This window comes from Crotalus tigris, unplaced genomic scaffold (assembly GCF_016545835.1).
Source record: "Crotalus tigris isolate CLP2741 ecotype Arizona unplaced genomic scaffold, ASM1654583v1 scf7180000017873.753527, whole genome shotgun sequence".
NCBI classification, from domain to species: domain Eukaryota; kingdom Metazoa; phylum Chordata; class Lepidosauria; order Squamata; family Viperidae; genus Crotalus; species Crotalus tigris.
Window position 1 is genome coordinate 57,530 of NW_024096692.1, and position 288,358 is coordinate 345,887.

General features: G+C 38.8%; 5 protein-coding genes and 3 long non-coding RNA genes across 20 annotated transcripts in view; 2 read left to right on the forward strand and 6 right to left on the reverse strand.

Moving 5' to 3' along the window:
• Positions 1-18,425: 18,425 nt before the first annotated feature.
• LOC120308153 lies at positions 18,426-34,376 on the reverse strand. The gene is made up of 3 exons (XR_005556763.1): positions 34,197-34,376; positions 20,520-20,634; positions 18,426-19,502 (listed from the first exon to the last, which is right to left on the reverse strand). It is a non-coding gene; the product is annotated as an uncharacterized LOC120308153 (long non-coding RNA).
• A 7,187-nt stretch (positions 34,377-41,563) lies between these two features.
• On the reverse strand, positions 41,564-46,797 carry LOC120308152. The gene is made up of 4 exons (XR_005556762.1): positions 46,683-46,797; positions 45,546-45,624; positions 42,667-42,762; positions 41,564-41,744 (listed from the first exon to the last, which is right to left on the reverse strand). It is a non-coding gene; the product is annotated as an uncharacterized LOC120308152 (long non-coding RNA).
• An 8,032-nt stretch (positions 46,798-54,829) lies between these two features.
• Positions 54,830-58,002, reverse strand: ARL4A (ADP ribosylation factor like GTPase 4A). The gene has a single exon (XM_039343793.1). It carries the CDS (start codon positions 57,686-57,688, stop codon positions 57,086-57,088), a length of 603 nt encoding a protein of 200 aa, XP_039199727.1. The 5' UTR covers positions 57,689-58,002; the 3' UTR covers positions 54,830-57,085.
• A 10,815-nt stretch (positions 58,003-68,817) lies between these two features.
• On the reverse strand, positions 68,818-125,398 carry SCIN (scinderin). Its single transcript, XM_039343794.1, has 16 exons — positions 124,799-125,398; positions 120,615-120,769; positions 118,728-118,889; positions 115,010-115,159; positions 106,140-106,232; positions 103,617-103,749; positions 102,500-102,588; positions 86,536-86,751; positions 84,919-85,040; positions 82,670-82,760; positions 79,470-79,640; positions 78,362-78,539; positions 78,115-78,236; positions 76,193-76,270; positions 74,507-74,567; positions 68,818-70,377 (listed from the first exon to the last, which is right to left on the reverse strand). Exons 1-16 carry the CDS (start codon positions 124,998-125,000, stop codon positions 70,241-70,243), a joined length of 2,160 nt encoding a protein of 719 aa, XP_039199728.1. The 5' UTR covers positions 125,001-125,398; the 3' UTR covers positions 68,818-70,240.
• LOC120308158 lies at positions 83,853-114,993 on the forward strand. Of its 7 annotated transcripts, none has more exons than XR_005556768.1 (5): positions 83,864-83,913; positions 93,630-93,714; positions 106,983-107,025; positions 113,373-113,520; positions 114,095-114,993. XR_005556768.1 is itself a non-coding variant. In XM_039343797.1 (2 exons), the coding sequence occupies exon 2, from the start codon at positions 89,644-89,646 to the stop codon at positions 90,274-90,276; it is 633 nt and encodes a 210-aa protein (XP_039199731.1). In that variant the 5' UTR covers positions 83,868-83,913; positions 89,281-89,643; the 3' UTR covers positions 90,277-90,830. The 7 variants fall into 7 exon arrangements, 1 of the variants encoding a protein (XP_039199731.1); XR_005556767.1 differs by lacking the exon at positions 114,095-114,993 and adding an exon at positions 104,161-104,441 and having other exon boundaries at positions 83,873-83,913; positions 113,373-113,763; XR_005556764.1 differs by lacking the exon at positions 114,095-114,993 and having other exon boundaries at positions 113,373-113,763.
• Positions 120,787-200,098, forward strand: LOC120308160. Its single transcript, XR_005556770.1, has 5 exons — positions 120,787-123,698; positions 183,807-183,867; positions 185,424-185,570; positions 189,990-190,149; positions 199,313-200,098. It is a non-coding gene; the product is annotated as an uncharacterized LOC120308160 (long non-coding RNA).
• Positions 144,694-193,448, reverse strand: LOC120308156 (uncharacterized LOC102725191 homolog). Of its 2 annotated transcripts, XM_039343795.1 has the most exons (9): positions 193,088-193,448; positions 189,749-189,828; positions 188,367-188,412; positions 186,468-186,507; positions 185,211-185,663; positions 181,850-181,934; positions 151,781-151,926; positions 147,970-148,050; positions 144,694-146,959 (listed from the first exon to the last, which is right to left on the reverse strand). In XM_039343795.1, the coding sequence occupies exons 5-9, from the start codon at positions 185,640-185,642 to the stop codon at positions 146,684-146,686; spliced, it is 1,020 nt and encodes a 339-aa protein (XP_039199729.1). In that variant the 5' UTR covers positions 185,643-185,663; positions 186,468-186,507; positions 188,367-188,412; positions 189,749-189,828; positions 193,088-193,448; the 3' UTR covers positions 144,694-146,683. The 2 variants fall into 2 exon arrangements, with proteins under 2 accessions (XP_039199729.1, XP_039199730.1); XM_039343796.1 differs by lacking the exons at positions 189,749-189,828; positions 193,088-193,448 and having other exon boundaries at positions 188,367-188,507.
• Positions 200,099-286,925: 86,827 nt separating the features above from the next.
• The window catches only part of TMEM106B (transmembrane protein 106B), a 12,319-nt gene continuing 10,886 nt past the window's right edge, over positions 286,926-288,358 (reverse strand). For all 6 annotated transcript variants that reach the window (XM_039343813.1, XM_039343814.1, XM_039343815.1 and 3 more), the window contains exon 9: positions 286,926-287,970. In XM_039343813.1, coding sequence (XP_039199747.1) covers positions 287,832-287,970 — 139 coding nt within the window. In that variant the 3' untranslated portion in view covers positions 286,926-287,831. The remainder of the gene's footprint in view (positions 287,971-288,358) is intronic.

Sequence of the window (288,358 nt, forward strand, 5' to 3'; positions counted from 1 at the left end):
GTGCAGAAAACCAAATGACATATTTTGATTTCTCCATATTAAGAAAAGTCTAGAAATCTAAACCTCAAGCTCAGCTAGCCTGTATAGTTCTTTTCTCTCTTGTTTAATGAATAAGGAGAGGGTGGGGATCTTCACATAGCTTCAAAGCTTTTCTCACAGTGAAAGTCTCAGACTTCCAATTTCCATCCCTTTGTGCCACCCAGTCAAGGTCAGGTCTTGCAGTCTCCTGATCATAACATGGCCATGAAGCCATAATGCCAAGTTCTGATAAAAACATTGAGGCAGTTGCATTTTGTCTGGCACTCCTGCACAGAACCAAGCATTGGGTACTGTGGAAACTGGCCATGTTAGGGGTATCCCTGCTGCCATTGTTAAGGGGATCCTGTAGCTTGTAAGAGATTTGGGTATTATCTTACTTGCTATGTATGCTTTTGATGTTAAGCTTTTAAATATGTTTGTGTGAGATAATAATAAAACATAAAATCCCTTTATTTACTGGAATGTTTATTGTCTCTGGATCCAAAAGAACCAATTGACTGGGTACCTGATCATTACCCTCCTGACACTTAGCAAAACAAATGCATACAAGTATAAAAGAAAACTATATATGAAAAGGTTTAATATAGAGGAATAAACTTGTAGACTTTGTTTGAATTTGAGGCAGGGATTATGAAATGCAATCCTGAAGCAATTTGACCTGTAAAAAGAACCATTTCAAAGTACTTAAACAACCGATAATATTTCAATCATTCTTCCTTAATGTAGAAATCTCTCAAATGCTGAAATCCAGAATGATCAGCTAGTGAGCAAGATGTTCTGAAAGTTCCAGATTTAACTTATTTAGGAAAGACAGAATGAAAATGTCTAGGTGCACTTCAGCAAATTTATTATGGCAGAAATATTTATGAGCTAAGTCCTAAGCCAAGGTCCCAATTTTTTCTGAGCCAGTGGTTATATTTGAAATATTGAGAATATGTAATAAGTGTATCATTGTAAAATGGATTTCATAGAATGTGGCAAGCCATAAAAAAACCTTTGTGATATAGCCTCCCATTTCTCTAATACATCAGTATGCTGCCTGTCACTCAGTTCCTTCCATTTCAGAAAGGTAAAGAATTAGACTGCAGCCATTCTTACTCTCCATAGTCTGTGCAATATCCAGAGACTGTCTTGGAAATTAAGTATGTGCTTTTCTTCTGCTATGTACCTTTTGGAGTATGACGGTTGCCAATGAAACTATCACCAGAGATATTGATATCAGTAATCACCAATTGGGAACCCTGACTTTCAATTCACTATTACCCTGAAGTAGGTTTCTACATATCTATCATGTACTAAACAGTACTCCCCTATAAATTTTCTTAATATTGGAGATCTTCCCATGGCAAAAACTATCATTAGCTTTGAGGGAAGTTAGCCCCCCCCCCCCGAAGGAAAAAATAAAAAGGAAAATATATTTTTCACCAAAAGGATTTTTTGGAAAGCAGAAACCAAACCTGGCCCCAAATTTCTTTGTTCCAAGCAAGAGCTAACCTCATAGAAATGCAGATATAAGACCATTAGGAAGGTTGGAGCTAGGGAACTCAAGACAAAGAAACTCTTAAGAGTCATTAGCCCAGCCCCAGGGAAGCAGGAGATGACTTTTGGGATATAATAGGACTAACCCATTACCATCAAGTATACCATAGAGGCACACCTAAAACTCAGGTCAGAATACGTGACACAGGAAATAGCCTCAAAGTTCATGCCACAGGAACAGGAAATTATTCCAAACAAAAGGCTAGAGGGAGTATAAAAACCCCAAGCCCATGTGCTCAGCCCTTCTCTCCTCTGCTCTTTCCTGAAGAATCATCTTTCTGCAATAAACTGTAACCTTCTTCCAAAGCAGTCGCCATGTTTGCTTATTTATTCCCGGCTTGGATGAACCAGGATGAAGACTTTACTTCTAACAGCTTCTTTAAAGTCCTTGGCTAAAGGCAGAAGCCATACATGAGAATTTCCATTTGTCCTTTTCCCTTCCACAAGGCATTTATACTTAGAATTATTTAGCTGAGAGACTAAGGAGACCCACATTTTAGCAGGTCAAATGCAGCCTGGCAGGTGTAAAGATATGGATTCAGATGCAAATAAGGAAAGGCTGAGTGCAAAGCAAAAGAGGCAGGAACTGAATTGCTGTTGACACTACAGAGCCCTCCACCACCACCACCCCCAATGTCTGCCTCTCAATGAAAATAAAGGCAACAAGAACAGTGATGCAGCCTTGCACATTATTCATCTCCATCACCTGTCTCCGTGTCACAAAGCAAATCACAATCAGTGACTGCTCAGGTACTCCTACTGGAGGCAATATCAAGGAATACAGCCATATATTTAGACCCATTTTGCATTTGTTAGAATAAATGGCAGGCTGGTTATTATTTTAATAGGGTTGTAAGCATATAAATTCTATTGCAATGTCATGCTAGATGTTCCTATTGGCCTATTGGCCTTTAAAACAATCGTATATTCTTCCTTGTGACAATCCTGGTAGCTTGAATAACAAATTCAGATCAACAGGAACATAGTGATTAAAGTACCATTGAAAAGATCCTGAGTTAAATCCCTATTCAAAATTAAAGTTGATTTAGTCAATCAGCCATTAACTGACTTAATATATCTTGGGACGTTGCAACAGTCCCGGGCAGCTGCAAGTTGCCCGGGACCAGACTGGTTGGCGCCAGCGCTCGCAAGGCGCTTAGCACGCCTAAATGTTGCCTTTGGCCCGGGGAAAAAGGTCCTTAAGAGAGGCTGAGAAGTCCGTGCTGCCTTGAGTTGTAACGGGGCTGCTGAAGAGAAATAAAGAAGGTTACTGAACATCAAGAATGTCTCGCGTCGTCATTGCCATTAGCTGAGGACTCAACACTGGCGACGAAGGTGGGATGGCCTTGCAATTACACAAACAATTGTAAGCTTACCCTGGAGTCCAGCACAGCGAGGAAACGGCGTTAAATTCAGCAACTGCCTGCCAATACAGCTTCATTGGAGGTAAGCTGGCTGATAGACCCTTCCTACTTTACTAAAATGGCAAAGATTGGAAAACTTTCAGAGTTTGATATTACACATCCCGAAAGATGGGAATCTTACGTGGCCCAAGCAGAAAATTATTTCAGAGTTAATCAAGTAAGAGAAGAGGGCTTAAAGGCCGCCACCCTACTCTGCGTTTGTGGTCAAGATGCATTTGAAATTGCTGAAAACTTAGTAGCCCCTGCACCTCTTGAATCTGTTACCTACACAGATCTTAAGAAATTACTGAAAGAGCATTTTCAACCCAAGTTGTCTGTTATTGCTTGGAGACATAATTTTGAATAGCGGGATCAACGGGCTGGTGAATCAGCTAAAGAGTACATTGCTGCATTAAGAAGGGCAGCTAAGCATTGCGAATTTAAAGACTTAGAGGAAAGACTGAGAGACAGATTTGTATATGGACTGAGAAACAGAGATGTACAACAAAGGCTTTTTGCCAAAGAGGACATATCATTCCAAGATGCCTTGAGAGAGGTTACTGCAGAAGAGGCAGCAAGTGGGGCAATCAAGAATATGAGGCCCATCAAAAGCTTTCCAGAAGCTGTTTCCATGCATCACGAGGGAGTTCAAGGAAGCTCAGAAGAGGAGCCTGATGAAGAAATAGATCATCTTTACCCAACCAAAGAAGGAAAGCAGAGGGAAGGCAAAGAAAAGTCTTCACCTGTACCCAAGTGCTTCGGGTGTGGAGGTCACCACAAGAGGACCGACTGCAAGTTCCGTTCTGCAATCTGTAGAGCATGTGGGAAGCAAGGCCACATAGCAGCTGTGTGTCTGGGGCGACAGAAGGTACAACCCCGAAAAGAATTGCGCCTGAAAGGTACCAGGGTCCCCAGCCAAAACAGGGTGCGTTTCTGTGCTTCACGAAGAAGCATTTTTTAAGACAGGCACACACAGACCACTTAAAAAGAAGCTGTCGCTTAGGGTGAAATTGCAAGGAGTTCCATTGGTCATGGAACTAGACACTGGGTCTGCACTTTCAATCATCTCCATTCACACATTCAGAAAGATTTGTTCTGGCAGTGGTTTCCAGGCCAAGCTTCGGCCTTCTAACATAGTATTAACAGACTTTCAAAACTCCAAAGTGTGTGTTAAGGGGGAGGCCACCCTTAACGTGCAGTATAAGGATTTTGAAGGTCCATTAGATGTATTGGTAGTGGGGGGTGATCGTACGAGTCTCATAGGACTCGATTGGTTTGAGGCCCTGGGAATACAAGTTACAGGGCTCAACAGCTTGCAAACGTTAGACTTACAGGAAGTCTGCAAGGAATTTGCAGATGTATTCAGCCCTCAGTTGGGCACATACAAGTGTCCCCCAGTGTCTTTGAAATTAGACCCCACTGTCACTCCTATCAGAGTAAAGGCAAGAAGGGTACCATTTGCCTTAAAAGGGAAAATTGATGCTGAATTGGACAAATTGATTCAGCAAGGAGTCTTAGAACCTGTTGACTCCAGTCCATGGGAAACTCCCATAGTAACGCCTCTTAAGGCTAATGGGGATATTCGCATTTGTGCAGATTACAAATGCACGCTCAATAAGGCATTACAACAACATGCCTATCCTGTGCCTATTGTCAGCCACATTCTGGCTTCCCTCAAAGGGGGGCGTATTTTTGCAAAGCTTGATTTAGCTCAGGCTTACCAACAGTTGCCTGTGGACAAAGCTGCTGCTGTGGCACAAACCATTGTAACTCATAGGGGGGCATTCAAGGTCAAGAGACTGCAATTTGGAGTAAATGTAGCTCCTGGAATTTTCCAAAGAGTAATGGAAAATACCTATTATGATGATGTCTTAATTGCTGGAGAGTCTATCCAAAATCTGGCTGAAAGATTGAGGGCTGTCCTGCTGAGGTTTCGGAAAACAGGACTCAAACTCAAAAAGGACAAATGTAAAATTGGGGTGTCTTCTACAGATTTTCTGGGGTTCAGAATTGATGCCAATGGGATTCATCCTGCTGAGTCCAAATTAAAAGCTATCACACAAGCTCCCAGACCTAAGTCCAAAGCTGAACTGCAAGCTTTTCTGGGACTTTTGAATTTCTACAATTCATTTATTCCTAACAAGGCTGATGTAGCCGAACCACTTCATAGACTTCTTGACAAACAAGCTGCGTGGGAATGGTCACAAGCACATGAAGCAAGCTTCAATAAGGTTAAAGCCTTGCTAACATCTAACAATGTGCTTGCACATTTTAATGAAACACTCCCTGTGTGCATTGCTTGTGATGCTTCGCCTTATGGCGTAAGAGCTGTACTCAGCCATCTCACACCTGATGGAACTCAGGTTCCTGTTGCATATTACTCCAGAACTTTATCCTCTGCTGAGAGGAATTATGCCCAGATAGACAGGGAGGCCTTAGCTGTTGTTGCTGGAATCAAAAAATTCCATGATTTTTTATATGGCAGACATTTCACGGTCTACACTGACCATAAGCCTTTGTTGGGATTGTTTACAACTAACAAACAGACCCTTCACATTATCTCTCCCAGGATACTCAGATGGTCAATCTTCCTGTCAGTTTATGATTTTTCTTTAATTCACAAACCGGGCAAAGAAATGGGCCATACTGATGGCCTCAGTAGATTACCCTTACAGGTAGTTGAGGCTGACCCTGCCCCGGCAATCAATATTCTTTCAATTCAAGCACTGCCTGAGTCACCCCTTAATGCCAGGAATGTGGCTGCTGAATCAGCCACGGATCTTACACTCTCTCGAGTCTTATCCTGGGTTTTGTCTGGATAACCAGAGAGTTGTCCAGGTACTGAGTTTCAGAGTTTCTGGTTAAAAAGGAACGAGTTTTCCACCTTCCAGGGCTGTCTGCTGTGGGGTAGCAGAGTTGTCATTCCTATCTCAATGAGGTCTAGAGTCTTAGGGTCCCTTCACAAGGGTCATCCTGGCATTGTTCGAATGAAGGCGCTTGCGCACAGCCACTTGTGGTGGCCTGGATTAGATAAGGAAATTGAGGCTAAGGTGCATGCTTGTCACCTTTGTCAACGCTCACGCCCAGAAATGCCTCAGGCTCCCGTACATAGGTGGGAGGAAACACCGTCCCCATGGTCTAGGGTGCACATTGACTATGCTGGGCCCTTTCAGGGTCAATTCTTCTTGGTCCTGGTTGATAGCTATTCAAAATGGCTTGAGGTTGTACCTGTCTCGTCCACCACCACTGCAAAGACTATCCAAGTACTGCGGGGAATTTTTGCAGCCCATGGGCTTCCGGATGTTTTGGTGTCTGACAATGGCCCGCAATTCACTTCTTCCGAATTCCAAGCTTTCTTACAGGCCAACATGATTCATCATGCCACTTCTGCTCCTTTCCACCCTTCCACCAACGGGATGGCTGAACGGATGGTCCGCATCACCAAGAATGCTTTAAAGAGACTTACCTATGGGGACTGGCATCACAGGTTGGCTGACTTCCTCCTTTCCTACCGCACTACACCTTCCACTTCTACCGGGAGGAGCCCAGTTGAACTTTGTTGGGGGCGCAAACTGATTACTAAACTTGACCGGTTGCATCCGGACAGACTGCCGCCTAGGGGTACACAGCCCAGGGCACCGCGGCAATTGCAAATGGGTGCCCCTGTATGGACCCGTAACTACGGGCCAGGCCATTTATGGGTTCCTGCCACTGTTTGCAAGATTACAGGCCCTTTGTCTTATGAGGTCTCCTTGGAAGACGGCCGCATCCTGCGAAGGCATATTGACCAGCTGCGTACAAGGCTGGACTCACCTGTAGAGACTCCTGGTTCTTTTCCGGGGGGAGGGGGACCCTTACGGGCAAAGGGAAGGGTGTTGGCAGCATTCAGACTCTCACAGTGAGGCCACAGACGGCCTGTCGCATGATTCCGTGAGTGTTCCAAACAGGAATTCAAGGGAACCAGTTAGCGCACAAGCTACAGCGCAGACTCCAGCCAGGGAGTCACCCTGGGGGCATAATCATTACACACGTACACCTTTCAGCACTCCAGTCAGGGAGAATAACCGGGAGCATCCTAATAACTCAAACATTGCAAGAGATCTGGCACACAATCAATACAATTGGCCCAACACAGCCACAGTCCCCAGAGAAGGACACTGCCACAGGGAAGTGGGAGAAGAGCCAATTTTAGACAGTGGACCCTCTGGTTCAACGGAGGGGGGAACTGAGTTTTGGGACTATACTGAAATAACAGACAGTCCTGCTATAGAACTGGGGAGTGGAGGAAGCCAGCCTCCCATTAGGTCCAATGTTGGCTTAAGAGGCCATTCAGAGCTACCCAACAATGGCAGCTTAATAGAAGGGTCAGATCGCCTGCAACTAAGCAGGTCAACCAGGTTAGAGAGAGCAAAGTCCTGGCCTGACGAGCCCGGTGGGCAAGCAAGCAGGCCAGGCATCAGGGCACAGTCCACGAGGGCCACCAGGGTCTGAGAAGGGGGGTGAACCTATAACCTCCACAGGACAAGGTGAGCTTGTAAATAATCCAGGCCTACATAGATCACAGAGAGATAAGAGGTCTCCCAAATATCCTGAAGATTTTATAACCTTACTGGCCAGGCAGAAGACTTAAGTGTATTCTGTGGAAGCCGGAAATGGGAACACTGGAGTTAATCCCCAGCACTATAGCGTGGTACCATTTAACAAGAGTGTACACCACGCTCGTGTTGAGGTCGCGTTAAAATTGTCATGTAGTGTTAGCCGGGGGGGGGAAGAGGTGTTATGTCCTGAGTCTGCAAAAGGGCAGGCTCGGGACGTTGCAACAGTCCTGGGCAGCTGCAAGTTGCCCGGGACCAGACTGGTTGGCGCCAGCGCTCACACGCATGCACAAGGCACTTCGCACGCCTAAATGTTGCCTTTTGGCCCGGGGAAAAAGGTCCTTAAGAGAGGCTGAGAAGTCCGTGCTGCCTTGAGTTGTAACGGGGCTGCTGAAGAGAAATAAAGAAGGTTACTGAACATCAAGAATGTCTCGCGTCGTCATTGCCATTAGCCGAGGACTCAACACTTTCAATAGTAGGAACTGAAATTCAGCATATTTTGGGAACTGAAATTCAGCATATTTTGGGGGTGACATGGGGAGAGGAATGGCATTGGAGAATGATAGTTTTCAATCTGACAATTCATATCAAGAACAACCTTTACAATTCAATAATAAAAAATTGAAACAGGAATAAACTATTGTCCGACTGCTCACAATGGATAAACTATCCTTTGCTGCTTAAGAATTGATTTAATAATTAGAGCGTTTCTTCGTGAAACTTTGAAAAGATCAGAACTTCTCTTTCTCTAAAAGTTTGTTTTATTAAATTGCTGCTTATCAGAAACTAATGGGTGCCCCTGAGAATTATGGCTCTAAGAATCAGCCCTAGCAGACAAGTAATTTGGGAATGCATTTTTTCCCCAGAAGAGAATCATCTAGGAACAAGAAAATGAGATAACTACAAGGTAATAATTTTGAAAACAGTCAAGGATTATCCCCGGTAGAAATCATCACCAACCAGATATATGATAGCGTGGTCAGATGTACAGTATACAGTGCAGCAAGCCAGCATGATTTTCAAGTGAGAGTAAACAATGACATATAAAGAATATTCATGAGTCAATTTTCAGAGGAAACTAACTTGAATATCCAATCTGTTGACAGATGTCCTCATGCAGGCAGAAAGCCAGCTCAGGTTATGATTGTAAGAATTTACAGGTTAGATATAAATTGACTATAAGAAATTGAATATATTAGTATTGTGAAGAGAAAAGCAATTCTAAAGCAAGCAAGTGCAGAAAATAACAGAACTATGCTGGCCAGGAATGAAAAAACTGTAGATATCAGAGTGAGAACAATTAACCAGTGGAACAGCTTGCCTTCAGAAAAACCTCACTGGAGGTTTTTAAGAAGAGACTGGACAGTCACTTGTCTGACATAGTATAGAATTTCCTGCTTGAGCAGTAAGTTGGACTAGAAGACTTCCAAGGTCCCTTCGAACTCCATTATTCTGCCTTATGACTTGAACTGGGTCCTATCCCTATATTCAAGCTATTTTGCTTCTTACAGAAGGGGAGGACAATGTATGAAAGAAAACAATATATGGGTTTCTGCCTGTTCTGAAATTATTTTAATTTCCTTTCGCATCATAAATTTTCTACTATATGTATACATGGAACCATAGTCAAAAAAGTATTGGAATCAAATTTTCTGGCTTCTCCCTTCCTGGATTAATCCTTCCAATTCCAGACATTGCAATAGAAATTCAAAAGCTCAAAGGAACATCAAGCCTACCAACTTTATTGTTAGGGCAAAACATTATTTTTACTATAAATAAAATAATAAAAAATCATATTTAACTAAGAAATTGAAGGCATATTATGTACAAGTTGCTATGGAACCTGCAGATGGAAAAAGGCTTTGGAAAGAGTGCAAATGAAACAAGATAGAATGTTCTGTATATTCCTAGTCCAAATCTGGAGACTATCAGGAGAGGTTATAAGTACTTCTTCCAAGAATCTGATGGAAATGCTGAGTATAATCTAAAGATTAGGAGAAAGGAGAGAAATTGTGAAACAAAAATGGTATGATGTTTAAGGCAAAACAATAAATAATTTGAATTATTAAATTATTTTTGTATTGTTTTTCCACCCTTTTACACCAAAGGTTAATAATAATACATTAATTTAGTTAAGAACTAAATGGCTGTAATGGTGACTGCTTTTTCCTCCTGCAAAAGTATCAGGCTTGAACATCCTGGTTTTCTCCAAATAAATAGCCAACATGGGTGCCCAGGTATCACAACACAAATCAGGAAAAAGGCTTCAGAAAGGACTATTTCCCAGAAAGCATTTTCAGGGCTATGTAAGAAGCTTTTCTTCCAGAGATAAAATATAATATGATGTACTTTACATTCTAAGTCACCTGAACAAGCTTTTGCATCTTGTTGCTACACTTGCAACAGCACAGCATTCTCCTTGGGTCCTGAGGACAGTGAACTAATAGGAAGTTCAGGGACCAAACTGTAAAATTCTCACAACTTTGCCCTTCACTATTCTTATCTTCTGCCAGCAATACTGGGGTGTACTGTCTGTCTTATTCTGCAAAGTAAAAACATCTGGACTTCAATATGGAGATTTTAGATACTGGACTAGAAATTTTGCATGTTAATTTTATAATTTATCACTGGGCTCTAACCTTTATATATAATGAGGGAAAGCTCAATATATGAATCATTCTTAACTTTGTTCTAATGTTATTATGCTTATATTTTTAATTCTAGTCAAGTTGCTTACTAATTCTCTTTAAAGTCTTGGAATTTCTGTAATTGGATAATCATAGGGCTATATATATTCATCATGGGTGGAATTTAATAGGAATTGTAAATATAGCCATAGTTATGCAAGCTTCACATCTAGTGTGGGCAAGTGTTAGAATTCCAGAGATTAACATATGTCAATAAACTCATGTAGCTCTGAATTCATTGCAAGATCTTTAAGCAGTTATTCATCCCTAGCTTCAGTTTCTTTTCCATAAATTGTAATTATAATTCTCATCTATTCCTTTATGTACTGTTTGTCCAAAACAGCAAAAAAAAAAGAAAAGAAAAAGATTTATAGGTACACTATTTACTTCAGATCCTACTAAGTATGGCAGATGAATAATCTACGAAGTATAAGCTTTGTGCATTTCCTCAATCTCTACTATTGTGATCCCTGAGCATCTAGAAAATCTCTGGCATGACCAAATGAGCAAAGCAGTTAAACTATTGAAATTTGTTTAATGTATTATAATCCTTTTCTCTAGCCACTTCTATAAATATAGCCAGATTTATTCATCAGGGGCTATAAAGGCAAAATAGGGGATTCTTAAGTATCTAGAAAGCTTTAGGCTTTCATTTCATTCAGTCCAATTCTCATCCCAACTCGTATTAAATCATTCCAGAAGATCAATATTTTTACTTTGTTCAATCCAGTGACATTTGGAATCCCATATACACATGTTTTCTGAGGTTTTCGCGGGTGTTTGTATGTAGGTCTTTGGTTGTTCGGGTTTTCTCCCGTGTAAAATTGGAAGTGTCTTGGCGACATTTCGACGAAGTCCCATTCGTCATCTTCAGGCTGGTGTCTTCAGCTTCGTGCTTCAAGGAGCAATGTGTGGTCTTAGCTGTTTCTTCCTTTTAACTGCCAGTGGGGGTATGAACTGATTGGGTGGGAGCTTGGCTGTGTTCTGATTGGGTGGAGGTGTGTTCTGATTGGTTAGGGGCTTGGCTGTGCTCTGATTGGCTGGGGGGTTGGCTGTGCTCTGATTGGCTGGGGGGTTGGCTATGCTCTGATTGGCTGGGGGAGTGTTCTGTTTGGTTGTGCTCAGGTTAGTCTGAGTTGCAGAGGGGTTTAAGATTTTGGGCTGCCTTGCTATTTTTTGGCTTCGCGTTCGTGGTTGTGCCTCCTCTTCATGGAGGGTGTCAGTTTGCTTCATGTATGGATTGGAGGGGTTTAAAGTGGCTAATCAGAAGCCAGACCACAGCTGCATCATTAGCCACTTTGCTGCTCAAAGCACGAAGCTGAAAACACCAGCCTGAAGATGACGAATGGGACTTCGTCGAAACGTCGCCAAGACACTTCCAATTTTACGCGGGAGAAAACCCGAACAACCAAAGACCTATATATATATATATATATATATATATATATATATATATATATATATATATATATAATGTAGTGCAAAATAGTTGGCTATCCTAATGTATAACTTTCCCCAAGCTCATGTATATGGGGAAACCTAAAATGTTGGTTTTCTACACAATCAGAAGATGAGAAACTTACATTGGAATATAAAAGATCAGACGAGCTGTCTTAAGAAGCTAGGCCCAAGGTGCACTCTTATTTCTAATTCTATGGTTACGGTACTTTATACAAATAACATGTGTAGTAGACTCAACTGTATCTGATTCTTTGAAAGACTATTGAGAGACAGATTTAATAGTCAGCATATAGGAAATGAGATTTTGACAATAGGCGGCTTCCAGTTTAGTAGTTTTAAAAAAAAAATCAATGAATTTCTTCTTAAATTCTGGGGGAAAAATCAATCAAGAAAAGAATAGACAAATGCAAATGAATGAAAAGGAGAAAGAAAAATAAGTATTAATATAATATGTAGTTTATTACATATAGTTCTTGGATCTGAAAATGTTTACAGTTGAAATTGCAGTATATATTTTTTAGAACTGAAGGAAATATTAAAATTACAGAAGCTTCATTAGTCATGGTTGTTGCATCAAAAAATAATATTTTGTAACAATCTACACCACAAGCCAAAACATGCCTTCTCAGATGCAAATCTTCCTGGCTGAATCCCAGGCATGGGCAAAAGTTTTCAGTCACCCTCACTAAAGCAGAGAGAGGGAGTAAGCACAATGAATCCCCTGTTGCCACCTCTCCACTCTCCCCGACAAGCGCCACAGATCTTTAAATAAAAAAAAAAAAAAATCATAGATCCTCACTTCTGGATCTACTGAAACCAACACAAAGGCATGCAGTATTAATGACTGTGGAACAATTTCATAATTTGTTAATTTCCATGTGAGTGTGTAAATAGTTTACTACAAGAGTGAGTAAATAGTTCTCTATGATATTACTAGTAGTTAAAATTGGTAATTTATTGAAATAATATTTTCTATAAGCAAGATTTAAATTGAAATAGATGAACTAAAAAGGATTCCCAAGAAATACCCTGAGGTAGATTCCCTGAAGTTTTGGACTTTCACTATTTTATCATTGAATAAATAGTTTTGTTTACTTTTTCAAGGAGTGAATTTTTGAGGATAGATTCATTAAAGCTGCTATAAAATTGAGATCTTTTAAAATATGCATTTGATAATAAAACTTAAAATATAGCCCCCAAAGATCTAATGAAAGATAGGTAAATAATCTTTTAAGATGACAAATTTACACTGTCCTTGAACTGAATGCCTGGCTAATCAACCTTCCAGAAGACCTTGCTTCCTGAGGGAGAGAGCTGCATTGTTTAGAAGCAGCTCTTTATCTGGTCTTCAGCTATCTTGCTCCACAATGACTGGGGTCTTTCAGGCAAAGGTTATACATTGTTCAAAACCAACTTTGTCTTATACAACTTTTGAACTATTTTGGTTGTTTAGAACAGTTAGGATCCAACAGATACAGAAGATTAACTAGAAAATCCCTCAGCCTCACAGCAGCACAGCCCTTGTTTTTCACTCTGTTGACAGAATGAGCCAATCTTTTTCCTGTATACACAGCAGGCTCCTAGCCAGGCTGGCCACATGCTTTAGCCCCCTTTATCTTAGATAAAAATATTGGGGGGAAAGAAGCAAGATTGCCTTTCCTCAGACTTCTCTGTTGCAAGTGTCTCTTGAGCAATTAGGTTTAGCAAGAACTCCCTTTTATGGAGCAAGGATCACCTTGATATCAGAAGCAAAACAAAAACACTTTCCCAACATCATAGGTCCCTATGACAGTGGACTGGATATTTTCATGTAATTTTAAAGATGTTCCAACAGATTGCTCAAACCCACCAGTTTTAGGATTTAACTGTAAAGCAAATCCACTACACTGGTTTTTTGCTATACTGATAAAATAAGAATATTTTTCAGGTAAAAATTAGGACATAAATATAATGCATAAAAATAATTATTATATTGTAAACTGACAACCTTAATATTTTTCCAATGAAATTATTTTATTATGATGACTGATTGAGGAAAAGCTTTTGAAAGCTTTCCATGCTGGGGGAGGAAGGTAAAAGAAATGGATTTTGGATTAGACTTTTTATTTTCATTAATAATGTCAATAGTTGAAATTCATTTTGTATATGCTGTCTGAATTCATCTCTATGTGCACAAAAGTACATTTTTCTTGCAACTGATATCAGCATAAACAAGACTTGAGTCAGACTAGTCATTTAAAACCTTTACCCTATGGATTTTGTATGACCTTAAAACTGCTCTGGTTGATGCTGCTTCTTGTCCAGATTCTTGCTGAGTCACAGCTCAGTTTAGTTTCAAGGCAGAGATATATTTCAAATCCTGTCATACTGTTAGTAGTCAGAGATGTACTATGAATGATTAGATAGTGCAGACTAAAATTGTAGACAGATGTATCTCTCTCCAAAGAGACCCAATTTCTTCAGTTCAGATAAGTTGTTCTAGTTCTGATCCTTTGATGCTGGAAACTGCATACTAGAGTCTTTTATCTGTCTTTTGGCAAATAAACTGCTCCAATCAATCTGTGGTTAATAAACAAAGATCACTAGTGATAGTTCTCAGGCAATGTTTTGTTGGAAATGGCTCAAGGTCCAATTGTGCGTTATGACTCACTGTGCAGGTTTGCCATGTACTGAAATATAGTGTTCCTTGTTCTTGTTTGCACATCAGCAAAAAAAAAATGCTATAAAAATAGCAATCTAAACTGGAGGAGGTAAACCTTGCACTATTGGCATGATCCGTCATTCCCTCCACCCACCTACTTCCTAAATAGAAAAGTTCCATTAGATCTGAATGAAAGTAAATAAATCTCCATTGTATCCAATATCTGCTATAATGAGGTCTATTAAACTGATGTTTTGCTATCAGTTGGAATTATTTCTCTCAAAAGCAGCGAGAACTTCAACAATAATGACATTTACGGAAACCCTATACTTAGTTCTAAATGGAAATGTCAAGATGGAGTATATCTCAGTACCACAATTGGAATTAATTGCATATTTATGTTCTTACTATTCTGATTTAATCTTCTTTCCTCCACTGATGGGAATATATATTTTTATGATACATTCATTCCAGAGGGCTTTGAAATTATATGTTCAGTATTGCACTGGGTGCTTTATGAGCAATCTGTGGAGTGTTTATCTAGATGAACTTAATGAAGTGGTCTGCCCTATGTCCAAAGCAGATAGTTTGTGATCAGGCTCTCAGATTCATTCCCATACCCATAGTGCTATTAATTTCAACAGCAAACCATCACTGAGCAGGACATTCAATAAAAAGATGTACAATGAGACTCTGAAGGCTTCTAAGTACTCTCCCATAATTATCAGGCTTAAATTCTGATCCAGCTCTACTTACTATGACTGTCACTCATCATAAGTAAATAAGTTGCAAACTAGCACCCTCTAGCACTAAAATTGTCAGACCTTATGCCTATTTTGTGGGGAAAATTGCTATTGAATTTCACAAGACATTTAGATAGATGTGAGTATAGTTACACAAAATTCCAAATAAAGTGCTGTTAATTATTTTTAAAAATGACTACTTTTTATAATGCAAAAATAGTGAGAAATATAACAGCCTCCGCAGATGTTATACTGGATTAAAACACCATTATTAAATCTGCCTTCCTAGCTAGCCTTTCCTCCATTAAGTGTCCATTAATGACATGAAGCTTTAAGTTACCTATTTGGTTGATGATCAAACTGGAAACATACACAGAACATTGCATTCTACGAAACAGTGGGTCTATTTTTTTTTTAAAGTGTATTTTAGATGGGAACATTTCCAAGACAAATGATTAGGTCATCATCACAGGAGGCCTGTTAGCTGTTGTGCAGGAAACCCAACCTAGCTAAGAAAATAAAAAGTTTCCTTTTCAAAGAAACCATGGAATGATTGTTAAATAATACAATATAACAATAAAAGAATCTTGTCTCAATTCCTGCTTTTTCAGTTGGGAAAAAAGGCAGGCATTCATTTGGCTGGCTTGTCAGTTATGTCCACAAAAGAACAGACTTAAGCTATTTGCTTGAGTTTCACAGGATTGTGTCTTAAACTAAACTGCAGCAGCAAAAGTAGCGAGGACAAGAAAGAACATAACAAGGTTTTTTTCTCAGTGATGCATTAATGTGGAGTTTTCAAATTTTCAATCAGAGGAAAGTAGATCAAGTCATTGTTGCTCCAGAGTGATGAGTTGGAAACTAGTGGCCTTCACAGCTTTAGTGCTCAACCATTTAAAGATAGCAGCTGGTGGATTCCCCTGCTCTGTTCCCTCCTCTCCCATATTGCTTACTTATGGGAGACTGAGAAAGGACAGGGGACAGCTAGCCCCAGTTGCTGTCCTTAATGTACTATGGGATTGGTGTCAAACCTCTTTAACAACAAAAAGATTAATGAATCTCCCTGAAGTGAGAGAAAGAGGATTTATTAGAATAAACTAGCTAGATCATTACAAACACTTGCAGCCCCATTTTTCCCCTCTTGCACTCTCTTAGATGTAAGGGAGAGGATACTTGCCTCTTTTGAGGAAACCTCAATCCTGCACCCACACACTGAATTAATTATTTTTTTACTTGCCCAACTCACCAATAATACTGGTGTGGGCACATATGTAGAAAAATTTTGAAATGGCTGCTGACTTTCTTATCACAGTGAGGATCAATTACCACAGTCAGCATAAGTGCCTGAATGAATACTTTTCAAAAAATCCAAGTGACAAGTTGCCACCCCAGAGGTTCTCTGCATTGCAAAGTCACTCTGCTCTTTCTGAACACAGGTTTACCATTCTTCTAGAAGAGTGTTACTTAATCCACTGCCAAAAAATAGCTGACAAATTGATGAAATGCAGAAAGATGCTGATGAGGTGGGATGGAGCTCCCTAGTACATCAGACAATCTCCCCCTCCCCCATTTCATTCCATATACCTCTAGCCATCAACCACTTTGGGGCAGGTTTGGTTCTCTTCCAGAAGAGTGGTAAACACATATTCAGAAATAGATTCAATCACAGGTCACTGGAATTGCACTAGAGGAACTGCAAAGAACTTTGGGCACCAGAATGACTCTCTGTTGCCCTGTTCCAAAAAGCAAACATCAGAACTATTGTCCATTTTATTTTAATTCCTATCTCCAATTGCTAAGTGCTCAGGGAATAACAGCACTGACCCAACAGTACTGACCCAATAGCACTGTGCCTGGCAGTATCTAGAAGTAGTCGGTGAAGTAAGCTGAATGGCCTTTCTTTCATAAAAATAATAAAAAGAGTAGAAGGTATATCCTAACATCTTGCTCAGTAGAAGCTGCAGAGAATGCACCATGTGCAGGCCAAACCTTCATCACAAAGACCAAACCTTCATCACAAAGCTAGAAAAAATCAGCTCTGTTTCACTTTAAAATCAGCCTTCTGGATTAGTATAATCCAGGAGCCCCTAATCCCATGAATATCCAGCATCCTTTCAAAATAATGATAAATGCATGTACACAAGGATCCAGTAAGACCTGAGAGGTGATTTGGAATTAGCCTGTTAATATTACTTGGATATATTCCTTGGCAGAAACCAGTTGTCTAGTCTCTCCTCCACTCCAAGCCAAAATTATCATAACAGTCAGTACCTATAATCAGAGAAAAAGAGGGATGCTCACAACACCCTCAAATGACCCCCCCCCCCGACTTTATCATCAACAACATCATTAACAAGAAATTATAGATCCTTGTATGGAAAGATAGCAACATGCAAAAAAGAAAAATTGGACCAGCTATCTATCAATTTAAACTGCATCTTCAATGGGTTGGGATTAGATGAGATGAAAGGAATATCATATACTATGTCCTTTAAAAACAGTGAATTGTCTTTGTGCTGCATTTAGTTATATGAATGAGCCCAGTGATCTTGCCTACATAGCTAACCCCTACCTCAGTTGAAGCTCCAAAAGAACTGTTGGAGCCCAAAGGCTTTGCCTTCAAAAGTGAACTTGGTTGGATCTGACTGTTGCTCTCTAGAGGGAAGCACCAAAGGAAGAGAAGAATTATTCTGTAATTCTATATTCTGTAATACAGAATATAGAATAACAGAGATGGAGGGATCTTGGAGATTTTCTAGTCCAACCACTGCCCAAGCAAGAAGCCCTATACTAGGGGTCCTCAATCCCTGGTCCGTGGACCAGTACTGGGCCGTGGCATGCCAGCAATCGGTTTGCACAAACAAGCAAAGCCCCATCTGAAAGATGCAGGCAGCACACAAAATTACCCTCCGGTTCATGGAAAAATCTCTCTCCAAGGAACAGGTCCCTGGTGCCAAAAGGTTGAGGACCTCTGTCATATACCATTCTCACAAATGGTGCCCACTTTCTTGTTAAAAACCTCCAATGATAGAGCACCCACAACTTCTAGAGGCAAATCATTCCACTGGTTAATTATTCCCACTAGCAGGAAATTTCTCTTTAGTTCTAGGTTGGATCTCTCTTTGGTAAGCTTCCATACATTATTTCTTGTCCTGCCTTCAGGTGTTTTGGAGAATAGGTTGACCCCCTGTTCTCTGTAACAGCCCCTCAAATATTGGAAGGCTGTTATCATGTCACCTCTAGTCCTTCTCTTCATTTGACTAGACATACTCAACTCCTGCAACCATTCATATTCATGTATATTTTAGCCTCCAGTCCCCTAATACTCTTTGTTGCTCTTTGCACTCTTTCTAGACTTTCACCAACATATTTTTTTGTATCATCATGGCCAAAACGTAACACAATATTTCAAGTGTGGTCTCACCAAAGCAAAATACAGCAGCACTAACCATGTGCTCTTGATACTATCATTCTATTTTTGAGGCCTAGGACTGCATTGTCTTTTTAAGCAATGCAGCACACTGACAGCTCACACTTCAGTGATTGTCCATTAGGACTCCTAGGTCCCTATTACAGTTACTGCTGTTTAGCCAGATACCTGTACTTTTGGTTTCTCTTGCCTAAGTGTAAAACCTTACTTTCTCACCACTGACTTGCATTTTCTTGGATAAAGCACAGTGTTTAAATCTGTCAAAATCCTTCTGGATCTCAGGCCTATCTTCTAAAGTATTGGCTATTCCACCTAGCTTGGTGTTGTCTGCAAATTTGATGAGTTCTTTTTTTATCCCTTCATCTAAATTGTTTATGAAAATGTTGAAGAGTACTTGGTCTAAGACAGAACCTTGGAATATCCCACTGCATCTTCCCTCCATGTAGATGTAGTTCCATTAAAGTCTACATGTTGAATGTGATTGGTTAGGCAGTTATGAAGCCATTGGTAGTAATGCTGTCTATCCTGCATTTTTGTATCTTACCAAAAAGTAAACTGTAGTCTACTTTGTCAAAGGCCTTACTGAATCCCAAGTATACTATGTCCACAGCATTTTGCTGATACATTAATTTAGTCATTTTATCCAATAATTCAATAACATTTGTCTGGCATGATCTGTTTTTGACAAATCCATGTTGGCTTCTAGTAATATTTTCTAAGTGTTTGCAGATCTATTGCTTGATTAACTTTTGCAGAATCTTCCCAGATATTGATGTCAGGGTGATAGATCTGTAGTTTCCTGGATCCATTTTTCTCCTTTTGGGGGGGGGAGCCACATCAGCTCTTTTCCTCTCTAGTATTTCCTCATGCTTCAAGATCTGTGAAAGATGTGGTTTTGAGAACATGTCTGCCAGCTCCTTAAGAATTCTGGGATGTAAACCATCTAGTCCTGGTGATCGGAACTCATCTAGAGTGGATAATAATAATAATAATAATAATAATAATAATAATAATAATAATAAAGTTGGAAGGAACCTTGGAGATCTTCTAGTCCAACCCCCTGCTCAGGCAGGAAACCCTATAACATTTCAGACAAATGGCTGTCCAATCTCTTCTTAAAGACTTTCAGTATTGGAGCATTCATAGCTTCTGGAAGTAAGTTGTTCCACTAGTTAATTGTTCTAACTGTCAGGAAATTTCTCCTTAGTTCTAAGTTGCTTATCTCTTTGGTTAGTTTCCATCCATTGCTTCTTGTCTTGCCTTCAGGTGCTTTAGAGAATAGCTTGACTCCCTCTTCTTTGTGGCAACCCCTGAGATATTGGAACACTGCTATCATGTCCCCCCCTCGTTCTTCTCTTCATTAAACTAGACATACCCAATTCCAGCAACAGTTTCTTATATGTTTTAGCCTCCAGTCCCCTGATCATCTTTGTTGTTCTTCTCTGTACTCTTTCTAGAGCCTCAATATCTTTTTTATATCGTGGTGACCAAAACTGGATGCAGTATTACAAGTGTGGCCTTACCAAGGCATTGTAAAGTGGAATTAACACTTCACGTGATCTTGATTGTATCCCTCTATTAATAAGCCTAGCACTGTGTTGGCTTTTTTGGCAGCTGCAGCACACTGCTGGCTCATATTTAAGTGATTGTCCATTAGGACTCCGAGTTCCCTCTCACAGTTACTACTATTGAACAAGATACCTCCTAAACTATACCTGTGCATTGGTTTTTCTTGCCTAAATGTAGAACCTTACTTTTTTCATCATTGAATTTCATTTTGTTAGATAGTACCCAATGTTCAAGACTGTCAAGATCCTTCTGTATCTTAAGCCTGTCTTCTGGAGTGTTGGCTATTCCTGCCAGCTTGGTGTTATCTGCAAATTTGATGAATTCCCCGTCTATCCCCTCATCCAAATCATTGATGAAGACATTGAAGAGCACTAGGCCCAGAACAGAGCCCTGGGGCACTCCACTACTCACTTACCTCCATGTAGATTCAGTTCCATTGAGCAGGGCTTTTCAATCTTTTCACCCATTATTACACTTTTAGGATATGGCAATATCCGAGTACCACCAGTCACCTAGCACGGTGCCAAAACCTTGATGACCAAAAAAGAAAAAAGAAAAGAAAAAAGTGATGAAGTAGGGGCGTTGTCTTACCTGAACGCCTTTTCTCAGCATGATGATGGAGAATCCACAGATGGGTTGTCTTAATCTATCTGCTCCAATTAGACTAAGTCTGAAATTTAGTACCGCCCCCTCTGTGCCAACTGAACTCCAGTTTTAGGCTAAGGCGATACCCAGTCTTTAGTCCGACGCATCTGAACAAATGGGGACCAGGCCAACTTACCTAATGGGAGGGAGTGGATTCTCCATCATCATGCTGAGAAAAGGAGTTCAGGTAAGACAATGCCCCTTTCTCCAGCATGATTGGATGGAGAACCCACGGATGGGACATACCAAAGCCCTGTGTCCCTAGGGTGGGGAATTAGATTGGGCCTGATTCCCACCCAATGTTAATGCGTGTTCTAGGACCTTGCGGCCAAATGAAGCCGTAGAAGATGCATATATATCCATCTTGTAGTGACGGACAAAGGAGGAGGGCGATGCCCATGTTGCTGCCCTACAAACTTCCTCTATGGATGCCTGGGTAGACCAGGCTGCTGTAGTGGCTGCGCCCCTGGTGGAATGGGCCGTGATATGGCTGGGAGCTTGTAGTGACTGAGTCTGGTATGCCAGAGAAATACAAGCTCTAATCCACCTGCCTATAGTGGGTGAGGAAACCTTCTGTCCTAACGACGAAGGGTGAAATGACACAAACAGAGCCTCAGTCTTGCGGAAGGATGAGGTTCTCTGTATATAGCAATATAAGGCCCTGCGAACATCCAATCTGTTCCACTGAGCCTCTATGTCATTAGATGGGTTCGGACAGAAATCCGGCAAAACTATGTCCTGTGATCTATGATACAAGGAGTTGACCTTGGGCACGAAAGAGGGATCTAACCTGAGAGTAACCCTGTCCCTATGGAAGATACACAGGTCCTTTCTCACTGACAGGGCAGCCAGCTCAGAGATTCTTCTGGCTGAAGTTACAGCAACCAGAAATGCCACCTTCATTGATAATAGTTTGAGCAAACAAGTGTCAATTGGCTCAAAGGGTGGTGAGACAAGAGCCTGTAAAACCTGATGAAGGTTCCAGGAGGGGTATCTATGTACCGCTGGTGGTCTGGCATTTTTAGCTCCTTTTAGGAAGGAGCGTATTATAGGGTGCTGTGTTAAGGGTTCCTTGCCACAGGAAATAACCGTGGCGAGTGCTGCTACCTGCATACGGATGGTGCTTGTGGAAAGCCCTTTGTCCAAACCATCCATCAGGAACTCCAAGATAACTGGCACTGCAGCCTGTAAGGGTTCAATTTTGTGAGCTAAACACCAATTACAGAAGCTCTTCCACGTGGCATCGTATATTCTATTCGTCGAGGGTCGCCTGGATTGCTGGATCATGGCTATGACCCTTGACGAATATGAGTCTAGGCCTAAGGCCTGCCTCTCAAGTGCCAGACGGAGGGTCCGGATGATGTAACTCCCCCTGAATGAGGGAGATCCGATTGGCTGGAATCCTCCATGGAGGGGATGTGGAGAGCTCCATCAGGTCGGCGAACCAAGATCATCTCGGCCAATGCGGGGCGACCAGGAGGACCTCTGCTTGTTCGCGAAGGATCTTCCTGATCGTGGCAGGTAGAAGGGGCAGGGGAGGAAAGGCATAGAGCAGTTCCCTGGGCCAGGGACTGCGGAGTGCATCTGTTCCTTCCGCTGATGGAGATGGGAACCTGGAAAGGAATCTGGGAAGCTGTGAGTTGGCTGGGGAGGCAAACAGATCTAGGGTTGGGGAACCAAACCTGTCCACGATCTCTCTGAAGATCTTCGGATCCAGCTGCCATTCGGAATGGTCCACGGTGGCTCTGCTCAGTGAGTCCGCCTGCTGGTTGGCCACTCCGGATATGTGCTCCGCCCTGATGGAGGCAAGATTCAGTTCCGCCCAAGACCCCAGCAATCTGGCCTCCTGCATGAGAGGCTTGGACCTTGTTCCCCCCTGTCTGTTGATATGGGCCTTGGCTGTGATGTTGTCGGTTAAGACCAGGACGTGCTGGCCCTGTACTAAGCTGCTGAATCTCTTTAGGGCCATGTGTATGGCTCTTAGTTCCAGCCAGTTTATATTGTTCTTTAGATCTTGCCTGGACCACTGACCTTGGGCCCAGTGTGTGTGGAGGTGTGCCCCCCACCCAAATAGGCTTGTGTCTGTGGTGATGGTGATCCTGTCTGGCTCTTTGAATTCTGCTCCCCGTGACAGTGCCGGAGAGTCCCACCAACGAAGGGAGTTCAACACTGACCGTGGAACTCGGACCTTCTGGTGGGATGTGCTGGTATGAAGTCTCTGAAATGGAAGGAGAAGCCACTGTAATTCTCTGGCATGGAGATGTGCCCATGGCACAATTTGCATGCAGGACACCATCTTCCCTAGTAGTTGTGAAAGGGATGCCAATGTGACTACTCTGTCCCTTCGGATCCGACGTACAAGAGTCTGGATAGAGTTCCATCGGTCCTGAGATAGATAGACCGTGCAATTGCCTGTGTCTATAACTGCGCCCAAATGGAGGAGCCGAGTTGTTGGTACAGTATGACTTTTCTGGAAATTCACAGAAAAACCGTGCTCCTGCAAAACCTTGATGGCTAGGGCGAGGTCTGCTTGGGCACCTTGCCATGATGATGACTGAATTAGAATGTCATCTAGATAGCATTGAACTCTGATGGGAATTTGTCTAAGGTGGGCTGCAATCACTGCCAGTACCTTTGTAAATACTCTCGGTGCAGATGAGAGGCCAAATGGAAGGGCTCTGTACTGGTAGTGGTGTCGGGCATAACTGAATCTGAGGAATTTGCGGTGTCCAGGAAAAATTGGGATGTGCAAATATGCCTCAGTCAGGTCTATGGAGGTAAGAAAGTCACCTTGCCTGACGCCAGCCAGGATTGATTGAAGTGATTGCATCTTAAATTTTTTATATCTCAAGTAGAGGTTTAGATCTTTTAAGTCCAAGATCGCCCTCCAGCCCCCTGAAGTCTTGGAAATGACGAAAAGGTTTGAGTAAAACCCTCGTCCTTCTTGGTCTTGTGGTACTGGTTCAATTGCTTGTATTTGCAATAAATGAGCTATTGCCTCTGACATAAGTTCAGCTCTGGTCCTGTTCATTGAAATATGTCAGAATCTGTCAGGTGGATGGGAACAAAATTCTAGTCTCAGACCTTGGGAGACGGTGTCTAACACCCATGCATCCGTAGTAGTGGCCGCCCAAATGCTGGAATAGAGGGCCAGCCGGCCTCCTATGGGAGGTGAGGCTGCAGGTTCACTTGCCTCGCTTAAAGGAACGGCTCCCTGCGCCTCGAAAGGACCACTTGGTCTGGAACTGTGATCTGCCTCTGTATACTGAACGATCTTGTTGTCGTTCCTGTCTCTGAAAGGAGGGGCGAGGAGCCTGGGCCCAGTCCCAGGATGGCGCTGGCCCAAAGGACTGCCTTCTGTAGTTACTCTGCGACAAGTTCCCCCAGCATCTATCTCCTTTCCTTGATGTATTAACCAAGGTCTTGCATTTATCCTTACCTTCGGTTAGGTATGGCTCTAGCGCCTTACCAAAGAGATGTCCACCTGTGTAAGGTTTAGAGGCCAGACGCCACTTGGCCTTGGTGTCTGCTCGCCAGTTTCTGAGCCAAAGGAGCCTTCGTGCTGAAATGTCTGCCGCGATGGTCCGGGCAGTGTATCTGATCGTGTGTAAGGAGGCATCGGCTAGATACTGGGACGTGGCCACCAACTTACCCAGATTCTGGTGGGCTCTGAGCTGGTCCGGAGGGATCATGTCCTGGAGCTCCCGTAGCCACAGGACCGAAGCCCTGGCAAAGAAGGCCATGGAGGTTGCCGCCCTCATTGCCCAGGCTAATGCCTGGTGGGACCTGCGTAGGGCGGACTCAATCTTCTTGTCCTCTGCCCTTAGTGCCTCATTTATGTCCCCAGGGATGTTGGACTTGGGAAACAATGAGTTCAAGGGCTCATCAATCTCAGGAATCTCCAAAAGGGAGGTCAGGGAAGGAGCAACATTGAACAATGTTCTCTCTACCGCACCAGGGCTTAAGGGGGATCCTAGTTTTTCCCATTGTTTCTGGACTATATTTAGAAAAAGGGGAGGGCAGGGAATATGATTCTGTGAGACAGAGGGCTCAGTGTATATGGCATGGGGACCCTGGGATGTTGGTGGGTTCTCCTGTTCTTGGGCGAGGTTTGCAGTGGTGCAGGCCTTGAGAAGCAGGGAATTGAAGAAGGAATGGTCAAAGAGACCGACAGGAGGGGTGGGTTCGGATGGGGCGATGCCCTCGTCCTCAGACAAAATTAGGCCAGCTTGTTCAGCTCCTGTAGATTCCAAATCCGATGCGGGATCATCCATCCAATCTGGAGATTGTGGATGATGTGTGGCCTGTGGGAGTGGCTGTGGGGTGTTGGAGGCCATAAATTGAGCCACAGCCTGGGCTATCATGGACTGGAGGAGGTTCGGGTTCAGGGCCTGGTTCTCAGGAGGGCGAAGTCCTGCTGCAGTGGGAGTGAATGTGGCCTGGGGCCCTGAGGTGTCCTGACCGGTTATACCCCTCCCTGAAGCCACTGTTAGGTTTGAATCTGACTCAGGAATTCCCCTGGGGGGAGACCAGGCCCCTGGGGCTGAGGCACTGTGCGAAGAAAGGGGCTCAAATATAGACCTTCCCATCGTGCCTGTCAGATCTGGGGAGGCCGCTCTCAGTCTTTGGCACCCTTCCTCCCTCTGTGGCTCCCTGCTTGGCCGGGCTCGCTTGGTGGTGCTCTTACCACTTGCCTCTGATTGGCGACTCCTCTTGGCCGGCTTGCTGCCTTTCTCTGCCATGATGAGTTGCTCTGGTCTCAACCTTGGCAAAACGCCCCCCTCGGCGCTGTACTTCACCAAGGGAGTCTACAGAGATACTTCAGCCCAAGAGGGGGTGGGCGGGGAGTTAATGGGCACCCCGATCACTTGGGATCGATCAGGCCCTCCCCGGTCGAACCTGCTCTCTCGACGATCCTGCCACCGATGATGTAATACTGCCTTCAGAAGAAAGTTCCAGGCAGTCTGGGCCTCAGCCACACACAAAATGGCCGCCAAGGGCTTTTGCCATGCACAAAAGGGCCTCTGAGGGCTTCAGTCACACACAAAACGGCCGCCAATGACTTCAGGCACACTCAAAATGGCCGCCGAGGCTTCAGCCCCACACAAAATGGCCGCTGGAGACTTCAGCCACCCACAAAATGGCTGCCAGTGACTTCAGGCACACTCAAAATGGCCACCGAGGTTTCAGCCCCACACAAAATGGCCGCCAGTGACTTCAGCCACCCACAAAATGGCCACCAGTGACTTCCGCCACTCACAAAATGGCCGCCAAGGGCCTCAACCACATACAAAATGGCCGCCGGGGGCTTCAGCCACACCCAAAATGGCCACCGGGAGGCAATTCAAAATGGCGGCCGCCAATTTCGCGCCCTAAAAAATGGCTGTTGGAAGAAGGCCTTGAGGCCTAGGGACTAAGCTGCAACGAGCCCTCGTTCGGGTGAATCGCCTGGGCTCCTAAAGCAGCTGGTGGCATGTGATTAGGCCGGCTGGAAAAGCTGTCGTCCAAGGCCTGACAGGCCCTCCCGGCTCTGAAAATTGGGCCGCGCCCAAATTCTCACCTGCTGCTCTCTGCTGGGGCCGAGGGATCTGGGAAGGCTCCCTCCAGGCTTGATGAGGCTCTGAAAACAACCTAAATTAAAGGTTTGATCTTGCTGTCCCTAACTGAGGGAAAACAAAGAAGGGAAAAGTTCCCCCCCCCAGAGGGAGAGGATTGTAAGTCTGTCAGCCTGAATAGGCTTCAGACTGGGATAATTGATCTTTCTTCTAGATATAATCGATTCTGAATCAATAATAAAATAATAAATAATAATAATAGCCTGATCTAAGTAATTAAATAGAATTAAACAGTCTTCTGCTCCAGGAGCGAAGACAAAACGCGTCTTGGGGAAAAGAGACTAAGTCTAAAACTGGGGTGCAGTTGGCACAGAGGGGGCGGTACTAAATTTCAGACTTAGTATAATTGGAGCAGATAGATTAAGACAACCCATCCGTGGGTTCTCCATCCAATCATGCTGGAGAAACAGGTAGTCCTTGACTTACAACAGTTCACTTAGTAACTGTTCAAAGTTACAATGGCACTGAAAAAGTGCCCACCCAAGTCACAGCCAAGCAAGACACCTGCCTGTTCTCCCTCCTATCCGAGGTTTTCATTGTTATGAGCATTTCTGTTGAGGATTGGCAGCAGGGGTGGGTGGGGGGTGTTTGGTTTTTATTCCCCCCATCTGCTGGGTGATTGCAGCAGGTTTTGGTCACTTCACATAACTCTGGGACACTGTGACCGTCCTAAATATGAATCATTTGCCAAGCATCTGAATGTAAATCACAAGACCCTGGAGATGCTGCAATATTCCAGCTGATTGGTGCTTCTTCAGGGCTCAGCAGAAGCGCCAAGGTCAGCGCCAAGCTCCAGCTGGAGCCTGGCGCTGATCCTGATGCTTCCATTGAGCCCTGACAGTCCCGAAGAAGCACTGATCCTGGTGCTTCCGCTGAGCCCTGACAGCCCTTGCAGCTCCAGCCATCTCTCTCTCAGGCTTGTGCGGTGCTGCCACCAGTTCAGCTCATTCCCCTCCCCTACTACCACTTTTCTGGGATGGTCGCATACCACCTGCCAGGTGCCAATGTACCACAGGTGAAAAGCCCTGCCATTGAGGACTACATGCTGAGTACAGCCAGTCAGCCAGCTATGAATCCATCTGGTGGTGATGCTGTCTAACCCACATTTTTCTATCTTATCAAGGAGTAGGATAATTGTTGTCTTACCATTTTTTGCCTACACATCCACCAGTATGGTTATTCATTGTCTTGGGATACTTTGTGTAAACCCAGATAATTGAATAAATCATAGATAAATTCAGCACTGAACTACAAAAACTCATCAAGCCTAATTTCAGTCTAATGTTAATTATTACTCAAACTAAATTTGTTTCTTCTATTTCCATTTTTTAGAGGAAAAGCTGCTCAAGGAAGGCTGTTTGTATTCTCAACCGCAAAATGCTATTAGATAAATACATTAATAGTCACTGAGACACAAATGAGCATCACTGTCCTTATTGTAAAAATCTATATAACTTCACATCATATGACAATATAAAATGTTATAATTACTATTAGGCACATGTTGTGGAAAGACATACAACATACTGTATTGGACAAATAATTCAAAGTGTGAAAGAAACAATTATATGATGGATACTTTTGACAAATAGTAAAAAAAATCCTTGCAAATACCATTATGTTCAAAGAAGGAACACAAACACGTTGGTCAAAAGGATACATAACTTTTAATCTTTACACCAAATTTGCATCTCCATTTTCTCAACATTTCTTAATGGGAGTGTAATGAAGAATTTATTCCAGGCAAGATTTTAGCATGTGTGCCCATTCACACCCAATGTTACTGCTTTTCTAAAATGGAGTAACTCCATTAAAAATGAGGTACACAAGCTAGACCAGTGTAAGTCATCTCAATGGATTATTCCTGTAATCACGTAGGGAGTGCATGACAGTTATAGCATAATCCCTAAGGAAAGGATAATGGTTACATTTTTGATCCAGGTCTTGGAGAGTTTTTATTTCAAGTCCCTCTGCAGGCAGAGTGGTTCACAAGAGGACTTTGGAACTATCATTGGTTCTCACAGTTACAAATCTGTTTTAAAGATCTAGTTACAAATCTATTTTAAATATTTATAACTATAGGGAAATTAGAGAACAAAGTGCTATATGCCACCTCACATTCCTGATGGAAATAAAATGTATAAATCAAAAACTAAATAAACAAATAAAAAGTCATAAAATTTTAAAAGAAAATATATTAAAATATTGATTCATAGATTTGGAAGAACTTAAGATGTCATCAAATGCAATCTCCTGCACACTGTAGGATTTGACTCTATCCAGCCTTTGTCTGCAAATCTCCAGCGAAGAGGAAAAAAACCATTCCCTGGAGTAATCTATTCCACTGAGTAATAACTGTTACTCTCAAGAAATTCTTCTTAAAATCAATTATGTATTTACATTCTTGAAATTCAGTGCATTATATTTTGGCTGTAAGAACAACTAGAAAGAAGAGCCTCCAAAACAAAAATGTAATTTGAGAAAATGTCTTAGACTTGACCCTCCCTAGTTCTGATAAGATAAAAGTAGCAAGGGGGGGGGGGGAGAGGACCAAATTCAGGCTTGCAAATTTCTGTAAAAATAGTATTAGCACTCATAACTTTGGTTTCCTTGTTTGGGCTACCTTAAAATGCTGATACTTATCCTTTGGAAAAAGTGAGCCCACAAGTGAGAAGTCCAAAACATCTACAATGTAACTGCTACTTATACATCCAAAATAACTATCATGTACCCTCTAACCATTCTCTTCTGAGAAATAAATATACCTAGGTCTTTTAACCATTCCTTGTGGGATTTGATTTCCATCTCTGAACTTGCCCCAGCATATCCGTGTCTTTCTTAAATTAAAGTGTATGGAATTAAACACAATATTCCAAGCAAAGACTGATCATGGCAGAGTAGGCCATGTACTTCTTGTAATAAGGAACTCTGTGTGGCTTTTTGATCCTACATAAGATGTTATTGACCTTCTTTGCAGTTGCATTACACTATTGATCATTCCAGTTTTATTCTTATATGTGTTATGATCATGCTCATTTTCGTCATTTCTCAGAGATATGTGACACATTTTAAGTGCAGCTTCCAGCATTAAAAAGTCCAAACCATCTCTACAGAAAAGTTTTGAATATATGAAGTTACAAATATAGTTAGAACATTTAGCAGATTAGCTCATTATACTTGTTCCTCTCTCTCTCTCTCTCTCTCTCTCTCTCTCTCTCTCTCTCTCTCTCTCTCTCTCTCTCTCTCTCTCTCTCTCTCTCTCTCCCCCCCCCCTTTCTCTCTAACTGTTGCTTGGTAGTTTCATATTTCTTCTATGGTTATTGCTTACAAGGCAAAATACATGTTTTAGGCCACACGTGTGCAAAAGCTGACGTAAAGAGCCAAAGTACAGTACACACAAGCAGATACAAACTGTTCTATTTATCTTCTACCAGGGTGTGGTTTGCTGAGTTGTAAAAGAGCCACTCAAAGAGAGTTCATTTCCACCAGGAAAACCCTGGCACGTAGCTTGCTATGTCAAATGTGGTGGGGAAGGAAATGTGTCTTAACCATTCCACTCCATCAAGCTGGACAAGTAGGGAATTGACTAAACACTTGAAAATGTCCATTTTAAAAATATGAATAGGAAATAGAGGATTGCCAAGGAGGATTATTTCACACTGTTGATACCCTCTTTGATTAATTTTGGCAATAGTCCATCATTCAGATACAGTGGCAATGGATCTATTTGAAAGAAAATAGGCTGATAGCAGTTAAAATATGGCCAGCTTAGAGTTATGAGGAAACTTTCCCAATTTGCTACTCTGCATACTGTTTTTATTACCAATGCTTTATATCTACTGTTAAAATTTACAAATCCACCTGGAAACTTATGCTGAACAGCAATTCATTCTTACATACAGGTATTTATTACATATAACCCCTAGCCAGTGTCAGAATAAGCATGAAAATATCATTTAAACACCAGTAAGGATGACTTCAACTGCCTCAGCCATGGTTGAGAGTTGTTGAACACAACATGGTGGGAACATAGCAGGAAAAAAGATTGCCATAATATATTTGTGCTGTAGTTGGGTGTAAAAATGGAAAGGTCTTATGACAGATGTATTTATCTCTTTTGTTGCTTCCCAAATGCTTCTGTTGGACACAGAATACTGGGTTAGATTGGCATTTGTTCTGATTTATCAGATTTCTTCTTATACAATGCAATTTTTTCTTCCATAATAGGTTTGAATCACTACTTCTCCACTCCCATTGTCCAGCTTAGATTTTGTTCAGCCTCTCCTCCTTTGATGTAGAAACTGTGCCCTACTTTTAATGCTGATTCAGGCAAATTCAATAATGGAAAAGATATATTACTTCATTGGGTTCCTAAGCAGAGATAGAAAGCTGGCTTCAGAAAATGTACCGTCCTATTTATGTGATTATATTCAAATGCTACCTGTCCCTGGTATCCAACATAGGGTCTCGTAACATCCTGTACAACTCACTAATAATTAAAAATAATTTAACCCAGTTCCTAGTCCCAAGAGAACAATGTTTGCATGAATGCAAGAACTGAAAAAAATTCCAAAATAATAATAAAGAAAGTGAAATTTAAGGAGACACCATATTGCATAAATATGTCCTAAAGAGGGATCAGTTTTCCACATGTGCTAAAATTATTATTATTAATTGAGGGAAATGATCCATTTCATTGGCTATTTTAGAAGGAGGATATACATTATTTTAATCAAACCTATTGATCTATTTACTATTCAAAAAAGAAGTTGGCATAACCTAGAATTCTATTCTTTTCTATTCTATTCTTTGTTCATTTTCTTCTTTTTAATTTTTTTATTGGTTTTAAAAAATTACAGAAAAAAGGAACAGGGTTTGAATATGGCTTAATAAGGTGATTTCAACTGCAAATAAAATTAGGACATGAATTGGATAGAAAAGATGTTGTAATCTAGAACTATTGTTAGTAGATATAATATTAGAAAAATATGATGAAGAACTATATACTTAATGTTGTATGTATGTTATATGGATCAGTAGCAGAAAGAATTGCATTTGTTTAGTGTTTGAAAAGTGAAGAATACCATTTGAAGATGGGATTAAGAAAATGCCAGAATATGTAGAAACTGACAGAGCGATATTGAAGAACAAAGAAAACAAAGACATAGAATAATTCTAAAATGTATTAACTAAAAAATGAACCCAGACAACATGTTGTTTACTAAGTACCTATGATTTGTAAAATTATAATATCAATAAAACTCTATATAAAAAAGGAACAAAACACATACATAATTATGACAGGCAGACATACATTGTCAAAGGAAAAATATCTAATATTTTTAAAGTTGAAAGGAAAAAACAGAAAAAAGAAAAATAATAAAAAATAAACAAAATTCTATAAATATTTAATACACATATTATGTCTGTTTTCTCCTTTCATCTTTCTCTCCTGTATGTTTCACTCAAGACTATCCCTAAATATAGTCTATGGACTGAAAGCAATGAAGAAGCAAAATAAAGGAATAAAGAGCAAATCAATAATTTCCCACCTGTACAACAGTCCTCAAAATGAAATTTGCTATATCCATTGCAATCAATTCATCCCACCTTGACTCTAAATTAGATTAGAAAGTGACATAAAGGCAAAGTAGATTGCATGCAAAGGAAGCTGTTTTACATTACACACCACAAGAAAATGATGTATTTTATTAATTACTCTTATTATTCATTCTAAACACTTTCATCTCATCTTATGCCAATCTGGAATCACAGGAGATGTTGGCTTACAGCAATATTTTCCAAGCTCATGAGTGCTATAATTCAAACTGGCTGAAATTATCTTCCAAAAGTATTCACACGCAAAATGTCCATTATTGTAATGGCATTGGATTGCAGTATTGTTTCAAATTATATACAGAACTGTCTTTAGGTAAATCTAAAGAACCACTCTTTTTTAACTTGATACTAAATTTAATAAGGGAAGGTTGAGGGGAATGCTAGGGGAAGAAATGGTTGTGTATTTATGTGGGGGTTTGATGCTCTCTGAGCTTGGTAGTTTGCTTTGAGATGTTTCATTACTTGACCTTGCTCCTTGCTTAAGTATTAAGCCATAATGTGATTTGGTTGCTTTTGACTTCAAGGATTATGTGTGGGTTTGTTTGTTTTTTAGCAAAACATTGTTTTAAAAAATTATGATTTAGCATTTGATATGTAGTCAATTAAGTGATAGGATTAAATTGGTGAAATAAGTAATACTTTAAAAATTATTTATTTAAAATATTTTTATGTTACCCAGCTTAACTAAAGTGACTTTGAGTGGCTTACAAACAATTTAATAGAACCAAGCAAAAAGAATAAATAAAACCACAATAATGAAATAAACAAAAAAGTAAATAAAACTACAATGCAGAAACCATTCAAGAATACCAAAATGATGGTCCGAACAGAAAAGGTACCATCATGTATTTGGAACTCCCCAGTACATCCTGACCGAATACTTTAAGAGAAGAGCCGATTCCTGACAGCTTTTCTAAAGACCAGAAGGGTCAGTGCCAACCATAGGTCTAGACAAAGGTCAATCCATAAAGTAGAGGTCAATACCTAGAAGTTGCATCTCCTGGGTCCCACAAAGAGGCTTTGTTTCATTGGAATGCACCCTTCCTAAGAGTGTTTGGATCAATCATATAGCCTAGAAAAAAGTAGCAATTTCTTGAGTCTGGTAGGTAAATGACTGGAGAAATAACATAGCATTAATGTGGATAACTGCTTTTAAGAGATTACAACCACCATGGTTTTACAATAAAAAGGATAGTTAAAGGAGTTTTAAAAGTGTGTATTTGATGATTAGTTCCAGTGATTTCACCTGATCAATAACCTGAAGAAATTTGCTTAATATCATAATGGTAGGATATATCCTAAATGTTGTGATCTGTTTGATCACAATACTGAGTCTCACTCAATGATTTCTGTTTTAACAGACAAAAACTTCAGAACCCAAACTTCTCACCTATATTGGAATTGTTTAAGGAAAAAATATTTCTATTTATTTGGTTTTTTTCTGATAAAGAATACAATAGAGATGACCACAATTGTGCCAAAAAAAAAAATAGTTAATCAAAATGCTTTTTTCAGAAAATAATTTGTTTAACAAGGTTATAATCTTCTGAATGCTTACTAGTGGTAAATGCATCTGAATAAAACTAGATCTTCTTATGAGTAAGCACATCTAGGATTGTGAAATTAACAATTAAACATTGCAACTCAAGATTTTATAACAGATAATCTTCCTAATCTGGAGGATCATGTCTAAGTTTTTAAGCAATGAAAGAATAATTTTGCAGGGGGAAAATACCTTGAAAAGATACAATTTGCATGTAAAGATAGCCCATAAAATTAAAATCAAAAGCAAGTTCAGTGGAAAGCAAACAAGATAAAAAGAACTGTGGGGAGGAAACATTGTTTTAAAAGGGTAGACTTTGCTCTCTTCATCTCCTGAACTCAAATAGTTCTTTCAACACAGCAGTAAGTTTTCCAGGCTCTTTTGTTTTACAAAGATAGCTCAAAACAGATGCATTGTCTGCATCATGAGTTTCCCTGGAAGGAAAATCCCTGACCCACTTAAACAATCATGGGGAGGAGAGGAAAAGTGTGAACTCCCATCCCCCATTTAACGTGAACTGAGGCACTTCAAAGATTCACAGAAATCTCTTTCACAGAGCTGGAGCAACAGCTCTGAAAGAATTTCTGTCTCACCTCCTGTGTTTATATAGGGCGGTGGTCTGGGACTCTGGTCTTTCAAAACCAAGCTGAAACCCCCAGAGTTTACCCACCTTTTTGCTTTATAGTATGCAACTCTTCATTGCCCAATCCTTTCTTCTTTGAAGCACTTCTATCCCATTAGAGCAATTTCAACACAGTTTTCTTCCCCACTCTTGGTATGCTGTAAAGCAAGTGATTAGCAGCTACATTTATCACTGTTTCAAGCTGTCATTAGAATGGCCTTTGACTTTCCGAAAGCATGAAAGAGGCAAACTAGTGCTTTGTTTGGATTCAACACAAAACATTGGTTGAGGCTAACTTGGCTCTTAGAAACAATAACCTGACCTGCTTCATATAGGCTAGATTCATGAAACATGTGTCACATTTCCCCCTACTTTCTCAAGTATGGTTTACTGAATAGTATGGTTTACTGAATAAACCACAATTTGTTAGGTTCATATAACACAGGCAAATCTACGCAAACCACTTTATGGCTTAGTATGATTTGAAGTTGGGCATATTGTTTCAAAATTCATTCTAATTATTCTTAAAATCAGCACAGGAATAGTAATAAACCAAAACTGCAAAAACTGAACAAAATGTAAGTGGGGTTTTTTTTTAGTTTTATTTCATCTCCTCCCAAACTTGTAAAAAATAGATGTCATCAGGGCTTTTTTTGTCATAGAACACCCAGAACGGAGGTCCAGCACCTTTTTTGGATGGAACCTTGTAGAGTAGGCAAGTCGGGTTGTATGACGTGTGTGAGTTCCGGCACCTTTTTTTTTTTTTAGTCATCATGATATAAGTATTGCCCTTTCATACTTGCATTGCAGCTTTGCAGGCAAATAGCTATCAGAGCCTGAATAAATAAAGTAACAGTAAACTATATGTAGAAAAATGGCACAACTGACTTGTTGGGTTCAGAAGCTAACTTATAAAGAGGAATTTCTGGAAAGTTATACATGCACAAAAAAAATCCTGAATAAGCCAGTGAGAAACAATTTATATGTCAATGGAATAACTGGGAATCAAATTTGATTTGAATGAAACTTTATTTTTATTTCCTACCTACTTCCTAAGGATGCTGTAGGGCTGTTAGACTTATTTCCATATTAGGCTAAAGAAACATAATTACAGTCCAAAAAATCACCGATTTTAGTTCTTACCTTATTATTGGGATCTGAAGCATCAGAGGTAGGAGCAGCATAATTGTCATTGCTGCAATTCTGGGTAGCAATTCATAGTATTGTTATGAATTTTAATAGAACTATGAAATTAATATAATGCCAAAACATAAGCTCCTGATATAAGTAATATTTCTGGACCTGGCCAATTACCCTCCCTGGGAAGAAATTAGTTTTAGAAAAGAACAATTCAAAATATGATACAGGGATGTTGTAAGAATTATGAGGCAATGTACATAATACATATTGATTTAAATATTAAATATATGCTTATAATTAATATTATTACTATAATAATAAATAGTCAAGCATTTTTCCTCTCTTTTTAAAGCAAGCACATTACTTTTGGGGCTCTCTCTCAGGGGTTGGTTGTTGTGGAGAAAATAGGAAAGTTGTGTTGAATATATTTACCATCTTGAGTTGTTTGTCAAAACAATGAAGGCAGAAACAAACAAACAAACAACAAACCAGAGATATATAAAAATATAAATAAATGGATCCATACAAATAATTGATATATAAGATCATGTACAAGGGCTATAGTATGCCAATTCCATGGATAGTGTTGGTTATTTTAAAAACACTTTTGTTTAATATGTTGGACTTTCAACTACTGCAATACTTGTCAATGGTCTTGCTGGTAGAGAATTATGGGAATTGATATGCACATATAAGGAGGGTGTCCAAGTTCAGGAATGCTATAGTAAAACCTTCAATAGATTACTGAAGAGTGCCTTTATCCAATCTTGTTCACACTTTAAGAATTGATATAGAAATCCTTCACTTTTGTCTTCTTTGGGAACTGATAATTTGATCAAAACAAAAGAAGGATCCTTGGGGTTATTACTTCAGGCTCAGGAAAAATCTTGCCTTTTGAAATTTGCCAGATACCATCACTATTAGCTTTAAAAACATTGCTGAAAATCTATTTTAGTTATTCAAAATTTCTCATGATCAAACCATATGGTTCCACTTGGGCTCCAGTTGATACTGTGGAAACATGAAAAACAAGGTTTTTCCAAATATTATCTATTACAAACCAAAGACAGAAGGCTTGTTTCAGAGTGAAAACTAAAAATGAAAGTAATGTGGATTAATAAACAATCACTAGAATAATGATGTGTCTGCATAATTACTGGAATAATGCTGCGTTAGTAGTATGTGACTAATCTAATGCGCATTGCACTTGGATACAATGTATGTAGAAAACTCTCTCCATTGTATACCGTGAGAAACGAACCTAATGTAATACAATGTGTATCACAATGTGTATTCCTTTGTTCCTGAGAAAAAGAAAGTATAAAACTGAAGTCTGAACCCGCCCTCCGGGTTCAGAATTGCTGGTTGCTACTGCTTCTGAACCTGCGCAATAAATCTCTCTGCTAAAACCCTCTGGAATTCGTAAGAGTCCTTCTGTTTTCCACAAGAAAAGGAGTATTAATAAAAGAGAAGTTTAGGCTACTGTCACACATTTTGTGTCATCAATTTTCCACTTCCCTATTTTTAAAGCAGATTTTTCCAAACTGGTGCTCTTCAAAACTGACCTTGAATTAAAGAAAGTTCCCTCCATAAACTAATAAAAAAGTTTCTAATGAGCATTCAATAATAATCTAGTCTTCTGATAGTGGCCTTAACTGTAGAAAAATATATAATTGTTCATAACAAGCAAATAGTTGCTGGTTTGTGAGCATATTAAATACTCATTAAAAAGTATAAATGTGAAAGTGTTTTTAAATAGCAATAACTTCCTAAATTACTCCTATGGTAGCCAGATTATATATGCTAACTTGGATTAGGTGACTAAGGAAATGATATTGGCAATCTAAATCATATTAATCTGGTACTTTGTTGCTGGTGCTTTTTCTTGAAGCCAATTCTTTGTGGCTTTCTAAAAGAATGTGGGGACCTGAGGATCCAAGAAGGCCAGGGCTTCTATAGAAAAAATATACTACTTAGGTCTTGCTAAATGGCAACATTTCATGGAAGGGATTGGAGTATGTCCATTCTATCTGACTTTGTGGGATAAACAGATAGCCTCAAGGAGAGAGTATCTTGTACTTAAATTTGATTCATTTATTTACAAGGGTATCTTGGTACTTGACTGCTTTGAAATTTGTCAGATTTGGTACCTGACATATTTTGATATGAAAATTTTGTCCTAGTACTCATCATTTGTTTGGTGCTTGACATGCAAACTAGAACTAGTTGGGGTCAGTTGCCTCATGAATTTTGGCCAAAACAAAGGGTCACATATTAATCATGTGATTTGCTTGGTACTCATCATTTTTAGTACTCATTGCGCCCGCTGGAATCAATTAATGACAAGTACCAAGATATCACTGTATTCATTTTAAACCAGCATTCTCCTTGAAAGAATCCAGAATGGAACAAAACGGGGTACTTCAAATGTGGGTTTATAGTTAATTTCTAAAAGTTAAAACAGCAGCTTGGATTCTCAATTAGTTATGTGGTTAGGATGTTAAGATGGATGAAAAGAGCTCTGAAAGTTCATTACTCATTAGAGGAACAGCACTATCAACACATGGACTTGCAATGAGTTATTGAGCCTATATTCTTTCTCACTTGTTCCCAGAGGCCAATCAGGAGACAGAATGTATTTATCTTATAAAGTACAAGGGAATTATTATGATGTAGGCAGAATGTATTCCTTTGCAGAGTTTATTATATGGGGTACTTGAAAACAACAATATCAAAACTAAAACAGGAAGATGAAATTGCCATGTTAAAAGTAAACAATTTTGTTATTTCAGCCTTGTATTAAATCCACTAAAGACCATGAAGTTGAAGCATTTTAGCTGATTGCATAATTTTGATGGCTCAGTGCACAACATTGTGTATTTAGCTCTTTAGAAAAACAACAACACAATGAAGGCATAATAGTGGTCAGATTAATGAGGGACCAAGAGGGAGAGCATGCCCACATTAGTATGAAACAACCTCTAAGTGGTACTTCAATACCAGTGGACACCTGACTTAACCTCCAGTATAAGGAATAGAATAGAATAAAACAACAGAATTAGAAGGGATACTGTAGGTCATCTAGCCCAACCCACCTGCCCATTTCTGACAGATGGCAGTCCAGTCTTTTCTTGAATGCTCCCAGTGATGAATCTCCCACAATATCTGAAGGCAAACTGTTCCATTGGTTGATAAGATGGTAAAGCATAACAAATTTTACATAATTGGCACCATAGATTGATTTAATTGAATATGGGCCCTCACATCTGATTTGATTTGTAGCAACCATATAGACAAATTTTCTCTATAACAATCTGTTTCTAACTTGGCCTCTCCAATCTTTCAACAGTACACTGATAGCCACTAAGTCCATCCATCTTGCTGATGTTCATCTTCTACTTCTATTTCTTTCCATCTTTCCTATCATTAGAGCCTTCTCTAGATTACACATGAATAATATCAGAAAAGAGAAAATACCATTTTGGTATTAATTGGTACAATTAAAGATGACTTAATCCTGTCTCACTCATAAGCTGACAAAAAACAAACAAACCCAACAACAGAAAAAAGATGCTACCAGGGCGTGTTTCTGCCATACTGAGGTACAAGAGGGGAAAGGCTCTTTATTAGAAATTACACAAGAGAAATGACTACATATAACAACGTGGAATCCTTTAAACCATGATTTATAGAATAAGACACACTGGCCTGGTTCACAAACAACATTGCTACAGTAGCTGGTTCTAATACTGTTCCAAGCTAAAACAAACAACACTGTGATGTAGTATGATGCGTGATCTAATTAACACTTCTTTCCAGTTTAAAATCTTTTCTTCCTTCCTCTTTGCATTAGGAAGAAATTTAATATTTTTTTTGGAAGATCCAGTTAATATTAGCTCAAGTGTACATTAATTGACATTGTAAACTTTATTTTATTAACATTCTGGTCAAATAGATTCTTATTGAAATAGCTGCATGAAAAAATCCATTGCAAAGCACTTTGGAAGCTTTGATCTCTTCATTGGTTTAAGCATTGTCATTCCAGTTCTTCACCCAGCTGAGTGTAAAACAGTATTGAACAAAAAGGTCACCTGAGTTTGTGCAAGCTTAGCACTTTATACATTTGCAAACACTATTTTGAGTTCAACTGGTTTAAGAGAAACTAGATAGAAAAATATAATATCTCCTATAGACAACTGTCATTTTTATTCTCCTTCTTTTGGTTGGGTTGTAAGACCCAGGGCAACGTATGGCTACCCTTCCAAATCTTTTTTTCCCCCTCAATTCTAATTTTCATTGTAATCAAAGAAAGCAATGTTCAGTACATGAGTGGAAAGTAAATAATTAAAGCAGCTTCTAATTTTAAATATAAAGCAGATATTTTGTTTTCATTCTGGATTTATTCCTTATTTTGGAAAGGATGGCATCTGATACTCCACTCCAGGGCTGGGTGTGATTCTCAGCCTGAAAGAAGTTGCACAGTCTTTTTTATAGCAGAAATAAAAGAACATGATCCACCTACTGTACACCTGAATCTTGAGTTTGCTACTGTTTGAAGTCCTTGTAATTTAAAGGGTGGGAGAGAATTCCTTTCAGTTTTATGGCTAATTTGACCTAATATTACATCTGCCCATTTTCCTTATTGTAGCCACAATTTGGAACTTTGGCCAGAAACACATTTCCAGACGGTAACTCAAGCAAAGCACTATGCTAGTGCAGATATACTATTAACCACAGCTGACTCTTTGATAGAAATAGAATGTCCTCAGTGACTAGAGATTAAGTATATTCTTTCTTCTCGTCAAGATGTAATGTTGTATTATGTTATACAAATACTAAGACTATGGATCATCTCATAATTCTTCTTACTTGTTATTCAGTTTGTTGGTGCATATAAAATACTACATATTCCTGATCTTTCTTCTTTCTCCATCCCTTCTTCTCAAATCCTCATTTACAAGTTGCAATTTGCCCCTGGTTATATGATATCACATATATCCTTTTATATCAAAATAACTTTTCTCCTTACTAATGAATATAAAATGAATGAAAGCCAAATATAGTAGTTAACATTAATAAATAATATTAACATATGGTCTTTAACCATGCAGCTGACTGCCTGATCAGACATAGGCCTCAATAAATTGTCTTGTATGCAATTTAACTAAACAGGGACCTCCCTTTTTACCAAATGCTGAATCTCCACAACAACTACATCAAAATGTACTGAAGCCCATGCTTTAATTCTCAGTATGAGGCTCTATATTTTGAACATAACAAAGAGGAGTCAAATGTTATCCATTTTACTTACCTGCCATTATACAACTTAATGTACTAAATAAATGACATAAATTTTAATTATTTTTGAGGGTAGAGAATCCCTGCTTTCCTAACCCCAACAAATTGACCACTTTGTTTGTTTGGTTTCTTACCCACAACAGCAATGAGTATACTGTAATTCTGTTGTTATTGTATTGTTTGTCTTACTTAATGCTGTGGAAAAATACTTAATTTAAGTACTCTTATTCCAGCTACATTAAAGATGAACACAATTATTACAGCAAGCAAATCGGATACATTTAATGGAAAGGGTTCTTTACAATATTTTAGATCAGTGGTTCTCAACCTTTTTAATGCCGCGACCCCCACCCGGTCGTAAGGCGAGGACTACCCAATGGGTCGTAAGTCGAGAACTACCCAACTGGTCGTAAGTCAAGGACTTTTCCTGCCTGGGAGCGCCGCACATGCGTGGTGCTGCCCTCTGCACTGGCCAAGGCGTAGCTGGCAAGCGGCAGAGACGGCGCAGGCCGACCACCAGCTGGGCCACCAGCTGGCCCAGCCCAAGGGGGGTAAGGCACCCGCCGGGCCCCATGCATGCCAGCAACCCTCCCTGCGCCCGCCGACCTCCCACCTTCCACCCCTGGCCCTCTTTTACTTACATCTTTAGTAGTTGCTCAGCAGGGAAGGGTGGAAGCTTCCAGACAGCTCGCCTTCGCTGCAGACAACTTGCAGCACCGTTTGCAGAATAGGACTTTTGGTGGGCTCAGCAGGGCAGAGACAGCCTGGACAATTCCTATTGGCTTTTGAAAGCCAATGGAATTAGACTCTATTCAAGAGAGTCTATTCTATTGGCTTTCAAAAGCCAATAGAATAAAAGGGAGCAGCACAGCTAAGGAAAAGGGGGAAAAAATGGCAGATTGCATTGTTTGACGACCCCCGTGAAATGGTTGTTCAACCCCAAATGGGGTCCCGACCCACAGGTTGAGAACCACTGTTTTAGATTATAATAAAATAGTTATCTTTCACCTGTTTTTTTAGCTGCCATAGAACTCTTTGAAGATTGACTTTGCAGACTGCATTAAAACGATTCTCTTTAATCTGTTGCACAATTCTTTGTTGTTCTTGATGAAACAAAATACTTTAGGGTACAAGTATGCAATGGTGCCAACCTGTCTTCTGTGGTAATGCAAAAGAGAAGAAATGGCTTGATAGTGTACTCTCCCGTTTCTCACCTAAGGATACACTCATTGCAGATGAAAGAGGAAAAGAGAAAGTGCAGCCAAATGTCTACAAAATCACTGCTTAATTAATTTGTGTGAATTCATTCTTGTCAGTCCAGAATATTTGGGAGCCAAAAAAGCACACATAAGCAAGCCATACATATAACGTCAGAATGTGGCTTTCTCACTGGGTCAGCTTTAAGACAGGCATAGACATATTTGGTTACAGGCTAAGAGTCAACAACAAAATACTTGCAATTCACAAGTTTGATTACTAACACATCTTACACACTTTTCATTTTTGCTGTGGGGGAAAGAAAATCTTCTTTTCTTTCTTTCCCCCAAATCAAAATCTGACAAGAAAATAGCATATTATTCTGATCAGCAATCTAGACTGATCATATGAAAAGGATTTTGACAGCAGACTAATATCAAACATCTTATGAAATTATTTAGATAATTTAGTCCCAAAGCAAAACGTCTTCAGAAAAGTTTTTTAAAAAATGGCAGCCATCCATCAAGGACAACCTAAGTCCAGAATGTCCTTCCTTCTCCTCCTCCATAATTCTACTGATTAGAATTCCTTTTCTACCTGTCTGTCAAGTAATGATCCAAAACAATACATATAAACCACATATTTTACTTCACTTTACCTAATCATTCCTCAAAGAAAAATGTACTGCATTCAGTAAACTGTGTTACAGTAGAAATAAATTTGTGGGTTACAATTAGGTTAAATTGTTGATTCAATCTGTGTCTTCCCTCAGTAAAGTAAAATCAAGAATTTTGTATCCAACTCATAGTTCCCTCAGCAGGCAGACCATCCATTCTGAAGTATGAATCATTGGAAGACAATCCTGTTTTGCTAAATTACTTACCTTTAAGTGTTTCAACTGTATGCTAAATTGGTATATCTGCTTCCAGCAAGCCTGAATGTTTTGTTTTGTTTTTTTCTGTTGCATGGACAGCCAAGCCTAGGAAAGAATGTAGATATAAATATTCTCCTATTATGGAAAACTGAATCAGCTTGATAATAAATTTCTATAATATTAATGCAATTTAAATATGAAATGATTCATAATGATTATGTAAGATCAAAAACTTTCTCTTTTCTTCTTCCTTGGAGTTTCTCTTGAAACAGAAAATATTCTATATAAATACCACAGTAAGAGCAGATGTCACAAGGCATGGTGTTTTTCTAGTCAAAGCAAGCACATGCAGTGTTCAGTATAAGTCATCCTACTTAACAATGGTGATTGGGACCAGAATTCCCATCTTTACATGATATGGTAGTCATGTGACCATATCGCTTAGCCATGGTAATCTTGGCAGTCCCAACTGTCATCATTAAATGAGCAGAGTGGGTCATCTAGTGAAAATCTCACATGACCATGATTTGCAGCTTCTGCTGACTTCCCATAAGCAAAGTTAGTAGGGAAGCCAATAGCAATTTATAAGTCCAGGGTGGCTTGCAAGCAGGCTGATGGGTGGGTGAATACTATGAAGTGGAGCAGGGGATGCTGCAGAGAATATGTGCAGGCTCTGGAAGACTTGCTGTTGCACCCTATGTGTGGGGTGAGGGGTATGCATTGAGATGTGACTACATGTTACAGGCTATAAGATCTCTGGGAGGTTTGCAATAGAAGCTGTGGAAAAGAAGAGATGCTGAAACAGAGACAGCAAATGTATCATAAATCTACCATCTCTATATTATATTTAAAAAGGCTTTTATTCCTGGGGTTTCACTAATCTTTTTTGGGGAAATAAAAAATAACTGAATTTGCTATTAAGATTAATAATTTTTCTATTCTCTGACATGGGACCAAGATGATCTATTATTTATCATGAAAACCCATGAAACTGGTTGTTCACATATTTGAATCCCAGCACTGTAGGCAATACATTCCAGAAAGAAACTTATAATAAGAGACTGCACAGTTCTAAACTGGATAGCAAAGGAGGAAAAGGTTCAGGGTAATCACACCCTAGAATCTCATGGGGATATCTATTAGGTCTGAAGATTATAGCTTTAGTATGGAGCTCCTATCTGCTAGGTGTAAATAAATAAAGAACTGGACTTGATCAGATTTTACTTTGTCATTTTTTGGCTTAGTTTTGACATCTCCCTCCACCAGGGAGAAAGAAAAGGAGGAAAGGAGACATGACAAAAAAAGATGGTACAGATTTGCATATAACATGTCATTGATAATTTATATGTCTGTATAGAAATTTACAAATATTGGCTCAGCAGCAGTAACTGAAAGGGTGATCTAAGTATCCTAGTGGATAATCACTTAAGTATGAGTCAATAGTGCACTGCAGCTGCCAAAAGGGCCAATGCAGTTCCCTGCATCAATAGAGATAGCCAGGTCACATGAAGTGTTACTACCACTTTATAGTGCACTAGTAAAACCACACTTGGAATATTGCATCCAGTTTGGGTCGCCATGATAGAAAAAAGATGTTGAGATTCTAGAAAGAGTACAGAGAAGAGCAACAAAGATAATTAGAGAACTGGAGAATAAAGTGTATGATGAATGGTTGTGGAGATTGGGTATGTGTAGCTTAATCAAGAGAAGGACTAGGGGTGGCATGATAGCAGTCTTCCAATATTTGAGGGGCTGTCACAGAGACAATGGGGTTGACTTATTCTCCAAAGAATCTGAAGGCAAGACAAGAATAATGGATAGAAGCTTATCTAGAATTAAGAAGAAGTTTCCTGTCAATAAGAATAATTCCAAATCTGTTTTTCTGTTATTCTAAAGGACAGGTCTCACAAGAAGAGACCTGTCCTTCAGGTACTGATTAAAAGTACCTGAAGCACATTATCTTTGTCTGACCTCACCAGAAAGGCACAAATCATGGAAGACAGGCCCCTCAGATAGCCTGGTCCTATGCTATGAAGCATATATATGTGAGAAACAGCATCTTGAATTGTATCCAGATGTTCATCAATACCAGTACTGTCACATGAGCATTCGGAGGCATACCCAACACTACCTGTTCTGCTGCATTCTAGAGCAGCTGTAGCATCTGAGTGATCTTCAACCCCATGTAGAGCACATTGCAATATGCAGTCATGGAGTGACAATGGCATGAGTGACAATATAAAGCACTTCACCATCCAGAAATGGGTGCAACCAGCATATCAGGTAAACCTATGCAATGATCCTTTTCTTACTCTTTGGGACCACAACCTCTAATCATCTAGCAATCTTGATATTGTACCAGTAGATGTGACCAGTAGTAGGATTCCAATATGTGAACAACTGGCTCTCTGTGTGGATTCCAGAATTCCATTCTGGACCTGGGCAACAAAAGATTAGCTACTGGTTCTGCCAAACTGGTATGAACTGGCTGAATCCCACCACTGGATGTGACTTCTCACTACTAAAGAAGGACGCCCACTGTTGGAATGGAATATCCACTGATTATGCCTTCTTGGCATAGTAACAAAAAGCACTGTTTTTAAAGAGAAATTTATGTGAACAGAATGTCAAGGGAGTCATGAAACTAATAGATACTATTGTAGTCCTTTAAATAAGTCCTCTAACTATGCCAATCCTATAACCTATAGGATCCTATAGACTACCATTAAAAAAAACTGTTCATGACAGAATTTACATTTCTTGCTGAACTGTAATGTTGTTTATACAAACTGAACCATTGTGATTTACTCAATAAAACATGGCTTAATCACATTTATTATGTCACAGATAGGGAGGAACAGTAAGAGCAGAATTATGACTTGCCTTACCTCAGGCTGTGATGCAACTCTGTAATGTTCAACTCTGGATTCTTATTGGAGATGAGCTTTGAGCAGTATATGTGTAATACTGAAATAAACATATTTGTTTATTGTTGTTTTTAAACTAAATACATTTTAAATTCAGAATGAGCATCTACTCTGTAAAAATAAGTTTGTAGCAGCTGAATGATAAATAATTTTTATATTTTTACTAGATCACAATTTGCAATTGTGCCAAACTTTTTCAACTATAAAATATTTTGGAAAATAGTAAGAATAAGAATGCTATAATAAGCACCTTGCTGAAGTCTGAATTCATGTTAGGCCATGAACAGTTACTTGCAGTTACTTGGGGTACACCTGTGTTGCCAGGCCATGGACATTGGCCCTAATGTCTAGTCTTAGCTGTAGTACTGAAGTCAGAAAAGTTGATGTTTGCATAGTGGGGTTCCAATGAATGAATATACATGACAGAAAGGTTTTTAGTTCCAAAGAGAAACTTTTGATCCATGTTTTTTAATCCAATGATAAACTGATAATTTCTTCTGTTGCCCTGATACTCTTTGAGAAAATTTTTAATTTGAGTAATAATCTTGATATGCATAATTTCTCTTCAAAGCAAGACAATAGTAGTCCCTGAAATTAGAACAATATTAGAATAGCACTGACTAAATATTACAACTGCAATGATAAAACCTGTTTTTTTTCCTTTAGCCAACTAAGAAATATGTACAAATCAGAATTCCTCAAACTCTTTAGTACATCAACCCCTTCAGATAGTTCATCACTCCTCAAATATTTATTATGTGAAAAAGTAATAAATACTATTTGAATTAACAGTACTATGAGTAACAATAACCACAAGACCACTCTCACTGGTGATTAATCATCCAACCCTGGATAACAATATTTCATCCCTAAATACTTCATTTTCAAGATTAGGAACTCTATAGAAACCCAAAAGATTAACTAACCCCAATCAATCATTTATCAATCGCCTATTGAACCCCAGACATTTATTGACCCTATGGATAGTCCTACTGATCTTTGCAAATTGATATTGGCCACTTTGGGAAACTCTGGGTTAGATTCTATCTGGCTTTCTGTAAATATGCATTTTAAAAAATGGGGGGGGGGTGGCTTCACCTTTTCCAAAAGGACTTTGTTTTCCCTTGAAGATATTTTACTTCTGATCGAAGAAGCTTCTTCAGTGTAGGATCATTTGTACCATCTATACTTTTTGATTACCTTTGTAGATTCTTCTGTAAGAAAAAGATTGCAGACTCTCATTTCCATCTCTTGCTCCAAAGGCTATTAAAATGCTCTGGAACATGTTTTGAAGTGGTTAGGAATGGGTAGTGGCAAATAAGATAAAGATCTCAATTAGATAGAGGTGTTTTGTACAGTGCAATCCCTTTTTACAGATCTTTTGCCAATGTCAGCTTTTATTAGTTTATTAGAACATAAAACGCAAAGGAAAATAAAAATAATAGGAATTAGGGGAGGGAAAAAGGGGGAAAAGAAAGTGTGACTAGAAGGAGGAAAGAAAAAAAAGGTATTGACTTCCGACTCTCATTAGCACAATAAAAAATAATAACATTACAATCTCAGCGTTTTACTTTTATATCATAATGTGTAATATCCATTTCTATAAAAACAAACCTACCTGATGAGCAAAACCAAAATCAAAATTTCATTTTTCTATCGCAAGCACAAAATCCAGAAGCGGTTACTTTTTACAGATTTTAAATAGGATTGAAAATTCTCCAAAGTGTACAATTTAGGAGTTTTTCTGGATAAGCACTGATATGGGAAGCACAATTTCAGGAGCAACCAGAAATCCTTTTCAGCAATTTAGCTATTTAAGCACCTGTGCTGGCTATTAGACAGAATTATGTTTCTATTCCTATCCTTTATTTCTGATATTCTTAGATTTACAACCATTAAACAATGGCCAGTAGTTCTATTAAATCCACTAGAGCTTGTAAATATTTTATTTCCGTCTGTACTCTTTTCCGTACAATTATCCCATAGCTGAAATTTAAAATAGTATTTAACAGATACCATTTTAGCAGACATTGGATGCAATGGACTAAATTTCCATCTGAGATTCCTCCTGCCCTTAAAAAAAAGTTTAGATGAGGCAGTTAAAGTTACATTAATTTTATGTCATTAACAGAGATTTATGTCATTATATAAAGACATTACTACACAAATGACATAATATTACAAATTGCTTTCCTAGGACTAACATTCCTCCTCCAAACTGATCATTAAATCAAAATTTCACTGTACATCCTAATTTTACTGCCAATGATAATGCATTAAATCTTCAAAGGGATAGTCTGATATAAAAATGTCATAATACTGACTTCGTCATAGGAACAGAGGAAAACAAGCAAAGTTTATAACAAAGAACTCTTATTTATTTGGGCCTGTTCAAATGTAGATTTTTACTGAACATAAACATTTTTTATTCTATTGTGGGTTGATATAAGTATGTCCCATACCTTTTGCATTACCGGCTATTCTGATTTTCAGAAGAATGAACAGAAATATCAAGGTACCATTTCCTCAAAGAAGTGAGATACCATATTTAGAAAGATCACAGTGTCAGCTATTTCTCATTTTAATACCCATTTGTCATACAGTTCATAATCAACCTATGGAATTAATCAAAATACAATGTGATCATAACAACATTACTAATTTGGATAATTTTAAAAAGAGATTAGATAAATCAATGAAAGATAGATCTTTTGAAGACTCAACCAATACCAATTGTGGGAAAGAGATAAATCTCAATTGTTTAGAGATCAGATACATTCTTCATTTTCAGAAATTGAACAGCCTAACAAAGCAAGACCTTAACCTGCACTGTAGCAGGTAGGAGGGGAGAACACCAGTGAAAGAGAGATATGAGAAGACACAGGTGCAGATTGATTTAGCACCTGAGATGGGCAAAGTCTCAGGCACTAGAATGCATCACAAATTATGCAGAGTAAAATAACCAAAGTCAAGTTATCTACTTGAAAAAAGCAATTGTAATTAGGGCTAAAAAAAGCCACATCTGTGTCTCTGGCTTTCTGTGATAAATAATGTTCTGCTTCCCTCCTGAAATTCTGTCCTGTGCTGTTTGGGTTACCAGAATAAACTGTGGATTGGAAGATGACAGCTTTTGATGTTCCCTGAACTTGTGATTTGCCTCTTTGGATGCTCAATTTTTTTTAAAAAAGTAAACTGTTATGCTTATGTTGTTCTGTACATCTAAAGCAAAAGTTTAATTTAAGCTTGATTTTGTGTTAATTTTTTAAACATTAAATACAATTACCAGGACCCTGAATTTACAGCAGAAATATTTGCATTTGCCATAATACTACATACTTCTTGTAAACATCTCAGAGGTATAAGGTCATATATACATAGCATTACAAATATACAAAAGCTAACATAATAAATAGAATATATGCATCACACTGGTCCTTAAATTATTTTGCTTGGTTTTGAGTTGATTTGGGTGAATTCAATTAATTATAGCTGATTCAACAAAACTGTTTAGTGCACGGGTGTCAGATTCACTGCATCTCGTGACATGTCACGACATACCATGACTTTTTTTGCATTGTCGGTGCTGGGATGGGCGTGGCCTCCATATGATGCAACCAGCCTGCAGGATGGCAATTTGACACCCCTAGTTTAGTGCAATCTGCAGTCAAGGCAATATGTCCTCATTGTTATTAATTTCAGCGTTTAGTTGTAATCAGGGCCTAGTGCAGCTTTCCTAATTTGACATTTTCTGAGCTTTTGGCCATGCTGTTTGAAAATTGCAGCCCAACACATCAAGAAGACAGTTTTAAGCTTAACTGAGAATATAGCTTATGTGTCATAAAATAGATTACAATATTAGTCAAGTCAGTGCTTTTTTTGTTAAAAAAAAAGGTGGTGGAATTCATACCCATCATACAACCCGCCTTGTGCCGGAACTCCGTTCTGGGCATTCTATGACAAAAAAAGCCCTGAGTCAAGTTGTATACCTTTCTTTAAATGAAAAGAGAGGATACAAATGGTTTTCAACTGAACTGCTATATTTGCTGTACATGACACACTATCCTTGAAGACACCTTGGCTATTTCAGATCTTCCAAAGCATAATAGCCATTATGCTTACTAGACAATCTCAGTACTGCCATATTGCATGGTTGCTGCAGGAAATGAACTGGCTACCAATTTTTCCAAGTGCAATTAATTAATTAATTAATTAATTAATTCATATTTCATATTTATACTGTCCATTTTCTTCAAAAAAAGGGCTCTGGATAGTATATGGTAGTTGATATTTATAAAACCTATAATGGCTTGAAACCTAGTTACCAGACAAATTCTGCTATGCAATAAAGGTAATAAGAGTGCCTGGCTAAAGTTCCTTCCTATACCAGACATGATAGGGAGAAGCTTAGCAGCAGGCAGGCTCCCTTTCCAGCCTACCCCCCCCCCCAAACTGAGGGTAGCAAAAGTGGGATATTCAAAGTGACCTTCCCCAGGTGAGTCCTATTCTTATGACCTTCTAAAACGGGGGTGTCAAACTCACAACTGCAGTGACATCTCATGATGTATCGTAACTTTTTTTCCATTGCCGGCAATGGGGTGTGCGTGGTTTCAACACAACACATCCGACCCACAGGCCGGCAGTTTGACACCCCTGTTCTAAAAACCACTGAAAACAGATTTTCAGAAGGCTTCAGAAGTTGATTATACATGAATATGATAAGCCATAGAATGACTGTTTACTGTACCGTATGCGTTATTATATATCATTTTTTACATTTTGAACAATATCTAAATTCTCTTGGGGTTAAGACAATAAAAAATAAAAATAAATGAATAAACACAAATTAAGTGTTCTTAATTTCATTAGATCTGCTTCAAGGCCTAGATTTTTGTCATAGAGTGATTGACACTTTTTTTCTTGCAGTTTCCAATTTCTCTCTACTATACTGAAGTATGTATTGCCCTTGGTATTATTATATAGAGATGCATGCATCTATTCTATATATATCCAACTAAAAAATTCTACTGACTTAAATCATTTGTGCAAGTGTATGTAACACAATGTTAATGTATTTGATAAAGTGAGCTTGAGTCCAATAAAGCCATTTCCACAATATGAATCCATGTCTTTAAGGGACCATGTTCCTTCATTGTTACTTCAGTGGGTGCTCAATGATCTGAAAAGAAAACAGAGCTTGTCCTACTAGATGTATAACTGTGTCCATAATTTCAAAACAGCCTACAGCAGTTTTTTCTAAATGCATTGGCTTTTGCCTTCATAATCTTAACATCTTGAACTTTTATTTGTTATGCAGCTGTTAAACAAAGCCTCAAAGTCAAAACAGGTAAACTGGCAAATGCTGCCTTGTGGATTTTATTCAGGATGGATATAGCAGCATCAGGTTATCTCATTTGATACCAATTTGCATGAAATAGATAGATAAATAGATAGATAGATAGATAGATAGATAGATAGATAGATAGATAGATAGATAATAACATTTCAAGAATGATATCTTGTCCTTAGACATGCCATTCTAAATTGCGTATAGCATATTTTTTACCACTATTGTGCAGCATTCAGTTGAAAGATACTGTACAGGTAGCAGTCCAGCAGGAAGATCAGCAGCTGTGGCAGGAAGATGTTGTTTCAGAAAGATTGGGAGAGGAAATGATTAATCTGAATGTTGTTGATTCATTTATTAATATTTCTGGAAGGATCTGAGCATATTTGAGAATGCTACACTTATTTATCTAGATAGGCAGGTACTATACTCTAATTCTCATATCCTAAAATACTATCAAAGACAGATTCAAAACCTTTGGATAACTTTCAAGATCAATGGCCTAATACTTTTTTATTTAAAAATAAAAATTTAATTGTACATGTTACAGCAAAATAAAATTCTGTTTGGTTTGTGTACATCTTCATGATGATTCAATTTAAATCAAACATATTTTGCCAGAAGTTCAATAATAAGATGCATGAAACCAGGTATCCGATAAATAATAATTTTATTGCTTTTAAAGCTATTGGGCTTTCTGAGCTGAAGGAGAGAATATGGTGAAAACTCAAAGGGTTAGCCAAATCCCATAGCACTGGCCTCCATTTAAAGCTTCCTTGTGAATCTCGAATGGCATGTAGTTACTTAAATAAGAAGAAAATAAATAAAATCTATATGATTCCTTTGCAGGAATAGCAGTGAATATAATTTGTTTTAGTAATAGGTTTGTTTTAAACAGGTAAATGAGTGTTATTAGTTAAAAACACTCAATGCATAAAATTCAGCATGCCTGTCTTAATTAACATGGAACACATTTACTCCAAAGACTTGCTGAAGAGCATTGAGCATTGAGAATGAGTCTAATTCATCCATCAAGACTAGCTTGCCACAGTGCCAGATACATGAGAAATAGAAGGTGTCTGTAGATTCCCTTCCCTATGATGTCTGTGAGAAGTGGAGTGCAAAAATATGGACAGCCATTACATGGCCAAAAAGTGATGCAGAAATGCTAACTCTTTCTAGCCATCTAGTGATATATAGATTTTTGCAAGCCAGTCTGATAATGTATCACCAATCTTGGTGCCCATAAAATTGTCCATTATCCTTAATCACAGAAAAGGTAGAACGTAGAGAGCAATCTGATGGGTCACAGCATATGTCTGGTAGGCTACATTCAGTTCAATAAAATGCAACTCATAACTAGAAAAGTCAGATGAAACCTTCAGTTTATTTTATCTTATGCTTGACCCACACCAAATTATGAAAGTTAGAGGAAAAGACCATTACATTCTTTTCTTAAGACTAATTAGCAGCTAAGACACTTGAAAATGTATATTTAAAGTCACAGAATGGAAGTTAAAACGTCTTATTCTGCATTCATATTCTAAAAAAGTAATTCCTTTATAGGCAAGAATGATTTACACAAATTACAGGTTGAAGGTATCAATTACAAGTCTCCAATATTTCATATAGTTTAGCCCCTTGAATGAGTTATATAGCATAGAGCAGGCTCTGCTAAGTGACAATAGCACAGAGCAATATTAATCTACACGATTGATAGGATGCAGCCAAAAGTGAACCCACTTTTAACAGAATTTTTAGTATAATGAGAAACAAGCAGAATGGAAACAAAAGGTTAGGATTGCCAACTTTTTGTTACTATATTCCAAGACTTTTAGAAACAGCTCCATCCACAATAGAAAGTAATATATTTTTTTATTTTGTTTTATTGTACTATATGAAGAAAAGCCACATGCCTCTTTTACTCGTACTTATCTAACGTTGCTTAGTCAGATACTTCTGTCCATTCTGAAAGCACTTCAGAATTGAGCAAGTCATAAGGGCTGTTGCCAGTGATAAAAGCATGGAGAGGTATTAGATAAAAAATTCAGGGCCCATCCTTTTTAAAGGAGGGTGGAATGGGATGGGGTGGCCAATCATATTAATACACATTTTTCAGAATCTTGACTTCTCTGTCTTTGCAAGAATGAATTATTACTGAACGAGATATAGTGCTACTATATTATAGTAGTAAATTGGAGGTGTGACTCAAAATAATAAATAATGAAGTAACAGTATTCTTTGATATATTCATCTGAAGTCTATTCAATTTTAAAATGCAAGGACAACTTGTATTTCCAAAATAATACATATATTCCTTTTACATTAGTCAATGACCCCTACTCTAAAATGGGAATACAATGGCCCTATAATACAAGTGTTTTCTGGTTTCGATCCTGTTTACACATACCCCAGAATGAACACAGCCTTGCTACATTCTGCAGTGAGATGTTTTCTCAAAAAAAGTCCTGAAGCTTGGCCAGCAGAGCTTTGAGAACTGGACAATGCTCAACTGTTCCCAGCAAGAGTGGGATATATTTAGAAGTCATCCTTATATCTTAAACGCCTTTCTATTCCCTCTCAAATAACCTGCCATGCAGGATTTTTCTTGATAGTCCTGAATGGGGAAAAACAATCCCCTTTGTAGGCTTGTGAAATAATTTCAGCCAAATAATTTCATTTGGATTTTGAGTGTGTATAATTGCTACTTCCTAATAATTGTTTATAAGAATTTTAAAGAAAAATGTTTTTGTTTGAAATATTTATATACAGCCAAGCATAGCCATTCTTTGGTAGGGGTCTTCAAATCATTTCTTCTAAAGGATCAACAGTTTGATGTATGTCTCGAAAAATCTTCCACCAGTTTCACTTTCTTCCAAAAAAGAAGTTTGCCTTTTAAAAAATGCCTATGGTTCAACAAAACTTAACATGGATATCAATAATTGTCCCACAATAAATAAAGGTATTCAATCTTTCCCCATTTTTATTCATTATTCAAACTATGATATTTGAAACATTTGCAAGAATGATCACATCTCTTCAAAAGAAAAATAGTAAGGAATAGTAGCTAATCACTCCCTTCCATCAACACTTTGTGTAGATTGTAGTCTGGCTGAACTCCTTGACATTACTTTATCAGATTAGAATGAGATAATTATTTAGATGTTTTTTATAGCTTAGAACCAGTTCCCCTTGTCCCCTGCAGCAATTTCTAAAACATTACCAGCTCAAAACATAGCTATAATCTGTGATGTAATTTTGTATTTTATTTCCTAGTGAAGTTGCATCAATTATGCAATTGCAGGCATTTTTAATTTATCCAACTCTAGAATATTCAAAATAGCAGCATACGTATACAAACAGAATGTTGTAAAATACTGTACATGATATGCTGATCTATCAAACACACACCTCCCAAAACTGTGGCTTAGGTAGAGCCACTAAATGAGCTAGGTAAATAATATCTACCCTGTTCAAGGATTAATTCATCAGTCTTATAGAATATTTGTAAGAAAGTGTTTTTCTTTCCTACAAGTTCCCTCAGAGGTTTTGCTTCCAGTCTCAATAAATACCTAGTGAAAGCCCAGTCATTTTATTGAAAGATAATTTTTGCTTTTTAGAGATACATACCTCATCAACAAAGGTGAATAAAGCTTATTCAATATTAGAGGTTGTGGTAGAATAAAACCTTGCACATGAAAAACGCCAATCTCACCTTTTTCCTTGGGGGTAGGAAACAAACATCTTTTCCTTTTATTTTATATGGCTGAGGGAAAGAAAAGTACAAAATAACTTCCCCTTAAATTCAAATCTGTTATTTTTATGTGGACACTTTTACCAGAGCGTTCAAAAACAGCACACATCTGGCTCTATCTTGATTAGTTCCATTGACAATTCAGTCTGCAAACAGAATTTTTTTTATTGCTTTAACAAAGTAACAACCTTTGTATCTCAATGTTTGCAACACAGAAAATACTAGGACTTTTAAATGGTTTTATGACACAAAATACAGGAGTTTCAAGAATAGTAGGATGCTCTCGGAACAGAAATAAAGCAGTGCTGTCCATAAACATTATAATTGCATAAGTAGTATTCCTAGGTATTGCTGGAAATACCTTGTGTGCATGAGAGTCATTTTTTTAAAAAAAATTGTGTTACAAATTTAGAGACACAAGGACTAGCCCTTTACATTTGTATTCAACTGAATGATTGGCCACAGACTTCAAGGGAAGAAAAGAATATATGTATGCTAAGATTTCAGAGAAATGTGCCACACTGTGTAACAGCTAAATTATTCTACAACTTAGTGAGAACATATATACTAAAGCTTGTCAGGCACCAGAATCACAAAACTGAGACAAGAAATTTTATCAACAACTACATTTCATTGTTATAAGCAGACAAAACATAATACAAATTTCCATTAAAATTTTAATGAGATACCAGTGATTTTTAAAACATTGTCACATTTTACAAATGTCACATGAATAGAGTTCAGTTTCATGCAGATAGAGTCTTAATAAAAAGCAAAATCAATATAGTAGAATGTGTTCAACTTTTGTTTCAATGAATTACTTGGAATGGAGTTTATTGAGGTTTAAGTTATCTACATTTCTATAAATATAGACATTAAGTGACTTTTAATGTCACTAGTGCAGATATATATAACCACCATACAAAAGCTCCATTGGAAGCTACTTCAATTCTTTCGAAAAGGATCAGGATTTCTTTTCTTTTTTTAAAAAAAAAAGTTGACACTTTCAGTATTGGAAAACACTAAAGTGCATTTTTGGTTACCTTCTAACCAGTTTCTGGCTATAAAATTTGATTTTGCAGAAGTTTTTATTTCTTAACAGTCAGAACAATAGTTAATCCTCCCTATATCTGATCAATAAAATTATACTAACTTTGTTGGTTGTGCTGAAGGAAGGACAAATCTGTTTCTTTCAAGTTCATTTAGTATTGGAATTATAATTTCTCACAGCACCAGTAGAGTAATACAGGCTTCACTTTAGCCCTTTGACCTGCTACCCATACCAACTGATTTTTTTGAAAAACAAAATGTACCAGTATTACATGCCATCCCAACCCAAACACTGTTTGCATGACTGTAAACAAGAAAAGCTTAAAGCATAATTAGAGCAGACATGTCATCTTTAAACTCTTGTTTTCCACAGTGTCAAAGTTTTCAAGTGTATAAAGATTCAGTACATTCCTAGTACTACAAAAAAAATTTTTTTTACAAAAAGCTGGCAGTACATTTCAACAATATTGGGCACACAGGACATGTAGCTTTGCAGATATTAGTTTGACTTATATTGAATGACAGATCAAATTTTATTGCCATCAATTTAATCTAAAGGTAATATTGCACTATAAGAATCCTGAAACTCCTTATGGTAATAGTTTACATTTGTCTAATTGTTTGGGTTTTTCGTGTGAAACATGTCTTCTTGGAACAAGTAAGTATGGTCCAAATCTCATTAGCACTGCTTTAAAGATGTACAGCTATTTCTAAATAACTCCTACACACCAAGACATGCTACATTATCAGGAAACTCATCCATGCTCTTACATAGTCCATACTTTTTTCTCTATCAAACTGCAAATAACATGACTACCACAACAGTGGTAATTCAAATCATTTGAGTTCCAAGTAGTATTTTAAGAGAAACCAGTTAAAAGCATATACCATTCATCCAATCTTTCACATTCACAGCCTTTTAAATACTGGTTGTCTAGATCCAGTCATGTTAACAGACATTTGTTTTAAAGCTGTATATCTTCATCTAAAAACCCACCGGTATAAGGTGAAAAACTAATGCCTTGAATGCAATATTCTTGCAAAGACACTCTCAGACATGACTATACCATCAAGCAAACCACTCATTGTTTTATTTGGTTATTTAGATATCCAGATTATATTTACCCACCCATCTGTTTCCTGAACTCTTTGTATTGTGTAACCAGAGCTGCTTTTTTTAAAAGTAGTAGTGCCCAAATATATGTAGGGAAATGATAAAATCATCTGCCTGCAAAACTTCTCACCAGGCTGCATGTTTAATCAATCTGTACAAGATCCAAATGAGCAAGTATGGTGCTGCCGACTGTTTTAGTCAAATAGCAAGAAAGAATTCACCCCTACAGTCACAGCAGCTCATCTTTTCTTTTTCTGTTGCCTCAGCATTTTCCTTCGTTTAATTATCATGTCATGCAGTTTCTCCAGTCCTTCTTTAAGACCATCTCCTATTATAGCACAAGTGGGCTGCAGATGCCAGGGAGTGGAAGAGATCAGCTCGCTGGTTGCCAACATCTTTTCCATCTCCGAAAGCGACAGTGAATGTCTCAAGTCCTGCTTGTTGGCCACAATAAGCACAGGCACTCCCTGGTTCTCGGAAATCCGTGTGATTTTGTGAAGTTCCGTTTTTGCTTCTTCCATTCTTTCCACATCCACCGAATCCACCACGAAGATGATGCCGTCCGTGCAGCGGGTGTAGGACTTCCAAAGCGGCCGCAGCTTTTCCTGGCCTCCGACGTCCCAGAAGTGAAAAGTGACGGTCTTGTGGTTTCCCAGCGTCACCTTGATTTTCTCCGTATTGAAACCTTTAGTGGGCACAGTGTTGACGAATTCGTTGAACTGCAACCGATAGAGCACCGTGGTCTTGCCGGCACAGTCCAGCCCCAAGATGACGATGTGGAAGCACTGGAAGGAAGGAAGGCTCGACAGGATCGGCGTCTGCTCCGACAACCCATTCCCCATCGCAGGGGAGGGGCCCGCGGCGAGCAGAGGGCACCAGTCGCCCGCTGCTGCTGCTGCTGCCGCTGCTGCCGCTGCAAGGCTTCTTCGCCTGTCCCAAGCTCTTAGTGACGATCCTTGCCTGGCAAGCAGACGAGCGCAGGGTCAGCAGACCAGACAACGATTACAGGGCAGAAAAAGCAAGCCACAAAAGCACAAATCCCCAGCCACTCCTCAGCTAAAGTCTTGTTACCTCTTCCCCAGAGGCTCCAAGAGGACACCTTCCAACGCTGCAGCAAAAACCGCCTGTGCTTCTGGTCGGGCCGCGCCTCCTACCGTTTCACCAACCCCTCATCCTTCCCACCCCCTTGTTCGCGCTCCACTCATCATTGGATCAAGGCGGCCTTCCTGGGGAAGCAATTGGGCGGCAAAGTAGGAAAACCACTCTGCAGGCTCCGCTCTCCCCTTTCAGTTATTGGTTCCCACAACCACCAATCAATCCGATTGCCCAATCTATTTGAACCTCATTGGTCAAGCTGAAGCGCGTGAAGGCAGGAGGAAGTGGACGTTGCCTCCCCGGGGCTGGCCTGTTTTTTCCCCTCCCTCCCGCCGCTTTTTCTCCTTTCATAGCTCTTGAGAACGGAATGTACTGCAGTGCCTGTCCCTCTTACGCCTTCAACAGAAAGGGAGTTGCCTCCCGTCCTGTTTTCGAAAGGAAGGGAAAAAAATCACAGGATTGCTGAAACGGAGGCTGTCTTTTCGGTCTGGCTTCAGATCCCCCTCCTTTTCTAGCAGGAAACACCCTGACGGGGCCAAAGAACAAATTTACCCCCTGGGTGGTAGCATAGGTTTCTCTGATTTTCGTTTCTGCTATTACTCCTGCCACCTATAGGAACTTTGAGATTCATTTCTGGAAGCCTTACTCTTGATTCTCTTTTCCTTCCTTGTCTTTCATAAACGTGACAAGAGGGAGAAGTGGGTATCTTCAAGCTTCATGAGGTGAAATGAGGGATAAAGGCGCTCTGCCCAACCAGCCTTTCACGCATTTTACAATCCCAGTTGCGCTAGGCGCAGTAAACTAAGAGTTCCTCCGTTGGCCTCCCCGTGCACTCGTTTCCTAGCAACCGTTTTCAAATAATGCCCTCAAACGCTTTTAGAACTACAGATATCTTTCTCTCCCTTCCCACCCCCACCAACTTCTGGCACGTCCTTCCCGAATAGCCCCGCCTCCTCCTCGGAGTTCTGTGTGCTACGCATCACCTTCCTCAGCGCTTCTTGGCCAGGTCACGTGAATGGCAAACCGGGCGGCTTGGCCAGGCCGGGGCTTTTGAATTGATCCTATTGAGACATCCACGGGGCGTTGTGTTATCTGATGACTTCCCGGGGAAAATGTTAATTTTTCCTGTTCCTAAAAGAAACTCGCTGTTTTCGGGAAGTATGACAAAACCCAAACCCATTCGGTGGAGAGATTTAAAAAAATATCATTTTCCCTAACCATGAAAATATATGCCTCCTTAATTCCTATGTAAATATACATGGGGTTCTGATTAGAAAATAGGCAATCTTAATTCAGAATTCTGCTTACATGTATTCCTGTTGATAAATTGCAGACCTATAAGATGTTTTTAAACCAGAGATTCTTCTTTCTGCTATTTAATTATAATTATCTGCCAGCCATTCTAATCTTATTCCAGTTATTAGTACTATAGCCTGGATTCTTTCCTCAGGTCCAGGCTATCAAAGCAAAATAGTAATAATAATAATAATAATAATAATAATAATAATAATAATAATAATAATAATAATAATAATAATTCGAACAGACAAGCACCTGCAACATAACACCCCAGACTTAACAATTGTCGATAAGAAAGACAAAAAAGTCTGGATAGTGGACGTGGCAGTGCCTGGAGATAGCAGAATAGACGAGAAAGAACTGGAGAAGATAACAAAATACAAAGACCTACAAATAGAAATAGAAAGACTGTGGCAAAAGCAAGCAAGGGTAGTACCAATAGTCATAGGCTCCTTGGGTGCAATCCCAAAACAACTGGAGCACCACTTGAACACCATTGGCATTGACAAATTCGCTATTAGTCAATTGCAAAAGGCGGCCTTATTAGGAACTGCTTCCATCCTGCGACGATATCTGTAATACCATCAAACATCCACATCTGCCTATCCCAGGTCCTGGGTAAGGACTCGATAGGTAGACAAAATGCCAAATCCAGTCTGAACATCTGGCTGACTGTGCGATGATCCATAATAATAATATAATTTGTGCAAAGATCGATGGCACAATGGAAGACACAGTTGCAGATCAATGGTGAGAGGCTGGGAGAGGTTAATATCAAGAGAGGAATATTTCAAGGAGATTCATTATCACCATTACTATTTGTTATTGCACTGTTTCCTCTGTCAACAATACTGAATAACTCAGGACATGGCTATCAAACATCAAAAACATCTGCCAGACTATCCCACCTCCTTTATATGGATGATCTGAAGCTGTATGGAAAAACATCATCTGAAATAGAATCGCTGCTCAACACTGTCCGTATATATAGCCAAGATATTGTAATGGAGTTTGGTTTGGACAAATGTGCCACACTTACTATCAAACAAGGAAAAATAGTGAAAACTGAAGGAATCAAGATGCCCCACGAAAATAACATTAAGAGTCTGGATGAGGAAGATTACTACAAATACTTGGGTATCCTTCAAGCTGACAACATCAAGCACACTGAAGTCAAGAAAAAGATTAGAGGTGAATACATCAAGAGAGTGAAGAAGATCTTAAAGTCCAAACTCAATGGAGGAAATACCATAAAGGCAATCAACACCTGGGCAATCCCAGTCATTAGGTACACAGCTGGAATAGTGGACTGGACTCAAGCAGAACTAAAAGCAATGGATAGGCAGACCAGAAAAATAATGACAATGAATCATGCCCTTCATCCACGCAGTGACATTGATAGACTTTATCTACCAAGGCAAATAGGTGGGCGTGGAATGCTACAAGTACATCAGATGGTTGAAGAAGAAAAAATGGCTTTGGAAGAATATCTGAAGAACAATGATGAAGATGCACTGAAATTAGTATATCAGGAAGGCTTACTGACTACTGGAGAGACCAAACTGGCCTACAAGAAAGACCAAATGAAGAACAGAATAGAGGCATGGGAAGACAAAGCACTACATGGCCAATACATTAAAAAAATAGCTGGGAAAGCAGATAATAATAAACCTGGCAATGGCTAAGAGCAGGAAAATTGAAGAAAGAGACCGAGGGACTAATTCTGGCTGCACAAGACCAAGCCTTAAGGACAAATGCATACAAAGTCAAAATTGAGAAGACAGCAACAGACAGTAAGTGCCGCCTATGCAAAGAAGCTGAAGAAACAGTGGACCACCTGGTAAGCTGTTGCAAGAAGATTGCACAGACTGACTACAAGCAGCGGCATGACAAAGTAGCAACAATGGTGCATTGGAAGATCTGCAAAAAATATCATTTGCCTGTAAGCAAAAACTGGTGGGATCATAAAATAGAGAAAGTCATAGAAAATGATAAAATTAAACTGCTCTGGGACTTCAGAATTCAAACAGACAAGCACCTGCAACATAACACCCCAGACTTAACAATTGTCGATAAGAAAGACAAAAAAGTCTGGATAGTGGACGTGGCAGTGCCTGGAGATAGCAGAATAGAAGAGAAAGAACTGGAGAAGATAACAAAATACAAAGACCTACAAATAGAAATAGAAAGACTGTGGCAAAAGCAAGCAAGGGTAGTACCAATAGTCATAGGCTCCTTGGGTGCAATCCCAAAACAACTGGAGCACCACTTGAACACCATTGGCATTGACAAATTCGCTATTAGTCAATTGCAAAAGGCGGCCTTACTAGGAACTGCTTCCATCCTGCGACGATATCTGTAATACCATCAAACATCCACATCTGCCTATCCCAGGTCCTGGGTAAGGACTCAATAGGTAGACAAAATGCCAAATCCAGTCTGAACATCTGGCTGACTGTGCGATGATCGATATAATAATAATAATAATAATAATAATAATAATAATAATAATAATAATAATAATAATAATAATATAAAGTTGGAAGGGACCTTGGAGGTCATCGAGTCCAACCCCCTGCTCAGGCAGGAATCCTACACCATTTTGGACAAATGGCTGTCCAGTCTCTTCTTAAAGACTTCCAGTGTTGGAGCATTCACCGCTTCTGGAGGTAGGTTGTTCCATTGGTTAATTGTTCTAATTGTCAGGAAGTTTCTCCTTAGTTCTAGGTTGCTTCTCTCCTTGATCAGTTTCCATCCATTGCTTCTTGTCCTGCCTTCATGCGCCTTGGAGATTAGCTTGACTCCCATTCATCATGTAGGTGGTGTTCCTCACAGCAAAGCTTCCTGCCTCAGCAATTGTGGCATGGCACTATAAATCTGATATCTAACCCAGGATGTGTGATGACTAAACACCAGGGTCTGGTTTATAAAATCCCAAGACCTTTAAACCAGTTCTGAACAATTGCTAAAAGCTAAACTATTGTTTGTGACATGAAAGCAACATATTTTTCCAAAGTAGGGTATGGAATGAAATCACAAGTCTTTATCTAAGCCAGTTTAGCTTGGAGAAATATGTGATTTTATACTACAATCATTTAAACCAAATACAATTTCATGCCACAAATAGTAGTCTAGCCTGGAAAGATTGATTTAATATCACACATAATCCTAGTGTAGCTAATAGACTATTTTCACTTTATACATGAAAGCTGCTGAAACTTTCAAACACGATTTTATTCTACAAAAGCTGATTTATGTCACATAGACTTAATAGTTTCATGACAAATATTGGTTTAAGTTAAAAGCTAATACATAAAAACTGGCTTAGTTCACAAAGATGTCTATTTCATACCCTAAATATTTTCATTCTCTAAAACTTCATATAGCAAAATCTAGTTTAGCAAGAAGAGACTTGTGACCTGATACTACAAAAAACTGATTTAATTCAGGCATAGATTATTTTATATAATTTAACATTGACTTAACTTGAAAAAGAGTTTTTATGTCATAAACAGTTGTTTAGTTCTGGCAGGTTTATGACCTTTGCAAATACTGTACCAATCTATTTTACAAAACTTTCATTCCTACCACAAACAATGTTTAAATAATTTTGCTGCTTGGAAAAAAAGTGTGCTCAAATTCAAATCTTGGACTGTGCAATTGGCTTATAGTACCTATGTATATTATTGCTTTTTCCTTCATATAACAATCAGGACAACAAGCATTTTTTTAAAGTTGGGATGGGCTGTCCCACATCTATCAATCTAGACATTTTGGAATATTTTTCCTCAAGGATGGAATTCCAAATCTTGCAGTATTTGGAAGATTGTATGATCTTCCAGCAGTGTAATTATAAATCACCCTGACCTTATGAATTACATCCCAGAGTTCTGAAAGAGCTGGCAGATGTTATCTCGGAACCATTGTACCATATCTTTAAAAAATTCTAGAGCACCAGGGAACTACCAAAGGATTGGAAAAGAGCTGGTATGGTTCCCATCTTCAAAAAAGGGGGAAAAAACAGATCCAGGAAACTATAGACTAGGGGTATCAAACTGCCGGCCCACGGGCTTGATGCATCACACAGAAGCGACTTTCACCCCAGCTCCAGGAAGGGGAAAAAACTCACAATATGTTGTGACACGTCACATGACGTGGCGAATTTGACACCCCTGCTACCTTACATCAATACCTGGGAAGCTACTGGGCAAAAAAATATATCTGTGAATATCTAGAAACAAAGTTATAACTAGTAGCCAGCATAGTTTGTTAAAAACAGATCATGCCAAGCCAATCTTATTTCATTCTTTGACAGAGTGACTAAATTAGCAGACCAGCAAAATCCTGTGGATATAGTATACTTAGACTTCAGCAAGCATTCAACAAAGTAGACCACAATCTAATTCTTGGTAAACTAGAAAAATGTTGGATCGACAGCATCGCCAGCAGATGGATTTGTAAATGGCTGACAAACTGTACCCAATGAGTAGTCCTTAATGGTACTACATCTACGTGGAAGGAAGAAAGCAGTAGGGTACCACAAGGTCCCATCTTAGGCCCAGTACTCTTCAATATCTTTGTAAATGACTTAGATAAAGGAATAGAAGGGGAACTCATCAAATTTGCAAATGACACTAAGCTGGCAGGAATGGCCAAACATTCCAGAAGACAAGCTCAGGATCCAAAAAGACATTGACAGACTTGAACAATGGGCCCTATCCAACAACATGAAATTTAACGTGGAGAAAAGCAAGATTTTACCCTAGGGAAAACCAAAGATACAAGTACAGATTAGGTGAAACCTGGCTCAAAAACAGTAACCGAGAAGGACCTTGGAGTTGTGGTGGACGATCACTTAAACATGAGCCAGCAGTGTGTGACAGTAGCCAAAAAGGCTAATACAATCCTTGAACAAGGCATAGAATCAAAATCACATGAAGTATTAGTACTGCTTTATAAATCCTTAATAAGACTACCTGCATCCAGTTTGGTTACCATGTTATAAAATAAATGTTGAGACTTTGGAAAAAAGTGCAAAGAGCAATAACTAAGATGATTAAGGGCCTGTAGACCAGTGGTTCTCAACCTTTTTAATGCAGTGACCCCCAACCGGTCATAAGTTGAGGACTACCCAACCGGTCGTAAGTCAAGGACTTTCCCTGCCCGGGAGCACCACGCATGCGTGGTGCTGCCCCCTGCGCCGGCCGAGGCAAAGCTGGCAAGGGGCAGCGACGGCGCAAGACGACCACCGGCTGGGCTATCAGCTGGCCCAGCCCAAGGGAGGTAGGGAACCCGCCAGGCCCCACGCACGCCAGCAACCCTCTCTGTGCCCGCCGGCCTCCCACCTCCTACCCCTGGCCCTCTTTTACTTACATTTTTAGTAGTTGATCAGCAGGGAGGGGTGGAAACTTCCAGACAGCTCACCTTTGCTGCAGACAACTTGCAGCAACGTTTGCAGAATGGGACTTTTGGTGGGCTCAGCAGGGCAGAGACAGCCTGGACAATTCCTATTGGCTTTTGAAAGCCAATAGAATTAGACTCTATTCAAGAGAGTCTATTCTATTGTCTTTCCAAAGCCAATAGAATAAAAGGGAGTAGCACAGCTAAGGAACGGGGGGGGGGGGAATGGCAGACTGCGTTTGGCGACCCCCATGAAATGGTCGTTCGACCCCAAATGGGGTCGCGACCCACAGGTTGAGAACCGCTGCTGTAGACAAAAACATATGAAAAATATTTGCAGGAATTGGGTATGGCCAGTCTAGAGAAAAGAACGACTAGAGGGGACATAATAGCAGTATTGGGGAGCTGCCACAAAGAAGAGGGGGCCAGCTTATTTTCTGAGGCACAAAAAGGCAAGGCAAGACAAGACAAACAATGGATAGAACTAATAAAGGAGAGAAGAACCTTGAATTAAGAAGTAAGTTCCTAACAGTGAGGACAACTAGTGGAAAAATCTGCCTTCAGAAGTTGTAGGTGCTTCATCACTGGACATTTTTAAGAAGACTGGATAGCCACTTATCTGAAATGGTATGGGGTCTCCTGCTTGAACGAGGGTTGGATTAGAAGACCTCCAAGGTCCCTTCCAACTCTATTCTGATTGATTGATTGAATTAAATGGTTCCCAAACTAGGTACATATTCCATTTCTAATGTCACAAGTGTATTCTGTTGCATAATGTAGTTCCTTTTCATGTTCTGGTTAATCCTTGTATTGAAAAAAATATTCAAATTATATGTCACCTAATGAGAAGACAAGACACATCACGAAGAGTCAGATACATCTTGACTAGTGAACAATAAATGTGATCTGAGAATACTGATTGATATTAAGCAAGTAATATAGCAAATTCCCATTTGTCTGTATCACTTTATAGGCATTTGTTTATAATATGCCCTTATTATACTTTAAACTTTTTAAATTACTAATGAAGAATTTCATTTAGGCTAGAGAAATTTCATGAAATATAATTTCCTTCTGATCTTGCCAGTAAACAAGCGGCTAAACCTTCTTTAACATTTTTCTTCAAAAGGTCTAAACATAGCATGTGTTTCTGTTACCTGATTCAGCTATTATACATTTATTATTATTACAGATATAAAGAAAAATAAAGTGATTCCTTCTCTAAATTTTATCCTTCCTCTGCATTAAGATATTTTTTTTTTAGTTTATGTATTAAACATTTTTGTCTGCCCTGATTTCTGATACAAAAATAAAATGGTGGTTACAGGTAACAATTTAAAAAGCAATCCACTTCCATGTTCTCCCAAAATATCTTTGTGTATAAAATTCAAGCAACGTTGTTTATTTCAAAATGCAAGGTATTTAGAATGTAGGGATTATCATTGTATGCATACATTTCCAGGCCTCCAGCTTCTGGAAAAATGCACAGATGATTCTTACAAGGAAAGACTTTTATATTAAGCAGCCTATGGCTTTAATATTTTAAATCAGCATGCTGAATTGGGATTGGATGCCTTTCAGTAATCAATGGAGTGAACTTGGCACAAACAAGTGCCAAGCAAATGGACTACTGCATTTTGAATGAAATGCAATTCCCAAGTTAATTTTCAAGGAAAGCCCCAAGTCTGTTGACATAGACTAGCTGCAAGGTAATGAACATGAAATCCGTCATCAGCCACACACAGTTCTGACTTTTACCACTTTGCCACCATTTGCTACTCCTCATTTGCCATATGAGAATGGGCACTTGTTTTACCTAGTAGTATGATTTATCCTGCTCTACTGGATGAGGTCTCTAGTTATTTTTTTCCCTCACTTTAGAACCATGAATATGTATTGCATGCAGACGGCTTTAGAATTCTTACCATTGTTTCAGAAAATCTATGTAAGGTTATTATATATGTGCTCCATTATTTTTTAAAAAACACAGATTTCTAGAATTTTGAAAAACTTTTTAGTTATTTAATATCCATTGGAATGGAAAATACTTATTGCAGTTAAATCTATGTCCCCAAATACTGTATAAAGTATATGTCAATTGCCTTTATCAATTTAAGTATAATGTCTTCATTATAAATATATGTGTGTTAAAATTGTTCTTCAAAGTTTGTTATTATATAGACTTCTGACACTGAATTGAACTACTCTGAAAATTATACATTAACCTGCAAATATAATTCTTTAATGGAATATGCCACAATAAAAGAATATTTAATAGTGATTTTTTAAAAAAGTATATTGTTTTCTTTTGATACAGAAATATAAACAAGAGTAAACAGACACACACTATGCAGATAACTATAGAAAGACTGCTATAATTTTAGATACCTCATTAATGTCAGTTTACAACTAAAATAGAAAAAAAGTAGTAACAATAATAATAACAAAAATAACAATAATAATAATAAAGTTGGAAGGAACCTTGGAAGTCATCTAGTCCAACCACCTACTCAGACAGGTAACCCTATACCATTTCGGACAAATGGCTGTCCAGTTTCTTAAAAACTTCCAGTGTTGGAGCATTCACCGCTTCTGGAGGCAGGTTGTTCCACTGGTTAATTGTTCTGTCAGGAAGTTTTTCCTTAGTTCTAGGTTGCTTCTCTCTTTGGTTAGTTTCCACCCATTGCTTCTTGTCCTGCCTTCAGGTGCTTTGGAAAATAGCTTGACTCCCTCTTCTTTGTGGCAGCCCCTGAGATATTGGAACATTGCTATCATATCCCCCCTCGTCCTTCTCTTTATTAAACTAAACATACCCAATTCCAGAAACTGTTCCTTATATGTTTTAGCCTCCAGAGTAATCATCTTTGTTGCTGTTCTCTGTACTCTTTCTAGAGTCTCAATATCTTTTTTACATTGTGGTGACCAAAATTGGATGCAGTATTCCAAGTGTGGCCTTACCAAGGCATTGTAAAGTGGTATTAATATTTCATTAATACTGTTAATGCAGCCCAACACTGTGTTGGCTTTTTTGGCAGCTGCAGCACACTGCTGGCTCATATTTAAATGATTGTCCAGTAGGACTCCAAGATCCCTCTCCCAGTTACTCCCAGCAAGATATCCCCTATACTATACCTGTACATATGGTTTTTCTTGCCTAAATGTAGAACCTTACTTTTTTCACCATTGAATTTCATTTTGTTAGATAGCGCCAAGTGTTCAAGTCTGTCTAGGTCCTCTTGTATCCCAAGCCTGTCTTTTGGAGTATTGGCTGTTCCTGCCAGCTTGGTGTCGTCTGCAAATTTGATGAGTTCCCCATCTATCCCCTCGTCCAAATCATTGATGATGTTGAAGAGCACTGGGCCCAGAACAGAGCCCTGGGACACCCCACTACACACTTCCCTTCATGTAGATGTGGTTCCATTGAGGACCACACACTGAGTACGGCCAGTCAGCCAGCTACGGATCCATCTGGTGGTGATGCTGTCTAACCCGCATTTTTCTATCTTATCAAGTAGTAGATTGTGATCTACTTTGTCAAATGCCTTACTGAAGTCCTAGTAAATTATATCCACAGCATTCCTCTGGTCCACTAATTTTGTCACTTGGTCAAAGAATACAAGATTTGTCTGGCATGATCTGTTTTTGACAAACCTGGGTTAGCTTTTAGTAATGACTTTGTTTGCCTGTAGGTGTTCCCTGATTTGTTTGATTATCTTTTCCAAAATCTTCCCAGGTATTGAGGTCAGGCTGATTGGTCTATACATTGCTATACTTCTGCTGACTATATTATGCAAGGAAATAGGTAATCCAATCTTATTTTTTTATATTTGAATTTGACTGAATTTATATGTGATATATAGATCTTTTATAAGAATTACCTACTCATTTTCCTGGTTGAGTTAGTGTGAAATACAGTGTTAGACTAAAGCGTGAAGCTTAACAGATGGCTTGTGTTTTTGTTAATCTGTTTCTCAGACTTATAATGATAATGGAATGAGTAGAAATTTATACCCTATATTCTGAGATAATTTGGAGAAAACAGATAAAAATAAATGATTATTTCTTCTGAAATAACTATATTGCAGACAAATTCTTTAGAAGATGATCAAGATAATAAACTATCTGAATATATAAGTAAATCAAAAATAATTATATAAAAGACAACAGTTTAGCAGGATAGTTCTGATTAAGAGGCTTTATTAATTGGAAGAATAAAATTCATATTTAAAAGCATTATCTCATGTTTAATTTACCATAAGCTGCCTCTCACCAATGAGAAACTGAATAATTATTTTCACATTTTGATAATATATATTCATCTTTATTCTTCGTGTTATCATCAAACTTAACACTTTTGTAGTTGGTCATGTGAAGAAAGAGAGATTATAGGTCGAAACAGGCTTCCATATATTTTCTTAATCAGAAACTAAACATATAGTAATAGATCTAGAGTCTAGACATACCAATCCAATTAATAATGCATAATAGTTTTGTTTCTCATAAGTGCTACAATTTCTGGAATATAAACCACTTCAGAGCATTTTAAACTAGAAACAAAAAATTAATACTATTCTTATACTCAGTAAATATAGGATTACCAGATCAGTACATTGCAAAAATCTCAATGAACAGCAAATAGCAAATAATGAGTTTTTCTGTATTTCTTTCCTGCCATCTAATGGTCACCACGTTGTAATTTTGTGTTTGTGTGAAGGATGAGAACAGAATCATGGTGGATCAACAGGTTTTTCTAAAATGTTTTGATTGGATGCCAAAGGAACTAATAACATTGTTTTTGGCAACTCTTCATTTTGAATAACATAGTTTTCTTCCTACAGAGCTTTGTAAGATGCATGGATTAGAGGAGTATTTAATAACTTGAAATATTAAAACCAACTGTTTTCACTTCCTTTCCTAAGCATTGACAAACAAGCTCAGGTATTGCCCATTTGCCTCTTTCAAAAATTGGGAGTTTCCCTGGGCTGTACAATTTTCTGGGTCTTTAAATGTCAGGTTTAAAAGAGTTAAGTTGTGATTATTGTCCAAGATTTGGCATAAAAATAGATGAAAAATAGATGTTATATGACTGAAGTATAAGCAAAACTAAAATGACTACGCCAACATTATGAGTCAGAAGAAAAGCTTGGACAACCAGACCAGTCTTTCTTAAATACTTAATTAGAAAGCTATAAATTACCGAGCTAGTGCTCAATCACACTGGGGTTAATAATAGACGAGCACATGGTAAGCCAAGCTATAGGCAGAAAAGAAGGCTATGCTGTGGGGATTCCATAGTCTCTTTTCAGAGTGGAGCTATGGTGTTCAATCAGTGAAATTGACAATGTTAGCCATAAATGTTGCCCAGAGACTTTGGATTTCTTTCTTCCTGAACAATGCATTTACAAAAGAACATTTTCTAATTACGCTGGGAGCATGTATTTATACTTGTAGAATATGACATGTTTTATTTCCTAAATATACACCCAAAATTAAGGCACAGATCTCAATAATAGTTGTTTTTAATCCCCTTTGCAATCACAGACTCAAAACTGATGAAGAATATGCAATTATGATATGTTTTCCATGGTTCAGTTTTGTAACTATTCATTCTTCCACTTGTTGTAATCCCAGCCCAAAAACCAACCTGTGAATATTGGAGGTTCAAAACCTTGTTTTACAATAACAATTGGAGTCCTTTTATCTCTTCCAGAAGGATCAGTCTCAATGTAGTTTTTGGCTGAAATACATGAATATGCAAAGTAATACTGTAATAACATATCACAGCAAAATAGTCTTTATTTTTAGCTAATTTCTAAATCACTTTATTTAATTTATACATCATTCTTCCCCTTAAGAGGCTCCTAGAGCCCAAAAGAAGTATGAGAAATCTAGCATAAAGCTATTCTAACAAAATCATTAATGTTTGAAAATAAGGGTTTTTGTTTTTTTTAAAGTTCATTAGATAAATAATCAGCAAAATTAAAACAGAATGCTGAAGGAGTAATTGTTTTCCCATACACATAGATCTTGAATTGTTTACAATAAAGAGAGCATTCTGGGGATCAGCCAGACATCTGAAGAAAGAGTCCCATAACTGGACACTATTACTGAGATATTCCTACAAACAGAGCCAAATATACCAGTGGAACCAGAAAGAGGATCTCCCAGATTTTAGAGCACAAGCTGGGTGGTGTTGAATGAAATGATTTTTTAAAATATATCTAAGTCAAACTGCTGTAATTACGTATCTTACATTTTAAAAGAATTATCTATGATAAGCCGATCCTTTTTATAATTTAAAATTATCTAATTTTACTATCAATAACTGAACATTCTGACACAGCAGTTCAAAATCTAACATTAATTTTTATATTGTCCATGCAAATAATACATTCAACTAAAACTAAGCAAAATGCACAACAGTTTTACGCAGCCTACTTTTTTTCTTATATTGCATTAACCCCTCTTAACAAAGAATGGGCTGTCTATGACTGGGCTGATGGATAAGTTACTGTACTCCCCCCCCCTCTCTATATATATATTTCTGAGATTTTCGCAGGTGTTTGTATGTAGGTCTTTGGTTATTCGGGTTTTCTCCTGCGTAAAATTGGAAGTGTCTTGGCGACGTTTCAACGAAGTCCCCTTCGTCATCTTCAGGCTGGTGTTTTCAGCTTCGTGCTTCGAGGAGCAATGTGTGGTCTTAGCTGTTTCATCCTTTTAACTGCCAGTGGGGGTATGAACTGATTGGGTGGGAGCTTGGCTGTGTTCTGATTGGGTGGAGGTATGTTCTGATTGGTTAGGGGCTTGGCTGTGCTCTGATTGGCTGGGGGGTTGGCTGTGCTCTGATTGGCTGGGGGGTTGGCTGTGCTCTGATTGGCTGCATCATTAGCCACTTTAAACCCCTCCAATCCATACATGAAGCAAACTGACACCCACCATGAAGATGAGGCACGACCACGAACGCGAAGCCAAAAAATAGCAAGGCAGCCCACCATCTTGGTCCCTAACCAATCAGAACACACCTCCACCCAATCAGAGAGAGAGAGAGAGAGACTTGCTCCTATTGTTCATTTTAACTGTTATACTTTCAGTTGTATACATTAAAGTTCAAAGGGATTGTAAGACAATTGTCATATTAAAAGTGTTCCACAAATCAGAAGACAAATATGCATGGCATACAGTGGACTCTTTTGTCTCTTATCAGCAGGTAAAAAAAGAATAGGAGTGTAATTGTGTAATGTTTGCCAGTTTTATATTGTTAACATTTTGAAATATACATTTTGTATTGCAGTGAATTGATGTAAGAAAGCTAATATGGTATAGTTAGAGATACTAGGCTACAAACCAGGAGACCATGAGCTCTAGTTCTGCCTTAGGCATAAAAGCAGATGGATGATCTTCAGCCAAATACTCTCAATCATGGAAAGAAATCAATGGCAAACCACTTCTAACAATGTTGCCAAGAAAGTACATCCCATTTAATGAATGTTACTAGAGTCAAGACAACTTGAAGGCATACATACACAGACATGCACACAAAGATAAAAAGAAGATCACTGCCTTGCTAATGACAGCTTAGAGAATAGCAGCTTGAAACAAGTAGCGATGAGAGGCTGAAAATATCTTAAAGTGGGGATTAACATCATGCTAAGCTAAAGTGTGATTGGCTTATTTGTGGTAATATGTGATCTCAATCAATATAGTTAATTTATGGGTCAGTGTGTATTCAAATCTAGAACACTGAGTTAACACAGTACAGGTAATCCTCTGTTAATGATGGTAATTGGACCAGAATTTCAATTGCTAAGTGATGCAGTCATAAGTGTGACATCAAGTAATCATGTTGTTTAGCAACAGCAATCTCAAACACCCCCATTGCAGCAAAGTCAATAGGGAAACTGTCAGGAAGTTGCAAGTCCCAGGCAGCTCACAAGCAAGTTGGTAGGCAGATAAGGGACTGCTGCAGTCCAACACAAATGCGGCTGCTGCTGGGGACAGGATGGCATGCAACACACCTTACGTTCTGCTGTCATATGACCTTTGCCGTCATCTTGCTCCTGCTTCTGACGAGACATGCCTAGTCTAGCCTTTCAAAAAGCAGCTGCTGGCTGTATATGGCATATCCAGATCTCACTTTCTCCAAATTATGTGTAGCCTTCTTGTAAGGTTTTGGAAGGATTCAAAGCCTGGTGAAAAGGCCACACACAATTTGAACAAGCTTGGAGGAAAAGGCCTCGCATCATTAGCAGGTGCCTTGCAAAGAGTCAGCCTGGGGGTACCTCATTAGTAGCAAGACAGTGAAAGTGCAGGGCCAGCAAGGGTGAAAAGTGCAGGACACCCCAGAGGGCAGAGAAGGGGGGGGGAGGGACAGAGGGAGAAGAGTTGAAGAACCCCTGCAGTTGTAAGTGCAGCTGGCTGTGCCAAATGCATGAATTTGGATCACATAACCATAGAAGTGCTGCAGTGGCTGCAACAATCATTCATTCAGCACCACTGTAACCTCAGTCACTAAAGGAATAATTGTTAAGTGAGAACTTCCTCTATGGTTCAGTAAATTGTAAACCAGCATGTTGCATAAACATAGTTTAAAGGTCTCAACAATCAAGAGAAATTGATTCTAACAAATGTCAAGATATTCAGAGTAACAGCCAAAGAAAAAAACTTAAAATAATTTATTATAACTACAAAATGTAAGATCAAACAATGAACCATTTAACCAGTGATGTAAAGAGAACTTGCAGTTAAAAGACATCACAAACACAAGCAAAACACAAACAAAGCATCCTTACACAAACCTTATCTTTCAATACCGGTTTTCTTATTATTAAAAAGCAGTTTCTATTAAACTGCTATGTATTATCTATTAATATCTATTAATAATAAATCTATTATTTATCTATTAAACTGCTATTTAAACTGCTATTCTATTTTCCAAAGCGCCTGAAGGCAAGACAAGAAGCAATGGGTGGAAACTAACCAAAGAGAGAAGCAATCTAGAACTAAGGAGAAACTTCCTGACAGTTAGAACAATTAACCAGTGGAACAACCTGCCTCCAGAAACTGTGAATGCTCCAACACTGGAAGTTTTTAAGAAGAAACTGGACAGCCATTTGTCCGAAACGGTATAGGGTTACCTGCCTGAGCAGGGGGTTGGACTTGATGACCTCCAAGATCCCTTCCAACTTTATTATTATTATTATTATTAAACCATATATTTTGAAGGCATCATCATCATCTCAGCCTCTCGCAGAAAAAAACTGATTAACTGTAGATTTTTCACAGTGTAGTAACAGTTGTATGCAGCTGCAGCATATCTACCAAACAGGTGTTTAAAACACTGCTACCATTTGGAAAATACCTGGGATACCATATTTGGAATGCAAATTTAAACAACCTTTAGATGGCAGCAAACAGGAAGAGAAAGCTATAGTGCTTTGCTACCATATCTTTGGAGCACATATTAAATAGGCATTAAAAATAGAATTATTGATTTGCAAAACTGATTAAATTTATCTAATGAACAACTGAAAAAAATATGTAACAGAACTATGGTAAAGGATGATGGTGACTATACAAATGAATGTGTACTCTTCAAAAGAAGCAACTGCTATTTACAAAAATAGTTGGTTTGTCTTACTCATCTTCTACCGTCTTCTGTCTTCTAGGAATAAGTATAGTTGAATTAGCAACATACTTGAAAAAAATTATCTTATTGAAAACGTTTCTTTAGCTTAATAATCTTCTGAATTATTTGCTTTCAATTGTTACATTGACAGGGAATTATAGGTGCACATCTGAAGGGAAACACTGAACTTAAAATATGAGCATCCTGCAAATTAATCAACTATTTGGGTTTTTTTCCTTACCAGATTTAACTGATTCAGCACGTTCGGTTTCGTTAGCATCTTTGCCAATCCAGACAAATACCTTGGCATAACAAGGAAGAGAAAACCCCCCTGATATATTAGCTTTTGAAATGGAGTTTGGAAATCACTCTACAGATTAAAAACAGGAAACTTGTGTCCAGTTTTAAGCATTTTTTCTCATTTACTAAAAGACTACAGGTTGTACTTAACTTACTACCAATTGGGACCGGAATTGTCATTGCTAAATGAGGCAGTCATCAAGTAAGTTATGCTTGATTTTATTACTTTTTTGCCATAGTCATTAAGTGAATCATCATAGTTGTTAAGTAAATCACAGTCATTAAACGGATTCAACTTTCCCATTGACTTTACTTGTCAGAAGTCAGCTGGAAAGTTTTCAAATAGCGATCACATTACTCTGGGATGCTGCAACCATCATAAATATTTGCGAGTTGTAAAGCATCCAAATTTTGTTTATGTGACCATGGGGAAGCTGTGATAGTCATAAAAGTGACAGCCAGTTATATTCATTTTTTTCAGTGATTTCATAATTTTGAATGATCACTAAACAAGTAATCATAAGTTAAGGATTACTATACCTGCAAATGCATTCTCATGTTTTATTTTAGTATCAAATTGTACATTTATCTTCATGCATGAAGCATTGTCTGTTTATTTTGCTATGCAAACATATTATTCCTTCTTACATTTGAAAACCAACTATTTATTTCACAACTCATAATACAGACATATTCATTCAAGTCCTTCTCTTTCCAGGAAATACTTCTCCATTCTAAGAGTTTCCTTATTTACTTGATTAATACCATCTAATACAGGGGTGTCAAACTGCCGGCCCGCAGGCCAAATCGCACCCACCCTATTGCCTGCAATGGGGAAAAAGTTCTGATACATTGCATGACATCACGTGACATCAGGAGTTTGATATATCTGATCTAATAGGTTTCTGCTGGGTAGCTTCCAAAAGGTTAAAAATTATAATAAAAAAATATTAAAACATGAACATACAAACCCACAATATATAAAACCATATAAAAGCAATTAGTATTAAAGCATTAAATATTAAATTATAAACTTTATATAAAACATAAATAATTTTTAAAAAGTTTTCCTACGCCAGCATTTTAAATAAGGATTTGCCATTGGTTAAACATAATGGAATTGAGTAATATCAAATAAATCTCCTGTTCCCAATTTGATTTCAGTACCTAGTGCAAGTTTTCTTAAAAAGAAATCTCTATCTTACATTTCTTCCTCAACCACATTCTCACCACATGACATTTCCTCATATACTTAATAGTTTATTGCAATATTCTCTTAAACTCATCCATTTAAATAGTTCATTTTTATATTAAGTTTGTTGTGGTTAGGAATGAGCTTGGAATCAAATGGGTGAATATTATTTTCACTGTTTTTCTAGATTTTTTTAAAAAAATGAACAAACGCAGCTATCTAAGAATAGAAAGCAAGCACTGTGAAGAATTGTTTCTAGAGCTACCCATTTCCTCCTCTCCTTTTCTATTTGCTGGATACAGAAATTCAAAATTTGATTGCCTATCTTTACCTTAAATGACACAATTCATTCTATCATGCACACATTCTATATTTAGCTCTTGTATACTGTAGCTTCTGTCATACAGAATTCCTTTAGTAAGATAAGTATCTTACCTGATCCCAAGCGTCTAACAACATGACATCATCCTCAGCCAAATCTTCCTGAGTGAATTCTCCAGGGACTTCTTCAATCTATAGGAAATAATATTTTACTAAATCATATATTTATCTTATTAAAAATACCCATGTTAAACTAAAATATCTCCTTATTAATTAGATAAGTTAACATCACATATTATTTTAAGTATGACATAAGGTATATAATAACTAATAAAAAGGAAAAAATAGATAAGACTGCAAAAGCTGAAAAAGTAACATAGCTAGAAGGAGGCTGTGGTCATAGTCAAATGACATTAGCAATTCAGGTCAAGTAAGGGGAGAAAGTTGTCAAAAGCTAAGTATAATACTAATCAAACAATAGTTCATGTATCCTGCAAGAGGATATATGAATTAAAAGCAGTATACCAAAGTGGCTTAGCCAATACCCCACCATCTATAATTTCAGAGATTCATATATGAACAATCCAAACAATGTGATACACCTCTTTTTGGCCAGTCTAAACAGAGGACGATACATTAAATAAAAATATTCCAGTGGCATTATGATTACAGGCTTCAGTGAACATATATATACTCCAGATCTACTTTCATAAAAGATTTTAATACAGAATAAATAGCCCAATAAAATTAATTGGGCACCAGCTTACTGTACTTAAAAGAAAAAACGATTAATTAACAAATGTTCATGACAAAAACTTTTAGTAAAGAACATTATGTTTTTGTAAATGAGAACAGACGTGTGTGGGAATTTGTGTTGCACCTGTTATTTGACTCATGATTATAGTATTCACTTTTGATTAGTTATAATATAAGCCTACCATATGCAGAAACTGTTAAGATGTTCTCCTGCCCCATTTATATCATTAAGAGAATATTCTCATTAGATATTACAATTCTTATCATTCTACTTTAAACAAAGTTCAAAATTAGTAATTTGAAGAGTATAGAACTGAAATCTAGGCTTGAAATTTCATTAGAAAATCAGAAATATTAACCTTTTATTTTGATAGATTGTGTGTGTACAGTAAGCTTAAGTAAAAGATAAAAATGTTTCATTTGTTCTAAATTTTGTTCTGATCATTCTGGCCACATAAAAATATTCTAAAGGACTTGCACACTTTAAAATCATCTGCATTTGACTCAAGTTTTAGATGACAGAATTCTTAAAGAATGCAATTGTTTTACTATATTTCTAAAGTCATTTTATATAACTGTATCAAGAATACTAAAGCTAAACATCTGGCTTATATTTAGAATATTGCATATCTCTTTGATCAAATTTAAATAAATGTACCATATAGTAGCTTAGTGAATGAAGTTTGAATGTCAACAGGAAGAAAACAAAAATTGAAAATTAATGTGTAGCATACCAATATCATTCTATCATGCACAAGGCAGCAACATCTGTGGAAAAGGCCACTTTAGCTGACTGTGTTCAGCAGGTCAGCGGTTCAAATCTCATCGGCTCAAGATTGACTCAGCCTTCCATCCTTCCGGGGTAGGTAAAATGAGGACCCAGATTGTTGGGGGCAATGTAAATATAAATATACATTGCTTACTGATGTACTCCGCTTAGAGAGTGCTTGCACTTAAAGCGATATATAAGTCTCATAAATAAATAAAAGAATCAAAATAGGCAAGATGACAGTACAGCATTGCAATTGAAATCCTGCCTCTCTGAACATGAGATGTAATATTAATGCACATAAAAAAGGAACAGGATTGTTTCCACCATCATTTTGCCTGGGGTACCCTCTCTTCCTTAAGTGCCTAATATCTGAGTCTTTATAAAATATTATTTTATATTTTATGCTCCTGCAAAAATATTTTTATTTATTTCCAACATATACAAATAGATTTGTTAAGCCTAAGAAATAAACAACCATAGTAAGCCAGAAAAATTGTGTGAAACTTACTATAAATCTGCCAGTTTTATTAGAACAACCATATAGACGAGGTGGATGATCTTCTGACTCAGATTGCAAATGGGGTGATGATTGGTATTGTTTTTTTCCACCAAGTACAGTCCAAAATTCCTCTAAAAAGTAACCACACAAAAATTCTTTGGTAAATTACCCTGCAGGAATTAAATCTTAAGAGACTATCTTTCTGGTTGCCATGTCATGTCGAGATTTTTATTATTATTATTATTTGCACACTCACGGGGTTCATGACCTTCTTCAATTCTTGAAGTTTGACATTTTAGGATACCAGCTACATACTTTGCACCTTTTTCTTCTTCCTTGCTAGCTCCTTTACCAATCCAAGTATACCCAGACTTAGTTGGCAATTTCAAAACAAAAACATCATTGGAATTCAATGAAATTGCATCAACATCAACCTGAGATAAAGAAAAGATAGATTCATTTTTTCTGTTTGCCCTCATTTCTGAATTTTATATTATATGCAAAATTCATTTTTTTTCAAGCACCATATGCTTGAACTAAGGAGCTAAGTCTTTGAAATCAAACACTATGTAAGTGAAGCACAAATTATCAGTTATAATCTTAAGAATAATTAATCAGGAAAAAAGTTTACCATTACACACAGAAAAAAATAATCATAAAAATAAGAAAACATAACAGATTCAATGTAACAAGCAAATCAGAAGTATTTCATGAACTTTAAATATATCAATATTCTAACGATGGCATCTTTTGGGGGGAGGAAGTGAGAAGAAGGTATTTGTGTTTAATTAGACTTGTCCTTAGTTTATCAGGGTGTAGTTTGGAGACAAGTTGGTGTTTACAGCACTGTAAATTAAAATATGAGTTGTGGTCTCACAGGCACAAGGAATATAGGGAGATCTTAAGCAAAGAACTGTATTTTCTCAACTGCATTCATCTCAATTGTTTTGTTCTGTTATTTGTTTTGATTACTCAAAGTTTATTTTATTCCATTTTATTTTTGTACTTTTTGTACTCATTTGCTATTTTTAAAGGTCTGTGCATTTTTAAAAAAATATTTTCCCCAATGTTATTTCTTTTATAAAATGATATTTTCTAATACAATTTTATGCATTATTTTTATTGGCTGAAACTTCCCAAAATGTGTATTCAATATACTGTATGGATATTTGCTGACTGAATGCAGATGAGTTTAAACTGCAATTTTACTGAATTTGCTGGAGTAGTTTATATCAACAAAGAAGCATAAATACCAAAAGTACAAGTCTGAGACAGATCTGTATGAAAATGCCTGACCCTCAGTCTGGATGCCAAGTAATTATCTGGTTACAGAAAGAACAGATTTCTGAATGGGAATTTGTTACCTCTACGATCCTGGTGATGGCTCCAAGGTTTCTGCGAATTTGGAACAAGCGGGTCGCAGCAGGGGGTACTTGGCCAGTTGCCTTGGAGGTCCCATCCTTGTAAACAATGAGTGGCCTATCTTTGAACAAACTCAACAAATGTGGAGGTTCCTTGCCTTGGCTCACTCTAATCTGCAGAATATTTTAATACAAAAGAATATTTTAATACAAAAGTGCAGGGACATATGGGCAAAATCTATTGCCCAGTGCTAGCCTCAAAAATAGTTCTTCATTGCATTTTGGCAGGAATCATTTCTTGAATAATTTAAGCTTAAAATAGGATTTAAAAATGTAAGCTTTAAAATAAGATTGTAGCAGCATGTACTACAGTTATAGAACTTTAACCCTGTCCTCTCTCCCACCATAGCAACAGTATGACAGGCTTGCAACAATTTAAATATTCCCTTAAGTAAAATGGAGTGAGTGTATCTGTGTGTGATTCAGGAAGATTTGCATGCAAATTCAGAAGAAAGCAGGGGTGTTTACCACACATACTGTAGGAAAACCCTACATCTATTTCAAGAAACGTCTTTAACATTCCCTCAGCGCTGTCTGTTCTTCAAACACTGCAAAAAATAATCTAAACAAATTGCCTTGCTAAAGACCTAAGACATTTTTTGAACATTAGCAATATATATGAAGAGCAATGTACACTTTTCAATCCATATTATTAAAAATGTGGAAAACTGATTTGGCCAAAAAATTAGCACAATAACAAAGAGCTTTGGAAAACTGATTTCTAGATTATACTAAAATATTTATTTTTTTCCTAAAAGATTACCTTTATCTGGCAGGGGAACTTAATAAAGAATCTCTTCCAACTCTATTACTCTGTTCTGTTATTCTTTCTATGGTCATGTGTATCCATCCCATCAAGCCGAAAGAAAGTCCAGAATGGTTAGGATCTCCTGCCACAGGCAGGGGGTTGAACTTACAGTGTTTCTCAACCTTGACAATTTTAAGGCATGTGGACTTCAACTCCCAGAATTCCACAGCCAGCATTGCTGGCTGTGGAATTCTGGGAGTTGAAGTCCACATGCCTTAAAATTGTCAAGGTTGAGAAACACTGAACTAGAAGATTTCCAAGGTCCCTTCCAACCCTATTATTTTATGTTCTCTGTATATACTTAAAAATACTTGCATTGCTCTTTTTTTCCTTCAGAATTGTCTTTATGGCCAAGAAGTGTACAATCTAGCATTTGACATAGGAGAAACAGAAAGGCAGGCAGGAAGCAGTCTTTCTCAACTACAGGACTCTGTTCCTAGAATGTATGGGTGCTTTCCAAGATATTACTCTTTTTTCAGGCTATTTGTGTACTGTGTTTTTATATATCTACTTGAATTATTTTAAGTAACTTGGTTGGGTTATAATGCAGTTTCAAAAAGACAATTTGAAGCTGGCTAATTGTACCTTAAAGTAAATCAGCTATGAGTGAAGGAAAAAGAATGATAGGTAGAAACAACACAAGAGAAAAAACTACTTCACAGGTCAAGGAAGGAGTGATTCTTTAAAATGTATTGTGGGCATCATATGTTTCATAGGCACTGAAGAGTATCAAGGCTTCTCTCAACAATCTACATTGGGTGGCAGTTTCCTGTGAGTGTTGCAAACTTTCAAGCAACATACACAATACTATACGGTATTATGGCTTACTAGGAATTTGATATATATACTAATTCCTGGTTTCTCACCAGGCTTCCAAAGTGAGAGCTGTCTAAGCACATAGTATATCTCCTCATGGAGCTTGCCTTAGATTTGGTGTGGGAGGGGGACAGCCAAATAACTGAAATACGAATTGGAGAGAGAAGAGTGAGCACAGACGAGGTTTGATGTTTCTCTACATGCTACAAATGAAATTTCATCTTGCACAACACTAATCTCTCTCAAACAACCTTTTAAATGCTGTTTTGACATTTGAAATCTCTACAATTTTAGTCACACTTCTAGTGTGAGATTTGCCTTCTCTTTTGTTGGTCCTCATATGGTTTAGTACAGGGGTCTTCAAACTTGGCCCTTTTATGACTTGTGGACTTCAACTCCCAGAATTCCTTAGCCAAGCACATTGGCTGAGGAATTCTGGGAGTTGAAGTCCACAAGTCATAAAAGGGCCAAGTTTGAAGATCCTTGGTTTAGTATTACTATGGACTCATCCTCCCAACTTGCATTTGCAAGACAAAAACATTCTTGTTCTAGCTGACTGTAGACACATGTATAATTACTTGATAATTATTATTGTTATGTTTTGCTGGTTTCTTAATTGTTATTATCTGGCCTTGTTTTACCTGGTTACTTTGTTGTATGTAATCCAGAGTTTCACCATGGAGACATTTAACAATGTCTTTTGGAGATTCCCAGGAAAACACAGCACAATACTATGTAGAACTTAACATTTGGAGTTTTATATTTGTTGTAAAAATAGGCAGCAGTGCCATCTGGTGACTAATAACTTAATGGCATTCTAGATTACCTAGTAAGGATTTTAAAAGATCTGTTCCTTTTCAAAATATAATTAGGACATAAAATAATAGAGTTGGAAGTTTTCTAGTCCAACCCCTTACTTGAGCAGGAGACTCTATACCATTTCAGATAAGTGGCTGTCCAGTCTTCTTAAAAGCATCCAGCAATGGGACACCACAATTTCCAAAAGTTAATTGTTCTCACTGTTAGAAAATTTCTCCTTGCTTCTAGAGTGCATCTCTCCTTGATTGGTTTCCATCTATTGCTTCCTGTGCCTTCTGATGCTTGGGAAAATAGGTTGACTGCCTCATCTTTCTGGTAGGCCCTCAAATATTGAACACTGCCATCATGTTTCCCTAGTTCTTCTTTTCATAGACCAGACATACCTAATTCCTGCAACCATTCTTCATAGATATTATTCTCCAGACCCCTAACTGTTTCTTTAAGTGTAACAAAGTAAGGGGATACTTTTGTTCTCTGTAAGGAACAAGCAGCATTAAAAATATCTAAAAAAATATCTATGTAGACCAAAAATGAATTAATGATCTTACTGAAACTAATTAGAAAAATATGAACATATTTGGTATGTAATTTAAAAGTAGTTTAAATTACATACCAAATGCTGCTGCTTTACTTGTTATTTTTCTCATGTTTCCCAAGTTTGCACCATTAAGATTTTCATATTTCCCAATAGAGTTCCAACCTGGATAGCGTGTCCATCAAGAGATCGATCAAGTTGGACAGTTAAGAATGCTGAATGAGTAAGCTCATCTTTAGTTGCATGAGCTCCTTGCCTGTGGACAGAAGAAATACAATTAAAGATTGTCTCATTTCAAACCAACCTCCCCCAAGGTTATATATATAGCATAACTCTGTTTTGAGTCAACAAGCATAAAGTAGTGGGGCTAGAATACATTTGGGGAAAAAAATGAAATCAAAGAAATACAAAACATATAAATAATCTTATAGATCATCAACAATTTAAGGATTATTATCAATGTAATATGTCTATAGTAACAAAGGGATTATGTTCCCTGTAGTAATAGAAGTGACACTGGGAAATCCTGAATTGTCATAAAAGTATGCAGCTTGCTATACTATGATAATTTCTTTTTAGATCTCATTGCATTACAAATGTATTACACTTCACAGTTTGAGTGAGGATACCAAAAGTCAAAGGACTGAGGCAGTGTATCGCCCATCTAAAACAATGTTAATCTTTACTGTAAGTGGAGTTATTCTGAGAACAAAACTAACAAGTTTTCTCTCACTGTGGTTTTCAGCTGCTTGCCTCTCTTGCATAAACCAGGTGGAAATTAATCCAATTTAAGAAATATTTTTCCAGATTTCAGGGATAACCAGGTCCTTCTATCTAGGCCAGGGGTAGGCAACCTTGGCTCTTTTATGACTTGTGGCCTTCAATACCTAGAATTCCTGAATAAGCCATGCTGACTCAGGAATTCTGGGAGTTGAAGTCCACAAGTCATAAAAGAGCCACAGTTGCCTACCCCTGATCTAGGCCATGAATAATTCAGCCACAATTGTTACATTTCTAAGGTGACCAACCGTCCTCCTTTAGGGAGGACAGTCCTCCTTTTGTAAGTTCTGTCCTCGCTCGAAAAGTGTCCTCCTACATGTCCTCCTTTTTGATATTTGAAGACTAATCTGCAGGCTTTTTTTTTCTCATAGAACGCTCAGAACGGCATTCCGGCACCTTTTTTTGATGGTTTTTTTCCAACTTTGGCATGAGCTGTGCTACTCCCCCTATTGGCTTTCGAAAGCCAATAGGAATTGCTGCTGAGCGCACCAAAACACCCGGCCAACAAACTTTGCACATGCAAGTTGTCTGCAGTGAAGGTGAATTGTCAGGAACTTTGCATCCCTCCCTGCTACCCAACTACGCCATCTCCTAGTTAGTTCCGAAGATACCTGGAGGAGACTGGAGCGGTAAGTTTCTCTTGATCTTCGGCTTTGCTAGGGTAATAATGGCTGCAGGCACAAGAGGCAGGGGCGGCGGGGCTGCTGTGGGCGGGGATGTGAGGGGCGGCAGTGACGAGCTGCCCCCCATGCTGTGGGAGCCGCGGGACCCTCTCTATACGGGGCTGCGGAGGGTGGGTGGTGGTGCTGGCAGGACGGCTGCAGGAGGGGTGTGTCGACAGCAGGCTGTCCCCCAGAGCCAGCGCGGCTGGTGCTTTGGGAGCCGTGGGGCCCGCTCTACATGGGCAGCAGTGCTGGTGGGGCAACTGTGGACGGGGGCGCGGTGGGCAGTTGACCTTCCATGGGCCAGGCCAGCTTTTATGATATATTTTTCTTCAATTTATTTGTGTCCTCCTTTTCATTGTAAAAAAGTTGATCACCTTAACATTTCACTGTTCTTTTCCCCTTTCATTCATATCAGAAAAGCAAGGGTCAGCTGCTTTCTCTTTTGTGAGCATGATTTTTCAGCACTGGTGGGCATAAAAACAGTTTTGCATTCTTTCAGTCAGAATATGAACTGGAGTAAACTCTTGTCAATTTCACTCAGTTAAAACAAAACCAAAGGAATAGACAGCAGTCCCCCAAAACAAAAAGGTCAATATTTCCTTTTTGGTAGGCATTCAGCAGCCCAATACAAAAATGGCTGTTAAAGGCAGAGTAGAGATACAGCTTCATATCAACCAATTAGAATGAAGACATTTGTTTAAAAAAATGGAATGAGGTATCGGCAACCATTTTTGATGCCGCTCAGAAAACTCAGGTGAAGGTCCTTTTCTGAGAAAGCTGAGAGCTGACAGAGAATGATGTCATCCATTCCAGCCATCCCAAAATAATAGGAGGTCCATCCTTGTCCTAAGATAAGCTGAAGTACAGAACTATGCTTAGTATGACTCTCTATGCCTGCAGAAACCCAAAGTTTTTGGACAGACTATTCAAATCATATTAACACAGTAATAGCACATTAACTAAACATACCATGTGTAGATAATCTTGCCCTTAGGGTAGGTATACAATACGATGTAGCAGTCACCACCATAAAACTGCCCATAGCTACCCGGTTCTATAGGGATTCTGCCATTACTTTCAACTCGCCAAATCTAAGAAAAATAAGGTATCAATGGGAAACTACTGTACACAGCTTTTGTAGATCCTCAAACAGAATTTTTGATACACTATTATTTCCTGAGTGATAATCTGTCTGAAATCTTTCACAGCAGAAATAAGTATATTAAGGTATAAGCTTAAGATTTTTTTTTGTATTTAGATACATTAAGGCACACTTATAATTTGATACTTAGATGTCAAAATAATAACTCATTCACATTTACTTAATTCAGATTTGGTACCTCAGACATCTGTGAGGAAAATAAAAAAAAAATAGTATCCTACATTACAACCCCTTAAATGGTCTTTTATTTGTGGCTTGACCAGTCTATAGGAACACTAATGAGGAAATCATTCATGTTATGTTTTGTTAAGAAATCACACAGTATAATAATTCTTATCTTCCTATGTAATATGTTAGAAGGGGAGAAATTACCAGGTTTTTTTTAAAAAAAAAAAAAACCTGCAAGAGATTCTGCAAATGACAAAATCCTTTTTCCAATTCATTGAATTCGGGTTCTAGATATCTTGGGAATTCAATGGAAATTTTAAGAAGCATAAAATTGAATGAATGCTATTAGAACAAGAGTGCAAGATAATTTGTGTCTCGGATGCATTTCTGAAGGTCGTATCTGGTTCATTGATCGGAAGTGTGATAGGTAAAGAAAATAGATTGAACCTAGTTAATGCAGTGGTTCTCAACCTGTGGGTCGGGACCCCATTTGGGGTCGAATGACCATTTCAAGGGGGTCGCCAAACAAGGCTGTCCGCCATTTTTTCCCCCTTTTCTTTGGCCACGCCCCTGGCACCCGGTGATGTATAAGTGGTTGGGGGTCACCACAACATGGGGAACTGTATTATGGGGTCACGGCATTAGAAAGGTTGAGAATCACTGAGTTAATGCAAGGAATATTCTTTGCTGTAAAAAGAATAGTACAATTAAATTTGTCTTTCTGCATATCTTGCAAATTCTTAATCTTATTAACTTTAATCCTCAGAATATAAGCATGTCTCACTTCCGTTCTTTAATTAATTATAGACATGGGAAGTGATCATCACTGGGAATGATGCATGCAGGGATGGCCAGGGGGGAGATGTTTTTCTCTCTCTTCTTTACCCCTCCCCTGGTGTTTTTCTCTAACAGTTGGGGGGAGGATTTCCCCTTAATACGGTACCAAGAAAGCTTTTCTGAAGTCTGGGTGGGGAGGCAGAAGTGAAAGAACAATCAATTGCCCTTCCCGTGACTCAAGGATCCAAAATAAAGTTTGCCCCACTTGCACTTGTTAAATAGTTAAAGCATTGTGCTAAAATGTGTCCGTGTATCTCGCAGTAAAGTTTTATATTTACGAGCCAAAATACTTCCATTAAAATGTGAATTGTGAGAGTGTCTGGGATAAAAATATTATAAAAATACCATCATAAAGCAAAACAACTGAAACAATAAGTATTACAATTTGACAGCAACATAAGGTCAATATGCATAAATACCTCCACTTTCCCAGAGCCATCATCTATCATGTTGTGCTGGGCTGCCATTTGGGGAGATTCATGTAACTTGCTAGCATCAAATTCAATTGGTTCAATTCTTGCCACTCTCTCCATGACATGCACTTTTCCAAATCCATTGCTTTGATCTTTGTCTTTCCAGTCTTTAAAGAACTGTTTGAAGATGGGTGTCTCACCTCCTTCTGGAAGAATCTGAATCTGTATATCAAATCATAGAATTATATAAAAAAATTGAAATATGTGTAATTACCAGTACTATTATTTTCCTACACTATACGAAAATAATACCAGACAGTACTTGATACAATCTCTAAATATGCCCTAGATCATAGAGAGATTGGATCATATTCCTTTGGGATTTTAGCAGGTTTTAAAATAAACAAACAGAAAACAATAATGCTTACTAAGAATATGGTCCCATAGGACTGTGATATATTGACTAAAAAGTCTGGTTTTAGGGTTGAGAAAAAGGTAAAATATCTGGAGGTCATAATGACAAATACAAACACAAAACTGTTTCAAAATAACTATGTGCCTCTTTGGAATGATATTAAAAAGGATTTATTAAGATGAAATAAACTGCATTTATCACTACTGGGTAGAATTTCTGTCTTACAAAAGATGTTTTTTTTGTTTTGTTTCAGACATTACCAATACTTGCAATTGATACTCCATTTAAACAATGGCAGAGGGATATTTCTAAATTTATATAGTAAGGGGGAAAAACCAAGAATTAAATATAAACTATTGCAAGATGCTAAGTAAAGGGGGGTTTGACTTTACCAGGTTTGAAATTGTATTTTGATGCTTGTTGTTTGGTTTAGCTAAAGGAGTGGATGAACCTCCAGAATAAGGGCTACTTGATTAAGATTTGGATGGCAGTTATTTATGTTATTATAAGGTTAAAGTAAATGTTGATTTTAACAACCACTTTGTTTGACGTGCCATTCTAAGAGTCTGGAATAAATATAAAAATTATTTTCTATGAAAATGCCTCTTTGGGTGTCCCCTCAAGAAGCTTTTTTTAGAAAAAAATGGTGGTGAAGCTGGACTGGTGGACTTACGGTAAAACAATATCATTTAATCTTGGCATTAACAGAGGGATAGAATCAAGATCACATGAAGTATTAATACCACTTTACAATGCCTTGGTAAGGCCACACTTGGAATACTGCATCCAGTTTTGGTCACCACAATGTAAAAAAGATATTGAGACTCTAGAAAGAGTACAGAGAAGAGCAACAAAGATGATTAGGGGACTGGAGGCTAAAACATTTAAGGAACAGTTGCTGGAATTGGGTATGTTTAGTTTAATAAAGAGAAGGACGAGGGGGGACGATAGCAGTGTTCCAATATCTCAGGGGCTGCCACAAAGAAGAGGGAGTCAAGCTGTTCTCCAAAGTGCCTGAAGGCAGGACAAGAAGCAATGGATGGAAACTAATCAAGGAGAGAAGCAACCTAGAACTAAGGAGAAACTTCCTGACGGTTAGAACAATTAACCAGTGGAACAACCTGCCTCCAGAAGCAGTGAATGCTCCAACACTGGAAATTTTTAAGAAGAGACTGGACAGCCATTTGTCCAAAATGGTGTAGGGTTTCCTGCCTGAGCAAGGGTTTGGACTCGATGACCTCCAAGGTCCCTTCCAACTTTATTACTACTATCCTATACTCAAATCTAAGGAAAAGAGCTAGAATCAGAAGGACAGATCTGCCATTAGTTTACATATTTACAATTGAAAGAAAGATTTAAATTAGACAAAAAGAGTTATAGTTTGACTTTGTCAAAAATGAATTGAAAATCCTACTGTGTGGTAGTGATGAACATATTATTACTAAGGTTTATAAAACATTATTGAATTTGAATTTGGAAAGTGAAGATGTAAAACATTGTATGATTCAGTGTGAAAAAAACTTTGAATATAATGTAAAGCTTGAACAATGTAACTGTAGGCAAGCTAGAAGCACATGGCAGTTCTAATGCAAGGGGTGTTCATAGGTTGACAGTAAAGCTTGAACATTGGTAAAATATGTTGGCGAAAGGTTTAAAATTTACATTAAATTATATTTTGAAAGAATTTTTTTATAAAATGATGTATTGTTGATATTTAACACCAGATAAGTTATCAAGAATGTATAAAAGTACTTTAAATGAATGTTGGAAATGCAAATGTAAAGAAGAGACTTTTTATCATTTGTGGTGGACATGTGATAAAGGAAAAAAATATTGGAGTAGGACTCATATTTTAATATAGAACATTCTTAAAATGACTTCCGCTTTCGGATCGAGGCATGTTCAGTCGTACGAAGAGACCTCTCTCTTTGTCGGCTGTTTTCCCTCCACCGGTAGACCCTTATGTGAGTCTTAAATCGCCCTGGAGGGCCGACTACCATCAAGGAGGCTTTTGCTTGGCTGAGGTGGAGCAGCGGCTCCTCCTGCAGTCCGAGCTAACTCCGTAGAGCCGACGGAGAAGAAGATAGGCAAGTAAAATGGCCGATCACTTAGCTGTGACAGCTGAAGTCAGAAAATCAGCATAAAGAACCACCATGGTGAATCCGGGTGAGACCTTTCCTCCCTTTCTCTATCCTGACTATTTGCCTGTAAAAAGTTTTTGATCACTTCCCTGTCTTAAGAGAGCAGTGTCTGTCTACTTGGGAAAGAAAGTTTTAAAACAACTAAAATAGTTAAAAGTTTTATTGACTACTCGATTTTTCTCTTTGAATACCTAGGGGCCCTGAAAAAAATAAAAAAGAAACGCTATATTTTTTACTTTATCTATTATACTGGAGACACCCGCTTTTGCTTTTTCTGTTTCCAGAAAGAGATAAATTTTTACCTATTTGGAAGAGTTTACAGTCCACTGAGGACATCTTGTGGCAAAAAGTGCCATTACAACTGTATTTTCTTTTGCTATTTGAAAATGAATTTGACCTTCAAATGACAACAAAAGGGAAAAGATAAAAGATTTGCAACAGCTGTGGTGAATTTGCTTATTAGAATTTTGGAGGTGGATATTTGTTGACCTTTTTGAAATATAACCTCCACTAAAAGATCAAAGACTATTCTTAATCAAAGACTATTTCACCATTGAAATGGAGGAAGCTTATCTACAGCTCGACTATGAACTTATATTGGAAAAGATTTTGGAAACTACAAACTATATGAAAGCTTATATCAAATCTTGGAGAAAAATCAAAGATGATACTAGAGAACCACAAATTGACTTTCAACCATCGGTTCAAACTATAGCCCAAAGAATAATGGAGGAAGAACACAGTAACCCTAGAGAGGTTCCTACTCAACAAGATATACAATTGAACGAGACAGAGGAACTGCACTTACAATTTAATTATGAACTTACAGTAGAAACTACTAAGCAAATTAATTCTACACAATCTTACTTACGACCTATGGAGAACATTGATGATCAAAGAATAACATTAACTCAGCTATTTGATCTCCCAAAAATAACAGAGCTTGACATTCAGGTACAAGTTATTGAAAATTGTGATAATGTGGACAATCAACTAGCAACTACAATAAGGAATAAAACTGACTATACTATTCAGACGATATTGGAAGAAAGAGAAGAGAATTTTGACTATTTTGATATATTGAGAAATAGCTTTACCCAAATGTTGAGGTTTGATGATGCAGAGGCTTTATTATGGAAACCGGTTTGGCATAGAAAAAAAGCTAGAGTTAGGTTTAAAAATGTGGCTTAAAATTCCACTGAATGGGTTAAAAAGGTTGTTGACACTTGGATTGTTTTAATAACAAATGAAATAGGTGATTTTGTAAAAGGTTATTTTTTGTAACAATATTTGGTATTAGAGATGGTAAGTAGTTGGAGGGGTAAATTTTACTTAATTGATTGATAGAATATATATTTAAAATAGACATAAATGTAGTTTTTTGGACATATCTTTATTTTAACCAAGATAACTATTTGTAATAGAGGGAGAAGACGAGGTAAATTTGTGATAAGAGAAGTAATAGTATTAATAAATGATGCATTAGTTTAAGCAATAGGCTATATCTAAAAAAATGTAAGGATGTTGCTTTTAGGGATAATATATTTATATTTATCTTAGTTAGAATCATCATGATAGGGAAAAGAGAAATGAGAGATGCCCAAAGTGTTAATATGTCTATATAAGTTTAATTGGAATATGGTAATTTTCAAAATAGTAAAGCTTAAAAACAGGACTTGGATTCTTATAATTGAAATGTGATTGATGACCGATTGGATTGATTGAGCTTTTTTTATAAATGTAATAATTTTAATTGGTAAAATAATATGTGGGAAATAGAAAGGGAACTTTTAAGGAATTAATCTGTATGATATATGTATGATTTTGTTCTTGGATAATTGATAGCCCAATCACCACGTTGTTTCTCAAGCACTTTTATGTAAAAATGAAAAAAACCAATAAAATTTCTTCATAAAAAATAGAACATTCTTAAAGTGAATATAAAGATAAAACCAGAAACTTTTCTTTTGGGTTTAATGGAAGAAGACTTGGAAAAAAAATTGGAACTTTGATGTTATATATGTTGATGGCAGCAAGACTACTTTAAGTATAAAAATGGAAGTTTCATCCCCATATTGAATGAATGGCTGCAAAAGCTGATGGAGATGACTAAATTGACTGTTTTGATAAAAGAAAAAAATGTAAGGACTTTTGTTTCTACTTGGAAGCCGCTTCTGGACTTTGTGCTTGAGGTGGAAAAACACAAAACTTTGATTTTGGTTTTTATTGATTAGATAGATTTGTTGATATAGAAATGGCTAGTTTATATTACTATGTGAAATAAAAAGTTGAGGTTTGATGTTACTATCTTATTTTACTGCACTAAAGGGAGTCGGAAGTCAACGCCTTTTTTTCTTTTTCCCTTCTTTTCTGCACTCTTCCCTTCCCTTTCCCTCCCCCTATCTTTCCTATTATTTGTTTTTGTATTTTTTGTATTTTTATATTATAAACAAATAAAAAGGAGTAATAGATAATATTGGATCATATTCCATAATATTCTGGAATAAAAACAAGACTGTAGAATTATTTCAAATCTACTCATCATGTGTCGCAGCCAATATTGGTTGGCTTTCTTCTTAATGATTTGAACGCTATCAAGGGGCTTATGAACTGACCAAAATACAACTGGTACTACTGTAGATTTCTTCCAAATATTTGCAATCTCTAGTTCCAAACACCAGTATTTTGTAATAGTTTCTCATTCCTTCTTTTCAGCCTTAGTCTCTTGGAATAGCTTCACTGATAAACAAATTATAGTTATTTTCAATGACAATGATATCGGTTTAATATCTTTCAGGTAATCAATCTAAAGATAACAAAATATACATTTTTCTCTGTCATTTTTAACTACATTATAGTGAATTCACATCACAAGTAATTCTCATTAATAGTGAAGCCATAGTTTTTAATAAATGCTGAGGTAATATTTTGCAAACTCAATCATGCTTTTTATGATAATCAATCTGTATTATTTCACTATATTCAGTTTTATTTGTTTCATTCTTATCTCAGCATCTATTTTCTAAACTAGTATTTCCTATTTGGGCTTAATGATGTTTATATATAGGATCTGTGCCTGGGCAACAAAAAAAAAAATTATTCCTCTTTTCTTTTTTTTTTTTTTATTGAACATTTTTATAAATTTTTACAAAAAAGACAAAAAAAACAGAAAAACAGAAAAAAATACAACAATTCAAAAACAAAAAATACAAAATACACAAAAAACTAAATATAACATCCCCTTCCACACACACCCCAGAACACCCCCCCTTCCCCCCCCGAGCTTCCCAGAGCAGAATATAGGCTTAATTAAAAAGGAATTAGAAAATATATATGTAAAAAGAAAATGAAAGTTTAAAACTAGGAAATATATATATATATATATAAATTATAAAAAGGCAACATGATATTTTTTAATATCCAATTTAAATTGTATAAATTCTATCCATTTATCCCAAACAGCAAGAAATTTCTCTTGCGTTTGACCCTTTAAAAAAACCGAAATCTTTGCCATTTCCGCCAGATAAGACACTTTGGAAAACCATTCCTGCAGTGTAGGCAAGGATTCCTTCTTCCAATATTGTCCTACTAACAGCCTTGCGGCTGTGATCAAATTTAACATCAATATAGCCTCCTTTGTATCACAATCAATAGTTATACCCAACAAAAATAACTGCGGAGTAAATTTTACCCTCCTTTTAAAAATTCTCTGGATATTCCACCATATCTTAATCCAAAATGCTTTTATCTCTTTACCCTCTTTTCTTTTTTAATGTACCATTCCTAATCCATTACCATATTCTAGTACTGTCCAATTATCCATTAGTATTTTTCAAAAAATGTTTATTGAGTGCTTTAATTTTCAATTTTTCTAATTTTATTTTTAGTTGTTGCTTTTTATAGTCATGTCTAAATACCATTTGTGCAAATAGTTTTTTCTGAACCATTCTCCCCAACCAGTCCATGGAAAAAATATCTTCCATGAAATCAACCTCTGGTGCCAAAAGATTGGGGACAACCACTGTCTAATAGTAATCATTAAATCATTTTTTCCTCTGTAGCTTGCATGCAATTCATCAATCCTAGGTACACTCCAATTTTTTATTTTTTTACAATTTCTGAACCATTTTTCTCTTTAAAAGTTTACTCTTTTCTCTTTAATTCATTTTCAGTAATGTAACTCTATTCTATCCTTTTGTTGTTTTAAATGGGATGATCCCATGGTTGTCCCAAAAACATTGCAACATTGTTTTAAATATTTATATTTATATCAACAATATTTATATCTAAATATATTTATTTATATTTATTTTAATTTTGCTTAGATTTACAAACATTATTTCACTCTGATGGTACTTGGAGTCAATATTCCTATAGAATTTATCTTGATTAGCTCTAAATGTTAAATGTTGTTTGAATTGGCTTTTATGACAATTATATTACTTGGTGTGGTTTTTTTCTGATAATAATTCTGATATAATTCTCTGTATTAGTCCTTGATTATGAACTGTGGTTTTGATTCTGATGTTGCCCTGCTTTTTTAGGTCAATCATTCATTTTATTTTGATTGCCGATGAGCAAAACAGATCTTTAAAAACCAGAATCACCTTTCACTTGCCAAAAATCAAGGTAATTTTTAGAATCAGTTTCAACTGTTTGTTTTTTCCTGTTTTCATAGTTTTAGATTCTGCAAACTGCTCAGATCTTCCTGTACTTTTTTCAGTTTCAATTCTAAGTGAACTTTCCAATCAGGGTTTTTTTTTTTTCATTTATTTTTGTTCCTTACTTTCACATATCATTTGGTAACAATGCAAGCAGCACAATACATTAGCAGCTGATTTGTTTCACAAGTATTAATGCTGAAATGGTTTTCAGGTTTATGTTCTGAAATATCCCAAATAAGAATCTCCTCTTTGTTTGCTTTAAGATAGGTAGTCTCATTCTTGCTATCAATTCTCATAAGTTTTTGATGACTTTTCTAGCCAATTCTTTTTGCCTTTCATTTGGTTTTGGTTGCTGGAGTCTGCAAATTGCTGCATTTTCTTGCTTAAGTAGTTCATTTTCTTGCAAATCTTGACTCTCCTTTTCTATTTCTGGTTGACAGATCAAGAAAGCTTTACCATGCATTTGCAGTTACTCAGATTTTTCCAAACCCTGTACTCCCTCAGTCTATTGTTATTTTCCAACTAGGTGATCATTACTTTTTTCTTTCTGCTTGAAATGTCTGTTGCATTTAAGTAAATGGAATATTTATGCTCACGCAAAACAAATAGTAGGTGGATCTTTCTGAGGCACTCCTCCAGAGCAGGATTTTTCAACCTTTTCACAGATTGTATCACTTTTAGGATATGGAAATATTCGAGTACCACCAGTCGCCTAGCAAAGTGTCAAAAACTTGATGACCAAAAAAAGGGAAAAAAGTGAAAAAATACAGGTAGTTCTCAACTTACAACAGCTTGCTTAGTGACTGTTCAAAGTTACAACAGCACTGAAAAAAGTGACTTATGACCATTTTTCACACTTATGATAGTTGCAGCATCCCCCATGTTGAGTCCGTGGCGGGAAGCAGACACGAGAAGCAGTTGAAGTTCTCAGTTTTCTTTATTCTGCGTTCAGCTTACAAGTAGATGGCTTCAGCAGCTCCCCAAACCTCCCAACTTCTTATATAGACATTTCCCGGGTAAATGCGATACTTTTCCCGCGCCAGCACCCGCGCATGCGCACGGCGCTGGCGACAGCCTGTCTGGTCCCGGGCAGCTTTGCACCTGCCCGGGACTGCCTGCAAACGCCCGAGCCGTTTGCAAGGCTCGGGACATAACACCCCTTTCCCCCGGGCTAAAACTACTACCAACATATAATCATTTATTTTATGCAGTGTTCTGCTTCTCAGTGCTCCTATCGTTACCTGGCTTTTGTTTAGCCAGCAATGTTATGTAATCCTCTAAGTATTTAGGAGACTTCTTTGCTCTCTGTGACCTTCTCAGCTCTGGGTTACTAGCATGAGTTCCCTGACTGGAGGGAGATGTGAGCCTGTTCTCCTTATTTTGCCTTGGTGCCTTCCAAGGACTGTGCCCCGCTGCCTGGCCTGCTTGCTCGCCCACCGGGCTCGTCAGGCCAGGGCTTCTGTCACTTTGTGACCTGGTTGACCTGCCTAGCTGTAGACCCTCGGGCCCCTTGAAGTGATAGCCACTGCTGGGCGTCTCTGTTGAACCTCCTAGGTCCGTCCAAGACCTGTCAGGAGGCTGTCCATTCCCTGAACCCCGTTCTGTGTCCGGGCTTGTGTGGGTTTCTGTACTTTCCCAAAACTCAGTTACTCCCTGATTTGGGCTAGAGGTGTTGTAGTCGGGACTTGGTTCCTCGACCACCTCCCTGTATGTTTGACCCCCTGTAGGATTTGGGGTAAGGTCAGGCCAACCTTGGGGATTGTGTGCCAGCTCTCTTGCGGGGAATGATTTGTTGGGATGCCCCCGGGTATCCTCCGTGACTGGAGTGCTGTGTGATGTGTGTGGAAAGTGAGTATGCCCCCGGGGTGACTCCCTGGCTGGAGTAGGCGTGGATGCCTGGTAATTAGGTAGGCTCATAGAATTCTTGTTCGGAGCTCTCGCGGAACCCTGGGATGGGCCGTTTGTAGCTCCATCAGTGGAGATGGGCAGCAGCTCGTGCCCTTCCCTTTGCTCCAAAGGGTCCCCCTCCCCCCCTGGAAAAGACCCAGGAGTCTCATCTGAAAAGTCCCGCCGAGGGCGGAGTTGGTCGATGTGCCGACGCAGGACACGACCGTTGTCCAGGGCTACCTCGTAGGAGAGAGGACCTGTGACCCTGGAAATAGAAGCGGGGACCCATGTATGACCAGGCCCGTAATTGCGAGCCCAAACCGGGCACCCACAAGTAGTTGTCTAGGTGCCCTAGGATGTGAGGTAGATGAAGGCAGTCTGTCCGGATGCAACCGGTCAAGTTTAGTAGTAAGTTGACGCCCCCAACGAAGTTCAGCTGGGCTTCTCCCTGTAGAAGTGGACAGTGTGGTGCGATAAGAAAGGAGAAAGTCAGCCAACCTGTGATGCCAGTCCCCGTAGGTGAGTCTTTTCAATGCGTCCTTTGTGATGCGCACCATACGTTCAGCCATACCGTTGGTGGACGGGTGGAAGGGTGCAGACGTGGCATGACGAATCATGTTTGCCTGTAAGAAAGCTTGGAATTCGGAGGAAGTGAATTGAGGGCCGTTGTCGGACACAATGACATCTGGCAGCCCGTGTGCAGCAAAAATCCCCCTCAGTACCTGAATAGTCTTTGCAGTGGTGGTGGATGAGACAGGTACAACCTCAAGCCATTTCGAATGGCTGTCAACAAGGACCAAGAAGAACTGGCCCTGAAAGGGTCCAGCGTAGTCAATGTGCACCCTAGACCATGGGGACTGTGTTTCCTCCCATCTATGCACGGGAGCTTGGGGCATCTCTGGGCGAGATCATTGGCACAGGAGGCATGCATGCACCTTAGCCTCAATATCTTTATCTAAACCAGGCCACCACAAGTGGCTGCGCGCAAGAGCCTTCATACGAACAATGCCAGGATGACCCTCGTGGAGGGATTCTAAGACCCTAGTCCTCATTGAGGTGGGAATGACAACTCTGTTTCCCAAAGCAGACAACCCTGAGAAAGGGACAGCTCGTTCCTTTTGGACCAGAAACTCTGAAACTCAGGACTAGGGCAGTGCTCAGGCCAACCAGACAAAACCCAGGAACGGACACGTGAAAGTGTGTGATCTGTACCTGATTCAGCGGCAACATCCCTGGCACTAAGAGGGAGCTCGGGCAAGGCTTGGATTGATAGAATGTTGACAGCTGGCGCAGGGTCAGCTTCTACTACTGGCAGAGGCAATCTACTGAGGCCATCAGCATGGCCCATTTCTTTTCCAGGCTTGTGGAGTAAGGAAAAATCATATGCAGACAAAAAAATAGACCACCTAAGCATTCTAGGGGAAATGATCTGGGGAGTCTGCTTACGTGTGGTAAACAGTCCCAGCAGAGGCTTATGGTCAGTGAAGACCGTGAAGTGCCTGCCATATAGAAAGTCATGGAATTTTTTAATTCCAGCAACAACAGCCAGAGCCTCCCTATCTATCTGAGCGTAGTTGCGCTCAGCAGAAGACAATGTTCTGGAGTAATATGCAACAGGAACCTGAGTTCCATCAGACCTGAGGTGGCTCAGGACAGCTCCAACCCCGTAAGGGGACGCATCACAAGCGATGCACACAGGAAGAGACTCGTTGAAATGTGCAAGTACACTGTTAGAAGTGAGTAAGGCCTTGACCTCATTGAAACTAGCCTCATGTGTTTGTGACCACTGCCACACTGCTTGTTTGTCTAATAGCCTGTGAAGAGGCTCAGCTACACTAGCTTTTTGTGGAAGAAAAGAATTGTAGAAATTCAGGAGGCCCAGGAAGGCCTGAAGTTCGGCCTTGGAATTTGGCCTAGGTGCTTCTAAAATAGCAGTCAGTTTGGATTCAGCAGGGTGAATCCCAGCAGCATCAATTTTGAACCCCAGAAATTCAGTAGAAGGCACCCCAATCATGCATTTGTCTTTTTTGAGCTTGAGGCCTGATTTCCTGAATCTTAACAGAACAGCTCTTAGCCTTTCAGCTAGAATGTGTGTGGAGTCTCCTGCAATTAAGACATCATCAAAGTAGGGGCAAACCCCTGGTATGCCCCGCAGTGTGTTTTCCATTACGCTTTGGAAAATCCCAGGAGCGACATTCACTCCAAACTGCAGCCTTTTTACCTTAAAGGCTCCCCTGTGGGTCACAATAGTCTGAGCTATAGCAGCATCATCATCAACAGGCAGCTGTTGATACGCTTGAGCTAGGTCAAGCTTTGCAAAAACGCGCCCCCCCTTGAGGGAGGCCAGAATATGACTGACCACAGGAACAGGATAGGCATGTTGCTGCAATGCCTTATTCAGAGTGCATTTGTAGTCAGCACAAATGCGAATGTCCCCATTTGCCTTTAGAGGCGTGACAATGGGGGTCTCCCAAGGACTGGAATCAACAGGTTCTAGGATTCCCTGTTGGATCAGTTTGTCTAACTCAGTGTCAATTTTACTTTTTAAAGCAAAAGGGACCCTTCTTGCTTTAATTCTAATGGGAGTGACAGTGGGGTCTAGCTTTAAGGACACAGGGGGTCCTTTGAATGTGCCCAGCTGGGGGCTGAAAACATCTGCAAATTCTTTGCAGACTTCCTGTAGGTCGAGTGTTTGTAAACTGTTGAGTCCTGTGACGTGTATCCCCAGGGCCTCAAACCAATCGAGTCCTATGAGACTCGTTCGTTCACCCCCTACTACTAATAAGTCTAGTGGACCTTCAAAACTCTTGTATTGCACGTTAAGGGTGGCCTCCCCCTTAACACACACTCTTGAATTTTGAAAATCTGTTAACACAATGTCAGAAGGCCTTAACTTGGCCTGAGTTCCACTACCGGAACAAATCTTCCTAAATGTATGCAAGGAGATAATTGAAAAGGCAGACCCTGTGTCTAGTTCCATAGATAATGGAACCCCTTGTAGCTTCACCTTGAGTGACAGCTTTTTCTTAATGGGCTTGTGTGTGCCTGTCCTAAGGATGCTTCTTTGCGAAGCGCAAAACCCTACCCTATTCTGGCTGGGGAATCTGGTACCTTTCAGGCGCAGTTCTTCCTGAGGTTGTACCTTTCGTCGGCCCAGACACACAGCTGCAATGTGTCCTTGTTTGCCGCATGCCCGGCAGGTAGCGGAGCGGAACTTGCAGTCGGTTCTCCTGTGGCGACCTCCACAGCCGATGCACTTGAGCGGAGCTGAAGAGCTTCCCTTCTGTTTTTCTTCCTTCGTGGGGTGGAGACGGTCGACTTCCTCGTCCGGATCCTCCTCGGAGTTTCTTTGGACGTCTTCCTGGTGCACGGATGCAACCTCTGGACTGTTTCTGATCGGCCGCATGTTCTTGACAGCGCCGCCTGCTGCTTCTTCTGCGGTGACTTCCCTTAAGGCATCTTGGTAGGACAATTCTTCTTTAGCGAAAAGTCTCTGTTGTAGATCTCGATGCCTTAACCCGCACACGAATCGGTCCCTCAGTCGTTCTTCGAGGTCTTTGAACTCGCAGTGCTTGGCGGCCTTCCGTAATGCGGCGATGAATTCTTTGGCCGACTCACCGGGCCGTTGATCCCTCTGCTCGAAGGTGTGGCGCCATGCGATGACGGACATCTTGGGGTGGAAGTGCTCCTTCAGTAGCTTCTTCAGATCTGCGTAGCTTACAGACTCTACTGGAACAGGTGCTGCAAGGTTTTCTGCGATGTCGAAGGCGTCTTGGCCGCAAACACAAAGCAGGGTGGCAGCCTTCAAGCTCTCTTCCCTCACTTGGTTTGCCTTGAAGTAGTTCTCCACCCTGGCTACGTATGACTCCCACCGCTCTGGATGTGAGACGTCGAATTCCGAAAGCCTTCCGATTTTTGCCATCTTCAGGAGACGGGTCTATCAGCCAGCCTACCCCCGAATGCGCACTGGATTGGCGGGTAGCTGCCGAGTCGACGCCGTTCCGCCGCTCAGGACTCACTTGGGTAAGCTTACACTTCTTCCTTTCCAGGCGGTGTAAGGCAATCCCACCTTCGTCGCCAGTGTTGAGTCCTTGGCGGGAAGCAGACACGAGAAGCAGTTGAAGTTCTCAGTTTTCTTTATTCTGCGTTCAGCTTACAAGTAGATGGCTTCAGCAGCTCCCAAAACCTCCCAACTTCTTATATAGACATTTCCCGGGTAAATGTGATACTTTTCCCGCGCCAGCACCCGCGCATGTGCACGGCGCTGGCGACAGCCTGTCTGGTCCCGGGCAGCTTTGCACCTGCCCGGGACTGCCTGCAAACGCCCGAGCCATTTGCAAGGCTCGGGACATAACACCCCAGGTCTTGTGATTTACATTCAGATGCTTAGCAACTGACTCATATTTATGACGCTCATATGTCCCAGAGTCAGGAGGTTCCCTTTTGCAACCTTCTGACAAGCAAATTCAATGGGGAAACCAGATTCACTTAAGAACTGTGTTACTAATTTAACAACTGCAGTGATTCACTTAACAAATTTGGCAAGAAAAGTCATAAAATGGGACAAAACTCATTTAACAAATTTCTCACTTAGCAACATAAATTTTGGGCTCAATTGTGGTTGTAGGTTGAGGACTATCTGTATACCCATTTACCACACTTTTAATGGGAAACTTGTGCCTGTTTCTCTGACATTAATCTTTGCACTGTTCTATCCCCTTCTCTCCTTCTGGTTGACTCAAAGAAACCAATAGGTGATTGCAGGGGCTTTGGGGGGATGTACAGCTTCTGCAGTTGAAGTGGGGACATGGGGACATGTCTGAGTGCTAGTTGGCTATCCCCCAAAGATTCCCTAATCTTAAAATGGCTCTTGGGTGGCAACAGTTACCCAGCACAAGGGGCTCAGGAGAAAGAAAATGAGGGATTCAGAGGCAGCTACAAGTAGGGGAGGCAGGGAGGGAGGAGAGGCAAAGAAAGAAAATTAAACCTGAGTGACAGGGAGCATAATAACCCTGTCCCTACTCTGCAGAGGGAAGATCCCCATCATCCCCAGCCCGGCAGATGTCTTTCTGACCCACCATTGCAGACAAAGGGGGCTCCAGTGAGGAGGAGGAGGAAGAGGATTTAAGCAAATCCTCTTTCCCTTCCTTTGAAATAAACAAACAATTCCCCTGGCCAAATTCTCCCATTCCTCCCTTCTGAATTAAAACAAAAGAAAGCCAAGTTTTTTCTTTTGTGGTCTTTACATATTTAAACTGCTAGAAGGAAGTGGGAAGAAAACCACTGCAAGACACTCTTCTGTTTTAACCTTTTTTCCTTGTCATTTTTTGGAGTTTTCATCCTGCTTTCATGAGAGGGCAGCGTTTGGAGAGGGTGAAGCTGCCCCCTTTCCCCCCCAAGCCATCGCTGATCAAGACACCCGCCTGCTCGCCCGCCCACACTCTTCCTCCTGTCCGAGGTTTTCGTTGTCGTGAACATTTCTGTTAAGGATTGGCAGCGGGGGTGCTGTTTGGTTTTATTCCTCCCCCCCGTCTGCTGGGTGGATGCATCAGGTTTTGGTTACTTCTTTCGTGCTGGGAGGTTACCCACGAAACATGTTTGTTTTGGGGAGATCCCCACTCTGGTTGCTAAGCTTGCTTAAACCCTCTTCCTCCTCCTCACCAGAACCCCCCTTTGTCTGCAATAGTGTGACAGGAAGACCCCTGCTGGGCTGGAGATGATGGGGATCTGCCCTCTGTGAAGTAGGGACAGGGTTACTATGGTCCCTGTCAATCAGGCTTGATTTTCTTTCTTTGCCCCACTCACCTCTCCTGCTTGTAGCTTCCTCTGAGCTCCTTATTCTTGAGAGTTAGCATCTGGCATCTCTCTCTCCTGAGCCCCTTGTGCCACCCAAGAGTTGTTTTAAGGTTAGGGAATCTTTGGGGGGATAATCAACTTGCACCCCAACATCCCCCATGCCCCCACTTCAACTGGAGAAGCTGCACCCCACCCCAAAACCCCTGAAATCACCTATCGGCAATCACATGCTGCTCTAAGGAGGAACACTGGAGGCAAATGGGCGGAGGTGGGAGGCTCAAAGAGAAGGAGGCATGACCAAGGGTAGGGGGCAAAAGATTCTAGACCTGCCGCTGATCAGCTGTAGTTGCATGTACTGATCCAGGCAAACCTCACACAGCTCCAGCTGAATCTGCCCCCTAAGACTATGTGTGGCTCCCTGCCACCCCCAAGGCCGCCACCGATCAGCTGGAGCACACGCACTGATCCTGGGCTCTCAGCAGAGTCCCAGTGATACCTCACGCAGCTCTCCCACAGGCCTGTATGGCGCTGTCGCCGCTTTACCTCATCCACTTTTACACTTTTTTTTTGCAATGCTTTTCAATCCATCATATGCATATCATCTGCCAGGTGCCAAAATATCACCATGGTATGCGGATCACCAGTTGAAAAGTCCTGTTCTAGGTGCTTGTAACAAATGTTAATACTAGCTGCTTGAGAAATTTCCTATTTGTTTAGAAATGCCAATACCATATTGTCTGATTTTTCTATTTTACAAGCTTTGCTGCTTTTTAGTTCACATATATCTAATATATTTTGTATAGTTTTTGATCTGATTTTATGGTGCTTTTTATTTTGTTATAAGATTTTATGTTGGTACTTTTAATTTTGACAATCATAATTTTATAAATAAAATTAAAAATTTAAGCCTGCTCATGCAATAGTAAATACTTTTTTCATCTGAATATTTTAATATATAGGTCATATTAATATTGCTCATAGCAATTGGGTTATGGTAGCCTTACAACTGCAGGTAATATAACTTTAGAAATCTTCTTAAACAGCAGGTGTTTCTTAAATAAGCATACCTGTGTGTTGGGAGGATAATTCATTTGCAGAACAAATTCCTCAGCTGATTTCATGGCAGCTCTCCTCTCATCTGGATTAGCATTTTTGCCTTATTAATATAAAGTGATAGTTCATATTACAACAATAAAGTGGTTAGATGAAAGCAACAGTTCAGAAACTCCTTCAGAACTATTACTAATAGATTTCTTGATTTATTGCTGAATCTAAACTCAATGTGATTTGGGGGGGGGAGCATAATTTCAAATGCCATAAAAGATTCCAGCAAAAATAGTAGCAATTGATATTCTTCACTGATTTAGTCAACAAAGCTTTTGATGTGCTAGTTATGATTTATAATCAAAAGTTTAATTTAATCTAGTCAGGTTTACAGTATTCTTTATTGACTACAGGAAAGAAACCTATCATAGTAGATTTTTATAGCAGCTTTTTCATACTTGGCAACCTTAAAATGCATAGATTTTAACTCATAGTATCCCACCACCAGCATGTTTAACAGTATTCCAGCATGATGCATGTTTTACAGTATCAAGACATTCCAGGAAGCAAAGAAAAAAACAACACACACAAGCACATAAGAGATGTCTTTGACATTTTCTTTTACATGTCCTGAACAGTTTTACTTTTATCAAAGAGCCAATTATAGAGAATGGTCTACCAGGAAAACAAAGAAAGACCTTTCATCTCTTCAGATACAAAGACGTCAGACTTTGTATCAATGTATGTCCACATGCTAAAACAAAGGTTTCCTTGGAAGACTTCGATAGTGGAACTCCCAAAAGCTCAATTGCTCAGCAAATTCTTTCTGACAGGTAAAAATCTTAGGAAAGATGTTTGCATTTCTCCCTTTCCTTTTGGTCATTTTTTAAAAAAATATTTTTACTCTGCAGTTACAGTAATAAAGCAGGAGGCCAGAGTTATCTGTTGGATCCTGATATTCAATGGCCTTTCCACCTCATTTTGTTTTAAAAACCATCTGACATACTTTTCTAAGAGTATAAACATACAGAGTCTGGCTAGGACAATAGTCTCATGTCAGATTTTCCCTTCTGAGGTCAATGTCGGCATTTCCAGCTTCTGCTGGCACTTAAAAAAGAAAGCAAATAGACTTCCATTTACCTTTCCATACAAATATCTGTCTAGCAGCACCATAATCCAATATAAAACATTCTTCAGACAAAAGCATTGCTCTTGAGAATGGATTTTCTTCTGCAACAACTGTAATCTTCATAGAGCCACTGGCATCAGACACCTGAATATGCAGGACATTCACATTAAGATCAATACACAGTTCAAGTAATTTCACATGGTTACTACTTCTAAAGTTCATGTATGTATCTAAGTAAGGGATGTACAGGGGATGCCACTGCATTCCACTTTGAACTTTCAAATTTGTGCTCCTGATGCAATGAAAGACAACAAAAAGCTAGAATTTGGTTTCTCTTGTTTATTAGTTTCATTGGCTTTGCTTCAGGGTATTGTAATAACAGATTAAAACAATACAAATTAAATTTTAATTATTTAAATTAAGTAATCTTAAATAATGTTAAAATAACTATTACAGAGGGAGCTCTTCAAACAGGTTGGGAAGAAAAGAGGCTGAAGATTTACTAATAACATTTATCACACTATCTCCTAATAATCCCAATTTCTTTTTCCATAGCAGAAGGGAAGGAAAACAATTGCTGCCTTCATCTCATTTGTTTCAGCAAATTAGCGCTATAAAAAATGAAAATGCAAGAAGCCAAAAATTAAAGCCTTTCCTACATACGCTTTAATTTCCTAGTCATGCTAAATAGGAAGCATTAACATCAGCAGGGACTGCAAAGTGGAAGCTTTTCTGTTACTCTGTAAACGTCCTTTGGCAGAATACAGTCTACTTAGAAGTAAATATATCACACGTTTTGGAAATGGAAACCAACTATACAGGATCATGTATTAAAAGTATGTAAATCCTTTTCCAGTTACTTAAGGTGGTACTTTTGCATTACCAAACACCTTTCAATAAATATGTACCAGCTTTCTTTTATGTAATCTACTCCAGACATAAAAAAGGTGACAAATCAGTGTTTCATTCCAATTCATTTCCCAAAGAAACAGCTATGCTCTCATGCTTTATCTCCTCTTGTTTCCAGAAGAGGGAGTTGAACTATTATACTTTATAATTTGGGTAATTTCTTTTTTCCTTATAATACATTAGAATTCAAAAATCAAAATGACTATTTTATAGCATTAAAATCAAGTTACTGAAGTTCTTTAGAGAGATTGTCATTTTGAAACTGTATGAGCAATTGTTTAAGTCACAGACCAGAAAAACAGGATTAGTAGTTCATAGCTACCAAGCTGCTGTATGTGAAGTAGGCTCCTATTGTTGGTCACTGAGTATAACTATATGATCAAGATGGCTGACACCTTTTTCTTGATCACCTCTTCCTAAGAGAAGAGGAACTATATTAAGCAGTGGACTGTCAATTCCCTCTCTCTCCCACCAGTGCTATTTATAAATTGCTTGTGAATACATTTGTAATTACTTAGGCATATAACTGCAGGCAAATATTAGCAAATGAAATTTTTCCTGGAATGGAGAACTATAAAATGTTACAAGTCCTTTCCTGCTATTCAATTGATAGTGTGGAAGTCTTCAAACTGGGTAGAGAATCAACATGCATAACAGCCCGTTCACTTTTCTCTGCATTTCCAAGGTTTTAGTTGGATGATCTTAAGAGGAGCCAAACTTGCATTTACTTCAATGTAAATACACCCTGCCCATAATTTTATTTTGCTTTATGAGGGCATTAGATTATATGGAAACCAGATGTGCTACCTTTATCATAGTAAGGGGATGCTTTTAGACATAGGTTCAAAGTGTCAGGTTGGGGGCAGCAGGCACATGGAGTGTCTTTTACAAACAGTGTCACAATCCAAATACCAGCATTGGATACTTGAATCCTGGCACTGATGCAAATTAAAGTACAATATCTGTGTGATGATATTACAGGTAATCCTCATTTAATGACCACAACTGAGTCCATTATAAGTCATTGCAGTCATTTGGCAGATCACCATGTAACCTGACTCAATTTAACAACCATTTTTATTACAATCATAAAGCAAGTCAAAAAAATCACAAATTAGGATTATCTGACTATAGGACACAGCAACCAGTCATGTATGCAACCCAAGAACCTGAAACGCAATCACATGATTGTGAAGTGTGTGTCAGTCATTCTTGATCACATAGTTATACTCAGTGACCAACAATATGAGCCTACTTCACATACAGCAGCTTGGTGTGTGCATTATAATTTCAAAAGGTAGTTATAACTATCTTTTGGAGAGTCTGACATAACTCTGAACTGTGATTAAGCAACCAGTTGTTAAGCAAAGATTACCTTGAAATATGTTTCATCAATTTTTGTACTTGTCACACACACATACCTGGTGACTCTGAATATACATCGCATATATTTAATGTGATAAATCTGTCACAGATTTAAATGAGTGAAAGCATTTGAATAACTGATTTAGACTGCCAAGAAGGGTATGAATGTAAGTTTACCAAAGTAGCCATATCAAACAATTAAAAGAACATGTCTCCATTGTTCTATATAAAAAGATGTGCGGAAAGATGAGGATTCTTACCATATAGAGTTTAGCATTTCGCCTATTAGTAATATCAGCAGCCTCATCATCATTGTCATTGCCTTCCTGAAGATTTTGCTTGGGACCCAAAACCTGAACATAAAAAAAAAAAGTTGGGCTGAAAGAAATATAGGATGGCAAAATAATATAAATAAAATGTCTACCTTTTTTACTTATGGATTAACATTCTTGAGCATTTTTGGAGATGTTGTTTGTTTCAGAGTGGCAACAAATAAGCCCATCTAAACTTTACATCAGATGCCCTGATGTCTTTGGAAAGATGGGTGACAAGGAGTTTATTTGAAACAGCCACATGCTAGGAAGGTAGTAGGTATTAATCTTTTTCATATAATTGCAACATATTATATCTGTACAATTAAAATGAGAAAACCTCAAAAGCAAGTTCTTAAAATTGTGTTATATATATGCATCAAGTGTGGGAGACTGCTGGAAAGTCACTGCTTAGTAAATATATCACTGAATTCTCTTCATATTTAGTAAATTCTCTTCATATTTAGTAAAGAAAAACTAACCTCATTTGGCTTAATTTCTAACCAGAATATATTTAAATAAGATAACTGCAATGTAATATTACCCAGGACAGGGTATATATTTATGAAGCAGCGTTTCTGTTGACAATGCAAATATTTGATAAGGGAGAAACAGCGAAGCTGTATAGTATAAAGATAATAAAAAGTACCTTAAATATATTTCAAACAACAAACTATCTCTATATTTTTCTGCCCTAGTATGATATTATACAACAATGCAAATAAAACTGTATTTGCCAGATGTATTTGCCATTACTTTATTCATGATATATGGCCGATTCTTACTTTGCAGAGGAGATTAGGAGCAGACACTACCAGAATACTCTAGTCTCAAGGTAATTGGGAAAATGATCAACTGCCAAATTAAATAAACCCCCATATATCATTTTTGCATCAATTACTATATACTGATAACCATTGTCTTTTTAATTCTACTTTAATGTTCTACTTTAATCTACTGTTGTTATTTCTGAAATTCCTGAATTGTTTGGATTGCTTGAGGGATTATCTTTGCCTTTACGTATCAATTTTTATGTTAAATTCAGTTTCAGAGAACTTGCTCATATGTCCACTATGATGATGAACGTAATTTCCTTAGCTCTAAGATATTTTCAGTTGAATAGGTTATAATCAATGGAATGACATTTTGATTAAATCTGAAAGTCCCTTTTAACATGCATGAAAATGCTTACTGGGCCTAGTCTCAAAGATTTTTTTTTTTTTACCATGATCTGGATTACTTAGAATCTCCATAGACATTTAATGGGTCCAGGCAATGTTGCTTTCAGACTGGTACAACATAACATTTCCTTTGTAGAGCACCAAGGCATGAGCAGGGTGATAGCTGGAGAAGATAGTCCCAGGATGACATTGGTAATGGTGGCAGCATTAAATGGAATGCATCAAAGAGAGTCACTGCTGTTTCTCCTTGGGTGTTCAATGACAGTGGGCAGAAAGTGAGATGTGGCCAAGGAAGAACAAGAGCAGCAACCAATGGCCTGGAGAGGAAGTTCTGATGGCAGAGGTAGTAGTACTGAGTGGAAAGGCAAAAGGAGGAGGGGCTTATTCAGCTACTACTTGCCAGTTTTCTCTGGTAACAGCATTAAGCAAGAAGTAGGAGAAAAAGCAGGCAATGTCAGAGACATCTATCAAATTAAGATTATGATGGCTGTGGAGTATATCTTGACTTTTAAGGCACACTCAGAAAAAAAAAACAGAAATGGACAACTTGGAGTACAATAGTTTCATTCTGATCAAATAAAAATTAGTTCACTAAATCTAAGGTCTATTTTACTATAATTTCAAACTGGCTTCCAAAAAGATTTTCAGGTCTTTTTGCGCTCCTGCAATTGTTCTTGCGGGAAGGAAGTTTGAGATTTCTGAACAGTTTTAAACTATAGTTTAATGCATCTGGGGTTTTATTTTAAAGTTTAAAGAGTTCAAAACAAAGACACTGTATTTTATAACTGCTTAAAGGCTGAGGATTCAAGGATTTTTAAATATTTTTTCCAACTGCCCTTTTTAACAAGTAGCAGCTTCCAAAACATGTCATAATACTTCTTTATGTAAAGTGGATCTGTAATTATTGTCCCAAGTAAACTTGGGCTAAGGCCCCTCTAAGCATGGCATAACCTGTTGTTCTGGCAAGAACCACGAGTTTAGACATTCATGGATCAACTCTTTCAGAAGTAAATAAATGTCATGATCCACTTAAATTATCCAGGACTGAGTTCCTAGGTAGCTCAGATATTTATTAACAAATAGCAATTCTGAGGTAATTTAATCTAAACCATCCGTCCAGCATCTTACAGACCAGTTCCACGTTTTCATAGAATCTCCAACTTGGCCTGGAATGGCAGTTAAGAGTTTTCAACATAGTGAGAACATCTCACCCCAAAGTAATGGATATTTCCCAGCAGTTTCATAGGAATGGTAAATAATATAGAATAGGTGAAACCCTCCTTGAAATAAGTTTTAACTACGTCCTGAATCTAGTCATACTTGCACTGTCTAACTACGCAAAAGATCCAGGAATATGGATTTATTCTAAAGTGGCCTCCTAATCATTTAACATTAAAAAATAATGCAAAATTTCTGTTTGGATTCAACAGAAATTGAAATTGCAGGAATATGGTTAGTTCCTAGAAAAATAAAAGGTTTTCAGCTAGCAAGCATTTTATTTCAACCCCAGGTTTAATTTTCTATATTTGGTGGAACTAACAACTTTTACTATTTCTTCCAGTAAATTGTAACTGTTTAATAACAGCTTTATGTGTAAAGGAAGCCATGACTATATCAATAATTTCAAGGTAGAGTCATGAACATAATTTATAACTGTCCAAGAGCTTCTGAATTTATAAGTAGTTAAGATGCCCAGGACACAATCATACAGACTGGATGAGTAGATTGAGTATACTTTAATTTAAGTGCTGAAAAGTGTAATTTCTTAAGAATGCTGTTTAATCACTTTATTCAAGAATATCTCATCCTGTCTATAGAAAGAAATGTAGACTTTCCCTTGAAATGCTTGATAAATGTCCATTTACTTGAATAATTTTCATATGAGAAATCCTTTAAGAAGTCCTTTAATTTAATATTTAGCTCACTAGGCAATTCTGCTTTTTCATAATATAAACATGCAATTTTATACGTATCAACAAAAATATGTTATAATTGATGTTAGTATCTTTTTTAAGCATTCAGTGCTTTAAATAATTGGGAATTTATACATACATCAGTTAACTTAGCACCTTTTGACAAATATTCAGACTTGCCTACTGGAACACTTTATATAGAGTCCAAGACACATTTAATATAACAATGCCATAGGATAACTCACAGGGTTGCCTAACTTCACACACACACACACACACACACACACACAAGCACAAACAAACACACACACACACAGAGAGAGAGAGAGAGAGAGAGAGAGAGAGAGAGAGAGAGAGAGAGAGAGAGAGAGAGAGATTGTGTGTGTGTGGATGTGTGTGTTTACAAAGGGTTAAATCCAGATATAATACTGGATTAAAATAGGCCTCCTAAATTTCAATGGCTTGCCCTATATATGCATAAGTCATCTATTCTAATACTTTAGACTTAAGGCAGATTACTGCAATACGGCATTTTTTCACAAGGCTGAGAATTCTGGAAATTTAGCCTCCACAAAACATCCAAAAATCAGGTTACTGATATTTTTGGAGGACCTGGAAATTACAAACCTGTCAATCCATATTGTACAAGATATTTTAATGGAATGGGACAATTAACCACAGACATATACTGCACCCACTTTACCGCAGGCTGCCCACTGCAGGCATTTATTCTTGGCTGGACCTTTGCCAATGTTTTTTTTCACCACTGGTCCCCCGCCACTTGCAGGTGACACTTGTCCCCAGCCAATAGCTGCAATGCATCCAGGCACTGGGCTCCACTCTGCAATTTCTGCCACCACTGCCACCGCCAGTTGCATCCTGCCTGGCCCTGTTCTGCATCCCCCTTCTCTGGGACAATCTGGCATTGCTGAGTGCAGAGAGGGGCCAGGCAGGATGCAATGGGTGTCATCCACTGCCTCCTCCTAAAAAGCTGGGAAAGGGATGGCCCTATCCCCAATCAGCCCCTCCAACATGGGCCACCTCAAGCTCCACCAATCTGGTGCAGGCAATATTGATGAGACATTGTGGCTGGCTCCTGGGCCAGCCAGCTTCAAGCTTTGAGACCTTGGCAGAGAGTCCCCCCCATTTGCTCCCCCACCCCATTCTCTCCATCTAAATCTCAGGCAAGGCAACACACAACAGTGCTACAGGTGACTCAGAGGGGTTACACATGCTACCCTTACAAATGCCCCTGGTAACCAGTCACCCATCCCTTTCCCAAGCACTGGCACAGGGGCCTTCAACCCTATCAGTTCAACAAACTGGCTTCTAGTGAAGTGAAGCCAGTGTTTCAAAGCTTGAAGCTGGCTGGCCTGGTAACTGGCCACCCTGCTCCCTCAAGATTGTCTGTGTCGGGTTGGTGGGTCTCAAGACAGTCACCATGGTTGGGAGGTGGTGGTCAGGGCAGGGCCTTCTTCTTCCCAGCTTTTCAAGAGATAGAAGCTACCGCCACCTGTTGCATCTTGCCTCACCCCAGTCTGCACCCACCTCCTCCTTGCAACACCAGAGCCACCCAGGGAAGCTGAGTACAGAGCAAAGGCAGATAGGACACAAGAGGTAGCGGCAATAGAAGCTGTGGAGTGGAGCCCAGCACCCAGATGTGCCTATTGGCTGGGGACAAGTGACCCTCTGTGAATCATCTGGGACAAGGGACCAGTGGCAGGTGACCAGTGGTGGGGAAAAAACATCAGTGGAGGGCCAGCCAATGATAAATACCCGCAATGGGTCAACTGCACTGGGGAGGGCAGCGGTGAAGTGGCCACAGCAATGGGCCTATGGTTAATTGTTGTAGACCCTGTTTGTGAGTACTAAGACAGAGATTTCTGATCAGAATAGCCAATGACTTGTGTTTAAATCCAAGTGGAGATCCTGTTTATACATCTCTACAAAGCATGCTTGATTAAGCCCTGAATCAATTAGTTTAAAGGCAATTGTACACAAATTTGCCAACCAAATATAAGGCTCCTACATGACATTTAAAAGTTATTTGTTTGTGTTTAAATTAAGCCTTTTTAAATTCAAGAAATGAGAGACAATAGTTACTCTATCCTGGTCCTGTTCAAACATTTTTTTAAAGTTTGTTTTTCAGAAAATTGTGAGCAGAATGCCATGACAGATGTGAGAAACAAATAAAAAAAAAAAACACATTTGCTATAGATTACTTCAACTGTCATCATGCTGAAAGCACTCAAGTTAACCAAATAAAAACCAATATTCCCACTGTGCCAGTCACTATGTAAAGTGGGACAGACTGGCCCGTGAATTCTGTATTATTAAAAGAATAATATTCTCAGTTTGTAAGTTATAGTCCTATAGCTTTTGGTCAATTAAGTTTATTGATAAGTTAATTAATTAATTAAAAGCTTCCTTTCAAAGAATTGTTTTGCTGTATCAAAAGTAAAAAGCATGTTTTATTATCTTGGATTTTATGAGAAAAATATATTCTAGTGCAGTGGTTCTCAACCTTTTTAATGCCGCAACCCCAACCGATCGTAAGTCAAGGACTACTCAACTGGTCGTAAGTAGAGGACTACTCAACTGGTGCAGCACCGTTTGCAGAGTGGGACTTTTGGCGGGCTCAGCAGGGCAGAGACAGCCTGGACAATTCCTATTGGCTTTTGAAAGCCAATAGAATTAGACTCTATTCAAGAGAGTCTATTCTATTGGCTTTCAAAAGCCAGTAGAATAAAACAGAGTAGCACAGCTAAGGAAAAGGGGAAAAAAATGGTGGACTGCGTTGTTTGGTGACCCCCGTGAAATGGTCGTTTGACCCCAAATGGGGTCCTGACCCACAGGTTGAGAACCACTGTTCTATTGTATATATTAGTCACTGAAAGAACATTTAAAAACTCTGCCATGTAAAAATCCTGAATAGTAAACATTTAATTATAGGTAAATTCATGGAATAATTGTGACTTATACCCTGAATAATGAAGCCAGAGTTTAAATCAGTTTCAAATTAAAATTTAGAAATTTGGCTACTTGTAAAAGAGAGCTATTTCTATTTGGGACTACAAAAAAAAAAAGCTGGCTAATTAATGATATGATTAATTGTCACTGTAAAGAAGAAAAAAGTAAAAGAATTCTATGTATATGCAAAAAATATTGTAGTTCTGCTTAAATAGAAAAAGAATAAATAAAGTGAGTTTTATATATAAATGAAGCAGAAATTTTATGGATATTTTTGTGTGCAAACATTCCTCAAACAAAAGAATGAGTCATCTCCATTGCCACCTTCAGTCTTCATTTTATAACATAGTAATGTAGATTCTGTACTTTTATTACTGCAAAAATCAAATAATCTGTTATTTCAGATTCAGGTCCATATTATCTAAACTAGGGGCCCCCAACCACTGGGCCATGGCCTACTACCGAGCCATGGGCTATTTGGAACTGGGCAGCAGAAGCAGTGGGCAAGTGCATGTGCGCACACAGGTCCACTTGTACAACCAGTGGGCTAGACTTAGTGCAGCTCCATTTGTGTGAGCGGCATGTGTGCATGTCCGCTGCTTGCCCAAATGTAGCTGTGCGTGCACATGCTTGCACTCCACTCATGCAAATCATCCCACTGGTCCACAAAGCTAGAAAGGTTGGGAACCGCCATCTAAATAATAAATCTGATCCAAGCTGGTACAATAACACACTGCCCACCCACCCACTTACAGCCTTTAATGGCTATTGCACACTTCATGAAGCTATTTCAAATCAACTACTTTGGTAAATGGCCCAATGGTCTTCAGGGTAAAATATCCACTGACAATAAAAAGAAAGGCAGAAAATCTACAGTTGCTAATTATTTGTATTACTGTAACTACTTTCAGCCACTATTTGACTATTCTCAAAAAGCTTGAGTAGCAGCATGGCACATTTGTGATGTTTTGCACACTTCCAAAAAATGAAATTAGAATTATAGTCAAATCAACTTCAAATTCATTACTTAATGGGCAGAAATGAGAATGCAAGATACTTCATCCCATCTGGTGTTTTATATCACTATCCCTTCTCTCTCTCTCCTTCTTTCTCTGCAGTTTTGATATGTGCCTCATAAATATGAACTCAGCCTGCATGGATCATTTATCATCTTATCTGCAAGTGAAACAGGAATGTGCTGTTTAACTTTTATGATTCTGTGAATATATAAGGAAGTTATTTCTGACTCTGAAATAATGCCAGCAGGTAAAGGGGGAAGAAAATGGCAGTTTATTTAGTTAAAAGATAAGTGTTTATTTCCAAGATTTAATGAGATATATCTATCCCATAATTTTCAACATGCAGTTATCTAGGGCAAATTAGAATCCTTAGTGAGAGGAACAAAATAACTTTCTATTTGGTTTCTCTATAGATTCTTTGCTTTGGAGATTATAATCATCACGTGTTGTATTCATTCAAGGACTTTATAAAAATAAATTGAATACATTGCCTTTGACTCAGTTCTGCCATTTTAATATAATAAACTGCTATGAGTTTTATGACAGAGTAAAGGTTTAAAAAAAGTTTGCTGATCATAGGCAATTTTCTATAAGAGTTTTGCCTCTTGATCAGGAATCCTGGAATTTCTTTTTTTTAACAGATTCCACAGCCTAAAAAAGTTTGAAAGCCCCTGCTTTAAGTGATTATATGAATCAAGAGAAACTACAGGAAACAATTATGGAGGGGGGGCATGTATATATATTTTATTTATTTGAGAATTTTTAATATGTATGTATACAAATTATCCTCTAACAAGCAAGTTTTTGTTTTTTCTGTTCAGTTTGTGAATTTACTGACACGGAATTCCCTGTCACCTTCAAAAACTATTTCTCAAGCAACTATTTCTCAAACTTGTCAGTTTGCCCATCCTTGGAAACAAACTTGACAGAAACAGCTCTACTTTATCACTTTGCATGGATCCAAGTTCTGCCCTACTTTTCTGCCACTGTTGGTGTAATACTGAAGCATGTGGGTTCAAGTAACATTTCTGAATGTTTCTTTCCCAGATTGCAAAATGTTCCTTTGGAGTAAGATAGCATTATTATACCAAGATTTCCACAGTTGATTCTCTCAACAGAGTTCTATACTATCATCATATAAAGTTGTCCCTTATACACTGTAACAAATAAACCTTGTCTCTGCTTCCCCCAAGATCATATCTGTATGGTTTCTTATGAAATATAAATGCTCTTCCTAGACAACTCAAGAATTTTAGGCTATTCACGTTACTATATTTCCTTGAAGGAGAATGAGATAAAATCTATTTATGATACAAATACACAAACATTCCCTATGCAAATTTTGAATCAAAACATTTCTTTCCTGATACACCTGATCCTATTTTATACCCAGAGATATTATTTATATCAATTGCTATTCTCTGGAGTATTATAGACTAATTTCATTTCAATCTGTTCATTCATTCACTCATTCAAACTATATCAGGTCACACTCCTTTCTGGTGTTCGTTCCATTTTGTTCAGCCTGCAGCTCACTAGTGGTCCACATAAATCAATACTGACTGCTGAGCAAGAGTTTTAACCAAAGTTCTTTCCTAGCCTTGACAAGATACTAGGATCTATACCCTCTCACATATACAACAAACAAATTCATTTATTAGATCTGGAGCTGTGGCCTGAGGCAGGCTAAATAAACTATCCAACAAATAGGCATTTTTAAAGCAAATGAAGGATACCTTTAGGAGCTCCAGGGGTTCACTTCCTTCATCCACAACAATCAACTGTGCTCTCCCATTCCGTTCATTGTCTCGAATGCCCGCCGCAACCTGAGTAGCTTTCAAGCGCTCATATTTATTGCAGGTAGAACCACACCACTGGTAGATATGCTGCAACAAAACAAACACAGTTAACAGAATTTACCTAAGAAACCATGAATGTGAAATATAAAAAAATAAAGGATGCTTGGGACTTTCCTTCATTTTATTTACATAACAATCAGCAAAGTGTTACGGAGAGACAGCTATCACCCAGTAAGCTCTGTGATCAACAGGGATCTGAACATGGATGCCCAATCCAAGCAAATACCTTAACCTCTATTTTACTGTTGAAATTATTTTCAGAATTCACTGCATTTCACTACAAAATGAAGATAAACATTTCCCTTTTTTTGTCTTAAAATACAGAAGCATAGTTGAAAAAAATGAAAATCTCTTTGCATTTCACGAGAATTTGTACATTCTTCTTTAATATTAATATGGATTGCATTTATGGAAGGTTTTATCTTCTGAAAGATTCTAGGCCAGTCTTTTCAAACTTGGTCCCTTCAGGTAGGCTTTCCATATTTTATGGCCAACTAAGAATTCTGGAATTGCAGTTCCAGAATAGAAATGCTACATTCTAGTAGGTAACCTTAATAATCAGGAGTTTTTATATTTCCACAAGGAAGGTTTTGTTTTCATAAGACGAAGTGAAGTTTTTCTCTATGCATATAAAATCCAGATGCATAAATCATAGGTTCTAGGCAAAATTTATTCTCAAAGGATCATTTCTGCCAATTATTCACATCTAATGAAAAAAAATGAGGTGAGAAACATACAAAAAAACTAGTCTTAGCTATTTCATAACTCAGACGACTTATAACAAGGATTTTAAAAGGCAAACTCAGAACTCCTACTCCTCCATTAAAGGCATAAAAGAAAATGTGGTGTATACTCATTCTGCATGATTCAGTCACTCAGTCACAAAAATTGGAGCTATGGCTGATCCACTGACCCAAAAGTAACTTAGAAAAGTTTCCTCTTTCTTTCAGAAATAGAGCAAAGGGAAAATGTGATAATCTATTAACATTGTAGTATAACTTGAACTTTAATTAGCCTATTTGGATGCTATTTAGTAACGAATAGTACAAACAGTTAAGCAAATAGCATGTTCTCATTTACCAATACTAGGGTACATTTGCTAAGAAAGAGTTACAGAATTACTTGTATTTCTCATATCATGGAATATTTGAATTTCCAGCATTTCTATTGCACATAATACATCCCAAACACAGGAACAAAAATTAAAATTGTGCTACAATATGGATTTATAAATATTAATACAGTGAATAGTATAAAAGAATACGATATAGAAAATTAACTTTAAATTTTTGTTTTAGAAAATATTCAAGATTTGTTCTAGATATATATTGCATGAATAATTGCTTGGCATGTAATTTAATTCAATTAATGTTTAATTTTAATTGAATTGATTGATTTATTGATTCAAATAGTTAATATCATCACCATTTATGTAGCAATTTCTTCCTTTGCTTGATTAAAAATTCTAATTCAACAGCAACTTGTGGCACACACATACAAACACACACACATACACACATTTAAGACTCACTGCACAATATTAAATAGGTTTTTCTAAATAGAACAGCTAGATTTAGAAAGAACTTTCTGCACACAGTAAACACAACATTGCAAACACAAACACGAGTTTTATTTTTCTTTCCATTTTAGCAAAGAACCTTTTTGTAAAAGAAAACAGTACATCATAATGGTAAAGGACTGAGAAGAAAACTATCATTTTTTTTTTCAATTTTCCTATAGTAAAAGTAAAGAGGGTTAAATAAAAAGAAGGTAAGACAAGGTCCTGAAGTGCTTTTTAGAACATGTGAAGTAAAAATCATTGCTACACTTGTATGAGACGTTTAAAGGTTTCCATTAATAGCTTCTGCTTTTCGCCACACAGAACTCTGGAGAAACATCCTGTTCAGAGTGGGATTTTCCACTGTTAACAAAAGTCATTTAGACATTATTTCCATGACAGCCTGGATCAAAAACTTTTCATATAGGGCCCATGTGGTTCCATGGAAGCTGGTATATGTGTTGTTTGCCAGTTAGCATAACAAAAAAAGAGTAAGGAAGGCAGCAAGGATATTCTTGTTTTCTACAGGCAATAGAAAAGGGAAGAAAGCAAGGTCCCAAAGCAAGACTCTTTCCATTATCTGCTTTCCTTGTCCTGGCACTGACCAACAGCACCTAGCAATTGGTCTTGACCCATTTAAATTCCACTGGTTATAGGCTGTTTCTTTTGAATAACAAACTTCTGTGTTCCCCAAATCTCTATGAACGAAAACTATGTTACCATATTCTTGCCACTAGCAGTTAACATTTTGTGTCTATAGACATCATGTTTTACATTTACATGCTTGTCTTTGTCTACCTGCCAGAAGATGACCACAATCTTCTAAATGACATGAATCATAAAACCATAAAGCTGGAATGACTATAGGCATCACCTCATCCAACCCCCTGCAGAAAATAGAATGCATTGACAGATGATCATCTGCCTTCTATTTGAAGAAATCTGGGGAAGAAAAACTTATAACTTTATGTGATTGTTTATCCGAAGACTCCTATCATCTCCCTTCAATCATCTACTATTGATTAAACATATGCATTTCTTTAATCTTTCCTCAAAAGTTTGGTTTCCACACTCCACAGTTTCTTGGCAGTTGTCACTGAAACTTGCTTCAATTTGTCAGAATTAATTTATGAATGTGATGCATAGAACCAAATACTACACTTAAGTGGGCTCTAATAAGGATAAAATAGAGTCAAACAATTACTTTCCATACTTTGGACTCTATGCTCCTATTAATGGATCCTAATATTTAACTTACCTTTTTATCAACTGCTTATCACTTCAGGTTCTTATTTAACTTGTGATCTAAAGCCTACTCATGTCCACAATATAGGCAGGTGTATTTGTAACTCATTCTCGTCCCATTGCTTTTGTACATCTCACTTCTGTAATTTTTGTTTCCTTTTGCAATAAAATTGCAGCAAGGCTATTTTTCATAATTCTGTGTATGACACTTGGCCCACATTCCATGATACTCTCTAGCTATGAATCACACCTCCTGACCACATATAGTGGGAGGAAATTAAATTGAGGATATACCAAATTTGAATCTTGTGAGAATAGAATTTAGTTCTTCAATACTTCTGCTTTCTATTGAGATACGAAACAAAATAAAACATATACACAGAGAGAAATATATACATATATACCCATTTTTAAGCTAAGGTTACGGGTTACAGAAATAAAATATAGATTTTATTTGTCAAATTTAGGATTTCTAAGAAACAGGATTTCCTGCAAATTTTCTTTTTGCAGCCTGTACAGCTACTTAACTATAAATTAATAGTAGTAAATCTCCTCTTATGCCTAATATTGAGCCTTAAATTATATAAATTTCATAAAACCTTTTTCCCACTCTGATGCTTTTAGATGTTTCAGTATAGGGGAATTATTAAAATTATTACCCAGTACATCTGGAAAAGCATTCAAATTAGAGTAAGGTTAGAAAAGACATTCTGGTTTGAACTTATTCATCAGATGATATCTGCAGAACTTTCCCTTGTTTGTTTTGGAAACTTGAGATCTGTGATAACTTACCGTTCCAAGATCTACAATGAAGCAGTCTCCTTTATTAAAACTCTTCCAGCTAAAAGGAACTTCTGTAGCTCTAACCACTCTCCGACCCTTGATATGTAGGAGTCTCTGAGCACTTAGGTCATTTGTAATTACATGCTTAAAACCAGAAGCAATGCCACCTGCCTGGAACAACAAACACATCAAAGAACCCAGGCTTTAGCAGCATGTATTAGACATCATAACAAAACATGTTCGCATTCCTACAAATTTAAATTTGGAGACTATGCATGCACTATATGCTTGGAGCGTAACTATTTGCTTTAGTTCTCCCACTTTCAGATATTAATCAGCAATAACAGCTCCTTCTAAGAACAGTTTCAGACAGTGAGTTCAGCAGAAATGGGAGATAAAAGAGGATCACTTCACAGCCACCGCAGCTTCCTAAAAGGCTGGGAAAAAGAAGGCTCTGTCCCAACCAGCCCCTCAAGCTCCACCAACCTGGTGGAGGCAACCTTGACAACGCAGGATGGCTGGCATTGTGGCCAGCTCCTGGGCCAGTCAGCTTCAAGCTTTAAAACTCTGGCAGAGAGCCCCCCCTATTTGCTCCACTGCCCCATTCACTCCTTCTAAATCTTGAGGGAGGCAACACTCAGCAGAGCTGCAAGTGACCCAGAGGGGTTTGTACAAGCTACCTTTACAAATGCCCCTGGCAACCAGTGAACCCTGCCCCTGGGAAATGCCTTTCTCAAGCATTGGCGCAGGGCCCCTCGGCCCCATCAGTTCTAAAAATTGGGCTCTAGCTTGGTAAGCAAGGCAGGGTTTCAAAGCTTGAAGCTTGAACAGGGCCATATGATGCAAACAGATAGGGAATGTTAGGAGCCATTTTCCACAGTTTTTTCCTAGGTTTTGGGCTTTTAAAATATTATCTTAACATTTTAAAGACATTTGAGGCTTGGCTGATACCACTATTATTTTTTTTCTTTTTTTCTTTTATTTTATTTTTAACCAACAAAACAAAACAAAGCGAAACAAAACATAATACACATACACACACAGTATATACTCCTCCTGCTTTTTTTAACAGCGATTATGTAATGGTAATCTATTATTTACATTTTCCCCCTTATTCTTCTTTAGAATATTTGTCCTTACTGCCCCGTTGTTTCTTATTTACATTTTTCTTCCTTCATATTCTACTTCTTACTAAAAATAATTCATATTATTATTATTATTATACATTATTATACACATATTTTCACTTTTGACCTTTCCATATTTATTCTCCTCTATTATTTCTAGTCTCCAACCAGTCATACCACTTGTTCCATGTTATATAGTACTCTGTGTCTTCCTTTTCTTTTATCTCTTTTGTTAATTTGTCCATCTCAGCACAGTCCAGGATTTTTCTTATCACTTCTTCCTCTGATGGTATATTATTATTCAACTGAAATTATGCAATATAGTTGCTTAGGTTTCTAAGGACTTCAAAAAATTAATTAAGGAACAATACAAACATTTTTCTGACTTTTATTGTTTTTTACTTTTTCTTTTATCTTTTTCCTAATTTTTTCCTTTTTTAATTTTTAATTCTGCAAAAAAATCTCAGTAACAATTATATAAAAAAAATGCTATCATTTTCTTTATTAACAATCATCCTTGATAGTCAGGAAACTATAGTTCATGAAATAACTTCCTGGTACACTGAAGGAGGTACATTAATCTAAGAGTTCATCAACTGACTTCTCTCACTGAGTTCATATTTCTTTAGCTAAAGAGGCTTGGTAATAATTATGCCTATTACTTAAAATGGATAGGAAGGTTACAACCTCTTTTGATTTCAGATTTAATATTACACTGATATTTTAATGTAAACAATTCTTGAAAAAGCCTCTCATTTTTACGCTATACCTTATACTTAATGCCTCCTTTAAAGTATCCAACGAATTGTGTGGACTCATAACCTTGGATTTCTCGGTGCTGCACAGGTTTCCCTCCAAGATAATCATCCAGCTGAACCGTAAAGATGGCTGCTGCAGTGCTTTCATCCTGAGTACATTCTTTACCTACAAGAAAGTGTAGGGTGGTTCTACTTAGAGGAGCAGAGAAGGAACAATTTTGAGTAATTAAATTACACTGCTGGCTATAAGCCAAATAGTCCAGGATGCTGCAGATTCTGAATAATCACCCTGACTAGAAAATAATGATCCATCTTCTGTGAATTTTTCCAAATTTTCTTTAAAAAAAATTAAATCAGTGGCCATCATCACCTCACCTCAAGACAAGGTTATCAAAGCAACTTCTTGTGTACAAAATATTTGCTTGCTTTCTATCCTGAAATAGTAGCTGTAGATCCCGCTCAGGAATTCTAGAAAGTTTTAATCAGAGAAGAACTGTCAAAAAGCCCCATTCTTCAAACAGCAGAAGGCCTATCATATAGAATAGGATATAGTATATTTTATGCTGAGCTACAAGACAGGACTAGACTTGTGGATTTAAGTTGTAAGACAGTATTAGGAAAAATATCCTGGTGATATGACAATAAATTCAGTGACAGGTATGCATTTTTTCCTTATTAAAAATCTAAGCAACAAAAGCATTTGAGAAACCTTATAATAAAGAACAAGTTTAATCAGATACGAACACATTTTATTAGATATATTATTGCTTTTCCTGAAAAAATTATCCCACTAGCCATATTGCTGACTAATTTTGGCTTTCTCCTTAGTTACAGATGTATTTTCAACTCTCTACAGATAATCCTTGATTTACAACTATAATTGAGCCTAGAATTACAGTCATAAATCATTATGATTATAAGTTGAGGCATCATCTATCAGATCCAATTTTTCAGCATTTTTTTGTGATGGTTCTTAAGCAAATCCATTTTATTCAATGGGAGTTTTGGATCAGATATCGGCAAAAAATGTCAAAAATTGTGCTCATGTGATCACAGGATGCTGCAAATGACCATAAAGGTGAGTTGATTGCCAAGCAGCCAAAATATGATCACATAACCATGGGAAGGTGGGCCATTGTAAGGATGAAATCGGGTGATAAGTAACTTTTGGGGGTTCATTGAAACTTTGAAAGTTATTAAGCAACTGGTTGTAAGTCAAAGACTCCTAGCATTTTATATTTTCCTTCATTTATTTTTCAAATAATTAAATCTATGTATTTTTATTATTTTTTTGTTTTGTATAGATACTGTTTAGTTAAGTATTTTCCCCCTTTGGTTCTGAAAATAAAAGAAATTGCATCTGTTGGGGATGCTCATCTAAAAATTGCTTTAGTTCTGCATATCCAAACTAAGCTGAAAGTTTGTCTTCACAGCAAAGACATCACCAATGTCATATTTCAGATTAGGGTCAGGAAATTTCACTTTTTTTAAAACTAAGCTCATTTTTTTAAATGGAAACTACCAAAAAGCACTTAGCCAAACTAAAGTATCAAGAAGTCATCTGCAATGGATTTCTTTTTTATTTATTAATCTACCGGTATCTAAGTCTGGTCTTGTTCCAGTGGCTTTCCTTTTTGACATCATCCAAGCTAAGTGGAAGGTTCCAAGAAAGTGTAATAATCTTTGGCTATCTTTTAATAATTTATAAAATGATAAAATTCAGAAAGATTTGTACTATTCATCATACCAAAATACTGTAATGAGTTCCATTTCTCCTAAATATACAGAAATCAAACAGTCTTCCTTTCTCATTGAACCAAATGGAAAATGGGTTAATTTAATATGTTAACAGGTTGATGAATAAACATTAGAGACTGCCTCACTTTACAAATTAGACGCAGCTCATACCATCATGCTAAACCATAAGGACTGAATCTGAATTGGCAAATTACTGTTTGCAATCAGAAACAGGCTAGTTAGGTTAGTGAGGTTGCCACTCATATGCTCACTTTGGTTAGGTACAACAGTATCAATACATAATTATTTTTATTTTTTTGTTTTGTGAGACTGTTGTACAAACTTATGCAACAAACTAAGAGAAGTGAATAATGGAACAGACATGCTGCTTTAAAACTATAGCTTGATTTCATTTTCAAACTAACAATAATCAATCTACAGTTTGATGTAATGGTAACTGAGTTACATATCCCATTTGATGTCTATTTTATGGGATAATAATTTGTTGATAAATCATTTATCAGTAACAAATTATTGCTCTTGTCTTCCAAACTAGGATTACAAGTCTGAATTTTGCTTTATAGCTATACTATTTGTGTAACTGAAATGTCCAAATTCTGTTTTCTTAGAGACTGTTTTCCTTTGAAAGTAAAGTTGAATTCTATTCACTTCCTGAACTGAACACCAATTTTTGTGAAACTTGCATTCCCATGTGAATACAAGATTGTCCAGCCAAATCTAATTCAAAGCACATCTAGATAATTCACCTTTACCTCAGAAGCATTAGCAAGTTTCATATATTTAAGCATGAATCGTTTTCCATCACATGCAGAAAACACTGATATTGAATGTTGAAAAAAAGTTGCATTAAAAGTTTTAGATAAATCAAGAAACATACTTATGTCATTTAAATAATGGCATCAGTATGCAAATCACATAAAGTGCTGCAAATGATGAAATTTTCTCCAATTGCATAATGAAGCCATCAAGTAAATCAAGTAAATAGTGATGTACTGTGCAATGTATAAATATTCTCTTACCGACTGGTCCACTAAATCTATAGATACCTAATCTTGCTAACTGGTCTCCCTTAAGTAGGAACCTCACAAATTCCAGGTCACAGTATGATTGCAGATGCCATTACAGAGAAGGTCCTACAAGTAACTTATTTGATGACACTCTGAAAATCTTCATTAATGCAACAGGATTGCTCAGAGCAGAACAGATGGACTACCAGATATCCTGCTTCCAAATTGACTATGGACTCAAATGGGAAAAGCAAAACTTGGAACCTGATCGTGAGCTAATTGACTGCAAATGCAGTTGCTTTAGCAGAGATGCAATTTTGCCAAGGCCAGGTACTTTATTCAGAAATATAGTTTCATTATGAGAATATCATACATTTTTAGACATTTCATATATCAATAGAATCACCATTAGTGCACATGTACACTATGCAGAGTACAAATAATTGAATTTCTATCCCTATTTTTTACAATCTAGTCCAAACTTTCTCAACTTGGCATGTTGCAACACAATTCCCAGAACTCACAGCCAATAGTTTTGTTATGAATTATAAAAGCCACAGTTGAAACATATCTGGAGAATTCTAAACTGGGAAAGGTTGCACTAGATTACTTCCACTTTTTATAACATTTTTATAAATTTTTACAAAAAGAACTTTTGTTCTTCAGAATCAACTTTACTATGCCTGCCTATGCCATCAAAACAAACTGTAACAGTCTTTGCTATACATACTGCAAGGAGATGCAGTAACTAAATTGTATCAGCTGAGTGAAGTTGGATAACATTTGGATAGCAAACTTGAAATAGCCATACAACATCTGGGGAGTAACAGGGAAAAATAATTTGTGAGCTGAGTACTTTCTACAGAGACTTATTCATGCATTCCTAAACTGGCTGCTGAGTCCAGTTTAAGCTCTTTGTGCTCTGTTCAGCTAAAAGCTGAAAGATTTCATTTTTCTTCTCTAACTCCACTGGAAACAATAGCTCCTTTTCCAGCAAATATATTCCTCCTAATTGAGACTAACTTCAATCATCAAAGACAGTCAATTAAACCAGGGTGTCCTCAAGTATGTTCCTGATACTGCAAGTTTCCAGATGTCTTGGGACTATAATAACCCCTCCCCAACTAATGGATATTCTTAGTTGTATTGGACACTCTTAAACTCAGCTCCTCTTCCAGTAGATGTTGGACTATCACACTTATCTTCTCCTTTCAGCCCCATATCTCTGCAATGAAAGCTACCCTGCTCATCCCTACTAAGCACAAACTACTGTCAGAGTTGATCGAATATGATGGTAAATGTAGTTTGATCCCTCTGGCAGCTTTAATTTCAGGAAAGCTTATTTAAGTTTGTTTTAGTATGATTTTAACTAAGCTTTGGTTTTTGCCCCATCAATTGCTCCCATCCCAGCGGGTGGCCCAGCACCCTACCTAGCCAATAGTGCAGATTGTAGAAGGTGGCGTTGCTCTTCTTAAAGGTGTGCAGCACCAGGTAGGCGTCGCCCACGTAGAAATCGCCGTACAAAGGTTCGGGCACCGGCACCAGTTCCATCTTCTCTACCCGCCAGATCTGCAGCCCGACCTTCTGGCCTGCCCGGACAAACTCTTTGTGATAAAGCTCTGGCGGTGTCATCTCGCTCTGCTTCTGCTTCAAGCGGTCAAACCAAGCAGACCAGCCAAAGTCTTCACTTAAATCCGTTGCACGTTTCAACTACTGAGCTTTATCTGTGAAGAGCAAAACAGCTCTCTCCGCTTTATAAACTTTAGTCTGCTCGGGCCCTCTAGCGCCCCGGGAAAGGGAGCGGTCCCAATAGGCGGGTCTTGTTTACACTCTCTTACCAGCCCTCCAAGCTCAGAAAACGGACGCCTCGCTAAGCTCGGAAGAGCGAGCACCTGGGTTGGCGAGGGAGGAGAACCGCCTTGCCTTGGCGCTCCACTGGGAACAGGGAAGCGCACTGACCGCGCCTCCGATCGGCTGAAAGGCAACTTGTCTCAAGGAACAGCGAGCTCGTTCAGGAGGAGCCAGCAGGAAACCTCGAGGCGGCCAAAGGGCTGCGAAACTTGCTTTTCCTCCAGCAGTCTTATATCCTCTCCATAAATTCATTCATAGCGCAAAGATCCAGCTAACGCCTTTTTCAAACAAATAGATAAAAATAAAGCAAATAATACTGCCGTTTTTATTTTCACCCCTTTCAGGGAGGCCGTTCGTTGAATGTATGAAGCAATCCTATCAGAATCTCCCTTCATCCTGACATACATACCATTGTGAGAGACCTAAAATTACCTAGTTAAGCCGTGAACGGGATTGTGGGGAGAGGGAGGGGTAACATTGGTGGTATGAATCCAGCCGTTGGAGTTAGCAAACCGCAATTAGTGAGTTAACTGTTATACAGCCAACGCTGATGATTTATTTAAGAATATGGTTTCATAAACGTTATGTGAATACAGCTTCACATATACCATTCTCTCTTTAATAAATTCTTCATTGAACTGGTAGAGCGCAGAGCTCAGGAGACGTATGCCAATTAAAATTGGAACAAAAATATTCATGATTTGATAAGTTGCAATGAAGTAGAATTAGGAGCCCAATACCCACTTTGTGAAGTAGGCAAGCAGTGCAGAAGAAGCAGTGGGAAGAGGGCAGGTCTGGGTGGTAATTCCAACCAGGCTTTGATGCTTTGTACAGATAACATGAGTGTTTCTCAAACTTGGCAAGTTCAAGATGACTGGACTTCAATTTCCAGATTTCTTCACTTTAGCAACCTAGAGTAGAGACTTAAAGTTAAAATGTAAGAGATTTACTAGAAACTCACAATACATCTGGTGTCACCTGCTCTTACTATTGTTATTTCAACACAGTGAAGATTGAGTAACTTGAGAAGTCTTTATGAGACACTGCAGTGTGATGGGGAAATAACCTTAAGTAATTACTGTAAAAAGACTGTCTATCTCTGGATTCATAATACGGATTGTTTGATTTTGGTTTAAAATATGTCAGTGATGGCGAACCTTTTAGAGACCGAGTGCCCAAACTGCAACCCAAAACCCACTTATGCATCATCGGGTGCCGGGTGGGTGTGGCCCATTAGATGGGTGTGGCCCATTGCGTGGTTGTGGCTGTGGTGGTAACAGCAGACTGGGTGGAACTGATAAATATACATCAGTATGATAAATCTTCAGAGACAGTTAAAACCTACAATACAATGGAAACGAGTAAGAAAAATACAGATGGTGAGAGTCAGGAAGACATTAAGGAAGTAAGATAACCATAGAGGTAAAAATAGCTGGGTCTGAGAAAGGAAGAGGAAAGTCATAAAATAGATAAATAGTTTTTTTATAGGAAATGGCTAGCCAGAAAGGAAGGTTGAATGGAGAACAGAAAAAGAGGCACATTGTAAAATGGAGATATAAATATATCTGAGTTTAAAAATAACCATAAGAAAATATTTTTTCTTATTCTTATTGTATATGTGAATATGATTTAGTATGTTATCAGGAAATGTGTATAGGCGGACGGAAAGAGTGTAACCTCATACTACCTCAGCCAATGGGGAAAGAGGAGGGCTGTAGCGGCCGGTGATAGGGATGAATAAAAGAAGGAGATATTTTGGGTTAAAACTTTGGAGAGAACTAAGCTTTGAAAGCTTCTCTCCCCACTTATTGCAATAAACGAAACAAAAGGCTTTCACTGTGTCTTGGCTGGTTATTGGTCAGGCGAGCTTGCCTCTGGTCACGAAGGAAAGTAGCCAGGAGCACATAACAGAACTAAAAAGTTCAATCAATCAATTCCAATTTTGCAAGATTTTTTTTCCGCGAGAAGTTGAAATTGACTGATTGATTGAAACTTTTATTTTTTTTGGCACACGGCAGTGGAGGCCTAAAGGGAAAAGGTTTTATAAAACCCAGCTGACGGCCTAGGACTGGGCGATGGCATGCGTGCCCACAGAGAGGGCTCTGAGTGCCGCCTCTGGCACCTGTGCCATAGGTTCGCCACCACTGTGATATGTAAACTTTGACATTTGGCTGTAATTTAGAAATTAGTATGAAGTATATATACTCCACCAATTGTAACTTATTGAAAACAACAATCACCATGATTAAGCACTTTTGTTTTAATACAATATGCATATCCATACTGTAATCATGAGAAGGAGGGCAAAAATCCAATATGCAGTTATATCCAATTGGAACAACTATGGAAATATTAGGCCATAAAAAGACTTATCCCATATAGAATTATATATAATCCAGTAGATTCTGAAGATTAACATATTGATTTTGGCATACAGTCACATGGGGAAAAGTTCATTTTGACAGAAATAACTATAAAAATGTTTCTCATTTAACGGATGACAGGACTTGTCTTTAAGATGTCATGGGAAATGCTTTATTTTTAAGAATGTATTTGCTGCCTAAATAAATAAATGGAACTTTATTTTTATGTTTCTGAAACAGATACAATAAAAGTCTTTTTCTGGTAAACAAATCTATTTTTGCATATAAGTAATGCTTTTATAAAAACAAATACGGTAACTGCAAGTTTCAGATAGAAACTTAAACTCAGAGCATCTTATTTACCCCAGTAAGCCTTTGTTATCAAAATGCCTTTGTTTGTCCAAAATGTACTGAAAATATGACATCTAATCAGAATGTAAATCAGTTCTGACTTTTAAGAGTCAGATAAAATTCTTCACTTGATGAGGGTTCCCCCCCCCCCTTTGATTCAATTGTTTCTAATTCTCAGAGACTGCCTAGCAAGTCCCTGTAATTTTCTTGGCAATGTTTTTCAAAAGTGATTTGCTATCGTCTCCTTCCTAGGACGGAGAGAGAATGACTGGCCCAAAGTCACCCATGTAGTTTTGTGCCTAAGGCAGGACCAGAAATCATAGTCTCCTGGTTTTTAGCTGGATGTTGGTGGCCCGGTGGGAAAGGGAGGGGCAAGCACCTTTATGCACGCATGTGCACATATGCAAATATGGCTGCATGCACATGTCACAAATGGTGCTGCGAGCATGCACACTCCACAAATGGGGCTACTAACGCCACAGCAAGGCTAGCGTCGGTGCAATGGGATGTGAGCACGAGCACATGCATGCGCACACTGGCCAGCCACTCACACGGCCTGGTGGCCAAGAGGCCACAGCCTGGTAGTGGGCCACAGCCCATAGGTTGGGGACCTCTTTCTTAACCACTATACCAGTGGTGGCGAACCTATGGCACGGGTGCCAGAGGCAGCACTCAGAGCCTCTCTATGGGCATGTGTGCCTTCGCCCCAGTCCTAGGCCTTCACCTGGGTTTTATAAAACCTTTTCACTTTAGGCCTCCACTGCCGTGTGCAAAAAAAAAAAAGTTCAAGCAATCAGTCAATTTCAACTTCTCGCGGGAAAAAAAAGTTGGAATTGATTGATTGATTGATTGATTGAACTTTTTTTTTTTAATTGAAAAATTTTTAAAAACTTTTACAAAGACAGAAAAAAAAACAATAACAACAACAACAACAAAAGAAACAAAACAATACAACCCTCCCCCAACCCCTCCCAAACCACCCCCTCCCTCCCCCCCCGGAGCTTCCCAGAGCAGAATACAGGCTTAATTAGAAAAAGAAAAAAAAATTAACAAAATTATAAAATAATTAAAAATAAAATATATATGAAAAAAGAGTTATAATCCTTAAGAAAAGAAAATATTTAAAATAGAAAAATACAGGTTATAAAAAGGCTAAATGATATTTTTTCAAATCCAGTTTAAATTGTATGAAATTTATCCATTTTTCCCATACATCAAAAAATTTCTCTTGCGTTTGCTCTTTTAAAAAAGCCGAAATCTTTGCCATTTCTGCCAAGTAAGATACTTTAAAAAACCACTCTTGCAAAGTAGGCAAAGATTCCTTCTTCCAGTATTGACCTACTAAAAGCCTTGCGGCTGTAATCAAATTCAACATCAATATAACCTCCTTAGCATCACAATCAGTAACAATGATTGAACTTTTTAGTCCCACCCAGTCTGCCATCACCACCGCAGCCACGCTCACCCAATGGGCAACACTCACCCAACTGGCCACACCCACCCAATGGGCCACACCCACCCGGCACCCAGGATGCATAAGTGGGTTTTGGGTTGCAGTTTGGGCACTCAGTCTCTAAAAGGTTCACCATCACTATACCAAACTGGCTCTTTTCCTTAATAATATCAAGGATCAAATTAGATCTTTATAAAAAGCATCTGCAGATTAAAATTTACATAGACAAAAATGGCAGTAAACAATATTGGTATGTAGTTTATTTGTAACCTAACATCTTTTCAGATCCTGACGCCCTATAGAATAATCTTCCCACCCCCACCCAACTTTTTGCCTGAGGTTAATACCACCCTTCTCCCAAAGATTTGACTGGCCTCTTCTCCTGTTAGCCTAACAGTCGGGACTTGCAATCATCTTAGACATTAGGAATAGGTTGTTAATGAACTTGCTAGGGGGGGATAGAGTACATACTGATGTGCTATGACTGTGTGCTTTGCTCTTATTGTTGATTCATTGTTGTCACTGCTGGGATACTGTGATTTTGTTTTTATTGTTGTAGCATTCATTGAACTGGGCAACTACATATTACATTAAATAAATAGAAATAAATAAGCAGACAGGGACCAGACAGGGTGGCGCCAGCCTTGCGCGCATGCGCAAGGCGCGAAAATGGTCAAGTCCTATTAGTTCACACTGTCCAGGTTTCAGGCATTATAAAAGGCCTGCGTGCCTTTTGCTGTTTGCTTGTTTGTAGGAGAAAGTAATAAAGAGCTTGTTGTTTTTCACCATGTGTCTTCATCAATTGCCAATGAACGGAAAACACAACACTGGCGATGAGGATGGGATTCCTGCAAGCAAGAAAAAGAATTAGGACTCACCCAGAATTCCTGAAGATTGGGAAGACGGCATCCTGCATTCGCGACTCAGCCTGTCAGTACAGCATCGCTGGAGGTGAGCTCGGCAAAGGGGCCCTTTCCCAACTATTAGTTTGCACAGGAGGCAATTAGCGAAGGCCATAAAGCTTACGATTAGAAGACTGGCCCCTTGACTGATTTTGATGTCTCCCACCCAGAGAGATGGAATTCATACATAGCAAGGGTGGAGAACTACTTTAGAGTAAATCAAATCAGGGAAGATGGCCTGAAGGCAGCAACTCTTCTGTGTGCCTGTGGACAGGAAGCTTTTGATATCACAGAAAATCTAGTGGCCCCTGCACTTCTAGAGTTAGTAATGTACGCTGACTTGAAGAGGTGTTGAAGGAACATTTTTAGCCTAAGTTATCTGTCATCGCTTGGAGGCACACATTCAAGCAGAGAGACCAGAGGCCGGGTGAATCTGCTGCGGACTTTATTGCTGCTTTAAGACAAGCGGCCAGGCCTTGTGAGTTCAAGGATCTGGAAGAAAGGCTGTGCAATTGCTTCATGTGTGATTTAAGAAGCAGAGACCTACAACAAAAGATCTTTGCGAAAGAAGAGATCTCCTTCCAAGACGCGTTAAGAGAGGTGGCAGCTGAAGAAGCAGCAGGCGGCGCTGTGAAGGCTTTGCGGCTCACCAGGAACCCTCGAGCCATCGCTACCATCCATCAAGAGGACGCTCGAGAAGAATCCAAAGTGGATCCTGAAGAAGAGGTGGACAGACTTCACCAGCCAGTAGAAAGAAGGCCAAAGGGACATCCAGGCCAGGTCACAACATCTCTTCAATGCTTTGGGTGCAGAGGACGCCACAAGCGAGCTGACTGCAGGTTTCGCTCTGCCATCTGCCGGGCATGTGGCAGGCAAGGCCACATTGCTTCCATCTGTTTGGATTGCCAGAAGGTCCAACCTCGGGAAGAATTGCTTCAGAAAGGTATCAGGGTCCCCAGTCAACACAGGGTGGGTTTCTGTGCATCGCGCAGGAGTATTCTGAGGACAGAAACACACAAGCCCCTTAAGAAAAAACTTCTCATTGACGGGAAGTTGCAAGGGGTTCCCTTATTGACAGAAGTGGACACAGGGTCCGCTCTATCAATCATTTCACTTGACACCTTCAAAAGGATTTGCAGCAGTAGTGGCCTTCGAGTTAAACTCAGGACATCGAATCTAATACTCACTGATTTTCAAAATTCCAAGGTCAGTGTAAAAGAGGAGGCCATGCTCAAGGTGCAGCATAAGGATTTTGAGGGTTTCCTGGATGTGGTTGTTGAGGGTGAACGCATAAGTCTTATTGGCCTCGATTGGTTTGAGGCCCTGGGAATCCAAGTGACTGGGCTGCACAATTTGCAAATATTGGGTCTTGCAGAAGTCTGCAAGGAGTTTGCTGATGTATTTAGTTCAGAGCTAGGATCCTACAAGGGGTCTCCCATTGCCCTACGTTTAAACCCAACTATCATGCCCATTAGGGTCAAGCCCAGAGGGTGCCTTTTGCCCTCAAAAGCAAGATAGATGCAGAGCTGGACAAATTGCTACAGCAGGGCATCTTAGTACCTGTGGATTCTAGTCCATGGGAAACCCCCATAGTAATGCCTCTAAAGGCTAATGGGGAAGTTTGCATATGTGCAGGCTATAAGTGCACACTGAATAAAGCATTGCAACAGCACACATATCCAGTGCCTGTTGTAAGCCACATTCTGGCCTCCCTCAAAGGAGGGTGTATTTTTGTGAAACTTGATCTGGCATAGGCCTATCAACAGCTACCTGGTGATGAGGCATCTGCAGAGGCCCAGACGATTGTAACACACAGGGGGGCCTTTAAGGTCAAAAGACTGTAATTTGGGGTAAATGTAACCCCTGGCATATTCCAAAGTGTCACGGAGTGCACTCTTTGTGGTATTCCTGGTGTCTGTCCCTACTTTGATGACATCCTCATTGCTGGGGAGTCATCTCAAAATTTAGCAGAAAGGTTAAGGGCTGTCTTGCTCCGTTTCTGCAAAGCAGGCCTTAAATTGATGAAAGATAAATGCAAGATAGGAGTCACTTCCACTGACTTCTTAGGGTTCAGGATTGATGCCCAAGGCATTCACCCTGCTGAATCGAAGCTGCAAGCGATTCAGCAGGCCCCAAGGCCAAGTCTAAAAGTGAGCTGCAAGACTTCTTGGGGCTTTTAAATTTTTATCACACATTCCTCCCACATAAGGCTGCAGTGGCTGAGCTGTTACACCAGCTCTTAGACAAGCAGGCTGCATGGCAGTGGACTAATGCCCATGACAGGAGTTTCAATGAGGTTAAGGCACTGCTCTCTTCAAATGCTGTGTTAGCGCATTTCAATGAGCAACTGCCTGTTTGCATCGCATGCGATGCATCTCCTTATGGAGTTGGAGCAGTACTTAGCCACCTGAAGGCTGATGGGACACAAGTCCCTGTGGCCTACTACTCAAGGACTCTGTCATCTGCAGAGTGGAATTACGCTCAGATTGACAGAGAAGCCTTGGCCACAGTGGCTGGCATAAATTCCATGATTTGTTATATGGCCGCCACTTCACGGTCTACACAGACCATAAGCCTCTCCTGGGTTTGTTTACCACTAACAAACAGACATCACATATTATTTCCCCAGATATGCTGAGATGGTCCATTTTCCTATCAGCATATGACTATACTCTAGTTCACAAACCTGGAAAAGAGTTGGGTCATGCAGATGGCTTCAGCAGATTACCTCTTAAACAGATAGAGGCAGATCCTGCTCCTGCTATTAATATCCTTTCCATTCAGGAGTTGCCTGAATCTCCCCTAAATGCTAGGGACTTGGCTGCAGAAACTGCCACTGATCACACATTCACATGCGTGCTGACCTGGGTGTTGTCAGGATGGCCTGACATGTGCCCAGACACTGAATTTCAACGCTTCTGGCAAAGGAAGTATGAACTTTCCACTTTCAAGGGATGCCTGTTATGGGGGAGTAAGGTAGTGAACCCTGCCTCATTGAGGTCTAGAATCTTGTTTTCTCTGCATGAGGGACATCCTGGCATAGTAAGGATGAAAGCACTTGTGCGCAGTCATCTTTGGTGGCCTGGGCTCAATAAAGCCATTGAGGCTCAGGTGCACGGGTGCCAAGCGTGCCAACAGTCATGGCCTGAAATGCCTCAGGCCCCAGAACATAGGTGGGAAGAAACACAAACTCCATGGTCATTGGTACATATAGATTATGCTGGGCCCTTTCAGAGGCAATTCTTTCTTCTACTTGTTGACAGCCATTCCAAGTGGCTAGAGGTTGTTCCTCTTTCCTCCACTACTACTGCCAGGACCATCCAGGTATTGAGAGGAATTTTTGCCTCACAAGGGCTTGCAGATGTCCTGGTTTCAGATAATGGCCCTCAATTTACCTCTTTTGAGTTCCAGGCTTTTCTTCAGGCCAACTAGATCTGCTCTCTTCCACCCATCTTCCAACGGTCAAGCAGAGAGAATGGTGCACACTACCAAAGATGCTCTCAAGAAACTGAATTACGGTAACTGGCATCACAGGTTAGCAGATTTTCTTCTTGCATACAGCACCACACCTTGCACAGTCACAGGTAAGAGCCCTGCAGAACTCCGCTGGGGTTGCCGTCTCATCACCAAACTGGACAGGTTGCACCCAGACCGGATGGCTTCAACCACGGGCACCTAGGTGACTTCAGGTGGGCGATCCGATGTGGGCAAGGAACTATGGGCCTGGATATCTCTGGGTCACAGCAGTGGTATGCAAGGTCTCTGGGCCATTGTCATATGAAGTAGCCTTGGATGATCGCTGTGTTCTTCGCAGACACATAGACCAACTGCGTTGGAGGCTGGACAGCCATGTTTCCGCTCCTGGCTCTGCTCTGCGGGGGGGGGGACCATAATATGCATTCTGGTTACAGGTTCCCAGGCCTAACAGAGCCTCACAAGATGCTGAGGCTGTTTGGGGGTCATCCCAAGTTTCCACAAGTGTGCCAAAGGAATTCCAGGAAGGGGGGTCACCCCGCACATCCGTTATTGCTCTAGACAGGGAGTGACACCAGGGGTATCCACATTATTCAAACATGTCAGATAGTGCTCCAGACAGGGAGACACACTGGGGGTATTCACAAAAATCAAACAGCCATAGACAGGGAATTCCATCAGGGGCACTCTCATAATTCAGCTATTGCTCTGAAAAGGAAGTCAGTAGCAAGGGGGTTTGCCATGAGGCGGCTCCTAACTCTGGCACCTCTGGCATGTGCTCGGGGGCTACAGAGTACTGGGGCACTTCCGCTGCTCAGGCCTCTCCAACTGCTGGCCTTGAGCTTGAGAGACAGTGTTCCCAAGAGGAATCCGTTGTGGACTTGGGGATTCCACCCCTCCAAGGTACACTGGCTCAGACTCAGAGGGTCCAGCCAGTCAGCAGCTGGGTGGGTCACCTGGGTATTTGGGACATCAACGTCCTGGCCTGCCTAGCCTGGTAGGAGAGCAGGTAGGCCAGGCACCCTCATCGGCCCTTAGAAGGTTGCAACGGGCAAAGCGCCCACCTAAACATCTAGGAGATTATGTGAGGTTCCTTTCAACACATGAGGAACCTTGCTATGAGGTCGCTGAATGAGGGGGTTAATAGTAAGAGTTTCATATACTATTTTGATTTTGAATATATTTATTTGAGTTAATTATTTTGAAAGGTGTTTGCCTGCGTGCAGACCAAGCATTCCACTCTCCTTGCATTTGAATAATGCATTTGTGTTCCACTCTCCCTGCATTGCACAATGCATCTGTGCATAAGCTAGGTGTATTTCATCTAGGGGGGAGGGGTGTTGTGTCCTGAGCCTGCAAGAGCTGAAAGCAGGCTCAGAATTATTGCAAATAGTCCCGGGCAATCCAAAAGCTGCCCGGGATGAGACAGAGTGGCACCAGCCTTGCACGCATGCGCAAGGTGCAAAAATGGTCAATTCCTATTGGTTCACACTGTCCGGGTTTCAGGCACTATAAAAGGCCTGCGTGCCTGTGTGCCTTTTGCTGTTTGCTTGGTTGTAGGAGAAAGTAATAAAGAGCTTGTTTTTCACCATGTGTCTTCGTCAATTGCCAACAAACAGAAAACACAACACACACTGTGAAGAAAACAATGTGCTCAGATATGATCTGCATAGAGTTATGCTTTCCTGATAGTTCTATCTCAGAAAGAATTATTTGAAGCTCTGAAAGAAAGGCTGGCCCACATATGCAGAAAAAAGTGGCTGAATATAATCTAAATATTTTTTGTGAGAAAAGAAACTGAGAGGAAATTGAAAATTAAATTAGACAAATATTGTACTTTATCAATCTTCTAGCTGTCTTGGTCCTGCATGAATGGTTGCAGAAATGAATGAAAATGCCTGTTATAATCATTACCATTTAGAACAGACATGTCAAACACAAGGCCTGGGGGCCAGATGCAGCCCACGAAATGGTTTCATGTGGCCGGTGAAGCCATCCTGAAAACAGTGAGAGAACAGCCCCCTCTGCCTTGGCCCTGGCCCAGGCCAGCCAGGAGCCAATGTACAATTTTGTGGTGGCCATCTATGCTAAAACACATTCAGTCCTAGCTTCACAGGGCCACCTGGAAACAGTGAGGAACCAGCCCCTGCTGCTTCAGCCCTGCCCCCTGGGTGCATGCTGAGCTGCATTTCTTGCCTATTTTTCTCCCTCCCTCATCTCAAATATTTTCCCACCACTCTGTACTTAGGAAGGAAGGAAAGAAAGAAAGGAGAGGGAGGGTCTGAGGGAAGTCCTGCCTTAGTCCTGCCCTGCTTCCCTTTTCACTATTCCTTTGCCCCCTCCTCCTGGCCTATCCTGGGGTCTCCCATCCTATTGCTAAGGAAGCTTTGGATACAAAGCCAGGTTTTCTCCCATGGAGAGGGAATGGGCCTCCCTCTGACTTTGCCCTCATACCCATCATGAGCAACCTGGCTAAGGAGAGCAAGCACAGTAGCAGTAGCCTTGAGGAGGTAAGTGCACCTGGGTGCCCCCCTTGGGGAAGTGGGGCTGGGCTTGGTGCCGCAGGTGCTCGAGGGCCAGGCTGGGCATTTGACCTCTGCTGCCCAGGGCTCTGAGCAGCCCGCGCATGGCCTGAGAGAAACAGTGAGGTTCTTCCAGTGGACCCTGCCTTGGCACTTGCCCTGGTCCCTCCCCCTTCTGCCAGAGACCCTCAGATCTGTTCCCCACAGGCACTCTTGACACGAACAATATAGAGCTGGCCAAGCCCACCCTATAGGCCATGCCTACTCTGTCCACACCCACCCAGTAGGCCACACCCACTCTGGCCACACCCATCTGCCCCCCCTAGGGCAACCGCAATGCTGATGCAGCCCTCAATGAAATTAGTTTGACACCCCTGATTTAGAGTATCTTGTCTTGCACATCAACTGCCCTGTGGAATAGCATTTTCTAAAAATCTGGATGTCTCAGATCATTTTGGCTTTTTGTAAGGCACCTGACTGTCCCCAGTGTTTGAGGCCAGGAGGTTAAATGAGCTCTGTTGGCTGATCTGTTTGGTTTCAATCCCTAGATTAGAATTGGAATATTTTTAGATTCAGATTTTCATGTTTATCGGGTTGGTTTGAGTTTCTGCGGTATTTATGCTGTGTTATGTTTCAGATTTAATCCTTGTTTGTTGCCTAGAGTTACTGTTTTGTGACTCTTAAATAAATATTCAGATTACTCAGGAGATATTAATCTTCCTTAAACAATTGTCTTTCTGGTTGTTGGGGGTTTGTTTTTTAATAATTCACCTTTTTAGTACTATTTTCTTTTTTTCTTTTAACTTAAAATAGCAAACTATTTTGAAATTTTGAAAAGATAGCAGATAAATGTTTTGGATACACAGGCTATATTTTGCCATTTCACACAGTCTTTTCTATATATATATCTAAATTTCTTCAGAATGCATATTTGATATGCAAATTTCTATCAAATGAAAAATAAAGCTCTATATCCACTCTATATATATCAACACATTATATATAGAGAGAGCCAATTTGATCTATTCTAATGGTTAAGGCACCAATTTAGAATGCAGGAGACTATGAGTTAAAATTCCACCTTAGCCATGAAAGCCAGCCGAGTTGAGTTTAGGCTAGTCTTTCTCTCTCAGCCCAACCCATCTCACAGGGTTGTTGTGGGGAGAACAAGAGGAGGGGAGGATGGTATGCTAGATATGTTCACCACCCTGACATGGTGAAGGTAGTTGGATGTTTGTAAGATCTAAAAATATCTCTGTTACTGGCAATGCAAATTTTTGTGGGATATAAAGCTTTTAACAATTTTTTTTTACCTGACAGAAATTTGCATTACCATTAATTGAGAGATCTTTTAGGTTTTGAGAAGAAACTTTTAATTAGGCCATCTATCACTGATTTTGCCACTTACATTCTGTACGTTTCCTACTTTCTTACTTAGCATCTGAACAAGTTCTTACTAGAAAGTACGCCTTGGGGAGAACATTGTGTCATCCCAACCACCTTTGCAAGTACTTTTCACATAAATAACCACAATTTTTAAAAGTCTTTAAATTCAGATAAATACATAACTTATATGCAAAATTACTTAATATACTCAAATTGATGGTGTTTGCTAATTTAAAGTTATCTTCCTCCAAAGAATTCTAGCCAAAATAAATCATTCTAGCTCGGAATTCTGGGATCTTTGGTGTTAATACAATGGGAGAGTGAGTTATTATTATTATTTTGCAATTCATCACACCACCTACATTGGTGGCAAATTGGAGATTGCTTCCAAAATGTGAAATATACATTAAGCTGTAACATGCAACTGTTTACTGTTACTATTTTTTATTATTCGAAAACATCAACACTGATCTATCAAACCACATGGCCACAGCACTATATTGACCATCTAAGGTGGCACTCTAGTTCCTGACAACCTGTTTCTTTCTAACTCTAACCAACCCTACAATCAAGGGCTGGGTGACTTTGGGCCAGTCATTCTCTCTTAGCCAAACTTACTTCATAGGGTTGTTGTGTAGAAGCAGGAGGAGAAAGGAATATTAGGTATGATTGCTTATACGTATATGAAAAACAAGTGGATTTAAAAATAAAACTGTATGTACCAAATATTAAATTAGATGCATATTCAGGCTAAGATTCCCTTTAGCTTTGTATTTGAATTTGGAAAGACTTTCAGTTCACAACTTCACTACTTTTGCCTTTTATATGCATTTTTCTAAGTGTTTTTAATTAAATTGCAGGCCAAATGCTCTTCAGTTTAGCTTCGGAAATTCCATTGCAGGCTTCAGAGCACTTTAAAGAAGCTATTGGGCAATGGCTGATTAATTTTATCTAAAAGTTACTCTAATTAGAAAGGTGTAAGGATAATTATGTATTTGTTTCCTGTTTCTAACAGGAAAAGGAGTTTGTGTGTGTGTTGGGGGGTGTATGCAAGAATTCTAATTTAATTTACTTATTTATTCTACAAATCTTTTAGATCATTTATTAAAATGATTCTGGATAGATATATGATAAAACATGATGAATAAAAGCATATTTGAATAAACAATTCTTAGTCCTTTAAAAATCAACTTAAAAAGCATGGGCACTCAAACGATTCTCTAGGCACCATCAATTTAGGCCTTGAAAGCTAACAAGAAATTCTTCAAAACCTTCTGGAAAAATAGGATCAAAGAAGTCAAGCACACCTTGCCGGTCATCTGTTCCATACTGATGTGGCCCTCTCAGAGAAGATTTGCTTAATTACCCCAAAATGTCACAGGATAATTTTCTACAATGTGATTCCCTAGTGTGTAATCCTATGTGCTGCTGTGTAGAACTTTAATATAAATAAGACAGAACATCAATCCATAAAAGGCAGAATATTATAGTAACTATAGCTTCCAAAAGCCTTGTTCTCTGAGCTGAAATCCATCTTCCAATTTCCCAAAATTATTCTTCTGCTCTAAAAGTTCTGTTGCTTATGTTATTATCTTATTTTCAGAACCTTTTATGGTGGTGTATTGGTTACTGTTGCTATTGTTTCTGTTTCACATCTTTCCATCAGTTCTTGATGTCCTGTGCTTCCTCAGTAGAAAATAGTCATATCAATTTTCAATTTTCCTTGGGAATTAATTGAAGCATGGAAAGGTAAATGGACTGTGCAAATAACTGTACAATAAAATTATACATTTAGACATCCCCTTGTGAGTAGCCATGCAAATTTCACTTTGATTTTCTTCTCCCACAGAAGAACTTTGAAAGCATTTTTTCTCCATCAAATTCAAAAAATGGTTGGAAAATTCAGGTTTTGAGATTTTTTTTAGCACAACCCAATAAATTTTGCCCAAAGTGTCTTGTTGTAAGCATCAGTTTGTTAAAATAGATAACTTAGCAAAAACAATTTATAAAAGATTTAATAGAATTCAAAGTTGTGAATTAAATAATTGTCTGCCACATTCAATATTACAATGCACAAATGCATATGCAGAGGGAAAAAAGTGATCAGCCTAAGAATAAACTCTACTTGAACATGTCAAGTCTTTCTAACTTCGGGAGGTACTGCAACTTGATTTAGATATAGGCATGAGGAATAATATGGTAGGACATAAGTCCTTTCTATCATCCCAGGCCTTCTGCAGTCCAAAAAGTTCTAGCAAACTAGTTAATATAGATATATTGTAGATTAGATGGTTTATGGCTGGTTGCTTCAACTTTTTGCACAGGAGACTCAGTTACAATACATTGACAGAAAGTATAGTGATGAGATTGTAATCTTTGGGCGACTTAAGGAAACTTTTTTATGTTGATTCACAAAAAAAAAAAATTGTTTTATATTTCCATTATGCTATCTTGAAATGTAAAGTTCCTAAAAAGTCAAGCTTATCAAGGAAAACATTACCATACTGTAGTTGTAAAGGTATTAGAGTAGGACTGGAGAACAGTTTTGGGTAGTACTATCTATCATCCTAATATGTTATAAAGAATGGAAAAACTGAGGGTCAGGAAAAAAAGTAGGGTGCACTAAGTTTTTCTTCTGGAGTAGTGGAGATTATAAATATCTAGAAAATTAATAAATAATGTTCCAGGAAATAGGCCAGATCTGAGGAACAGTATGAATTATTAAAATGTTGATGTGTCCTTCATTTCTGAGAGTATGTTCTAATAACAGAACCTGATTTTGCATATTTACAATGTACAGCGTGTTACAGCATAAACTATAGGAAGTTTTTTCCCTCCATAGCCCTCAGGAATATTCTTGAAATATACCAGAATTTAAGGAACCAGATAGTTCTGCCTTATTTATAATGCCTGTTTCCCCACAGCTTATTCTTCATAGTATAAACATATACCAGAATTAAAGTGCTTAGTTTTCTCACCTTTATCTTACAGTATCCTGTTTATAATACTCAGTTTATGTATCACTATCTAAATTTGAGTAAATGGAGTAAATGTTAGTAATTATATACATATATTTTAATTAATATATATATTCTCCTTTTTTCTATTTAAAACTCTTTTTAAATGACTTACTGTAGTAAGCATTTAGTTCTTATATTTATATCCTGATTTATTTTATAGAATTCAAAATGGTATATATAATTCTCTTTCGTTCTATTTTCTCTGTAACAATCACTCTGTGAGGTAAGTTAGGCTAAGAAAGAAAGACTGGCCCAAGGTCACCCAACCGATTTCCCTGTCTAAGGACCACTGGAAAGTGGGAAACCATATGTTCTAATCCAGCATTTTTATCAGTATACCAAATTGAGGGTCAAACAAAAATAAATTGTAGTAAGATGTTTGATTTATATAAATATTATGAAATTTGAAGTTCCCTTTTCTGCAGTCCAGCTCTCTGGGATCATAATGGAGTTTAAATAATGGATATTCAACCAACTTGTCTACAGAAATCAGTTCTAAAGTAATCCTGAGTTTGCTAAACAATATGCCCATTTGTGATCATGTATCAAAAAGGAACAATTACTAAAACAAGTAATTATTATTTAACTCTCTAGCAGCAGATATAGAAGTAAAATCAGATAAACTGTACATAATCTATGCTATTTTGTGTTTTACATTACATGTCTCTACGTAATATTTTGTGAAATGAATGAAAGAAATTAAGATTAAGTAAAATGAATTAAGATTAATTTAGGCCCAGCACTCTTCAACATTTTCATAAATGATTTAACTGAGGGAATAGAAGGGGAACTCATCATATTTGCAGACAACACTAAACTGACAGGAATGGCCAACACCCCGAAGATAGACATGAACTGGATCTTGATAGACATGAACTGGGCCCTATATACTTAAATATGTATACTGCAGCTGCCAAAAAAGCAAACACAGTGCTAAGCTGCATTAACAGAGGGATAGAATCAAGGTCACGTGAAGTGTGAATATCATTTTACAATGCCTTGGTAAGGCCACACTTGGAATACTGCATCCAGTTTTGGTCACCACAATATAAAAAAGATGTTGAGACTCTAGAAAGAATACAGAGAAGAGCAACAAAGATGATTAGGGGACTGGAGGTTAAACCGTATAAAGTACAGTTGCTAGAATTGGGTATGTCTAGTTTAATGAAGAGAAGGATGAGGGGTGACATGATAGCAGTGTTCCAATATCTCAGGGTTTGTCACAAAGAGGGAGTCAAGCTATTCTCCAAAACACCTGAAGGCAAGACAAGAAGCAATGGATGGAAACTAACCAAAAAGAGAAGCAACGAATGAAGGAGAAATTTTCTGACAACAATTAATCAGTAGAGCAACCTGCCTCCAGAAATTGTGACTGCTCCAACCCTGGAAGTTTTTAAGAAGAAACTGGACAGCCATTGTTTGAAATGGTATAAGGTTTCTTGCCTGAGCAGGGGGTTGGACTAGATGACCTCCAAGATCCCTTCCAACTACTACTACTACTACTACTACTACTACTACTACTACTACTACTTATTATTATTATTATTATTATTATTATTATTATTATTATTGATCATCACACAGTCAGCCAGATGTTCAGACTGGATTTGGCATTTTGTCTAACTATCGAGTCCTTACCCAGGACCTGGGATAGGCAGATGTGGATGTTTGATGGTATTACAGATATCGTCGCAGGATGGAAGCAGTTCCTAGTAAGGCCGCCTTTTGCAATTGACTAATAGCGAATTTGTCAATGCCAATGGTGTTCAAGTGGTGCTCCAGTTGTTTTGGGATTGCACCCAAGGAGCCTATTACTATTGGTACTCCCTTGCTTGCTTTTGCCACAGTCTTTCTATTTCTATTTGTAGGTCTTTGTATTTTGTTATCTTCTCCAGTTATTTCTCGTCTATTCTGCTGTCTCCAGGCCCTGCCACGTCCACTATCCAGACTTTTTTGTCTTTCTTATTGACAATTGTTAAGTCTGGAGTGTTATGTTGCAGGTGCTTGTCTGTTTGAATTCTGAAGTCCCAGAGCAGTTTAATTTTATCATTTTCTATGACTTTCTCTATTTTATGATCCCACCAGTTTTTGCTTACAGGCAAATGATATTTTTTTGCAGATCTTCCAATGCACCATTGTTGCTACTTTGTCATGCCGCTGCTTGTAGTCAGTCTGTGCGATCTTCTTGCAACAGCTTACCAGGTGGTCCACTGTTTCATCAGCTTCTTTGCATAGGCGGCACTTACTGTCTGTTGCTGTTTTCTCAATTTTTACTTTATATGCATTTGTCGTTAAGGCTTGGTCTTGTGCAGCCAGAATTAGTCCCTTGGTCTCTTTCTTCAATTTTCCTGCTCTTAGCCATTGCCAGGTCTTGTTATTATCTGCTTTCCCAGCTATTTTTTTCATGTATTGGCCATGTAGTGCTTTGTCTTCCCATGCCTCTATTCTGTTCTTCATTTGGTCTTTCTTGTAGGCCAGTTTGGTCTCTCCAGTAGTCAGTAAGCCTTCCTGATATACTAATTTCAGATTATTATTATTATTATCATCCTCCTCCTCCTCCTCATCATCATCATATGAGCAAGCAGTGGGTGGCAGCAGCCAAGAAAGCCAATGTGATCCTAGGTTGCATTAACAGAGGGATAGAATTAATATCATGTGAAGTATTCCACTTTATAAAGTCTTAGTAAGATCACATTTAGAATATTGCATCCAGTTTTGGTCACTATATTATAAAAAATATGTTGAGACTCTGGAAAAAAATGCAGAGAAAAGCAACAAAGATGATTAGAGGGCTGGAAGCTAAAACATATGAAGAGCAGTTGTAGGAACTGGGTACGTCTAGTCTACCAAAAAGAAGTACTGGGCTGCTATAATAGCAGGATTTCAATATTTGAAGGACTGCCAGAAAGAAGAAGGGGTCTATCTATTTCATATCAGAAGGCAAGTGAGAACAATTAACCAGTGGAACTGCTTGCTCCCAAAAGTTGTGGGGGCTCCATTACTTGAGACTGGAAATCTCAAGCAGGAGCAAGGGGTTGGATTAGAAGACCTCCAAAGTTTCTTTCAACTCTGTTATTCTGTTCTTTTATTTTACATACAATAGGAAGAATGCTGGACAGTGTTTACCAAACTTAGTGAAAACACTAAGACATTTTGAATTGCTCTGGAAAAGGCTCTAATGCTGGGAAAGGAGAAGGAAAGAGAAGAAAAGGATGACCAATAGCAAGGTAGCTGGACTCAGTTACAGTAGAGATGAAGGCACCAATTAAGACTTGTGGGACTCAAATATGTGAACAACCGGTTCTCTGTGTGGATGCCACTTCCGGAAGTCCATTCTGGGCATGGGCAACAAAAATATTAGCTGCCGGTTCTGCCAAAGTGGTACGAACTGGCTGAATCCCATCAGGATTGAAAGGACAGGTTAGGGACACACAAAGGTCATGGTGAATATCTGTATGGTCACAAAGAATCAAAAATGACTTATGGCACATAATATTGCTGTTGACATTAGTCAGGAAACGTAGTGTTATGCAGTTAACTATCAGAAATTAAGTGATAGATTCAAATTCCTTTCAGATCTATGCTTGGTTTTTCTGCTGATTTCAAAGGGATTAGAGGAGATTTAAGAGTCAGTTGATTAAAATCAAATAGGAGAAACATTTCTATTCGAAATTAACTTGTGTCATTTAGAGGAGATCAACTCTACTCTCCTAGAAATAGATATGGTAGAAATAAGGTGTTTCTTTTTTACTCAAAACTTCAAGTGGTGTGAAGCCCTAGGGAGATCCCTGGTAGGAATGCAAAACTGCTAAATATTTTCGAAGACCGAGGAAAAACTATTTCACATCAAAGTATAAGATGGTTCCTGTTCTGTTTATTAATAAGTGCACTTCCTGGAAAACAGAATAAAATGCCTGATCTTTTTCTGGCTAGCCTTTTATTCCAGAGACCAAACAGAAGTTGCCTTTGTTATTGAAAAAAACAGTCACAAAACCCTTTTCATTAAAGAACAAAAAAGAAATTCAGGTTAAAAACAAGATTATTAATGCAAATGACATATTGAATTTGAGGGATACAGCCCCAAAAGTCTTCCAAGTTACCAATATTTAAGGTTTTTTCCCCCTAGTTCCATCCATTTCTTTGTCCTGACCTAATGTATTTTTTGAAGTTAGCACTTCAAAATGCTCTTTAAGATCTTGCTTGTGGTCCCCATCTCATTGCAAACCTTTGCTTTAAAGATATAGAAATAATATATATTATAGCAATTCTTCTGAAACTGTCTTTATTTTCTAACCTAATTGTAATCTTATATGGAGAAGAGACCAACATAGTAAAAAATACTGAAACATGGAAAATGTTATGGACTCCAATAACAAGAATTGACAGTATAAACAAACACCATATAAAGGATCTGAATTTCACATTTTCATACTGCAAATATCTTCTTGGTTGATCCTTGAATGGACTCAGGGACCTCTAGAGCTTAGACAAAAACAGCATTTGCTATTATAGCTTTTCATATAGATGAATGCCTTAAAGAGCATGATTTCAATTTTTCTTATTCAGACCCATCATCAAATGTCTTCAATTTATAATGTTATGATATTTACTTATTGTTCTAATTTTTATTTCATCTGTGCAGTGTGAATCCCTAAGGGCAAAAAATTGGTAACAACGTATTCATTTTGAAGTCCTTAATACTATATTATTAAATGGTATACAACATATAAAAGTTGCCTGTGGATAAATAAACAGTAATACAGTCATGTTCAAAAATTAATAAACTGCAAATGGTCCTCCTTTGACATACAGTTAGGTTGTATGAATAATTCCTATTCTATTCCAAAAGCAAGATTGCACAGAAGCCTGTCATACTGAGATTCCGTTGTGAAATTAGGCTGGAAATCTTTTTTCATCTGTTTCTAAGTTTGCTTCTATGATTCAGTCCAGAATACTTTTCAGTTTGTATTCTGATGTTTTATTGAAACCGGTTTTGGTATTGTTAAGATTTTAATGTATAACTTTTCCAGATATTTTTTTCATATAATTTTGCAGTGATTTTTGCCCAGAGTTTATGAACTATTTCCAAAGATAGCATAAAAACAAGTTGCCATTTTTTCAAGAATATAGAGGACAATATAGATGCTCCTTGGGTTACAGCAGCAATTGGGATGGGAATTTCTGATGTTAAGTGATGTGATCATAAACATGACGTCACACTGGTTGCTTTGCTTAGTAATGGCAATCTCACAATCCCATTGCCATTGTAGGTTTTGGGAAGAAATGGGAATCTCAGGCAATCCAGTAGGTGCTGCAGGAGGCAGAGGGTGTCATGGGCAATCCAGTATTTCTCCCATTATCATCTATTAGCACCCAACCATCACATCAGGTCTGCATCTGCCGAGGTGGGGAGATGCAGAAGTGATGTGGGTGCTATTGGAGCATAAACTGGTGAAAAATTGATGAGTGTGGGAGCAATTTCCAGCTCCCTACCAGCTTTCTGATTTGTGGGAAGCGGATAGGGAATATTAAAATGTTCTAATGTAACAGCAGCTCATTCAATGTTTTAATTGCAATCTGGGCACAGAAAATCCAAATCACAATCATGTGACTAAGAATGCTGCAATGGCCACAACTTCACAGGTTGTAATCATAATTGCTCATAAGTTCCTCATAAGTTCCATTATAACTTTGTATAGTCACTGATTGAATATTTGTAACTTGCGGGTTACCTGTATTTTTGTAGATCTAATCCTTTTTATAATATGTTATATTGTAATATAATATTATAATAGTATTAATTATATAGCAATTTAATTATATAATGCCATTTTATGATAATTTATTGTGTATGTACATGGTTTTTTAAAATTTAACATTCACTAAACTAATAGCATGGGCGCATCTACTTCTATAGTAGATTCTAAATGTTAAAAAATAATAATAGCAACATTTAGGCAAATATTTTTGGAACATTCCGTTATCTATTTTCATTACTCGTATTTCAGCTCCTCTACAGTTTGAGCTATACCTGTGGGCAGCAAGAAGCCTAAAGGTTCTGGCTTTACATACAATGGAAGGCTGATATCCTTAGACATTGACCATTCACATTGTCTTAAGGATAGTAATGGGGAATGGAGGGTTTTGGGCAAGCTTTTTTCTTCGTTCCTTCCAGTCAGATGTTGCTTTGGAATGGAAACAGATATACTTGGGAATTTTTGCTTTATAGTTGCTGCTGCTTTCCTTCTGCTTTCTTTCTGCTTAATTGCCTGGAATGAAACAATTGAACATTCACTGTGATTTGTAAAGAATGTATCCAAGGATTTGTCATAATCCATTTGCACATTTCCTTGGAGCATGCATCCTAATCTTGCTATTTCAAACTTCTTTTTTTAAATCTTCTACCCTTTGCACCCCACAGAAACTTGTTCAGTTTGTTTCTCCTAGAACTCACCTATTTAATACGCTCATCCTCACCACTTTTCTAACTAATTGGAATTTTATATGCCTTTTCTTTTTTTGTTGTTATCTATCATTAAAAAAAAAACATCCAACACTCCAATAGTGTAACCATAACGACAGCAATACAGGCTGCCTGATTGTGCCACTTTTTACTACATAATAATAGTTAGCATCTTTTAAAAATTCAGAAGCTACACAACAAGGCTTAATATTGTTTGATACTTTTCAGGAGTTCAAATAACAAACTTCTGTGTGAATAAAGTAAGAATAATGCAATGTTTCTAATGAACTATATTTGTTCCAGGCCAACATAAATTCCAGTTAGGTCCCAAAGAAAAACTAAGCTCAGAATATATCACAGAACATTATCATGAAATATGGAAATAATTATTTCAAGGAATTGCCATAAGATTGGAGTCTATGGAAATTCTCAATCATCTAGACCAGGGGTGTCAAACTGCTAGCCCACCCCATTCCTGGCAATGGCAAAACCGGCCCGATACGTTGCGTGACATCACGTGACATCGCGAGTTTGATATGCCTGAGGTGTTTTTTCAAAAGAAGCTCCTTGGATGAGAAGCAAAAGGTTTCAAGGAAAAAAACCAAGAAAGTCTCATTGCCTTTTGAAAAAAACACCTTTGGACATAAGATTGGAGATATCTCTAAGTTCAAAATCACATCTTACATATTTATCAACTACTAACAGTGAAAAAACAAATTTGCCTAAGTATTTTTTGTATTTATTTAAGCTATTCAAAAAATCAAAGTAAAAATATTTTGGTAGACTTCTAAACATTCTTAATGAAAAACCACTTGCCTCTTTCAGCCACAGTTTGCTTAATGTTTCTTCTACACGATCTATAATGGCATTAGGTGCACCCCAATGGTTTCTATGCCTCTGAAAATAAAATAATTAGAAGTGTTTAGGAGAACTATTAAATACTGTCGCAGTCAGAGAAGTATTTTTTAGCTAAATAGGAAGTCACAGTTAGCAAAAAAATAATGTCAATAATAAGGATACGATAGATAAATAAAAATGCTAAATCCAATCTAAGCATCTGGCTGACTGTGCGACAAACCTTAAGAATAACAATAAGGAAGCTTCTTATAGAAATATTTTTTTAAAAAAACAAAATAAACCACTTTGAATCTGAATATAAGTGGTATTGTTATTGCTTTATAATTTAGATTCTCTACCTGAATCTTTTGAAATTAACAAAAGGACAAAGTGTTTTCTTATTTCTCTTTAAAACTTGCAACAATAGAACACATATTATGGTCACTACTTTCCCATAACCATAGACACAAATGTATAAATCTCTTCCATTTCATATATATTGTCCTTTCAGGATGCAGATGAAAGTAGATGACACAATGACAAATAAAAATCTTTCTATATTTAGGAAATATCAAGTTATCTAAATAAGGTACAGATTATTTCCTCTCCTGAATTTCAGTACCCAATCTTAAAGATGAATTTATTTGGTATTGGATATTTAATATCCTCTGTTTTGAAATATTTTAGCTTAATTCTACTTTGATTTCAGTAGGCTTCTAAACTCTAATCCAATTTTCTCTGATTTGAAGCAAATAAACATAATGAATCTGAATTGAACTAAATGAATCTGAAATTATAAAAAATAAAACATGTTTTTTTAACTATAACATTAATAATAAAATGTGTTACTTTGGACTCAGCTGATGTCACTCTTCCATATATTTTGAAAAACTGCAGTAATTATACATTCTGGTACTCCAAAACATATGCACAAAATTTTGGATTGAACTGTTTCTTTCATAGTAAAAATTCATGACATTGAAAGCAAACTAGATAGTCTAAGTGAGGTGATCTGAAGTACAGAACACAAAAACATTACAATTATGGTAATTGTGAAAATCAATATAAATATCTAATCATTAGTTGCTTTAATTGTGTTCAGAATTTGTGGTTTTGCATAAAAAATATTCTAGGCTGAGTTTCTGGCACCTCCATTAAGGTTGGAGAAAGTTGGTCAGCTGTAAAATGCTGAAAGACTGGTTGAATTATAAAAGTAGCTTTTCTTTTCATATTGGAGAAGAGGGACAGAGCAATCAAATCAGCTGTGATGATCACCAGTTCAATAATTTTCTCTTTGAGATGATCCCCAGTCACAGCAGCTTTATTCTCAAATACAATATCATGAAAAAAAACACCAAACAAGAAAAGGAATCTGCTCAGTGTATATGAACTTTATCAAAACATATAGTCTTTTTAATTTCAGATTTTTCTTAATACATTGAGGATAGGAAAAAGTATTTGGGGCTCAAAACAATCTTGTGTGCAATGATATTGAGGATTGTCAAAGGAAATTAAAAGGCAAAGAGGTGTGAAGAAACTGGAGAATGTGCCTTTACCAACCCAATGACCAAAATATTACACTACTTATACTTGAGAATTATGCCTTTGATACATATAGTCCTTAATTTATGACCACAGTTTAGCCCAACATTTCCATTAAGCAAGACAGTTGATAAGTATGTTTTACCCTATTTTATAACTTTTCTTGCCACAGTTGTTAAGTTGTACTTGTTAACTTAATAACACGGTTGTTGCATCAATCTGGCTTCCTCATTGACTTTGCTTGTCAGAAGATCACAAAAGGTGATTACATGACCCCGGGACACTACAATTGTCATATGAGTTAGTTGTCAAGCATCTGAATTTTGATCATGTGACCCTGGGGATGCAGCAATGGTTATAAGTGTGAAAAATATATATCGCTTTTAAAGGAAAAATAAAATATGCATGTGTGTGTGTGTGTGTGTGTGTGTGTGTGCGCTTTTATTTATTTTGTTGACTTATTTATTTTGTTATTTTATGACTAAAATACAAAAATTAGTTTTCAACTAAATACAATTGAGATAAAAGTGGAAGAAAGAATTGAAAATATAAGATGGAAGTAAATATGCATTTTAAATCTTTAAATATTTTAAATAATAACTAGATAGCATTGTTTTCCACATTCATGTAGTAATTAGAACTACTACATTTTCCCAAAAATAAGACCCAGTCTTATATTTTTGGGGCCTCCAAAAGAGGCACTAGGTCTTGTTTTCGGGGGATGTCTCACCCGCTTAACTCAACACCACCGCAGCCACCCCAACACATGTGCCACCACCTGAGTCCTTCTGTGGCTGCTTGCAGCTGCTCACAGCAGGACACCACATGGTGCACTGTGCCAGTTCTGCCACTCAGCAGCCATGTGACATATGCCAGTGTTGCACGTCAGGTGGCATGTTCCACTGGTGCCACTACTCATGGTAGCATGCTACATGATGCATCACACCAGTGCTGGTACTTGCAGAAGGGTGCTACATGGTGCAATGTACCATGGCATGTGTGAGTCGCAGCACTGGCACAATGCGCCATGTGGACTCTTACCGTGAGTGGCCGCTAGCAACTAGAAGAAGTGGATGGGATTGTTGCTGGTAGTGCTGCAGTCATGAGACAAGGCAGATGTCAGGGCATAGAAGGCCTGGCTATAGGGGCCCTGAGGTAAATGGATGCTGGGCGCATGGGGCAACTCCACCACTCCAACCTCACCCTAGCTTGATTTTTACATGTGCACCTTGTCCCATCTTGTATAATCAGACAATGGGACAGAGTGGGTGTGGTCTTAACTAGGGCTTATTTTTGGGATAGGGCTTATATTAGGTGCACACTTAAAATCAAGCTAGGGTTTAATTTCAGGATAGGTCTTATTTTCAGGGAAACATGGTACTAAATCACTTTTTGCATCAGATTAGCATGAGGTTGATATTTTTTTCAAATAACGAATGCAAATGAATCAGACATAGCAATTTCATTACAATTATTTTTATCACCATATACTATTAATATTATCTTTATCCTAAACACAATGATTATTATTGCATGAGAGTGTGGCAGCTTAATCTAATGTCAGATAAAATTATTTCTTCAAGAAATCCGAGAGAATTCTTCTACATTACAATAGAACTTTCTTTCACCTGTCTTAAAATGTGCAGTATAACAATAGAAACTTACCCTTTATACTTGCTAACATTAATTTGTACATGCTGAGAAAAATAAAGTATGAATTAAACATCCTGAATTGACCAAGAATTGTAAAAATTAGCCAGATACCTGTAGCTGATTTTAACTCAGATTGCATTTTTTAAAAAAACACAGTAAATTTGTATTTTGTTAGAAAAATTGTCCAGCTTATTCTGTTAACTTACATTAAAGTCCATATGAAAAATACAAGAACTAAATTGTGGGGTTTTTTTTAAAGTTTACTTATAAGGTATTGTCAAAGATTTGACAGTGTAAAATTACTAAGAATTGTAGGGGATCATTCTTCCTATGATGCAAATTACACAAAGCAAAAAAGCTATATTTTCAAAATCAGTTTGTAGGCAATAACCACTCTAGGAAACTGAGAACCTAATTTTAAATACATCTTCAGATATTTGCTTTCTCAGTTGTTTCCATGGAGGTTAAACTCTAACAAATGGCAATTTTTGCTGAGCCTTTTAAAACTCTGGCAAATAATATTCTCCTTTAAAATGCTCAAAACACCTTTGGACAAATACAGATAAAGAAGAATCAAAACTTGACTTATACTAACCGTAAAGGAACAAGATTTTGTAGGCCAGGGCTCCTTGGGTAAAAATAGCTTTGAATCCCACTTCAGTTCTTGAGGCTTGTGGGTGATGAATTTTTCTTTTGAGCTGGACTTTTTTTTCTCATCTTTCAGAGGAGGCAGTCCATAAACTGAAGCAAATTTACAAACAAATAAACTATCATTTGTGCTTAATAACCATACTATGCTATTATTAACAATAGAAGGATTTAAGCTTGCAGCCCATAGCAGACTCGAAAATATAATGCAAACTGTCTGCACTAAGAATTTAACTTAATAGCAATAAGCAAAGTGTGTGCTGTTCTTATTACTTTAGATAAGGCAGGGGCATTTTTAAATACAATGCAAAGTATCCAAATCAGGTAAAGTTTCCATTAACATGGGTAATCAGATGATAGTATATTTTCCTTCTTTGATTTTTTTTTTTTTTTTGACTTCCCAGTCTATTTTACAGCCTTGGGATTTTCTGTATGCCTAACCAGTTAAGAAATAATCATTTTAAAGCATGCCCAGCTTTTAAGCCCAAATAAGATCTTCTGTTGACCCCAGCTAATAACATTACAGCACAATTTAAGAAGCAATTTAAAGCCCCAAATGATTATTTACAAAAAAGAGAGCTTTGATAGCTGTTTTATCATCAAATTTTAAAATGAAAACATTGTAATAAAAACTATGTGAATGAAAATTTTCACCTGCAAACTTTAACTTAAGCATCAACAAAATCTCCCCCCCAAAAAAAATTTCTTGAGCAATAGGATTAATAAAAAGCCCTCTTACTGATCATCATCCAGCTTCTATCTCAGGTATCATTGGGCACTTTGCAAAGTATTGTGTTTTCCCCAAAATAAGCCCTAGCTTGATCTTTGAGGGTGGGCCTAATATAAGCCCTACCCCAAAATTAAGCCATAGTTTTGGGGTGAGGCGCACGCCTAGAAATCAAACTAGGGTGGGGGTTGCAGCCAGGCCTCCAATAAATAGATACTTGCCTCGCCAGACTTCTTCTTATACGGCCAAAGGAGCAGCTTCATTCTGCAGCATTTTGCAGTCAGAGGCATTTCCAGAAGGCCCTTGCAGCCCAAGATATGGATTCAATCTGTAGTTCAGTTTTCAGTTGCACGGGCCTTCCGGAAAGGCCTCTGACTACAAAATTCTGGCCGGAGCTCCATTCTCAGCTGCAGAATGAAGCTGCTCCTTTGATTGCAGAAGAAGTGGGCTGGCTGGGCAGGGCTATCAGTGCTGCCACCATGAGGGAGTGATAAAGATACCTCCCTCCAAAAATAAGACCTGGTGCCTCTTTTGGAGAAAAAAAAAAGATTGGGTCTTATTTTTGGGGAAACATTGTATGCAGGTAGTAGATAGAATCATATGATTACAGTCTGTCTATTACAAACATTAACTATAGCATATTCCCAATGAACTTTTCAGACCTGCCCAAAACAATAATTTAGGAAAGCAGACTTTTGACTCCAATTGATTGAATTGAAAAGGACTTTTACTAAAGATGTTGGTTGTAGGAAGGTGAGGCAGAAACTGAAGTTTATGCTCACTGATACAAAGAGCCAAACCCAACATTCCCCATCCCTCGCCCCAATGTCCGATCTCTTGCCACCCAATCAGGAATAGCCACAATGTTGTGGTAAACTCTGGGTTGTTTAGGCTGCTGGAATTTCACACCCAGGGCAAGTGGCCTTGAAGTTGCCCAACATAAATGGTACAAATAGCTATGTTCTTTTTTGCATGTCAACTACCTGTCCCCATTTCCCACCATTAGATTCACAAGTGTGGATTGCCCCAAATGCCTCCCCCCTTCCCTTTTTATGGCAGGATGCCTGCAAGGCACCAGGCCAATGATGGAGATCCTGACAGAACTCTTATGACTCAATAACTATTTGCTTTTGGTCAGCAGAACACTTTATTAAAAAGGTAAACAGACAGAATTAGACAAACACAAGGCACTAATTTTACAAGTTTTGGATCTAATTCTCACCAACAGAGATGAAATGATAGAAGGTGTTGAAGCCACAGGAAACTTGGGAGGTAGTGATCATGCAATACTGGAATTCAACATTATGGAAGCACAAGCAATAGAACATAGTCAAACTAGAGTTTTGGACTTCAAGAGAGCTAGTTTCAGCAAATGTAGAGAGGGTTTGAGAAGGATTCCATGGATGAGAATCCTCCAGGGGAAAACAATGCAAGAAGCTTGGGAAATTTTGAAAAGCAAGATAATAGAAGCCCAGTCTAGCTCAATACCAATGTTCTGGCCCATATAGCTCTATGGCCCATATAGCTCTATGGCCCAGCTCTATGTTGGAAGGTCTGGCAGTTATTGGGTTAAATGCTAGGTATGTGGATGGGTCAGTGGGAGGAGTTCCAAAAGGTCTTTGGGGGACTTCCTGGACACAAGCCTCATGGGAATCTCTTTGTCTGTAAGAAGCATGGGCCATGGAAGGTCTCCCTATAAGATGGTATAAAGAGCTTTATCTTCTTACCTAAAGGAAAGATCTAAAAGATGAACAAACATGTATTCCCAGCAGCACCAATCTCAACGTGAACGCAAGTAATCTTTCTCATTAAAATATATTTGTTTATTATAAGATCGTTTCTTTTGAGTTAACTATCTGACTGGATTTGAAATATAACACTTTGAAATTTGGGTCAGAATAGTAAGAAGATATATTCATAATTTGTGCCATCTTTTGAAAGCAAATAGTAAATTGGCAAAGATTAATTCTCCTCTCAAAGCTGCAACAGTTTGAAGAAAGAGAATCAAATTGGTTAGCCCTTTCTCTGCATAAACCTTCAAGGAAGTAAAGATTCTCTTGATTTAAAAGCCTGCAAAGCAAAGCCAGCATGTCTGTGTAAAAAACAGCTTTCAAGGAGTGATTCAGAGGTTTTGTTATGCTAATTCGCTTGCTAGCTAACCTTCAAAGTAAAAAGTACCTTGGACCTGTTCTCAAATTAATGTTTATAGCAGAGAGAAAGAAAAACAAAAATCTACACTTTTGTTCCTTGCATGGAAAGTTTGAATTTTAACACCAAAAGGAGCTTGGGCTTTTCCCCCTCCCCTCTTTGCCAGTGAATCACGCAGCCTGAAACAAAGAACTGTTTAATGACTGCCTCTAAAGTTCAGACAAAAGCAAGCTTTATTGCCTTTCAATGAACTCATCTGTTGTCATAGTGACAGCCCTAGGTATGCTCGGAATTTCAGCCAACGTTATAAGGAGGAATCATCGCAGAAGCACCCCCTGGTGGTCATGCAATTTTTTTTTCTAGCTGAGTCACAACAGCCACAATTAATTCAGCACACAACAGAGCAAATCTGTTAGTTAAAGTGCAAGCTACTTAAAGTTATCCCAAGCTACCAACACCCCCCAGAGGGCACAGAGTGATCTTACCAGAAGCATTCACTCACTCACCCAAGCTGAGCACTAAGCTGTCCCAGCTTGAGAGACAGGAAGCAAGAGCCAATTGCCTTCGCCTATTATCACAGCTGATGACCCGGAGTTCCAGCCTGCCACACGCCAGGTGGGAGTTTGTACCTCTACATTCTCTCAGTGGCTCACTAGCAGTAACGTGGCAATAGGAAGAATTTGGCTAGCCTTTCTCCAGATGCCCCCTAGTGTTTAAAGGAAGCTCTACACGCAAGCCTTTAACCGCACCCAGAGAAGCCCCTCTAGTGGACAAAGGGTGAACCTCAAAGCCAGAGCACCCTGGTAGCTGACCCACAGCAAGTGACCCCTAGTGGTGAAAGGGTGAACTGCACTGAAGTACCCACAAACACAGGAGAACGCACCCAGTGGCATCTCCACCCACAGACAGCACCTCAGAAGCTGACCTACAAGTAGCGACCCCTAGTGGTCAAAGAGAGAAATTATTCAAATTCTCTTCAAAATAGCTGAGAAGGACACCGAACCTACCCTAACCATGGAGGAGTGTCTTATTGATTCGGACAAAGGGGTTCAATTAAGCAGCCTAGATGAGACACCCCAACCAGTCAGTCAAGGAGAGATGCTGCAAACAGCCAACCTTGACCAGTACGCAGAGGCTGAAACTCAAGCCTCAACAAAGCCAATAATGTCTCAGGGTCAATACGATCTTAGACAACGCAGAAAGCTCACAGATGCCATGCATTCACATCTGATGGAGAAATGGCACATCATCCACAGGCGCCATGAACGAAGCTGGAAGAGATTATACAAACTCTACCATGAACAGAAGGAGGAACTCTCCCCAGAACGGGCACACGCAGTGAAAGGAGATAAGGAAGATGCCTACGTGCAATGGATGGACTCTGAACAGCAACTCAAGGACATTCAAGAACAGTTAAGAGACCTAAGAGTCGACAGCGAGATGCAAAGCCTCAGGCTAATAAACGAGGAACGTAAGAAGCTTCTAGTGAGCTCACATGGTTCCCCACAGCCCGAACCTCACCAGAAAGGCAGACCAGTCAACAGAGCCGAGTCTGAAGTTTCCCGCTGTTCACATGCACCATCACAATGATCACACGCAGATCCATCCCATGTGTCTGGAAAGGCCTCATCTTTTCACCACATGTCCAAGGCACACTCCAGCGCGTCCCAACACTCGCATATCACAGGACCCTCCCACCATTCAAAGGCATCTTCTCACCAGAGCCACGCATCTCGAGCCTCAGGAGCAGAGAGTATTGCCGCCCATCTCAGGGAAGCACGGATCAATACCGCAATGGCCAACGTTGCTGCAGAAGCAGCAGTAAATGACAAGCTACATAGAGAAGACTTGGCCAAAGCTCAGGCCAACTTTGAGATTTTCCAGCGACAACAGAGAGCAAAAGAGGCAGCCGCAATAGAAGCGATCCTGCAGAGAGAGTTAGAAGATGCCATGTCACCGCCCAATTTGGAAAGTCTAGGAAGGGAAAGTTCTCACAGCCGTGTACAGGCATATGTGGACAACCAAAGTGCACTCCAGAATGCACAGATGAGAGCACCACAGCCAGCCACAAGCCCCCCAAGACCGAGTAGACAAAGAGAGGAATCTCACCGACCTGATTCGCTGGTCAACTGCAGAGTTGATGTCACTACACCTAGGTCACGAGATCCTCCCGCCGTTGCTGCCACATCGAACCTGATGGAACTACCAGCAATGGCAATGACTGCACAGCGGGGAGTGCCACAAGAGCTTTCCACCATCATTACCCCACAGAACCCGCCAAACCATACCACTAATGGCAATTGGATGGATCCATCTGTACCACCAACGGCCCTACAGCAGAACCAGCTGACGCTCAGGGACGAGGTTGAAAGAGTTAAAGCCACACTAAAGTCACTAGAGTCCCTGATGCACCAACAGGAGGCAGCGCCCCAAGGAACTGCCACCACTCCTGAGTACAGAGGACAGCCTCGAGTATCAGCTCTTACAGCCTACCAGGGAGCTAGCTACACTCTACCAGGAACACAGATCTTTCAACACGTAAGCAAGCAGGAGCCTGGGCTCCCTCAGCTCAGTGCCAGTGCAGCAGAGTTCCGACCAAGCCAACAAGGTCCTTTGCACATGACACGGCAAAATACACCCAGCCACCAATATGCCGATGGAAATTACCAGCCAAACTTGGCACGCGCCCCTACTCCTGGAAACGAGGTACCATCGCCACCCGGTTACACCCCTATGAGACTTTACAGAAGCAAACTAGATCTGGCATCCAAGGGTGTACATAAATTCCCCGATAAACCGGGAAAGGACTACATATTGTGGAAGCTCACGTTCCAAACCGCCATCCAAGATGAAGCTATAACATCGAGCGAAGCGCTCGGACACATGAAAAACTGGCTGGGACTGGCTTCCACACGATTAGTAGAGAACACTCAACTAGCCCACCTGGGCAACCCAGCTACCGCCCTTCTCAAAGCTTGGGAAAGGCTCGACGAGCGGTATGGCGGGCATGAACTGACAGAAAAGTCGCTCTTGGATTGCATTTACACCTTCCCTAACATCAATATCAACGATCACACCCAGATGTTGGAATTTGCAGACACGCTCTCGATGCTACATTCAGTCCGCGAGCAACCCAACATGCCAAAACTTACTTGCCTCGATCAGTTCGAGAAGCAAAGGATTATAGTTAGAAAACTACCAAAGCAGTCAAGGGACGAATGGGCCAAAATATCAGAAACCCACAGGAACCAAGATCCCGACGCATCACCCGCCTTCGCTGTACTCGCTGATTTTGTGGCCGACCAAGCAAAACTATGTCGTAATGCCAGCAACTTCGAGCCAACAAAAGACAACTTCAGCCCCAACCGAAGTTCTTCCCAAGCTACAGACAGAACCACACCTTTGGTGTATAAAACAGACATCACGCCTTCCCCACAGAAGTCTCCAGACGAACAAACACCGAGAAGCGTTCTTTCGAACCCTCATCCAACTACCAAAGGTCTGACTTGCCCGATACACAAGGCCTATCACTCTCTAAACGATTGCAGAGTATTTAGAAAAAAAACCCTAGATGACCGGAAGACCCTACTGAAAGAGAATAGGATATGTTTCAAATGCTGTGACTCTATGGATCACACAGCCAAAGACTGCACAGCTAAGGTGAAATGCCACCTGTGTGACAGTGACAAACACCCAGCAGCCTTACATTTGGAACCTAAGACACCGTCCAAGGAGTCACGGCAAGCAGCTCCCACTTCTACCACAACAACAAACACTCAAAGCATCTCCACTAGCATTCCAATAATAGGCCAAACGCACTGTATACAAATATGTGGCAGCTCACCACGCCCGCCCTCATGCTCTCCCATCTTCCTGGCTAAAGTATATCCAGACGGGAAACCGGAGGAGGCTGTGAGAATGTACGTGATATGTGATGTACACAGCACTGACACATTAGGCAGGTCCGCCCTTTTCAATCTCTTTAACCTCCCGACCGGATTGGTAGAGTTCGCAGTAAACACTATCACATCCACCGGCATCACGATGGGAAGGACAATGTCCGGACTTCGTATAGAAGCAATAGACGGGAGCTCTAATTTTCTGTTGCCGACAGTATTGGAATGGGACAACCTACCGATCGAGTGAGGTCAACTTTCGACGCCAGAGATAGCAAGAAACTTTCCTCATCTAGCCCACCTAGCCGATCTTATCCCTCCCTTGGATAACGATGCCGAAATTTTACTATTAGTGGGACGGAACGCCTACGAAACCATCGGCAACGAGGTAAGAATCAGAGGCCCATCAGGCGCTCCGGTGGGACTCAAGATGGAACTCGGATGGACCATCACAGGGGAAGCATGCATTGACAAGCTGCAAACACCAACACAAGCAAACGTCTTAAAGACTTCCATTCTGAGTAATGGGAGAGCTTCACATCTACAACCATGCCAATAACACCTCAAGCTCTCACCTGCGAAGCCTATCATGGGAGCATCAGTGTTCCAAGTCTGCAACAACGACAACGACATAGGACTGTCGATAGAGGACAAAGAATTTCTAGACATCATGGATAAAAAATGTCTACAGAATGAAACCGGAAGTTGGGTAGCCCCCCTTCCCTTCCGCACACTCAGACCACATCTACCTAACAATTATGAGCAAGCGCTCTCTCGGCTCAACAGCCTACGAAGAACCATGCTAAAAAAAGCAGACATGAAAACACACCTGGTAGATTTCATGGAGAAGATGTTCCAGAACGGACATGCAGAAATAGCGCCTCCGATGCAGGACAGGGAAGAATGCTGGTACCTACCATTCTTCGGGGTGTACCACCCTCATAAACCAGGGAAAATCAGAGTGGTTTTCGATGCCAGCGCGCAACACCAAGGGATCTCCCTGAACAAAGTCCTTCTTACAGGACCCGACCTTACCAATAGTTTGTTGGGAATACTCATCCGTTTCAGAAAAGAAGCGGTGGCGGTCATGGCAGACATCCAGCAAATGTTTTATTCATTCTACGTAAGGGAAGATCACCGCAACTACCTGCGTTTTCTGTGGTTCAGTGATGACCACCATACCCAACAGGTGACAGAATACAGAATGCGAGTACATGTTTTCGGCAACGGTTCCTCCCCAGCAATCGCCAATTACGGTCTACAATGCACCACCAGAATAGGCGAAGACAAATTCGGCACCGACACTAGGTGCTTTGTGGAACGGGATTTTTACGTCGATGAAGGCTTGAAATCAGTACCAACCCCTGCCGAAGCCATAGACTTAATAAAAAGGACACGCGGAATGTTAGCAGCAGCTAACCTTAGGTTGCACAAAATAGCATCCAACAGCAAAGAAGTATTAGCGGCTTTCGACCCCGACGATCATGCACAAGGTTTGAAAGACCTCGACTTTGGCACAGACGATCCTCATTTACAACGTAGCCTAGGCCTGTGTTGGGATCTGAAGAAAGATGCCTTCACCTTTAAAACTCCCGCGAAAGACAATGCCTTCACAAGGAGAGGCGTCCTTTCCACAGTCAACAGTCTGTTCAATCCCTTGGGTCTTGCCGCACCTATAACAGTCCAAGGTAAGCTTCTTCTGCGCTCACTCTCCCAACATGCTACCGATTGGGACAAGCCGCTACCACCAGAACGCAAACAGGAGTGGGAGACGTGGTGTAAATCCCTTAGCTGCCTACAAAACATTTCCATTCAGCGCACGTATGTGCCCCTCTCCTTAGCTGCTGCTGCCAAAAGGGAACTACACATGTTTTCAGATGCATCCATACACGCTATTGCAGCTGTAGGATACATAAAAGTCTACAGCGGGGAGAGATGTCATGTTGGCTTCGTTATGGGAAAAGCAAAACTGACCCCATTACAGAGCCACACTATACCCAGGTTAGAACTCTGCGGTGCCGTTCTAGCCGTAGAGATGGCAGAAATAATAACTAAAGCGTTAGACCTCGAATTACAATCCACCACCTTCTACACGGACAGTAAAGTAGTGCTAGGCTACATCCACAATCGAAATAGGCGGTTTTACGTCTACGTAAGCAATAGGGTGGAAAGGATTAGGCGATCCTCACACCCTAACCAGTGGCGCTATGTAGCAACGGAGCAGAATCCAGCTGATCAAGCAACGCAGTCCATTCCTGCTTCGAAGTTGGTAGATTCAATTTGGTTAACGGGTCCCGCGTTTTTGGTGCATCCTAACAACCAAAAGTTGAAAGTACCAGAGAACTATGAGCTGGTAGAACCAAACCAGGATAAAGACGTGCGGCCCCAAGGACACAATCATTCGCCTGAACGGAGCGCGATATCGACTGCTCAGTTAACTTGCCTCCTTGCAAACGTCAAGGAAGCAATCAAAGCTTCTCCTCATCGTTCTCTGAACCCCGCGCGTTTTGAACGCTTCTCCAAGTGGAGACCTTTAGTAGCAGGAGTGGCCAAAATAGTCCGTTTTCTACACCATAATATAAGCATCCCCGAAAGTCATCTCCAGGCCGAGAAAGGGATTCTTCGAAGCATACAACAAGACTCATATCCATTAGATTTTGCGTGTCTAGCAGCACATAGACCTCTCCCTAAGAATAGTTCTCTCCTGAAATTGAATCCATTTTTGGACAGTCATAAATTGTTGCGAGTAGGAGGACGTATAGCCAATGCTGAGGTAGTGTTACACCTCAAACACCCTATTATCCTCCCAGCTCGTCAACACATCACACACCTATTAATTCAACATCACCACAATACCATCCACCATCAAGGCAGACATTTCACGGAAGGCGCAGTCAGAGCGGCAGGCCTTTGGGTCGTGGGAGTCAAAAGATGCATCGCCACCATGCTGCACAAATGTCTACATTGCCGTAAACAAAGAGGGCCAACTCAACACCAACTGATGGCTGCCTTACCAGTCGAACGCCTAATACCTGCACCACCTTTCACCAATGTGGGCTTAGATGTATTCGGACCTTGGGACGTATTGGCTCGTCGAACCAGAGGTGGACACACCAATAGCAAACGTTGGGCTGTACTCTTCACATGTCTCAGCATCAGGGCGATCCACATAGAAGTCATTGAAGCTATGGATTCTTCTTCTTTCATTAATGCGCTAAGAAGATTCCAAGCCCATAGAGGACCAGTCAAAATGTTTAGGTCTGATCGCGGAACTAATTTTATAGGGGCCTGTAAGGAATTGCAAATTGACGAAGGCATTCATTCCGACTCACACATCGGCAAATACCTCCTAGCCCAAAATTGTGCCTGGACTTTCAACCCCCCCCCATGCATCTCACATGGGAGGAGCGTGGGAACGCATGATAGGCGTCGCCCGCAGAATCCTGGACTCTATGTTGACTACGACACCCAAACTTACGCACGAAGTTCTCACGACCCTCATGGCAGAAGTTGCAGCTATCATCAATGCGCGACCTTTGGTTCCAGTATCCTCAGACCCTGAAAATCCAACCATACTCACCCCAGCAACTTTATTGACTCAAAAGACAGGCGATTGGCCAATACCAGCAGGAAACTTCACCATCAAAGACTCGTATGTACGACAATGGAAGCAAGTTCAGCTACTGGCCAACACCTTCTGGAAAAGATGGAGGCAAGAGTATTTATCTACCCTCCAAGAACGGCGTAAGTGGAAGACCAAAGAGCCCAACCTACAAGAAGGCGACCTAGTCTTGCTGAAGGACAAAGATGTTCAAAGAAATCATTGGCCTATGGGACTCATACAACAGACCATACCTAGTCCCGATGGTCTCGTCCGCCAAATTGAGGTTCAGGTAGTGAAACCACATGAGTCTGATCAAGACTCCACGTCTCTTGTTAAAAAAACCTACACCAGACCAATCACCGACCTAGTTTTGTTGCTAAAGAAGGCCGACTTGGAAAACTGACCCTTCAGTTCCAGCTGTTGTTCCTGATTCTTCATATCCGGCTGTTCCAGCGTTTCCAGATCCAGCTGTTTATGTTTCCCAGGTTTTTCAGTTCCTGAGTATCCTGTGAATCCAGTTCCCCTCGTTCCCGAGAAGCTTGGGTTCCAGTTTTTTCTGTTCCAGATTTGGCTCCAGTTTCCTTCACAAGCAGAAGACCCTGTCTCACTGGGAGACAAGACTGCATACCAGAACAATTGGCCCACCCACATAATGAACTAGTCCACCCAGCTGAGATCCAGATTGTGAAGCCACGTGAGTCAAAGACACTTGTGTACCAGGCTGATCACCGATTTGGTCCATTGCTGATGAAGACTGAACCAGAAGATTAAACCTCAAATTATGTATTGTCTTATGCATTGTTTGATGTAACATTTGCTTATTCCCTTCAGCATAATAGTGCATGTTTTATGTTTACCTTATAGTTATGCATGTTTGATACCAAGTTTTATCTATTTAGTCACAAGTTAACCACAATGAGTATTGCATGCCTTGATGCTACGTTTTTACTATTTTAGTAGTGGAAATATAAATTTCCAAGCGGGGAGTGTTCTGACCCATATAGCTCTATGGCCCATATAGCTCTATGGCCCAGCTCTATGTTGGAAGGTCTGGTAGTTATTGGGTTAAATGCTAGGTATGTGGATGGGTCAGTGGGAGGAGTTCCAAAAGGTCTTTGGGGGACTTCCTGGACACAAGCCTCATGGGAATCTCTTTGTCTGTAAGAAGCATGGGCCATGGAAGGTCTCCCTATAAGATGATATAAAGAGCTTTATCTTCTTACCTAAAGGAAAGATCTAAAAGATGAACAAACATGTATTCCCAGCAGCACCAATCTCAACGTGAACGCAAGTAATCTTTCTCATTAAAATATATTTGTTTATTATAAGATCGTTTCTTTTGAGTTAACTATCTGACTGGATTTGAAATATAACACTTTGAAATTTGGGTCAGAATAACCAACAAAGAGGAAAAATAACAGCTCTCAAAAGAAACCAGCATGGCTGCATAAAGAACTCTCTGACAAATTGAAAGATAAAAAGGACAAGTATAGAAAGTGGAAAGAGGGGCACATAACTAAATCAGAATATCAACAAATAGCCCGAGCCAGCAAAGATGAAGTGAGGAAAACCAAGGCTCAAAATGAACTAAGGCTTGCAACCAAAGTCAAAAATAACAAAAAAGCTTCTTTCAACATGTAAAAAATAAGAAAAAAAGTGAAGGAAACAATTGGTCCATTAGTGGGTGAAAGTGGTAAGAAGGTGACTAGCAATAGGGAGAAAGCAGAACTATTTAACTCATTTTTTGCATCTGTCTTTACACAAAGGGAAAAAACAGACCAACCTATCAAAAATAGTGCCATAAAAAAACAGTATAGAAACACAAGTTAAGATAGGCAAGAAAATGATAAGTGAGCACCTGTCCAGCCTAGATGAGTTCAAATCACCAGGACCAGATGGATTACACTCCAAGGTTCTCAAGGAACTGGCAGATGTGATCTCAGAACCACTGGTGTTGTGTCCTGAGGCTACAAATGCAGGCTTGGGATGTTGCAATGGTTCCGGGCTTGCAGAAGCTGCCCGGGACCAGACTGAGTGGCGCTGACTTTGCGCACATGCGCAAGGTGCGAAAAGGGCCTGATGATGTTGCCATTATGTCCGGGGACCTGGGCATATAAAAGGAGGCCTGCGTGCCTTTGCTCGTTGTTGGAGTTTTGACTGAATGCACAGTAAAGGGTTGTTATACAGCAATGTGTCCCCTTCCTTTGCCTTCACTTCAAGGACTTAACACTGGCGATGAAGGTGGGATTTTTCACAAGAAAAATAGAAAGAAGCTATAAGACTCACCCAAAAGAAGTCCTGAAAGGGGAAAAACAGCATTAAAATCAGCATCCATCTTGCCAGTACAGCGTCGCTGGAGGGTGAGTTTGGCTGAAAGAACCTTTCCCTGAAGAAGCGAGTGGTGAAGCACAAGCTACAATGGCGAAGATCGGCTGCTTGTCAGAATTTGACGTTGTGCACCTGGAAAGATGGGAATCATACGTCACGAGGGTGGAGAACTATTTCAGAGTCAACCAAATTCGTGAAGATGGGCTGAAGGCTGCCACACTGTTGTGTGTATGCGGACAAGAGACTTTTGAGATTGCTGAAAACCTAGTGGTTCCTGCTTCTCTGGAAGGCATAAGGTACACAGATTTAAAGAAGCTTCTGAAGGAACATTTCCAGCCAAGTTGTCCATCATTGCATGGAGCCACACATTTGAACAAAGGGATCAGAAGCAGGAGAATCTGCTAAAGACTTTATTGCGACCTTGAGACGAGCAGCCAGACGAGTTTAAAGACTTAGAAGAAAGGCTGTGCAACCATTTTGTATGCGGATTAAGGAATAGAGACTTACAGCAAAAGATCTTCGCTAAGGAAGATGTCTCTTTCCAAGATGCTCTGTGAGAGATAACAGCAGAGGAAGCAGCAGGAGGGGCAGTCAAAAACATGTGGCCCAACAGAAGCTCTCCGTAGACCGTCGCCGTTCACCAGGAGAACGTGAGAGAAGAGTTGGAAGAAGTTCCTGAAGATGAGGTGGACAAGCTTTACCAGATAGCTGGAAGGAGACAGAAGGAACGCACAGAAAAGGCTTCAACGGCCCTGCAATGCTTCAGGTATGGAGGACGCTACAAATGAGCTGACTGCCAGTTCCGTTCCACCATTTGCAGGGCATGCGGTAGGCAAGGCCACATCTCATCCATCTGTTTGGGTCATCAGAAGGAACAACCTAAAGAAGAATTGCATCTGAAAGGTACCAGGGTCCCCAGCCAAAATAGGGTGGGTTTCTGCACAACACAGGCACACATAAACCCTTAAAGAAGAGACTGTCCCTTAAAGTAAGGTTCCTTTATCCATGGAATTGGACACTGGGTCCACTCTTTCCATAATTTCCCTCAACACATTCAGGAAGATTTGTAGCAGCAGTGGCCTTCGAGTTAAACTCAGGCCATCCAAGGTGATATTCACTGACTTTCAGAATTCTAAGGTGTGTGTTAAGGGGAGGCCACCCTTAAGGTACAGTACAAGGATTTTGAGGGTCCCTTAGATGTGTTGGTTGTTGGGGGTGAACACACGAGTTTCATTGGACTCGATTGGTTTGAGGCTCTGGGAATCCAGGTCATGGGGCTGCACCATTTGCAAACGTTAAGTCTTGCAGAAGTCTGCAAGGAATTTGAAGTTGTGTTTAGTTCTGAGCTTGGAACCTACAGAGGGCCTCCAGTTTCATTACGATTAGATCCTTCCATAACACCCATTAGGGTCAAGCCTAGGAGGATACCTTTTGCCCTCAAAGGCAAGATTGATGCTGAGCTGGACAAATTGCTGTAGCAGGGCATCTTGGAACCTGTAGATTCTAGTCCTTGGGAAACTCCCATAGTAACTAGTAAGTTAGTAAGGCTAATGGGGACATATGTATTTGTGCAGATTACAAGTGCATACTAAACAAGGCACTACAGCAACATGCTTATCCAGTACCTGTAGTAAGTCACATTCTGGCTTCCCTAAAAGGGGGGCGCATTTTTGCAAAACTTGACCTGGCACAGGCCTATCAACAGTTGCCTGCTGATGAAGCAGCTGTGGAGGCTCAGACAATTGTCACCCATAGAGGGGCTTTTAAGGTAAAGAGATTGCAATTTGGGGTGAATATAGCCCCTGGCATATTCCAAAGTGTCATGGAAAACACATTGAGAGGTATTCCTAGAGTCTGTCCACATTTTGATGATGTCCTCATTGCAGGGGAATCATCCCAAAACTTGGCAGAGAGATTGAGGGCTGTCTTACTTCATTTTAGAAGAGCAGGCCTTAAGTTAAAAAAAGACAAGTGTAAGATAGGAGTCAATTCTACTGACTTTTTGGAATTCAGGATAGATGCTCAAGGCATTCACCCTTCTGATGCTAAATTAAAGGCCATTCAGCAAGCCCCAAGCCCTAAGTCTAAGGGCGAACTTCAAGCCTTTTTGGGCCTTTTGAACTTCTACCATGCATTTCTGCCACATAAAGCTGCTATAGCTGAGCCTTTGTATAGGCTCTTAGACAAACAAGCCTGTTGGCAGTGGTCCATGAAAAAAAGTTTCAATGAGGTTAAATCCTTGCTTACTTCCAATGCAATGCTAGCTCACTTCAATGAGCAACTGCCTGTTTGCATTGCCTGCAATGCTTCTCCTTATGGAGTATGGGCTGTCCTTAGCCATCTGATGGCTGATGGGACACAGGTCCCTGTGGCTTATTATTCCAGAACACTGTCTTCTGCTGAGCGTAATTACGCTCAGATTGACAGGGAAGCGCTGGCCATTGTGGCTGGCATTAGGAAGTTTCGTGATTTCCTATATGGTCGCCATTTCATGGTCTACACTGACCATAAGCCACTGCTGGGGTTGTTTACCACAACCAAACAGACCCCACATATCCTTTCTCCTTGTATGCTGAGATGGTCCATTTTCTTGTCAGCATATGACTACACGCTGATTCACAAACCTGGAAAGGAAATGGGCCATACTGATGGCCTAAGTAGATTACCCTTGCCAGTCTTGGAGCCTGACCCTGCTCCAGCAGTTAATATTCTGTCCATTCAAGAATTGCCTGAGTCTCCCCTCAATGCTAGAGATGCAGCTGCAGAAACTGCCACTGATCACACACTTACACGTGTGTTGTCGTGGGTGTTGTCAGGTTTCTGGCATAAGAGGCATGAGTTGTCCACTTTCAAGGGTTGCCTGTTATGGGGAAGTAGGGTAGTAATCCCTGTCTCATTGAGGTCTAGAATCTTAATCTCTCTACATGAGGGACACCCTGGGATAGTCAGGATGAAAGCGCTTGTGCATAGCCATTTGTGGTGACCTGGCCTTGATAAAGCCATCGAGGCCCAGGTACATGGGTGCCAAGTGTGCCAACAGTCCCGGCCTGAAATGCCTCAGGCCCCAGTTCATAGGTGGGAGGAAACCTTAACAACATGGTCTAGGGTACACATTGATTACGCTGGGCCCTTTCAGGGGCAATTCTTCCTAGTTGTTGTTGATAGCCATTCCAAGTGGCTAGAGGTTGTTCCTGTGACCTCCACTACTACTGCCAAGACTATCCAGGTGCTGAGAGGTATTTTTGCAGCTCATGGCTTTCCAGATGTTCTGGTTTCAGATAACAGTCCTCAATTCACTTCTTCTGAGTTCCAGGCTTTTCTTCAAGCCAATCTGATCCGCCATGCAACTTGGGCTCCTTTCCACCCATCCACCAACGGGATGGCTGAGCGTATGGTGCGCACCACCAAGGATGCCCTCAAGAGATTGACTTATGGTGACTGGTATTACAGGTTAGCAGACTTTCTTCTTGCACATCACACCACACCTTGCACATCCACCGGGAAGAGTGCTGCTGAACTCCGCTGGGGTTACCGGTTCATTACTAAGCTGGACAGACTGCATCCTGATCAGGTGACATCTCAGATGCCACATCCACGAGCACCAAGGTGACTTCACATGGGTGATCCAGTTTGGACTCGGAACTATGGACCTGGTCATTTCTGGATACCAGCTGTGGTCTGCAAGGTCTCAGGACCTTTGTCCTATGAAGTGTCCTTGGCTGACTGCCACGTTATTCGGCAGCACATAGATCAGCTGCGTGCAAGGGCTGGATCTACAATCTTCCACTCTGGTCTCTGAACGGGGGGGGGGGGAAGGCTATAGAATGCATTCTGAGGATCAAATGTCAGCAGCCATTACTGGCCGCTGAGGAGGTCATTGATCCCCCATCTCGGGGTTCTGCAAGTGCTCCGAACAGGAAGTCATGGGGCAGGGGGCCACCCCATACACCCATACATACTCCAGCCAGGGAGTCACACCGGGGATATCCACATTATTCACCCATAGCTAGCAATATTCCAGACAGGGAGACTGACTGGGGGTATCCAAATAACTCACATTTTGCAAGAGAACTGGCAACACAGCAGGGAAGCAGGCCAAATTCTGCAGTTGCTCCCAGAAGAAAGTCCTCTGTAAGGGGGGCAAACAGAGAGGCTACTCCTGATACTGGCACCTCAGGTCTGACCTTGGGGTCCACTGGATACTGGGACCCTGTAGCCACCCCTGACTATCCATCTGTTGACCTTGGGTTCGAGGGACAGTGTGCCCAAGAAGGGTCCATTGTGGATCTGGGGACTACCACCCCCTCCAAGGGATGTTGGGTTGAGCGCAGAGGGCACAGCCAACCAGCAGATGGGCAGATCAACCAGGTACTCAGGGCAGCAAAGCCCTGACCTGCTGAGCTTGGCGGGTGAGCAGGTAGGTCAGGCAACAATACCTGGGTCTTCTGAGGCAAGCAGGAAACAATGTCCTGGCTCACCTAGCCTAGGGGGCAAAGGAAAGGAACCAGCAAACTCTCCCAGTCTGAGGAGGTCACAAAGGGCCAAGTGTCCTCCCAAATATCTTTCAGACTTTGTGAAGTTGCTGACCAGCTACCAGGGGGATTAACCTTAAGATTATTAGTTACTATTGTATTTTGTTTTACTTATGATTTTAAGTGTCTTAGTTGACATAACAAGGATAGGAATTGTGGGTGGTGGCAATCTCAGGTATTCCCTTCCATGCTTGACTGTCAGAAATGTTTCAAGCTAGGGGGGAGGGGTGTTGTGTCCTGAGCCTGCAAATGCAGGCTTGGGACGTTGCAATGGTTCTGGGCTTGCAGAAGCTGTCCGGGACCAGACTGAGTGGCGCCGGCTTTGCACACATGTGCAAGGCGCGAAAAGGGCCTGATGATGTTGCCATTATGTCCAGAGACCTGGGCATATAAAAGGAGGCCTGCGTGTCTTTGCTCGTTGTTGGAGTTTTGACTGAATGCACAATAAAGGGTTGTTATACAGCAATGTGTCCTTTTCCTTCGCCTTCGCTTCAAGACTTAACTACTGAACTATATTTTTCAAAGATCTTGGAACACTGGGGAACTACCAGAGGACTGGAAAAGAGCTAATGTAGTTCCCATCTTCAAAAAAGGGAAAAAAAATGGATCCAGGAAATTACAGACCTATCAGCCTGACCTCAGTACCTGGGAAGATTCTGGAAAAGATAATCAAACAACGAATCAGCAAACACCTAGAGGCAAACAAAGTCATTACTAAAAGCCAACATGGATTTGTCAAAAACAAATCATGCCAGTCAAATCTTATTGCATTCTTTGACCAAGTGACAAAATTAGTGCATCAGAGGAATGCTGTGGATATAATTTACTTGGACTTCAGTAAGAGCACTGGGCTCTGTTCTAGGCCCAGTGCTCTTCAACATCTTCATCAATGATTTGGACGAGGGGATAGATGGGGAACTCATCAAATTTGCAGATGACACCAAGCTGGCAGGAATAGCCAACACTCCAGAAGACAGGCTTAAGATACAGGAGGACCTGGATAGACTTGAACACTGGGCGCTATCTAACAAAATGAAATTCAGTGGTGAAAAAAGTAAGGTTCTACATTTAGGCAAGAAAAACCAAATGTACAGGTATAGTATAGGGGGCACCTTGCTCAATAGTAGTAACAGTGAGAGGGACCTCGGAGTCCTAGTAGACAATCACCTAAATATAAGCCAGCAGTGTGCTGCAGCTGCCAAAAAAGCCAATTCAGTGCTGGGCTGCATTAACAGAGGGATAGAATCAAGATCACGTGAAGTATTAATACCACTTTACAATGCCTTGGTAAGGCCACACTTGGAATACTGCATCCAGTTTTGGTCACCACAATGTAAAAAAGATGTTGAGACTCTAGAAAGGGTACAGAGAAGAGCAACAAAGATGATTATGGGGCTGAAGGCTAAAACATATAAGGAACAGTTGCTGGAATTGGGTATGTCTAGTTTAATGAAGAGAAGGACGAGAGGGGACATGATAGCAATGTTCCAATATCTCAGGGGCTGCCACAAAAAAGAGGGAGTCAAGCTATTCTCCAATGCACCTTAAGGCAGGATGAGAAGCAACGGATGGAAACTGATCAAGGAGAACTTAGAACTAAGGAGAAACTTCCTGACAGTTAGAACAATTAACCAATGGAACAACCTGCCTCCAGAAGCAGTGAATGCTCCAACACTGGAAGTTTTTAAGGAGACTGAACAGCCATTTGTCTGAAATGGTGTAGGGTTCTTGCCTGAGCAGGGGGTTGGACTCGATGACCTCCAAGGTCCCTTCCAACTTTATTATTATTATTATTATCATTATTATCATCATTATGGATCATCGCACAGTCAGCCAGATGTTCAGACTGGATTTGGCATTTTGTCTACCTATCGAGTCCTTACCCAGGACCTGGGATAGGCAGATGTAGATGTTTGATGGTATTACAGATATCGTCGCAGGATGGAAGCAGTTCCTAATAAGGCCGCCTTTTGCAATTGACTAATAGCGAATTTGTCAATGCCAATGGTGTTCAAGTGGTGCTCCAGTTGTTTTGGGATTGCACCCAAGGAGCCTATGACTATTGGTACTACCCTTGCTTGCTTTTGCCACAGTCTTTCTATTTCTATTTGTAGGTCTTTGTATTTTGTTACCTTCTCCAGTTCTTTCTCTTCTATTCTGCTATCTCCAGGCACTGCCACGTCCACTATCCAGACTTTTTTGTCTTTCTCATCGACAATTGTTAAGTCTGGGGTGTTATGTTGCAGGTGCTTGTCTGTTTGAATTCTGAAGTCCCAGAGCAGTTTAATTTTATCATTTTCTATGACTTTCTCTATTTTATGATCCCACCAGTTTTTGCTTACAGGCAAATGATATTTTTTGCAGATCTTCCAATGCACCATTGTTGCTACTTTGTCATGCCGCTGCTTGTAATCAGTTTGTGCAATCTTCTTGCAACAGCTTACCAAGTGGTCCACTGTTTCTTCAGCTTCTTTGCATAGGCGGCACTTACTGTCTGTTGCTGTCTTCTCAATTTTGACTTTGTATGCATTTGTCCTTAAGGCTTGGTCTTGTGCAGCCAGAATTAGTCCCTCGGTCTCTTTCTTCAATTTTCCTGCTCTTAGCCATTGCCAGGTTTTATTGTTATCTGCTTTCCCAGCTATTTTTTTCATGTATTGGCCATGTAGTGCTTTGTCTTCCCATGCCTCTATTCTGTTCTTCATTTGGTCTTTCTTGTAGGCCAGTTTGGTCTCTCCAGTAGTTAGTAAGCCTTTCTGATATACTAATTTCAGTGCATCTTCATCATTGTTCTTCAGATATTCTTCCAAAGCCATTTTTTCTTCTTCAACCATCTGATGTACTTGTAGCATTCCACGCCCACCTATTTGCCTTGGTAGATAAAGTCTATCAATGTCACTGCGTGGATGAAGGGCATGATTCATTGTCATTATTTTTCTGGTCTGCCTATCCATTGCTTTTAGTTCTGCTTGAGTCCAGTCCACTATTCCAGCTGTGTACCTAATGACTGGGATTGCCCAGGTGTTGATTGCCTTTATGGTATTTCCTCCATTGAGTTTGGATTTTAAGATCTTCTTCACTCTCTTGATGTATTCACCTCTAATCTTTTTCTTGACTTCAGTGTGCTTGATGTTGTCAGCTTGAAGGATACCCAAGTATTTGTAGTACTCTTCCTCATCCAGACTCTTAATGTTATTTTCGTGGGGCATCTTGATTCCTTCAGTTTTCATTATTTTTCCTTGTTTGATAGTAAGTGTGGCACATTTGTCCAAGCCAAACTCCATTACAATATCTTGGCTATATATACGGACAGTGTTGAGCAGCGATTCTATTTCAGATGATGTTTTTCCATACAGCTTCAGATCATCCATATAAAGGAGGTGGGATAGTCTGCAGATGTTTTTGATGTTTGATAGCCATGTCCTGAGTTATTCAGTATTGTTGACAGAGGAAACAGTGCAATAACAAATAGTAATGGTGATAATGAATCTCCTTGAAATATTCCTCTCTTGATATTAACCTCTCCCAGCCTCTCACCATTGATCTGCAACTGTGTCTTCCATTGTGCCATCGATCTTTGCACAAATTTTCTGATGTTTCTACTGACTCCTGTTATTTCTAGGCACTTGATTATCCAATCATGTGGCAGAGAGTCAAATGCCTTTTTGTAGTCAATCCATGCCACATTCAGGTTGGTCTTCCTTCTCTTGCAGTTTTCCAAGATCATTTTGTCTATTAGGAGTTGATCTTTTGTTCCTCTGCTATTGGGGCGGTTTCCTTTCTGCTCAGGTGGAAAGAGATTGTTTTCAACTAGATGCTGTTGCACTGCATCAGCTACTACACCAGTTAGTAATTTGAAAGTTGTTGGTAAGCAGGTAATTGGCCTGTAGTTACCTGGTGTTGCCCCTTTTGCTGGATTTTTCATTATTAGGTAGGTTTTCCCAGTTGTTAGCCACTTTTCAATTTCTCCTCCTTGTAGTATATTGTTGAACTGTTTGGCAATGAGTGGGTGTATAACAGTTAGATGTTTCAACCAAAACCCATGCAGTTCATCTTCACCTGGTGCTGACCAATTTTTGATTTTCTTTGCTCTTTTTTCTACCATTTTTGTTGTTATTACTAGTTCTTTCATTTCAACTTCTGTTTTATTTGCATCCACCTCTTTTAACCAAGCCGCATCCTTGTTGTATTTCTTTGGGTTATCCCATATCTGCTTCCAGAACTGCACTGTTTCTTCCTTGTCAGGTACTGACTGATTCCTTGCAGTTTCTCCATTGATGGATTGGTAGAAACGTTTCTGATTGGATTGAAATTGGAGGTTCTGCCTATAGTTTGCAATTCGAGCTTCATATCTACTGATTTTCCTGGCTATAGCTGTTATTTGTTGCTTTATTATTTCCAGTGCTTCCTTGATCTTCCTTGTTTCTAAGTGGTATTTCTTGATTAGGTATTCTTTGGTCTTCTTGTTCTTCAGCTTCTTTTCTTTCATCTGTTCTAGCTTGCTTGCATGTGATCTTAACTTGCTGATCTTATTTTCTAGTCTAACCTTCCATTTTTCTGGTGCACTGTTTGTTTGTTTTTCTTCTTTGTTGATTTTGCATCCCAGGTATTCTGTTATAACTGCAGCTGTGCTGTACATTAGTTGGTTTGTTTCTTGCAGTGAATTGGTGCTTATACTTGATATTGCAGTATTTGCATCTTTTAATGCTTGTGCTAGCTGTTTCTTTGGAACAAGCTTCAATGCAGGTAGCCTTATTCTGTTGTTTTTGTGCTGTTCTAGATGCTCAGTTATTCTTTGTTTCAATTCTTTTATTTCTTTAGTTAGAGGGTTTTGTTCTTCCTGAGGAGAGGTGCCTGGTTTCCAAATGAGAACAGTTGTATATCTCTGCTGGATTCCTTCACTGCCAACTCCCCCTGGTTTGCCTCTACATTCTGAATTACTTCTGGTAAGGCTTTGATTTCTTTGCCCTGGGTAAACCTTTGCAGTTCGTCCAATTCTGTTTCTGTGAATACTTTATTTCGTGTTATAAATCGGCGTTGATCTGCTAGTCTCTGTTCTGTTATTTCTGATTCTGGATGTTGTTCTTTCCAGAACTGGTGCATTCGTTTTAGATATCCTCTTCTTGTTGGACTTGATCTGTAGTAACAGATCATTATTTCTTTGTTTTCCATCACTGTGTATCTGCGACGGGTAAACACCTTTTCTTCCAGTAGTTCTGCAGCTGCTGGCCCTGGTTGCTCAGCCAACAGTCCTGAGTCCTGTAACCCATTTTTCACCAGATATCCAGGAACTCCAATATCTAGTGCGGACCTTGTTAACCCGGGCGTCGTCCGAGCCAGTATGGCATTCTGAAATTTACGTCTCACCATATTTTTTATGGGAGAGACACTCTTTGTCTGACTCCTCTGATGAGACCTGTCCAGTATGGTTGAACCTCTGGCATAGCTCTCATTTTCCTCAGAGTACACAAGCCCCACAACCACGTCAAGGTAGTGCCTCACTGGGGGTTATTATTATTATTATTATTATTATTATTATTATTATTATTATTATTATTATTATTTCAATAGAACTAAAGAAAAGAAAAAGGAATTCTATAGGTCAGATTAAAGATCTAATTAGTCCAAGATCCTATTTCCCACAATAAATGGCTTTTTCCTTATGTAAGATCCCAACACTTACTTAAACTTGAGATATCATATCAATCTAATCAGATAACCCATGTGGAGGCTTCTTAGACAGCTCTTTATTTGATCAAATAAAATGGCTGGGTGGCCAACAATCTAGAATGCTGGCAGAGTTACATCCAGAAGTGCCACACCTTAGAAAGTTAATATCATTGCTTTATAACTTTGTTAGCCAATGAAAATCAGACAACAGAACCATTACATCATAAGGAAGACATCAATCATTCCTGTACACTCTCTTATTCCCTCCTTCATTACATTGCATCCATGTACATATTTCCCATCCTTGCATGAGATTTTCCTGGTGCAAAAGCCGATTACAAAAAGCAAGAAAGCTACAGTTAGACTAAACAATTTCCCTTTGTTCCAGAAACTTTCACTTATACACGTAGTCTTCAATTTACAACAATTCATTTAATGACCATTCAAAGTTAGAAAGGCACTGGAAAAAGTGACTTATGACAATTTTTCACTGTTATGACCTTTGAACCATCCACATAATCATGTGATCAAAATTCAAATGCTTGGCAACTGGTTCATACCTATGACCGTTACTGTGTGCCAAGGTCATGTGATCACTTTTTGCAACCTTCTGACAAGCAAAGTCAATCAGGAAGCCATAAATTACTAACTTATCAACTGCAGTGATTTATTTAACAACTGTGGCAAGAAATATTGTAAAATGGGACAAATCTCACTTAATAAATGTACATTGAACAATTTTGGGCTCAATTGTGGTTGTAGTCAAGGACTACTGGTGTTGTTTCTTAACAATTGGCATTACCTATAGCTGAATATACTTGACTGAAATCCACCTCAGGGAAACAGACCTGGGCATCATGCAAAAAGCTGGTATGTCCTGATGGGGATATTTCTATTTGAGTACAAATGATTGGTTTCAACTTCCAAACAAAACAAAACAAAACAAAACAAAACAAAACAAAACAAAAATCCTTCTTGAGAAAAGACATGGCTCTCAAAGTTAAACTTGTGGAGTGTTCTCTGAGTTTAGTTGTTTGCTTTAGATATTATATTACCAGGTAGATAATGTTTTCTATGCTAGAAGAAAGTGTTTTTATCCAATAGCTTGCCCTATACATGTTGGAAGAGGGTGTTGTTTTTTTCTTGATTCCTTAATTAGGTGATGTTTACCACATTTCTCTCTGGTGTTAATCCTGTTGTTAATCACTGTTTGTTTGGTTGTTGATTGTTGTTGATCATTCTGGTCTTTTTGTTTCCTTCTTAGCTTTTTTATTGTCTCTTATAAATAACATAAATTTGGCTTATCTCTGTGTCTGTTGATGACTGATTTGTCTGAGTGCAAGGTTCCTAGAATTCTCTAGTGTTTTTGGATTTAGCTTAATCTAGCATGGTCACAGTTTTCTTAGCTGAAACACTAGTTAAATCTGTTCATGTGTTGTAAAATGAGATTATGATCATGTCTTCTGATTGTTAGTTGGTGTTATGGATGCTTTGCTGGCAATCTGTCTATTTCGCCTGTATGATGGCTATTATACTCCTTATTTTATATGGTGTAGATGACTTCTTGTTTTTTTTTTCTTTTTGGGCTACTGAGTCCTTGGTTTACTTAAGATGTTTTAGTGGGCTTTAGTTGGTTTGTATGTTGTGATGATGCCATGTGGTTGTAAATAGTCTGTTGTTTTTTCTGAAATATTTTTAATGCGTAACAATGTTAACCTTCTCATAGCTTGTATTGGTTGTGCTGTAGTGGGTTAAGTCATTCGCTTTTTGATAAAGTTGCATTTTGTTGGAAGACATTGAATAAGAGTCATCTTTCCATTTTCGAGTATTCTGAATTGCTGCAGTGAATTTGAATAATGTTCTTACTTCTTATGGAGAAATTGGGTGGTTACTTGGTAGTGGAATACTATCAAGAGTTGTTTTTTAATAGTCTTGTGCTTTTAATTTGCTGATGAGGATATTTAGGAAGGATAGAGCGTTGTTTTCTTCTTTACTTGTGAAAATATTTTATTGTTTCATTTGTATTCTCTAGTTGTTTCTTTATTATTATGATACTAAACACATACTAAAGATTTTTGTGTATGCATAGGAGTGCTGCTGCTATGAGTCCTGAGAGTGAAGATCACATGGGTGCTTGTCTGATTTGTGGATATAGCTGTCCATCAAACTAAAAGTAGGTATGGAAGTAGAAGTTGATAAAGTCCATTATTCTGGATATTTTGAACTTAGTGTATATGGTTAGGTCATGTGTGTTACATAGCACTGCTGCTACGAATTTTTTCATTACCTCTTAAGTCTACAGATTTAAAAAATGTGACATTCAATGAAATTATAAATTCATATTCTTCTACTATTAAGTCTTTTATTTGAATTTGTAGAATATTATTCCATCTGCAAGATTCCAAGCTTTTCCTTAGCTATATGGTACATTGGGGGTCTCTGGTAATGATGCAATTAGATGAAGATGTACATTGGGCTCAATGCATTTCTGGGCATCCATAGAAGCTGGAGAATGGGTCCACTGCTTTTCATCCACCCGTTCTTCTCTTATGATTTGACCTTAGATTGTTAAGGGTTCTTTTGATTAGGTTATCAATTTTCTATACTGGGCTGGTGTTTACTGGGATGTACATAGATTTATTTGTCTTGCAGTAATTTTCTGGCTTTTTGTATGAATGGTGATTTTTTTATGACAACTATGATATAGCCTTTGTCAGCTGGGAGGATGACATTGTTGTTCCTTCTTTAGGTTTGTAAGGGCTGCTCTGTGTCTTCTTTGAGCTGATTCTTATTCTGTATTATTCTGGTCTATGGTATGATCTATCCTATGTTTTCTTGTTTCCTTATGGAAAGTCCTGTGGTTTTAAATACTGTTTCTGAGGCTGGAAAGAATTTTAACTGATTTACATCCTTTATGCTATAGTTCAGGTCTTTCTGTAAGATATTGTCTTCTATGGTGGATAGTGGATGGAGGTCAACATCTGGATATGTTGATTCAGGTTCAGGTACTTCTTTGCTTCTGGTCTTTAGCTTGAATAGGTTGGTTTTGTTTTCATTGTTCCTGCTTGTCTTAGGATGTAATCTTGATAGTGGTTGTCAGCATGTTTGCTTATTCTGGGGTCATGGTTCTCTCGAAAATTCATATCTTAAATTGTCAAAGGCCCTTTCTGTATCTAATAAAATCAGTGTGGCTTATTTTTTTATCATGTTGCTCCAAATATTACAAAATATTCAACACATTTCTTTAGTTGTCATTTAACTATTGTTTAAGTAAAAACCAACATTGATTCTTATGAATAAATTCTGGCAAACTGATTTTAAGACTATCAGCTAGAAGTATTGTGAACAACTTGTAATTATTATTCAATAATGATGTCAGCCTTTGGTTTCTTATTACAGTCAGATCTTGTCTCTTTTTGGGTATTAGTGCTATATTAGCCTCTTCCAGCTCTCTGGTATTTTTCCTTCCTATAAACTGGTTCATCATGTTTTGTAAAGGTTGGAAAGATTTATTCTCAAACTATTTGTAATAAAAGCCTGATATTCCATCTGGTCCAAGCCTTTCTGGTTTAATTTTTTTATACCTTCAGAAACTTCCTTTATTATTATATGTCCATTCAAACTCTGCCTCTGTTCCCCTGTAATTCTCAGTACATTTTGTTTCTTTAGGATTCATTTATTTTTTTTCCCATGGAATGTCATTTCCTTTATACAAATAGAAATAATGTTATGAAATGTGTTGTGTATGACTGAATTGTCCATTAAGACAATATCTTCCCCTTGTAATTTCAATATCTTTTTTCATAATTTATATGTCAGCAACTTCCCTGGTTTATTTGCAGATTTATTTATTTTGCTTTACATAATCTAGCATAGAAAATTGTCATTATAAATGTACAGTGTATATCATAAAAGCTAAATTTGTTGCAAAATATTTATCTTCTCTGGATATATAGAATAGAATAGAATAGAATAGAATAGAATAGAATAGAATAGAATAGAATAGAATAGAATAGAATAGAATAGAATAGAATAACAGAGGTGAAAGGGACCTTGGAGGTCTTTAGTCCATCTTCCTGCTCAAGCAGAAACCCTATACCATTTCAGACAAATGGTTGTCCAATCTCTTCTTAAAAACTTCCTGTGTTGGAGTATTCATAAATTCTGGAGGCAAATTGTTCTACTGATTAATTGTTCTAACTGTTAGGAAATTTCTCCTTAGTTCTAGCTTCTCTCCTTGATTAGTTTCCACTCATTGCTTCTTGTCCTACCTTCAGGTGCTTTGGAGAACAGCTTGACTCCCTCTTCTTTGTGACAACCCCTGAGATATTAGAACACTGCTATCATGTTACCCCTCATCCTTCTCTTCATTAAATTAGATGTGCCCAATTTTAGCAACCATTCTTTATATGTTTAGCCTCCACTCCCCTGATTATCTTTGTAGCTCTTTTCTGCACTCTTTCTAGAGTCTCAACATCTTTTTTACATTGTGGTGACCAAAACTAAATGCAGTATTCCAAGTGTGGTCTTACCAAGGCATTATAAAGTGGTATTGATATTTCATGTGATCTTGATTCTATCCCTCTGTTAATGCAGCCTAGAACTGTGTTGGCTTTTTTGGCAGCTGCAGCACACTGCTGGCTCATATTTAAGTGATTGTCCACTAGGACTCTGAGATCCCTCTCACAGTTACTACTATTGAGCAAGGTACCCCCTATAACAGATAGCCCTTGACGTATGACTGTAATGAAGTCTGCTCATCACAATTGTAAGTTATAAAATGGGTCGCCCATATGACTGACCTGATTTTTATAATTGTTAAGTGAGTGCTACAGTTGTAAAGAAAATGTTCCCTTCATTTCCCTGCTGGCTCATATTTAAGTGATTGTCCACTAGGACTCCGAGATCCTTCTCAAAGTTACTAGTATTGAGCGAGGTACCATCTATACCAGTGGTGGCGAACCTATGGCTTGCATGCTAGAGGCAGCACTCGGAGCCCTCTCTATGGGCATGCATGTTGTTGCCCCAGCCCCACCTTCCCCCATGGCCCTCTCCTCACCAGCAGCCCCTGTGGAGGAGAGTCGCTTCCAGGCATGGCCTGCACAGAGCAGCATAGCCAAGTACATAACCAGGCAACAGGGACAAGACTCGGCCCTTGCATCCCATAGCGTGCATATGATGCTAAGGGGTGTGGGCAGAGGGCGTGGCTGCCATGGTGCTGCAGGGCTGCCTGGTGATCTGCTGCAGTGGGCCACGGACATGGTGAGTGGCCTTGCGGCTGGGTGGAGCAGGCAGGGCAGGAGGAGGAATAGGGGGCAGGTTTTGGGCACTCAGTCTCTAAAAGGTTCGCCATCACTGACCTACAATGTACCTGTGCATTTTGTTTTTCTTACCTAAATGTAAGACCTTACTTTTTTCACCACGGAATTTCCTTTTGTTAGATAGTGCCCAATGTTCAAGGCTGTCAAGATCCTTCTGTACCTTAAACCTGGAGTGTTGGCTATTCCTGCCAGCTTCATGTCATCTGAAAATTTGATGAGTTCCCCATCTATCCCCTCATTCAAATCATTGATGAAGATGTTCAAGAGTACTAGTCCTAAAACAGAACCTTGGGGTACCCCACATCATACTTCCCTCCATGTAGATGCAGTTCCATTGAGGACTACATGTTGAGTTCAGTTGGTCAGCCACTTACAAATCTATCTGCTGGTGATGTTATCTAATGTTTCTGTGATTCATTCTTTAATAGTAACAAAAAACAATCTCCTGAAGGTCCTGTTCATTTGTATAATTTAATTCCATTTTTTCAAAAGCAATTTCATCAAAGCAATGTTTCAAAATAATTGTGCCCTTTAACTTTATCATATTTAAACTTTGTACATCAATGTCTTGTTAACCTTTTGCCAAACGTTTTTAGATATTTAAAACCATTTTTAAAAAAAATCCAGAAGGAATGTTGATTTATCAGGTGGAGTTTTCTTTTTCTGCTGCTCAAAAAATCTCTCTTCAGCTGTAAATTATGTACATCCAAAAGTGTTTAGAAATGAGGCTCATGTGAACCTTTATGAGCTTGATTGAAATCCTTTGATTATCAGCCACTCATCTTATGAGCCAACTATAAAAACCTCAGATTCTGCAGTCTATTAACAAGGAACAACTGTACAGAGTCCAATTGGGTGATCTCACAATCTCTCCTTTATCTGGAAAGATTGCAGTGGTCAGAATTCACTGTTTGGCTTCAAGTCTCCACTGCAGTGCTATCCCCATTCCTTCAGGGATGTCTATTTCAACATGAATCCTCATTGCAAACCATGATTTAAATTCAAATCAAGTTAATGCCTTGTGTCTTCAAACTGACAAGAAATAATGGATGAAAACTAACCAAGGAGAAAAGCAACCTAGAACTAAGGAGAAAATTCCTAATGGTGAGAGTAATCAACAATGGAACAGCTTGTAGATGCTCAGTCATTAGAGGCTTTCAAAAAGAGACCGACAATCATTTTTCTGAAGTGGTATAGGATTTCCTACTTGATCAGGGAGAACATCCAAAGTTCCTTCTAACCTTATTATTCTATGTTTTATGTTCTTCATAGTTTCTTAGTGGATCACATACACTTTTGTAAAATAATATTTACCTAAAATTGCATATGAATAGTTCTGCCCATCCTTTGCTGTTTGTCAGCATTTTACCTTCTTTACTGAGCACCTGGTTCAAAATGAACCTAAGAATGAAAAAGTGGGGCTACTTCACTGATTTTTATACTTACTAATATCTAAAGATTAGTTGAACTTTGAACATCTCCAAGAATTAATGTTGGCACATGAATCCTACATGTAAAGTACCAAATGGAACGCATAACAAATAACAGCTAACAGCTAATCTTTCTTGTACTTTTTCTAAAAAAGTAAATAAATAGCTACCGTAGACTCAACCCATGTAAGTTTCCACTCCAGAAAATTAATAGTCATAGATAAAATTTCAAACATCTATTTGATTTCTTGAAGTATTTTCATCCCAATATCTATTAATGGGAGAAAATTATGCCTAAACTGTAATGCTTATATGATCCATGTGAAGTTTCATACTTACCTTAATACATCAGCAAAGACTTACTTTTGCTTAAACATTGTGATTTGAACCTTAGACTTAAAGGATCCCTGGCATAACTTGTCACAAAATTTGGTATTCCTTGTTCATACTGCAAAGGGAGGGGGAAAACAAAGGAGAAAGATTTGGTTTTGATGGCAACTCTGAAGACATGATTTATGAATTTTCCTCCAATTCGACATTCATAATGGACAGTAAAAACTTTGCCACAATGGCAAGTGGCTTTTCCTTTTTGTAACCTCCAGCTATAGCACTCTGACTTGAAATTATTCTGCTCCCCTCTTGCTTCCATTTCAATTTTATTAGTTGGTATTTTTTAATCAGGCTTTTTTCCTGGTTTTTAAATCTCAGATCTGCTTTAGATCTTTTGAATAATTACTCTAAAATAAACATATTAATATTAAATAATCCAGGAACAAAACTCAAATAATCTTACTTTGGATGCATTATGTGTAGATCTAGCTCTCTTTTAATTCTAGGAAAGGTGGAAGGAAAGAGAAGGATTGTCTGTGGAGATTCTCAGTCATCCAGGTCATAGTTGTCTCAATGATGCTTTTTCAAAAGGCAACTGGATTGGTTTTTCCTTGATGAAGAAGAGCAAAATATTTTGCTTCTCATCCAAGAGGTTTTATCAGTTGTGATGGCAGGGGAGGGATGATGGAAAGATAGGTACTAAGAGTTGAAACTGAATGGTGGGGGGATGGAAGGATGCATTCTGACCTATCCTTTTGAATGAAGGTTAAAAGAGGCCATTTAGGTTAACATTGAGCAGCCTCTCTCAACAGAGAGGGAGGGATAAGGTGCAACCTATGTCCAGTCTACAACACAGCCCTTGCAGCAGTTCCAGGAAGATTTCACATCCAATTGCACTCTGATTCATGTGACCCTGAGGGCAAAGATAAACCCCCAAGTGGCCTCAACAGCTCCCCTGGGGAATGCTAACAACCAGTTGAAATACAGTCCTTCCATTCCCCTCCCCACATCATCTGGTTAAATGTCCAGTTGCTTTTTGAATAAGCATCTTTGAGAAGAAGAGGATGATTAGCAGCAAAGTGGATAAACTCAGTTACAATGGCAATAGATGTACTGTTGGGAGAACTGAAAGATGGACACTAAGGGGGACAGAAAGGGGACAGAATATCATAGACAAAATTTATCTACATGTTAACTAAGAGTTGACAATGACTTGATGGCATGTAATTAATCAATCTATCCTTCGGGATAATAGAAAACATTGCATTTATTCTTTCTCTTAAGGTAAAAGGACCTGCTATCACCCTTTTGAAAGCTAAGACAGAGATCAGAATGAAGTTAGCATTCAGTTTTCTCTACTTTGCAGTTCAGTAAATGTAGTAATAATAAAATGCATATTTGGAGTTAGTGTGCAAAAAAAGAACATTTAATGATATGTAATGTAATGTAAATATGTGTATTAGAGATTTTTTAAATCATAGTCTGATTAACAAACGTATGCAAAAAAGACATACAACAGAAAAAGACTGACATTTATTGCTACCAACTATTGCTACATTCTCAGCTAATAAATCATGTGTTCATTTGTTTGGAGACTCTAAAGAGCATAAAACAATCTGTTAATAATACACGGTCCTTTTAAGTCAGAAATAAATTTCCCAATTAGTCTGGTATTTTGATAATTGGCCACACTTAAGTGTTTGCAGCAGGTTTTATACCACCACCACCTCTATATTCTATATTCTAATCCAAAGTAGAAGTTTAATTCAAGAAGATATTGTTGGAAGACTTGTGGTGCCACAATATTGATCCTGTAATGCTCTATAATCATCGTAGAGCATATCTTACCTTTTTAAGATCTCAGTTACATAAATAAGTTATTTGAAAATATTTGACCAAGTTTTATACATAAAGTTTCATAAACACATTGATGATAAAACTATTTCTCCTTTTCATTCAAATCTGGACAACATATCAATGATTTGGCTAGATGGCTAAGGCCACTAATGAACCAGATTGGAGATGAGCTGTTAAAACAGCGCTCAGTCCAGGTAAGGATATACAATATAGATTATAGTAGGCTTTTTCAAGGTGATGTTATTCATATTATTCTAGATAAAACTATTTTGTCCCTTAAAATCAAGTTCACAATATGTAATGGAATATCTGGATGGCCTGGGGGCATAAGATGTTACCAAGGAAACAGCCAGACAAGAGGGAACATTCCCCTTCCATTGACTTATAGATTAAATAAAGAAACTTAGGAAAGACCCACCCTAATTAGTCAAGCTGTTAGAAGTGGTAGCAGGAGGTTTATACCTTCAAACTTGCAAGATTCTGTTAATGCAGCCTTACAATAAAGTAGAATTAGTGCATCGGGTCATGTTTCCTATCTGATTATGAGAGCTGACGTCAATCTTGCAGGTCTAGGGGCCAATACCGAAACCAACAAAACTTCCTTAATCACAATGATAAATTTCTATTTGGTGCGTTCTGGGGAGGTACCATGTTTTTTCCAAATTCTATCTTCTGTAACAATTGTGCAGGCAATACAAATGAGCTACAAAGAAACATCCCTATGAAAAATATTATGGAATATGAAAAAAACAACAACCCAGTGAAATAATTTCCATACGTGAATCAGCTCGTGCATGAAAACATTATATTAGAAAAGGTTATTGTCTCAGCTGTGTTCTCAAAGCTTTACAGCAATAAAAATAATATTGCTAATTTAGCAATATCACAGAGGGGCTAATTTACAACTAATTCATGCTGTGAATGAGTGGAGAAAACCAATGGAACTTAAGTGGAAGAAATAAATTCTAAGTTGAACTAGTCTATTTAAAAGTACTTGAGTCCAATAAGAAAACTCAAAAATTCTCGAGGCACCCACTGAGCAAAGGGACTGAAGATAAATATTCCAATAGTTCAAGAATTTTCTGGGAACTCCCGAGGCTTCAAAAAATTTTTAAAGGCTATTATTAGCCACATAAATTAACCTTCCCAAAGGGCAGTTAAATATGATCCACACCACAATCTTCATCTGGCTAAGGCTTTTGCTGCAAGTGAACTACCTTGCAGAGAATATACTTTTTTAATTTATTGGAGGACATTTACAGAGAGATAAAAATAGCAGGCCAGACAACATAATAAAAGTCCTGCCCCCTTTTTATATGTGTTGCATCTGCCACTTATGTTCAAAAGTAGGTAAGGTTTTGATTGAGTGGTCATAGCCCCCATCTTGATATTTTTGAGCCTCTCAATGGATGCCCTATCTTTGTTATTGTTTTGTAGCTCATACAAAATAAAATCAATTATCACCTGTATAAAGTAGCATAGGTCCCAGATAGGACAATTATAACAATAATTGCTTCAGTCTCAGCTGAAGTTTTACCTGTCTGTAATCATATGGTTTGGGATCTTGGTATTTGTTGCTAGTAAATTTTCCCATCTTCACAAACATTAACTTGGCTTCATAGGGGCCTCTGTAAGGAAATCTGGTAACAATCTCTGTTTCTTTGTCCTCTTCAATGAATGGGACAATCAATCCTGATCTTATTCTGTGTAATTCTTCATAAAATGTCTTCTTCTTTTCCTTTTTTTTCAGCTCTTGGAGCTTTCCGACTGGCTTATGTGAAGATAAATGCACTTTATAGCTAAAATCCGGTGGTTGCCTTATCCAGGATTGTCTTTCTGGAGGGGCTTTGCATTGCTGTGAAGTACGGATTTGATTTCGTTCTAATGCTAACTCCAGGTTTGTAGTAAATTTTCCTTTTGAATCAAAAGAACATTTGGATGGCTTCTTGATAAAGGCATTGGGAAACATAGTGTACTTCTCCTCTTATGTCTGAAAAAAAAATTTAAAAATGAAATTTATTATTATTAGTTTAGTGTTCTATGGCAGTGAATAAATGTATAATTCTAATATCAACATCTCAATATTATATCACAGCAATTCCCTTTCATGTACAATCGTAATATTTTCAGCAGTGCATATTATTACATTTACGTGAGAATTGTCCTTCAATAAAATACTCCCAGAACCAGTGGTGGGATTCAGCCAGTTTTCACCACTTCAGCAGAACCGGTAGCTAATTTTTTGTTGCCCAGGCCCAGATTGGACTTCCGGAAGCGGCATCCACATAGAGAACTGGTTCTTAACATATTTGAATCCCACCACTGCTCAGAACTAATAACCAGAAGGTACAGAAAACAGTGGAGTTGTGGCATGTCTCCAGCTTATACAGCACTAAACTCCCAGTGAAAATTAGGTAGAGAAACAAAAATTTTACAAGCAAAATAGCAGGAACCTCTTTTAGCAAAGTTGTGAAGACTTAATCAAACAACACAATTCATGAAGAGAAACAAACATACTTTAGGATTTTGTTTTTTGCATAACCTCAAAGAAATAATGCAAATTCAATGCTATGAAAATAGCTGTTTTGGGGAAGAACAAATAACAAATAAATATATAAAATAACCATAGACTGCCCATGGTCCAACAAAACTATGAGATATAGAATATAGACTCCAATGGCCAATCACATGACTTCCTCTGAAAAAAGCAAATACATATTTTAAAAAGGTAACCAGAATAATTTATTGACATTAAATGTAGAATGAATTAAGCAAGTTAAATAATTTTACTCACCTTCACCTTTCTCAAAATGGTCATGCTGCTTTACACTTTGCTTTAAAATGTTAGAGCAAACCAAGCAAAGAGAAAAACTCACAGTAGTGTTTGTTCTGGAAGATGTTTGTGGCGCAAAGAAGCCTGAATGCATAATTGTATTCAAGTCATCTGGGTTGCTAAGAAACAACAATTTCGCCTTAGGACTCCATTTATAATTTACATTTAAACACCCCTGAAAATAGTGTCTCTATCGGTGGAATAAATTTTAATGTGAAACCTGGCAACAGGGACATCCATTCAAGGACTTTATTTGAACTTCTAGGAATCAAAAAGGAGAAACAAAGAAACTATTGAAGAAAAGAAAAAATTGCAGGATACCTTTTTTTTTTTTTTCAAAATGAGATTCCAAATAAATATAGTTACCATATCACCACCATCAGCACCACTTTAGTTGTAGTGTAAATTCACTCACATTGTTATATGTATATCAATCTTGCATACTACAGTAGTACAGCAGACTACTAAAATCTATAGTACGCCACATACTTAATCCATTTTTACAATATGGAGACTAGTACAGTTACAAATACAACATATGGAAAAATCAATATACATTATCACATAACTATGACATCTATGTGGGACTAGTTTATTAGGATTTGTGTGTTATTCAAAGCAGCAAAATTGTGTATAGCTATGTTCTTGTGCTAGATATTTTGACACTGTTGAACAATCAAAAATAGTTACAAGGCAAAATAGGTTATACCACTATTTTGAGGTATTTTATACACTACTATCAAGCTAGACTATTAGAAACACAATACTATTTATTCTGCTTATGATATTTTTTACTTAAGTTCTATGTATCTTATCTTTTCCCTCAAATTATTAATTATGTTAGATTTTTTTTTCCTATGTTGGGGTCATTGCTTACAGTTGTACAAAGTGACTAACAAACATAAAATCTCAAGGAATGCTTCCACATGAATCCTTTATTTAGGAATTGTCCAGACTCCTTTATGGAATTTTATAGGACATCTTTGATTTGTATCCTCCCTATGTTTTCACATTGTTGCTTTTATCTTTTTTTTAGCTAGGAAAAAGAAAAACCATGAAAGAGACAATCTATGTAATGCTTTTTCATTAGCAGAAATTTTCAGGAACATCAAAATAAATTCTAATTGACAATGGAGCAATACATGAAGTCAAGTGTGCATTCAAGATCCCAAGATCTGGACACGAAGATAGAGTTAGATTAGGGTTTGGTAACCTGTCAGGCACATTAAGCAAGGAAAAAAGTATGAGATTTGGCGAGAAAAAAGAGACCCATATTTTCTTCTTTCTACATTTTTGTAGCAACCAGTCTGATAAAGAGTTCTGGAAATTATAAAAGTTTCTTCCTTGGGGGATGGGGATGTTTTGGTTAATCTTAATAAAACTATTTCCAATTTTTCTCCCTTTATGAATAAACAAAGTTATCTTTGTTGTTTTTTCCCCCCACGACATAGGCTTACTAAAAGTGCAAGCCTTATTTTATTTTATATGCTATTTATCTAGTTTATATACTACAGTAATAGTGGACAGAGGCAAAAGAACAGGTAATTCTCAAAAATCCATTCACATAAATCCATTCAAATAAAACCAATGTTAGATTTGTTTACGTAGCATTGATGTTTGAGGGGAAACCTAGTAGTCCCACTATAATGTACAAATCCTACAAACATTCTATTTAGTGCTGAAGTAAATACTTAAAGCTTTGACAACAATAGTTAGTATTTCAAATTTATGATGTTTTACCTCTTGTTCGTGCACTGCAAACAATGCCTGGAAATTGTGGGGTTTTTGCAAAGAAAATACATAACAATGGCTATGAGAAGGCATAAAAGGTTAACATTGAAATAACAATAAAAAGGATACATATAATGGGTTCATGCATTTGCCTTTGATGAGATTATATAAGACCCTGTAAGGCAAAAAATGAGATACACATAATGACTGACAGGACCAAATTATCTTTTAAGATTCATTTTTCATTAGTGTATTTTTATATTGAATCCAATAGATTATTAAATGCTGTCTTCTATTGGAATTTTATTAATTGTTATTATACTATTCATATTAATGTTAATTTTTGTATTAAGTCATAGATTATTAAATAATTCCTTATTGTTTAAATTGTTTACTATGTCAGTGTAGTCAGTGAAAAAGAATTACTTCAAATTATTGTTATGTGTGTTCATGATACTAACTATAAACTGATTTCTCAGTGTATATTACATAAAAATGAATGTTTATCACTCAGAATTTAAACATTGGGAAAAATTGCCACTAGATGGCAATATATTACTTACTATGGTACTGTAACAGAAACTTTAGAAAAAAGATTATAATTAATTTTTTAATCTATATCGACATAGATTTCTTTTTTTAAAAAATCAAAAGACATAAGGTGTCATCTCCAGTATATTAGCAAGAAAAAAAAAAGAACTCAGAAAGCACTTCTAAGGATTTTTTAATGTGTATACTTGATTAAAAATTTAAAAAGCCCACTACAAAAATGCAATACTTTTGTGAAATGGTGAGCCATATAAATTTGAAATATTAATAAATCATAAAAAGAACATTAATAAAAAGTGGAATGGCAGTCTCCCAAAATATATCTGAACACAGAAATAATAGTATGGAGTTTCAGAATATGTTGAAAAGACATATGTATTAAAAAAAAGAAAAGAAAAACCCAATAGATGATTTCTAAGATGTCAGTCCTTCTTGGCATTCCTCTGGCTACTGAGATGTTACTATTGTGTTGATGCTTTGATACAAAGCAATCCAGAAATGCTAATAAAGAAAGTTCTACATTAGAAGTTAAATGATTTGTGTACAGCAGAGCTCTTTTTATAGTCTTGGTGACTCTCAGCATACTACTATGCAGTTTGCTTGGCAATAGTTCCTAAGTGTCTTGGGCATCCTTCCAAGATATTTTTTTCAACTTGCAATGCAACCTAGAAAATCCCAGATCCTAGCATTTCTGAAATTCTGGGCAATTTTATTTTTTACCACAATGAGACATATCTATATCAAGTAAACAGTGACAACACAAACAAAACTCTCACAATGAAGTGGTAGAATGTTATAGAACATTGGATTGAGTTTTGATGAGGGAAACAGAAAAGATACTCACAAAATGCAGTTTGTAACGATTGTAGAAAATAAATATAGCCAAATTCAACCAATGCCATAGTATGAATGGAGCAACTTCAAACTGTTGTTAATGTTGTATAAAATTATATGCTACTTACTATTAAATCAATTACATTCTCTTTCCAAAGGTTTGAATTTAATGACTTTGAACATTCATATGCTGTAGATTAATTGAAATCTGAGTATAAAAAGAACAGACCACTATTTTGGTGTATATTTATAACTTTATCATTTACTGAATATAAAACAATCAAGCATTTCCTCAAGATCCAATTATTTTTCTGATTTTTTTCTCTGCTTATTTTTATAATTTTGTCTCTTTGATTTTTGACTCTACAGCTCTCTTCCAATTTCAGCAGTTGTATATACAAATTTTACTTGATAAAGGCTCTTGTGCTGGAGCAACAGGAAGAAAAACTTTATTCCAGTTGCAGGTAGTCCTCAGCGTATGATCACGAGTGTGCACAACATTTCTGTTGCTAAGCGAGACTGTTGTTAAGTGAGTCTTGCTGTATTTTACAACTTTTCTTGTCACAATTGTTAAGTGAATCACTGTTGTTAAGTTAGTAACATGGTTGTAAAGTTGATCTGGCTTCCCAAATGATTTTGCTTGTCAGAAAGTTGCAAAAGATGATCACATAATCCTCGGACACTGCAACCATTATAATTATGAGTCATTTGCCAAACATCTGAATTTTGATCCCATGACTGTGGGGATGCTGCAACAGTCATGTGAACGATTGTCATAAGTCACTTTTTTTTAGTGTGAGATCTTTTTTCAAGGACTACCTATAAAAGGGGTATTTATGTCATTTGCAGATAAAAACTATATCATACACTCCTTGGTACTCCTTGTGCATTCTTGGATACCAAGAATGTGTATCCAAGAATGCTTATAGCGTTTTCTCCATTGGTATGTTCCAGGGACACCAAAAATATTACATTCAAATAGCCCCAAAATATCCCATTGAGCTTTAAACAGCAGCATGCAAAATAGAACTATTCCATCATATTTGCCTACCTGTTGAAGGCAATTAGCATCACCTATGCTAGTCATTTTTTTCATAATTATGTTTCATAATTATTTTCTGCTAATAGGAAATAACTTCTTCCCAAATCTGAAATATGTAATTACATTATACTTTATTAGAAGTAGATTGGTTGTAAAACGGGACTTCCCTCCAATCCCATGTGTATCTTTGAATATTACACAATGAGGATCTTATTTTTATTCTAAATGTATCTTATAATAGCAAAAATCAGGAAGCCTCTCTATAAATCATTAATTTTTCTCTTATGCTTAGCATACTGAAACTGTAATATATCAGACAGTCTTCTGGGAAATATAGCTTTCCAGACTGGCAAACTTACTCTGTAGGAAATACTAGGCAGACTCATGAAGATGCTTCATGTGCCAAAAGGCATAGAATGAATAATTTCTAGTGCATCCAATGTTGTCATTGCTTGTTGGAATTTCATGCTCTCAAGATCAGTTTACATTTTGACTATTTGTCGGGGGAAATTACTCTTGATTGTTAAGGCTGCTAAAGACTGTGAACTGGAGACATTTGTATTACAAATTATATGAATATGGTATTACATCCCCCCCCCCTCATCAATCACACTCAAGGCTTGAGCTATGTGACATTTAGATCCAGCGTTAAAAAGCATACTGGCAGATCAGAAAAACGCAACTCATTTAAACTATGTATCCAATTAAAGCAATGGACCCCAGGAAGAGACCCCAGTGAAATAGGCTTAGCTACTTTCAAAATTCACATAATAAGATTGGGCTACTATGTTTTGTTATGATCTCATTTTCAGAGATCCAGGACTGACACAAAGATTTCTCTATTAGTTCTATATCTGTGATTGTTTCACATAAAAGTCTTCTCTTCAAAATGCTATCTTTCCGGATAGAGCATTTTCATTTGCTTAAATGAAATTTAAAACAGTTTTTTTTAAAAAAAAACTAAACTAAGCCTTAATAATGAAATGATGACAACAGCTAAAACAAGATAGCAGAAGGTGTAAAGTCTACTCAAAAGCTAAGAGGACAGGTTCTAGGTTTAGCCTGGGCAAACAAGAATAATAGGGTTTTTTCATTTAGCTGTTGTGTCCAATGGAACAGAGGCTGCCTAGACAAGTCTCTGCAATTTTCTTGGAAAGGCTTTTCAGAAATGGTTTGCTATTGCCTCCTTTCTAAGGCTGAGAGAAAATGATTGGCCCAAGGTCATCCTTCTGGCTTTGTGCTTAAGCAGAGACTTGAACTCATGGTGTCTGACTTAATGTCTTAATTACTACACCAAACTGGCCCTAGGATACTATTTAGAAAGGTACATTCTCCTCATGTCTAACAGCTCATTTAGCTACAGAAATATGTTTCTTCCCAGCTCTTCTGTGGAATTTTCTGCAATGACCCATCCCAACAACTACAACAATAATAATAACAACAACAACATATGTCTACATGGATAGAGGGAACACTTTCAGAGAGATGCCAGTTTTGCAAATCTCACCCATGTACAATTTAAAATGAGATTTTAATGTCAAAATTGTTGTGATATTTCTTTTTGTGTGGATAACTCCCTGCAGTTTTCTTGGCAAGATTTTCAGAAGTGGTTTACCATTGCCTCCTGCTTAGGGCTGAGAAAGAATGACTGGCCTAAGGTCACTTTGTGCCCAAAGCGGGACTAATAGTTGTTATCTCCTGTTTATAGACTGCTTCCTTAATCACTACACTAAATAGCAAGCCATTTTATATTGGGCTATGAAAGAAACATTGCAAAAATACTATATTTGATTATTGGACCAGCATAGGGGAAACATCATTTCATTGCTTTTAGTTGGTGTCTTTGAGTCAGTCACTCTCTATTTCAATACATGCACACCATTATTGTTGTAGGGAAAAAACAGGACAAAATGCTGCCTTGCAAAGAAAGTCTGGATCAAATATAGCAAAGAACAATCACTAATGCAATAAAGTTTATATACATTTTTTTAAAAAAATATGAAAGTAATGTATATGTAACCAATATACTAGAAACATACAACTGTCTTCAATATATATAATTATAGAAGAAAAGCAAATATCTGGAATATTTTTGATCTGTTTATTTTTTATAATTTTCCAGTGCACAGGACAATATACTGGCCAACACGGGGGAACAAATTAGGTTATTTACACCAATTTCAAAGTTGCTAAATGTAACAGATTGTATCATGGATTTAAATTTAGACAAACTATCAGTATTAAACATTACCTCATTTGAGGTTTTTGGCATAAATAATTATAAAAATTATAATTATTAAACTGCTCTTAATAGAAAGGCACTTTTCTGTGATGCCTAAATTTATCTGGGCAATGAGTATTCCATATTTTTTTAAAAAAAATACAAGTAAAAATACATACAAATATTAGTTAATATGTGACCTACATTCAGCAATGAAAGAGACAGAAACAGTGCACAATCGATGAAAAAGGAAGAAACATCTGAATGCAGTATTCAGATCATGGTGATTTTCAAGTGATACAGAATTTTTCTACTGGGAAGTGAGCCCATGACAAGTAATTCTAAAGAATATACAGATGGAGCATCTATGACCTCACAAAGACCAGTTATAAGAAAGTCACATGAAGCAATGGAACTATTCAAAAGGTTACTATTGCCAGGCCCATGATGGATGAGAACTATTGGGAGTAAGTAGAATTAGTTTGCAGCAGCTGCATCAACATTATACTAAAGTTTCATGTGGTTCTGCAGGTAACATCATGTCCATCTCCAGACACAGCTTCAATGGGTGAGATGAAACTCAATGAAAATCACTTATTTGACATAAAACCACTGTAGATAACAACATACTATAATTCAAGTCTCTTAAGCACTTATGCAATATATCTTGGATTGTTAGGTTTGAATGTTGATATTGTGTATTAATATTGATCTTGGGGAGTGTATCTGCTTGGCTATAAAATAAGATAAGGCATAGAGAAACCAAACCTTCTGGACCTTTTTGGTAAACAAAATCTTGTCACAGAAAGAAACAGTTATAGCACAGTGGAATAATGCCACATTTTCACATGAATGTCTGGTTCCAAATGGAAGGTTGATTCACTTCCTGGCTTATTCAAAATTAAAATGGGTGGTGGTCTTAACATTTAGAACTAAATAAATCAAAGGAGTTCTGGAAGAGGAGATGGTTAGTGTTCTGTTTCAGAAGAAGAGGCATTGAGACAAAGCAACAAATTCCAACAGTTCTCCTTTATTGCGAACACCAACAGATTTTAAAATGGTGCAGCCCCCTTTTATAGCCCCCCATGCACAATACCTTGCTGGCCAATCATTTCAAAGGATCTTTTCCCATCATGCGTGTGTGTGCAAGGCTGGGAGCAGCCTTTCTTATCCCGGGCATCCACATGCCCAGGACATAACATCCCTCCCCCTTGGCTAAAATAATAAGGCACACTTCTTATTTTTAATACTCCAACACTCCATTACATTGCGTACATTGCATCTATACATACACAACACTACAGTCTTACTATTGCCATGCTCCCCACTCCCCTTAAGCTGCATTACTTAACCCAGACTACCAGGCCTGCCCATGAACTGACAAGGACCGTACATAGTCTTGTAAGTACTTGGGAGGACCTCTGGCCCGCCCTGATCTTCTCATGGCCAGTGTGTGTGCCTGGCCTGCCAGCTCGCCTGCCAGGCTAAGCAGACCAGGACTTTGTTGCCCCAAGGATCCAGGGTACCCACCCAGCTGCTGACTGGCTGGATCCTCTAAATCCAAGCCAGGGTTCCTTGGGGGGGTGGAATTCCCCAAGTCCACAATGGACTCCTCTTGGGAGCACTGTCCCTCAAGCCCTAGACCAGCAGCTGGAGTGGCTTGAGTGGCTGATGTGCCCCAATACCCCATGGCCCCCGTGTATGTGCCGGAGGTGCCAGAGGCCGGAGCTGCCTCCATGGCGAACCCCCTTTCTGCGGACTCCCTGTTTGGAGCAATAGCTGAAGCCTGGGGATGTTAGAGAGACCATGGTCCACAATCGTAATTGTGGTCATCCTCCCCCTGAGAGCAGAGCCAGGAGCAGAAGTGTTGCTGGGAAGCCTCCAGCAAAGTTGATCGATGTGCCACCTTAACACATGACCATCATCCAAGCCCACTTTGTATGACAGCGGCCCAGAGATCTTGCATATCACTGCTGTAACCCAGAGATGTCCTGGTCCATAGTTCCTTGCCCAGACCGGATCGCCCATTTGTAGTCTCCTAGGTGCCTGCGGCTCTGACACCTGTGAAGCCACCCGGTCTGGGTGCAATCTGTCCAGTTTCGTGATGAAGCGGCAATCCCAGCAGAATTCAGCTGGGCTCTTTCCAGTAGCTGTGCAAGGTGTGGTGCAGTGGCAAAGAAGAAAGTCCGCCAACCTGTGATGCCAGTTCCTGTGAGTGATCCTTTTTAAGGCATCCTTGGTTGTGCGCACCATCCATTCAGCCTGGCTGTTGGAAGCTGGATGGAACAGTGCAGATGTGGCATGCTGGATCATGTTGGCCTGGTGGAACGCCTTGAACTCAAACAAAATGAATTGGGGCCTGTGAGTCACTATAGTTTGGGCCTCGGCCATTTCCTCATCAGCTGGCAATTGTTGATAGGCCTGAGCCAGGTCAAGCTTAGCAAAGATCTGGCCCCCCTTGAGAAAGGCTAGAATGAGGCTGACCACTGGTACTGGGTACGAATGCTGCTGCAGCACTTTGTTAAGCATGCACTTGTAATCCGCACAGATTCAGACTTCACCATTGGCTTTCAGTGGCGTAACTATGGGCGTTTCCCATGGACTACTGTCCACAGGCTCTAAGATACCCTACTGAATCAGTTTATCCAGCTCTGCATCTATTTTACCCTTTAAGGCAGTAGTTCTCAACCTTCCCAAAGCCGTGACCCTTTAATACAGTTCCTCATATTGTGGTGACCCCCAACCCCCATCCAGCTGGCCAGGGAGGGGGGGCAGGAAGGCCACTCCACCAGCTCTGCCCAGCCTGGTTGGAGAAGCGCCATTCCTTTCTCTCTTTCTCTCTCTCTTTTCTCTCTCTTTCTCTTTCCTCTCTTTGGTTAGTGTCCTGTTTCAGAAGAAGAGACATTGAAATGAAGCAACAAGTTCCAACAGTTCTCCTTTATTGCAAACACCAACAGAACCGATTTTAAAATGGTGCAGCCCCCTTTTATAGCCCCCCTACATAACACCTTGCTGACCAATCATTTCAAAGGATCTTTTCCCGCCATGCGTGTGCGCGCAAGGCTGGGAGCAGCCGTTCTTGTCCCGGGCATCCACATGGTCTGCCCAGACCAATCACTGCAGCCTGCGCCTGCCGGCCCAGGACATAACAGTTAGAGATGACATTTTATTTGTTAGATTTTTATCCTGCCTTTTTACTTTATATAAATAACTCAAGACAACAAACATGCTTAATACTTCCTTGTCCTCCTATTTTCCCTTCAGCTTGGGCTGAAAGAGAGAGAGAGAGAGAAGGAGGGAGGAGACAGAGGAGGAGAGAGAAAGAGAGAGAGACAGACAGACAGACAAAGTCACCTAACTGGCTTTCATGGTTAAGGCCAAAGTACAACTTACTGTCTCCTGGGTTCTAGGCCAGCAGCATCTTAACCACTATACCAATCTCTCTCTCTCTCTCTCTCTCTCTCTCTCTCTCTCTCTCTCTCTCTCCCTCCCCTCCCTCCCTCCCTCCCTCCCTCCCTCCCTCTCTCTCTCTCTCTCTCTCTCTCTCTCTCTTTTCCCTTTCGTCATGATCTTGATTATCTTGAGTAGTCAAATCTACAGAGAAGAAGTGATGCTGTTAATGGGGTGAGGCTATAATTTTTCTTTTTTCTCTGTATTTTTAAAACCATGATAACTGTATTTCAATAAGATTTTATGGGTTCCCACATAAAAATGCTACATATTTTCTCAAATTACAATAAATTGCCAACTTAGTGGCCTGGAGATACTTACCTAGATTTGACCTGACTGCTGAATTAAAAGAAAAAAAAAAACCTAAGGCATCAGATCACGTTTCAATGGGGCAGAACTGACTTTACCATTAAGCAGATTGAAGCAACTGCCTAAGGTGTCACAGATAGATAAAAAAAGTTAATTACTTAATTTATCATTGTATACTGTAAATTAAAGGTTCCTTCATGCACAGTAATCAAATGTGCTCTTCTATTTTTTTTCATCATCCCCAATGCCCACAGCAAACTGAGTAGCTTTCAAGTGCTCATATTTAAAGCAAGTGGAGCTATTACTGGTATATTTGCTGACATTAAATACATTCAGTTAATGTAAGTTAAGAAAGGGACACGTTAAGAAAGATAATATGTCTAAATTCATAATCTATGATTTTTGAGTAACGTAAAAGTAAAAAAACCCTCCAAATTAAACAAAAAGATAATATAAAAAGATAATATAAAAACCAATTAACAAATAACAAACATACAGTATATAAAAACACATTTAACCATCTTCCCAATATAAAGAACTAATCAGAAGACAATAGAGTTTTAAAAAGTCACTGATAATTTTTTGACTGACTGGTTTAAGCTATTCAAATTCTGATGATTACTTTGTATCCTTCTGTAATTCTCCCGAAAAGAACATTCATTACAAGAGTGTTGTTTTTTTCTTTATTTTATAGACAGTGACTTTAGGACAGTTTTTTTCACCATCTTTTGGAGGGAGGGGTATTAAGATTTCTACCAGCTTGTTACTCCATTCTTTTTATCTGTTCTATTTTATCTATTTATGATGTTTGGTAGCTTTTGGCAAATATTACAAAAAAATAAATACTACAAGTCAAATGTAGTTGCAGGTAAACTTTTGTTTTTGCAAGCTTGCTTTAGTGAGCAAATAAATTATCTTACTTTGTTCTTCTAGGTAAATACAAAGATTTCTAAACAGGTGTTTAATCCCTAGTCTCATATGCATTATGTTTCACCCTTACAAACTACCCATATTGAGTTATTAAAACTGTTATTATGCACATGATTTTAAATAAACATATCTAATGACAGATAACACAGATTTCACTCAGACTATAATAATCTTTCTGGCCTTAATTTTTTTTATTAAAAGTTTTACAAATTTATTACAATATAACCCCCCACCCCACCCCGTCCCCCACTTCCCAGAGCTGATTACAGGGTAACAAATAAACAAGCATAATCTAACTAACATAAACCAACTATACTATCAATCAAAACCATAACACACTTTAACTCTTTCTCAAAACAAATATTAACAAATTAAAACAAAAATAATTATTAAAACTATTAATAATTATCTAAAATCTACTCAAAAGCAAGGTAATACTTTTCAGTTTCGTATTTCTTTTGAATATATTCAATCCATCTTCTCCAAACCATAATGTATCTTTCTTGTGAATGGTCCTTCAAGTAGGCGGAGATTTTCGCCATTTCTGCTAAATTAGCCACCTTAAGTATCCATTCTTCCAAAGTAGGCAGTGAGTTTTTCTTCCAATATTGCCCCACCAATAATCTTGCAGCTGTTATAAGCTTCAACATCAAATTGATTTCTTTAACATCAAAATCTACAATAATACCCAACAAAAATAATTGCGGAGTAAACTTTATCTTTCTCTTAAAAATCTTTTGAATATTCCACCAAATCTTAATCCAAAAGGCTTTAATATCTCTACAGGTCCACCAGATATGAAAATAAGTTGCATCTAAATTTCCACATCTCCAACATTTGGGCTGTAATTTCGGATACATGCGAGACAACTTTTGGGGATCCAAATGCCATCTATAAAACATTTTATAAAAATTTTCTCTTAAATTTTGCGCTTGAGTAAATTTTACATTTCTAACCCAAATTGTCTCCCATGTATCCAATAAAATCGGATCTTGAATATTTTGAGCCCACTTAATGGGCTTAATTTTTTTCATGATGTTGAATTAGTGTAATGACTTAGTGATGACTCAAGAACATATTCTTTATATGCAGTACCCTGCAGATATGCAAGGACTAAACATTGGAGCCACATCAGAGAGGCTTAGTTTATTTCCAATTTGTACAGAATACATATAAGATTTCAGAACATCTTCATGAGGAGGAATTTCCTTTCCTGGTATTATTTGGCTTGATAATGACATTGTTTTATAAATAGAGGTTGGATCCACAGGATAGTGGCCAGTCAGTTTTACACTGGTTCTCAAACACTTGCTTAGAACCTGAATCAGAGTCCTAGCAATATAATGTAGAAGGCTTCAGAGTTATTTTAATGGTTCTGCTGGTGTAGCATGTACACAAGTTCTTGTGTCAGATAAGCAGATAGGTGCCATAGCTGGAGGACTTTGCACAGTTACAACTGGTATACCAGTTACAGCACTACTTGCAGCCCTAGCCACTCATCCACCTGGCCTGGGTTACCATTCAACATGCAGTCGGAAATCACTATAAAATGCAGTGGCTAAAATATTAGCAAGTCAAAGTTGCTAGAGTCATTTACTATTGGAGAGTTGCTTGACTAGCTACCATTAGATTTCTGGGCACAATTCAAGATTTCACTTATAAAACCATGTAGGGGTTAGCACCAATGTACTTTTCATCTACCAAATCCATGGCGTAAACATATTTAAATGTTTTTTTTAGATTTGTGAAGAAGGCAGGAGCTGACAAGCAGTGATTGCCCATTGCACCTCCACATTACTAAACAGCTTACTTCTGGAAATTGAACCAGCATTTCGCCCTCTGGAAACTATGAAAGAGTGAGCTGTCCTGGAGAAGAGTAAATGATCATTATTGTTCCTACTATATTATTGGGAATGTCCATTTTATTTTGTCTCTGCTTTTAAATGTTCATCATTTCTAATGTTTTTATAAGGCTTTGGAGATCATTGGTATAAAAATACAAAACACAAGTTTTCTTATTTTCACATAAAAATAATAAATAATAATTTTTAAAAAAACAATCATTCTGTGAATCAAACTATGGCTTGTTGCACATAAAGAATACTAGGATTACATCAGATAATGCTATATCAAAGAACATAACCTGTAGAGAACATTCTTGAGCCACTAATAGAATTCCTGAGACATTTATCTTTTATCCATAGATTTTAAAAACCCATTAATATTTTACTACTCTAGATTTTTGAGTAGTTTTCTTTCTTTTGGGATTATTTTTTATCTACATTCCACCAAAATAAGAAGCAACTCAGTTATCTTAAAAAAAATATCCATTGTCTTTCTAAAAAAGCTATCAGTAATCTTCTAGATTGCAAAGAAATAGACTACAGACTACTGCTTTGAGATTCTAACAGTTAACCTCATAAAAACATAAGACATGATAAAAACATAAAAACAAAGAAAAAATAAAAAGTATATTCTATAGTTCCCTTATGCTATAAATGTCCATTAGGGGAGATACCAAATTGTTCTCTTGTACAAGAACTGCACAACTATAGATTCTCTGAGAAGACCATTCAGCAATAAATAATTATGCCTGGTAGTATAGAATTTATGTATATTACATTGTATGACCACTTTATTTTATTTTAAAAAATAAAATATTCAGATTCCATCACTTAATTGTAGCAAAGAAAAGGAGGAGGGTTTCATAAATGCCCAAGGGGATGTCTTTAAGCTCTCACGATTCATATAGAGAAGTCTAATAGCATTTAATGATTAAAATGAGTAATCTTAAAAGCTCAGCTTTCAATGAGCAGGAAATACAGTCAAAATTCATGACATTAGATTAGTTTATCTAATAGTTTTCAACAGAGAGTTTTCAATTTCATTGTAAAACTTCTAGGAGTAAAATTTTAATTTTACTCACACATACACAAATCAGAACATTGTTGTGCTTGTCTCTGAATAAACATGCATATAATAGCTCACATATATTGTTTATACTCTCACAAAACAGAATGTTTCACAGCTGGTGAAGTGAGGCTCAGCACAAATTCCTATCCAATTTGTCTTCTTTCTGAAAAAAGGAAGGAGAGGAATACTTAAGTATTAGAAATGCTGACTATATAGACTATTGCCAAGGTTATTTAGAGCAGGGCTTTTCAACCTTTTCACCCATTGTACCACTTTTAGGATATGGCAACATCCGAGTACCACCAGTCGCCTAGCAAGGTGTCAAAAACTTGATAACCAAAAAAAAAAAGGAAAAAAGTGATAAAGTACAGGTAGTCCTTGACTTACAACAGTTCGCTTACTGACTGTTTGAAGTTATAATGGCACTGAAAAAAGTGCCCCCCAAGACACAGCCAAGCAAGACACCTGCCTGCCCATCTGGCGGTGCTCTTCCTCCTGTCCGAGGTTTTCATTGTTGTGAGCATTTCTGTTGAGGATTGGCAGTGGGGGTGGGATGGGGGGTGTTTGGTTTTTATTCCCCCCGTCTGCTGGGTGGTTGCAGCAGGTTTTGATCACTTCACATGACTCTGGGACACTGTGACCGTCATAAATATGAATCAGTTGCCAAGCATCTGAATGTAAATCACAAGACCCTGGAGATGCTGCAACATTCCAGCTGATTGGTGCTTCTTCGGGGCTCAGCAGAAGCACCAGGATCAGTGCCAAGCTCCAGCTGGAGCCTGGCGCTGATCCTGGCGCTTCCACTGAGCCTTGACAGCCCTGCAGCTCCAGCCATCTCTCACTCAGGCTTGTGTGGTGCTGCCACCGGTTCAGCTCATTCCCCTCCCCCGCTACCACTTTTCTAGGATGGTCGCATACCACCTGCCAGGTGCCAATGTACCACAGATGGTACCGTACCACTGATTGAAAAACCCTGATTTAGAGAAGTTGAAGCAGATGGAGTGTAAAGTTTAAAGAGGCTCCTGTGTGGCTAACCTGCTGCTCCCTTCTAATTGTGCTGTGGCTGCTGCTGATCTTTCTGGTCACCAACTTCCCTTTCTTTCCAGGATAACTGGCCTGCAGCGACAGGGCACACCAGAAAACCTTTTAGCCAAACTTACTTCTCTCTGAGAGGAAACTGTGCGGGAAAAATTTAAAAGAGATGGGTCGAAAAGCAATCTGCTTTCCCATCGCGCCATGTGGTGTTGCCGGCTGCTCCCTGCTCCAGCTTGTTCTTATAGCACTTTGAATGCCCGCTGCGCCCTCTTGTCTCTCTTTGGGTGGCAGTGATGGGCCACCAGTGAGGTAGGAGGAAGAAAGAGATCTAGAGAAGGGAAGGGAAGGGAGCGGAGCATCTTTAATTTGGCTTCTACAAAAGTGGGCGATCAAGATAGAAAACACAATACATTTTACCCTGCCACTGGGGCTGAATGTTTGTTTTGTCTAATGAGTTTCTAAGAAAAAGTATTTTTGTAAACAAGTTTTATGCCCATTGTGAATCATTTGAGGCTGGGAGGAAAATAAGACAAAGTTCAATAATAAAAGTAGAACTTCAAGCACCAATATTGCTAATAATTAATAGAATGACTAATAATAACTACAACTGAGAAAACAGTTATATTTGAAATATAAACTCTTTCATGGTGGAGAGGAGACCTTCCTAATAGAGAACATAAAGAGTATGAATATGATCCAGGGTATTAAAAATATGTATTAAAAAGGTTGTGGGAGAAAATGCCCTTTGACTACATGAAAGGTTGATGACCAAGAAAATAAAATCATTCACTGAAATTTAGTTTGGTCTAATTTTAGGTTGATTAAACACAGTGATTGAGGGCTATGATCTATGGGACAGTAACAAAACAAAAGCAATATTAATTACAACAAATGTCATCTCTCCCTTTCCTTAAGTTATTTCATTTTGGGGTTTTTTTTTTGTTTAAAGCAAAATAAAAGTAACAAAGCTTCCCTTCCTGGCAGTAAAAATGTGGTAATACCAATATATATGTGTTGCTCTTTCATTATCTCGAAAATTAGCCAGCAAATTTTCAGTATTTCCACTTCTGTACCACAATTGTCCCTAACTACTGATTTTAACAAATATACATGGCTGTTACAATGTTGTTCTAATGCAGGGGTAGGCAACCTCGGCTCTTTGATGACTCATGGACTTCAACTCCCAGAATTCCTGAGTCAGCATAGCTGACTCAGGAATTCTGGGAGTTGAAGTCCATGAGTCATCAAAGAGCCAAGGTTGCCTACCCCTGTTCTAACATAATTGAGATAGTAAGTGCCCTTAAGGTTACTCAAAGGTTCATGACTGACTGGGATCTTGAAGGTAAATTTCCCTAATTTTGATCCAGTGATCTAGCACAGGGGTCTCCCACCTTGGCAACTTGAAGATTTGTGGACTTCAACTCCCAGAATTCCTCAGCCAGACATGCTGGCTGGGGAATTCTGGGAGTTGAAGTCCACAAGTTGTAAAGTTGCCAAGATTGGGGACCCCTGATCTAGCACTATTTAAGCAGTGCTTTCTGAGCCAATTTGCTTGAATTTTCTCAGTGCTTAGGTCTTGCAACAGAGTAGAGGTTGTTCTCAGCTCACAACCAGTTGCTTGGTGACCAACAGAGCTCCTGGGAGGTATTTATGGCCCAGTTCCTAAGTCCTAATGGCTGTCCTATCACGATTGCATGTCATGTGCTCAGCAACCACCCTGCAGTTACAGCCATTTGCAATCTCCTGCAATCACCTGACCATATTTTAAAATGTTTTTATTGAAAATCAGGATTTACTTCAATTATAGTACTTGCTTAATGAAGGGAACATTTGCTTTACAACTGTAGCACTCACTTAACAATTATAAAAATAAGGTCAGTCAAATGGGCTGACTGCCCATCACAACTTACAATTGTGATGGGCAGACTTCATTACAGTCATACGTCAAGGGTTATCTGTTATAGGGGGTACCTTGCTCAATAGTACTAACTGTGAGAGTCCTAGTGGACAATCACTTAAATATGAGCCAGCAGTGTGCTGCAGCTGCCAAAAAAGCCAATTCAGTGCTGGGCTGCATTAGCAGAGGGATAGAATCAAGATCACATGAAGTAGTAATACTTTACAATACCTTGGTAAGGCCACATCTGGAATACTTCATCAAGTTTTGTTCATCATGATATAAAAAAGATGCTGAGACTCTAGAAAGAGTACAGAGAAAAACAATAAAGATGATTAGGGGACCGGAGGCTAAAACATATGAGGAACGGTTGCTGGAATTGGGTATGTCTAGTTTAATGAAGAGAAGGACGAGGGGGGACATGATAGCAGTCTTCCAATATCTCAGGGGCTGCCCCAAAGAAGAGGGAGTCAAGCTAGTCTCCAAAGCACCTGAAGGCAGGACGAGAAGCAACGGATGGAAACTAATCAGAGAGAGAAGCAACCTAGAACTAAGGAGAAACTTCCTGACAGTTAGAACAATTAACCAGTGGAACAACCTGCCTCCAGAAGCGGTGAATGCTCCAACACTGGAAGTTTTTAAGAAGAGACTGGACAGCCATTTGTCCGAAATGGTGTAGGATTTCCTGCCTTAGCAGGGGGTTGGACTAGATGACCTCCAAAGTCCCTTCCATCATCATCATCATCACTATTATTATTATTATTATTATTATTATCATTCATCGCACAGTCAGCCAGATGTTCAGCCTGGATTTGGCATTTTGTCTACCTATCGAGTCCTTACCCAGGACCTGGGATAGGCAGATGTGGATGTTTGATGGTATTACAGATATCGTCGCAGGATGGAAGCAGTTCCTAATAAGGCTGCCTTTTGCAATTGACTAATAGCGAATTTGTCAATGCCAATGGTGTTCAAGTGGTGCTCCAGGTGTTTTGGGATTGCACACAAGGAGCCTATGACTATTGGTACTACCCTTGCTTGCTTTTGCCACAGTCTTTCTATTTCTATTTGTAGGTCTTTGTATTTGGTTATCTTCTCCAGTTCTTTCTCTTCTATTCTGCTATCTCCAGGCACTGCCACGTCCACTATCCAGACTTTGCAGTATTATTATTATTATTATTATTATTATTATTATTATTATTATGGATCATCGCACAGTCAGCCAGATGTTCAGACTGGATTTGGCATTTTGTCTACCTATCGAGTCCTTACCCAGGACCTGGGATAGGCAGATGTGGATGTTTGATGGTATTACAGATATCGTCGCAGGATGGAAGCAGTTCCTACTAAGGGCCGCCTTTTGCAATTGACTAATAGCGAATTTGTCAATGCCAATGGTGTTCAAGTGGTGCTCCAGTTGTTTTGGGATTGCACCCAAGGAGCCTATCACTATTGGTACTACCCTTGCTTGCTTTTGCCACAGTCTTTCTATTTCTATTTGTAGGTCTTTGTATTTTGTTATCTTCTCCAGTTCTTTCTCGTCTATTCTTCTGTCTCCAGGCACTGCCACGTCCACTATCCAGACTTTTTTGTCTTTCTTATCGACAATTGTTAAGTCTGGGGTGTTATGTTGCAGGTGCTTGTCTGTTTGAATTCTGAAGTCCCAGAGCAGTTTAATTTTATCATTTTCTATGACTTTCTCTATTTTATGATCCCACCAGTTTTTGCTTACAGGCAAATGATATTTTTTGCAGATCTTCCAATGCACCATTGTTGCTACTTTGTCATGCCGCTGCTTGTAGTCAGTCTGTGCAATCTTCTTGCAACAGCTTACCAGGTGGTCCACTGTTTCTTCAGCTTCTTTGCATAGGCGGCACTTACTGTCTGTTGCTGTCTTCTCAATTTTGACTTTATATGCATTTGTCCTTAAGGCTTGGTCTTGTGCAGCCAGAATTAGTCCCTCGGTCTCTTTCTTCAATTTTCCTGCTCTTAGCCATTGCCAAGTCTTGTTATTATCTGCTTTCCCAGCTATTTTTTTAATGTATTGGCCATGTAGTGCTTTGTCTTCCCATGCCTCTATTCTGTTCTTCATTTGGTCTTTCTTGTAGGCCAGTTTGGTCTCTCCAGTAGTCAGTAAGCCTTCCTGATATACTAATTTCAGTGCATCTTCATCATTGTTCTTCAGATATTCTTCCAAAGCCATTTTTTCTTCTTCAACCATCTGATGTACTTGTAGCATTCCACGCCCACCTATTTGCCTTGGTAGATAAAGTCTGTCAATGTCACTGCGTGGATGAAGGGCATGATTCATTGTCATTATTTTTCTGGTCTTCCTATCCATTGCTTTTAGTTCTGCTTGAGTCCAGTCCACTATTCCAGCTGTGTACCTAATGACTGGAATTGCCCAGGTGTTGATTGCCTTTATGGTATTTCCTCCATTGAGTTTGGACTTTAAGATCTTCTTCACTCTCTTGATGTATTCACTTCTAATCTTTTTCTTGACTTCAGTGTGCTTGATGTTGTCAGCTTGAAGGATACCCAAGTATTTGTAGTATTCTTCCTCATCCAGACTCTTAATGTTATTTTCGTGGGGCATCTTGATTCCTTCAGTTTTCAATTATTATTATTATTATTATTATTATTATTATTATTATTATTATTATTATTATTATTATATAACATATATAAATATAGAGAGAGAGACATATATATATATATATATATATATATATATATATATATATATATATATATATATATATATGTAGGTCTTTGGTTGTTCGGGTTTTCTCCCACGTAAAATTGGAAGTGTCTTGGCGACGTTTCGACGAAGTCCCATTCGTCATCTTCAGGCTGGTGCTTTCAGCTTCGTGCCTCGAGCAGCAGTATGTGGTCTTGGCTGTTTCTTCCTTTTAACTGCCAGTGGAGGTATGAACTGATTGGGTGGGAGCTTGGCTGTGTTCTGATTGGGTGGAGGTGTGTTCTGATTGGTTAGGGGCTTGGCTGTGCTCTGATTGGCTGGGGGGTTGGCTGTGCTCTGATTGGCTGGGGGGTTGGCTGTGCTCTGATTGGCTGGGGGAGTGTTCTGTTTGGTTGTGCTCAGGTTAGTCTGAGTTGCAGAGGGATTCAAGATTTTGGGCTGCCCTGCCATTCCTTGGCTTCGCGTTCGTGGTCGTGCTTCCTCTTCATGGAGGGTGTCAGTTTGCTTCATGTATGGATTGGGGGGGTTTAAAGTGGCTAATGATGCAGCTGTGGTCTGGCTTCTGGTTTGTGGTCGTGCCTCATAGTCAGTGTGGCTTTGGGTTTGTTTTTTGCGTGGATGTTTGGTGGTGACATCCTGTGTGGTTTTTGTGAGTGTGGGTCTGGTATCATTTTTTGTGTTAGGGAGTCGTTTGTCAATGAGGGCGGGTTTCCAAATGGCTGGTAGGCGGGAGGTATCATCTCGCTTGTTCATGCTGTGTGGGCGTTTTTCTATCTCGATGGCTTCTCTGATTATTCTGTTATTAAAATGTTCACTTTTGGCAATGGTTCTGGTATTTTTAAAGTCAATTTCATGTCCTGTGGCTTTAAGGTGTTGGACCAGGGAAGATGTTGGTTCCTCTTTTTTGACTGAGTTCTTATGTTCTTCAATGCGTGCACTTATTCTTCTGTTGGTTTGTCCGATGTATGTGGTGGGACAAGTGGTGCATGGGATTTCGTATACTCCTTGATTTTCTAATTCAATTTTATCTTTGGGGTTTCTAAGGATGGTGGATATTTTTCTGTTTGTGCAGAATGCTGTTTTGATGTTGTGTTTATGGAGGATCTTACTGATTCTGTCTGTGGTGCCTTTTATGTATGGGAGGAGGGCTTTGCCGTTTTCTTGTTCTTTGTCTTGGATTTTAGTGGGGGTTTCTTTTTGGATTAGGTTTGTAATCTTATTTCTATGGAATCCATTGGATGTTAGTACATTGGTGAGAGTGTGTAGTTCGGGTTTTAGGTGTTGTTCGTCAGCTAAGCGTTTTGTTCTGGAGATGAGTGTCTTGGCTACAGAGTTGATCTGTGCTGGGTGGTGGTGTGAGAGAGCGTGCAGATAGCGGTTTGTGTGTGTTTTCTTCTGGTAGATGGTGTGTCCTAGGGAGCCATTGGATTTCTTGTAGACTAAGACATCCAGGAAGGGAAGTTGGTTGTTAGCTTCTGTTTCCATGGTGAACTGTATTTTGGGGTGTAGGCTGTTGAGGTGTGTGAGGAAGTTGTCCAGTTTTTCTTTCCCATGTGGCCAGATTATGAAGGTGTCGTCTACGTATCTGAGCCAGAGTTTGGGTTTGTGATCAGATTTTTCTAGAGCTTGGGTTTCAAAGTGTTCCATGTAGAGGTTGGCAATGACAGGTGAGAGGGGTGATCCCATGGGTGCTCCTTCTGTTTGTTTGTATTTTTGTCCATTATAGATGAAGTATGTGTTGGATAGGCAGTGGTTGGTCAGATCTAAGATGTGTTTGGGGGGGTTATATTTGTTTTGAATAGCTGTCAAGGCTTCTTTGATAGGCACTTGGGTGAAGAGGGATATGACATCGAAGCTCACTAGTAGGTCGCTGGGCTGTAAGTTTTGTTTCTTTATGATCTCTATAAACTGGAATGAGTTTTTTACGTGTGAGGTGATGGATTCTGCATAGGGCTGTAGTTGTTTGGCGAGAAATTTGGCTAGGTTTTGTAGAGGTGAGCCTATGGAGCTGACTATAGGTCTGAGTGGGGTTCCTTCTTTGTGTATCTTGGAGAGACCATAGAGTTTGGGGCATCTGGATGATTTCTCTCTGGGAATGATTCTTTGCTGGATCTCTTCGCTAATGGGGGAGGCTTTTATTTTGGATCTGGTGGTTCCAACACCTTCATAATCTGGCCACATGGGAAAGAAAAACTGGACAACTTCCTCACACACCTCAACAGCCTACACCCCAAAATACAGTTCACCATGGAAACAGAAGCTAACAACCAACTTCCCTTCCTGGATGTCTTAGTCTACAAGAAATCCAATGGCTCCCTAGGACACACCATCTACCAGAAGAAAACACACACAAACCGCTATCTGCACGCTCTCTCACACCACCACCCAGCACAGATCAACTCTGTAGCCAAGACACTCATCTCCAGAACAAAACGCTTAGCTGACGAACAACACCTAAAACCCGAACTACACACTCTCACCAATGTACTAACATCCAATGGATTCCATAGAAATAAGATTACAAACCTAATCCAAAAAGAAACCCCCACTAAAATCCAAGACAAAGAACAAGAAAACGGCAAAGCCATCCTCCCATACATAAAAGGCATCACAGACAGAATCAGTAAGATCCTCCATAAACACAACATCAAAACAGCATTCTGCACAAACAGAAAAATATCCACCATCCTTAGAAACCCCAAAGATAAAATTGAATTAGAAAATCAAGGAGTATACGAAATCCCATGCACCACTTGTCCCACCACATACATCGGACAAACCAACAGAAGAATAAGTGCACGCATTGAAGAACATAAGAACTCAGTCAAAAAAGAGGAACCAACATCTTCCCTGGTCCAACACCTTAAAGCTACAGGACATGAAATTGACTTTAAAAATACCAGAACCATTGCCAAAAGTGAACATTTTAATAACAGAATAATCAGAGAAGCCATCGAGATAGAAAAACGCCCACACAGCATGAACAAGCGAGATGATACCTCCCGCCTACCAGCCATTTGGAAACCCGCCCTCATTGACAAACGACTCCCTAACACAAAAAATGATACCAGACCCACACTCACAAAAACCACACAGGATGTCACCACCAAACATCCACGCAAAAAACAAACCCAAAGCCACACTGACTATGAGGCACGACCACAAACCAGAAGCCAGACCACAGCTGCATCATTAGCCACTTTAAACCCCCCCAATCCATACATGAAGCAAACTGACACCCTCCATGAAGAGGAAGCACGACCACGAACACGAAGCCAAGGAATGGCAGGGCAGCCCAAAATCTTGAATCCCTCTGCAACTCAGACTAACCTGAGCACAACCAAACAGAACACTCCCCCAGCCAATCAGAGCACAGCCAACCCCCCAGCCAATCAGAGCACAGCCAACCCCCCAGCCAATCAGAGCACAGCCAAGCCCCTAACCAATCAGAACACACCTCCACCCAATCAGAACACAGCCAAGCTCCCACCCAATCAGTTCATACCCCCACTGGCAGTTAAAAGGAAGAAACAGCTAAGACCACACATTGCTGCTCGAAGCACGAAGCTGAAAACACCAGCCTGAAGATGACGAATGGGACTTCGTCGAAACGTCGCCAAGACACTTCCAATTTTACGCGGGAGAAAACCCGAACAACCAAAGACCTACATACAAACCCCCGCGAAAACCTCAGAAAACATATATATATATATATATATATATATATATATATATATATATATATATATATATATTCACGACTAAGAAAATTAAAAACATGAGCCCTGGGAATATTCATAGTAAAAAATAAAATGAACACCAGGGTAAAGATAAAACCATAAAAGTTTAATTAAAAAGCGCCAAGCTTTCGCCGTCACCTGCCGGCATCCTCAGGGCTAGTGCGCCAGGAAGTGTGAGTCTTTTTATAGGTATGTCAGAGCCTACGCGCGACTCCTCGACCTCGTCACCGGGCCAGAGTGATTCAATTGCACAAGGCTGGTCTGTTCTTTCCTGTTCCTTTCAGTTACGTGTCTCTCCTCATCCATCTTAACTTCCTTTAACTCTGGGGTGAATGGATAAGAGTCTCTATTATTTTGATGGTCTCTATACCTTAGTTCCTTCCCCTCGGGTTCAGGTAACAATATGCATTTCATGTTCTTTTCACAATCGTCCTTTACCCAGTTGCTCCTTTCGCGATGGCTTTCTCTTTTGGCTTTAATGCTTTCACTTTCTACGCAACTCTCATCCGGGTGATCTTGTAAATTATTCCGAGTTGAATGTGACATAATGATGGTCTGAGGTTGGGGGGTAGGTTGTTCAGTTATGGGGGGGAGCGGTTTTCTAGCTGTCATTGTATTTAGCTAGAGACCGGACCATTGTATTTAGCTAGAGACCGGACCATCACGCCCCCCATCTACGAACCCCGAAGACCTCCGTGAGACTTACGTAAACATCAGCAACGTAGGAAAGAAAAGGAAAATGAGAGAAAAGTACTGTAGGAACCAAGGGGAACGTGGTCTCGTTATCACTACCCCCCCCGGACCGGTTACCCGCAGCATGGCGGGTGCAAAACAGTGGGAATAGCGAAGTGTAACTAGCAACGGACCCGTGAATGCCACTGGGGAGAAAGAAAAGAATAGATCGGAACGGAGGGGAAGATGGAGGGGGGAGATTCGCGATGTGAATTCTGAAGATCTCCGTGAGACATGCGCAGACACCAGCAACGCAGGAAAGAAAAAGAAAACGGGAGAAAAGCATTGTGACAACCAAGGAGAATGTGATCTCGCCACCACTACCCCCCCCAGACCGGTTACCCGTAACATGGTGTGCGAAAAACAGCTAAATACAATGACAGCTAGAAAACCGCTCCCCCCCATAACTGAACAACCTACCCCCCAACCTCAGACCATCACTATGTCACATTCAACTCGGAATAATTTACAAGATCACCCGGATGAGAGTTGCGTAGAAAGTGAAAGCATTAAAGCCAAAAGAGAAAGCCATCGCGAAAGGAGCAACTGGGTAAAGGACGATTGTGAAAAGAACATGAAATGCATATTGTTACCTGAACCCGAGGGGAAGGAACTAAGGTATAGAGACCATCAAAATAATAGAGACTCTTATCCATTCACCCCAGAGTTAAAGGAAGTTAAGATGGATGAGGAGAGACATGTAACTGAAAGGAACAGGAAAGAACAGACCAGCCTTGTGCAATTGAATCACTCTGGCCCGGTGACGAGGTCGAGGAGTCGCGCGTAGGCTCTGACATACCTATAAAAAGACTCACACTTCCTGGCGCACTAGCCCTGAGGATGCCGGCAGGTGACGGCGAAAGCTTGGCGCTTTTTAATTAAACTTTTATGGTTTTATCTTTACCCTGGTGTTCATTTTATATTTTTTACTATATATATATATACACGAATATGTATGTGTGTATATATATATATATATATATATATATATATATATATATATATATATATATATGTAGGTCTTTTGGTTGTTCGGGTTTTCTCCCGCGTAGAATTGGAAGTGTCTTGGCGACGTTTCGACGAAGTCCCATTCGTCATCTTCAGGCTGGTGTTTTCAGCTTTCTGCTTCGAGGAGCAATGTGTGGTCTTAGCTGTTTCTTCCTTTTAACTGCCAGTGGGGGTATGAACTGATTGGGTGGGAGCTTGACTATGTTCTGATTGGGTGGAGGTGTGTTCTGATTGGTTAGGGGCTTGGCTGTGCTCTGGTTGGCTGGGGCGTTGGCTGTGCTCTGATTGGCTGGGGGGCTGGCTGTGCTCTGATTGGCTGGGGGAGTGTTCTGTTTGGATGGGGGCTTTGTTGTGCTCAGGTTAGTCTGAGTTGCAGGGGGATTTAAGATGGTGGGCTGCCTTGCTATTTTTTGGCTTCGCGTTCGTGGTCATGCCTCATCTTCATGGAGGGTGTCAGTTTGCTTCATGTATGGATTGGAGGGGTTTAAAGTGGCTAATGATGCAGCTGTGATCTGGCTTCTGGTTTGTGGTCATGCCTTATCATCGGTGTGGCTCCACCCAATCAGAACACAGCCAAGCTCCCACCCAATCAGTTCATACCTCCACTGACAGTTAAAAGGAAGAAACAGCTAAGACCACACATTGCTCCTTGAAGCACGAAGCTGAAAACACCAGCCTGAAGATGACGAATGGGACTTCGTCAAAACGTCGCCAAGACACTTCCAATTTTACGCGGGAGAAAACCCAAACAACCAAAGACCTACATACAAACACCCGCGAAAACCTCAGAAAACACACACACACACACACATATATATTGAGTCTGGGGGAATTAGAGAAGTAGAAGCATTATGGATGGATATGCCAGCATGAAAAGTAATTTGTTTCAGCCTGTTCCCAATGAGGTTTTCCTTCCATTACAGATAAGTTTTGAAGATTCAAGATATGATCCAATCATTATTTTCAGAGATTGATATGACACAATGCACTGCCTTTGATTAGAGCCTAACTGCATCTACTTCTTGACAAAGAAAGGTTGGACTTCACTGAGAACATACTGTTTGGTTTATTGTGATCCAATTGGCTGGAGGTGTCTTTAAAAAAGTTATAATGCAATTAGCTTACTAACCATATTGGACAGACCTTATCACATTTGGAACAATAACAGTGCTTTCACTTTTTAAATCTTAAATGTCTGGCTAGTGTATCTCAATATTCAATTATTCCTCTTGTAGCTGTCTTGATTCAGATTTTATACAAATGTATAAAATTATCAAAACTAAACTATTCTACTAAAATAAAAAAATGAAAAATAAATGTTTAAAAAGTAAAATCAAAGGTAAGAACCCCAAGCCATGCCCACAGAATAGTGACATATGTATTGTTTATTGTTTATTCTATTTTGAGGGGGGGGGGGCAATTACAGTATTATGTGTCTTGACTGTTTTCTTCAGATTTATTTTTGATACTAAAGGATGAATTGCTGTGAAACAGAGACTCCTGTCTGGTTATATCTGAGGGAATTTAAATCAATGCCTCAACACTGTGAGATCAAGCACGTAACAATGTGGTCATTTGGCAATTCTTCAGTACTACAAAGGACCACTGCTTTTCCAAAATCCTGTTAAAGTAAAAAAAAAAAAAAAAAACAACTGTGATGTGTATTTCCTTCAGTCTACCTATAGGTGCAATAGATGTTGTAAGTATTGTTGCCCATGGGTAATTTTGAACCCTGAAACAATGGTATTACATGCCGCCTCCTTTCTGAGGTGATCTGTATTATAAATATGTTCTGTATTATACTATCTATCTATTATAAGCTAATATTATAGAGTATTGTGTATTATTGGGGTTAAGTTGCAGGTGAGAGATTTCTTGACTTTCTGCTGAAATTGCATTTGAATTTTTACATCAAAGTTCCGAAAATGAACAAACATGTATTGTTATTTCAATGTTATGTCTATTTTTTTCCTCAACTTCACAGAAAACCTTTTTGGAGCTTCTGGGGAAATATATGTATTAAAAAGTGAATGAGTAATTGAATAAATAAATTTTGGTTTTGGTGACCACGATGTAAAAAAGATATTGAGACTCTAGAAAGAATACAGAGAAGAACAACAAAGATGATCAGGGGACTGGAAGCTAAAACATATAAGGAACAGTTGCTGGAATTGGATATGTCTAGTTTAATGAAGAGAAGGATGAGGGGGGACATGATAGCAGTTTCCAATATCTCAGGGGTTGCCACAAAGAAGAGGGAGTCCAAAGCACCTGAAGGCTGGACAAGAAGCAATGGATAGAAACTAATCAAAGAGAGAAGCAACCTAGAACTAAGGAGAAATTTCCTGACCGTTAATCAGAGGAACAACCTGCCTCCAGAAGCTACGAATGCTCAACACTGGAAGTTTTTATGAAGAGGCTAGACAGCCATTTGTCTGAAATGGTATAGGGCAGGAGTGTCAAACTGCCGGCCCGCGGGCCAGATGCATCATAGCAAAACCACGCCCAGCCCATTGCCGGCAATGGCAAAAAAAGCGTAATACGTCGCAACACGTCACGTGGCATTGCGAGTTTGACTCCCCTGGTGTAGGGTTTCCTGCCTGAGCAGGGGGTTAGACTAAATGACCTCCAAGGTCACTTCCAACTTTATTATTATTATTATTATTATTATTATTATAAATAAAATCTTAGGTTTGGTCTATACATGCAGTAAACCAAAAATATACATTGTTTTTGTCCATCAATTGTCTGCAAGATAGAATAGCCTCTTACTAATAAGCTGCACATGCTTGTGTGTTGCTTTCCCCCGGCTCATTTCAGAAAATAGATATTTCCTTTCACTCAGTGGCTCATACAAACATACCCTTTTTGCCTCCAAATTCTTCTCTAACCCAGCAGCAAGAAATCACATATCACCTAGCATATGAAATAACTATTTGGCAAAAAATCATTATTTGGCAACCAATATTTGGGATGCTACTTTCCAAAGTACCAGAAGGAAAGGAAAGAAGCAATGTATAGAAACTGATTAAAGAGAGAAGCAATCTAGAACTAAGGAGAAAGTTTCTAACAATAAGAACAATCAATCAATGGGTTGGACTAGATGACCTCCAAGTTTTCTTCCAACTCTGTTAGTCTATTATATTCTGTTAACTTGAAGGAACATGGCCTTCAAAGGAGGAACCTATGGTAAAGCAGAAGACAAATGTGAATTCTCTTTCAGTGTCTTGCTCCCCAAATCTACCAAACAGATTTTTGACAAGCTGGAAAAAGTATAGAAAGCCATAACATAGATGATTCTCCAGCCTTCTCCTTCTATTTCATAATTGTGTACTGCTACTCTGCCAAAAAAGATGATGTGACAAGTTAAAATGGAGCAAAATCTATGCAAGCATCTTTCTTCCTACCAGTGATGGCAATGAATGTCTTAGATGCTTGTTCTGGTTCCATGGAATGATATGACTGTTGAACCATAACATACCAGAGCATAGATAAAGTATATTCTTTTTAAAAAAAAAAACCACCTGGTTGTTGCACTCTTCAGATCATGATCTAACAGTGTGACAGTGACTTTCAAAATACATTTAAAAACAAAACAAAAAAACTCTATGGTGCTAAACAAAATGACTAAAACAAAATAGCTAAAATGCACTATTTAAGAAGGTAAGATTTTAACAGCTGAATGAGCCATTGATATGCTAAGTTGCATTGTTTTTCAAAAATGTAATAAGCAGGAATCCATTTCTATCTAAAAACTGACTATGAAGAAAGGATATCATAATTGTTTTATTTTGAAGAGAAGAATTTAAGTTAACACTGTCCAGTTTCTTAAAATAAAAAACTTGAAATAAATTTCTTATTAAGAAGAGAAATATCCTGCTTACTATAAGTAGTAAGTAGTCAACAAAAATAATGTGCTTTTCAGTGTTGAGAGAAATTATTGTTTTATATTATACTAGAGAAAATCAAGCTATAAAAACAAATATTCTCTATCAGTCTTTAAAACTTATTTATTGAAATGCTAAATGGTACAATATAATAAGCCATTTACTTTTATGATAAAGAGCAATTTAAATATTGAAAATATTTGTAAAGTTACAATAAACTGAGAGTCAGCTTGCTTTCTAAAACTGCAAATAATTTGTTGTTGTTGTTGTTGTAAACTGCAAAATCGTGTCCGACCCATCACGACCCCATGGACAGTGTTCCTCCAGGTCTTCCTGTCCTCTACCATCTTCTTGAGTCCATTTAAGTTCACACCTACTGCTTCAGTGACTCCATCCAGCCATCTCATTCTTTGTTGTCCCATTCTTCTATTGCCCTCAATCTTTCCCAGCATTAGGCCCTTCTCCAGTAAGTCCTTCCTTCTCATTAGGTGGCCAAAGTATTTGAGTTTCAATTTCAGGATCTGGCCTTCTAAAGAGCAGTTGGGGTTGATCTCTTCTAGGACTGACCGGTTTGAATGCCTTGCAGTCCAAGGGACTCGCAGGAGTCTTCTCAGCACCATAGTTCAAAGGCCTCAATTCTTTGGCGCAAATAATTACCTGTCTTTTAAAAAAGAAAGATACTTTTTTTTCCAAATATGTTTTAAGTGAAATTGTAGCTTTCTAAGAGGTTTAGCAGTTCACACAGTTTGAACTGAATCCATAGCTCAGTTCTCGGCTGCAGAGGCCTTCTGGAAAGGTCTCTGACTGTGAAATGCAGGCCAGCGCGCCATTCTCAGCTGCTGAATGAAGCTGCTCCTTCAGCCATAGAAGAAGTGGGCCAACTGGGCAGGGTTGTTGCTGCCCCCACAAAAGAAAAGATCCCTCCCTTGAAAATAACACCTGGTGCCTCTTTTGGAGGCCAGGAAAAAAAAAGAGTCTTACTTTTGGGGAAACACCATATTAGGTTGAAATAGCAGAGTTTGAGAGTGAAGACATTCATGCTTTGCCTGTTCTCTTTATTCCAAATGAAAAAAAATACAAGATATTGATTGTTCATAAAATGCTAACATGTAAATAAACATGGCCAAAACCTTTCTCTTGATATGCTAGTTTTTCATTTGCAGAAATAACACTTGTTTTTGTCAGAATACTTATTAGGTATGAACAGCCAAATCCACATGTGCAGAGTTCAAACTAACTACTTTATTACATTCTGTCTATAAAACAGGCATCTCCCCCCCCCATCTGACAACTTAATATTGGAAACAATTAGCTAAGGCTCCAAGGAATTCAGAGAGGATCAGTTATGACCCTTTTATGGTTGCACAGTGACTCTAGACTGGCTCTGCACTTCTTTCCTCCTCCGTCCCAGGCTGGATACTTCCCAACACTACTTGATCTAAGCTGAAAGCAGAATAATAGAGTTGGAAGGGATATTGGAGGTCTTCTAGTCCAATCCACCCTCCAAACACTTTCTTAAATCTATGTATGTGCATATCCAGTAAACCAGTCAACATAGTTAATCTTTTTTGGGGGAGGGGCAGTGACTAAATAAAGAAAAGACCAGTACATAAAAGGTAAGCAGGAAATAGACGTAATAATCATCACTTTCCACACAGATTTTGTTCTTTGACTACCTTTTTTTTTATAAACTGCCTTCAACCTTCGGTCTTTTAGTAATATTAAAAACTTGCATTTGCTTCATCAAAGAAAAATCTGATATATATGGCTTATCTCTCCTGGAACAGATATGCAGAGTTCAAATTTATTTTTTTTCATGGATTTTCTTTCTCTCAGTGGATCATGTCACAAAGCCACTTTCCGTTTCCTGCTATAATTGATTTTACTTGAGACGAAAAAGAATCACAAGGAACATAATGAAATCTATCACCAGCAATTATCTATGGAATGATATACAAACCAAAAACAATTCCACTAGGAACATTTTCCTTTCAGTCTTAATAAAAGGGAGAAAACTCAGTGCTCATATATGAGTTTTTGCATCTGGGAACTAACAGGAATTTCAACAATCTTTTAATATATGTAATAATTACACAAAATGATTCAGAGTAATTATTACAAATATTAGCATAACTTTTATAATAAATATGTATACCGCTGTTTATAACTGTGTTGCATTTGATGTCATCAGAAATGTACAAGTTAATTGCTCTTACTGCCATTGGCGTACTAAAACTAATGGAAGAAAAAAAAAGATTTCCCCTTTCTTTTTCTTTTTTGTTTAGGCTTCTCTGAGGACCAATTCAAATATTTTAAAAATCCCCAGGAGCTTCTATGAAATGTCAATTTGAGTGACATCATACCACATGGTGATCATACATTATTGAAACTTTGTAATCTACTACACTATTCCCAAATCAGCCTAAAGCACATTTAAAAATTAATTGCTCTTATAGATTGCAGACTAACTGTGTCCATCCATTAGAAAGGGAAGGAGGAATCCAGTGGATATCCTGTCAGTTGCTGTGGTGATGCAAATCATGAATTATTTAATTGGCCATATGGAACTTTGTAATTAGCAACACACCATGTAGAATTCCAAGTATGGTACAATTTTACACATATCTGAAAGTAAACAGTGCAGTGTTCAGTCTGGCTCATTCAGTAGAAGAAACAATATAGATTTATCTATATTCAGGTATAATGTCTGAATTCATTCACTGCAATCCAGTGAACAGATAGAAGCTTGAAATTAAGCAAAGTATGTCAATTTTTGTTGGTCAGAACACTCTAGCCTCACAATACACATTTATTTATTTATTTGTATTCCACCTTTATTATTTTTATAAATAACTCAAGGTAGCGAACAAATCCAACACAACTTCCTCCTATTTTCCCCACAACAACAACCCTGTGATGTCCATTAGAGTGAGAAAAAGTGACTGGCCCAAGGTCACTCAGCTGACTTTCATGGCCAAGGCAGCTCTTGAACTCATGGTCTCTCGCTTTCTAATACAGTGCCTTAACTAAACCAAACTGGCTCTCTAATTCCTAAATGCACTGCCAATTTCAGACTCACAATGTGAAAGAACAAAGGTATGTATTCTAAAGTTCCCTGAGTTGGCATAGCACAATTGGGAAGAAGTAAATACTGAAATTTTGAATCTTTCTTAGAGCACATCATGTATTTTTAGAGAGTTCGAGGGTGGGATATTCCAACCATGGAAACTGGCTGAAAGATAAGAGAGTATAATCCAATTTCAGTTTCTATTTTTTAAAGGTATAGGATTTCTAGTCCTATTATATGCAACAGTGAGAATTTAAGTGGAAGAAGAATATTAAACTCACATGTAATATTATATTAGATAAACTTTGTATAAGATATTATTGTTGACTGCTAAAATAGTAAGTTGCTAGTTCTAAGTTCTGGTTGCTAAAATGGATTGTTTTCTAAAAATTCACTTAGCAATCAAGTCGCTGGTTCCAATTGTAGTTGCTTCAGGCAGCTACTATATGTAAACCATTCACTTCTGACGATGTTACCGGTACCTAATTTGATATCAAAATTTGCAACCAACCAAAGAGAACACCAAGGACTCCATAGGTCAATCCCGAATTGCATATGTTCTCTTCTATTGGTACTGCAAAAGTCTTTGCTACCTTTTAAAACTGTGATTGCTCCTGGACAAATTACAGTTCAAGTTGATTTGATTTTCTGTAGTAAACTGAGTGTAGCTTCCAGATGTTTAGGACTTCATAAATTTCAGTTAACACTGTCATCTGCAATGGATTAGGAGAGTTATGGCTTTGAATAAGAGAACAGTTTTAAAACCTCAACACTAAAACATGTCTAACATTAATCAAAGTAAAGGTCAAACACAACAGTAAAATGTGATAACATACTTTAAAAACAGAAGCTCAAAAACTTTCAATCTCCTTGCAACTGAGCCAATACATCAGGAGGGGGTGCATTAGCCTTACACTTGTTTCCCTAAGTATAAACCACAGTTGCATCTGAATATGGTTACATTATCATCTTCGTTACTTTTGGCAGCAGTAACAAAATCTTACTCATGTATCATTTTACAACTTTAAAATTATTCAAATGGTATTGCCTTCGAAAGCAGCAAGCAGCCAGAAAATGTGAACACATAACTCTTATTTGCAACTCCTTCTGTTCATTGGAATTGTTGGAAATTAGTAACAGAGTTTAATGCCATTTTAGATGCAAACACCCAAAAATAAGGAATTGGAAGACATAATGTAGTTTGAAAATAAATGAAATAAAAAAGCCAAGGACCCATATACACATTCTTCTGAGATACCAAAGAAACACGTACATGGATCTACTCAGTATAATATCTTTTCTCCAAATGTAAAATGCACCATTTTGCTTTCAAGATTGTACATCCTTGAACTATCGTTACATTCTGTACAAATTCATTTGGACCGAAAATGGTAAGAGAACTTATAATGACAGGAATTTAAAAGGGATGTAAAGATAAAGGGAAAATAAATCTTTATCTGTCCATTATATCAATAAATCTCAGTAGCATTTGTAGCTAACTTTTGTTTGCTCACAATCTTCTAGACACTCATATCTGAGGAAGACAGCCATCAGTAGTATAATAAGTGGAATTGTTGAAAAATATTGTTTTCCTCAGTGTGACTTTTGAATATAAACCTAGAACTAATGAAGAATAAAGTGGAATAGTCAAATAATTAATTTAGTCATCTTCACCCTGATGCTCTCCAATTTTTTGAGCTATATCTAGCTACATTCCTACATGGTCAATGACTATGCCAGTTAGAGCATTAAACTGAGAAATTAATTCAACTCGAAATTTGTTTGGAGTTGATTTTTTTCCAGAAAGGTTTTTGTGGTACCCTTGTGATATCATTTTATTTATAGATCTTGTTTATTTCCTGAACATTTATTTTTGCTGATATGAGTGAATAAGGAATGAGTCCAACATTCAGAGCTTCCAATTCAGATTATAAATATACACTGGGACATTGTGGGATACTTGATGGCATTGCAAAGAATGATCATCATGATATGAATGGAATTAAATTCACAGTTGGAATTAAAGGCCTTCTGCCTTTCATTAGCGAATGGAGGTAATAATAATTTTATGAGGCCAATCAAGGTTATTTTTTCCTGAAGACCAGTCATTATTTATTAAAAAGGATGCTATGGATAACGTTTGAATTTAAATTCCTCTTATATGCCTGGGGAACTGTAATAAGTTATTATTTATTGAAAATTGTAATTATAATGCTCTGGGCAGATGACTGAATTTGGATGTAGGTTCCTCAATTTGCAGCATAGTCCTATCGAAGTCTACTTCAATCTTTTCTCTTTTGGATTAGATGATTTTCAGCCAAAAATTACCTAAAGCAGTGGTTCTCAACCTTTTTAATGCCGTGACCCCCAACCGGTCGTAAGTCAGGGACTAAACAGGTTGTAAGTCGAGGACTAAACAGGTCGTAAGTCGAGGACTACCCAACCAGTCGTAAATCGAGGACTTTCTCTGCCTGGAAGCGCCGCGCATGCGTGGTGCCGCCCCCTGTGCCGGCCGAGGCATAGCTGGCAAGCGGCAGAGATGGAGCAGGCCGACCACTGGCTGGGCCACCAGCTGGCCCAGCCCAAGGGAGGTAAGGCACCCGCTGGAAAAGGGGAAAAATGGCAGACAGCCTTGCTTGGCGACCCCCGTGAAATGGTCGATCGACCCCAAATGGGGTCGTGACCCATAGGTTGAGAACCGCTGACCTAAAGCATCTTGTGTAGAACAAATAAAAATGGTAAAATGCTTTAACAACTGTTGAAGATAACTATAACTTTTTAATTTAATATAGAATCTAGTATGAAATCTTATCTGAGGAGCTATCTCACTCCAAAGAGATAGCCCCACCCCATCCATGCTCGCAGAAGGAATCTCCCTTCAGTCAAGGAATGCTAACTGGCAAGGTCCTACAAGAAGAGCCTTTTCTGTCATGGCTTCTGCCCTCTGGAACATCATGCTTCCCCCCAAGATGAGATTTGCACCCATCCTTTTGGCCTTCTGAAAGGGTCGAAAGACTCAGCTCTGCCAATTGACCTAGGACCCCAATTGGAATGTATCATTCTGGAGGTGGTTAATGGATTAAGATAAGACTCCACCACTCACCAGCAGAACTGATGAAGCTTCTTAGATGAGAAGCAAAATATTTTCCTCTTGTTCCTCAAAGAAAAAACAGCCTAATTTCCTTGTGAAGAAAAATGCACCTTTAAAACATCTATGAACTGGATAACAGAATCTCCACAGGCATTCAATAAAAGTATGGCTGATGGATTTATAACTGAAGGATGACCTTAGCTGGACAAAATCAACTTTGGTTTTTTAGAAAGTGGATATTAGAATAGATTTAGAAAAATTCATTTACAGCATAAAAGAAAATGAAATTTTAATTTAAAATGTGCTGTTAGCACTGTAGCAGGAGAGTCTATGAAACAAGCTGTTTTTGTTTTGAAGGCTTCTGCTCTTAGAGTTGCATCATGTCATGTGATAAATTGATTATACAGTGATTAATGTTATGTTTCAGTTCTTTTTCCCAAAAGGAAGTGCTTTCTCTAATACAATTCTAGCCAAAATAAGTTTTTATTTCTGTTTAGAATCTGTGGAGTCCTTAATGCTCTGTCAGGTTGGTTGTTTGCAGATGTTTCGTTATTCAAATAAATAACATCATCAGTGCTAATGAGTGTAGGATTTGCTTCCTGTTTTGAAACAGTATTTTTTATACAGTATAAGGACAGTCCTTGACTTATGACTACAAGTAGGACTGGAATTTTGGTAGCAAGTCATTGTGGTTATAAATCAAGGCACTATGTAATGGGACCTGATTTTTCACCTTTTTTATGGCATTGGTTATGTGAATCACATGTACCTACTGTATATAATAAAATGCTTTCTATTGTTTGTTTATTTTATGAGATTTAGATGCAGGACAGTACCATGACAATTCTAGCTCACAATTTTAAAGCCTTCCTGTAGAGTTCCTCATCTTTTCTACCTAATGGCACTGATAAGACAACACTCATTAAATGCAAAACCCATTCAATAAGGATATCATATTTCCCTCACTCTAAAACAGTGATGGCAAACCTTTTAGAGACTGAGTGCCCAAACTGCAATCCAAAACCCTCTTATTTATCGCAAAATGCCAACATGGCAATTTAACCTGAATACTGAGGTTTTAGAGTTAGGGTTAGGGTTTACATTAATATCTTTTGTCTTAAAAGAAAAACACAATAAGAGGGCTTTCAATGATACAAACAACTTTTGATTGAAAGTTAAACGCTTGCATTTGGCATGCTTTTGAACAATTAATATGATTTTTGCTGTTGTATGCATGCTGATAATTTATCTAACCTTGGCTCATACTTTGTAAGTTTGAGAGCAACACACATGCAGCACTCAGGTCATCTGTTAGTCTGTTTCTGGTGTCAGAGTTGATATAATTCAAAGCTGAAAACACCTGCTCACAAGCAAAAGATGATCCAAACAAAGTAAGGAAAGCAATCCCAAGTGCTTTCATTGACTTAAAATTATTTGGCAGATAATTCCACACTTTAAACATTTCATTTTCAGAACTAACCATGCTATCCTTTGTCATCCCTTGTATCTTCTCAAGTGTTTCACGCAGGTCACAGAATTATTTTTTCAGACAGAGCTTTCTTGAAATTCAATAGCTCCATTTCCAGATTTCCTAAATCTAATCTGTGTATGCAGGAAAGATCAAGTTGTTCAAATTTGGCTTTATCTGAAGAAAACACAGGGTTGTCTCCATTTTATGGAACTGTAAAAATCTGTTACTAAAATTCACCTTTGCAGCTGCTATAATGCTAGAAAATTCCTGGTAGATTTCCTGAACATTTATAGGGGAAATTACAACATGTGCCACAAACAAGGTTGTAATTTTATTTTTCTGTCAACAAAAATACTATATTAGATATGTATTTGGAATGTATCACTACTAGTGATCTGCCAGAAACTAAAAAGTCTCAGCCACAAGAAACAATTCAATAATTTCCCTGTTTGCAGACATCTTTCACTTTTCTTGCATCATAGTTCTTCATTTCACACAAAGGGTCTCCCTTCTTTCAAAGTATATAGGAAAGGCTACTGGTATTTTGGGGTAAGAATTTTTTGTATTACTTCACAGCAATAAATTCTGTTGCTTTTTTGTTGATTCCAAGCATTCTCTTCCTAGAATCCTAAAACTGAAAGTGTTCATAAAAATACGCACAACCTTATCTTTCCTGTCACGGATGAATGCTATGATGCTGAAATCAAAGAAGCAATGGAAATTGTTGTGTGCTGAGCCTGCTGAAGTATTCAGCAGGCTCAGAAATGTTGCAAACAGTCCAGGGCAAACCAAAAGCTGCCCGGGATCAGACTGGCTGGCGCCAGCCTTGTGCGCATGCACAAGGCGCAAAATAGCCAGATTCCTATTGGTTGTTGTTGTTGTTCAGGGTCCAGACACTATAAAAGGTCTGCGTGCCATTTTTGCTTTGCTGGTTGTAAGGAGAAGATCAATAAAGAAGCTTATTGTTCACAATGTGCCTTCGTGTAATGCTGGAATCCCAAATACACAAAACTGGAGAGGAAGAAGGGATCCCTGCAAGCAAGAGAAACAAATAGGACTCACCAAGAAGGTCCTGAAGACTGGGAAGTCAGCGTCCTGCATTCACGATTCAGCCTGCCATACAGCATCGCTGAAGGTGAGCTTGGCAAATGGACCCCTTCCCCAACTACAAGCTTGCAGCGGAGGCAATTAACGAGGGCAGTAAAAATTTACAATGTCGAAAATTGGCCACTTGACAGACTTTGATGTCTCCCATACGGAATGATGGAATTCGTATGTAGCAAGGGTGGAGAACTACTTTAGAGTAAATCAAATGAGAGAAGACAGCCTTAAAGTGGCAACTTTGCTCTGTTTCTGTGGCCAGGAAACATTCGACATTGCTGAGAACCTAGTGGCCCCTGTGCTTTTGGAGTCTGTGACTTATATAGACTTAAAGAAAATGCTTAAGGAACATTTCCAGCCTAAATTGTCTGTAATCGCTTGGAGGCATGCGTTTGAGCAGAGACCAGAGAGCAGAGAGACCAGTCTGCCACGGACTTCATTGCTGCCTTAAGGCAAGCGGCCAGACCTTGTGAATTCAAGAATCTGGAAGAGAGGCTGTGAGATTGTTTGTTTGCGGTCTACGAAATAGAGAACTGCAACAGAAGATCTTCGCCAAAGAAGAAGTTTCATTCTAAGAGGTTGCGGCTGAAAAAGCAGCGGGTGGCGCTGTGAAAGCTTTGCAGCTCACCAGAAACCCTCCAGCCACCGTGACCGTCCATCAAGAGATTGCTCAAGAAGATCCAGAATCGGATCCTGAAGAGGAGGTGGACAGACTTCACCAGCCAGCAGAGAGAAGGCTGAAGGGGTGTTCAGACAAGCCCCAGCATTTCCTCAGTGCTTCGGGTGTGGAGGATGCCACAAGTGAGCTGACTGCAGATTCCGCTCCGCCATCTGCCAGGCATGTGGCAGGCAAGGCCACATTGCCTCCATCTGTTTGGGTCGCCAGAAGGTTCAACCTCAGGAAGAATTGCTTCAGAAAGGTACCAAGGTCCCCAGCCAACACAGGGTGGGTTTCTGCGCATCGCGCAGGAGTATTCTGAGGACAGGGACACACAAGCCCCTTAAGAAAAAGTTTTGCATTGATGTGAAGTTGCAAGGGGTTCCCTTATCAATGGAGTTGGACACAGGGTCCACTCTATCAATTATTTCACATGACATCTTCAAAACGATTTGCAGCAGTAGTGGCCTTCGAGTCAAACACAGGCCATCGAACTTAATTCTCACTGACTTCCAGAATTCTAGAGTCAGTGTAAAGGAGAGGCTACGCTCAAGGTACAGTGTAAGGCCTTTGAAGGCCTACTAGATGTGGTGGTAGTTGGGGGTGATCGCATGAGCCTTATTGGCCTCAATTGGTTTGAGGCCCTGGGAATCCAAGTGACTGGGTTGCACAGCCTGCAAACGCCAGGCCTTGCAGAAGTCTGCAAGGAGTTTGCTGATGTGTATAGCTCAGAGCTTGGTTCCTACAAGGGGCCCCCCATTTCCTTACGATTAGACCCAGCTATCACATCCATTAGGATTAAGCCTAGAAGGCTGCCTTTTGCTCTCAAAGGCAAAATTGATGCAGAGCTGGACAAACTACTCCAGCAGGGAATCTTAGAGCCTGTGGATTCTAGTCCATGGGAAACCCTCATTGTGACGCCTCTAAAGGCTAATGGAGAAGTCCGAATTTGTTCGGACTATAAGTGCACATTGAATAAAGCGCTGCAGCAGCATGCATACCCAGTGCCTGTGGTAAGCCACATTCTGGCCTCCCTCAAGGGGGGGGGCATCTCTTTGCAAAGCTTGATTTGGCTCAGGCCTACCAACAGTTACCTGTTGATGAGGCAACAGCTGAGGCTCAAACTATTGTAACACACAGAGGAGCTTCAAAGTCAAGAGACTACAGTTTGGGGTTAATGTAGCTCCTGGCATCTTCCAAAGCATGATGGAGCACATGCTTCATGGTATTCCTGGGGTCTGTCCCTACTTTGATGATGTCCTCATTGCTGGGGAGTCATCTCAAAATCTAGCAGAAAGATTAAGGGCTGTTTTGCTTCATTTCTGCCAAGCAGGCCTGAAATTGACTTCCAGATATCCTGGTTTCAGATAATGGCCCCCAATTTACCTCTTTTGAGTTCCAGGCTTTTCTTTAGGCCAACTTGATCCGGCATGCGACTTCTGCTCCCTTCCACCCATCTTCCAATGGCCAAGCAGAGAGGATGGTGCGCACTACCAAAGATGCTCTCAAGAAACTGACTTATGATAACTGGAATCACAGGTTAGCAGATTTCTTTTTTGCACACCGCACCATACCTTGCACAGCCACAGGAAAGAACCCAGCAGAACTCTGCTCGGGTCGCCACCTCATCCCCAAACTGGACAGGTTGCACCCAGACCGGTGTCAAAGGTGTCACAGCCGCGGGCACCTAGGAGACTTCAGATGGGCGATCCAGTCTGGGCAAGGAACTATGGGCCTGGACACCTCTGAGTCACAGCAGTGGTATGCAAGATTTCTGGGCCGCTGTCATACGAAGTGGCCTTGGATGATGGACATGTGATCTGCAGACACATTGACCAACTGCGCTGGAGGTTTCACTGCAACACTTCCACTCCTGGATCTGTTCTGGGGGAGGGAGGAGGACCATAATCTGCCTTCTGGTTCACAGTTTCCCAGTTCTAGCTGCATCTCACATGATGCTGAAACTACTCCTGTGGCAGTTCAGGGGTTTTCACAAACTTCAGCAAGTGCTCCAGACAGGGAGTCACCCCGGGGGTATCCACATAATCCAAATACTTCAGATAGTGCTCCAGACAGGGAGTCGCACTGGGGTTATCCACACAATTCAAATACAGCCCCAGGTAGGGAATTTCACCAGGGGCACTCACACAGTTCAGCTATTGCTCCAAAAGGAAAACTCCAGAAATGGGGTTTGCCATGGAGGCGGCTCCTGACTCTGGCACCTGTGGCATGTACATGGGAGCTATGGGATATTGGGGCACTTCCGCCATTCAGGCCACTCCAGCTGCTGGTCTTGGGCTCGAGGGACAGTGCTCCCAAGAGGGGTCCATTGTGGACTTGGGGAATTCCACCCCTCCACGGGACTTGGGGAATTCCACCCCCCCAAAGAACCCTGGCTTGGATTCAGAAGATCCAGCCAGTCAGCAGCTGGGTGGGTCACCTGGGTCCTTGGGGCATCAAAGTCCTGGTCTGCCTAGCCTGGCAGGTGAGTTGGTAGGCCAGGCACACTCACCGGCCATTAGAAGGTCACAGTGGGCCAAGTGCCCACCCAAACATCTTGGAGACTATGTGAGGTTTCTGTCAATGCAACGAGAACCTTGCTAGTCTGGAACAGGATGCTGACTAACACTCAGTACAGAGTGTTATATACAATATATGATTTGGGTGAAAATTTGTTTAGTTGAAATAATTATTTTGTATAAGTGCTCTGCCTGTGTGCAGGCCATTGTAACTCCACTACTCCCTGCCCCTTGAACAAATGTACCTGTGTGTACAGCTAAGGTGTGTTTTATCTAGGGGGATATTCAGCAAGCTCAGAAATGTTGCAAATGGTCCCAGGCAAACCAAAAGCTGCCTGGGACCAGACTGGCTGGCGCCAGCCTTGCGCACATGCGCAAGGCACGAAATAGTCAGATTCCTATTGGTTGTTGTTGTCCAGGGTCCAGACACTATAAAAGGCCTGCGTGCCATTTTTCCTTTGCTGGTTTAAGGAGAAGATCAATAAAGAAGCTTGTTGTTCACAATGTGCCTTCGTGTAATGCCGGAATCCCAAATACACAAAAGAAATAATGCTCCAAGGAACAAATACTCAGCATTGTTTGTCATTACTGTGACAAGAAAGCCCATTATAAATAGAATGTTTACTTTGAGAAGAATAACCTTCTGTTTACTGGATGTCTTTTGTAGGTCAATGTGAAATCTTGTGATTGTTTAAATGTGTGACAAATGCCAATTTCCCCCCCTGGGAAAAGGAAATATCTGTGTGTTTGCTTGTCATGATCTGAAGATGACCTTTGTCAAGTGATCCTTGATGACTGTGCATCCAACCCCTATAGTCTTGGTAGATGTCTTCATGCAATAAATAGCTTCCACTTTGGATGTATACCTGGCTTCTGGGTGATTGTCACTTACTTTGAATTTATGTAGCAATAATTCAATTATTTGCATAACTTCAGGGTTCAGCTACTGTCATATTTAATTAGGTAGAACAAATATTTATGACAATTGCTTTTTGAGTTAAATCTTCATACCCTCTGAGCAGTAAGCCAGAGGTCAAAGATGTCAAAGTTTGGTGTTAAACTTATGAATACAAATAATAAAAAAACATAGTTATATTTATGACTTCTCAGAGGTAAGTGCATTGAGTCAGGATATTTTCAGAATAATAGATATTTCAAAATTATATTACTTTGTCTTGGTCTACCGTGTTTTCCCGAAAATAAGACATAACCAAAAATTAAGCCTACCAAGCACTCATGATGCTATTCTTCTATCACTTAAGGAGAGAAAAGTGAACATTAAGATTATTTTCAAATCTGAAGTCTCAATTTTGTACTTGAATAGAAAGGACTGTTCCCCATAGAATTAGAAGAGGAACTCATCAAATTTAGAGATACCACTAAACTGGCAGGAATAGCCAACACTCCAAAAGACAAGCTCAGGATTCAAAAAGATCTTGAAAAATTTGAACAATGGGCCCTATTCAACAAAATGAGTTATGTGGAGGAAAGCAAAGTGTTACATTTAGGCAGGAAAAATCAAGGATATAAGTACAGATTAGGTGAGACATGGCTGAAAAACTGTAAGAGGGACCTTGGAGTCCTAGTAGACGATCATGTGACTATGAGCCAGCAATGTGAAACAGCAGTCAAAAAAGCTAATACAATCCTGGGTTGTATAAACAGAGGCATAAATCAAGATCACATGAAGTATTAGTACCTCTTTATAAATACTGGAATACTGCAACCAATTTTGGTCACCATACTACAAAAAAGATGTTGAGACCTTGGAAAAAGTTCAGAGAAAAGCAACTAAGATGATCCAAGGCCTGGAGACTAAAACAGATGAAGAACAGCTGCAGGACTTGGGTTTGGCTAGTCTAAAGAAAAGAAGAAACAGGTGTGACATGATAGCATTATTGCAGTGTTTGAGAGGCTGCCACAAAGAAGAGGGGGTCAAATTATTCTCCAAAGCACCAGAGGACAGGACAAGAAATAATGATTGGAAACTGATCAAAGAGAGAAGCAACCTGGAATTAAGGAGAAACAGTTAATTGTCCTCCTAACAGTGAGGACAATTAACCAGTGGAACAGCTTGCCTTCAAAAATCATGGGTGCTCCATCACTGAATGTTTTGAAGAAGAGACTGGACATTCTCCAGCATGATTGGATGGAGAACCTACGGATGGGTTGTCTCAATCCATCTGCTCCAATTGGACTAAGTCTGAAATTGGTAACGCCCCCTCTGTGCCAAGTGCACCCCAGTTTTAGACTTAGTCCTATTTGCTCTAAGACGCGTTTTGTCTTCGCTCCTGGAGCAGAAGACTGTTAGATTCCATTTAATTGCTTAGCTCAGGCTATTAGTATTAATTGTTTTTTTGTTATTGATTTGAATCGATTGTTAGCTAGGAAAAATGATCAATTAGACCAGTCTGAAGCCTATTTAGGCTGACAGACCCACACCCCCTTCCCCTGGGGGAGGGAAGTTTCCCCTTGTTCGTTTCCCTCAGTTAGGGACAGTAGTTCGAACCTTCAAAATCACATCGCTTTCATCCGGAGCTGCTTTGACGATCCTCCGACTGCCAGCTGATCATCGGAGGCATTGCCGATCGCACTGAGGGCTCCGCAACGATCGTCGAGCCTCGTCAGGCCGGCAGGGAGCCTTCACAGGTCCCTCGATCCCAGCCGACAGCAACAGGTGAGAAATTGGGCGCGGCCCAATTTTCGGAGCCCAGCCGGCCTAATCGCATGCCACCAGCTGCTTAGGAGCCCAGGCGATTCATCCGAACGAGGGCTCATCGCAGCTTACACCCCGGGCCTCAAGGCCTCGTTCCAACGGCCGTTTGTTTTCTGGGCCTTTTTAAGGCGCCAAATTGGCGGCCGCCATTTTGAATTACCTCCGGTGGCCATTTTGGGTGTGGCTCAGCCCGATAGGTGCTTGAGGCCAGTGACGGCCATTTTGGGAGTGGCGAAAGTCACTGGTGGCCATTTTGAGTGGGGCTGAAGCCTCGGCGGCCATTTTGTTTGTGGCTGAAGCCCTCGGCGGCCATTTTGAGTGGGGCTGAAGCCTCGGCGGCCATTTTGTTTGTGGCTGAAGCCCTCGGTGGCCATTTTGAGTGGGGCTGAAGCCTCGGTGGCCATTTTGTTTGTGGCTGAAGCCCTCGGCGGCCATTTTGAGTGGGGCTGAAGCCTCGGCGGCCATTTTGATTGTTACTAAATTCATTGTCGGCCATTTTGTGCGTGGCTAAAGCCACTGGAGGCCTTTTTGGGTGTGGCCGGAGTCCAGGCTGCCTGGAACCTTCTTCTGAAGGCAGCATTTGATCATCGGTGGCCAACGCTTCAGAGAGCAGCTCCGACCGGGGAGGGCCTGATCGATCCTAAGTGATCTGGGTGCCCACATCAGTTCCCCGCCCTTCCCCTCTAGGGCTGAATTATCTCTGTAGACTCCCTTGGTGAACTACAGCGCTGAGGGGGCGTTTTGCCAAGGTTGAGACCAGAGCAACCGTCATGGCAGAGAGAGGCAGGGAGCTGAACAACCTGACCTGATCTTGTCTGAGGACGAGGGCATCGCCCCATCCGAGCCCACCCCTCCTGTTGGTCTCTTTGACCATTCCTTCTTTAATTCCCTCTTACTCAAAGCCTGTACTACTGCTAACCTCACTCAACAACAGGAGACCCCACCAACATCCCAAGGTCCCCATGCCATTTACACTGAACCCTCTGTCTCACAGAATCATATTCCCTGCCCTCCCCTTTTTCTAAAGATGGTCCAGAAACAATGGGAGAACCTAGGATCCCCCTTGAGCCCTGGGGCAGTAGAAAGACAATTGTTCAATGTCGCTCCTTCCCTGGCCTCCCTTTTGGAGATACCCGAAATTGATGAACCCTTGAACTCATTGTTTCCCAAGTCCAATATTCCTGGGGACATAAATGAGGCACTAAGAGCAGAGGACAAGAAGATCGAGTCTGCCCTACGCAGAGCCCACCAAGCGTCAGCCTGGGCAACGAGGGCGGCAACCTCCATGGCCTTCTTTGCCAGGGCTTCGGTCCTGTGGTTACGGGAGCTCCAGGACATGATCCCTCCGGACCAACTCAGAGTCCACCAGAATCTGGGTAAGTTGGTGGCCACGTCCCAGTATCTGGCCGATGCCTCCTTACACATGGCCAGATACACTGCCCGGACCATCGCGGCAGACATTTCAGCACGAAGACTCCTTTGGCTCAGAAACTGGCGAGCAGACACCAAGGCCAAGTGGCGTCTGGCCTCCAAGCCTTACACAGGTGGACAACTCTTTGGTAAGGCGCTAGAGCCATACCTAACCGAAGGTAAGGATAAACGCAAGATCTTGGTCAATACATCAAGGAGGGGAGATAGGCGCTGGAGGAACTTGTTGCAGAGTAACTACAGAAGGCAGCCCTTTCAGCCAGCGCCATCCTGGGATTGGGCCCAGGCTTCTCGCCCTCCTTTCAGAGGCAGGAACGACAACAAGATCGTTCAGCATACAGAGGCAGACCACAGTTCCAGACTAAACGGTCCTTTCGGGGCACAGGGAGCCGCTCCTTCAAGCGAGGCAAGTGAGTCTGCAGCCTCACCTCCCATAGGAGGCTGGCTGGCCCTCTATTCCAACTTTTGGGCGGCCACTACTACGGATGCATGGGTGTTAGACACCGTCTCCCAAGGCCTACGATTAGAGTTTTATTCCCATCCACCCGACAGGTTCCGCTCTTCTCCTATTTCAACGAACAGGGCCAGAGCTGAACTTATGTCAGAAGCAATAGCTCATTTATTGCAAATACAAGCAATTGAACCAGTTCCAAAAGAACAAGAAGGGCGAGGGTTTTACTCAGACCTCTTCGTCATTTCCAAGGCTTCAGGGGGCTGGAGGGCGATCTTGAACTTAAAAGGTCTAAACCTCTACCTGAGGTATAAGAAATTTAAGATGCAATCACTTCAATCAATCCTGGCTAGCGTCAGGCAAGGTGACTTTCTTACCTCCATAGACCTGACTGAGGCATATTTGCACATTCCCATTTTTCCTGGACACCGCAAATTCCTCAGATTTAGTTATGCCCGATGCCATTACCAGTACAGAGCCCTTCCATTTGGCCTCTCATCTGCACCGAGAGTATTTACAAAGGTACTGGCAGTGATCGCAGCCCACCTTAGACTAATTCCCATCAGGATTCAATGTTATTTAGATGACATTCTAATTCAGTCATCATCATGGCAGAGGGCCCGAGCAGATCTCGCCCTAGCCATCAAAGTTCTGCAGAAGCACGGGTTTTCCGTTAATTTCCAGAAAAGTCAGACTGTACCATCAACTCGGCTCCTCCATTTGGGGGCAGTTATAGACACAGACAACTGCACGGTATACCTATCTCAGGACCGACGGAACTCTATTCAGACTCTTGTACGTCGGATCCGAAGGGACAGAGTAGTCACATTGGCATCCCTTTCACAGCTACTAGGGAAGATGGTGTCCTGCGTGCAAATTGTGCCATGGGCACGTCTCCATGCCAGGGAATTACAGTGGCTTCTCCTTCCATTTCAGAGACTTCATACCAGCACATCCCACCAGAAGGTCCGAGTTCCACAGGCGGTGTTGAACTCCCTTCGTTGGTGGGACTCTCCAGCACTGTCACGGGGAGCAGAATTCAAAGAACCAGACAGGATCACCATCACCACAGACGCAAGTCTATTTGGGTGGGGGGCACACCTCCACACACACTGGGCCCAGGGTCAGTGGTCCAGGCAGGATCTAAAGAACAATATAAACTGGCTGGAGCTAAGAGCCATACACATGGCCCTAAAGAGATTCAGCAGCTTAGTACAGGGCCAGCACGTCCTGGTCTTAACCGACAACATCACAGCCAAGGCCCATATCAACAGACAGGGGGGAACGAGGTCCAAGCCTCTCATGCAAGAGGCCAGATTGCTGGGGTCTTGGGCGGAACTGAATCTTGCCTCCATCAGGGCGGAGCACATATCCAGAGTGGCCAACCAGCAGGCGGACTCACTGAGCAGAGCCACCGTGGACCATTCCGAATGGCAGCTGAATCCGGAGATCTTCAGAGAGATCGTGGACAGGTTTGGTTCCCCAACCCTAGATCTGTTTGCCTCCCCAGCCAACTCACAGCTTCCCAGATTCCTTTCCAGGTTCCCGTCCCCATCAGCGGAAGGAACAGATGCACTCCGCAGTCCCTGGCCCAGGGAACTGCTCTATGCCTTTCTTCCACTACCTCTCCTACCGGCCACGATCAGGAAGATCCTTCGCGAACAAGCAGAGGTTCTCCTGGTCGCCCCACATTGGCCGAGACGACCTTGGTTCGCCGACCTGATGGAGCTCTCCGTATCGGCTCCATGGAGGATTCCAGCCAATCGGATCTCCCTCATTCAGGGGGAGTTACATCATCCAGACCCTCAATGGCTCCAGTTAACCGTCTGGCACTTGAGAGGCAGGCCTTAGGCCTAGACTCATATTCGTCAAGGGTCATAGCCATGATCCAGCAATCCAGGCGACTCTCGACGAATAGAATATACGATGCCACGTGGAAGAGCTTCTGTAATTGGTGTTTAGCGCACAATATTGAACCCTTACAGGCTGCAGTGCCAGTTATCCTGGAGTTCCTGATGGATGGTCTGGACAAAGGTCTTTCCACAAGTACCATCCGTAGGCAGGTAGCAGCACTTGCCACGGTTATTTCCTATGGCAAGGAGCCCTTAACACAACACCCTATGATACGCTCCTTCCTAAAGGGAGCTAACAATGCCAGACCACCAACGGTACATAGATATCCCTCCTGGGACCTTCATCAGGTTCTACAGGCTCTCGTCTCACCACCCTTTGAGCCTATTGACACTTGTTTGCTCAAACATTTATCAATGAAGGTGGCATTTCTGGTTGCTATAACTTCAGCCAGAAGGATCTCTGAGCTGGCTGCCCTGTCAGTAAGAAAGGACCTGTGTATTTTCCATAAGGACAGGGTTACTCTCAGGTTAGATCCCTCCTTTGTGCGCAAGGTTAACTCCTTATTAGAAGACCTCCAAGGTTTCTTCCAGCTCTATTCTATTGTATTCCATTTTGATTGTAAATTTTAAAAATATTTAAGATTTGGATTTTTTTATTTTTATTTTTTTTTGCTATATGTGAAGTCTCATTTATTGAAATAGCTCAGGAACATAGTGTGTAGAATGTAGTATATTCATATTCATTATGTATATTCATAATGCTAACTACTTTATAGCAAATATTAAATAAATTATTCTGGTAAGTCTCTGAGAATATAACCTTTTAAATATAACTCTTAAAATAATGCTGACGTTTCTTCTTTCTCTCTCTCCCTAGCAATAAACTGCTTGTATCCCAAATACATCACTCTTTCTTTTTTAATCGTATAGATGTTCCCCAAAATGTCATTCACCCAGCCAAGAGCACTTCATTAATTTCTGCAGCTCAACTATCTTTATCTTCAGATGCATGAATTTTGCATGAAATAGCCTTTGCCAAGCCTGTTAATCATGGATGTCCAAATTCTGTATTAGGAATCACTACTGTAAACATTAATTCTGACACCGCAGGGAAATATTTAACAGTAAAATCTTCATTAGGTAGACTTGTTAGGATTAGCACTTTATTTCCTAAGACAACCACAGAGAAACAAGACCTGCCAAGAGTAAATGATGAGTGAACGATTGCTACCAAAGAAGGATTGATGAGGAAAAAGTAATGACAACTTTCTAAGTCCATTAGACAATTATGAAGAAAATAGTGTCTTTTTTTGAGAGATTTGATCTGCTTTCCAAGAAACTTGGCCCAGAGAGTTAGTTTTAAAGCCGGGGTCTTCAAACATGGCCCTTTTATGACTTGTGGCCCTTTTATGACAGGGTGCCTGGCTGAGGAATTCTAGGAGTTGAAATATACAAGTCATAAAAGGGCCAAGTTTGAAGACCCCGGTTTTAAAGGGTATTCCAAGGTTATTAAACTGTGCTGATTTATTGTTTCCATGGCGTTCAACATGAATCAAGTCATACAACAGGGTTCAGGTGTGATCATGATTTTTTTTATATAGTATGGAAATGGTATAATTTGTAGAGGTATGAACACCAACAGAAAAGGTAAATTTTCTAGCAAATGTGCCTAACTTTAAAAAAAAATAATACACTCTACGCAGATAATATTTGCCACTAACATTCCCATGCAATCATTTGGTTCTAATGATAATTTTGGATGTCTCAAATCTTTTCTAAATAAAAATTCAAACATGTTATGACACAATGAAGACTTTATATTTGTTATTAATTTCTGTATTATACAAAGTGGCAGAGTATAATTTTTATACCAGGTATTATCTAAACTGCACTCTAAAAGCAAGTTATCACCATACTCATTTCACGGATGAAGAAATCTGAAGGTAGCAACAATATAAGACAGTAACTGCTAGATAATTTTTATGGTGTGTGAGTTTGTATTAAGAATAGGACTATAAAGAGAGTGCAACAACGCTCAGTGCAACTCTTACAGAGAATCATAGAAATTATATAAATAAACTTCCAAAGCTGGGAATGTGTTCTTCTGATAGCTGCCAAAAGGAGGCTATAATATTATTTATAAGAAAATAGATATTATCTTAGTACATTTCTATATCATTCAAAGTTATGAGGACCCTGAAAAAACTACTTTGACCCAGATTCAAAATTATGACATCTACCCTCCCTCCCCTTACAATTATGTGACTTGCATTTGGGGCAGTTGGCAACTCCTGCATTTACTGCTATGCAGTGTCCTGTAATCACATGACTGCAGTTTACAATGTTTTTGCTTCCAGTTTCCAGTAAAAAAAAAAAATGCTCCAAGCAAACAATATGTTTGTTTACTAACAGCAGCATTTGCTTAACAGCTGCTGCTCTCACTTTAAGATTGACACAAAAAAAGTTATAAAATTTGGTATGGTCACAGGGTATCTTGCTTTATGACTATCACAGCTTATGACCAAAATTGCAGGTTCAATTACAGTCAAAAATCAAGGATGACCTCCATCATTTCTCTAAACTATTTTCGGACAATGTGAATGCTGCATGTCTTTTGATTAAATGAATTGATTGAATCATATTTGTGTTTTTGTATGAAGAGTGCTAATAGTTCTTTTTGTCTACTGCATGCTGACAAAGCACCCATTCATATACTGTAGTTAAAAATCTCCTTATAGCAATATGTAGATATCTATGGCAAAACATGAAATGGTAGCACTCAATACCTACAAATGTAAACTTGATTGTATGGGTTGTAGCAGTCAGGCTGGTAATAAGTGTTTCTAGAGGTATGATTCCTCTCTGTGATTAATAACACTGAATAACACTGAATTATAAACTTGTAGTTTTAGCATGGGTTTTCTACAGTTCTGTGCAAACCCAAATAAAAATGTGCTAAGCCTGTGAAATATGTAGTTGTTATTAAAGATGCATCCTGGGTTTCAGTAATTCCAGTTGAATGAAGGTAACTGCACTGAGATTGCTCTTTAAGAGCAAAAATGTATAGAATTATACTGCTTATTTTGAGGAAGTACAGTGCTATCTATATGAAACAATGTAAGGGTATTCATTTATATTCAGTGCTTTAAGTCTGTGATAAATTTGGCTAGTATTTGGTGATGTCATTTTTCTTTAACATTCCAAGAAGCAGCTTTAAAAGCAGCAGATCTTTTACAAAATGGCTATTTAGCATAATATTGAAATAGAAAATATTTCCCTTAAAAGGGTTGATTTGAGTTAGAGGCCAATATAATGCAATGTGTTGAAGTACAAATTAGAATATTTATTTATTTATTTATGAGACTTATATACCGCTTTAAGTGCAAGCACTCTCTAAGCGGTGTACACAAGTAAGCAATGTATATATATATTTACATTGCCCCCAACAATCCTCATTTTACCTACCCCGGAAGGATGGAAGGCTGAGTCAGAATATACACATTACTGGATATAATAGCGAGGTATGTAATGCATCGTGCTTAGTGAGGTCAAGAAGGACATTACAGTGCAACAATGAAATTGGATTATAAAGGCAATGAGGTTGCAAAAGAACAGAAAGCCAGTATTCCATAATAATAGTCTCTTCTAGAACAATGTTCTCAATGTTGGCAGCTCATAAGGACCTGCCTCAACTAAATCTCCCAAGGAAGCAGAACTCTTGAAACAGGCACTGTTTCAAAATGAACTTTTATTGAGAGTTAGTGATAGCAGAAGGCAAAGCAAGGCCTGAAGCTTTCGTGCATGAAAGATTACATCAAAAAACCCATTCAGATCTCCTCCCTCCAGTGTCCAACCATCCATTTGAAATCCAGCCAATACATACTGTAGGTACTAGGTTGTTTTGAGAACCTAGTGATTTAGCGCCTTTTTCAAGGTCTCTCTCTCTCTCTCCCAACAGTCCCAGACTCCATCATGTGGAGATAAGACAGATATTTTCAAGCCACATTCCTTTCACATGGAAGGAGGACAAAGCAGAGCAAGGAAAATACATTCCCCCAAACAACCAGTCCTCCCTCCCAACAGAGTGGCAGGCCCCAAAAATGAATACATGGGCATAAACAATAAACTGTAGGCAAATCTATTTGAGGGGTCCTGACACAACTTGAAGATGTATGGATTTCAATTCCCAGAATTCAATTCTCTATCATAGCTAGTTGGCATATTCTGAAAACCGAAATCTACAAATCTTCAAGTTGCCAAGATTGAGAAACAGATTTATATTTCTTTGCTATTCCAGAGCTTTGCTTACCTTCCAATTTCTTTTCCCAGCTTGGCAACATGATGAGAACAGACATGGAAACAAATTTAATAAATAAATAAATAATTTTGTGTTTTAAATGTTTTTTATGGCTAAGTTGATACTTTTAAAGGTAATCCTCAACATGTTTTGTTTAGACCATTCAAAGTTACAACAGCGCTGGTTGAAAAAAAGTGACTTAGGTTTTTCATATCTAACGCTCATTGCAGCATCCCTGTGGTCACATGATCAAAATCTGGATGCTTGGCAACCAGCTCATATCTAAGATGGCTGCAGTGTCCCAGGGTCACGTGATCACCTTTTGCGATTTTCTGACAAGCAAAGTCAAAGGGGAAGCCAGAGTCACTTAAAAACCATATCACTAACTTAACAACTATAGTGATTCACTTAATAACTGTAGCAAGAAAAGTTGTAAAATGGGGGCAAAACCTACTTAACAACTGTTTTGCTTAGCAACAGAAACTTTGGACTTCATTGTGGTTGTAAGATGACGACTACCAGTGGTTTTCTGGAAAGCATTTTTGTAAAAAAAAATGGGTAGTTTCCTAATTTGGCACCATGTATCTGAGTCAGTGTTTTGTTTTCCTTAAGGAAACAAAATTTTCTTTTAATGTATACTGTAAAAGCTGCCCTTCTGATTGTCTTATTTTTATGGATTCTTCCAAATTAACTTTTTGAAAATATTTTTGGTTTGTGGCACCAAATTGTGACCCCAGGTCAATGGGAAAATGGGGCATATGTGAATAAAAATATTTGTAGTTACCCATATGGGTTTTTGAAACAAGTAATCAAATCAGTTAAGGATCTTAGCCTGTGCACCTACAGAAAACTGGTGTTTTCAGATCTGAAACATTATTTTCAACCTTTTTTAACCCAAATAATAGACTAATATAATATACCTGTTATTATTGCTGCTGTAACTTTATCTTTATCTTTAGGTTACAGCTGAAAAAGAATCCATATATAGTACAATTATAAAACATTTCTATAAAATATCATAGCAGTTTTGTTATATGTTGGCTCTGATAAAAATTGATATGTGTGGCAGCACCATTTGAGACACACTTATTAATCCTTTTTCCCTATTAATCTTTAATAGTCTTTTCCTTTTTTGCTACAGAAAGCATAGCATCAATCGTATAAGTCCAGGTATTTGCCAATCCATGCTTGCTATGGACCAGATATAGTACATGTACTTTACATTCCGGAGAGACAATTTTTAAATCACAAAAGGTTATATTTTATTACATCAAGTATAAGAATTCAAAAATAAATCACTTAAGGTCAAGGAAATCACTCTGAAATGCTTTTCATAAGGCATGATATTATTTTCTTAAATCATTTGAATGATTGACTTCAAGGTCAAATTACTTTTACCTTTTAATTGGGAAGCAAGTGTTTTATCATATCCATAATTCCCAGATAAGCTATAATTGTCTTATCAATGTGTTTTTTTAATCTCACCCAATTTTAAATTCAATTTAGATGTAGTATCTCCAAGAATTAGTCATTTATTCGGTTCTAGATAAGAAAGTTGTTTGTATGTTAACCATAGTTCCAGTTCTAGGTACAAAGGGTTTGCTAACTGAACATATACCGGTATTTAAAGGAGCAAATTTTGCAGAGACGTGGTTTATTTTCATTTGTTGTGGCATACTTAATTTCAAATAATAATTGAAAATTAATTATATTTCAATTATTCTGCTGTTATATAGTACTGTGTTTAAGAGAGCCTTGTACGAAGTAAAATGAAATAACTTCATAACACTTGATTGAATATATTTCCATTTAACATCTTCTGTAGCAATAAGCAACCTACCATATCTCAGTGGGCATTTTGTATTAAGCCAAATATTTGTTGTTATCCAAGTGAGATTTTAGGTGTTTACTTTAAAAAAATGGTAGTTTTGTTACAATTTAAAAACAATAAAATGATAATTCAAATTGGTCTTCCTCTCTATTCTCTTTCTTTGAAATAGTGACAGTAAAATTGACTAAAGTTTGGAATATATAGTGCTTGTAGTAAAGATGAATAATGTGATGTTGCATGAAGTAAATGAGTTTTGAATTGCTGGAGATTGCAAATATAAAGTGATTGGTCCTTGAGTACTATTATCCCCAGACCAAAGATTTACATACCCTCTTGATCCTTCCTTATTCTGATTTTATTTATGAATTGTGGAGTGGGGAATGGAACCCTCAACTCTGATATGAGTCTGGAGGCTATAGGTCTTCTTAATGACAATGGATAGGAGCTATCAAATACTGATCTGGAAAGATATTCCAGAAAACAGAAAACAAGCAAGCACAGGGAATGGATCTGTCACTACCTTGGGCTCATGTTCACAAATTTATATCAATAATCACAATTGTTCAATTCTAAGAGTTGAGCAGAATATGCCTTCATGTTACTTATGGCCTTGAAGGAAATATCTGCCTCTTATCTTCTTCTTGCAATGGACCTGCAAGCTCCTAAATTTATTTCAATCTTTATGAGGATTTGAAGATAAAGGATTTGCATGATGCATTATGAATTTCTTCTTGTGACCTCCATAAATCTCCATTATTCCCATAAGCAGGAGTTCATGCAGATGAAAGTCTAACTTCCTCTGTCAAGTCAATACTGAGGTTAAAAAAGTAGGTTCAAAATAAGGAGAAATCAGTCATACTTATGTCCTTCAGAGATTTATGCTTCTAAAAACCAGAAGTTCATGACTGACAAGCCCCATGTGTAATAATCCTTCTGCTATTCCTCCATTAACAGGTTTTCTGTCATGGACAAACAAGTTGTTGCCTTCTACTGATAAAGACTGAGCTTTTCAGGATATGTAGGTGGGTGAAGACTAAATTAGTTCATGGCTTGCAGGAGGGTTGCTGATGCTTGTATACATAGATCATTACACATTTTGTAACCAGCTTTGAGTGTTTTTTTTTCTTTCAGTTTTAGCACAATAAGGCAACATGTACATATTTATGACAAGCTAGGCATAAATGTTGGTACTCTGCAAAATGAATTGTGCATATTTGTTCAGCTACATAAATGCAGAATCCACTTTTCCCTAATATATTTGCTCTAAGAAAATGGAATACAATATCTACTAGTTTTTTGTTGTTGTTAATAATTTTATTGAGGGTTTTAATAAACATAATAAAAAGTTATAAAAGTTAGAAGAAAAAATAAAGCATGGAAGGTGGAGAAAAAAAGATAAAAGCAATAAAAATAAAAAAGTGACTTCCACTTTTCATCTCATCTAGTAAAAGGTCATAACTTTTCACCTTATTTTAAAGTTGCAAATACAAACTCTTCTTGCCATAGTTAATTCTGTAGAATACAGAAATATTTTATCAATCCTAGTTCAGTTAAAAAGTCCATAAGGTGTTATCAGAAATATCAAATATCAAACAAATAATTTATCCCTAATCAAATTGTCTAACTTTAGTCTTCTTTTTGATCTGCACAATTTTGACCTTTAAATCCTTTCTATGGCATCGCAGGATTTTATCTTGCATCATTATTTGGTATTTAAACAGAGTCTTCAAAGCTTTCACCAGAGTATTTTGTAAATCCAGTAAAAAGGCTTTGTCCGGGATTTCTTGTTCCATGGCCAGATCCTTTTCTTGATTTGCCTTTTGAATTTTAGTAATCTCAATTTTGTTATCTTCCATATCTTCAAACTTATTGCCTACATCAGGTAAACATTCTTTATAGTTTTTCTCATCTTCTGAAAGTTGAAATCTACAAACATTTTGAGATATTAGCTATTTCAATCCATGTTTCAAAAAGTTTTTAAGATAAAGAGTTGGCATATCCATTTAAACTCTTTTTATGAGTTAAAAAATTAAAATTATCCCCAATTATCCACAGTTTCCACAAGTGTTCAATTAATTAAAAACTAGTTTAGCTTTATAAACCACTTTCAAATTGGGGAATTTGGATTGTTATAGGTTTTTAAAACATCTTTCCTATGATACATTTTACATGTATACTACTTGCATCTCAGCATCAGAGAGACAGAGTTCAGCAACGTGTGGCAGAAACTTACGCAGAAAAAATCTTGAATTCAGCAATGCATAATGCAAAATATAAATGATAATAGTAACAGTTAATACTTTTACATACACATATATGTACACATATGTATATGTGTACATATATGTGTATGTCTCTGTCTCTCTCACACTAACATACACACACATTCACACAAACAGGAACACACCATATTATTTTAATTTGAGTTTTGCAAAATATTTGATTCTTAGTACACTGCAGCATTAATCTGAGAAAGATTTCATTCGGTTGTTTTTACCACTTCATTGACTAAGAGAACTAAAGTTCAGTGGGAAGAACAAAAGGATTGATGAAATTGTGTGGGACAAAGGTAAAAACTTTAACAGCCACCAGGTGGCGCTGAATGCAAACAGGTTTTTGGTTTTTTTACACCCTTAAAGACAAAATCTACAGAACCTTGACAAAATCTAATATTCTCCAGCATGATTGGATGGAGAACCCACGGATGGGTTGTCTTAATCTATCTGCTCCAATTAGACTAAGTCTGAAATTTAGTACCGCCCCCTCTGTGCCAACTGCACCCCAGTTTTAGACTTAGTCTCTTTGCTCTAAGACGTGTTTTTTCTTCGCTCCTGGAGCAGAAGACTGTGTATTCCTATTTTATTTTATTCCCTTTAGCTTAGTGCTAACCATTTTATTAATAGATTTGATAATTTTTTAAAAAAAGAAAAAGAAAAAAAAGAAAATTTTTTTCCAGTGATCATCCCAACCTGTAGCCTAGCAGGCTGACAGGCTGACAAACCTCCCTTGGGGGGGGGGGGAACTTTCCCTTTCTCCCTTTGAGAGCCTTTCAGCTTCACAATCAGCTTGAAAATTGGATTCCCAGAAGCAAGAGAAATTTCCTACCAGGGGCCGTTCCTCTGCATCAGAGGCTCCGTTCTTCTAACCAGAGCCTGGAGGCCTTAGAGGCAGGGGTAAGCTTGCCAATTGACTGGGGGGCTCCGCAAGCGACGATGAGGCTCATCAGGCCTGGAGGGAGCCTTTTCTAGGTCCCTCGGCCTCAGCAGACCGCCCCAGCAGCAGGAGAAAGTTTTTGGCACCGATCCAATTTTCGGAGCCTGGAGGCCTTACTAGCCTCGGCCTGCCTCAGCCTCTCTCAGCTCACCTAATTCCGAGGCCTGGAGGCATTATCGGCCTCGGCCAGCCTCAGCGCCTCCCAGCTGACCATCCTAACACCCTCCGCTGTGCTAGGAGCCCAGGCGATTCTTCGGAACGAGGGCTCACTGCAGTTCAGGCCTCCACTGCGCTAGGAGCCCAGGCGATTCTCAGGAACGAGGGCTCATCGCAGTTTAGGCCTCAGGCCTCAAGGCCTTCTTGCTAACGGCCGTTTTTGGCGCACATAGCTTGCGGACGCCATTTTGAATTACCTCCTGGCCGCCATTTTGGAACTTACAGAGGCCTAGACTGCCTGCAGGATCATTCCAGAAGGCAGTTTTCTGACAAGTTGAGACAGAGGCCTCTAGATTGATCAACCTTATCACCGGACAAGAGTGATTGGATTGGGGAGGGCCAGCTAGTTCCGGAAGGATGCAGGGCCTACCAATCCCCCATGGCCCACCCCCCTCACCGGGCCATATCATCTCTGCTGGGCTCCCTTAGTAAGCTATAACGCCAAGGGGGGTTGTTTTGCTGAGGTTGAGCCCAAAGCAGATTCATCATGGCAGAAAAATCTACCATCGCCGGCCAAGAGGAATCATCCTACTGAGGCAAGTGGAAAGAAGCCAAGTCACGCAGGGAAACCACTAATCCACAGAGGTTCCCCAGGTCAGACAGGCATAATGGGAAGGCCCATTTTTGAACCCCTTTCCTCACATTGTGCCTCAGCCCCAAGGGCCTGGTCTCCCCCCCCCAGAGAATTTCCCAACTAGAATCAGCCACAAGAGCGGCTCCAGGGACAGGCTTGACTAGCCAGGATACCCTTAATTTGGGCCCTCAGGCCACATTCACCCCCACTGCAGCAGGGCTTCGCCCTCCTGAGAACCAGACTCTAAACCCGGACTACCTTCAGTCCATGATGGCCCAGGCTGTGGCTCAATTCATGGCTTCCAACGCCCAACAGCCACCCCCACAATCCATGTATCATTCCCAATCTCCAGATATCATGGATGAACCTTCATCAGATCTAGAATCAACAGGGGCTGAACCATCGTGCCTGATTATGTCAGAGGACGAAGGTATCACTTCATCTGATCCCACCCCTCCTGTTGGTCTCTTTGACCATTCACTTTAATTCCCTGCTAATCAGGGCCTGCACAACTGCAAACCTCTCTCAAGAGCAGGAGGCCCCACCTGCAACATCCAAGGGTCCCCATGCCATATATACCGAGCCCTCAGCCTCTCAGAATCATATCCCCTTTTTTCTCAATATGGTTCAAAAATATGGGAGAATTTAGGAGCCCTCTCAAGTCCTGGTACCGTAGAGAAGACATTATTCAATGTTGCCCCTTCCCTGACCTCCCTATTGGAGATTCCTGAGACTGATGAACCATTGAACTCATTGTTTTCCAATGTTAACATCCTGGGGATATAGATGAGGCACTTAGGGCGGAGAATAAAATGATTGACTCCGCATTGCGTAGGTCCCATCTGGCATAGCCTGGGCAACAAAGGCGTCAACATCCATGGTCTTCTTCGCCAGGGCTTCAGTCCTTGGGTTATGTGAGCTCCAGGACATGATCCCTCCGGACCAGCTCAGAGCTCACCAAAATCTGGGTAAGTTAGTGGCTACATCCCAGTTCCTAGCTGACGCTTCTCGGCACATGGCTAGATACACTGTCCGGACCATCACTGCAGACATCTCAGTGCGAAGGCTCCCTTGGCCCAGGAATTGGCGAGCAGACACCAAGGCCAAGTGACGTCTGGCCTCTAAACCTTACACAGGTGGACATCTCTTTGGTAAGGCACTAGAACCATACTTAACTGAAGGTAAGGACAAACATAAAACTCTGGTTAACTCATGTCACAGAACAATTACAGGAGACAGTTCTTTCGACCACCTCCATCCTGGGACTGGGCCCGGGCATCTCTCTATTCCTTTCAAGGATCGTTCAGCTGGCCCTTTATTCCAGCACTTGGGCAGCCACCACTGCAGATGCGTGGTGTTAGACACCGTCACCCAAGGTCTGAGACTAGAATTTGTTCTCAACCACCTGACAAATTCCGCTCTTGCCCTATTCCAACGAGCAGGTCCAGGGCTGATCTTATGTCAGAGGCCATAGCTCATTATTACAAATACAAGCAATTGAACCAGTACCACAAGACCATGAAGGACGAAGGTTTTACTCAAACCTCTTCGTCATTCCTAAGACTTCGGGGGGCTGGAGGGCAATCTTAGACTTGAAAGGTCTAAACCTTACTTGAGGTATAAGAAGTTTAAGATGCAATCACTTCAATCAATCCTGGCCAGCATCAGGCAAGGTGACTCTCGTACCTCAATAGACCTAAATGCGGCATATTTGCACATTCCATTTATCTGACCACAGCAAATTCCTCAGATTCAGCTATGCCCAACGCCACTACCAGTATAGAGCCCTACCATTTGGCCTCTCATCGGCACTGAGGGGTATTCACAAAGGTACTGGCGGTGTTCGCAGCTCACCTTAGACAAGTTCCAATCAGAATTCAATGCTATTTAGATGACATACTAATTCAGTCATCATCATTCTGAAACGCTCAGCCAGACCTCGCCCTAGCCATCAAGGTTTTTCAGGAGCACGGTTTTCTGTTAATTTCTAGAAGAGTCATACTGTACCAACAACCCGGCTCCTCCATTTGGGCGCTGTTATAGACATTGGCAATTGTACGGTCTACCTATCTCAGGACCGATGGAACTCTATTCAGACCCTTGTATGTTGGATCCGAAGGGACAGAGTAGGCACATTGGCCTCCCTATCACAGCTACTGGGGAAGACGGTCCTGCGTGCAAATTGTGCCATGGGCACACCTCCAGGCCAGAGATTTACAGTGACCTTTCCTTCCATTTCAGAGACTTCACACCAGCACATCCCACCAGAAGGTCCGAGTTCCACGACCAGTGTTGAACTCCCTTCGATGGTGGGACTCCCCGGCGCTGTCACGGGGAGCAGAATTCAAAGAACCAGACAGGATTACCATTACCACAGACGCAAGCCTGCTTGGGTGGGGAGCACACCTCCACATGCACTGGGCTCAAGGTCGGTGGTCCAACAGGACCTAAAGAACAAGACAAACTGGCTGGAACTCAGAGCCATACATATGGCCCTAAAGAGATTCAGCGATATAGTACAGGGCCAATATGTCCTGATTTTAACCGACAGCATTACAGCCAAGGCCCATGTCAACAGACAAGGGGGGACAAGGTCCAGGCCTCTCATGCAGGAGGCCAAATTGCTGGGGTCCTGGGTGGAACTGAATCTTGCCTCCATCAGGGCGGAGCACATATCCGGAGTGACCAACCAGCAGGTGGACTCACTGAGCAGAGCAACCATGGACCATTCCGAATGGCAGCTGGATCCGAAGGTGTTCAGAGAGATCGTGGACAGGTTTGGTTCCCCAACCTTAGACCTTTTGCCTCCCCCATCAACTCACAACTTTCCAGATTCCTTTCCGGGTTCCCATCTCCATCAGCGGAGGAAACAGATGTGCTCCGCAGTCCCTGGCCCAGGGAACTGCTCTATGCCTTCCCTCCTCTGCCACTTCTTCCTGCCACGATCAGGAAGATCCTTCGCAAACGAGCAGAGGTCCTCCTGGTTGCGTCACATTGGCCGAGATGCTCTTGGTTCGCCGACCTAATGGAGCTCTCCGCATCCCCTCCAGGGAAGGTCCCAGCAAATCGCATTTCCCTCATTCAGGGGGAACTACGCCAACCAGTCCCTCAAAGGCTCCAGTTAACCGTCTGGCACTTGAGAGGCAGGACTTAGGCCGAGACTCATATTCGTTGAAAGTCATAGCTATGATTCAGCAATCCAGGCGACCCTCGACGAATACAATATACGATGCCACGTGGAGAGGCTCCCGTAATTGGTGTTCGGTTCAAAATTGACCTTTTGGTGGTTTCAACGCCAGTTATCTTGGAGTTCCTGAGGGATGGTCTAGACAAGGGGCTTTCTACAAGCACCATCCGCAGACAGGTAGGAACACTTGCCACAGTTATTTCCTGCGGTAATGAATCCTTAACACATTACCCTATGATACGCTCCTTCCTAAAAGAAGCTAACAACGCCAGCCCATCAACTGTACATGGATACCCCTCATGGGATCTTCATCCGGTTTTATAGGCTCTTGTTTCTCACCCTTTGAACCTATTGACACTTGTTTATTCAAACAGTTATCGATGAAGGTGGCACTTCCTGTTGCTGTAACTTCAACCAGAAGGATCTCTGGACTGGCTGCTCTTCAGTGAGGAAGGACCTGTGTACTTTCCATAAGGACAGGGTAACCCTTAGGCTAGACCCCTCCTCCGTGACTAAGGTTAAGTCCTTGTATCATAGATCTCAGGAAATAGTTTTGCCAGACTTCTGTCCTAACCCATCTAATGACATAGAGGTTCAGTAGGAAAAATCGGATGTGCCCAGGGCTTTATGTTGTTATATACAGAGAACCTCATCCTTCCACAGAACAGAGGCTCTGTGTCCTATCACCCTTCATCACTAGGTCAGAGGGTTTCTTCACCCACAATACACAGGTGGATTAGAGCTTGTATTTCTCTGGCATACCAGACTCAGTCATTGCGAGATCCCAGGCATATCACGGCCCATTCCATTGGGGCGCAGCTACTACAGCAGCCTGGTCTACTCAGGCCTCCGTAGAGGAAATTTGTAGAGCAGCAACATGGGCATCGCCCTCTTCCTTTGTCTGTCACTACAAGATGGATATATATGCATCTTCTATGGCTTCATTTGGCCGCAAGGTTCTAGAACACGCATTAACATCGGATGGGACCCAGGCCCAATCTAATTCCCCACCCTAGGGACACAGGGCTTTGGTATGTCCCATCCATGGGTTCTCCATCCAATCATGCTGGAGCAAGGGGTGTTGTCTTACCTGAACGCCTTTTCTCAGCATGATGATGGAGAATCCACTCCCTCCCATTAGGTCAGTTGGCCTGGTTCCCATATTGTTCAGACGCGTCGGACTAAAGTCTGAGTATCGCCTTAGCCTAAAACTGGGGTGTAGTTGGCACAGAGGGGGCGGTACTAAATTTCAGACTTAGTCTAATTGGAGCAGATAGATTAAGACAACCCATCCGTGGATTCTCCATCATCATGCTGAGAAAAGGCGTTCAGGTAAGACAACGCCCCTTTCACTTGCAATCAACAAACCAACCATGTTTTTAATTGGAGATCCTAGAAATCAGTATTCATTTGGTACATTGTGATTAATGATTTACCAGTTCAAAAGAATAACAATTGGCTCATGAAATCAATGAAATTTTTAAAAAATATTTGTGGGGGAGGAGAGCTACTAGTAAGAAGCCTGTGTATAATTTCCAGGATCAGAAGAAACATGGTTATGTGCTATAGAATAATGGTAACAGAGGACTCTTTATTAATAGACATTTGGTTGAAAACAGAGTTATCAAATAAGAAATATTCATCATAGTTAATGTGAAGTCTTTTCTTTAACCTAGTTACAGTCACCCATGAACATAATCCAACTGACTAAAGAGGCACAAGGAAGTAACATGTTAATAGTTCCAGAGAGACAAAGGAGATGTTTATACCACAACAATATTGTGTATATAGGTAGCATTAAGAACTATGTTTCATTCAATAATTCACAGATAGACACCCACAACATGGTGTAGCAAGACACATTGGACTCTGTTTCTAACTATACTCATAGGATAGCAGATTTCATAACAAATGAAATCCAAAGAATATTTAATTGAAATATGAATTATTTAATGTTATACATCATGCAATAGATTATTTGTATATCATATTATGTAATTGTAAGTTGTATGTATAAGAGTTCCTCAACATTTTCAGCTTTACGGACCAGTGGAAGGGGGACAGGGGATGGTTCCATGTGCATAGCGGGCAAGCATGTGCAAATGCAGCTCTGCTGTGCAAGTGCGGGCATGCGTGCCACTGTTCACGCAAATGCAGAGCACGCACATGCGCTCGCCTGCTGCTCGTGTGAATGGGGATGTGTGCATGCGTACACTGACCTAGCATTTCCGTGGCCTGGTTTCAAAAAGCATAAGCCCTGGTAGTGGGCTGCAGGGTGAGGGTTGGGGATCCCTGGTATATATAATATTTGCATACTATAAATGTATATCTATATTTGTTATGCTTGAAAATAATTCAAAACATATTCAGCTTATCTGATAGTATCTGGAATACAATCTTTTAAAAGTACCCTTTAATATAGGACAGCTTGCTTTAATATAGAATCGAATATTTAAGAAAACAAAAAGAGTTGAAATATCTTAAAAGATAACTTGATTTATCATAGTATAAACTTGGGGGATTTTTATTCGGTCAAAGAATTACAGGTAGTTCTCAACCTACGACTACAATTGGGCCCAAAATTTCTACTGCTAAGGGAGACAGTTGTTAAGCAAGTTTTGCTCTATTTTACGACCTTTCTTGCCACAGTTGTTAACTGAATCACTATATTGATATGGCGAATCATCGTAAGTTAGTAAATGAATCTGGTTTCCCCATTGACTTTGCTTGTCAGAAGTTTGCAAAAGGGGATTTCATGACCCCAGGACACTGCAACCGTCATAAATATGAGTCAGTTACCAAGCATCTTAATTTTGATCATGTAACCATGGGGATGCTGCAATTGCTATAAGTTTGAAAAACAATCATAAGTCTCTTCGTTCAGTGCCATTATAACTTTGAATGGTCATTAAATAGTGTAAGTCGATGACTACCTGTATTTATCACAAGAAATGACTAAGTGCTTTTGTTTTGTTTTTTGATGCCTTCAAATCAGTATTGATTCCTAGTGACTGCTTGGAGAAGTGCTTGCATTTTTCTTGGCAAGATTTCTGAAGTGGTTTGCTATTGCCTGTTTTCTAGAAATGAGAGAAAGTAGTTGGCCCAAGGTCACCAAGTTGGCTTTATTTCTACGGAAAGACTAGAATTATCACCTAATTTCTAACCTTATCCCTTAATCTACGAGCTCTCTTGACTTAGTCAAGGTCCCTGAAAACTTTTTTTTTTTTTTTGGTCACAGCAGACTCTTGTGCCACTTCTGGAATCTAAAGGAAATCAGAATTAATATTATCTCACTGTTTGGGGTGACTTGAAGATTTTAAAGTAAAAGTTGGACAGACATTTGATTGATACAAGGATTTCTGCCCTGGGCAGGGGGTGTGGGGAGGAAAGGCCAGGTGCTAAGCCAAACGTGCTATATTGAAGCAGGATTTTTACAAGGCCTCAAAACCCTGGCAGTGTTCATAGACGTAACTGTGACATACGACATAATTTGGAAAGATGGGTTGTTATACAAACTGTGCCCTATTATCCCCTGCAAAAATCTCTATTGACTAATTAATAACATGTTGAATCCTTTCAGATAATAATGAGGGACAATATAAATAAGGTAAGAAGATTAAACAATGACCTCCCACAAGGCTCTGTAATGGAACCTACACTATTCAATTTATACATATCAGATATGCCGGTGACAAGGGATGCAAATTTACATACACTGATGATTTGGCCATAAAAATACAACACACACACACACACACACACACACACACACACACACACAGATAGACGCATGGAGATGGCTGATAGCCACCTGTCCAAAGATCTTAAAATCTTGAGAAAATTCTTCACTGACTGGAGACTCACTCCTAGCACCAACAGAACAGTAACTACGTGCTTCCCACCTTAACAGCAAACTAGCATGTTTAAATTAAATTAAATTAAATTAAATTAAATTAATACTTAAAGAGCAACTTACTCCCCTATGATCCCCATTCAAAGTACCTTGCAGTAACACTGGAATTGATTGTGTCTACAAAATACATCTAGAGAATATGGCAACAAAAAGCAATACTAGGAACAACATACTCCAGAAATTATGCAGAATTAAAAAGCTGCCACCCTCAGGTCATCAGCAATAGGGCCAATTTAGTCTGCAGCAAAACAATGTGCCCCTGTATGGTTAATAGCTGCTATACTAGTATGTTAGATGTCAGACTCAACAATGCCATGAGGATTCTAAGCAGATGTATTGAAACCACTCTGACTTGCTGGCTTCCTGTTCTGAGCCTTGTAGCACCACCAGCTTTGTGAAGGCTAGATGCACTAGTGAGAAAATACAGAAAAATTATGAACAACTCACTCTTACTCCTACTCAGATTGACCTTCCTCATTTATCAGCCTGAAGACTCCTACCCAGGAAACCCCCACTTGCACTTGCACGACTTCTGTCCAACAACTTTTACATCGATTCCCAATGGAAAGCCAAATGGGTTGCTGAATGCCCAATTATAGGAATATATATAAATGACCCACAAAAAAAGGTGCCAGGTTTTGAACTACCATGTCAGTAATGGACAATCCTGAATAGGAATTACATCTCACACATCTGCCAAGACTCTCTGTATAAAGGGGACATAGTGCCCTCCCCTCAATGTGACTACAAATCATTGTGACCAGCTATAAACTGAGGGCATATACCAGTCTAGTATCTGAATTTTTTAAAATATAAATTATGCTGGGCTTCAATGGTACAAATGCTTTTAAAAGTAAGCACTTCACAGTGTGGCCCAAACAAAAGATGCACTTAGAGTACAAGTACTGAGTGATTTAAAAACATGAGCCATAATCCATAAAGAGTAATATTTTTTATTATGCTTCAATCTTAATCTTCAAAAATTTATTACCAATTTATAAATTATGTAAAATTAATAAATTGTTATGATAATGTCTTTCTTCTTACCTAGACTAACACCTGCATTTTCCAAGTTGAAGACACTTCCCATTGTTTTTATACTTTGTATAGCAAAAAGAGAGGCAAAGGATGTACAGAATGACTATATTTAAAAAGATGGGCTCTTTGAATAGCCTATCAGTGCATTTATATATTTGCCTTTTCATCCTGAATTTGGTTGTAATTATATGATTCATGATGTATATTCAGCAGTGGCAACAGTGTTTGCTAATTTGCTTTTGAAAGTGGTGATTATGAAGATTGTCACCAAATATAAAGCTATCAAGTAAATAAAAAAAGTTTAGGTGCAGTATATAAACTACTCCAATAATTATTTTACCTATCTAGGACTTTTGAATTAAACAGTGAAATAAGTCAGTGAAGTAATTCTGAAATATTCTAGGAAAGTATCAACAAGAGGCCACTAAGCCAGAACTAAACAATGAGTATACAATAATTTGTGGTTCTTCAAATGTGAATCAAAAAGGAGAGATGTGGAAGGTGGAGAGGCTTCAGGCTGTCTCATTTCACTCTTTGGTCAAGATCTAGCCTCACAAATGCAACATTATGATAAAGAATATGAACACTGAAATGCTTTAATACATTATTTCTATCTCACTTGTTCAGAGAATTCAGATAGGAGCCAAGTTGTGAACAGGCAATTCGAACTCAAGCATTTGATATGGAATATATGTGATAGAATAAAGTACTTTACCCAATGAAAATTAACTTCTCCTCTTTTTCCCTTACCCCCTTTCCCCTTTCTTCTTTTTCTTGAAAATCATTTTTTCTCTCCAAAATTGGCAATTTATCATGTAGTGATAATTAATAATTTAGTTTCTGAAAGCTGCTGCTAGTGGTACATTTTCTTTTGCAAGTATCTTCTCAGTTAAAATGAAAACTGCCTTACAAAATTATGCTTTAATATTTTTAGTTGAGTCCAAAAAATATTTTAAAAGAGATAAAATAAACTTAAGAGTTTGGGATGTTGTTCAGCTGTGTGCACTTTAATTCCCAGAATTCTCCAGCTAGTTTGGCCATTAGTAACAATTCTGGTTGTTAAAATTCACATTTCTGGATAACATCTAGAATGGGAAAGAATGCCAAAAATATTCCTGATGATATGTAGTCATTTGTTGTATTCCTATTTTTCCAGATAGTTTGTTTATAAAGAATAATTTGGCAACTACTATAATTTACTTAATAATCTGAGATTTTATATGTTGGAAATCACACAACTGCAACTTTTTATATCAGGAATCAAATTACATTCTCAGTCAACAGTTTTCTATCATTATTCCTTTTATGAAAACCATCTAGGAGCAAGTGAAGTTCAGTCTCCAGCTTTTATTTGAACAAACAGTAATTTTCACACATGCTAAGCATGAGATTACAGTGAAAATGTGCTCAGAATACTGGATTCTTTAAGGATTCTAAAGGTTCTTTTGTGCCTGACAGTTAAAGATGTGCCCATCTAACAAAAAAATAGCTGAAACATGGTCCATTTTGAACTACAGTTGCTAAGATGATTTTGCACAAATTATCTGACAAGTTTAGCTGATTGTTTGCTCATGCATATTTCATTAGCCAATCCTGATTTCCATGTGTTTGTTATCTTCACACAATTTTCAGTTGGACTGTTGGATTTATTATCCAACAATGTTATGGATTATCCTGAGAAGCAGGTGATCACAATTTTACTGGCTGCACTCTTTAATGCACAGTGATAACTCTGCTTCTTAAATTCACAAATGAAATATTTTAAGGTAGAAAGATGAGTGCACTGCATAAAAATAGGGAATGCCAAACACTAGTTTCTATTACGTGAAGAACAATCACTCTTCAAAAACTCTTGGGTGAACAAGATTCATTTGAATCAAGGATCATGATTTTTTTTAATCTGATAACAATTCAATTGATGTAATAAATGTTACTTATAAATATTGATGGAGTATGTGATACACTTCTAATTTCTCTGTCTTTCTCTCTCTCTCTCTCATATATAGATAGATAGATAGATAGAGAGAGAGAGAGAGAGAGAGAGAGAGAGAGAATTATATATAGTTATACAGTAAATATATACCTATGTATATAGTTATATATACATATATATATGTCCTTAATAATACTAAAAATGTGAATCCTGAGCCCATTATGCACTCGAGAAGCTGGGTGCAGAGGCAGGCGGTTACATAAATCGGCTCCCAGATCTCCTTTTATTCCAACTCTGATGACTGACGACGAAAGCTTAGTGACTTTTTATCTACAGGCTTGTTTGCATTAAACAGTCTGGTTATTTTATACTGGTGTTCGCTTTTCTTTTAATTTGCATATATATGTATGTGTATGTGTATATTAACATGTTTTGCAAATTGTTTAAATCTGTAATCAAACTAGACACTTTAAAACATTTATAATGCAATTCTGTTCAAAAGGCTCATTGAAATCATACTGCTGGAAGTTTTTGTCCATCTGTCTGTCTGTTTGTTTATTTACAGAAAGATATAAATGCATTTATAAATGAATACAGGTAATTTCATTTGGGGGGGTCATTTAGCGATCATTCAAAGTTATAACAGCTTTTCCCAGAGCTACTAACAACATATTTTTGAAGTTTAGCCAGTTGCAAACACACACTCAGCAGTCACATAATTGCATTTTTGGCACTTGGCTTGCATTTATGGCTACTTGCAGTGTCCTATCATCACATGATTGGGATTTTCAGCATTTCCAATATTTACTTCTAGTTTCCAGCAAAAATATCCACTGATGAAAACAGGTTCATATAACAATTTAACAACTGCAGCATTTGCTTATCAACATGGTATTCTCTTAATGACTACTACAAAAAAAGTTGTAAAATTGGGCATGGTCACCTAGTGGCTTGCTTAAAAACCACCATGATTTACAACCATAATTCTAGCCTCAATTGTGACCATGAGTCAAGGATTATCTATAAACAAACCCACTCCCAATTGAATATAATTTTATAGGGCCTAGGACATCTCAGTGTGGCCAGCCCATTGCTACCAGCTCTCCACCACCAAATCATCCTGCCAACTCACTGCCTCTAAGTTGCTGCAGGACACCTCCACATGGCCAACTTGCCATGGGAACAACTCACTGCAGGCAGCCAGAGGAGGAGCTGGGCAGGTGAGCAAACAGGTGGACAGAGGGCTGAGCAGTAGCAGTGGCTGGATATGGCCCATTTTCACACCCCCTCAAGTATTCAGTGGAAGCAATGGTATTTGGGCTATTCAGTGGCAGCAGTAGTGGGTGGAGCCGGCAGCAAGGAGGTGGCAGTGGCCAGGCATATCCTATTTTCACATACACCACTGCTGCTGCTGCTGCTGCTGCTGCCATATCAAGTTTGGTATGTCAGCAGTGGAGAGGTGTGTGAAAATGAGATGCATCTACCCTGCCATCCGCCCCACCCACTGCCACAACTGCCAAGTGGCTCAAACAGTCCAGAGCTCAGTGCAGGGTTATGTATGAACATGGGACATGCCTGGCCACTGTTTCTACGACTCCCACTCCACCCACTGCGCACTGGGGTTTTGACAGGAACCTGCTACTTAAAGGATGGTTGACAATAGGGAAGGTTCTTATCCCCAGGCTGCCCATCATATTTGTTTTTCATTTTTTAATCTTTTTATTCTAATTTTAATTGGTTTTTAGCATTTTTAGTGTTTTATTAAATTGTAAGCTACACAGAGATATCGTATTATTCTATTTTTATTTGTTCTATTTTATTATTTGTTTATTTATATCCCCCCTTAATTATTTTTATAAATAACTCAAGGCAGTGAACACATTCAACACACCTTTCTCCTTCCTCCTTTACAGATAGATAGATAGATAGATAGATAGATAGATAGATAGATAGATAGATAGATAGACAGACAGACAGACAGACAGACAGACAGACAGGGAGAAAGGGAGAAAGGAAGAGAGGGAGAATAACTGCCTCTTTAATAGAACTAATTTGACTCAGGAGCAAATTAAATTAGCTTGTTCAACTGTCTTCCTATCACATTTGTTTAAACATTGTTTCCAATAATAGGAATTAGGTTATACCACCTTTTTCTGTGCCTAAATTTATTTTAGGTTTAGCAGTCTGGTAATAAGCAATTTTAAACAATATGTCAAGCAATTTGTGCTTCATTAACCAAAGATATGTTTGTGGTTTCAATAGGAAAGGTTGATGGAATTGGGTATGTCTAATTTAATGAAGAGAGGGGTGAGGGGGGACATGATAGCAGTGTTCCAATATCTCAGGGGCTGCCACAGAGAAGAGAGAGTAAAGCTATTTTCCAAAGCGCCTGAAAGCAGGACAAGAAAGCAACGGATGGAAACTAATCAAGGAGAGAAGCAACCTAGAACTAAGGAGAAACTTCCTGACAGTTAGAACAATTAACCAGTGGGAGTTCCTGGATCATGTCGTTGGTCCTAGACCCTGGGACACAATTCTCCATGCCCAGGGTCTGAATTTCTGTCGCTGGCGGGCCCATTAGGGCTGAATGCCACCCTGGAGGAGTGGCCACTGAGAGGTGAATTCTTTGAGGAAAGGGAGCTGGCTAGCCTCTGGAACTGGTGAGAGAAAAGCGGAAAGCTTCGCATCTGCTGCCATCTTCAACAGATCATCGGGGACAGGAGTCAGCTGTTTAAGAAAACAAGCAACTGAGCTGGGTGACATGACAGTAGTTTTTGATGCAAAGTGGGCCTTTAAGAAAATTTCCTGTCTTTAAGGATAAGCTGGAAGCCTAAAGGGAGGAGGAGGAAGGGATTTTTTGCTTTCCCCCCCTCCCAAAAAGCGGCGGTTTCAGCGTTTTAAAAGCTTCTGAAAGTTCTTTGAACTGAAGCTACATTGAAGGAACTAGCTTGTCTCATAGAGAAGAAAGACCTATCATTATTCTAATGTGTATTGACTCATGGAACTTTCTCTCTCTCTTTTTTACTTTTTTTCCTTTCTCCCTAAGTAAACGGTGAGGGAACAAACAGTGTCCCCTGGTGGGTTTTTTTGTAATTTTTTCTTTTTGTTCTCTTGCCACATTATCTCTCTTGCTACACTATCTCCGTTTTGACACAGCTGTGGTGTCTGGCTTAATGCCAAGACACTTGGCTGACTGCCCAGACATCTTTACTTCGTTTGAAGACTACTAAGAGAGACTGCTGTCTATTCTATGTTTTTGTTTTTGTGTCCTTGCTTGCTGTTTGATTCCCTTTTTGGATTGATTTTATTCTTTGTAAAATAAGGGAACCATAGAAGAAGGGTTTTTTTCTTTCTTTTTATGTCTACATTTGGATTATAAATTAAATATTCTTTTTTTGTTGTTGTCTTTTTTGTTCTTTTTTATTAGTTACTCTTTTTGTGTCAGCCTTGTTGTGTGGATATAAACATATTTTTTATTTTTCTTCTTTTTCTATTTGCTTTTTTTTGTCTAAAGTTCTGCTATCTCTTTTTATATTTTCTCCTACTTTTTGATATTACTATTGCTGGATATTTTTATTTTTATTTTTTTTCCATGGATTATGGATTACATATATATTTCTGGGTTTTTTTTAATCTCCTCTCTGTTGAGCTTTTTGGTGGATTATAACTGGCCATTGGGCCCTATCCCTGGATTACAATTAATTGGGCCATCGGGCTTGATGTTGGATTATAAATAAATACAAGAAATAGAATAACCAAGATGAGTGTTTCAAATTTGGCAAAAGGGACGAGAAAGGGATCCTCTGGTCCTGCATCAACCTCAGTTAGTCCAGTGCCTCAAAAATCGATTACAACTTTTCTACAGCCAGACATGCAGCAGAAGGATACACAAGCCATTCTCTAGGCAATTATGGATTCTAAAATGGAAATGAAGGATCTCAATGACTTGAAAAATGATCTGCTTAAGATGGATCAAAAAATGGAAGCTTTTCAACAGGCAATGTCAGATACTCAACAACAAATGCAAAATATTGAAGTCAAGTCAGAGTAGTAGACCAGAAATTAGAGGCTCTCCAAGATGAAAATCAGAGATTGGCGCAATCTAATGCAGAGTTGGAAGAAAGTGTGGCAAAGATTCCAAAATGTGATAGAAGAGAGTGATGAGAACCTGTTATTATTGATGACTGAGTTATTGGCAGACTTGCTCAGAATGGAAATGGATCAAATTAAAAAAGAAGTTGATCAAGTCTATAGAGTGAATTCAAATTATTCAAGAAGAAATAGAGTGCCCAGGGAAGTTCATATTAGATTCAGCAAAAGAGCACTTCGGGATGAGATCCTGAGACTAATGAGGGACCAACCCTTGAAATACAAAGATAAAAATTTGGTAGTTCTCAAACAGATCCCAAGAAGAAGTAGAGAAGCTCGAAGAGAATACCAATTTTTAACGAGGAAATTGATCAGTAAAGGAGTGAATTTCAGATGGTTAGTCCCAGAAGGACTATTAGTTTTTGGGGACACAAAAAGATACAGATTGAACACCCCACAACAAGAAGAGGATTTCTTTAATAATCATAGAGACTTCTTGGAGAGAGGTGAGGCGGAACCTAAGAAACCAGAGGAAATGACTGCAGGAACATCGAAACAAATGGAGGAAGATGCACCTAAAAAGACTCAACCAGAGAAAGATGTGAGGCCTAAAGATCAGAGACAGATAAGCTCTCCTAGAAAACTGAGACCGCAATACAATTAAAATTATGGAGGAAATTGGAATTCTTTCAATAAATATAAATGGTCTTAACTCCCCATCAAAAAGGAGTAAAATATTTCATAGACTACAAAAATTAAATATGGATATAATTTGTCTCCAGGAGACACACATTAAGTTACAACATTCTAGAATACATGAACAATTCAAACTTGGCAAACTTTATTTTTCCTTGGCATCACAAAAGAAAAGAGGAGTAGCGCTTTATATAAAAGAAAAGATGAATCCAAAACAAATTTATGCTGATGAAGAGGGAAGAATACTGATGGTGGAGATTACATGGAATCAAAAACAAATATTGATGGTGGCGATATATGCTCCCAATGAGAAACAAGATCAATTCTTTCAGCAATTATATGATAAACTTGTGGACTTAAACTACCATAGCTTGTGTATTCTTGGAGATTTTAATGCAATTGTTGATCCAGTACAGGACTATAAAAGTCACAAACAGGGGAAAAAAGGAAGTAATGTTTTACCTAAATCCTTTCTAAGAATGAAAGATGAACTTTGTATATAAGACATTTGGAGAGAGATGTACCCGGAAAAAGCACAATACACCTTTTACTCTAACAGACATAAATCGTGGTCAAGAATTGACATGATATGGGCTTCTTTGGACTTAGAGGCCATGATAAAAGAAATTGAAATAGACTCTAACATTTGGTCAGACCATAATTCAATGAAAATGACCTGAAAAGGACTTAAGAAAAGACCAAGATGGTCCTTGAATAAATCAATATTGAAAAAAAAGGAGTTTTTACAATTTGCAATAAAAGAAATGGAATTCTTCTTTAAAGTTAATAAAAAAGAAGAAACCTCTATTCAAATTGTATGGGACACGGCAAAAGCTTATTTTAGAGGTTTGGCCATAACTTATCTTGCTAAAAAGAACAAGGAAAAGAAACTTGTTCAACATAGATTGAAAGAACAACTTAGTATGTTGGAAGCTGAATTACAATCAGGCCCTCAAAAGAAAAAGTTGAAAATACAAATGGAACTATTAAAACATAAGTTAAAATTACTTGAGATAAATACAATGGCACAACAAATTAAAAGGTCCAAACAGAATTTTTTTGAAAATGCAATAAACCTGGGAGATGGTTGGCATATAGACTAAAAAAAGAAAGAGAAAAAAGATTAATAAGTAAACTACGGGATACGGATGGTGACCTATAATGTCCTAATGACTTTATGAAAAAATTATGAAGGAATATTATGAGACACTGTATAAAGCGGAGACGGTTTCTAAAGATGTAATTCAGGCTTATTTAAAAGAAGCAAATCTCCCAAAGGTTCCTGAGAATATGCGTCAGAGGCTAAACAAGAATGTTTCGATGATGGAGATTACAGAGGCAATAAAAAAGCAAAAAAAAAGATAAAACACCAGGACCTGATGGTCTTCCTGCTGAATTTTATGTAGCATTACAAGATACTATAACTCCATCTCTGAAAGACTTATGTAATGAAGTTTTTACACATACAAAAATACCGGAATCATGGACTGAAGCTAATATTACTTTGATATCTAAAGAAGATACTGATCATACACTAATTAAAAATTACAGACCAATATCATTATTAAATGTGGATTATAAAATCTTTGCTGCAATAATGGCAGAAAGAATGAAAAATTTTTTGAATGAATTTATACACCCAGACCAAAATGGTTTCCTACCAAAAAGACAGATAAAGAATAACTTGAGGATTATTTTAAATGTTCTGGAGTGCTATGAAATCCATCCAGGGAACCAGATGGCACTTATATTTCTTGACGTACAAAAAGCCTTTGATAACTTAAATTGGCAATTTATGTTTCAACAACTTCAAGAAATGGACTTTGGTGAAAATTTTAATAAAGCAATTCAAGCAATTTATAAGAAACAAACAGCAAGAATACTTTTAAATGGAGATTACACAGATAGATTTGAGATTTAAAAAGGCACTAGACAGGGATGCCCGTTGTCTCCTCTGTTGTTTATTCTTACATTAGAGTTTTGGCAAGAAATATCAGACAAGACACAGAAATTAAAGGCCTGGAGATTAAAGATCAGAAATATAAACTACAGCCTTTGCGGATGACTTGGTCTTCATTCTGGATGATTCATTGCAAACAGCTAATAAACTCTTGCAGAAAATTGAGAAATTTGGAGCAGTGGCTGGTCTAAAAATAAACAGGGAAAAGACTAAAGTAATAACAAAAAATCTTAACAGACAAACAGAAAACTCAACTTACTAAAATGACAAATCTTCAAATAGTTAAAAAAGTTAAATATTTGGGTATTTATTTAACGACGAAATATACTACACTAAAAGAAGATAATTATGAGAGATTAATGAAACAAATAAAAATGGACTTGGAAAGATGGGAAAATCTTCAATTATCACTTTTAGGAAGAATAGCGATGGTTAAGATGAACATTTTTTGGTTAAGATTTTTTGGTTAAGATGAACTATATTTTTCAAAGATCCTGGAACACAGGGGAACTACCAGAGGACTGGAAAAGAGCTGATGTAGTTCCCATCCTCAAAAAAGGGAAAAAATGGATCCAGGAAATTACAGACCTATCAGCCTGACCTCAAAACGTGGGAAGATCCTGGAAAAGATAATCAAACAATGAATCAACGAACACCTAGAGGCAAACAAAGTCATTACTAAAAGCCAACATGGGTTTGTCAAAAATAGACAAATCTTATTGCATTCTTTGACCAAGTGACAAAATTAGTGGATCAGAGGAACGCTGTGGACATAATTTACTTGGACTTCAGTAAGGCATTTGATAAAGTAGATCACAACTTACTACTTGACAAGATAGAAAAATGTGGGGTAGACAGAACCGCCACCAGATGGATCCTAGCTGGCTGACCGGCCGTACTCAGCGAGTGGTCCTCAATGGAACTGCATCTATATGGAGGGAAGTGTGTAGTGGGGTGCTCCAGGGCTCTGTTCTGGGCCCAGTACTCTTCAACATCTTCATCAATGATTTGGATGAAGGGATAGATGGGGAACTAATCAAATTTGCAGACGACACCAAGCTGGCAGAAATAGCCAACACTCCAGAAGACAGGCTTAAGATACAGAAGGATCTGGACAGACTTGAACACTGGGCACTAACTAACAAAATGAAATTCAATGGTGAAAAAAGCAAGTTTCTACATTTAGGCAAGAAAAACCAAATGCACAAGTACAGCATAGGTGGTACCATGCTCAATAGTAGTAACTGTGAGAGGGACCTCGGAGTCCTAGTAGACAATCACCTAAATATGAGCCAGCAGTGTACTGCAGCTGCCAAAAAGGCCAACACAGTGCTAGGCTGCATTAACAGAGGGATAGAATCAAGATCACGTGAAGTATTAATACCACTCTTCAGTGCCTTGGTAAGGCCACACTTGGAATACTGCATCCAGTTTTGGTCACCACGATGTAAAAAAGATGTTGAGACTCTAAAACAGTGGTTTTAAACCTGTGGGTCAGGACCCCATTTGGGGTCAAATGACCATTTCACGGGGGTCGCCAAACCATGCTGTCAGCCATTTTTTTCCCTTTTCCCTAGCTGTCCTACTCCATCTTATTGGTGGCCACACCCACTTGGGGGTCACCATAACATGGGGAACTGTATTATGGGGTCACAGCATTAGAAAGGTTGAGAATCACTGCTATAGAAAGAGTACAGAGAAGAGCAACAAAGATGATTAGGGGACTGGAGGCTAAAACATATAAGGAACGGTTGCTAGAATTGGGTATGTCTAGTTTAACGAAGATAAGGACAAGGGGGGACATGATAGCAGTATTCCAATATCTCAGGGGCTGCCATAAAGAAGAAGGAATTAAGCTATTTTCCAAAGCACCTGAAGGCAGGACAAGAAGCAACGGGTGGAAACTAATCAAGGAGAGAAGCAACCTAGAACTAAGGAGAAACTTCCTGACAGTGAGAACAATTAATCAGTGGAACAGCTTGCCTCCAGAAGCAGTAAATGCTCCAACACTGGAAGTTTTTTAAGAAGAGACTGGACAGCCACTTGTCCGAAATGGTGTAGGGTTTCCTGCCCGAGCAGGGGGTTGGACTAGATGACCTCCAAGGTCCCTTCCAACTTTACTACTATTACTATTTTACCAAAGTTAATTTTCTTATTTCAAACAGTGCCTGTTAAACTTACTAAGAATTTTTTTGATGATTTAAATGCAATGATTTTAAGATTTATATGGGAAAAAAAGGTGAGAATCAAATGTAAATTGTTAGAAGAATCTAAGGATAGAGGGGGCTTTGGACTTCCATATTGGAGACTTTACTATCAAGCGGCTATTTTGCTTTGGCTTAAAGAATGGATTGTATTGAAAAATAAAAGATTGCTTTATTTAGAGGGACATGATCTTCAGCTAGGTTGGCATGCTTTTATATGGTATGAGAAATCTAAAGAACATAAGTACCTTCAGAATCATGCGATAAGAAACGTAGTACTTTCAGAATGGGAGAAAATTAAACATAAAATATACATGAAAATACCTGAGCAGGGGGTTGGACTTGACCTCCAAGGTCCCTTCCAACTTTATTATTATTATTATTATTATTATTATTATTATTATTATTATTATTATTATTATTATTATTATCTAATTGTAAGAAATGTACCGTATATGCCTGCGTATAAGACGACCCCCGTCTTTGTCGCTGAGTTGCATTCCTAGAACGTCATCTTATATGCCGGAAACTACCAGTATTTCCGGCGTATAAGACAACTTGGCGTATAAGACGACCCCCATCTTTGGTGCCGATTTTAACGCTTGCGGAAGTCACCTTATACACCGGCATATATGGTAATTAAAAGGGTAGAAAATGGAAATATTTGGCTGTAAAACTAAAAATTGCAAGAAAATAGAGATTACTGAATTGAAAACAGTAAGATTAAATTTGTTTGCTAAATAATCTCTCCAAAACTGCAATGTACAAGTGTATTTACAGAGAGCCAAAAATCAAGATGGCAGCCCAATGTGAGTAGGACTTTGATTACAAGATTATGGCCATCATTTTGACTTTATTTACCCTGACAACAATCATAGTGTGGTTTATTATTGGGAACTTAAAAGGAATAATCCCAGAAACAGGCAATGAACATCATTTACGAATATTCCTAAGAAAAGTGTATACCAACAGTCTTTAGGACCTGAACAAGACTTGAGGTCATCTTCAAAAAAAGAAAATCATGCAAACACTAGGCAGAACAACATGTTATGAAGGGCAATTGATTAATGTCAGAACAAACATCAGCCTATCTCTGGCAATATTAGCATGAGATATTGCTGAAGGATGGAAACATTATAGGAGTAGTTTTTTTACATTTCCTTTTCTAGAGCAAACTACTGACTGCCTCTGCAGAAAAAAGCAAAGCCATGCAATAGTTCATTGTTTGCTTTATACCAGGGTTGAAGGTGATTTCATTCATTTTTCACTCCATTTCAGCAAATACGTACTAAATAGGGATGGAGACCATCTGACTCTCCTAATGCTGTTGGATTCCAGCTCTTATCAGCTCTGGCCAGCATGCCCAGAGGTTAGAGATAATAGGAACTCTAGTTCAATAACATCTGAAGGGCTCAGAGCTTTGAACCTCTTAACTACAACACACAAAAGCAAGTCTTCCTCTGTGTCAGCAAATTGAGGATTTAACTGCACCGAGATGCCAAGCATAATTCCAATGCAGTTCTAGCACATTTTTTCAAAAAGCACTGAGAGTCTCTTTATCATACAAGGTCTGTTTGAATGGTTAGTCATATACCACTTGATGGTCATCCTGTTTAGGATTTATTATACATGTCTAAGAAAAATGACACCATAGATTACCAGCATTGATCAAGCCATTTTTTCCTTAGCCTAAACATATATCATAGTTTGGAGATAATGACAGTTTAGGGCAGCAGCTGTTTTCAGTTCAGGTAGGACAACTGCTCTATCATGTAATCCATTTGCACAATATGGCTTGAAATATATTGGGCAACTACTGTTGTCATTCTTTCATGAAAACACCTAAAGGGTAATATGTTATGAATGCTTGTTTAAACACACATCTGGGCCATTTTCTACAACATATAGAAAAGCAAGAGGTTTTTGTTATTGTTGTTGTTTGATGCCAATATAGTTGAAATAGATTTTGGCTCAAACAAGGTTATTTGCAGGACCTCCTGTCTCCAGTTATTTCTGAGATTCAACAGGACAAGCATGCTTGATTAAGCAATATCATCTGATGGAATCTAGAATTTGCACTTTTTATGCCTTCATATGCTTTAGAAGAGAGATATAAAGCTTCAAGCCCTTCAGATGTCATTGAACTACAATTCCTATTATCTCTAACCTCTGGGCATTCTGGCTAGAGCTGATAAGTGTTGGACTCCAACTATGTCTCAAATGTCAAAGGTTCTTCACACATGCATGCACATATGTGTATGTTTTCACACACACAAATACACACACATACTGAAATTCCACGTGGAAGTCAATACCCCCAAGATTCAGATGGCTCTGATCCTGATGACTTTTCATAAGGTACTATAACAGTACATCCAGAAAGCCAGCTGAATCCATAAAGATGTAAAGATGTACTGCCATAAGTGTGATGTATTTCAGTTTTGATTGATGCTTTCCTATTTTTAACTTGCTGTACAGTCATATGTTGAGCATAGACATACAAATACATAATTACATAAACTTTAATTAATTACATAATCCTTAAAGGTATTGTGTAGTTTAGGTTGCATTTATCTACAACCAATTCATAACCCGGGTTTCAAAAGTAGCTATCCCTGTTTTAAATGAAATCCAGCTATTATTAAATTGTTTATTTATTCATTTGATTTAAAAGTCATCCTTTTGCATCACAACCTTGGGCAGTGACAGAAAACATGATATAAAACAACAGCATGCATAACCTAAAAGAAAAAAAACCACCTGTCAGCCTAATCATGTTACAAAGGGTTGTATAGTAACTATAGTAACTATACCCCTCTGTATAGTGGGGGGTCAAACCCGCAGCATCACATGATGTGTTGCAACATATCGTGACTTTTTTTTCCATTGCTGGCAATGGGGTGGGTGTAATTTCGGCATGCTGCATCTGTCCCGCAGGCTGGCAGTTTGACACCCCTGCTGTATAGTGAAAATGTAGGTGAAAAATGTCTGGTTAAGCCTCAGATAACCAGGCTTGTTACATGAAGTATTTACAAGTGATAACTACAACTCAAATAACATCTGACAGCAATGAATTGCAGAGTGATTCTTCAGTAAAATCTCTTTTATGAACTAAACATTTCACCAGATATAAATATTAAGAAAGTATACATTAAAGTACATTTAATGCTTTCATTTGGCTCAGATATTTTATTACTGTTATTTACCCAAGACTAGCTAAATCTCTTTTATAATACTGTATTTGTATTTGAGTACATGATAAAAAGTCACAAATGAGAAAGTCAAGCTTTTGAAGTCATGAATGAAAGCAGTCCATATGGTCAAGCTTCTTAAATAAGGCTGAAGAATAGTATGCTAATTCCAGGGGGAAAATGTTATTTGTTACAGAGGAGAAAGAAAATAGGTGTTTGGTGAAATAGAACAAAAATAATTATATTGAACAAGAATTTGCTTTATGTAGTAAGTAAATTTTTACATCTACTACCACCCACTAAAAATAAAATTACTCCAGCTATTTATATACTAGCCTTTCCAGCTTCTTTCCCATTCTCATTCTTAGCTTTAAAAGTACAATTCTGTCATATTTGTCAAACCATATGATTAACCTGAATGCATACTTTGTGTCTCTCTCTGTGTGAACATGTATATTTGCTATATAAAAATATATTGCTTAAACAGACAAAAATTACATAACCTTTTTAAAAATCTTCTAAAAGAATGAAAACTGTAGTCTCCTACAATGCACCTACAGTATTAAGGCAGCAAATTAAGCATCAAACAAAAGCATTGCTAAAATCTTTCAAACCATTTATAAAATATTATCAAGAAAAGAAAAATAAAGTTAACTTAAGGAATTAATACAATAAATACAGTCATAGTTCTATAATTTACCAACCTAAATATCATGCAAAAGAAATGGGAAAGTGCAATGCCATTATTCTTTTATTTAGAACAAAGAACATAAGCGATATTCAAGTGGATCTTGCTGTACATCTTAAAATAATGTTTGTTGTTACTCAGAGCCAGTTAGATCTATTCATATTCATAATTAAGTTTTGCCAACAAGTTATGAAGAGTAGAAGGAAAGAACATTTTTTGTGGCCTTTCATACAGCTTTGCCTTTTAATGGAAAAATAACTATTATGACTGCTGGAACATTTTTGTAAATGCAAAAAAAAAAAAAAAGATTGCAGTTGCATTGACCTATTGATTTGCTCTTCCCCAGTAGCATATTGGACACCTTCCGACCTGAGGGGCTCTTCTTCCAGCATCATATCTTTTTGCCTTTTAGTACTGTCCATGGGGTTTTCATGTTAAAGATACTGGAGTGGTTTGCCATTTCCTTCTCCAGTGGATCACATTTTGTCAGAACTCTCTGCTATGACCTGTCTGTCTTGGGTGGCCCTACACGGCATAGCTTATAGCTTCATTGAGTTACACAAGCCCCTTCGCCACGACAAGGCAGTAATCCATAAAGGGGGATATGGAGGATAAGAACTTACATATCCCTGAAAATTTCATCATTTTGTAAAAAAGCAGAATGCACGTGAAAAGATATAACTGCTTAAAAAAATACACTGCATACTAAGCATTTAGTAGAATAACTATGAAGCCTTTGAAAAAGACATTAATTTGCTGTGATGTGCTGGGAAAATGTAAGGAAAGAAAAGAAGGGGACAACCAGTAGCAGGATGGATGGGCTCCGTTACAGTGACAATGAGAGTATCATTGGGAGACTTGGAAAACATCTTAGGTTGTCATGGAGAAAATCTATCTATGTAGTTGCTAAGACAAAAGAACAATGGCACATAATCTATCTATCAAGAATGCACATGAAAGAAAATTCTAACAAGTATTAAATTAAGAAAGCACCAAGAACCCCTCAAGTATTAAAATACCAAGTCAAATATCAAAGTCCTCAAAAGTCTTCTAGATGCATTCTTTCTAAATAAATCAATTGAAAATGTGGACATTGGACAATTTAAAAAAGCATAGATATTATTTCCAAGTTTTTATGAAGAAATTTAGAAGTGATTGTAAGCAAGGTATGAGCAAACCATTGAGGATGGACTTAGAAAACAGAATAGAACAGAACAGAACAGAATAAAGCTGGAAGGAACCTTGGAAGTCCTCTAGTCCAGCCCTGCTCTCAAGCAGGAGAAGCTATACCATCTCAGACAAGTGACTGTCCAGTCTCTTCTTCAAAACATCCAGTGATGGAGCATGCACGATTTCTGAGGGCAAGTTGTTCCATTGGTTAGTTGTCCTCACTGTTAGGAACTTTCTCCTTAATTTCAGGTTTCTTCTCTCCTTGATCAGTTCCAGCCATTGTTTCTTGTCCTGCCCTCTGGTGCTTTGGAAAATAATTTGACTCCCTTTTCTTTGTGGCAGCCTTTCAAACACTGGAATACTGCTATCATGTCATCCCTATTTCTTCTTTTCTTTAGACTAGCCAAACCCAAGTCCTGCAGCTGTTCTTTATATGTTTTAGTCTCCAGGCCTTGGATCATGTTAGTTGCTCTTCTCTGATTTTTTCCCAAGGTCTCAACATCTTTTTTGTAGTATGGTGACCAAAATTAGTTGCAGTATTCCAGGTGTGGTCTCAATAGGATTTTATAAAGCAGTATTAATATTTCATGTGATCTTGATTCTATGCCTCTGTTTATGCAACCCTGGATTGTATTAGCTTTTTTGGCTGCTGTTTCACATTGCTGGCTCATAGTCAAGTGATCATCTACTAGGACTCCAATGTTCCTTTCATAGTTGTTTTTGAGCCAGGTTCCACCTAATCTGTACTTATATCCTTGATTTTTCCTGACTAAATGTAAAACTTTGCTTTTCTCCACATTAAACTCATTTTGTTGGATAGGGCCCATTGCTCCAATTTGTCAAGATCTTTTTGAATCCTGAGCTTGTCTTCTGCAGTGTTGGCTATTCTTGCCAGTTTAGTGTCAACTGCAAATTTGATGAGTTCCACTTCTATTCCCTCATCTAAGTCATTGATGAAGATATTGAAGAGTACTGGGCCTAAGATAAAGCCTTGTGGTACCCCATTGCTTACTTCTCTCCATGTGTATGTAGTACCTTTGTTGAATACAGTTTGTCAGCCAGCTACAAATCCATCTGGTGGTGCTGTTGTCTATTCCACCTTTTTCTAGCTTACCAAGCAGTAGATTGTGATCTACTTTGTTGAATGCCTTACTGAAATCTAAGTATATTATGTCCACAGCATTTCGCTGGTCTACTAATTTGGTCACTTTATCAAAGAATGAAATAAGATTGGTTTGGCATGATCTATTTTTAATCAACCCGTGCTGGCTACCAGTTATTACTTAGTTTGTTTCTAGTTGTTTGCAGATCCTGTTTTCCAGGATCTTCTCAGGTATTGATGTTAGACTGGTTGTTCTGTAGTTTCCTGAGGTCTGCTTTTTTCCCTTTCTTGAAGATGGGAACCATATCAGCCCCTTTCCAATCCTCAGGTACTTCCCCAGTGCTCCAGGAATTTTGAAAGATATAGTGCAATGGTTCTGAAATAACATCTGCCAGCTCCTTCAGAACTCTGGGATGTAATCTGTTGGATCCTGGGGATTTATATTTATCAAGGTCTGATAGATTACATAGTCCAGAAAAGGATGTATGTGAAAGAAATTCAACTTGAGTTTATTTAATATAACATGAAAAAAAGAGAAACTTACATTAATAATTCTGTTAATATATCCCAAGCAGTAAAATAATATTCCTGGAATCCCAGCAGTGTTGGTTTCTTCACATGGCCTATTGTAAAGGACTATCAATTTTTCCAATTACAACTTTTCCACACATGCAGAGTTAAGTCTGAGTTCTCTCTAATTCTTTTCCCAATGAACAATTAGGCTAGCTTTAAATATACTAAAAACATTCTCATGTATGTCTCCTGATAAGTAAGCTCCATCAACTTCAATAGGACATGCATTGTGCATAAGATAGCATCTCTGTTGATTTGTTTGGTTTGAAACACAAAAACCCTTCTTTTCAGTATTGGTTCCAAATCAGATATCTATCAACACCAAGCAATAAAATATTTCTTTAAAATATATTTCTAACAAAATCCCTAATAACTCATAGATTAATTGAATGCAAAACAATAAAATTAAAACTGCCTAATCTGTTTATAACATCAATTTAAGCTGAAAATAGAAACAGTTCAGATATGGGTTTCAAGCTGCCATACAGAGATTATTCTTTTTAAATATTACTTACCTAAGTGCTGGAAATATAGTTCTCTTTATTAGGCTTTTGATAAGGATTTAAAAAATAATAAAGGTTGAGGACAGGTGACAATTAGAAAGGCAAGGTAAAAACATTTACATATAATAGTGCATCTTCTGAAGAATTCTTTGCTAATCCCTGGATAAGAATCCTTGCAAAATTTTCTTCTTCAGAAACAATTCTAGTCACACTTAAAAAGGAAACCTTTATGTTTAACACTTGCAGTCAAATATTCAGGAATGTCTGCAGAGTATAGTTAAAAGTCAACATGACAGCCACAATAGTGCTATTAAATTTCTGCCTGGTTCTTTTTTATGTTTGTTCTGGGTAGAACTTCATTGGCAATGTTATTTCCATATTGACTATCTTGCTATATCTTACAAATTTTAAACCTTACACTGTTTTAAAAACTTTTCTCTTTGACCCTGAAAAGGTAACAAACTTTGACTAGTAGTAAGCCCTCCATCACTATTGACTCTCTGCTAGAGAAGGGAAAGTGAGAGGCAGAGGGAGAGTGGGGGAGAGAGAATGGTTCATGTCCTTTAGGCACAAGGTGGAATAGAATAGAATAGAATAGAATAGAATAGAATAGAATAGAATAGAATAGAATAACAGAGTTGGAAGGGACATTGGAGGTCTGCTCAGGCAAGAAACCCTATACCAGTGGTTCTCAACCTTTCTAATGCCGTGACCCCATAATACAGTTCCCCATGTTGTGGTGACCCCCAAGTGGGTGTGGCCACCAAAAAGAGGGAGTAGGACAGCTAGGGAAAAGGGAACAAAATGGTGGACAGCATGGTTTGGCGACCCCCATGAAATGGTCATTCGACCCCAAATGGGGTCCCGACCCACAGGTTGAGAACCACTGCCCTATACCATTTCAGACAAATCTCCAGTCTCTTCTTAAAAACTTCCAGTGTTGGAGCATTCACAACTTCTGGAGGCAGGTTGTTCCACTGACTAATTGTTCTAACTGTCAGGAAATTTCTTCTCAGTTTTAGATTGCTTTTCTCCTTGATTATTTTCCATCCATTGCTTCTTGTCCTGCCTTCAGGTGCTTTGGGGAATAGCTTGACTCCCTCTTCTTTGTGGCAACACCTGAGATATTGGAACACTGCTATCATGTCACCCCATTCCTTCTTTTCATTAAACTAGATATAAGCAATTTCAGCAACCATTCTTTACATGTTTTAGCTTCCAGTCCCCTGATCGTCTTTGTTGCACTTCTCTGCACTCTTTCTAGAATCTCAACATCTTTTTTACATTGTGGTGACCAAAACTGGATGCAGTATTCCAAGTGTGGCTTTACCAAGGTGTTATAAAGTGGTATTAACACTTCATGTGATCTTGATTCTATCCCTCTGTGAATGCAGCCTAGAACCGTGTAAACTTTTTTGGCAGCTGTAGCACACTGCTGGCTCATATTTGATTGTTACTTGGTTACGTGACTTTGGGCTAGATACTCACTGGAAGTAGAAAAACATCTATCTATTAATCTGCACAGGATCATCATGATTAATTATGAGCCAAAACTTTCAGTGAAGGTGATTTCGTTCTGTAGTGGCTTGATTTAGAATAATAATAATAATAATAGTCATCAATACTGCATGGGTTTATGTGTGTATTTGTATGTGTGCATGTTGTATACATAATCTAATTGCTGCTTTTTATACAATGCTTAGCTCAAACAGATAGCAAGAAACCAGCTGTACTGGATGATCTGTTCTTCTCAGAAGACAGTGAAGTATTTGTATGTTTGTCATAGTAAGTGACTTTCATTAATTAAAGAAGAAATGCTAAAGAGATTCCAGCATAGTTCGCACCTGGATGGAAAACTGTCAGAAAATCTCAGGACTGGTTAAATGGTTAAAATAGAAAGTGGAAAAATGTCTCGAAAGAAAGCAACAAACTCCTATATTGTTTTAATAAAACATGCTTATTTTATAACCATGATCCAAGCTCAGCTCAAGATTGTTGCTATCCTTTTACTTATTTTCTCCTCACAAGTAGAAGGGAAATGAAGATTTTGTGAAGGCCAAATGGCTAATCAGATTGCTCAGAAAAATAAGATTATAAAACAGAAAATACCACCAAATTTGAGCTGTAAATCCCCGGGACTTCTCGTTATCAGCAAAGAGCTAATCTTCTGAGTTGAAATCTTCCCAAAATTTGCAGCCCAGATCTGATAGTCCTCAACAACAATAGCCACTGGTATCTCCTGCATTATATGCTTGACATACAATGCAGTGTGGCTAGTATATACATATATTTATGGAAGATTCTGTGCAGTTGTACTTTTCCAGTTATGGTAAGGTGTAGAGAAATAAATAAATGGGATTTGCATTAAAAGGATTATCTGGGGAATGGAGGATGATTTAGCAACTCTCCAAATAGGTTATCATATTCAGTGTATACAGCACAGATGAGTAGCTGCACTCAGCATAAATGTTGCCCTTTCTTGGGAAGGGCTGTAAATACTGTTCAGCAGTTCAGATTGGCTTAGGGCAAGAGAAAGAGAATTGTAAGCTCTTACAGGGTATGTAAAGCTATATTTAGTACTGCTAGAATTCAAACAAGAACACAGTGCTAAAATAATCTAAATTATTCATTTATGGGTTTAGTTCTTTAGTATTCACTGTTGCAATACAAATTTAAAATTTTCTTTCTTTTGACATTTTCAGTCCTGTATGGCCTGGATCTTCCATGCCTCTCATTGTAATCTTTTCACTGTTCCCAAATTATTATGTTTTGAAGTTCTGATTTGGTGTACTACAGTCCCTAATCCTGCTTTCATTCTTTTCCCCACCCTTATCATCCCTAGAATTTTCCATAATCTATATTCTGTATGGTATGCATCTCCTCATATCAAACTATACCAGGAGTAAAGCTTACATTTCTGTTATGTCTGAATAGTTTTCCTTAAAAAGGTATTCTATACAGTCTGAACATTTTCCAAATCTGAAAATATCCACTATATCAAAATATGGAAGTAACTATTATGTTTAATCTGAAAATCATTGAACTCTGCAGAATTGACACAGTTAATATTACTTGATTTACAGCTGTGTTCTCATTGCAGCTGTCTTTGCTCAATGCAAGAATCCATAAAGCAAAGGGTGTTAATACTCATTTCCTATGTCTCAAATGCCTCCCTTCCCCATGTCTACAGATTTGATACCATATATATTATGCTTTTGTGCTTTAGTAGTGGTTCCTGTATTTCTAGCATTAATTTTACCGCTAAATTAAACTCCTTCATATTAGGTTAAGCATAGAATTACAGATAAGCATATAAAGTAGGATAGCTAATATTTAATAGATTTATTTTGCACAGCACTATGTAATATTCATACTTGACTCATCTTTTAAATAAATTAAAGCTGCTTATACTGTATATGGTATCCAGAAGGTCTAATTTCCAGTATTTGTTGGCAAAGCCCAATTGGTTATAAATACTGGTGATGTATTTACTCTTGTATCTGAGTATCAGGGAATATTGATATGGATTGAGGTGGCATTTTAACTTATCAAAACATTTTATATAATGTAGCTCATTCTCAGATCTATAAGTAGTTTCTCTGGTCCATCTTTAGGAAACATTTTGATATTAACTGGAATTCTCATTGGCACTAAAGTTTTGCTAATATGTATTGGCAGTGTCTAGGTGAAAACCTCATTAGCATATTTCAAAATGAAATTAATAACTCTGGGCATTTTAAAGAAAATAAAATATCAGGAACTTCAGATTCTATCCCAGCAAACATAAAATAGAGTTTAACAGCTGATCCGTATGATAGTTATATATTATAGAAGGTGTTAAATCACAAAAATGCTCATGTTTACTAATATAGAAATTAGTAGGTTCTGAAACTCACTCTTCATTGTAATAAGTGCAATTTTTGTTTAATAAATTACTTTGATAATAAATAGGCTGAGGATAGAATTATAGTCCAAAATATATTGTTAAGGTGATACAAATTAGATTTTTAATCAATGACTTTTCTTTGATTAATTCCCAGAAATTTATATGTGTATATACATTTTACTTCAAACATGTGGAACATTTCTCTTCAAATATTTTATTACTACTTCTAGACCATTCCATTTCAAGATAACATATAAAACATGTTCAATTTTTTTTAATTTATTATCACAACATGTTTGAAAACCACATTGTGACATCATCTAGGAAAGGAAGAAAGTGCTTTTACCAACCACAACTACCAGTAATGTCTCTCTTGCTATGAGAGAGCAATGAATGAAATAATATAAGCTACCGTAATAGCCTCATTCTCTTCTCTTCCATTTTCAGAATACATATGTGTGCATGTGCACAAAACAGAATTCAGGGATATCATCTAAAATAAAATGCATATCCTACCAAAGAGCTGCAAATATAATCATAGCCACAATGCTACAACTAAACCTCTGCCTATATTTTTTATGGGTGGAGCTTCAATGGCACAATCCTAGTCATCATCTTGACTTCTTTGACTATATGTAGATATCTCTAATGCTGGAATTCCAACAGGTTCATTATTTGTTTGTTTGTTTGTTCATCCTTCTTTCCCTTTAAGGAATTAAAGCTGAGAAGTATAGAAATTTTTGATGAGAGTAAGCAAATCAGAGCTGAAATAGGAAACGCCTGTATGAATGAAGGAGGAACTGAAACAATGAAGAAATTGTTAAAAGCACAGTACAGATATGTATGTAAAGTTTGTTATACTAAAGCCAATCTGTAACCTAGAAATAGTACTGATAATTTATGTACAATACTGTAAGAATAAATATCCGTATTGTTTTGTCTGGGCCTGCTGAGTCATTCAGCAGGTTCAGGAAGTTGCAGAGAGGCCCAGGCAGATACATGAATGCCCGGGACCAGACAGGCTGTCTCCCGCCTTGTGCGCATGTGCAAGGCGGGAGAAATGCCTTGCATTGATTGGCTGATACAGTCCCTGCAAAAGGGTATAAGAGCAATCCATGCCATTTTGTTTTGGTTCTGTTGTGAATGGAATAAAGACAAGACTGTTTGTTACACCTACTCATCTCAATGGCTTTTACTTGGAAACAGAACAAGTATAATTTTAAAAAGCTGTGTACGTGTGTCTGAAAAATTCCCATCTCTTTTCACACTATGTAATATTAATGTATAACGCAGTGTTTTTCTCAACTTTGGCAACTGTGTGCACTTCAACTCCCAGGATTCCCCAGACAGCATGAGTTGAGAAACATAGGTAATACTTGAAAATCTTAACCAGTATTGTCAGTATATTGCTGGATGGTGCAGGGTTGGCAAAGGGTATATCCTTTCATAGCTGAGAGAGACAGTATGGAACAGAAAGAAAAAAGCAGTGCTATACAAGAGCCTTTCAGAAGAAATATCTCACATTGCCTTGCAGTTCAGAACAATTTTGAAAAAATATCAAATAATAAATTGCTTGCAATCTAATCTGGGGGATTTCACATGTATATTTGTAAACATAGTGCTGGGAAAACTAGCATACTGTAGTGGTTAAGATGTTAGATCCGGATTCTGGTACCCTTTAGGCACCAGTGCTTGCTGAGTGACCTTGACCAGTGATTCCCTAATCACCGTCAGGTTGTAAGATAACTTGGATGATAAACAAAATTTCTTGCCTCATTGTGTGCATTGTTGGTTTTACTATCAACAAGCTGACCATGCAGACATATGGGAAACATGCTAAGAAGAACAATAACCCTACAAGTACAATAAAGGGGAAGTGGCCTGAAAAAGAAAAAAAAAAAAGATTTCTCTTCCTTTCCCCAAGACTTTCAAGTTTCCTTTACCCTACAGTATATATATTTATCAAACAATCAATTTAAATGATAACAGGTATAAAAGCAGGCAGGAACAAATATACATAGATATCAGAGGTGTCTTTGGGATATTGTTGTAATTATTATATTGACAAAAACAGTGTCATTCTGTGAAGTTTATTTTGAGGGGGGCATGTCTATGACCTCACAGTTCAAGTAGAAATGGAGAAAACTAGAACCTTGTACTTTTGTCAACCTAATTCCATCAAGAACTCCCCCTCCCCCACCCTTAGGTAATGTTGATAGGAATCGAAGCTAAATTTTATACATAAGTCATATGAAGTAATTTGCATATAAACAGTATTTGTATAAGTGCACAAAATAAACATAATATGTGCTTTCAGTTTTCCCATACAATGGTAGCAGTTGCCTAAGCAGTTCATAAATGTCTGCGAAAATATCACCTCCAACCAAATTACACACTGAATGCTTCTGACTTTATGACATTCTTTTCTGAATCCTTTATGTATGGAAAATGCCCTACATAAAGAAACACATGGAACCAATGCCCAAATTAATCTGGAGGTTGAAGACTTATACATATGCAACAAATAGACATGTGAAGTAAATGAATCAGAAGCAAACTTATAGAAACTCTCAATAGATAAAATTAGATAGCAGAGTGTTATAACCCACAAAGCTAGATTTTTACTTTCTGTGGCCATTTTTCAGAATCTTTTCTGTTTGACATACTTTTTTATTTCTTTCATGATGTCATGGAGTATCAAAGCTACAAACCAGTTAATTCTTTTGCAGCCACTTGTAACTTTTATAAATAATTCTTAATCTTCTCTTTCTCAGCATAAAGTGACTATCCATTAAGATTAGTAATTACTTACAGAGCTTTATAGAAAACCAATCGAGAAGTAATGTGGACAAGAGTCTTTTGCGCTTATGATAAATTAGAAAGCTGCTTGGAATGAATTCCTAATTAAATTTCAGTTAAGGACTCAGCCATTCTGAAACAAAAGGAGAATATTTTATTCTTGTGTCAGAAATGAATCAATCATGCAAGTCATTCTTGCTTGATTCTTCACATTACTTAAATGGGAACATTTTTAAGGAAACTTTGATTGAATTCAGCACTCTGCACATTTTCTTCTCTCAGTGAAACTGGAGGATGAATGGCCTTTGTGTATGTTCACGCTTGTGGGAGAGTTAGACTGATGAAAGCAGTATTGTAATGTTGCAATGCAGGCCCAGTCCCTTTTCTGTGCATGCCATAACTTTATACACATGGGCAAAAGCAGTAACATCATATGGAGGCTGTTATGATGAATCTGTCTATAATGTTCATTCTGATAGCAACAGAAATAGTTTAATCTACATTTTAGATTGACATACCTAAGGATGAAATAACTTTAGAATGTGTTGAAGAGAAATATGCTATTTCATAGCATGTTAAACAATCACTAAGACAATTAACATTAGGTAACTAATTGTCTTGAATCAATTGCCTTGATTTCTGGTGACTATATGGGCATGAATATCAGCAATACAGAATTGTCTCTCTGTGGATTTCTTCTGGAATCATTGCTTGGCTTTTCTGAAAAGATACGACCCAGGACTTTCCAAGAGCTGCCATTTGATGTATTTCCCAGTCTATACACACTTATTTTATATTTTATATTTAATTTTAAACCTCAAACAGAGATAAGTCAGAAATATGGATTAACAAAACTTATTGTAAATTTTATCAGCTTGAATTAATTTCCATGGAGATAAATTTAAATTAGCTAATCCATACCAGACATAGCTGGATCACTTCAAGAATCTTCCAAGTACCTGTTTAAAGTAAGACTGAAAAATATTAATTCAGAGACATAGTCAAATAAGAAGTACTGTATTGTTGAACTCATCATATTATGGTAGGGGAATAAGCTCTTTCATATTGGTGTGCTTACAAAGTTTCTATTTTTTTTAAAAAAAAAACCCTTTCATTCCTTTTGATAAAGCAACAAGTAGTGTTGCTAGCCAAGTTATCAGCTTAATTTCCAACCACGTTTTCAGAAATCAGTTTTTAATTCTATTTGAGAAAAAAAAACAAGAGCTAAAAATGAAAGTAATAGAAAGAAAAAGTCTAATCCTTATCTTCTAGTTCTGTTATGCCTGCTGCTAACTATACTCATGATCATCAGGCAATCTTTGGTCATTTACTTCCAAGAACACTGCCTTTGACAGAAAAAAAATACTCCAGGCCCTATGGGAAGTTATGGAGGAGAAGGTGGATCAAAAAAAGGCAAGATAATTTTTATACACCTTGCTATTGACCCTTCCATCCTGCAGGTGCTCCTATCTTTCCCTAATCCTAATCCAAAAAGTGGGAGCAAATTGTTGTCTTGTAAAATAAGCTCAAATGTGTTTTTGCTTTATCTAAGGAAGAAGAACAGCACAAGGCAAGAGGAGTCAGTTAACAGAAAGGAATAAAGAGAACCACAGCATAGAGTACTGCTTCTTTCATGAAGCTCTCTCAGCCATCATGCAGTACATCAACCTGAAGCAGTAATAAGACACTGGAGTGCATTAGACTGGAAAGTTAATGCAGGATAATAAACTCTGTCATTGTTGCAATATCACAGGGCCTTTCTTTCCAAGAGATCCTCACAAATTGTTGGAGAAATGAGCCTAAATGTTTTTTACCTAGGTGCTGTTTTACGACAAAGCAGTAGTGGAGCTGTTTCAGGAAGAACCAGGCAAATATCTCAACTTGAATTTCATGGCAAAATAAGAAGCTTAATGGCAATCTAATGGGATAAGAAGCTGGGAAGGTTACAGAATTATTTCTGTAGAGAATGGGACTAGGACAGACATATCTTCCAACATAGAAGATGAAAACTCTAAAGCATCTGGCCCTTAGTCCCACCTCCGAAGTAAAATTTAGGCTCAGAATAAATGTTCCCTATTGGGTACGGGAGATATTCTGACTGTTCTGTGCAAGAGACAATATTTAGGGGGGAAATGTTAACCCTCCTATTCTCAGACCCTGAGCTGATCCTCATTGTAGTGTACTTGTACGCTTCCTACATCTTATGCTCATAAAAGTATTACAAAAACACTTTAGCAACATCTTGAAAAGGGTTTTGTCTGTATTGTGGGCTACAATATTCTTCAACTGGACAATTTTTTGGTGTTGTAGCTACTCAACTTTCTGTCACAAAAAAGCAATGGCCAATCATTTCCCTTACTCTTTCGATACGTTTCTATATTAAAATTAAAGCAAAAAATATGAAAAATCATATTGCATAATCTTGAAATGAGAATTATATAAGACACTGCAAAGAGAAAAAGAATCCACAGAAGACCATAGTAATTTTTAAATATCATTTCATTTCTGCAAGTTATGCATGAATTTATCAAGAAATGAATATTCTAATATTCCAAAATGTAAGAAACTGGCAATTAAACAACTTTTCAATGCTGGTTACATGACTGAACACAGACAGTTAAAATGTTAACACACACAGGGACTTCCTCTTTATCAAGAAAAAGTCGCAACATTTCCTAAGATACAGAAAAAATCTGTGACCCTACTGTCTACACTTAAAATATATTCATTTTTCCAATTGCCTTCAAATGGCAGGGATAAATGATTTGAAGATGTATCATTCAGTCCTCCTGGAAAAGCTGAATTCAGTAATGGAAGGAAGGCAGTATATAAATGTATTAAACTAGTTATGGTGGTGATTAGTGTACCACCTGGAGACTTGAAAGGACAGATTAGGGATAGATAGAAATGGAAAAAATCTATGTATGAGTTGAAAACAACTTGATGGTACTTAATCAAACAGATTGTAATATATAAAATGCAGTGGTGCCAGGCTTATTGACAGAACTAAAGAATAGTTCCCAGATACCTTCAAGCTTTTAGCTTTTCAAATGAAGACTCTCAAGTGTGCCATGGGCTGATGTGAATCATTTTAATATAAGGCACTTAAAGCAGTTGCTTGCCTTCTGTCAATATTACTACTATTATTAGATTTTTACTCTACCCTATATAAAATATATGCTATGCTATGCTATGCTATGCCATGCCATGTCATGCCTTGCCATGCCATGCCATACCATGCTACACTGTGCTACACTATATATTGTTTATAAAAAAAAACCCTAACATGGATTGGGCCAAGAAAGATGACTGGCCCCAAATCACCTAATATAAAGATGCAGTCCCTTTTTATTCATTTTTATGTGTATATTTGTGCAGACACCTTTGAATCATCTTAACTCCTGGCAATTATCTGGATTAGTTCCTACAGTTTTCTTGGCAACATTTTTGAAGTGGTTTGCCTCCACCTGCTTCCTAAACTTAAGAGAGAGTGACTAGTCCAAAGTTACACAGATGGCTTGGTGCCTAAGTCTTCACAATATCCTACTCACCTGGTGATTTCAATCACTACAACAATTCTAGAATTTTTTCCCCCTTCTCATCCTGTGGTTGAATGAATTTTTTGCTTTTCATTTTTATCCTTGAAAGTGGGTGTCATTGTGTCTGCAAGGGGTAGGGAGACAAATGGAGCAAAATAGTGGGAACAGGTATGGATCAAAGTCCCACCTTAAAAATGTGTGTACAAGATAGATGCATGTAGGAAAGGCAGATCTTTGATCTGTGGTTGCACCCTTTTTGCCATTATTGTGAATGCTTTTGGCTGGGGACTGTTAGTTTCTGACAAATGATAAAGTTTAGCTCTCAACTCCCACAAGTGGGTCAAAAATATGTTTAAGCCTATGCAAAGTGGTGTTCATGAGTTTGCACAGATGGATGCTGTCTCCAGATTCAGAATGACTTCTCTGCCTAAGGACAAGTTAGGATTAATCAGATGTAGAACTTCAATGAACTAAATAAGCTGTCAGCTAGTAAAAGATACTCCAGGATCCAAAGGAGTATTAAAATTTTGTTTGCTCGTTTGTTTTTAATTTAGATCACTGGATTTTTATATTGATGGTACATGATGTATGATTTTCACAGTATATAAAAACTGAGAAAAATATTCATATGTCATTCAAAGGCACATTTATTATTTTTAAAAAGTGCTGTTATTTTTTTTTCACACATATACTTTGATTTACAGAACAACTTAATGCATTAAGTGAGTTATTCCTTTCTGCACCACCATCATTCTCAAAAGTTGGAGGATTGTTCTGTAATAAGGGATAGTTTTTTAGAACAATCTTGATTCCCTTTGCAAACTTTTTTCTTCTGTTTCTGAGTCACTCATTCATTAACATCCACTTTCCCTAGCATCATTTATATAAAATATTGATATAAACTGCAATATTTAAAGTAAATATAAATATTTTGTATTCATTTCAGTTTGTCTTAAAACAGATTTTTTTCACTGAAATGGGGGAAAGCATATATCCTTTCTAACATGTATTTCAGAAAACTAATTTCTGTTTTTCAAGAATAGTTATAATCTATTACCAGTATAAACCATAAAAATGCGTTTATGTTCAATTATTTAAAATTCTATTAAAATTTATCTTTTATCTTCTCTCTTGCTATATCTTCCCTCTTGCTATATATCTTATTCAGAACACACAATAGATTTCATTATGAAGCCCTTCGGTTTTGCAAAATGACTTGATTCCATAATTTTAATAAATTATTAAATTGGTAAAGACCAAAGATTTCATTAACAAGAAAAACTTACACACAGCATTTTTTCCATATTTGGGGTAGGAGGGAGAAAGGAAGAACCATAATCTGTAAAAACTGGTTATTTTAACCTAGGTATTAAAAATGCATACAGAACATCCTTATATTTCCAAGTATTACAAGCTAAATCTTGACTGAATCTTATTTATGGGCTAATTCAAAAGTTCTGTTCTAAAAATAGGCCTGACCTCAGGGCATGACTAATTTATTGAAAATGAATGCAGCATATCCTTAAAACCTGGGGCATATTAGATAGTTGGGTTGATCTATACAACAGCCATTTTACCAATGCAACTCTGGGCAATTGATAAGAATTTTAAAAAATAGTATAAATACAATTTTTTTAAAAAAATACTATACCCAATAGAAAGTGACTCCCCAAAATACCACTATACATACACAGTACATGCACACACAACATTCAACGTTTTTAATTTGCTAGTACAATACTCATTGGATCATGGGATAGGATGGGCTGCCAAATTCCACAAGCAGTTGTCCAGAGCATACCAATCAGGTTTCATGAATATGGTTTCATGGCAAAGAAGGGAGACTAAAAGGGTTTAATTGTAAGGTAAACCCAGCATGAGTAGGTTTCCAGGATTCCTTCTTCACTTTCTTAGGGATCCTCCCCAGGCAGTTGGTAGTAAGACAGTCCTGTTGGAGATGGAAGGCCAATTTGATGTTTGGATAAGTTGTTAACTCAGGTATCTCTCAGACCTTTTGATACTGGTCAATTTTTCTAGTGGATTAAATATACAATTTGTTGTACACCAACTTATTACAAATAGACTTTATTTTAAAGAAAGGAATCTTTGAAGAAAGCTCTAATGCTGGAAAGTACAGGAGGAAATAGGTTAACCAGCAACAAGATGGATAGATTCTGTTGCAGTAGTAGTGAGTAAACCATTGGAATTGCTGAAGAACTAGGTTAAAGATGAATCACCATGAGAAAATCTATGTGGTTGCTAAGAGTTGACAATAACTTGATGGTACGTAATTGATTAATCAGTTGAAAAAGAGGCATAGTATTAATGTTATCAAGAATTTAAACCCAGAGCACATAGAATAAAATAACATACTACTGTCAGTTCTAAAATAAGTCTTTAAAATCTTTTGTGAGTGGGCTTAGTTGCCAATGAATACGGAGACACAATCATACAATTTTCTCAACATTGTTATATAAGTGCTTGCCATTTCTTCTTTTGGATGCTTTAGGATTTTGTTCTGTTTACTCCTACATTTTTTCTAGTCACAGAATTTCCTTGAGATTTTCTATCCAAGTATTAACCAGATCAAACTCAGCTTAATTTTTTTAAACATCTGCAAAGGTCTGCATAGATGCCACCACTTGCTGTAATTAGGATTTGGCAAGGAATGGTTTTACAAAAATTGTGCGAATACAATATGTCTTAGTTTAGTCACAATTTTAAAAGTACAAGAGTGTTGCCAGAAAATTCCATATTTTTTACATTATACTCCTTTATTTGTTCTTATAGTTTCAGAAATAAATACAATTATTTTGTAGCACTAAACAATAAATAAAGCTTCCAAATGTTATCTTTGCAGCCTTCTAGTAAAATATACATTACTAATATGTACTCAAACCATAAGACACCTTTTGGACGATCAAAAATACACATTATTTCAGAGTAATTTTACTGTATATATAAAAATTTATCACACGACGCTTGCCTTTAGAAAGAGCAACAGTGAACCTGCATCACTTATAATGTTCTTTAATGTATTTTAGGATATGTGATTTAAGTAAAACCATTGAAATTAATTCCTTTTAATGTTTTTAAGAGTGCAACATTTTTATATAAGTTAAATATTAGTACTCAGTAATGAAGCTTAGCCTCAATGCCACTACTTAAGGTACAAAACTCTTATTAAAATGTTGAAAACCTTTTGGGAGGAGGCAGAATCTTTGCCAAAATATGATAGTGCTTCTTAAGATTCTTAAGTACCTCGGTACTCATTATTAATTGGTTCCAGGAGATACAATGAGTACCAAAAATGATGAGTACCAATTTTTTCCATAAAGAATAATGTAGTGAGTCACAAGGCAGCTGACATTGACAACTTCTAGCTTGTGCACTGAGTACCAGGACAAAATTTTCACATCAAAATGTGATGCATTCAAAGCAGTTGAGTACCAAGATACCACTGAATATTCTTGCCAAAACAAAGAGCATATCCAAGAAATTACTGTAAAAATCAGCCTTTGAGGTGCACTATGTAATACATAAATATTATATAAACATTGCAATATGGTATTCATGCTATATAGTGGGATAAGCAAATTAAGGTTCTTTAGATATTTTGGACTATAAGTCCTGCAAACATCAGCTAGTAGGGCAAGTGCAGGGGGGAATCTGAAGTCACCAAGCTGCATGTTAGGATCCATCTTTGTTTTGGCAATCTAAAGCCCTCTCTGAACAAAGTCTGATTTTTTAAAAATTATTTCACTATTATTTTTAAAAATAACACAAGACAGCCAATATATCTAATACTTCCTCTTCCTATTCTTCCCAACAACCAGGTTGTGAAATGAGTTGGGCTGAGAATGTTTGACTGGCCCAAAGTCACCCAGTCACCTTTGAAAACTGGTAAAGAATTCAACTAAAATAAGTCATAATATAGTTCAACAAATGAAACTGCCTCTTTTCCAACCAGCCCATATTGTATCACACCTCTTTCTCCTGTCCCCACCTCCCACACACTGCAAAACAATTTTTAAGAACTAGCTGTATTATAAATGCAGGACCAAATTCGTTCTCAGATATAGAAAATCACTGAGTGACTTTGAGCCAGTTTGTCTTTCAGCCCAACTTATCTCAGAAGATGTTTGTTTGCAAGGAAAAGCTGGAAGAAATTCCAAGTGCACTCTCTCAAGCTCTTGGAATTGCCACCTCAATTTAAGGCAATCTTTTCTCTGCAATTGAGACATTGTATAGTCTCTGATCTATACAATTTATATTCTACCGTGTCTAAAACAGTCACCTCTGATGGATTACTAACCCAATCAATCTACTGGCAAAAGATTTTTAGAGTAGTTCTAATGAAACCAAGAGAATATAGGCTAACATAATTCCTATAAATGAAGAGAGCATAAATATATTTATTCATGCTCCAGATAGGAAACAATCTTATTGAATTATTCATATAATTTTGTTGCACTTCATAACTGTGTCCTTATGCATCCTTAAAAATATTTATTTCTGATTAAATTGTTCTAAGACAATTATATAATACAGCTTTTAAATGATACTATTTTAGCCATTCTGGAGTCTCTAAAATTATATCCAAAATTGACCATAGCATATAGATATTTTAATTTTTATGCTACCAAGTACTTCACTGTCTGCCAGTTACAGAACCAAGAACAATTCTCATCATTACAAAAATAGTAACCATCTTTTGGCATTTCCACACATTAATTATATATATTTTTATACAACGAGCACTAGTGGTTAATTAGTGAAGATTTTAAAAACGAAGTGAATTCAATAAGTTAATATGTTCTAATAAAAATTATAAGACTGTCCCAATTTTTATCAACTAATGCTATTAAATATTATATAGGAGGTAGGGAGGATTATGGTAACATTTCGAATCTAAAGATAATTTTAGAACCAAGGCATTCAAGATACACATAAGATGATAATAAATGTGTTTTCTTCAAAAAAGGATTAATGCTACTTGTTTTTTCCAAGTATATTATTCATATTCTCAACAATTTCACTTCTAAAGAACTGACAATTTCCTAGCTCAAATATGAAGCTAAATTATGGCTCAGTGCAACTTCATTCAAGTGAGGAGCTACCAGTTAATAACTTTTCCTACAAGGCTTCTTGATAGCATGGCTATTGCTGAAAATTCTAGAAATTGAAGACTACAAAATTAGAGAGTGCTGGGCTGGAAAGATTGGCTTATTTTTATGGAAAAGTCATATACAAACCCTAAAATTTACTTGAATAATTTACAGGAAAATACAGGAATGTGTATTCCATGCAGATAAAATTCATAAAAAAATTAAAAATGCAGAATAGTAGCATTATATAGTATGAAATCCATTCATAAAATTTCATTTTATGAAATAAGCATGTAACTAATATGCATCATTAAGAAGTGCAAACATTACTTTATTTCGGTCACTCCAGTTTGCTGACTGTGATATATTAATTTGCTCTTAATTTGTATCAATAAAATTAATTTTGTAGTCCTGGCATACATTTAAATGTAATCACAAGACAGTTCTTGGACTCTTATTTTAGAAAAACAGATTTTATTTAAATTCTGTGTCTCAGTTTTAAAATGTGTATTGGATAATTTCAAATAATGGAATTAGATTTTGATACATTTCCTCAGTCAATTCAGGAGAAAAGTGGATTATTTTAGATCATTTCCCATTCTACCAAAATTTGATGTATTGAAATTGTAAGACTATTTCCAGATAATTTGCAGGTATTGACATTCTAACCAAATTGAAGATTTGCAAGAATTTCTACACCAATCTTTTTAATCAGAATAATCATGTTACTTTGAATTACTCTGATCCATTAAAATGATAAAAATCACTTGCTATCTGTCCATCCTTATCTTCTCTTCTAAATGTTGCACATTTGTGGCTTTCAAAGTAGAACAGAAAATTCAGGGAAATCTTTAGTTAGCAAAGTGATGTGTAAATCTTGAAGTTACATGTTTAATTTCTGACTACATTTTATACTTATTTGTGTAATTAACAGATTTCTGTTTTCTTATTAATTAAAAATGGTAGTAATGGTGAAGAAAATTCAAAAATCAAGCAAATTAAAAAATAGTTTTGTTGTTAGTAAGCTTTTTCCTGCAAAATTAAGTTTGATAACTTTTGTTGTATTCCATTATAGAAGAATCAATGTTCTGTAACTATATAAGCATTGATTAATGAGGTCATTTTTTTAGATTTTAAAGTTCAAACCATTAGCTTATATTTACCTCATATTAGTAGTGAAAGCTAGTTTTATGGTTTCAGTAAATCTATTCATGAAGGAGTTGTTGCAAAACACAAAGGAATTAAAAATTATTATGACATTTCCCGTTAAAAATTGTTAAATCAACTTCAAAATTATGCCACTGAATATCACATCAAATATAGGTGACATGCCTGTTAGCAAAAATGTATAATAGAAAAATCAGATTTAAAGCCATGTAAGATTCTTTCCAGCCATAGCTCTTATCAATTATTATTCCTACACAAAACATATCAGCATTATTATATGCTTGCCTATTTCATATTTTCAGGGATTTTTTTTTATATGTTTAAATGGCAGGTGCCCATGATGTAAGTCTATGTTAAGTGTTTAAAGGTAACCACACACATTATTTTCATAGAGTCAGCCTTTGAGACATAAACACTGATTCAATAGTTTTTAATAATTAATTTTTTTTGTTTTTAACAGTTTTTTATTTTTTTTTAATTTTATTCAGCAGCACACACCAAATGTGTCTAAGTCAAGTGGTATTCCAATTCCATCCAAGTTTTCAAGCAAATTGTTTGACCTTATGAAAAATGAAAAACCCTTCACCTGAAAAACAATTTTCAACAAACAAAATACCAACAATGAAACACTGATCTGCCCTAAGGTTATTATAAGAAGCATGTGTCATCTGATGCTACAATGGGGCACAAATTATTTCTGTACAATAAATATTCAGATTAGACTTCAATTAAAATAATCAAATTCTGAAATTACACTATCATTAGTCTACGAAATACAAAAACATGTGTTGGGAGAGTAAAATATCCTTGTTTGCATAAGGCAAAAGTTCATAGATTTAAGATGTTTTTATCTTTCTGCCACCCTCTTTAACTGACTGACACAGTACTTTCACATTTAGAATAGAAAGGTAGAAGTTATTAAGTGTGGATATATACAGTTGTCCCTTTTTTTTGTTTACATCACAAAATATAAGGAAAGTTTCCAACCTACTACTTTATGTACATCAACTTCTAAGCAGTATCATATATAATTAAAATTTCAACTTGGATGAGAAATGAAAAAACAATAGTCGTGGTTTTTTCTTTCTTTCTGCACATTCAATTTCTGGTTCTTTTACTGAAGAGGCTGAAGAACATTTAGATATTCAGTCTGTCCCAACTGGTAAGTTGTGTTTCCACCACAGTCTACATACTGGTATCGTTCCTGAGATATTTGTTCTGAGTGGCCAAAGTAGGAAGTAGTCACAGTCACTCTTTATAAGAAAGGGAGAGATGTGTACATATATTATACATCAGCAAAAAACATGTATATTTTTAAAAGTAAAAGTCCACAAATGCTAACTTTAAATATTTACTCATAAAATAATTAGCAGCTAATACCACAAGTATACAAAAGCTGACATTAACTCTATTTAAATAATCTCAGTAAAGTGAAATGTTGAACAGAGCAAGACTGTTTTATTTGTTTAATGATATGGTGAGAAACTGAATTGTATGTAACAGATGTTTAAGGATGTTAATAGATAAGAAAGACTAAGAAGCACTTTTACTTCCTCTATTCTGGTGTTCCAAAATGTGGCCATACTTGCCTCATCTCTAGAATTTTCTGCTCAGAAGAGGAAGAAAAAACTATGAGATAAA

Excerpts from the sequence above, each read along its gene's own strand:
- SCIN (XM_039343794.1), bottom strand. The coding sequence starts at position 125,000 with ATGACACCGCCAGAGCTTTATCACAAAGAGTTTGTCCGGGCAGGCCAG. Across the intron at positions 79,641-82,669 it reads TTGATGGACACGCTATCCAG|ATTAGAGTGAGCCAAGGCAA; the intron begins GTTGGAACTCTA and ends AATATTCTGCAG. Across the intron at positions 78,237-78,361 it reads TGAAGAAGGTCATGAACCCC|AGGAATTTTGGACTGTACTT; the intron begins GTGAGTGTGCAA and ends GTTACTTTTTAG.
- LOC120308158 (XM_039343797.1), top strand. The coding sequence starts at position 89,644 with ATGGAGGAAGCTTATCTACAGCTCGACTATGAACTTATATTGGAAAAG.
- LOC120308156 (XM_039343795.1), bottom strand. The coding sequence starts at position 185,642 with ATGTTTCCCAATGCCTTTATCAAGAAGCCATCCAAATGTTCTTTTGAT. Across the intron at positions 181,935-185,210 it reads AACCATATGATTACAGACAG|TATGAACAAGGAATACCAAA; the intron begins GTAAAACTTCAG and ends CTCCCTTTGCAG. Across the intron at positions 148,051-151,780 it reads CAAAATCTTGTTCCTTTACG|AGGCATAGAAACCATTGGGG; the intron begins GTTAGTATAAGT and ends TTTTATTTTCAG.
- ARL4A (XM_039343793.1), bottom strand. The coding sequence starts at position 57,688 with ATGGGGAATGGGTTGTCGGAGCAGACGCCGATCCTGTCGAGCCTTCCT.